Raw genomic sequence first — 260,621 nt, forward strand, 5'->3', positions numbered from 1 at the left:
TGCAAAAATATTTGAACTCCCCTAAAAGTATATCTTTTGTGCCATAAAGTTCCCAACAAATACTTGTTATTAATATATCTGCATTCCTTCTAAATTGCCTTGATAAACAGACATCACTAATTTTGTCTGATCAAATTCAGTAATTAGTTTGCTGTTTTACACATTTTTAAAAAAATCAAGAAATTGCTTTCCTGTATTATAGAAAATATAACAATATTTTCTATATAACAATCATTAATGAATATTGATGGACCTGCTGTCATATTTTGCATCTACTCTCATCTGTGGACTAAGCAAACATCAAGTGACCAAAGTCATTCATTTAGGGAATGGAACTGACCCTCCATTCTGAACAAATATCAACAATTTGTGAGGAAGATTGTAGAGTACGTGATTAGATAGAAATTGCAGAGGATCTTGGAGGAAATTGATTTTCTGTTTCATCTGGATTTCACAGTGGGCTATAGTACAGCGTTAGTCATGCTTGTTTATATCCTTTGCTGTAGGTATATAAGGTGCATCCATCTTTAAATTCCTTGATCTCTCACCAACTTTGGATACCATTGACCAAATCCCCCTCCTGTACTGGCTGCAGGGATTGGAAATGTGAGGCGTTCTGTTGCAGTCATTTATCTCCTTTCTAAGTGGCTAGTGTCATCAGTGTTGACAGGGAAAAATTGCATTGGCATCCCTACACTTGTGGGATGTCTCAGGGCTCAATATTCTCATCACCTCTGTTTAACATCGACATGAAACCACACCTGATGGTCTTCCTGGATTTGCTGCTTGAAGAGTAGGTGGCAGCTGTGATAAGATACTCTCTGCACAGGTTCATCTTACCAATTACACTTTCCTCGACTGGAAGGCCTCTAAAGTGGTTACTTAGGCTGTGATCACCTCACAGATTGGATTATGCTTTCTACAAGGGAATTATTTGATTATTGCACTGCATTTTATATGGGCTGGTCTTGGAGAACATCAAGAGGCTACAGCTGGTTCAAAATGCAATAGTGTGAGAGGTAATGGGACTTTTGGTTATGTCCAGGGATGGGATTCTACAGGTTCGCACCTATTCACTAGAACCAGTTGTTAACATTCTAAGCAGTTCAGAGAATCAGTTGTTACAAGAAATTACTGGCCTAATTCTGTAAGGAAGACAGGAAGGAAACATTCTGGTGTTGCTTACAGAAACTGCCTCTCCATTAACCCTTATTACATTCTTGGCAGGACTAGACTTCCTGTCTCTGGAACTTCTCTGGAGGTTTTTTTTTCCTCCTTTGCTGGTACTTTGCTTGTGTAGAGTGACCATTCAAAGTTACAATGGCACTGAAAAAAGTGACTTACGACCATTTTTCATACTTATGATTGTTGCAGCATCCCCACAATCATGAGAGGCCAGGTGAGGCCAGGCGTGCCTAGATGTGAGTGATATTGAGTTGGCTACGCCCAGCCAGTCACATGACCACCAAGCCACACCCACCAACTAAACCACACCCACAGAACCGGTTGTTAAAAAAATTGAATCCCACCCCTGGTTATTTCCATGTGTCACTGATGTTATGGAAGCTGAATTAGTTGCCAGTCAGTTTCCAGATGCAATTCAAGGATTACAGATACCTGTAAGCCACCCAGAATTGCTGGGAATATTATTAGTATCCATGATATAAAACCTGGTATCTGGTTTGTCCAATTGTTTCTGCCTGTTGTCTATCAAATGCTGTCATCTTGCAGGACTGGAACAGCATTCCCCCAGACATACAGACCGCAATCTCTCTCTTGGGATTCTGGAAAGCTTGTAAGACCTGGCTCTCGGCCAAGGCCTGGGGTTTGTGGAGTGCCTGTTGTATAGTTTTATGGTTGCTTTAGTTTGGGTTGCCTGTGTATTTTGTGATTTTAACTATTTTTACTATTTTTGTAAACTATCCGGAGTCTGCTAGGATGGAAAGCCCTAAAAAATATAAATAATACAACAATAATTAAAGCCTATCCCAGCCTTGAGAAGAACTCAATAGGTGAATAAAAATGCTAAATCAACTCTAAACAACTGCGTGCCTGAGGAACCAACCATAATAATAACAAGTTTTGGAATCACTGAACTAATCTAATTTAAGGTACCACCAGAATGTATAAAAATGATTGCTAATGAAGCTAGGTTGGTATGTAGACATACTTGTTTGTGAAGAAAGTTTCATATAACTGAAATAAATATTTGATGATTTCTGATATGAAGAAATTGATACTCCAGTCCCCAAAAATCTTTTTTTATTTATTTATAAAGCATGTACAGCAAAGAATAGGGAAGAGCAAAGGGATCCAAAATAGGTGATATTATTCCAAAAGTAAGAATGAAATGCTTTGGGGTGATTAGTAGTCTATGAGTGATATGTGAAGACTGAATCTGTTGTATTTCCTCTGGATTAAAAAGAAGAAAATCAGATTGTGAAATAAACTAGTTGTCTTTTCATAAGTAGGCATCAAAGTTTGTTTTTGCCTTTTATCCTGATATTTCCTACAGGGAAAATTGCATTTATTCAAGCCATGGTTTCTTTTCTAAGTGTCCGTCTCTGATGACAAGTAAGGATATTTGTGAAAGATGTACGCCCTTTAGTTCTTGATCTTTTCTTTAATTTCTTCTGATGTTTGAGTGAAATTCCAAGTTCCTCCATTATGGCATTAAAAGAAAGACACTGATAAAAGATAGGAGAGAAAAATTTATTGGGGTTAACAACAGATTTCTACCATGTATTTAATAGAATTTAAACCTAGCTGTAAGCGTGACTGTCATATCTGGTGGAAGTAATTATGAATCTAATGTTGATTAATTTGGTCACTGATATCAATAAAATAACCTCCTCTTAAATAAAAATAATCATTTTGATGGGTTGCAGAAAACTCTGATACCTGATAACTATTTGATTGATTATATATTATTAACTTTTGGACCAGAAAATATAATCAGTTCTTTCTTCAGCCTTCAATAGCTCTTAACTTAGCTATGATTTTTCCACCCTGTATGAGGTGTACTATGATTAATAGACCTCAGAATGTATAGTAAAAAAATAAAATAAAACCAATATAAATTGTAAAAATTGTTTTTCTCGTGGCAGTATAGCCATGAGAAAAAGAAAAGAAAATTAACTATATAAAGATAAGAGTACTTAAGACCCAGCAACAGAATTTTAGCAGTGTGGAAAGAAGGTTTTGTTTTCTTCATTTAAATCTGTGTCATTTATACTGCAAGCCAGATTCTTGTTTCTTCGGTAAACAAATTAGGAGTCAGTTTCAAATTGCACTCATTTTAAAGAGCAATTTTGAGATATATCTGTATCTTAACAAGAGGAATAGCTGTAAATAATCAAAATCATATGTTGACTATAGTGATAGTCTTTAAACTGTAGAACTGTAGAACACCACTTTTTAAAGATCAGAGTCCTGATCAATTACTGTCTTATAAAAAAAAAGAATATACTGTAAGAAGGAAACAGAAAAAGTTGTAATTAAATAGGCCAAGTGACAAGGTTGTTCATAGCCAATAGTAAACTTGTCTTTCCCCTCTTCCATCTGTTTTATTGGAAATGACTTTTGTTGTTCCAAAAACACCTGAAGTATGGCTGTTTTTGAGGATTAGAGTAGGAAAAAAAATGCAATTTTACAGCAAGTAGGCAGGTGTATTATTACAGCAAGTAGGCAGGTCATTCATATATATATGAATAGATGATTCTCATGCAAAGTATGTTGAGTTCTATAGAGTAAATGTGTTCTCTTGAACACATTTACTCTATAGAACTCAACATACTTTGCATTCAGTAAGTCTCAAATTCAACTCCTAGCAGCTGAAAGTAGAATAAAAGAACACTCTGGAGAATTGCTGCCTGTCAGAGCAGCAAGCCATTTTTCCCTGTTTCTGTTATAAGTTCTGTGTAGAAGTCAATGTCTGCGAAAGTAGAAACCTGCATGAAGTTTTTTTTTATAAAAAATGTCATTATTCTTGATAAGGTCACCCTCTCAAGAACATTATCAACTAATGTAAAGACCAGAAATCTATTACCATCAAACAGTAAGACAAAATATTCTTAACACATAATAAGATAAAACATAGGGCCTTCAAAATATTCATATCAAGGAAATGAAAACAACAAGGAAAAACCACTTGTGCTAATACCTGTGCTTTCTTGAGAAATGAAAATTGTGGTCTGATACATCTGAAGACACAAAAGTTGGAAGTTGGAAAGGCTGACAGAAATATGCAATAAATGAGTATAGTGATCTAATGGTCAGATTGACAGGTTATAGGTATAAAACCATGCAAAAATTATTCTTCATATTTTTATTTATAGAAAATATTTTTTTAAATGTAAAAGAAGATTATGGCTTAACTATACATCTTCATTTACTTGAATAATAGTTGTATTCAGAATAGTTAAGCATGAAACCAGTGCAGAAACTCATTGTAAAAATATTAAGCATAATTTAACTTTGAGATATCAATTTAGATAAAAGGAAAAATGGCACACAGAGAATAAAAAATAATTAAATGGCTGAATGTGAAGACTAAAACAATAGCAATCACTTTGGGGATGTTATTTCATATAAACATATTAACAAATCAAGGGCCTTAATTATAATCTGAACTACCTTAAGTTATTACATTCAAATTTACACAAAAATGAGGATCTAAAGCAGAGGTGCTTTTCAGCATGTTCTGACCAATTCTGGAGAACTGGTAGTGGAAATTTTGAGTAGTTCAGAGAACCGACTGGAGTTTTTCTGACTGGAGTTTTTACAGTATCCTTCCCCTGCCACACCCACCAAGCCATGCCCACAGAACCGGTAGTAAAAAAAATTGAATCCCACCACTGATCTAAAGTTTATATCTGATCAGTTTTGTACCTAAAATGATTCTGACTGAAAGTTTGAGGGCTTCCTATCACTTAATTTCACAATGAAAACCAAGCAAAAGTTGAGTTGATTTTACAAGTTAAGCATCCTATTTACAATGCTGCTGGAATGGGCATGTTTACTTTTTTGCAAATGTACTGCATGTCCCCAACGATTGATAGCCAATCAGGCCCTGAGGCAATGAGGACTTCTGCCCTACCCCAATCATTTTGTGTCACAAGATAAAATCCCTTTCCACTTTAAAAAATAAATTTACAAGATATATTGTATTCTTGTATACAATCCACTTATCCTGCCTATTGTGGCGCCCTGTACCCAGTCCTCATTTCTTGCCTTGAGACCACGTTATTGGGAGTTAGAAAGTGAGTGAGCCAAAGATTTCCCAACTATCCACTACAACACAATCTCACATAGTGCTGCCTTTTCTGATATAATTCTCACTGTGGAAAAGTGGGAATCCCTAGTTTAAAACAAAGTACTACTAAAACATGAAGAAACTGGGAAAATGCTATAGTAGACACAAGCTATCTGTTGGGGTTCAGTTTGATTTAATGACAACTTGTCCGGAAAAGTCTTTTTTCTTAAAATATTTTTTATTTTGTTCTTTTTATGTGTTTTGACTATTCTTCCTGTTCTTTGTTCTTTTGCTAAACACACATTTTGAAAAACACATTATAGACAGCAAGAAACCATATACATTGGCCACAACATACTCAATCACTACTTGTGCCATCATAAAGTTACTTACCTAACAGCTGTGACTTTGGATTTTTAAACAACAATTTCCAAGTGCTGAGCTCCTGGCTCAGAGAAAAGAAAACTGTAGACAGTACCAAGTTATTAATGCACTCTGGCATTCTGTTAAAGATCTTACACATTGAAGCCTGATTCAAAAGTTTCCTTGGCTAGATTGTAGGGGAGGTGATATCTTAAACTGTGTTTGGAAGGCCTTATCACAAACCCAGAAACAGTAGGCTTTTGGCAAAATGAACTAAAGCAGAACAAAAGAATGGACTACAGAATAAAAATAAAGTTGGTTAGATGATTCACTATAGAGTATTTTAGTTATAGGATTAATTCTTAGCTCATCTAGTTTATTTTAATTATTCCTTATCTTACAACCGGTGTAATATATTGGATTAGATAACTATGATTTTTCCCCACGCCATTACTACATATATCTCTGAGACCATTAACAGTCAATGTTAACTGCTCCTGTTTGGAAAAGAAAGTTCTCATTAACTTATTGCTAAAGATAAAGTTACAATGTTTTTTTTTTAGATTGCCTCCAAAGGAAAAATATGATTTTAATTAATTCCATCTGGGAAGTAAAATGAAGGCAAATTATTCATATCTGAAAAAAGATGAATCATACAAAATAATCCATAGTAGTTACTGATCCCAATGGAAATATAGCTGCAAGCAGCAAGATATGTAACTGTGAACTGCTCTAAGTCACGCAGGGCCAGCACCAAGGAGCATTCCCATTAGAGCAATGGAACAAGAGTCGTATTTCTCTCCATATGGTTAAATAAATGATAAGGCTCATGCACTGCATTACAGATGAGGATTCTATCTGATTGCTATTGGCTGTTTTAAATTCAGAGAGTTTCAGAATAGCCATGTTCACTCACACTTGTTCTGCACAGAACTTTTCATTTGGGGAGTGATTTGACATTTCCATGCAAGACCTAACTACTATATTTGCACAGAAGTACAGGATGATGGCTCCTGCAGCACAATCAAAGCCCCACCATTTTACCTAATTATATCAGTACAGAGGATGGGACTTTGATCACATTGTCACAACTGATATATTTATTTCTTTTTTATAATTGTTCCTTTATTTCAATCCTGCAAACATCACTGTTCTGTTATTCTGGAAAAGAAAACAACTTATTGTCATACTATATCCATAATGTTGTACTATAGTATGCACTCTTTAAGACATTTACCTACATTTTCTCAAATGGGCTGAAGGATTTCCTGTTTTATTTATTCTTCCTAAGCTATTTCACATGCTAGGCTTCTATTGGAAATACCAACCCCAAACATTCTTGGGTACATGGAAAAATAAGTTATTTTGACCTCAGAGTTTCTGCCCCTTAATGTATGTTGTGGTCAGAATTTGCTCTCAGCTAAACACACCTTTCCTTTATGGTAACTATACAGTATGGATTGAGGGTTGTGTTCGAATCCCTTGTTCTTCCCGAATTAATTTGCCACAGTCTAACTCTGTAGATAAAGTAGTTCCAGAAGTGGAGTTGGATGGATGAGTTTGTTTACACTGTTGTCCATGAAAGAAACAAAAGGCCTTGTTGCATGCAGAAAGGAAAAGATGGAAGAAAAAGAAAAAAATAAGAATATTAACTAATTGAACAAAATTTTAAAGAGAATGACACCAAAACTTGTAAAACAGTATACTGAAACGTATCTAATAATATATAAATTCTCTAGGATACATATGCAGATTTTACTGTATTATATCAAATATGTTAATATACAGTATTAAAATTATATTTCTCATCTTTTATTAAAACTTGACTGAAGAAAAGAATTTGAATTTTTTACTTTCTTATTTTATTGGCTGACAAGAATCAATCCATTTTCTCAGGAATACATATATACAATATTTTAGTCAACTTTGCTTTAATGTTGATCTCTCTCTCTCTCTGCTTTAGACCATTAAGAGGGTAACATTGTTGTATCTCATATAATTTTGTAGCAGAGCTCTAAACCAATTTCAACATGTAAGCATAAAAATAAGAGATGACTGCAATGATAACAAGTATTTATATGGAGAAATTTGAGGGCAACCCCAGGCTTTGCATGTTGAGGGACTTCAAAAAGGCAGGACCAGGATGACTTTTCCTGGAGGTGAGGAAGAGAAGGATTAAGGGATACTTAATCTTTTGCAAACTTTAAGGCAATGTTTGCCTCTTAACTTCTCCATCTCAAAAATAATAAAAAGAGTCAAATTGGATTTAGGGTTTGCAAAGAGATTCTGCACATTACAGTATGTACCCTGTTGTAAATTATAGTGTTTTCTAGCATGGTTTGGCCAAACATGGTTGTTATATGATTAGGGGCTACATTCACGCATACTAATTCATTTTCATGCAAAAATGCACACAGGGACCCATATTATCATAGATTGTAGTACCCTTTATATTATTTATTTATTAAGTTACATATATTATATATTCCCTGCATTCTCTCACACATAAATAGAGTTCTTTTTCCATTCCACCATTCCAATGAACAAAGATGTTGAGGTTTCATTCTTTGCAACCCTCACCCTCCTAGCATCATATCACCTGGACAACAAATGAAGACTGTACATTTTCAGATCAGTCCCCTGATATGTCTCTTCCAACTTAAGTTGCAACTCCAATGTTAGAGGGAATTGCTCATTGGGAGCATCATTTGTGTGTCATCTATTTAAATTATACTTTTGCTTGCATCAGAAGTGGTTTGGGGAGTATTGGTAAGGATGATGCTTGTATCCTTTTTTACTTAGCAAGGTCATTTGTTCAATAGCAAGGTGTGGAAACCTTTGTTGAAATACCACCGTTTCTTTCCCTGTCTCTGCTTCACACAGATAATGCCAAAATATTTAAGCAGTGGAGGTTGAAAAATGCCCCAGTCGTATCCTCACTTTGACTCTTGAAATTCGGTAACTTCTTTTCAGCTGACCCTTAATTACTACCAAGTATGCTCTCCTGCAGATAAAAAGCATGAACTCTGCATTTCTTTCATTGCACTAGGCAGAAAGGCCTTATTGAGATTAACAGTATTGTTATAATGAAGCAATGACACGCTGACTTTGCTGATAGTTATAGCCTTATAGAAGTGCCCATAGCACTAGCTGGAACTTATTGTATAGGACTGATCATTGTAAAAAGACTGCTGTTGGGCAGAGTGGCTCATAAAAAGACACAAGTGGTTAATCATTGGTTATTTCACTTATCTTCTTAGTACAAAAGGCTTTAAGCCTGATCAGCAGAAGGCAGCTCTTCTGGAACTCAATAATAAGGCAAAAGTGAGTTTTGTGTGCTTGGTTGAATCCCATTCTTTTAGGTGAAGGTACCTCCCAGACTGAACTCAGCTGGACTTACCTGTTCAATGTCACTATTTTTCCTTGATTTGTAAAAAAATTCTCCAATAGCTACAAACACAGAAAGAACTAGTCCTGCTGCAAGCACTATGAAAATGCCCCCAATGTTTTCCACGCCGAGGGCACTAGCTTCTTTACTGTCCTCCTCTGGGCAGCCATTGCCTCGCCACCACTTTTCCTTCATCATGTGCAGCTTTCCTTCCTCTTGTAATTGCAGAATGGCAATGGTGATTTTGTCTCTATAAGGAGAGCCTGAAGGAAAGGAAAAGGAGTAAAATAAAATTGAATATGTCAGGATATATAGGACCATATTAAAAACAGTCACACAGGTGCAATCTTCCTACACACACTTTTTTGTTTTGTTTATTTTTTTTGTTTTTAATTTAGATTATAAATTCGGCCAACTCAACACTGATTCATGGCTGCAAGCAGTAAAATCCTTCAGGGTTGTAGTATTGAATAAGTATAGTATTGAACTGCTTCCATTTGGAATAGTGATTACAGATTTGTAATCTAGTTACAAAGGTACTTTATGCAGAAGTAAAACATAAGGTAGCCAGTTAGATATTTCAGAATTTGATCTTTATCCAAGAATCTTACAGAAACAATATTAATTATTTCTTTTCCAGAGAGACTGGTTAAAAAATGTTTTCTCACAAACAGATTGTGCATATATTGGCAAAGTCTGGGGTGGTGACTTCAAATCAATTACTGTGTAATTATTACTTTAAATATTTGAATTTGGTCTTGTAGTTCACAACAGTGCCAATATTTCCAGCTTAAGCAAGTTTTAATAGCTCAGTTTGGGCCAGATGCTTTGGCCACTTCAAAGGCACCTGAGATCCATGAATGAACATATTCTCAACATATCTTTATTAAAAGTTTGAAGATATTTTTAAAGTGGGTAGTACCAGAATAGATCAAACATAAATTTTTGAATCGCCATTAATGCCCCATAAATGGTTTCATGTTCTTAAGAAAGTTTAAATGGTATTAATGGATTTGAGATTAAAACTGATTAATAAAAATATATATTTAGATTAAATTAGACTCCCCTAAAAATAGGTTCAAACCAAGAACATCAGATTTTCTCTGTTGGAGGACTCGACTACTGGCTGAAGAATAGTGAAGTAATACATCTCTGAATAAGCAGATACGACTTCATGGTCCTGACCAAAATACCAGTAAATAGAATCTCTCTGGTTAAGGAGAGGATGGGAGATCATCCACTGGTACTCTGGATGGCTGTTTCTCTCAAAACAACTGCAGGATAGGCATTTTCTACAGGTTTGAGCACTGGACGACAAAAGAGAACCATCATGCTCTTAACCACAGAAGAGCCTTTTCAAGGTTTGCTAACCTTACTTTCTAATCGGAAATTACATGTAACTATTTTAAGGCTAATAGAGATCTTTAAAATGACAATTTGGGTGAGTTTACCTTCATCTAGATTCTAGAACATAAGAAAAATTATAAGTTTAAAAATTTAAAGTCCTTGAATTAAATGGCAAGAAGCTGAATAAGACTAAGAAAGTTATAAAAAAAATTAAGCAATCAGATGAATTTGGAATTTTAGGATTTTTGATAAAAGATTTTGGCAATAATTATTTTGAATTTTAATCATATAAATAAATAGTACTTTTGTGGGAATGAAATTATTTAGTCCATCTTAAGTAAAAACAGAAGTTTGAGATAAAGGCAAATTTGAGATTTTATGATTTCATATTTTGGACACTAGAGGGGACTACGTATTCAGGCATAAACTAAAAAAGAGGCTTGTCTTTTGTTTTTTGTCACATTGGAACAAAAATGACAAAAAATGATATGACATTTGAAATGTTTCAGGAGATATTTGAATTATGGGGACAGAAACTAGCATCTCCAATGTCAGCAATGATGCCTGCTTCTATGGATAATTGATGTGGTGGAATGTGGTCTGGATTCCCAGGAGGGAGGGACTGCATTCCTGAGGACAAAGTTTCAGCTAAGGGAGAAAGAGAGTTAAGAAGGCTCCTCCCTAGCAATTCTTAGTGTATATCTATAGTGAAACAAGTAGTTGGTGTAGTTGGCAATATTTCTGTTTACAGGTGAGGAATAATAAAGGAAACTGCTGAGAAATAATTCCATAAGTTATTCTTAGTTCCTGGGGCCTGAGAGTTTATTTCCAAAAGATGTTAAATAAGAAATGATAGATGTGAAAGAGAATGTTCTGAAAGTTTTACAGGATCAAGAACTGAAAGAAACCTCATCCAATGCAAAAATGTTATGATACAAAAGAGATGTTGAGATGTTGGAAAACTAAAAAAAAAGTGGATTACAACACAGAGATGGCAATTAAAGTGGAAATACAAATGATAAGCCAACAGTCACTATTCATCTTGATAGTGATTACTTAGTGGATTTACAAAAAAGATTTTCCTAAAGCCTTGAAGAAGACTTTGAAATGGAAAACAGAAAAAAGGAAAGGGAGCTCAAATTGTATGCCAACTTCTGAATAAATTAAATATCAAGCTTGTTAGAAGCAAAAGGAAGGAGTGCAGAGTTGGTTTGTTTGACCAAAGTTAAAATAAAATATGTTTTTATAAAACACTGTGGGAATCCTTTAAGGAGTTTTTGCTGACACCATGATTGAAATATTGATGTGCATGGATATCATTGAATCGGTCATTTGTATTTTTGTTATAGTGCTGGTTTGTTATAGCAACCAAATAGGACAGGTACAGACTTCAAAGATAGTTAGGACTGCAGGGGAAAAAATGTGCCTTCCAGCCAGCTTTCCATTCAGGACCTGCATACTGCATGAGCCAAAAGGAGAGCTGAGAAAATATCTACAGAGTACAACCCCACCCCCCCAATATCCTGAACATAAATTGTTTCAGCTCCTCCCCTCAGGATGCTACTATAAGGCATTGCATGCCAAAACAACTTTACTTTGCTGAACACCTAATTTCAGCAGCACTGTCTTATGTCTAAAGATATTTAGCCATGTAGTAGGGCTGTATTACTATTAATCTTCTCATTTTTCCTTTTACCTTCTACTATTGGTATCTTATTATTATATTACTTTGTTGTTTGTATGTACACTGAAAGTTTATGCACTGGAGACATATTCCTTGTGTGTCCAATCACACTTGGCCAATAAAGAATGTTCTGTTCTGTTCTGTTCTGTTCGATTCGATTCTACTCTATTCTATTGGAAATTATAATGATTAAAATTAGTATAAAAGTTATTATAAAGATTAATAAAGAATATTAGCATAAAAGATATAGGAAGGAGAGATATTTGCATATGCCCTTATTGGGTAGGTGGGACGATAAAGAATCACTAAGTTTGTTTCTACTTGTGATGAAGATCAAACTCACTTCTTTAAATATTTTTTCTCTTTTTTTTCTTCTTCCTCTTTTTTCCTTTCTTTTATTGCATGTTGTATTGTTTCTTTTCTTTCTGAATTTAGTTTGTACAGTTTTTTTTTTATTATTATTATTATTTTTTAATTAAAATATTTTTTAAAAAACATTTTATTTCTTGGAGATACAAAAAAATACACTGAGAATTTAGATAAGTGATCTGTCCAAATATAACTCCAGATATTGAAATTTGGCATTTGGAAATATGTGATTTATATGTCCTTCAAAAGGCATTATTTTCTACTACTGAAAAGATGAAGCAATATGTTGGTGTTTGGCATATGTAGATTTTATTATATTTTACAATAATATTTTGATTATAATGTTATATGCCACATCTTGTAAACCAGTGGGTACAAGTTCAAAATAAATTTTTGTTTTTCTTTCTTACATTTTTTTTCTTTTTTAAAAAATCATTTTTAGTTTTATGGTTTATTTAGTTTAACACTGTTATTGTTGCACACCTTGATACTGTGCTTGTTCTTTCTTAAAATAAAGAAAAAAATTAAATATATTTTAATGATTTTAAAGAACTAGTGATTATAAATAGTTGCAGTGACGATGTTTTAAACTCTTTGGAATAAATTGATTAAAACAAGTCAGGAGGTAGCATAATACTGTATGTGAACTATCTCAGAGGTGGTATTCAGCAGGTTCTGACCAGTTCTGGAGAACTGGTAGCGAAAATTTTGAGTAGTTTGGAGAACTGGCAAATACCACCTCTGACTGGCCCCACCCCCATCTATTTTCTGCCTCCCAAGTCCCAGATGATTGGCTGGGTCTTCTTTTGTTGTCCTACACAGGAGAACAGAGCTGGAAAGCAGGTTAGTGGGGTGGAGAGGGAATGGGATTTTGCAGTAACCTTCCCCCAGGAGTGTGGGGAGGGAATGGAGATTTTGCAGTATTCTTCCCCTGCCACACCCACCAAGCCATGCTTACCAAGCTACACCATGCCCACCTAGCTACACCCAGAGAACCGGTAGTAAATTTTTTTGAATCCCACCACTGAACTATCTGCATTTATTTATAGGACATAATATAATTTTTCCTGCTTCTCAAGCAGCAAAACTCTTGACACCATGTTAAATAGAATATGTTTTATATTATGAAGTATTCCAAAGTGCTTACCATCATCTAGCTACCAATAATTATATGTATCACTTTTCTTACCAATGGGAGTTCCTACACCATAACCTTTGGAATCAATGAGTCCACCAATCTGGGTGAGATTGCAGTTTCTCTGAGTGACATATTCTATACTGGTTGATTCCATCAGCAGAGCATAATCAGTAGTGAGCACCCGCTGGATGCCTATATCATTGTTCTTCACCAGAGCTGTCAGTTGCCTACTGCTCATAAATGCCCACATTTTCTCATATGTTGATATTTTGGATTTCTAAGGAGAGAAATTATAAGCAGTAGAAATTAGTACTCTTCATTCATGTTACTTGGTATGCATTCCAAGATGACACTATCCTTGATTTGGACCTCAGGAAAAAAGAACCCTGTTTCTTTAAATGATTTCTGCTAAATTTAGTTCTGTGGACACAGCATCTTTACATACAAAGAATTTGCATCAGCCAATAGATTATTCATGTGGCTTCCAATGTCCTTTTCGGGGTGTGCATTTTAGAATGCATTACATAACAAAATAGTGTTTCTTCTGCTTGACTATGGTAGATGGTATTATCTGTAAGGTTAAGTCTGCATATTTTACAGATTGTTAATTTTTTAAAAAAAGATATACAAAATATATGTGGGAGTCAGATAGATAGATAGAGTTTCATAGTGTGAAATTGTTAGTTATGTCAACAACAAACTTCATCCAAGGAGATAATAGTTTCTTTCTTTGCTGTGTCACATCAAGTGTCTGGTAGTTAAGTTGAAGCCTGACAAAAAGAAGAAAAAGGTAGATAGATAGATAGATAGATAGATAGATAGATAGATAGATAGATAGATAGATAGATAGATAGGAAGGAAGGAAGGAAGGAAGGAAGGAAGGAAGGAAGGAAGGAAGGAAGGAAGGAAAGAAGGAAGGAAATCGAAATGTGGGTTTGGAATAATGAAAGATAATATTTTTCTTTCATTGCAAGAAATCAATATATATGCTAGTTAGTCAAGCATAGGAAAAACATGTGTTTCTTTCTACAAATTTTCAAACATTAAATAAAAGTGAACAGAGAAGCATGCATAGGAAAAGACTCTAGGATGATATCAACATTCCTACCATATGTTGATGGCTATGTTTCAAGCTAGTTCCATTTACAGCATGTTATGTGAAGGAACATTCCTATCTGTTCACATTATCTTTAAATCACTTATTAATAAAAATAGCTACTTTGATTTAAGAATAGAATAATAGAAATAACTACTTCAATCTGAAATATTTTTACAAAGAAAGAAAGAAAGATCCCAAGGCAGAGAGTTGCTACTGGAATGATCAACATTTACATGCATCTTTAAATTATCACTTAATTGTAGAGTTTACTCTGCTTTAACTTTTATTATGGCATTTAATTGTTAATGTTGACTTAAATATCAAGTGCCTTTTATACAGGCAGAATGTTATAATAAGCATGTTTGTCATCATATTACCACATAGTACCATAAATCAGCAAAGCACACATGCTCAGAGAACAACATACATTTGATGGTTAAATAAGTAGTGATAAATAACAATAAGTTATTTATAAGTTATTTATAAGTTGAGAATTAAGTCTTTATCCTGAACAGCATTGCTGATAAATAAATAACCGGAAGCAAAAATCTAAGGCAGAGAGGCGACCTCTTCCCCAATAAAGCACAATATGGATTATCAGGGATATGTTAAATTCTGAAAATCTACTTGAAGTCATTCATATTATTTTTTGTTTATTATTATTGGATTCTGTATCTCTGGCTGGACTATTTACAAACTCCCTAAATCTTTGCTATTGTGCTAAAAAAGCTTTCTTTTACACAAGGTAATGGTAACATATGAGTAGTTGACAAAGAGGAAACCTGTAAATATTTGTTTTTGACCAGAAACTTTATGACCATGAAAATCAATCCTCTACTCAGATTTGAATCTCTTTTTTTCCTGAAAAGCCCATCCATCTCATTTAATTCCATGTTTAAATGAAACACCACTTTGCCAAAAGATTTTACTCAGTCTTTTCTCCCTGTCTGCATATACAAATCTCAATGCAGTGGCCGATTGCAGTCTTTTCTTATTTCCAGTTTAATGATCTTTGCATGCAATCTAAAACTAAAACCATACTAAGTAGAATATTAAATGCATATAGTACACATTTTCTTACCATTATTTGTTAATGGAATCATGAGAAACATGATCTTGTAAGAAAGAGAATTTTCTACTTAATATAAAAATACAAAACATATGCACTTTCCAAATTTTAGGCCCAGGCCCTAAGAAATATAAATGTAGAGAAAACTCTTGGTGAGTGCATATTTCTAAGTGTATTTAATATTGTGAAAACCCAGAAACAAAGAGCCATGGTGGCGTAGTGTTTAGAGTACAGTGTTTAGGCTACTTCTGCTGACTGCCTGTTGCCTGCAATTTGGCAGTTAAAATCTCACCAGGCTCAAGGTTGACTCAGCTTTCCATCCTTCTTTGGTCAGTAAAATGAGGACTCAAATTGCTGGGGGCAATCTGCTGACTCTGTAAACCACTTAGAGAGGGCTGTAAAGCACTGTAAAGCAGTATATATGTCTAAGGGCTATTGCTATTGTTATTAAAGAACTGTAGTCTAAATATAATTTAAATGTTACATTATATTGATGTGTATTTTTAGACAGCAGCTTATTTAACCTATGTTGGGCTTTTTTTTTCAAACTATAGCTTACATCCCAAATTGATATTGGCCATGCCTATTTACAGAGGTGCAAAGGAAAAAGTTGGATTTTTTTCTTGAAGGCTGAGCACTATAATTTTGAGTAAACACCTATAGTCAGAAGGATCCAACAATCAGAAATCCAATATGTATATTCAGTTTTGACTTACCCGAGTAATTTATTCTCATTGTCCAAATGTACTATTTGATATATAACACAGTATTAAAAAATCTTAACATTTCACCAACAAAAAGTTTTCATAGCAGCTTACCTTGAAAAATGTCATGGTTGATCCATCTCTAACAGCTCCATATTCTATCCTAGTTTGTTTTGCTAAATCATCTGCTGAATCAATAGGTGACTCCATCCTCTCAACCGTTAAGAAGGCAGCCAAATTAGCAGTGTAGGATGATATTATAATTAAGGTAAAAAACCACCATATTCCTCCTACTATTCTGGTGGAAAGAGCTTTTGGCATCAGCTCTGATCCTGTGTGACACCATCAAAACAATTGTATTACAATAAGATGAAAATAAATTTTAAGATCACGCTATGGAATGTTACTTTCAGAAACATGCTACATTGTGAATAAAGAACAAAAAATAGTTGATGCTATAATTTAGATGTGTAATAATAGTCTCAACAAATACGTTTTATAAGATGAATGCAGTGCTAGATGACAAACAAATAGATGTTTTTGGATTAGAACTACCTTATATTTTTTCCCTTAATGATTAACATGTCAGTTAATTGCTTTTTGAAGTAAAGCAGCTGAAGTATGATGATGGATATTCTTATCTGGAAGTACATTTTATTGATATTGCCATAATAAGTGGGACCAGAATCAGAACTTTTAATATTATGCCCTATAATATGAAGATGTATTACTTTTTCTTTACTGAATTCCTCAAAATATATAAAAAAAATAGGCAACATTAGATATTGCAAGATCAGGAAAGTAAATGGATAATTGCATATTATTTAATTCTCTTTCACCTGGGAAATATCAACATTCGTTCTGAATATTCATATTGCTTCTCCCACCCCATAATATCAAGTGAGAAATTCTTCTGTATATAAATTTGGGGAGAACCTTGTCATTTATTTATTTTCAGAAAACATCATATTGTCAATTGTTCAGTTTATTATAACTAATGAGTTACTCAAGCATCTCCAAAAATGTTCTGGTGCAATCTTCCCCAATTATCTCATATTTCCTTTGACCTTGTCTATTTTGTTAAAAGTGCATACTGTCTTAATATTATTGCAGACTAGGATTATGCAAAATGATCTGAACACAAGACACACCCTGCTCCAAGTCTGAAATATTGTGTTAGGTGCAGGAGATATGATTCAAGCATGAAATGGGGAGTTTATATCATTTGGGAAGTCTTTTGCATTCAAAATTTTAATTGGAAATTGGGCTCTGGATTTCAATACACATTTTTCAGATTTATATCTTAAAAAATGGATATTAGGCAAGAGTATAAGCAAATCAGTTTATTGAAGCTGCCATTGCTACCTTTAAATAGTCTTTCAACTTTCCTTTATTTGTTCCTCATTTCCCTGTTACATAGAATGAAAACTACCCTGCATCATGAATAACTTAAACACCATTCAAGCTGAATCTGGAGTTGTGAGATGAATTATGGGGCATGGTTTCTGATCTGTCAATAAATAATTGCAGAAAAACCTGAGCAACCCTTATCAAGGAAATAAAAAAACCCTTCAAATTTTTATTGCATTTCCAGTGATGCTTAAAAAAACATCAGTAATTAAACTTCCTCTTCTTCAAAACACCTCAGCAGGTGGTCAAACTCTTTAGACACCAACTACCATGTAAGTGTATTAACTGATCTGATTTGTTTACCAAACCTTTTTGGCACTGAGGTGCTATACCTTCTAAAACAATTATGTGGAAGGCAAGAGCAAGATTTATGGCCTTGGAAAGTATCTTTATTTGTAAACTGAATATTGTATTTTCCAAATTAGATATTGGAATATATCTAATTTGAATATTGTATTTTCCAAATTAAATATTTCAGATAAAATCTTGTGTTATGTATGGTTTAAGGCTGCATATTGTATTGATATAAGACAGTCAACCAAACATAGCTCTGTCAATATTACTGTAATAACAATAGCTGTAATAACACTGTGTTATAACATTGCAACTTGCCAAAATGATACAATTTCTGCTTCCAAGATAGATATTCTACACAGGGAGGTTCTGAAATTCTTACATTCTTTATTGCTAATTTGGAATTCCCTTTTATTTATAAGAAAAGCCCATTGATAGTGTGAAAAGAAAGAATGCATTTCATTTAGACATCTGCTTGTTGCCAACCATACAAGGTATCAGAAGATACCAAGAACAATCACTTCAGCCACAGAAAAGCTGAAACCATACCATTGGCTGACAGAATGATATTCCCCTGGTTTTGATTAAATCCAAAAGAAACAAACATCTGATTTTGAGCAGAATGCAGACTTCTTTGAAAAATGAAGGATCTGATATAATTAATCCTTACACTTTCTACATGAGCATCCTTCCGAATTCATATTATGGGGAAAGAGGACTGATACTTTTTACATACAACTCTCTTGGCATCTATTTATCTGCTAAATACAGGAAACAAATTTGTCTATTCTGTATGTGCATAGTTGTGGTATGTGCAGAAAATTGCTGTGTCTGATTTTTATGGTAAGTTGTGGAATCTGATAAGCTTATCTATTATTCTTAGCAGGTTCATCATTGATTCTAACAAGACTGCATTCATTGGAATTGGTAACTCTGCCGATTAATTTGCATGCCGAATATTGACTTGAGTAAGTATGGTATTTTTACTAAAATCTAAGGAGCATTGAATTCAAGGAAGTTATTCCCAGAGAATTGGAATTCATCATAACAGCTTTCAGGCTTAGAATAACCACTTCACTGTGGTTATACAGTATAGGCTTGTAAGCGGGGGATTTTAACTTGTTCTGTTTTCTAATTAATCTCTAATTATATTGCAAGTTCAAATAAAATTTTTATCTGTTTTAAAAATCAGGGAATGGTGGGGTAATAAATGTTACAAGTGAGTGACAGTACTTGCTGAAGACTCTCTAGTGTCTGTTTTATTTGTTTTGGCAGACATGACAGCCAATCCTGATCCAGACTTTGCTCAACCTCTGTAGAAAAGAGAAAGTCTGATGACCACAACTTATAATTTAATAAACAATGCTTTATGATTCAGCAGCTTTTGTTAACAAAAAAAAGAGCATACCAACAGGCGCAAAGGTTAAAGCCATTCATCTCTCGTTCAAACTCTTCGTGTTAATGATGCTGCCCTTATAGTCCACACGTACCACAAGTTTGTACATGGAAATATTTGCTGCAGTTTACAAATGTTTGAGCTTAGTTTTCCTTTTTAATGCTTCTTCAAAGACAAGCAGAGTCTGGTTGGGGCTGACTGTCATGTATCCAAGGTAGTGGTGACTTGCAGACACGACATCCCACAGTTTGTTGTGGATGTTGGTAAACTCCAAAAAAAGATTATTAAGAACACAAATGTAAACATAAAGCACTCTGATATATACACCTGTCCAGTAGTGAGAAATCTTACATGCTTTATTCACCAAATGACAAAAAAAACTTATTCTAATGGATGAAATTAGATTTTCTCACCCTGTGTACAATATACTTTGGTACACATATCTTCCTACATATGCCAAAAAAGCTAGATGAATATAAGAAAAAAATTGCTATATTTTTCCAGATTATAACCATGTTTTATACTAGCAAAGCTTTTTAAAATGTTGTCTATTCTTATAATTTGCTTAATGTGTGATCAGTATCAAAAGGATTCACAGTAACATAAACTTTATATAAATGTATATGTCATATGGAGGCAAAAATACATTACTTCAAGTCTCCCAGTGAATACCATACAGTATCAAAGGCATCTTATCAATTTCACAGCCAAATAGGCCCTTTGTGCAATTTCTAGAATCAACTGCAATTGTGAGCATCAAAGATTGGGTCCATTTAGAAGAGACAAACATCTTAAATATCTGCAGAGAAGTCTTAATTCTGTTTTAGTAAGTAATAGAGGTTTGACAAGTATTTTCAAATGAAGGGCCCTTTTCAGTTGGGTTCCATGATCATTCTCCCCAAATGCATTGTTGTTAAATTGCCAATACATAAATATGTGTAATTATATCTTTAGTTCCAAATTAGGCTTTCAAGTTTTTGCTATAGCTACCAATGGTGGAGTTTACCAGCACAGCAGCCCTCCATCAAACTGTGGGATATGTGCAGGAGTGAAGGGTAACCGCTGTACCTTGCTGCATGAGAGCTCCAACTCCAAACCAGAAACTATTAAGTAAAGTAAAATTGTTTTCCACCACATCTGAGTCAGGGTTGCATGGGTGGGGGTTATACCACTCGTAGGGTGTAAACCTGTGATAGTTAACAGAAAGAGTTGGTAAACATCACATAGAAATATGCCAAATACTGAACAAAATCCAAAGATTAATGAGAAAAAGAAAAAAAAAAGGAATCAATTAAGGCCATATTCATAAATATGCAATCACAGCATAAGAGACCCAAAGCAAATTTGCAGTGCAAAGCATTTTAGAATATACTTTTCAATAAAAGGACTAATTCCATTAAGTCTATTCATCTTTGGTTCATAGCCAGCAAGTCCATGCATCATGTAAAAAATAGGAAAATCACTTTTACACTACTGAAGCAGCTTCTTGGATGAGAAGTGAAACATCTTCAAAGAGAAACCAGAAAGTCCAGTGGCCTCTTGAAAAAGCACCTTTGGGACAACCATGGCCTAGATGACTGAGAATCTCCATAGACCAAGGATTGTCATTGGGAAGACACTGCTAAAAGTGAAACCAACTGCAATATATACAGATAAAGGTGTTCCAGTTCAGTGGTGGGATTCAAATTTTTTTACTACCAGTTCTGTGGGCGTGGCTTGGTGGGTACAGCAGGGGAAGGATACTGTAAAATATCCAGTCAGAGGTGGGATTTGCCGGTTCTCCGAAACACTCAAATTTTCCGCTACCGGTTCTCCAGAACTGGTCAGAACCTGCTGAATACCACCTCTGCTCCAGTTACATGTCACCTATTTCCTCTGATATGAATTATCTTCTATGTCAATGATATGTGTCTATATATTTCAAGAGCCTTCCATACAATAATAGTATTTGCCAAGTATTGGTCAGAATTTTTATGTGCGTGGGTTGGATGCATGAAAACAAATCCACAAATGGAGGTGATGTATGTGCTGTTTGCTGCACATTCATTGTAGCAGATACTTTCCTTATCCTCAACAGGTGCAGGTAAACACAAACTTGCAAGGTTTGATTGAAAATGATCAGGGGTAATTTCAAAAGGAAGGCAAGAAATAGCAAATTCTTCAGTGCATGGTTGACCTCTCAGCTGAATTTCATTTATGAGCCCACAAAGTTTATGTGAACTCTTATTGTTCATGTTTAAAAAAAACCTAACTAATAGCACTCAGAAGTACATTTTGCCCCATCTACAACTTCCTTGAATTTATATTTCTTTTGTTATCACTGGAAATTAAACAACCAGTTTCAAATCATTTATCAGGGAAAAACCTCACTCAATGATTTTTCACTATTCAATTTAGCATCATTATTTTAGAACAATTTTAACTTTATAAAATATTTTATACCACCTCTACAGTATAGAAATGGGATGGGGATGTATGAATCAGAATTCTCCTCATTTAGGCTTTATATCTTATTTAATTTTTGGAGTTCTTAAAACTTGGCTCTTGGGGAGAACGAATCGGTGCCATGCCAGATGCTACAATTCTCACTATCACTCATAATTGACCTGACTTCCTGATACAGTTGTTGTAGAAATATCCAAGGAATGATAAGTTCCCCATATCTTCCCTAGTTTCTTGAGATCCATTTACCTGCAACCAATCATATAAATAAGGTTGTAGTTGTAGTCAATCCTTAAGCTGCAATATGACTTCTGTCACCTGATCCATTAGCTCATTCAATTCCACCAGTTAGTTCCACCATTAGTTCAGTTCCACCATTAACAAACAATGACTAAGGACAGAGCCCTTAGATTAACAAACTTTTTTGGAATAAGAATTATAAATGTCTATGGCATTAATATTTTGTTTTAATTTTTAAAATTGTTATGCAAAATTATTTTAAAATCTTTACCTATAGATGATTGCAGATGGATAATTTCATAGTTGCAGGACATATTTGATTATAAATGATTATAAATATGGCCTTAATTGACAATATCATGCCAATACAATAGCTATTTAACTATATACTTAAGCTTTGAATATATGCATTCTTGTTATATGCGTTCTTGTTACTGAGCATTGTGTTAGACACGAAGCAATGAACATAGATAATAATGAAGGTACTGATTGAAACAGTTTGTAGTTTAAGATGCTGTTAGCTAAATAAAATAATCATCAGTATAATAGCTAATTAAAAAAATCAAAACGAGAATGGCTATTCAAGAAAACATCTCTTGCATGCATTATATGGAAAGTACCATTTAAAAATACTCCATCAAGCTCTTGAATTTGAAATTCAAAATTAAAATAAACATTTTAATCAACAACACAGGATCTAATTATGGTAACAAGAGGACTGTGCCAGCATTCAGGCAGAATATGCTTCAACTTAAAAGGCAATACCGAGATTTTTAATCTATCCGTCACCATTTACAATGTCAAATGCTCAGGTTTCCATGTCTGTTAAACAAATAGCACTACAGGCAATATTGGACAAAATAACTAGTGGCACTATATGAAAGAGAACCTGGGAAAGAAAATTTCATCATACCAAAATATTGAAACTGAAAGTGAACCCAGCTCTTCTGTAGAACACACAGGACTGTATAAATTCTAGTCAGTAGGACCAAAACTTGTTAGATACAATATATAATCTCTACCAACCAAATTAGTGTAATCATAATGCATACACAGCGAGTCTTTGACTTACAACAGTTCATTTAATGACCATCCGAAGTTACAATGGCACTGAAAAAAGTGACTTATGACTGTTTTTCAGACTTATGACTGGTGTAGCAGCCCCATGGCCAGGTGATCAAAATTCAGCCACTTGGCAATTGACACATATTTATGATGGTTGCAATGTCCCAAGGTCATAGGATCACATTTTGTGACCTTCCACCAGCAAAGTCAATGACCAGTCAGATTCACATAACAACCATGTTATTAACTCAGCAACTGCAGTGATTCACTTAACAACAGTGGCCACAAAGATTGTAAAATAGGGCAAAATTCACTTAACAAATGTCTCACTTAGCAACATAAACGTTGGGCTCAATTTTTGTTCATAAGTCAAGGACTACCTGTACACAAGAGGATATGCTCAGTACCATTTTGTCAATATGTAATATTTGAGGTTTATGGAAGAAATTATTCAAAAACCTATAGTTTGCCTTTCATACAGAGAGAAAAAATTACATCTTGAGTAAGAGACAGATTCTTGTGGCATATTGGTTTGAATGAAATTTCTTTTCCTTTAATGAACTCCCTTATATATTCACTGAACTATTAGTTACATAAGGAAATTAAGAAAAAACTAGGCAGAATCACTAAAGCTCAAAGAGTCCCAAAGAAGAAAAGACAAGAGTAAAAAGCACCAAAAGGTAAGTTTATGCTGTGTCACCTGTAAAGTCATGGAATCAATTATTAACCAATCCATTATCCTCCACTTAGAGACAAACAACGTACTCTCTAATAAACAATTTGGTTTCAGAAAAAACTATCCTGCAATCTGCAACTCTTACACTGCAAAAACATATGGACTACACAACTCGATCAGGGCAAAGCAATAGAGGCAATCTACATAGACTTCTGTAAAGCCTTTGATTCAGTGGTACATGACAAACTACTCCTAAAACTAAAATCTTACGGTATCTCTGGACACCTGCATAACTGGATAGAAGCATTCCTGTCAAACAGACGACAAATGGTCAAAATTGGGAGCGTCCTATCAAATTCTGTACCTGTCAATAGTGGTGTCCCCCCAAGGCAGTGTTCTAGGATCAACTCTCTTCATACTGTACATAAATGATCATATTAAGAGCAACTGTGTTCTCTTCGCTGATTATGTAAAGCTGTTCAATACCACAGACAATACTACTACCCTTCAAAAAGATCTTGACTATGTATCAGAATGGTCAAACAAATGGCAACTTCAAATCTCAACAAATAAATGCTCTGTCTTACATATTGGCAAAAAAATAATAATCAGAAAATAAAATACAAGCTGAATAGTCAAGACCTTGTTGATGAGCCAAACTCTGTCAAGGACCTTGGAGTACTCATCTCTAATGATCTAAGTGCTAGAGCCCACTGTAACTACATAGCCAAAAAGGCATTAAGAGTTGTTAACCTAATCTTATGTAGCTTTTTCTCTGGTAATATCACACTACTAACTAGAGCATACAAAACATTTGCTAGACCAATACTTGAATACAGCTCATCAGTCTTCATACAGCTCATTACGTATCTGATATTAGCACAGTTGAGAAAGTCCAGAAATATTTCACAAGAAGAGATCTCCACTCCTCTACTCATTGTAGAATACCTTATGCCACCGGACTTGAAATTCTAGACCTAGAAAACCTTGAATTACGCCGTCTTCGGTCTAATCTAAGTATGGTATATAAAATCATACATTGCAATGACTTACCTGTCAGCTTCAACCATAACAGCACAAGAGCACACAATAGATACAAACTCAAGGTTAACCACACCAAACTTGATTGTCGGAAATACGACTTCAGCAACAGAGTGGTCAATGTCTGGAATACTCTACCTGACTCTGTGGTTTCTTCCCTGAACCCCAAAAACTTTAACCTTAGACTGTCTACTATTGACCTCACCCCTTTCCTAAGAGGTCTGTAGGGGGCGTGCACAAGTGCACCAATGTGCCTACTGTCCCTGTCTTATTGTTTCTTTTATTTTTCTTATATGTACCCATTTCATGTATTCATAACTATGTATATACTATACCTATTATCATGTAAGCGATTGACAAAATAAATAAACAAACAAACAAACAAACAAACAAACAAATAAATAAATAAGTAGCTACCCAATTCCTCAGTGGACACATCTGTTGCGAAAATAAAACAAAGAGTCCTGACAACAATCTGATTTTATTTTTGTTTTGCAGGAGAGTTCTGGTGAACACCATCTTGGTGCAAAGACCTAAAGGAAGTACAAAAATTGCTGCAGTAATTTTATGCAACCGAGCTGGCCAAGACTTAGGTATTGATATGCAATAGAGTAGTTACGTATGTATGTATTTATTTGTTTGTCTGTTTGTTTTTATAGCCAACAAAAAAAGGAAGTAAACAAAGCAAAATAAAACAAAGCAAAGCATAATATACCATAGTATATGCTTTGTGGAATTTCCATGCATAACCGATTAATCCTCTTTCCAGCAGTTTCCAGAAGTCAGTGAAAACATCCAAGTTCAAATTATATTGAAATTATCATTTTATAGTATACTATTTTATGAATTATTCTGATCTTGACCAATATTCTGTACTTACAAAGTGTAATGCTGAATAGGGAGACATTACTTTCAGGGCTTGAAGGGATGGGGACCATCTACTTTTATTATTCATATATACATATTTTGTTGCAGCCTTCGAACCTTGGAGCCTTCAGTGCTCAGTTACCATTGCCATAACTTAAGAATTTAGAAAATTGAAGTCACCTTGTCTCTGGAAGGCACCCAGGTTAGGTACTTTCCATTTTACTTGCCTGCCCACTAGTTAGCATCATAGCATCCACTATGGATCTACATTTGAAATTGACTGCAGTCCATACCAACCTATGCCATACTCGTGCAAAATTTTAGATTTTAGGGTATTTCCGAATGATTTATAATATTTACAGTGCACATTCTGTAGTTGGTTTCTAACAGCAAAATGGAAGTATGGAATGGAGAACTATCCAATTACACACACACACACACACACACACACACACACACACACACACACACACAATGCTCCTTTGCCAGAGGGCACAATTTCGAAGCCTAGTATAAATATCAGACAAAATTTTTGTAGGTGCTGCCTTTTATAAAGAGATTATATTTCCCTATCAAATATTACCGTGCCTAGCTTTAAAAATATAAAATACATTATTTATTTAATTAAAAACAAATCATCCCTTTATAAATTGCAGGAAATAAAAATTAAAACAAATAATGTTATGTGAACAGCTTTTAAACATGATGCCTAATCCAATTACCTTTCTTTTATTCACTCTAGTGAAAGCCTGAGGATGTTAACATATTGAATTGAAGTTGTTATGGAAGAAACAAATAAAATTAGATAAAAATCTAACTTTGAAGTCACCAGTTGCAGCTGTACACAAAATTATTCATATATAATTTCCTTTGGAGGTATTAAGAAAATGTCAGAATGAAGTTTTGCATTGGGTGTAGGATATAAAATAAATTCTAATTTTCACTTGTAGTTCAAGGCATCAAGTACATCATCAATTAATCTCAAATTGCCAATACATCTTGTGTATTTTAATTCTGCTGGTTTAAAATTCTATCTTCTAAAAATATTTCTAATTCTACTTTTAAAAACTAATTTCACAGTCACTCATTTATTCTTCATAGTAGAGCCTATTAATCAATTATAATCTTGACAACCTTATGTAAAATGAAATGTAAAGGCAATTTGGAACTATAAGTAGAAGATATCATTTGAATATGTAATCAGTAGAAATTGTATATGCCAAAGATATATTTGTTATTAGTAGAACTACTTTTATTTTCCATTTCTTAATACGTTTTTCTATACATAGAATCCAAAATTCATATAAGGGACTAGAAATGAAGGACCTTTAGAAATTGGCTTCCACAAGAAAGATGAGGATATTAAATAAATGAAGACACTTGGTGACAGAGAAATCCTTGAACAAAAGTATCATAAGCTAAAGCTGCCTTGTCTGTTTTTGTAGCTACATCATAGAAAATACTTTAACTATGAAGATCATTAAAAATAACATTTAAAAATAAGAATGAAAAGAGTGTGAATGCTTCTAATTTGGCCTCACTGAATACTTTGCTCTTATAGCAAAAACTGTAAAATGATCAAATCTTTATCCATTATTGAAAGGAAAGAAAACACTAAATATACCCGTTTTACTTTTTGGACCGTATTTGCATATCCCCAAACCCACTCTATGTCATAAATATGGCAAGTGAAACTTTTAATGAAGAGTTTTCATGTCTGTGCCATGAAAAAAAAGTCTATTTGGGAAATTCCTATCTTTGCCAGGACACCCTTTGTAAGGAGCTATTTAGATGTCCAAAGTGTTCTGCAAATTGGCATGGCAACCTTTTGAGATTATTATTCATTTTAGACTTCTTCAATGTGGAATCAAGCCCTTGTTAGCAAAGGTTCCAGGTAGCTGATTTTTATCCATCTTTCTCGCAGTGGGAAAACAGAATAGTTTTCAGTCTTGCCTCATTACACAGGAAGAAAAAAATCTGGCAAGGATGACCAGATAGTTATTAGTCATTCCAAAGTTGTTGATTTACAAATAGTCAAATCTGTGATTCACACTGCAGTGAGCATAGTTCATAAGCATTTATTGCTCCAAATGCCAGTTTTCAAGAGCATTGTATCAGATTTGCATGAAAATCAAGGCATTAATTCACTACCTGCCTTGCTTTTGACACATAGAGCTAAGCAGAACGTTGGCCTTAAGATATTTTATTACAATTATTCTTTCATTCCCTTACATGAAATATGCAGTTTGGTCTGCCAAAAAATAATAGCTTGATAGTACCTGTGCTTTTTTACAATCACTTCAGTGCTATTAAAATTATTTATTCAGTAGGTTTCAAACTTTTAATCTTCAAAAATCTGTCCGTAGCAATACATTTTCAAATGGACTTTACATTGCTGGAGATTTTGTTAAATGTGCATACAGACAGTTTATGAGGATAAAAATTCTGCCTGATCCTTCCCTCCCACCTCTCTCTCTCCTATCTATTGGTATCTATCTAACTATCCATCCATCTATCATCTATCTATCTATCTATCTATCTATCTATCTATCTATCCATCTATCCATCCATCCATCCATCTATCTATCTATCTATCTATCTATCTATCTCTCTATCTTTCTTTCTATCTACCGTTTCCCTGAAAACACAACCTACCCCAAAAGTAAGCCCTAGCTTGATTTTTAAATGTGTGATCAATATAAGCCCTACCCCAAAATAAGCCCTGGTTAAAACCCCACCCATTCCAGGGTGCATGGAGTGGGGCAAGGCAACACAGGTAAAAATTAAGCTAGGGTGGGGATGGGGGTGGTGGAGCTGCCCTACTTACCAGGCCTCACACACCCCAATATCTGCCTTGCTGGCCCACTTCTGCAGCTGCTTGCTGCTGCTTGTACGTATCTCTCCTGGCCTCCATTTCACTATCAGAGAGGCCTTCAGGAAAGACCTCTTAGCTAAGAAATGGGCTCCTGGTTGATGCACATGGCACCTCCTGGCCTTGTTTCACTGGCCTTCCAGAAAGGCCTCTGTAGCCAAGAAACAAGGTCCGAATTGACATGCGTGTCACCCCCAGCCTCTGTTTTGCTGTCGGAGGCCCTTCAGGGCTGATAACTGACCTCCAGATCAATCCACCGTGTGTGTCAATCTGGAGCCTATTTCTCGGCTGCAGAGGCCTTTCCTGAAGGTCTCTGACAGTGAAACAGAGACCAGGGTGATGTGTGCAAGCAGCAACAAATGACCACAGAAGAAGTGGGCTGGCAACGGGCTCCTGCTGGGCGGGGCTGTCAGTGCCATCACTGCAAGGTGAGTCAGTGGGAAGCACTCCCTGAAAATAAGACCCGGAGCCCTTTTTGGTGGAAAAATATATATAAGACGGGGTCTTATTTTCAGAGAAACATAGTAACTATCATCTATCTTGGAAACATAGTTTTGGCTACCGTTACTGAACTTGCATGGTATACATTTTATTTTTCCATCCAACTCTCCCACTTGCTTCACCAAAAATCCAATGGTTTTTCCTTTGAATTAAGGAGAACATGGGATATGTAAGGAGAAGTAAGGAAAAGAGAGTGCCAAAGCTAGACAGAGACTGATTGTATAAACATATTCCACCTGAGCTGGCATATTTGTTCATTTCTGTTATGAGAGGCAAGAAAAGTTAGACCAAAAATGAAAGATCACAATGTGCCTTATTACCATGGGATATCTCTCAAGCTTTGGGTTAGAAATCTCTGTCATCCATCCAGAGCAGAGTCCCCCAATGTTGCCTGCTTTGTGGACCACTGGGGGTGTGTGTGTGAAGCAGATGGTGTCACACCAGCAGCTGGCAAGCGCATGCGTGCACACACAACTCCATTTGCACATGTGGCATGCATACGTGTTTGCCACTCTTATAAATGGAGTGTATGCGCATGCACTTGCCTGCTGCTTGTGCAAATGAGAATGTGTGCGTATGGGTGCACACTCACTGGCTGTTTCCATGGCCTGGTTGCAATCCCCTCATGGCCCACAGGTTGGGGACCCCGATCCAGAGAATCTAAGGGTTCCTTGGGATATAATTTGAAAACCACAAAATAAAGTGTTATCCTGAAAAAGTAGTAATACAAAGAATGGAACCCAAACAATGCTACAAAGAAATTAACTGAACCTTTAGTTGTGCGCCTGCTTGTCCCTGGCAAGAAATGAAAGCTGAATTAGCTACTGTCACTGATCCAGCAGGCCTCTTTCCATTCTTTTTGCATAGATTGCAGTCTCTCCAATAGCTTCCCAAATTCTTCCATTACTTGCTTTTACAGCTCGGCAGATCACATTATTAGGGGGTAGTGATGCAGAAAATGTAACTAGATTATCATTTCTGAACCAAGAATAATTTACATGCCCAGATGAATGTTTTTTGCTGTTACACAAGTGGGGCCTTTAAACTCACCGTGCAATGACAAAGAGCACACAGCTGACTCCCAGGCAGGCTAGCAGCACATACATCCAAATATCAGCAGAAAGAGGGTTTAGAAAGGAGAAAACCCCAGGATTTGTGCCATTAGGCTTCCGGTACAAAATACTGATTCCCAGCGTCATGAATGGCTTTGAAAAGTCTATTACTTTTTCTCTTACGTAGGTAATAGTGAGGGGAGCAACTGCCAGGTCAGCTTTCTGAGAATACAAATTGAAGAATTATCTACTCATTTCCATCGTAGAAACAAATAAACATATTTTTATTGTACCAGTTACTCTCTCAAGCATCAGTATAGGTCAATAAATTGTTTTTCTCATTAAAGGTTGTTGAGAAAGAAACAGAAATGTGCAACATTATTGTATGCATGTCTATTCAGCAGTAAAGTCCATTGTATTAAGGGATCTTACTTTCAGAAAAACAGACATACTTATCTTTTTTTTAAGTAGTAAGAAGACATACTTATCTTCTTTTTATTTATTCAAAAACATATAGTGCAAGGATGCTTTCTAAATAATGTATTTTTATTACTGTATATGATTTAGTGTTTCATCCTTTTAGATGATTTTTGAGCTGCTGTGATGAAGTGCTCTTACTAAACACTGAGTATACAGAATCCATTAAATGTAATAGGAAAAGTGAAACTCTGAGATGTTCAAAAGTGATGTTTTTAAAGGGAAATTTTCTCACAGAAATATAAATTTAAATTGCAATTTACTTAGATTTGATTCTACAGTTCTTCATGCCTCCTAGTCCATATATTAGTTGGCTGTTTTGTCTGTGTTCTAACAGCAAATAATGTTCATGTTGTAAGGAATGGGCTAATACAAAACATTATGGTCAGTGAGTGAGTATAACCTCTCCTTCCCAAATGTTAACTCAACTATAAGGAGCACGGTCAAAACTGATGGATGACAGAAGTCATGGTCCAGCAAGATATGAAGAACAACATTGTGGTCATCTCTGATCTAGAGAAGCAAGGAATATAAACCATTACAGTGAATAAAATTAGAAGAGTGGCCATCAGCCATTTCTTCCTCCTATATCTGTAGGGTACAGAATGTCCAGAGTTCTTAAAATATCTGCTTTGCTAATTATCACATAATAGCTTGGCTCATAGTAAGGGAATTGCATTGCATGTACATTTTTAAGATCGCATACTTTCTGTGAAAAAATCTCTCCATTCTAATTTTGTTCTTGTATCAAATAACTACTTAATTTATAGAGAAAAAAAGTATAGAGGTTTAGTAGTTTATATGTTTCCCTTAATGACCAATGCAAGTTTATATGTTTTCAGTAGTGATCAATGCAAGCTGAAAAGAATGACCAAGATGACAATTCAATCTTACATGATCTATGAGTTCTTTGACCATCCCATTCCATTCGCCTTTGTCATTCTGGGCTCCATATTTTCCGTCAGATACTAGTTTTACTTCATAGATGAAGCCTAAAATACTTGATAACTCCTTCAATAAATCCAGGCAGTAACCTTCAAACCGATCATTACCATAAAGAGGTTTATCAGATTTCTTGTACATGACATAGGGATCTTCCTGTATAAAAATACATAAGACATTTGTAGAACCAGCTGTTTTTGAAATACAGAAAAAGATTAATGATATGCTAAAATGTACAGATGCTTAGCTTAATATCAGATTTTATCTGAATCAATTATGTAAACAGAAACTCTAACGTGATTTGTTTTCTGAGGTCATCATTATTATAGCTAAATCTGATTAAGATAGTAAAAAGGAAACCAGTTTGCAAAGATTCACTGCTCGATACATTTGTTCATACATTAAAATCAAACAACTGAAAATCTTAGGATGTACTAAATCATGCAGTTGCTAGGATCACAGTAGGGTAATTTAGGCCCAAATTATTAAACAAGAGAAAACTCCATACTCAAAACCACCTTGAGGTTTTCTGCCTAGTTTTATAAGGAACAGATAATTAAATAGGAAACACTGAGATAGTATTTTTTAAGGTTAATATTGTTATTGTGGCATTAGGACATACTGTTGCCCAAGGTGCAACAGTATGTGGTGACTCACTCAGGTTAAGGTGCCCTGGTAAATAACATGGAAAATTCTACATTAATCTGTCAGTTCCTCTGGTAATAATAATAATAATAATAATAATAATAATAATAATAATAATAATAATAATAATAATAATAATAATAATAATTGCTGATTGTTCATGAAAGATCTAAGCTTGCTTTAGATGGATTCATTGTTTCACATTGCAAACATTGTTATAAGTTTTTAATACCTAAATACTATTGACTCATTTCACACAATGTTTAAAACATTTTAAAAACATAATAAATAAAATAAGTTAACTTCTAAAGTAGCCAAAGTCTGACGAGTGCATACTATATATGAGAAGTTTTCAAGAGTTGGGTAATATATGAGTTATTGATCATCTTAACACTCTTTGTTGTTTTTCAAATGGACATAGCAACTAGTGCTATTCCTGGGCATCCAGACAATCAACCTCAATTTTATATATAGTGTATATTTACTATTGTTCAGAGGTACAATATAGAGACCTCTATTTCTTTTCATTTTCTTTTCAAGATTAGTTTCTCAAACTTGGCTTTGAAATAAAACACAAACACATTACATCATAGACTCAAACACTGCTTCTATCTTATAGTGCATTTGCTTTAAACAAATAAGTGAAGTTGGCTAAAATTATTTGGAAACACGATAAAGTTAGAAAAAAAAATAGGAACATATGTTCCAGAAATGTGGGGTTTATAAAATATAGAACAATTTCATCTGTGACAAGATTTAGATGATTACCTCAGAGTATATGTGCTGTTAAATTGTGTGTGTGACATCTACAAGGGTTTATGTTTACACTACTTAAATCCCCAATTCTTGTGACGCTGGTACTACAGTACATTGTACTGGGGGCATCTGTAATACAAGTCTGTGATTAGTAAAAAAAATAAATGTCTTTTTTTAATTAGATAGGCTGTTAGCAAAGCAAATATTACCTGTAAGAAAAGCAAAGAAAACTGATAGAAAATAACCAGAAAATATACCAGAACTTACCAAAATAGTGGTGACAATGAGTGTCCGGTTTGCAAGTGAATCTGTTATATTGGTAGAACGGTCTTTATTGCTGTTAGTCATATTAAGGCCACGGTTTGAGTTCCAAATCCCAATCTATATAGAAGAAATTGGATATATGACTGCTAACCAGTAATGTTAGGGAAATGTTTTTATACAATGAATGTGTGTTATGGGTCTGTTGTGGAAATTTTATTTATGATTCACATCACAGCAAAAGACTAAAACAGCAGCCATAACAGATACTAAAGGCATGGACCAGACATATTTGAAACTACCAATCTACAAGAATGATGGATTATCAACACAGTCAGTTACATGAAATACACTGCTGAGATGGGGTGTGATGTTAGTTGCATATTAGTTATCAGAACTACTTTATCTCAGAATATATGAGTTTTACATGTTGCTTTTGTCTTTTTAATGAATGTTTTGAAAATGGAAAACGGAAACCTGATTTTCATAAAACACACTAAGAGTATAACTAACAGGCCTAATCACCAATCCTTTTCTTCTCTGTTGAAAGCAGTGGTTACTTGACTCTTCTAACGATAGAATTAATCAAATGATCACTGATCAATGACATTTGGAAAATTGAAGCTGAATGAAAAAAAGAGAGGTGATTTCCCAACCTAAGGGTCTTGATTAATATTTACAGAACATTATAAATTATTTGGCCCTGAAGAATTTCAAGGGAACATGGCAGTATCTAATTGTGTGAATTGAAATTACACAATGGGAATGGCATAGTTCTAAAATCAACCTTGTATAATTCCATCTTTAAGTTTAATGGTATTGGAGTTTAATTGAATTGTAGTAGAGGAACTATACTATAGTTGGCAATTATTATTCTTTTTGCAGTGTAAACACCAACTTCAGGGGGCACTGAGTAGTATGGGAAGAAGTGATTATTCTTGGCTATTCTTGGTTACAGTAGATAAGGGAGATCCACCCCAGGCATTATTTGCATTGGCTCCATTAAGGTTATTTACTAATACAAATAACAGGACTGGAGGTCTTTTTGTTCAGATGAAAGGAATAATTTTCCATGACTGATATTTGCTTTGAAGATTAATACCATGATTTCATTAATATCATATTTCAGTGAGTGGGTGAATTTTTAAAGACCTGACTCAAACAAGCAGGTTGAATAACCATTTGTTACCTAGCAAATAGGGAAACTACATAAGAAAGGGCAATTAATCTGACAAAATTATTCCTAGGTTTTAAGAGTTAGAAGAGGAACTGGAGGAAGGCATACAGAAAGAAATAAAAAAAACACAGAAAATGTTTTCAGAAACTTACAGTGAAAACCGATAATTATCCAGTTCATGATTAACCATTAGAGCAGATCCCTCAAGGATCAGCCTATAGCCATAGCCAGAGCAGATTAATGGAATCACTTTTGGGAGGCAAAACTACAAATGCTAACATTAGACAATGGACATATCTCTTCCATAAACACAATGAGCACCCGCTTGATCAAGTTTATAGTTTATATGTTTATACTGCATGCCTATGAGATCTTTACTGACATAACCAGTGATAGACAGACTCATTTCTAAGATTCCAGAAAATCATATGCAAGTCCATCAAATAACACACATCTGAATCTACATTTTGTTGAACAAATAGCATAGAACACTAGTAGATCTTCAAGAATATTATTATTGAATGTTTTTATCAGGAAAAGCACATAATGGCTATCTTGACTAATCACAAAAAAGTTCAGTATAAATCAAGTCAAATGACACCTGAATTAGAAATAATCAGATTATACAACAGGGGTGGGCAAACCTTTTGGCTCGGGGGCCGCATTGACTTTTAAAATTTGATAGACGGGCCGGGTCAGCACAAGATTTTTTGGGAATCGCCCCCCTTTCCCCCCTCTTCTCCTCCTTCCCCTCCCCTCGGAGGCCCCTGAGTCAGGAGTTGCTACCGCCGGCGCGGCTCAGTCCCACGTTGCCTCGGGAAGGAAAGGCAAAAGGAAGAGCCGCGGCGGTGCTTTGCAACAGCAGCAGCGGCACCGGAGGCTCAGGCTCAGCGGCTCCTGGTTTTGCCTTTTCCTTCCCAAGGCAACGTGGGACTGACAGCCCCAGCCGGACACCTGAGCGGAGCCCGGGCGGAACTGCCTGTTGCTGCTGCTGGAGCACCGCCGGGTCGCCTCCTCCAAGCAGCCCGCCCGCCCACCCGCCGGGCTTCCCCTCCGCCGCACGGCTCGGGGCCAGGCGCGAGCACCCGCGAGGAAAAAGGAAGCCGAATGTTGCTGGGAAGTTGCTCGGGTGCTGGGAGCAGGCTTTTAAAGTGCCGCCCGAGCAGGACCGCCGAGCCAGGAACGGGGCACCAAGGCAGGGCAAGGCTCCACCAGCAGTGGCCTAGCTTTAGGTGGCTCCAAGCAGCCTGCTCCAAGCAGCCCGCCCACCCACCCGCTGGGCGAACCCTTCTCGCTCCTCGGCGGGAAGACGCTCCAGCCTGCAAACTTTGCCTTTGCAAAGTTTAAGCCTGGAAGCCCCGGAAAAAAAAGGGGGATCGGCGGGGACTCACCTTCGGAGAGGTCGCACTCGAAGGTGATTTCGAACTCCCAGCCGAGGCCTTTGCAAAGTTCTTTTCTTTCCTACCCGAGAGCACTCTGCACTGTTTTGCAGCTTTGGGGGCCACGCGGCACAGGGCAATACGCCACGCCCAGCGATTTTTTTTCAGGGCGGGCGGATTGGACAGACCAACGGGCGGATGTGGCCCGCGGGCCGTAGTTTGCCCACCCCTGTTATACAATGTATACATAGCAGAAAATATAGTTGTCAATAAATTATTAGGATGAAAGAGACAGTGAAACTGAAAAAAATTACAGTAGAATAAAAAAAAGAAAGTGGATAGAAAGGGCTATGCAGGGGTCCTCCAGCATAAGTGAATATAATTAAGAAAAAAATAATGAAATTATTTCAGAATGGTGGAAGAAGTATATTAGAGATTAGTATGGTGGAATTGAAATGAATTCTGTAAATGTTAATGTAAAAACTAAATGATGAAAATAGTTATAAATATTGTGAGAAGGTTAAAATAATTTAAGGATGCATGTGTTGACAGTGTAATTGGAGACATGTTAAAATATGTAACTGGAGAAATGTTAAAATATTTTTGCTTAAGGAGAAATTGTTCAGCATGTATCTCAAGTCTGTATTTGTGCTGGATGACTAGAAGAATGCTGTTATTGTTCCCTCACATGAAGCAAACTGTCACAAGGTTGAATACATAAACCACAGACAGATTTATTTGCCTTATTTCTATGCCTGCTAACGAAGAAGCAGAGTTTAGGCAGCTTATAGAATTTGCATAATAGACTGCAAAATCAGAATAAAGGCTATTAAAATAATGGGTAAAATAAAAGTTAGGATTAGATAAAGTACGGCCTAAATATGAACGGTCTTTTCCTGCTTCTGGAAAGCTATAAGAATCGGAGCCATGTGAACTTCAGAGGAGAAACTACTCTGAAGGGGAACTGCTACAGAGAATGCTCAATTATTATTATTTTCCCTCAGATGAAGATGTTTAGGTATACCAGGAAAAAGATTTCTTGTTTAATTTACTAACTGGCATTTGACAATCAGCCTCAATGTGAGGTTGGCCTTGTTCACTTTTCACTCCCAGTAGCATCCATCCCTGTTTTACAAAGTTTAGAAAAAATACACAAGGTGATGAACATACCAATAGTCCTTTCTCATCCTATTTTCCCAACAACAGCAATCCTGCAAGGTAAATTGGGCTGAGAAAGAATGAGTGGCCCAAAGCCACCTAGTCAGCTATCACGCCTAATGGGATTACAACTCACAGTCTTACTGGGTCTATCACCTTGTTCACAATTTAATTTATTACAAATAGACCTGACAGTGAATCATCCTGAGTCTGGAATGCCTAGCCAGTAATCCAGTAATCTAATTCCCAGATTGAAGCTGGGAGGCCAGAAGTAAGATTGGAATCAGATTTTGAATTTCTTTTCCCCTGAAGCAGCTTGAAAAATTAATCGGTTAAGTTTGGCAGACTTCTGATTGAAAGAAGTACAAGCTGAACTGTATTTTTTGCTCTTCAACAGACAATAAAATAGTTGAATTAGAGAATTAGATTTAGAGAAAGTATGATAAGTATGATTAAATAATGGATTTTTTCATGGAAATGGAGTTGAAGAATTGTTGCTAAATGGCTTAAGAGTAAGTATATGATGAAAGTACAACATGAATGAAGGTAAATTGCATTTTTAGAAAATAAATACTGAGTAGGGAGAAAGACAAGGATTATTTAATGTATTTATGGATCAATGTACAAAAAATGTTTGTGGTGATGTTAGAGGTATGCTGGCAGGAAGTGTGAACACACACACAAGTTATAAATAAACTGGAACAAGTAGATAAATGTTTACTAATGATGAGGATATGGTAGAGACATTTTAATATATTATGTCCAAATTCTTTTAGGAAAATAACAAATAACATGTAATTTGATGACATCAGTGAATGTGTATCAAAGTAAGTAAAAATCATGTAATAATTGTATGCTTCTGTCTCCTTTGTTCCTGGAAGTGACACTTAGCTATGTCACAAGAAACAAAAAATAATAATGTGAATAATGGGTGGTAATGGGTGAGTTTTGAAGTATGCATGTGTCATCTATGGTCAAAAATGAATCGATGACGAATGAATATAAATTATGTAAATATAAAAATGAATGACCAATGTGAAAAAAAAGTTAATGGGATGGTTTAGGTATGAATATATGAAGAATGTGAATGAACTGAGAGGAAAAAAGAGAAGACTAAAATGTTCTGGCTGGACAGCGATGATGGGATTCTCAGAAGGGGAAAGAGGAAAAGTTATTAAATAACAAAACACAGTGCATGGTCAGGGAGGAGGCAAAGGTGGTTTTGCAAGGTTAACAAGTTATGTAGATGTGGTTTTTTTTCTGAATTAGTAAATGGTGCTAAACTATATTTTGTCTTTGCATTTAATTTATTTTGCTTTCTATTTCTTATTTTTTTTCCTGTACTTTGTATGATACTGCTTATGCCCCAAATGATATGCACATATACAGCATGTGTTAAAGGTATGGATATATCTTTAGATTTTCCAGGATTCAGTACTGTACCTTGGTGAGGTCTTGTCAGATTATAATTTCATAGACATTACCTATGAGTTGGCTCTCAAAAGCAAGTAAAATATTGTAGTTTATAGTCCGCTGGTTGGTCTTTTCTCAAATATCAAAATCTGATGGCAAACTCAAAGCAGAACTATACTTATTTTCTACTTCTACAAATCCAGAATAACAGTGCCATTGTTTCAGATAATTATCAGCATTTATAAAGAAATCAATTCAACAGCATTGATTCTAAAAACTAAGAATGTTGTTATATCATAAAGTAGGGATATTTCTTTTCTTTTTATTTCAAAGAAGTATACCATTATACAAGAACCAGGAAGAGGAGAACCTCTTGATGTTGATGGAATCCAAGTTCCATACATTCTATCCAAAATGGCCAGGAAAGGGAGAATTAAAATGATAGTCCATTTATGAATCATAAATTAATGGCTGTCCTCTTTCTCTGGGCAGTAAAGTCATAAAAATATGCTGCATACTAACCTCAATCGTCTAATTTCTTTGGTGTTTGATCAGCACAGCAAATCTCAGATCTATGCTTCCCAGCTACTGGAGATGTACTGATTTAACCAAGATTACTAGTTATTGAGAATAATTTGCTGGGCAATTTTTTTCCTATTTCTCTCCATCCCTGGAAGCTAGACTACTATTTTCTTCCATTTCTACCCAAGGGCACCTTTTTTAGTATGCCTTTTGTTTCCTGACTTCTTTCTTAAGTCTGATTTGATGTTCTGCTGGCTCCAATCCTAGGGATATCCTGACAGTGTTAAATCTTCTGGATGTAAGGATTCTGTGCTTTCACAAGTTGCCACCTTATATTTTAAAATATCTTAAAATGTGTTTGAAATTTCAGCAATGAGGAATAATAAAAACACCAGTTTAAAAACAAAAAGTAAAACCAACCAGCACAGTCACAAACAGTACAAGATAAAAAAAATAGAACCACAATACATTAACATTAGTAGAATGACAGCGTTAGTTAGTTTTATAGCAAATGAAAGATCAGAATTGTGTTTGAAGGAATAACATCACGGATCACATCACTCGGGGGAATTCAGGCTTATTGCAGTTTAGTGACAATTCACAGTGTATTATGTGAGAAATACTTCCTAACACATGAACCGAATAAGTACCAAATTAAATTAATTTAAAATAAACTCCCGTCACATATATTATTACATGTCAGATTGTGAATGATAGTTATCACTGATAATAAAAATATCAAGAGCATGCAAATTGGTTCTGATTCTGAATTTAAGACTTTGACTCAAGAAATTAGACTTATTTGGCTTCATTAATGAATTCAAATGATCTGAATCTTTTACCAAATTGAATCTTTGCATTCAGCTTTAAATAAACTTTTGTTCCTTATTATTAATTAGCATCACACTTATAAAAAGTTAAATAATTATATATTTTATTAGGAATATAGCCCAAACTAAATCTACTGAGTCAATAGGTGCATTATACAAAAAAAACCCTATATTTCCTGATTTATTTATTTGTGGTACAAAAATGTGTGATACAAGAGATTTAAGAAACAGAAAGTTTAATGACACCAAAATATTTTTTCAATGTACCAGATAATTTATTATGGATGCATTACTTTTCATTCCAATGAACAGTTCTCAATATGTCTCTTATGTGGACAGAATTGTTCTTTGATCAAAAATAATTTACATCTATATTATAATTGATATTGGTTTTTATATATGTACACACCCATATATATTATATTAGTCCATATTAAGCCAAAATACTATTCAATATCATCCACAGTAATGTTGCATTGATCAAGACATTTTTGTAGCTGCATCCAGTGCTCACTAGAACAAAAAGGTGGATTGTAAATCAAATTAAAGGAATCTGATCCTATCATTATAAGGTGCAAATGGATGATAAATCAATATCTTGAAATGCACTTAGCACCCCTTCTATTAAATCTTTCACTAATCATTATAAATCTTTGAAAGAGAGAGATCTTTATTCATTCATAAAAAGACAATGAGAATTTAATTTTGATTTTTGGCAGTACAGCTAATACTTTTGTTGACTATGATTTAGATTAAAACAGGTTGATAACATCATTGTGTTCTAAATTGTAATTATTATGTATTCATCCAGTCTATTGTGTAGCAAGACTTCCTATATGCTCAAAAATCTGTTTTGCACAGGAAAACACATTCCAATATATTGTCTCTAAACTGCAATTTAATACCATTTTTCAAAATCCCAAGGAATAGTTTGAGACTTGAAGTAACAGTTCCTTACACAGCTTGTCTAGATACAAACCTTCTTCCAAACTTTATATAAATGATTAGAAACTTCACCAGCAACCTTAATTTATAAAAGAACAAAAAAGAACACATAACAATTGTTCATTAATTTTGATAATTGTATACTTAGATTTTCATTATAATTCTCTAACAGCATTAAAATTTACTGAGTTAATTATTGTTAGATTATTAGATTTAATAATTAATAGTACTGATCTTTCACCTATCTCAATTAGAAATACCCTCAGAATTGATTTTATTTCAATTTCTTATATTTCTTCACATGTGTTTTCTATAGGCCCTTTCAGAAAACTTGATAAAATGAATTTTGCTTGTAATTAATATATATATCTGCATTGGATCTGAGCTTTTTTTTTCTTCTGTTTTATTCTTGTAATATATAAATAAGTACTATGATACAATTATCATATTTGGTAACAGGAATAACTTAGAGAATTCTTTTCACTTAATAGTTATATAGTTTCTGTTTTTAAACTAGAAACAGGTTTTGACATAATTAATTGACTAATTAATGAGTAAATTCTTTTATTGAAAAAAGTTGGCTCATCAATAAAGTTGCTAAATGAGGAGATGAATCAAGCTAAGGAATATAGATCACATAAGGCTGAATTTGAATTTGAATTAAATTTCTATTGATTATGTAGTTCCAACCAATTTCTATGTACCACAAAGTAAAGCCTTGTGAGAAGTATATTATTTGAATACTGCAGTTATGCAGTGCTATGTGTGCAAAAAGATTCTACCATTGTCTGTCACTCGTCCAAAACAGGGAGAGAAGAGGATAAACAAGTAAAGTTGAATCCATAATGCTGAATAGGGTTCAAACTGGACTATATGGTCACTAAACCAGATATAATCTTATGCGATTCTAAAGTCTTAGCATCTTGATAGAATAATATAACCTGTTAGTTTTGCTTACATATATAAATTATTGAAAAAGTTAGCAAAATATGAAATTGAACAAATGGCATGATGTCACCTCATGTAAATATAGTTATTGTGAAGGATATATATTTAGAGGGTTTAAGAAAAATCTCTGTCCACTCAGTCTGGACACACAGATACACATGCAGTGATTTACCAAAGTAATTTGGTAAAATAAAATATGTGAATCTCTTGTCCTGAATACAAATCTTTTTTTTTTTCTTCAGAGATTTGTCCATACTGTATATAATTGTGAGCATTAGCTATGTTTGTGATGGGTGTAGGACTCCCAAAGAGATGCTTACTTCTTATAAGGAAAGACAAAGTCTATAAGATCATTTTTATGCCAATAAAGGTAGTTTGCAGAGAAGTAAAAACTTGTATACTATGAAATAACATAAACCAGCCCTGATGCTTTCATTTCAGATATGGAGCTTTATGTGAGCGCCACCATATATTAAATTTATCTGTGCATGCATTCATAAATTGTGACATTACAGTAAAGTGGCATATCAGAATGATACTGGTTTCCAGATTCAAATGTAGATCAATATCTCTGTTATTCAGTTTATATACATTTTGACAGATCTTGGGTTTAGTTTGTCAAAATCCTATATATGCCTCCAAGGTGAAGCTTATGTTTTCAGATTTGTTAACTTTGAACCTCAGCACAAGATCATGGACAATTCCTACTTTCAGATATTGTAGATCCTTGTCTACCTACACAATATGTTGTGGCTTTCTATAATTAATTAGAATTCTACATCAATTCTTAGATATAAAGGCATTTTAATGAATGATATTTTTCTACAAACAGCAGAATCTACAGTATATTTGTGCATTTGGAAAGCTGTAAATATAAATTATCATAGACTGGAAGAAATCATTTTTTGTTTACACATATATTATTAAACTCTTAAATATCAGTAAAAAACTATTGCATATCTATTTGCTTTAAAACATATAGTACAATTTATTAAAATTAAAGCATGAAAATAAGTAAATAGACTGTATATTGCTGATACATTTATTTCTTTGAGTTATTATTGATTTATAGTTTATATAAATCTCTATACTCCAATGTTCAAGGTAATTTACAAGAATCTACAAGTTACCTTCAATTAGCAATAATTCCATATTTGTTCCAAAAGAGATTCATTATAAACATAATACAGATGCAAAGAAGTTTTGCTTTATTTAGCTGAAGGTAAGTGAAATAAATGTCATTTTAGGTAGTGAAAAAGCATTCAGATAATAAATGATGACATTTAGCAAGTCAAAGAACATTTAGTGTTAATAGTATTGATAGCAATAGTTGAAATTGCATGCACATATCTCTTCAAAACTAGTTATAATGATTTGCATCCATTCTTTGGCAGTGAGAGAATAATAAAGGGCCAAAATATTAGTATATTTGTAACAAGTTTTAGAGGAAAACATATGCATAAATGCTTAGATCGGGTGAAAAAAAATCACCTGTTTCAGATTTTTTGAGCATGTAGTTCCTAGTAATTCTTGCAAATTTGTAAAGCTTCTAATTATGTAGGAGCTATATATTTATCATTAAAAATTACATGAACTATAAGAAGTTGTATAAGATTTAAATTAAAGATGAATGTTACAAGAAAATAATTAGATAACTTCACACTAGTGCTGTCAATTGGTACAAACCATGAAGTGTATATTGTTACAGAAATAGTGAAATAAATAGGATATTCATAAGAGGGAAGAATGTCCTTGCAAGTAGAGCATTGGAACAAGGGAACAAGGTGGAAACCACCTAGTCTTTTTTCTTTTAAAAAAATCAGATTTATGCCATTTATTCGTAGTACACTAAGATGAGGAACATTTTCCTGTATTTTGCATTTTCCCACAAATGTTCCATTTACTTATTATTGGTTTACTTATTTTGTCAGTTTCATCAATGTACGCTCTGATGGCTTCTTTTCTCTAGGCTTGTTTGAAAGATGGATGGCTTCAAAGTCAGTTCAAGAAGCGTTCTATCCTTAACCAGCTTATGGCATGCTTGCAGAATCAGCTAACGTCTATCTTTTTAAAATAGAACACCAGGATACAAAAAGCCGATGTTCAGAAACTATTCAATAAAAGGGGGGAAAAAAATCACAGAAATAATGTACTGTCTGGGATACAAGTTAGAAGTGTCTTTAAACTTATTTTTTGGGAAATGGAATTGGTGACTTTTATAGTTGAGCAACTATAAGAACTATACCATTCTCCTCTTCTAATATATGAAATAAATTATTCCAATAAGTCAGCAACAAAAATAGAAAGTGTCTCTTCAATTACTAATCCTATACTGTAGATTTTAAAAAACAAGGTGAGGCTGTCCAAGAGATTATAATTCCACACTTGGCTCTGTCTCCAATTAGTTTTGATACGCAAAATTCTAGATTAAAATTTTAGTGTATGAAAATGACTAGCAAAATGACTGAGCCACCCCTCTTGAAATTCCTGCTTAATGTAAAATGATCAATGCCAGCAACTGTTTCCTCTTATTTTGAATTCACTAACTTGAGATCAGATCAACAAACCTCCTGAAAACAGCAAACAATAAAATATTGATATGGGTTCTGATTAAACTTTTAGGACCTACTAGTGTCTTATCTTCTTTCTGTGACTGATGAAGAGAAACCAACAGAGAGAGGAGGGGGAGAGGGAGAGGGAGGGAGACTTAAGCAAAAAAAACCAAAACCTAAGGAAAGTCTGTATAGCTAATACTCCATAAAATAGGTAATACCCCATAAAATGTCTATGGAAATTCTTAGTCATCCAGGTCATGGCTGTCCCAAAGGAAGAGGCAACTGGACTTTCTGGTTTTTCTTTGAAGACGTTTCACTTCTCATCCAAGAAGCTTCTTCAGATGAGAAGCAAAATGTCTTCAAAGAAAAATCAGAAAGTCTTGAAAAAGTACCTTTGGCGCACACCATAAAATCTTCACATTACTGAACAAATGGAATAATGAAAAACAAAGATATGCTCCCCAAGGCAGTAAAATCTATTCATCTACTTGTATTAGGGCATAGCGCACCAACGTGCTACCGTCCCTGTCCTATTGTTTCTCTTATTCTTTTATTTTTCTTATATGTACCCATTTCATGTATTCACAACTATGTATACATTTATACTTATTATCTTGTAAACAATTGGCAAATCAAATAAATAAATAAATAAATATTTGCATGATTTCAAATTGCTAGGTGTGCAGGAACTTGGGCAAGTAACAGAAGCTCACCCCATTGCATGGAGCTCAGGTCTTGAACCTGGGCTGTCAATCAATGAAGAATCTAATATATCCGCAGAAAATATTCTTATAATCTAACCTTTGTAAACCAAAGTCCACTTAAGAAATTATTAAAGAAATATAAAATGCAAAATGTATGTGTTGAAAGAAACTCCCAATATCCTTAGAACTCCAATACAAAATCAGAATAGGATTGAGTAGCGCAAACTTTTTCAAAAGTAAAGCATTATTTGGCATTCTCTGAACTGGTCTGAACATTAGAAAGTAGAGAGAGAGATGTAGCTAGAAATGGCTTCTAAATCAATATGAAATATTTTCCATTTTGCCTATAAAATTACACTGCTTCACAAATATGAAATATGCTTTTGTAAAAGGGGAATTTTTAAATGGAAAGAAATACAAAAAAGTATGAAACAATGTATTTTGAAGGGTATGGCCTAGCATTTACAGAACAAATATACAGAGAACACACATACATTAGACATACATAATTAAGTATGCTACAAAGTTTATTACCAAAAAAGAGTTCCATTCCACGATGATATCCAAGTTTGGGATCTCTACATACTGGATCTTATCTTAGACCACTGGATCTTAGTGTCCAGTTGGATCTTATTCTTGGGCAGTGTATGACAGAACATGAAAATAAAGTCAACCTTTCACACACCTTTCCACATTTCTGTGGTAAACAGATTGAACTAAAGATGAATGAGATATGTATAACAATAATTCATGAAATTAAAAATGCATAGATCTTATTAATCTTATTAATCCTATACCTGGCATTTATTTTATAAAGATCAGTTATGCACCATTTTTCAGTATTGCTTTATTGAAGAAGTGACTTTTATGTTTTGTGCCAATTGACAGCCCCTCTGGAGAAATCTACATCAATGACCTTGAAAGAAGAACTGCATAGGAGGTGAGATAATGCAAAGCATGTGACAGCAATATCAGGTCTTTCAAGCTCATCTAAAAAGCATGAACAACACACTGTGTTGTCCCTTGTGTTGGATATTCTCTGAACTTGGTTGGGGTAATAGTATAAATAACAACCTTTGTTTAGAGGCTTTAAATTGGGGCTTATTGGGCCAGTTGAACAAAAGTAATATAGGATACCAAACAGCATCTATAAAAAGAAAAAAACCACAATCCACCACCAAGATAAGGCTGCAGGGAAGAGCCCACATAAACCGATTGCTTTCTTAAAAGCCTTGTTAATAATTTCAAAGAGAAGATGGTAAACAATGGCAGAATTATAGTGGTGATAGCTTTTGAATAAAACAAACCAGATCATGTCCTGCTGTAGCCAGCATACAGTAATTTCAGAATTTGCTTACCTGCCCAATGAGTGGGTCAGAGCACAAGGTAAACCACTAAACAGTAGCAAAGAAATACCTGAATACTTAACTCTTTGCTGTTGTTTAGTGGTAATTAATTCTTTCAGGCCAGACCTGTACTGATAGAACATCCAGTACTGTGCCATCATTGCTTCTTGTTGTCTCCAAAAGCAACTTGTGTATGCAAGTTTCAGGCAGAAGGCAGTACTGTTCCTCAAATATTGGTACTATTGAACACATGGTGGAATGAGGGGTTTGCCATGAGCCCAGAGAAATCTCCTTATAACCTTGGTAGAGAACATTCTTAAGAGGTCCTTAAAGTGCATAAGTGCATAAATGCATAAGTGCACCAGTGTGTCTATCATCCCTGTCTTACTGTCCCCACTTATCTATATTTACTTCCTTTGTTCATGTTTTTGTTCCTACCTATACTTGTTATCTTGTACATGTTTGACAAATAAATAAATAAATAAACATAGAAATAACTCTTTGGTAACAAATAAATAAGGAAATAAGACAGTAAAGCAGTGTCCTGACTTGGATTTAACTGTGTCAGCAAAACACTCCAAAAATCATTTCTTTATCTTGGGAGAATAAAGAAATTGCTTTTTGTTTTCTTATCATTTTGTTGATGATAGCTATAACAGTTTTGAAAATTTGAGGAAGGAAAAAAAGAGATAATGAATTCTCATAGGGAAACCACATGCTTAGATGAAAAATCAACAACATGAATGCACAAATCAATTTTTCTAGATAAAAAGAAGATTTGCGAACAAACTAGAAAAGATAAGTTTAGGTTGGAAATTTATTACATTACATTAAACGTTCAAAAAATGTTCTCCATATATAGAAACAAATTTATTTCATTTGCTGACCTTGCACAAGGCCTCTGAAAAACAGGATTCTTTCAAGAGGATGGCAATGTTCTTGGGATAGCTTGACACAAAACTTATCAAATTTACTTTTCTTTAAAATGAAAACATTTTTTTCTTTTTAAGGTAACAGAAATGGATGGGATAGTTCTAAGCCCTCACACAATACTGTGAAAATTGTTCATAATAAGGCACTTATGAAATGTTACTATCACCATTTCAAATTATGAACAACATAGAGCCTTATCCAAACTAGCCCACTTAAAAGTATTATGGTCTATAATGCTGCATATTAAAAAATGATGTAAATAATGATGACAGGATGCAGCCTCAATTTAAAATAGTCATGGTCTCTACCTGGCATGATGGTAAGTACTAAAGGAAGATATTGTCCTTATATCAAAATTTGTTTATATTAGTGTATGGAATATGAAAAACAACACAATTTGGAGGAGTCCGATCTTTTGCAGAAGAAAACAATAATAGTCTTTTAATTTTATGATGTTTTATTTTAATACATTATTCTCTTAATTTTGCTGCCAATGTAAATGATTTTAATAAAATGATATGAGTCCCTAGCAGTATTTTGTTCAATCTGAGAAAAAAAATTAAATTTACATAAGTTGCTATGGGATGGAAGTGGTGGAGAAAGGCCTTGAATATTCATTTCAATGTGCCTTGGTCAGCTTATGGTATAGATAACAATATATCTGCCTTTAAATATCTACAGTCTTGCTGACTGTACCATCTGGGTCACATTAGGAATACAGTGGTACCAAACTGGTTACCTTTTCCATTCCTTCTTCCTTCAGGCTGATGATATCCAGATCAAAATCTTTCCTTAAACCATCTGTTTTGTTGAAAGAAATCCGTCCTGTCAAACCACTCCAGTGGCCCTAAAAAACAGATTGACAGGGAGATAGAAATATGATTATGTGCAGTATGTTTAGCTTTTATAAATCTATCAAAAATAGATGCATAACTTCTATTCCTTGATATAACTAGATTGAACAGTGTAATTGTCTATGCAGCACAGGAAATAGCAAAACAGGGCTCCATATTGTTTTTTTATGCCAAGAACAATCCATATATACCTCTTTTATCAGATTCATAAAGCGAGTTCCAAACCGCCATGGCTTATGCCGGTGACACTGGAGGGAACTGACTGTCATTTGGAAAGCCCGTTGGGACGCCACTGCTACCATATAAACAGCATCATACATCAAAGCTGATTCTGTCTGTTTTGGGGAAAAGACAAAAAGACATAAGAGGAGTAGCATATTTTTGAAATCTTATTTTCTTCTAAAATGCTAGCTATTTCTCCTATTTTGTGTTTTCTGCCAATTTAATAATTTTTGTTTGTACATTGAAACCAACTCAGCGGGGGTATTCAGCAGGTTCTGACCAGTTCTGGAGAACCAGTAGTGGAAATTTTGAGTCATTTGGAGAACTGGCAAATACTGCCTCTGACTGACCCTGCCAACCCCATCTCTTCTCTGCCTCCCGAGTCCCAGCTGATTGGCTGGTTCTTCTTTGGTTGCCCTGCACAGGAGAATGGAGCTGGCAAGCAGGTTAGTGGGGTGGGGAGGGAAGGGGGATTTTGCAGTAACCTTCCCCTGCCATGCCCACCAAGCCACGTCCACAGAACTGGTAGTAAAAAAATTTGAATCCCCCTACTGAACCAATTGCTTGGACTTTGAGAAGTATATAGAAAAGCAGAAGTAGAAAAAGTAATAGAAACAGCATAAAAGAAATAGAGATTTTTACATTTTAAAACTTTACACTTTTAGCCAAACTGTCTTCAGAGCCTTTCTGAATGTTAGGAATGTTGGGGTCTGTTGTAGTTCTTGGTCAGTCTTTTCCATGCTATGAGGGCTGCAGTAACTCATTTCTTTGTACAGACAATTAATAAAAAAGTTGAATAGCATATGGCCCGTACAGAGGTCTGGGCTGGTGGCACTTGTCCCACTGCCATATCCAAGTTGCTATGGAGCTATCTATGACCACTCTCTGGATGTTGTCATTCAGCCAACTATGAAGTCATCTAATAGTTGTATCATTGCAATTTAACAAATAATAATGAGTAACTTTATTGAATAGTAAAGTTAGGCACACAATTTCTATGACATTTTTCAAAGATAGTAAGCCAAAGTATCTCAAGTTGTGGCTCTTGTTGCATTTCTGTCATGGTATTTCCAAGTATGTTATTTCATAATCTGCTGGAGGAACTTGCCCAATTTCATCCTTTAGGAAATTCACCCCCAAATTTGGTGCCTTTGAGTTGTTGCTGACTCTTGGTGACTACCTGGACTTGTCCAAGCAGTTTTCTTAGCAATAGTTTGGAAGGGCTTTGCCTTTTTCCAGCACTGAGAGAATATGACTGGCGCAAAGTCATCCAGCTGGCTTTTGTGCCCAATGTGGGGTGAGCCGTGGTGGCACAGAAAGGGGTGTGTGTGGGAAGCATTTCAGAAGGGACCCTCCCTATTTTCTGGAACGTACAAGGGCACCTTTGTTTTGTGAGCTGTGTTAGCAGCCAGTACACTTCTGAGTTAATTGAAGATGCTAGTTCTAAAGCAATTCATGGCATAAGGGCTGGTAATTTGAGGATTCAAACAGTATTGTCTGCCCATCCCATACATTCTGAAACAGTTGCCATTAATTAAACGATGTCACCTGATGGGTTTCAGGAAATGGCCTCTTTCAACTATTCTCCCCAAGATTCATGCAGTCGTTGTCCCCTCCCACTTCGATTTAAGCAAGCAATGAAATCCTGGCTCTACCCAATGGTGAGCATTCTATCCCTTGTGTATTTTTTTTTTAATCTTTTGAATAATTGGTGGATTTTTTTTTCAGCCTTTTTTCCATGTGATTTCTTTGTTTTTAATCTTTTGTTGTTAGTGTTGTATTTCGTAAGCCACCTACAATATGACAAGCTGAGGCAAACTGTAGATCCAAACTCAATCAATGATTTTTTTTAGCAGAGTTAGACTTTCAGCTGATGTAAACTAAGTTAAAATTTTCTGCTATCACACGCTTCTTTGAAAGATACCAATATTTTCTGCTGTCCAGGCAGATAACTTCCATAAAGTTATCACTTGTGTTTCTCTTTCAATTTATTCTTATCCAAACATTCACTGCAGGGTTTTCTTCCTATGGTTTGTGAATTTCTGTGTAGGCTATGCTTTCTTTATGCAATACATTTATAAATTATCCATGATAAAATAGCAGTAGACCTAAGTTTAGACATTTGTTTTCCAGACCAGCAAGTCCCTGAATCAGGTCACTAATTAAAATTTGCTAACAGTAAATTATTGAGATGAGAGCCTTACATTGTGTAATTGGTCTAACCTCATGATTTGATTAAAAAAAATAAAACCTGTAGTGAAATGTAGCATTATTTATTATTAAGCTTCACAGTTAATTCAAAAGTTAATTATTCAACCTAAAGAAGAAAAATGGCTTTGATTGTTTTTTGAGGCAGATTGTTATATAATAACCAGCTAATATGTACTGTTGTGCTATTCTGATTTTTTTCAATTCTTAAATAACATTTTCCTAAAGGGGGAAAATGTAGTAGGTTACAAGTACAAAGTTGTGTCATTTTCCCTGACATACAAAATTTAATGAACGAAGCAAGAAAGCTGCATGATTATCCTGATGAGATAATAACAGTATTGTTTAACGGCTAAACTAATCCACTTTGTAGTTACATGGATATGCCAGCCTTGTAAATCCTTCCGGAAATTAACAGATTACTTCTCTGTTTCATTAACCTACATAGATTATTGCAAAACATAGGTGATGTGAATTTATCAGTTACCTTTAATTGCAGCACAACTCTGGAATCCCTTTGAAGTCTCAATCAATACAAGGAATTAGTATTACATGTGAGCTATTCCTGTACTTTGTTGTACTTATATCCTGCCTTTCCTCTAGAAGCATAAGGTTGAATTTGAAGACTGGCCCAAAGTCATCCAGTGACAATCTGAATATTGATCTTCCTATCTATCTATTCCTTCCTATAATTTCAACACACTACAAGCTCCAAACTTCTCACAAGCAGGAATTTAACCACAATCCACACAATGTCAGTACAGTGGACACCAGCACCCGTTGCGCCACCTAGTCCTGGCTATATGGCAGCGTGGAATATGGCTTCCAAAGCTGACATACATCAAAAATCACTTTGAATTGTTTAACAACATAGTTTCTTATTCTTGTTTTCTTTAGAATACTGGATGTAAGAGAACAGACCTTAGGATATGAGAACACCATCAACATCATAGCAATTGCAGGTAGTTCTCACTTACTGATCACAATTAGTATCAGCAACTTCATCATTAAGAGGCACAGTCAGTAAGTGAAACATCATGCTCTTATGATAACATAAATTCTTGGCCTAACATTGTTTTCAATGCATTTGCATTGTACTGTAAAGAGTAGGTTTCTGAGTTGTCTCCATTTCTATGTCATTGCTGAAAATTCAGAATTGTTAAAAAAAAACAAAAACCACCACCTTACAGAATTGTTCAAAGGCATTATGGTTACTTTGTTCCAAAATTACCTCTGCTTCCAGCTCAGTTGTGGCTATCTATAAAAGTATGGCACCAACTTCATGTACATAAACTACATAAAGTTTCTTTCTGTACAAAACACTTTGCCCTAGAGAAGTGTTAGACTAATTGCATCTTGAAAGGAATCCATTTGCAGCCTGATTTCAATTGGTTTAACTAGGCACATGAATGCAATTAGATTGGTTCCAAAAATGTTCCAGATCTTACAGAGGTGTGAATGTACCATGTGTATGCAGCTCATTAATATAACCATGTCTTTGAATATGCACACAGAGTAGCTGCAATAATCTATTGTTTTTTTATGTCACCAACTCACTTAGAATTTGCTTGTCACTAAAATAATATAACTTCTTATTTCATTTCAGATGGTGTTGTGTCACTTACAGTCATCATGCCATCCAGGAGTCCAGTCTCTGGCTTGGGTGGTGCCTGTAATCTTTCCATTGACCACTTGTCAACAACAGAAGCCACTTGTGTATTGTCAATGTTGAGCAGACGAAATCCAGTCATATTGACTCCACTGTATCTATAGGGTTCCAGGTCTAGTGCAAACAAATCCTGTATTACCAAGATTTTGTTGGTGATACAACAACAAAAGGAAAAGACAAGGGTATTAAAAAAAAAATGAATCATGTTGTATTACTTCAATCCAATAACATGAAAATGCCACATTGGATTGATAGGACTTTATATCAATTATGTAGCTTCCAATTAGTTATCCTTGTATTATTCTTTGAGCAGAGAAACTGAAATTGTCCAATATAGAAAATAGCATTTTATATCAACAAATATCACCCATGTAGACTTAAAGCTGAAAATATACAGCTGAATGTGAAATCTGATCTTTGTCTTTCACAATTTCTGCCAAATCCCTACTGATATTGAATATGTATTTATCTTCTTAAGTCCAAGTTTTCTAGACACTGCATATATTATTAAATCTAAATAATGATGAGCTGAATATGATTTATTATATATCATAGATATGATTTGCGTTAACACGGAACTCCAGATATATGCAATGTTATATTCTAAGAAATGTGCCCAGGAGTATATATGCTGATTTATAATATTTTTGTAATAATGTTTCTGCTACAAACATACACAGAGAGGAGGGGGAGACACCTACCCAGAAAACCATGACAAATTAATTGGTTAATCCCTTGAAAGAGTCAACAATATAAACAATATAATTTTACAATTTAGAAGCTTGGTATTTCTCTTGCCTGCTACCTGGGGTAAGTTGTTGTCACTTTATCTGATGTATGTATTAGATCAGCAAAGAAGCAGTTCCATGTGAATTAAAGGTTTGCAAAGCAAGAATATAAGGGGTAATTTGAGTGATATTAATTTGTTTAACACATTTCAAGATTATGTCATAAATAACATAACATGAAAGACTATAAATTATTTGTCAGGATGTGAAATCTGTCTGTCCATCCATCCATCCATCCATCCATCCATCCATCCATCCATCCATCCATCCAGATACTACTATATGCTTTGGTTTTAATTAGAACATTCTCATCTTTCATAATGGTAGAAATAATTAAGTGAGGGAAAAAGGGAAAAAAATAGGTTCTTTATTTTTTAAATATTTTCTCAATGTGAGAATGTAACATTTATGAAAATTATTATTAATAATTTATTTTCCAGGATTTTTTTGGTATATGTTTTATTTGCAGTTTTTCTTTTAACAACCAACATTTTTTTGTGGACATTGCAATGAATTGATTAACATATTTTTCAGAGTGGTCACAGTAATAATACAATTACGTACAACATTTTTATCTTCCAACTTCTGGCCTTAATGTGCTCCTTGTAATTATAATATATTCTTTTATATATCAATATATATTCTACTATTTTCCCAAATTAAACTTATTTCTTTATTTTTCCCATTTGTTGGGGTTCATATTTACTTCCTTATCTTTAAACAATGCTATTCTCTCTTTATGATTTTTTATCACTTCCTCCAAAAATATAAACATTAATAACATTTCTTCATTTCATATACTTATTAACCATGAGGTCAACCAGAAGTGATTTCCAGGATATTAAAGTAGAGTTTTTTTGTAACAATATTGGTTTTTATGATAATTTTTGTACACAAAAGATAACCCACTGATATGATAGTAATTATTTGAGAAGTTGCCCTTATTCATTTTGGAACATCTCTGTCTTCATTTAATAAAATCCTTGAATAATATGGATTGATCTAAGTCAATAACATCTTGAAAGCCTAAATAATGGCACTGTGTTTGATTCAGTTAAAATATAACCAGAAACAATTAAGGATACTAGTCTGATTTTGTGACCAATTCCTCCATTTTAGAGAAGTCCTATGGAAACCTTAATCAAGACTAGTTCAGCATTCATCCACCAGACATACTCCATCTATGTTGATTACAAAAGTCTATTGTTTGTAGTCAACGTGATCACAAGTTCCCAGAGTTCCTGGTTGGAGATAAGTACTCTATGACAAAATAATTACAAATTTCATAGTAGACCAAAAATGTTGGTCTTTTCCTCCTGCCCAACATTTTCAAGGATATGCTGTTGGAGTGTGAGTTCTTCACTGAATTAATTAGCAGATTGAAGAGAGATGAAAACAGAGTGAGTGAATTGCTGATTGTGATGGATATGCCACGCCACCTTGTTTACAAGATCTGACTATGAGCTACAGTCATTTTTTAGCAGAATTTTATTTTTTGCAGTTTACTATGGCTATACATAGAACACTGCCATAAAATAAGCTCTTCAGCTATTTCTGTGATAATGGTACAAATAATTACTGAAGTATCTTACCAGAGTTGTAAAAAAGTAGTGATAATATTCAGTCATCATTCCCATGGAGAGAACCTGAGAAAGAACAAAGTGGGGAGATGAACCAAAATGAAAAAAAACAACACAGTACATGTAATAATAATTGATTCTGTAATGCTGCAAGTTTTCAAACTTTTTCAAACTGCAGAATCGATCAGTTCTTTTTAAATTCTCCTGAGCCAGAAGCAAAGCTCTAATCATAGAAAATTGCCTGCATTCACTTTATTTTTCTTCCTTTCTTTTTTTTTCTTTGTTAGGGCCTCAGTCTAAGGAATCCCAGCAAGCTCACATCCTGGAACTCTAAGGTTGTGCAGAACACAATCTGAAAAATGCTGCTCTAATATACCTGTTACAATATCTTCACAGGCTGTGAAATAGTGCAAAGCAGCAGTGGAGGGCAGTATGCATGAAGCTGAAGAATGGATGCCTGATACTTGAAATGGCTTTACAATAATTACTGTAACCATAGGCAAGTCATCAGCACACCCTGTCCTTCAGATGAGGTCTTTTTGATACAATTTTAAGGTAAATAAATTGGTGTGGAGTGTAGTAATATCAAAGTAAAAATCTTTGATGCAGTTCATGGTGGGCAGAATGAAACAGCTGCCGAAGGAAGTGGATTTTGAATGTCAGGAAAACACAGCAATGATTTTAAATTTATTGTCATCGCATTTACACTGCCAGGAAAAGGAAAAGGTGTTAGTGGGATTCCTTCCCCTACCAGATACTAAATAACTTGACTGGCTTTGGTGTATCTTGCCTTATATGACAAGGGAAGCTGCTATTTGCTATTCTTCAAATTAGAGGCACAGAAACCAACACCAATGAAATAAGACAAAATCCTTAGTGCACATTGTATAACGTTCTGTATTATAATAAGAAAATCAACATGAGAAATATAAAATCCACAACAGGATGCTAACCTCCCATTATGTGTGATTAAGTTAAGATTTGGAACCAGCTGATAATGTCATTGTTTCTACCTTAAAAAATAAGTGAACTTTATCAGAGTAATAATATTTAATTTGGGAGAAGCAGTCAGTTCTAACCCTCAAGACAGCAAATATCTGGCTAATGTACTCATGTGTGGACTGCAGCTATAGTGCAGGCGGATTATATTTTCATAATAATAGTCTCAAACTGTTATCATGTACAAGGTTTTAATAAATATGAATTTGACAGGAATGTCAGGTATTTTCTTTCTGTACAAAATACATAGCTGGATAAGCACAAATAATAATAATAATCAGAAATGTTCTGTAGCTTGGAACTCCAACAGCCATTTTGTGTACTCATAAGAAGAAACAAAGCTGAACAATGAGGTTTAAATTTTAACAACTATATATCATGATATCATGATATATGAAATCATGAATCATGCATATGCTTCAAGTACTATCGATCAAAATATCTACCTGCATATACAGGCCTTTCCTACTGTCTCAGGTAATTACAGCAGGTCACTGATTTTCATAGTAATCCCATATTCCCATATGATGAAAGAATAATAGAGCACATTTCTTTATTATCTGCCCACAGAAACCAGTTTAACATAGGCATCCCTTTGGCACTTTGTGGAAAGAGTAGGAAGGAAGCTGCTGTCATTCTAATGCACACAGAAACACGTAGTGATTGGCTTTGGAATGAAGTCACATTTCTCAGAGATATTCTGTCAAGCACAGCGTGCTAATGATAAACATGAACAACGCCAAATGAAGCAACATCGTATTTTCTTTCTGCCAGCCTCCTTCTGATAAAACATGTAAGTCTCCTTCCCTATGCTGAAAAAGCATATTTTATGTTTTACAGGCATGAATGAGAGAGAGAGAGAAGTTAGTCCTGCCCTTATTGATACTATTCTTGCTTATCAGCATGAGCTGATGAGTTTTCCATTTTCACTCTATTGTAATCCATTTGGACTTTTGCCTGAAATTTCTGGATAGAAATGTTGAATTCTTCCTCTTCAAATTTCAATATTATGAATTATTTCAATGTACTTTAGTTCTTTGTCTCAGAATACCAACATCCAGGCTAATTTTTCTAATTAAAGTTACCTGCGGGCATTCTTAATATATACTTCTGGTATAACTATTGCCTTTCCCATAGAATTTGTTCATGTTTCATTCATTATACTATATTCTTCTATTCATTAGTCTGTTTCTCTGGACAGTTGAGTAAGTTCTATCATGAGGAAAGTCAGTGAAATAGAACAGCCAAATTCGTCTCCGCCTTTTAGACATATGTCTCTTCATGCAGTACACATTCTTTTCTATCTGCTAAAGCTTAGCAGAAATCCTTGGAAAGATTTTTTTCTGTGTGTTCTGTTCTTATATATATTCTCATCCTGACTTATCTGCATAAAGCTGGAACCTCACTGAAGTTATCAAGTACCATTTCTCTCACTTCCCTTGCATTCCTTTATTACTTTTGTCAGTGTTGTGGTTTACTGGCAGCCGGTGCAGATGGCAGAGGTATCGGACAGTGAGGACGAAAGGGAACCAATCAGGGAGTCTGGGGAGGACTTGAATGAGGGTCCTGCATCTGATCAGGGATGGGGCCAGGACCATCTGAGAGTGGGGTGCTGCCTTCGGAGCTTTCGGAGTCTGGCAGCAGCGAAGCAGAGGACCCCGGGGAGCCTGTTCCCAGTGCGCATGTGCGCAGAGCTGCTAGAAGGCGAGAGCAGCTGAAGAAGAAGGGGCAACTCAGGATTAAGGCTGGGAGGTGATTGCCCTTCCCATAAGGGATAAAAGTCAGTCCTCAATGACAAAGAGCTGTGCAGGAAGCAAAGCAGCTCAGTAATCTCCGAGGCCTTCGTGAAGCTCTGTACTCTGGTCAGTTTTTCTAGGTTTTTGGGTTGGTTTATGTTAACCTTAATTGGATTCTGTTTCTTGGCAGCATTCGACAGCACTGAAAAGCTCTTATCTGGAGGAACTGTGTATAGTGAGTTTTGGCTGGGAATGCAAGTAATTCCCAGTGTTGCATTAAAAAGATTTTACTTTTAAATTCAGTTTGTGTTTTATTAAGTTTGACGAAGCCTAGGTCACAACAGTTAGGCTTCCTTCAACTTATTTCTTTCTTCCATGAGATACTAGCAGAATACAGAACAGTATTCAGTACTCAATACAGTATAGTGACTGAAAATTAACCAGTACATTTAGGCATACAGTTTTCACTTGGAAGCAGAATCTGAAATGATATAAGCTAAAATTGCTCATATAGCACAATTTTCATCAATAATAAATTATTTTCACATAACTTGTGGTTTAAAGAAAAAGTTAAGAGAATAGTAAATAAGTCAGAATGCATAAGGTCTCAATTATAATTTTTGGTACAATTTTTGCTAGGCAATTTTCTCAAGATCAGACAAGTTACAAATTCCATCAAGGGAAGTAGTAACTGATAGGATACTAAAATCCCAATGAATCCTTTCTTTGTGTGGAAAAAAATTGCCATTTTTGTGAGGTGTCCAGCCTGCTTTCCGTCAGATTGAACTAAAAATTCTCAACCTAATTGCAATAGAACAAGTCCTGGATTTTTTAAAAAAGAATTTACTTGTGTGGAATTCTGATATCTTAACTTTCAGTCCAATGCACAATCTCAAAGACACTAGTCACTTTTATTATCATTGGTTTATTGATAAAGGCATCTATTACACAATGAAAAGCCAATTACTTGTGGACTAGAATTTCAATATTTGAATGCCTGTCAGCTGAACTTTTATTCACATCCCTGTATGACTCTCACTTCCTCAAAATGTTACTTGAAATGTATTCCTGCTTTAGTAGAGGTGTCATTTCAGTGGACACTGAGATGCAGCTGCAGAGTCAGAAGCTGCAAATAATTCTGCAATCTTGATTCCATGCACTGCATCCCAACTATCCTATATTCTCCATCTAAGTTAGTGTGAACATATTATGACACTCAATCATAAATTCTTCCTTTAATGAACTTTCACAATTGAATTAATGCTCACAGTGCACACTATCAGTAACCTTGATAACAACTTTCTACCTGGGCATATCTTTAAGATTGATAAAGGTTCAGCTTTTCAGCATCTCATGGTACTTTCAGCATCTCCCTAATTGATATAATATATACTATGAAATAATATATTCAGTCTGAGTTATCGTGAATTTTGCCTAACAGTTTATGGGAGTAAATTAAGATTATCCTTAGCTAACTACATCTACGGAGAAAGACTCCATATGCACTGTATGCTGGTGTTGCAAAACAAACAAATGTACGCAAATGAAATTTAAAAATTAAAAAATCTACATGAGAGCTAAGAAGTCTAGTTATACATGATTTATATTAGTATTTTAGAATGATTGGAATTAATTATGAGAGATTAATTAATGAAATTAATTAAGAGATCAATTATTTATTAAGTAATTAGGCTATGCAAATAATATTTGTCTCAGAATTCAAAATATACCAAAAGTTGAATAGTGCTTTCTGCAAAGCATATCTTTGCTAATTTCAGATATATATTTCACTATATTTCAAATAGTTATTGCTAATGCTGTAGAAAATTCAATTCCTTTAGCTATTCATATTACCTTGAAAATGTACAGAACAGGTTAGTCTTGTCTAGATGATATATAACTCCAATACATTATGATAATCTTCCATCTGTTTATAATCATTGTCCGTAACAAAATTCAAGAAATTTCTAATGAGGCCTCTATTCTAGTTTATATTAGAGAGATAAATCATTGCTGCTTGAATGGGTTTTTATGTTTTTGATTAGCTTCAACCCTGGTTTAAATCACTAATAATATTTCAACAGGTGTGTGTGTGTATGTATGTCTGTATACACACCCACACCGACACACACCAAATGCTAATATTAGTTCATTTCCTCACTAGTTATTTATAGCATTTTTTTCAGTCATTCAATAACATCATGTGCTGACAGAACATCAGTGATGATACATATTGCCTCAACCATGTCTGAATAACTGGTTTGTGTACAAATAGCTTTAGTTTCTTCCCACAAATTCAAAAGTTCAAAGGTCTATGGTAGGGGTGTCAAACTCGATTTCATTGAGGACCGCAACAGGGTTGTATTTGACCTCAGAGAGCCAGAGTGGGTGTGACCAGCTTGATATCACTCTTGTCATGGGGGGGGGGCACCTGTGGTGGCCTGACTGCTCTGCCAGCAAAAAGAGGCTCCTGAGTTCCACTTTCAGCCGCAACAGCCTCCTGTAGCCTTCTGCCAGTGAAAACAAAGTTTGGAGGGCCCCCACAGAGCTTCATTTTCACTGCCAGAGGGCTGCAAGAGGCAGTTGCAGCCAAAAACAGAGTCTGGGAGGGCAGTATATGGCCCCCTGAGCCCTGTTTTCACTGGCAAAGGAACCATGGGGCTGGTCCTTCACTGTTTCCAGGGTGGCCCTGTGGGGCAGACCTAAGCACCCCATGGGCCGGATCAGGCCCCCGGGCCTTGAGTTTGACACCACTGGTCTATGGAGATTCTCAGTCATCCAGGTCATGGTTGTCCCAAAGGTGCTTTTTGAAGAGGCAACTGACTTTTTGGTTTTTCTTTGAAGATGTTTTGCTTCTCATCCAAAAAGCTTCTTCAGTGCTAAAGAAGCTTTTTGGATGAGAAGCAAAACATCTTCAAAGAGAAACCAGAAAGTCCAGTTGCCTCTTGAAAAAGCATCTTTAGGAAAAGCTCAAAGGATTCTAATACAAAATGCAGTAGGATTCAGTAGAAACAGCTAAAAATGTAACTGTTAACAACTGTCTGAATCTCACAGACATGGGTCTTGACCCTTTGATCTGGAGATAAGATTTCAACCAGATGTCAACACTTATTTGACCAAGAGGCCTCCCATTGTAATTATTGCTTTTGTCTACATCGACTGTTGCAGTTTTGTTTATGTCATCGATTGTTAACCTGTCACAATTTTGAACAAATTTATTTGCAGCCTTTACCTCAATCACACTGGCAGCTCCCAGGCAAACAATAATAAACTATAATTCTTCATAAAACAAGAAACTGTATCCATAAAACTGAAACCTAGGATATAGCTGTGGTACAAATACATGTTAGGAGGATGCAGCAAATCCTAGGATATTTTTAAATTTTTCTTTGCTGTAAGGTGTCAGGTATGCCTCCATGGGGGAATTAGGAGAGCTGTCACTAGCAATTGGACAAAAGTTTGTCATTTATTTATCATCCACCCTTTTTATATCAGATGTTTGAAATTGGGTATTTAGATAGTGCTTAAGCTTAGGACATGCCTAATCTTTATATCTCTTGAGATGCTATCCCAGAGGCCAATTTTTCAGTACCTTCTATATGCTGATCATAAATTTTAAACAGGTTTCTCCTTCAATCAGGAAGGCTGAAAGAACTTTCCTGTTCTCAGAGAGGGATTATGGTAATGAACAAAAGCTTAAACCTCCCCCAGATAATGCTGTGCTTTCTAACAATTGCAAACCAGATGATATGGCTCTTTCGCTCCTGCTTACCTGTTTCATGATTTCAGCTGCTGTTTCATGAGAACAATCAAATATCACAAAGAACTCTCTGCCCCTCTTCATCTCCTTGAGTAATGGCCGGGCATCTTTATTTCCAGAGGGCAATTGGCGTATTTTGATTTTAATGTTATACCTTGAAGGGGCTTTGATGAGCTCTTGCAAACGAATTAGACCTAGAAAATGACATCCAATCATTCAGAGGTCCTTTCTCTTCAATGAATCTTTGCTGCCATTTATATTCAACATTTAAATTCACTGTTCTGCAACAAGTGTTACATTTGCACCAACTAATTTGATAGACTGTAACTGATCACATAATTCATTGAGAAAATATATAGATTTTTTTTTCTTCCTTTTCTGAATTTTTTGAAATATACTTTCAAATGAGGTTTTGGGGACTGCCCTATATCAGAGAGTTTTTTTACCAGGGTCATTGGAATTTTTGTTTGCTTTACTATCGTTTTTTAATAATAAGAAAAATAAATTAAGAGAGAAGGCTGAAATATGTATTTGTATGTTAGTGCTATAGCATCTATATTTAGAAATAGAGTAGGAACTATACAGCCTTCAAATAAATTGACACATTTTCCTATGGGAGGGTTCTTTTTGTTGTTAAATGAGTTTTATAATTTAAAACAAGGGTGTGCACCCCAATCTAGATGTAGATTTTGAATAATATATAAAAAGCCATAGCTAAACAATGGGGAGGACTAGGACAAAATCTGCTATCTTTGCATTACAAATGGTAATTAGCCAAGTTGTATATTTCATAATTTTATTTCACATAAAAATTAAAATTTAATGGCAAACTTTGGAAAACATTTTACGACCTCATGTGTTTCATGTAAGTGCACCCTAGTATAAGTATTGTCATTAAAAAACCCCTCTTAAATATCCATGATCACTGAACAATTAAATAGTGCACAAATGGAATAATGTTTCATAAAAAATTCAGCAATTGAACTGTTGCAATACTCAGCAGTATTTTGTTTATTTTTTTATACTTTTTTATTACAGTAGAAGCATAAAACTAACAGGGAAAAAATAAATGATAATGAATAAAGAGTTATCTATTGATTAAAATAAACTAAAGGAAAGGAAAAAAAGATCCTGAGGATAGCAATGTAAAATTAATTTACTGTTAAACATTACTAAATGCATACTGTTAATATGTAAATATCTTGCTTTCAGCTTCTTTGCTGGTCAGTTTTCACCAGCACAGGCATGTTCCAAATGTTGCTTTTAGTACCATGGACAGTGACCATGCAACATAGGGAATTTTGGAAGTTTTGAAAAGTCTATGACCTTTTTTGCCACAGTTGTTAAGTGAATCACTGCAGTTGTTAAGATAGTAACATAGTTGCCAAATGAATCTGACTTCTCCATTCACTTTGGTTGTCAAAAGGTTACCAAAGGTGATCACATGACCCCTGGACACTGCAACTGTCATAAAAACATGCCAAGCATCCAAATTCTGATGAATTGATAATGGGGTTGCTGCTATGGTAAGTGCAAAAAATGGTCCTAAGTCACTTTTTTCACTGCCGTTGTAATTTCCAACTGTCACTAAATTATTTCTTAAAAGTCAAGTCAGTATCGTACTCTAGTATCTGCCTTCCAACCATGTATGCAAATAATTATTCCTTTATGCATATATGTGCAAATACATATTTAAGACTTTTTCCTATTAAGTCAAAAGAGAGCCTCCAAAGAAAGAATTTCAATACAAGCAAGAGTTGTTTAAAAGAACCCTCTTACAAATGGTAATTATGGTAATGAATCTTTAGCAGATTTGTGAACGGACCCATTTGCTTTGCTTTGTATGGCTCCCTTTAACATCTGCAGCATAAGAATTGCACTAATAGAATGCAAACTGGTGTATAAAACAGCATTAAGTATCATTCTAGTTACTCTGATGTGCAGGAGTGATTGCTCTCCTGCCAGCTATTGTCTTTTGCTCAAGGCCTCACACTGAACTTTTTTCCTGGTAGACTGATTTTCTTCTTTCAGTTTTTAAACATCCACAAGCCAATAAAAAATATAAACCATTATGACTATTGAAGTGAAAATTATAGAAGCACTAAACGAATCTGGTTTTGGCTGGATCAAGTTTGTGGGCCTCCTGAAAAGATTTTGAATATAAAAGAAATGTAACTTGGCTGTAAATTGACAGCTTGGCTTAAGCTTCTATTGCCAAAAAGCTTCTTCAGTCATTCCTGAAGGTTATAATAACAGAAAAATGCATAATAATATCTGCTGTAATTACTGTTTAAAACTTCTTGGCTCAAAAAGATCTTTTATCATATGGTGTCCTCAGCAAGAAAAATTCACATTATAGCTGCTGGTGAATTTTAAGGGGAAAAAATGGATTAATTAAGGAAAAGTCTAATCCTACAGATCTCTGTTCATATCTACAAATATGTTCTGCACGGTGACAAGAAAATATTTCAAAAGGAAGAAGAGATTATATTACTTTTCAGCTCCTCCCTTATCATTTTTGGTTCTTTTCCCATTTAGCTCCAAAATAAATGAGAGCTCATCTGATCCAAATATGATCTTGTCATGAGGATTAGAAGGGATCTAACCCTTTGCTGTCTACTCTCTAGCTTGATTTGAACAGGGTTTTCCACTTCTACATGTTGCATGCTGGGAATGGAGAAGGTAGTTAATATCATTGGGTGGTTTTTTTATCCTCTGATAAACTGCAGACATGCCGTCCCTTGATATGCATCCCTGATGCAGACTCAAGGATAGAGTCTGAACTTGGATTCAAATGCCTATTTTGGACTAAAAAAAGTAACAGATAAATAATATATAAATGCTATGTAGGGAAAATATCATTAAAAGAATTCAATATTATTAAATTTGATACAAAAATGGGCTGGCAAACCTACAGAAAAAAATTAAAAATAAAATCCCATGGATTACTTGATTGAATGTCTATGCCATTTTCTTCTATTGGAGATGGTGCAGTGATTAGAATGCAGTATTGCAGGCTAATTCAGCTCACTGCCAGCAGTTTGATTCTCACTGGCTCAAGGTTGACTCAGCTTTCCATCCTTCTGAAGTCGGTAAAATAAAGACCCAAATTGTTGGGGACAATATACTGACTCTGTAAACCACTTAGAGAGGGCTGTACAGCACTATGGAGTGGTATATAAGTCTAAGTGCTATTGCTATTGTTACTGTGTCCCTAATCATGTAAATGGTCGTCTTCTGTTTAGATCCATGGACCTTATTCCCAGGCAAGTATCTAAAGGACAAACTTCCCATAAAATGATATAACCAGCATCAAATAGTAACAAGATAAAACAAAAAAACATAATGAGAAAAACTATAAATGTCTTTAAACAATAAGCACCTCCATGAGACCTCTGTGATGAGGTACTATGAAGCATCATGGAGGTCTCCTGGAGGCCTTGCAAGGTGAGGTGATGTGTCACAAAGACCTGATGAAGGCCTCACAAACAGCAGCAATTGCCTCAGCTGGGCATGCTTCATCAGTGGCAAGAAGATAGAGAGGTTGGTGATAGTGGGGCGCAACATGTCTAGATATTAATGACAGAATGGCAGAGTGGAGGGCAGCCAAAAGAATAGAAATGAGGAGGATAAGTGAGGCGGGAGAGGTTTTTTTTTCCTTCCTGCAAGAGGTAGATTGGGCTGAGTGTCAATAATTAGCCCAAGTTCACCCATTGAGTTTCTGTGGCTCAAGGTTGATTTCAACCTGGTCTTCTTGGTTCTAGTCCAGTATGTTAGGTGAATGCAGCAGAAGAAAGCATAGTGCTTCCAAAGTTCTGATCTAATAATTATGCAGGCTGAAAATCAGGAGCAGGTCTATTAATATAATATTTTTAAATGTTTCACGATACTTACTTGTACTGTCTTCATATACAACTGTTACTATCTTCCAGTTGTAATGTAGCACCAAATCTAAAACTGCCCGGCTGATGGCTACATAGTCTGGGAAGAGGTTGATGTAAAAAGAGTCTTTGAGATCCACTGTTGGATGTTTCCATCGTGTCTGAATATGTGGAACTTCAAGTGCATTGCAAATGGATTGTACTGCACTGACTGATGAGCTGTGGGATGGTCCAAATAGTGCAGCTACCCCCAGAGCAAGCTGGTCACATGCTAAGAGAGAGAGCGAAAGAGAGGGAGGGAGGGAGATGGAGATATAACAACATTTCTAATTTGTAATGTTTTTTCTAACAAGAAAAATGTAATAAAATCATTTCTTTCATTTGAGGAAAAGTAATTACACAGCAGAAAAAAGGGAATTATGTGTTCATCAATTCTTCAATGTTTTAAATTAACCAATGAAGATGCTTCCTGTTACAAAATTCAGCATACAAAATAAATAAGTGCAGTAAAAACAACTAAACCCAAAAAATCATAGGCATACTAATTATAGGTAAATAGTATTAAATATTGAATCAAGTTTTTAAAATGCCAATGTCTAGTAATTTTAGTCTGATTTAATCAGCTATGTTTATTGAGAATTTCTCAAGATAGGTTTAAGCTCAGAATTTTATAACAAATACTTATTTATTTTATTTATATAAGCCCAAAATAACTAATTATTTTGAATATAATATGTATGAGTAAAGCTTTCAATATATCTTGATATATGAGAGTAATTGCTTTATTTTTATTTAATCAAAATACTAATTCTAATTTCTATTTTGTCTAGATCATCCCATGTAAACACATTTTTGCACTGTATACACACAGAAAGTAACAATATATTTTTAAAGTTAACAAGAGTTTGAAACATCTGAGGAAATATACAGTTTTTCCACACACACAAATATTTTTAGGTATAACTATGAATAACAATTTTGTCTGACATACTGTTTTCAGCTCTAAACCTTCCTGTTTTTTAGGAAGATTTGGTTTAACTACTCTACAATTTTGATTGATTGATGGATTGATTATGTGCAATCAATATACATTGAGTGACTTATGTGCAATTAATTTTTTACTCCTAGAGACCACACTGATAGATTTTCTCCATGACAACCTATTCCTAACCTAGTCTTCATCACCAGGGTAACTGAATCTATTGGTTGTCTTCTTCTCTTTCTTTCCCAGCATTAGTACCTTCTCCAGAAAACTAGGTCTTTGCATAATGTGTCCAAAGTAGGATAATTTGACCCTATTATTTTTCCTTCTTTTAAACACTCAAGACCCTCTGAAAATCAACCTATACTATCACTTTCATCATCCTTTCTTCCCCTTCTTTCTGTTTCCTTGAACTAACCAAGGAAGGCAGTTTGGGAGACTATTGGACTATTATTTGTTTTTATTGCCCAATTTTGGCAGTACAGTAAAATGATGCTTTGGATTGTATGTGGTCCGTGGTTTGTCCTTTGTCCTTTTCTGTATTGAGAGTATTATAAATAATCAACTAGGAGACACCTGACTTTTTTATGAGCCAAGATCAGCCAATATAATACAATTATTCAAGATGATTCAGAAGCTGTTTACAGGATGTTGTCAAGAGGATTGACATAGGACTGTTATGCACCTAGAGCATTATTTTGGCAATGTTTTTGGCAACATCAGCAGACTAATTTGATTAAAGTTGGAGGCTATGCATTTGTCAGTTCTTCCTCAAAAATTCAGAGATTCCTTTATATATACAATTAAATAATAAGAGAATTTTTAAATTGTTCCAAATCCCAAAATCTTTATTAAAAGATATTCAGATCACAAATCCAATCTCTGGTGATAAAAAGATAATTGTGCTTCAGTGAACTATTTTCTTCTGTCCTTAGTCTCTCATGGAACCCATCAAGAGTTCTGTGGAATACAGTTTGAAAAGTCCTGCTATAATATATGAATCAAGAATAAGATATTGTATAAAATTAAGGAAATTGACCATGCTCAATCTACAAAGGTAAGATTGAGCAAATAATTACCCAGTATTAGATCTTTTCTATCCAACCACAATCTAATGAGTGTGGGACCATTAATCCATCTTTCAAAAGAGATAATCTTTCAAATGAGATAAAATATAGGATAGAAGAACCCTAACATTATATTTTCCCTGGAGGAGATTATAAAGATGGGTTTTATTTATTTATGTTTATTTTATTTGTTATCATTTTTATTTAAGAGGTTTTTAGCTGAATAAGAATAATGCAAATTTTGAATTTAAAGACAAAAGAACAGGGGGAGGTAATCAAAAACTGAAAAAGAAAGAAAAAAAGAAAGAATAAAATAGTAAAGAAGTGGCAATATTAACAGTAATAATAATAATACTTTATTTGCGGTCACAGACCAAAACACAAGTACAACAAAAGAAGAACATGGGAAAATTAATCATGAACAATTGGTCACCAAAAGCTTGACTAAGGGGAATTACAGCGTTCTCCTCTGATGGTTACAGCTCTTTAAAAAAAATGGAAACCAAAGAAGTGATATATGAGGAGCCATCCCCTAGACAATATAAGAACAAATTATTAGCATTGGGTCTAGAAGGGTCTGTTTCAAGGAGAGACAGTAACTTAGATCTGCCTGCGTTATACATAGGGCAGTATAAAAGGACATGCTCCACAGTTTCAACCTCAGCTCTGTCACAGGGGCATAGCCGCTCGTTAATCGGGAGCCTCTTAAATCACCCATCCAGGCAATATTAACTGTAGTTATAAGTACCGTACATTTGTATTTTTATCTTCTCTAAGATGACATCATAATTTTCTAATTTCTGTATTCTACCCTTTCTAATCATCAAATCCACAAATCACCAGTTCACTTTTTCCAGAAAAAGTCCATTAGAGACTTCCAATTACTAATAATTGTAGTCACTGATCTTTCTTTAAGCAAATAAGTTGCAATCTTTGCTAATTCTCTCTTCTTCACCAACCATTCCTCTACCGTTGGTATTTCAAAGTCTTTCCATTTTTGCACATATCGTAGTCTCAAAGTGGTAATTGTATATGAAAGTAGTCTTCCATAGATTTTTCTAATAGTGTAATAGTACAAGCAAAAAAGTTTTAATGGAATATTAGTCTTTAAAATTCTTGTATGATTGTACGCATCTGAACCCCAAATTTTCTGGCATTTTTTACAAGGCAATCAGGCATAATAAAATGACCCTATTGTCCACATTTCCAACAAAATGGAAGTACCTTTATATATTCCAGATAATATTTTTGGAGTCATATTCCAATAGTATATCATTGTATAAAACTTCTCTTTTAAATTATAATGTAATGTGAACTTCAATTCTTTCAACCACTGTTCAAACAATATGTTATAAACAAAGTTCATAGCCCTTTTTATCATACAGACTATCACTTACTCTTCCTATGTTTTGAATTTCAGCAAAATCTTATAATTTCAGAAATTATAATATTGAACAATAATTTAAATGTTACAACTAAGTCTAACTTTACCTTTTGCTTCAGTGAGACATTTCAGCTACACTTTAGTAGCCTAAAGATGCTCTAGCAAATTTTTACTGAATAACATATAGCAACTGATCATCTTTATAAATAAAAGATTGGAATACATATAATAGGGAAGCTACCTTAATTATAATAGAAACATACTGATATTTGCTGGCCTAGTAGAAAATCATAAAATAAAGGAATAACTAAGTCTCCCAACTGATAGCATGCTGAAACATTAGCATTTATTTTAACTTGTCTCTAGTATTTAACTGAGCCAAAATACTTTTGCTGATATAATAAATAAATTATAAATAAATAAATAAAATTAAGTACAGTTCAACATTGTATCAAAGAGCTATTTCTCATATCTTGAAAAACAATCAAAATCATGTGATTTATTATATATCTTCAATCACAACAAAGATAATTAAGAACATATGACTGTACTTAAAACATCTCATAATTCTAAAGAAGATCCTGACACAATTAAGTCATCTATAAAACCACTCAAGCAAAAGCTGAAAAAGAATGGGAGAATGATATATCTTCATTATGATAAATATAGCAGGTATATCTGATCAAATTAAGGTAATGTCTAAGCAAATGTTCTACATTAGTGTTATTGCCAGTAAAGCTCATAACATTACGTGCTTAGAATGGTTCCATATGTATAGAATAAAGGCATTTGGGACGTTTGAATTAAATATCTGAATGATTTTTTTAATATGATAAGGACATTGGATGCACACATCCTAGAATCCCAAGATACTAAACTAAGAGGCATTTTAATTTTGTAAAGCTGAATTAGGAACAATGTCCTTCAAAAAGTACATTTTTTGGAAAAAATAAACCGAGAAGATTTTTAAAAGTGCAATTTTATCAAGATAATACTAAGCTACTTTACAACCCTCCCTCTAACTAATTATTCCTCTAATAAAACTTTGAAATAACTAAAAATAGGGATCCTTCTTCAGGTTTATTTATTAAATTTATATGCTACCCATCCCACTTTTGAAGTGACTGCATGGCTTAAAAATGGTTTGATCTCAGAGCATAAACCAATAAAATAAGTAATCAAGTATATTCAGTAAATAATGGCTTCTAAAGTTCTGCATATCCAATAGTTTTATGAGCAATTATATTTAACATGTTTGCCATGCTGTTGTGAGGCATGTAATTATTATTTAGTTTATAGTAATAAAGTTTATTTTTCTAAAATAACGAGCTAAATCTAACTTTTTCCTTTTTTAATTGTTAAACCTTTAAGTTCCACTTTTAAATTTTATGTCTTTGAGATTAAAACATTTAAGGCTAAATTTATAATGCAGACCAATCTTCTCCAAAGTGGAATCCAGAAGTGTTGGTCTTCATTTCCATAATTCTTATCCAGCATAATTAACAACTTTGCTAGTTCAGGATTTGGGGATGTGAAGTCTGATATACCTAAAAAAATGCCACACTTAGAAAAGTGAAATAAACTTTAGTCCATACCCATATGAGCAGGTCTATATTTAAGAAAATGTCCATCTAATTAGAAGGGCTTAACTGAAAATATATGGCAAATCCTCACAACAATGTCACAGGCAAAGGGAAGTGTGACAAAGATTAAATATCTCTCTAAAAACGACATATCTCTGGTGGTGAACTTTAGAATGTAGACACTATTAAGAATGTAAATTATGGTTTAAAATCCTGACATACTCAAAATAGTAGAAAAAAATCCATTTGCAAGTAAGAAAATGTTTGAATTTCTGTCACAATCTATTATTATCATAAAGCTAAATATTACCATAGAAGGTAAGTTTAGTGTGGCTTTCTAGGTATTTCAATACTGCAGCACTTGCAGCTATTTTAACTCTTACACAAATAATTGAATGATTTCAGATAATTACACAATGCTCAGTATGTGGGTGAAAAAATATGATTCCATCACAGGGAGAGAAAAGTAGACATTTAATTAACTAAATGGAATTATGTGTGGATTAACTACTGCAAAAACAGAAATTTTAGAGAAAAAAGCGGGCAGACTCAATAAGGCATTACAATGCTGAGATAGTTACCTCGTCTTGAGGCTTCAAAACTATCGAAGAGATTAATTCTCTGGATGTCATAGGTCAATGTAGTATTAGGCATCAGTGTTCTGTTTCTGTTAATATTGGTGACTGCAAACTTGAAAGCTAGTTCTTCAACATTAACAGGTTCATTTTCCACCATTTCAAATATCCCCCCTGCAAAAATAGAGACAAGAAAAGAAAGTTATCCTAATTCTAGTTTGCTATAAAATCAACAATATGGAATCCTTGAATATCAAAGTGTTGAGTAGAGCAACATTTTTCAATCTCAGCAACTTTAAGATGCATGGACTTTACCTTCTAGAATTCCCTAACCAACATGGAGAACATCTTAAAGTTGCTGAGATTGAGAAACAGTGCACTAGTTAGTTCAAGATAGAGCATGGCTAGAGAGTCATATGCAACACACAATCAGCACACCTGTTGTAGCCTTCCAGAGCATCCCTAGAGTGATGGGGCCAAATATTTAAAAATATTTTTGCACTTGGGTGTTGGTTAGTTGGTTGATTAGCACATCATTTCTGCCCTAAACCTTGATATGTTTAAGCTTTAAACATTTTTAAAATCTTTGAAAATGATCCACTTAAAAATGTACAACTTCACAGAATCATGGAATGTATAACATGTATAGTGGTGTTTACGTTCATCCACACAAAAGCCAATTCTCCAATTTTTACTCAAAATACCATGGAAAATGAGCCAGATAAGCTGACCCACATTTTTCATTGTATTTTGGTTAAAAGTGTGAGGCTCTGCTTATCTGTGGATGGGCTTGCAATACAAGCATATATTGTAAATACAGGTGCAATACTTTCAAAAAATACCATACATACTCATGGATAAGCCCATCCATAGATAAATAAAACCCAATTTTAGGGAGCATATTGACACCCTAAATGACAGTCTATTCCACCAGATGATGATCTTGTATGAACCTTCTTCCTTAGACACTAAGTTCACACCTGATAATTATTATTATTCAGATACAGGTAGTCCTTGACTTATGACCACAACTGAGCCCAATATTTCTGTTGCTAAGTGAGACATTTATTGAGTTTTGCCTCATTTTACGATCTTTCTTGTCACAGTTGCTAGTTAAGTTGTTAAATTTAAGCGAAGTGAATCACTGCAATTGTTAAGTTAGGAACTCAGTTGTTAAATGAACTTGGCTTCCCCTTTGTTTGTCAGAAGGTTGGAGGACACCATGAGTCAGTTGCAAAAATGGTCATAAGTTACTATTTTCAGCACCACTGCAACAGTCACGAAATGAATTGTTATAGGTCAAGGACTACTTGTATTTGAAGATTGCTAACATATTTCCTCTTCTGCATGCTAAAAACAACGCTTCCTCACAGAGCTAACTTTCATGCCTCTCACCAACTTAATGGCCTTATTCTGAACTTCTTCCAACTGGTCATTGTCCTTTTTGAACGGTGGTACCCATAACAGATATAATTCAAATATCTGCAACGACTATAAAAATACTGAATTAAAAAGGAAAAACTAAAAGTGGCTTCCAAAGCTGCTTTTGATTTTCACATATCATTTACTCATTTAATGTTAATCACTAAAGAATAAATGGGATTTTTCAATCATTGACTCCACGTGTAAAATTTATGACTGACATAACTTATATTTCTCAGACAAGAAAATGTAATCTTGTAATATATTGCAATGGGCTTTGATTTCAGTATGTCCCATGAATAGAGAGCTCTTTTGAAATTATGAAACAACACAATTAACATTAAGCAAAAACTAAAATCAATTCAGTAATGTTAAAATAAATTAAATTAACCAAACTTGGTGAAAGAGAGAGAGTTTCATAATTTTCTTGAATATTGAAGATGTGCTGAATTAAGTAATTTCCTTTAGGAATGCATTTCGTAGGCACTCACATCTCATAAAAGAAGGATCTGACATACTGAATATTCCAGCAGCAGCAGATTCTTCTTCAGATTCTTCAAAAGGGACTACTATTATTATTGTGGTGGTGATCATATCTGGCTTTATTTTGTATAACTCAAAAGTATCATATATAATGCTCCTATCCTCGTGCTATAATTAGATAGGCAAGTTCACTGACCACTTTTCAGTCAGGCTTTAAGCTATTAATGGCTTCAAGGGTCAACATCAGCTCTCTATATTGTATCTGGTTGGCAGCTGGTTTACTAATCCCACTGGCTCAGGAACAAGCACAGTTGATGCAGCAGCCATACATGTATCAACATGTAGCTATGCTCTTTAAGCCCAGTGATAGGTGGAGTCAATAAACATTCCCACATTGTGAATCTGCTCTTTTTAGGGGAGGGCAACTCTCTTCAAATACATTTCACCTCATTCCAAGTACATCTTTCTCCTTACAAACATCACCTATGTCTTATCTGGATTAATTTCAGCTTATTCTCCCTCATCCAACCCATTATTGAGTTCATGCAACATTAAAAGGTGCATTGAGAGCCTTCTTGGAAATATATGGTAATAAACAATAGAGCATCTCATTCCAAAGTTTTTAATGACCATGCCTAATACTTTTATGAAGAAGTAAATAATGCAAAGGACTAAATTAGCCTTCAAATTGGGCTCAGCTCCTTTGAGGTAGTGGTACTATTCTACCAGTTTGGTCCAGTCCTGACGTACCGGTAGCACAAAAGATCAACTGAGACTCAACCGGTTCTCTCTGATGAGCTGCTGTTGGGCCCACCCAGATGTGATATTCAGCGGGTTCTGACCAGTTCTGGAGAACCGGTAGTGGAAATTTTGAGTAGTTTGGAGAACCGGCAAATTCCACTTCTGACTAGAGATTTTACAGTATCCTTCCCCTGCCACGCCCACCAAGCCACACCCACAGAACCGGTAGTAAAAAAAATTGAATCCCACCACTTGGCCCATCCACCCTCTGGGCTCCCATACTGACCTTTATTCCCTGCTTTTGAAGCACAGTTGCTTTACGCGGCACAGCAGATTGCTGCACGTCAGCTGTTGAAGCTACAGGGATTGCAGAAGGTGAGTAGGAAAGCCTCTGTGCATGCGCCAAACACGCCCACCAAGCCACGCCCACTGAACTGGTAGTAAACCTCTTTGAAACCCACCACTGCCTTGAGGCATTATGTTCATTTTCCTTTTTGAAATTAAAAAAAAATGATTGTTTTTTTGTGTTTTTATCAAAGTTAGAGCAAGGGGATACAACCTTCCCAGATTTGTGAGAACCAGATGAGTCTATTACGATCACATTACAGAGGTGTCAATAGCTACTACTACTACTGAGAATCAAGATGCTTAAGTAATTTTTTTATTTTATATTTACACAGATATTACATACTGAGAGGAGGAGGAAGCTGGCTGCTGCTGGAGCATGCTACAGCAGCTCCTCTTGGTTTTATCTTATTTTATCAACTTTTAGTACTCCCATTGGATCTTTTTTATTTAGATAATATTTTGGGGGGAAGATAATAGCATAGACCACAACACAGACAAAAGTTTTTGTCTTGCTGGGGACTAATAAGGCATGGGAAAAAGAAAGAAGCACCATGGCACCAGCCCAGGATCTCTCCCACCAGTGAAGACTACAAAACAACCAAGAATTGAGGAGCACTTTGCTGGCAAGAGATCTGTAAATAAAACTAACCCCCCTCCATTTCCAACAATCTTGAGAAGTTAGAACGGGACCTGCAAAGAGATCTGACAAAACAGCAGATATTAGACTTTCCCGATCTAGTGGGAGAGGAGCGAAATGACAGCCAGATTTTTTCACAAACAGCTAGGTCAGCTACAGCTGATATGGAGACAGTGATAAAGACTAAAAAGGTTAACAATAAACTAATTCAGAATGAGGAGAGCTTACTGTTGTGAATGAATAAAGTAAATAAGCCCAAATACAAAGTATGTTTAGAAACCCCCCATTTTATTTTTCCCCAAAAAAAAAAAAAAATTTATTAAAAAAAACCCCCACAAACCACCCCAAAAACCCCCCCTAATTTTTATAACCTTAAACCCAAAACATATAATAATAATTAAAAAAAAAACCAAAAAAAACCAAAAACCCCCCCCCCCCCCCCCCCCCCCCCCCCCCCACCCTTTAAAAAAAAAAAAAAAACTCCTTCAACCCCCCTCCCCCCCCCCCCCCCCCCTTACCATGGGAGAATACAACAGAATTTATGGCAAAACAATGCCTTCTCACAGGCGCAAATGGTTGTCTCAATATTTGAACAATTAATAACCATTCAACATGATGTAGAGACACTAAGGAAAGATATCGCTGTCTTTCCGCAAGCACAGCATCGGGCTACAGACACCCCCACCAACGTTCTTACAGCAGACCTGGGTAAATCCCATACCCAGGATAAGGAAGAAGAAAAAGAGCAAAGACCCAGAAAACAGTTCAAAAACATGTTAAAAAGCCCTCTCAGAAAAACAGACCTTCTCCAGACAAGGCAACAAGAGGAGGAGGTATCAATAGAGAAGTTTCATTGGAAGCCAGGAAAGCAGCTCCCCTGCAATCACATCGCTCATTGCAAACACAACAGATTGCTTTTAGAATCCATATGAACAGACTTAATTATGGACGCTGGAATACTAAGAGTGCTATACTAAATTCCCTAAGCCAGCTTCTTCAGTTCCACCAGGGGCAGATTAAAGATATTGCATACTTTTTAATTGATTCAACCAACTATTTTATGCCTTTTTTGCTAGATATCTTGGGAATTTTGTGTTGTCCTTTTCTCTTCCAGATTGAATTTTACCATTCTATTCATTTTTGAAGTTGATGTCTAAATATTATCTAACATTTTTTCAAACAGTATGAATAGCTGTATTCATGAATAAAAATGATACATGTTAGACATTCACTGAGTTATGTTCCCCTACTTAATTGATCATTATTAAACTTCACCAGCAATATTTTTATTGTCTGGAAGTCTATGGTCTGTGGTTCTTTTAATGAGTAACAGACAAGTAGCTTCTGTCTGAAATGACAGAAAGCAAGTTCATTATCCTTTTTAAAAAGCACTGCTGAGAAATTTAGGAACATTAATTATGTCAGTTGAGCCATTGGGAAATATCTTCAGGCCTGAAAGTCTAACAAAACAAAAAACTCAAAGAGGAATTACTAAACTTCAAATCCTATTAGACCATAGTAAAGCTTTAAGATCCATTTAAACCAATCTCTGGATTGTGCCATGGCTCCAAGCAATCATTCTAGGCCAGAGTTACTGATTCAAGTTTCATTTTATTATGATTGTGTCCTCCAACAAATCTGAGTCAGAGCACACTTAAAGGGATTTGGTTCATTTGATTTAGATTCCAACAGGCCCAATCATTGTTCTTTGTTCACACAGTAAAATGTGATTTGGTTAATAACTTTTAAGTTATTGAAAGGTAATGTTTGAAACTAGTATGGGTATGTATACAAAGTAATTTGGTAAAATTACTTTAAATACTCATAGGATTAATGGAGGCAGCCTTGCAACTGTTTGACTTTCATGTGATGAGGAAATACACTTATATTTTGAGAAGTGCCATATGAAATGTTAGGAGATGCTTCTCTAACAATACAAATTTATAACCCTTTAATTCCATATTATACAGGAACTGCATGAGAGATGAGCCAAGTGCTTCTGCTTTTACATTTACTTGAATACTCAAACTGCCATAAAAATCTATTTTTATAATTGGTATAGTTTAATTTGTTAGAAATATATTGGAGCCTGTCTCAGCAGCACTTGACTTGGATGAGGTCATTCTGAGGTGTCCTCGGTTGCATGTTCCTATCATTTCAGAAATTAAAGGCTATGGTAGTATATCAATAGAGATGATAGATTAATTTAATTTAATTGATTTAATTTTTCAATGTTCATTTCCTCTGATGTGAACTTGATTGCAATATTCAAAGTAATGGTTCAATTCATATAAATATTTCTAAACCATGAACATTTTTCAATGGATAAAATTTTCAGATTCAATGAAGACATCTTTTCCCAATAAAATATCTCACAAAGGTATTGAACTTGATTTCCACTTCTTGGTGACATGCTTTGCTGCCTCAGGCCATTGGTTTGTTGTGATGTCAAGACAGTTATGAAGGTTTGGTAAACTTGGCCCAATTGGCAAATACAACTCATCATTGATATCAGTGGGTGTCGGTCTGAGGGCATATTGGCCAAAATTTGTCATGCAGACAGTACTCAAAAGATAATTCCTGACTTGCCCTTTTGCAGCGGGAGAGGTAGCTTTCTATCTGTGATCATCAGGATTCCTGGGGCACCAGAAAGTTTGACATAGAAGCTTAGAAGGTGTAGCTCCTCCTGGTAAGGACCTCAGCATCACTGGTCAATTTTAGCTGTGTCAGGGCCACAATCATTGGTAATATTATCTGTTAGTTAACTAGCAGAGGCAGCAGAAGCAGCAGCATCCTGTCAGGTACAATGTCACAGAAATAGGCAAGCTGCAGAAAAGGTAACAGTAGTATTGCCACTGTTACATTTTAAAATAATAATGATACCTGAAAAGAATGTAATAATGACATTGACAAAATTATCATCAGTAAATTGCAAAGAGCAGATTTACTTGGAATAGATTATGTCCTGTGACAATACCTTCAAAACAACTTTTGCTTATCACAGAAGGACTCAACAGCTTGTCAAAATGCTAAATCCAGCCTAAATATCGGTCTGACTGTGCGACCAGTTTATTGGACAAAAAATAGACTCAAAAGAGAGCAAACTACCCAGAAGTTCATGTAGAATGTGGAGACTACCTAATTAAACTCAAAAATTACAGTTGCTGACATTATGAGGTACGTGATTAAGACTGCAAAACACAGTATTTTCTGAGAAATCTAGGAAATCATTGCCTGAATTTGTGGGATCAATTTTTTTTATCATTCAGCCCAGCTCTGTCTGACTTCTACAGATGTGAGTCTATGCTGTCTTGATCCTGCCTGTGTAGCTTCTTTTTTTCTCTTTATCTGATGACTATTCTGAAATAAGCAAGATACTTACACCTTGCATAAGAACACTTTCCAAAGTTATGACATAGTTTCAATTCAAACTGCACAATTTTATACATGCACAGAATTTGGGGGAAATATTGGGAAATTATTGGGAAGTTGGTGGAGTGTTTAGAATGCAGTATTGCAGGCTACTTCTGCTGATCACCGGCTGCCAGCAGTTTGGCAGTTCAAGTCTCCCCAGGCTCAAGGCTGACTCAGCCTTCCATCCTTCTGAGGTTGGTAAAATGAGGACCCAGGTTGTTGGGGGCAATATACTGACTCTGTAAACCACTTAGAGAGGGCTGTAAAGCACCGTGAAGCAGTATATAAGTTCTATTGCTATTGCTATTTTAAAATGCTTATTTTGAGGGTGACTAATATATGTGTATATCTCTACCCACAACACACACAATACAAATATGGAAACTAATGGAACAACAATGGGAATTGTTGTTTGGCCTAAATATTGACTTTTTCACCCCCTTTTAAAAGAATTTCAACTCATGAATTGACAAACCAAAGTAAACTGGCAATTCTTTCTTACTTCATTTTTTATTTTATTTTTTCTAATTTATTTTTGGGCACAAGGTATAGAGTTTTAATTAAATCTTTTAAGCAATTACTATTATTTGCATATGACACAATTATCTATAGTTAGTTTAGCTATGGTTTATCAAAGCAACATTTCTGGGATAATATATTAAAGCACCAATTAGCCACAGGGATGATTCATCAACACTCTTGACTAAAATATTGTCAATATAGTTAGGTTAAGGTCTAGGGTTCATGGGATTACAGTCATATTCTTGTTTCAAGTTTTGCAATTCTTCCCTTCCTTCATTGTTTTCAATGGAAATTCTCTTTGTAATCTACACTCAGTTGTAGAGAACGATAAATACACTTTCTGGTAATAATAATCAGCATTAAATACAAACAAATGCTTAGTAGAAATTAATTCACAATTAATTCAAACAGACATTTGGTAAGTTTAATGATATGTATTTACATAATGTGCATGACAGTATCCAATCAATTTAGCTGGGAAATTTGACAAACATTTTATGTGAATTAATTTCTAGATTAGAAATTACAATTCCAGCCTAAGATTTTAGCAACACACATCTAAGCACTTTTGCAGATCACAGCAAAAGGGAAAAGAAATCAGTTCTATATGTTAATAAGTAATGGTTGATCTCAACATAACCTGTATGAGTTATGTGCTGATTCTTATAAGTCCTGGTCATCTTCAATATAACAGAGCAAGAAGAGTTCAACCATGTATGGATGTGTAAATCATGATCATCTTTCTAATGAACAATAGTTTAGCCTTGATCTGTACTTGATCTGTAAAGATCTGTACTTCAATCATTCACAGACAATGAGGCAATACAAACAGCAAACAACTACTGTGCAAAATAGTGTCAGAATTTTACAGTCAACTTTCACCTGTAAGCAGTAGCTATCATTCAAAAATGGAAGAAACTGTTCAGTACAGACAAAGAAGACAACTAAGGGGTAAAAACTCATTTAAACATCGATTGTAGGACTGGTCAGGAATGAAAAAAATGAAAACATAACTGGAAAAAAGCCTAGGTAATGCTTTGTTCTTTGTAATCTCAGCTCATTGGCTGCATAATATAGTAGACTGGGCTTAGCTTGCTGAATTATAATGTTCAGTTTCTTGACCAGGCATCAACTAATTTACTAAATCAAAATTATGTACAGTATTTGTTCATAAACTATGTAATCTTTATATTCCATTTTAACATTAGTAGAAAAAGACTAATACAGAATGCCTATGGTTTATCTTTTAAAAAGATGCTCAAAAAGAAAAAAAATTATGTAGCATTATGTAACATTGTTGATAACTATGAGGACACAAAATTTCATTGATGTAACTTTAAAGTAGGCATTTATAAAAGTACTGTAAAGAAGTAAATGCTTATAAGGCAAAAATTCTGGCTTGTACCCACTATAATTTCACTGCAAACCCAACAGCAGCACCACTTGAGAAATTCAGATTGTAAAATTTATGATAAATTATTGAGAACAGATATTTTGGGTTAAGTGGCTTTCATCCCATCTTCTACTTCCAAAGCCAATGTAAATTTGTCTTTTCCACAACTGAATGGACATCTTGAAAACTTTCTCCTCATTTACATAGGAGTCTTTTCATTAGTATTGCATAATTTGAGATATGTAGTATACTTGTATATACTTTTAAATAGAACAAATATCAAAATATACACAAGTAGCTGGTTTTTCCATTGCAGCCGCAAAATGCCATTTCAACATTCAAACTATTATATTTACTAAACATTGGATTGTGCTACTCTATGCTTAGTTCAACTAATTTTATACAATTATATTCTGCATTATGTGGATAGACTGTATTATGCAAAATTATCTCTCTCACACACTCATACTTGTACATAAGGTAAATACAGTTTATTTACTCCTTCTGGATACTCAAAAAGTATAAGAAACTGTAATTTTGCCTTTTCCTATCCTACAATTTTAGGGAATGTGGTTTAAAGGCATGAAAGCAGTATTCAAGTTCTGACATACCGAAACTGATGAAATAATTATGTTAAAGTTGAATAAAATGAATAGCTTAAATGGGCTTCTAAGATCACTTGCTATGAATCTTATTTAGAAAATGTAACAGGCCTCCTCACTCTGCTAAATCTATATGTACTGAACTCAACTCCCAACTATTTCAGCCAGTGATCATGCTAACTGGGTGTGACAGCAACAGTATTCAAATATATATGGAGAGAATTGTGTTGAAACGGGTTATTTTATCCTTCCCTCATCCATGCTGTCTAAGAAGTGTGCTAACACAGTGACATTTTCTTTCCTCTTGCAATAGAAAGCGCACCAACGTGCCTACCGTCCCTGTCCTATTGTTTCTCTTATTCTTTTATTTTTCTTATATGTACCCATTTCATGTATTCACAACTATGTATACACTTATACTTATTATCTTGCAAACAATTGGCAAATCAAATAAATAAATAAATAAATACCTAGATTCCTTAGTGTTGGTGAGTTAACTATAGATTTTCTTATGTAGTTCCCAATATAAAATACAAGACTTTAATAGTACTGGCTAGAAGTCACAAGTACCTGTGGGCTAATCACAATGTTCCCCACAACCACTCTCAATTTACAAATCAGAGAGGTTATTATGTTTTTTTACTTCAGGTTAAAAATCTACAATTTTCTCTTTATGTCTATCGAAGTGACAATGGCAAAGCCATCCATTATACTATGTGAGAGAAGGCACTCGTAAACCACTATTGTACTATGATGGCACATAATCAATCAAACTATCAAAGTATTTATAAAGCAGTTTTCCGAGTTCTCCAAACAAGTAGCACATGTATGACTTTGTGGTCTGAATACAAGGTACCGTATTTGCCGGCGTATAAGACTACTTTTTTGCCCTAAAAACATGCCTCCAAGTGGGGGTCGTCTTATACGCCGGTAAATACATTGTCACTCGGTGCAAGAGCGACGGGGCGGAGCTCCGCAACTTGCGAAGCCCCTTCAAGCCCAGCCGAAGTCTCTCTTCCTCCTCCTCCTCCCACCCACCCACCCACCCTCCGCCCGGCTCGGGCGCTGCATGAGGCCAATCTGGAGGTGGGGTGGGGTGGAGCGGGAGGGTCTCTGGCGGGGCCGCCGCCAGCCAGCCCCGAGCCGCGTAATGGCCCGGGAGTGGGGGGAGAAGGTGGTGGGGTGGACTGTGGCGCCCCTCCTTCTGGGCAGCGGGCGGGGGCGGCAATTTGCTCTCCCGCTTCTCCCTCCCTCTTTGAAAGACCGGGAGGGCTGTGCTTGGGGCGGGGGTGTCCTCAGGAAGTTCCTGATGGGACCCCGCTGGGCAGGGCCACCCGGCTCCCGAGCTGCTTTCCAGGGTCCCCTTGGGAAGAAAAGGGTCCGGTGGGCGGTGGAAGAAGGCGAGCGCCTCCTCCCGCCCCTGTCCCGTCCCGTCCCGTCCCTCCTCTTGTCCCCTCCTCCCTCCCCCGCTTAAGAGAGAAAGATCTGCCTCCCCTGCACCGAAGCTTCCACCCGGCGCCGCGTCTCCTGCCAGCGGGCGCTTGCGACTTGGGAACCGGCCAAGCGACTTTAAAACCGAGCGGAGGCCAGAGATAGCCGGAATTACCCTCCACACCACACACACACACACACACACACACAGAGAGAGAGAGAGAGAGTTGGCAGCTGTCCATCCCCCACCCTTGGAGTCCCGATGGCACGCACGCGGGCTGTCACAAAGAAAGGGAGAGGAATTGAGTGCCAGCCTGAGAAAGGCGAAGCTGCCTCTCTAAAGCATTTTGGTGGCTTTGTAAGTTTGGGGGAAAGGGGTTGGGGGTGTCAATCAAGAATTATATCCAGAATACCCCAAGTGTTACAACTTACCAGATTTGCCGCGTATGAGACGACTTTTTGCCTTGAAAAGCATGCCTCCAAGTGGGGGGTGTCTTATACTGCGTAGTATATAACAAAAACTATATTTTGAGTGGAAATGTTGGGGCTCGTCTTATACGCCCAGTCGCCTTATACGCCGGCAAATACGGTACTCTTCATTTAGTGACTACAGTTGGGATCATCAATTTAGTCATTAAGCCAAGCAGCTGCTAAGTGAAACCACAGCTGTGATTATTATCTTACTTCAACTTTCCTTTGCTTTTCAAAACTGTAAAGGTAATAAAGGTGAGGATTGGTCACAATGTTCTTCTTTATTACTATAACTGCAAATGGTCACCTTCTGAGGCATTCACTAACTGAGGACTACCTATATCAGTGGTCGCCAACCAGTGGCCTGTGGCCCACTGGTGGTCTGTGAGAAAATTTTGGTGGGCCATAGAGAAATGTCACTCCCAGAGCACCCCCCAAAGAAATTAATCCTGGCTGTGTGGGAACAGAAGGCTGCGTCGCCCACATGGCCCGCGGGAACCCTCCCCACCCACTCACTCCTTACCTTGCCTGCTAAGTTGCTATTTTTCTTTTTTCTTTCTCTGACCATCAGCTGTTCTGCTGTGGCAGGAGATTTAGATTAGTTAGAAAACAGGAAACCATTGGATTTCTTGCTTTCTAGCTAATCTTTAGATCTTCGGCTCTGCTTTTAAGCAAAGCCGAACCTTCCTTAGGACTGAAGCTTCTATTATTCAGTGCAGACTCAGGTAGCCGATGGCAGAACGATAGATCTCTGAATAAATCTGTGATTCTGTGAGCAACTCAATCTGCCTGCCTGCTTTGCCTGATTTTGGGTAAAAGTTGCTCTTTTTTTTAAATAAAAAGTTCAATATTTACATACATGGTGTGTTGTGAGTTAACTTTGTGAGTTTCCTTGCTAGCAAATTTTATACGTTTGCTTACAAGAAAATTTTATGTGACAGACTCAGATAGCTGATGGCAAAAAGATAGATCTTGGAGTGAATTTGTAATTCTGTGAGCAACTCAATCTGCCTGCCTGCTCTGCCTGATTTTGGGTAAAAGTTGCTCTTTTTTAATAAAAAATTCAATATTTACATAAATATTTATAATATTTACATACAAGCCATGCCCAGCCAGTCACATCACCACCAAGCCACACCCACAAATTAGGCCATGCCCACATAAACAGTTGTTAAGAAATTTGAATTCCCCCCCGCCTTTGTGTGTTTGTGTGTGTGTGTGTGTGTGTTGTGTGTGTGTGTGTGAGAGAGAGAGAGAGAGAGAAAGAGAGAGGGAGAGAGAGGTTAGATCAGATCTCTCTCTCTCTCTCTCTCTCTCTCATCAATGTCAGCAAGCCAACGTCAGTCAAAATTCATATTAGTGGTCCCTGGGATTTAAAATTATGAGTTTGGGGGTCCCTGAGGTCCAAAAGGTTGACAACCCCTGACCTATATAACCTTTAAATTATAATTTAAAGTAACTTGTAGATTTAAGAATCATGAAGGCATGTAGAATGTAAATCACTTACAGACCAAAGCCAATGGCATGTTGTGTGTGGATGGCAGGTTGTGCCAATGTTACAGTTGTGTAATTTCTTCCAAAAGGTAATAAGCTTACCAGCTTTTCCAAAACTAGTGAATGGTTTGCATTCCAGGCAAGCCTGACAAAGTTGCAAAACCACATAAATATATAAACATGGACATTTAAAAAAATGCAAATATAAATTCAATTCACGATAAAGAAAAGCACCAGAATAGGGAATAGCAAAAGCAACTTTACTGGAATAAATTCTTTCATTGCCAAGATAAGAGAGTTTGGCAAGGTAAATAAGATATTTTTTCTAGTTTAATTCTAGTACTTTAAAATTGGCAATTAGGGACTACCATCCACTGTACTTAATCTTAGATCAAGCACAAATGGGGGATATTTACAATGATTACAGACTGCATAAAATGCTTTAATGGTTTAGATTGATCCTGTTCAGAGGGATTTAATTTAAGGCACATATGACCCTGAGATCAAATTATCTGCAACAGTTGATTGAATCTTACGTTTCTCCCAGAGCTTTAATTTAGCCAGAGATTATCTTTATAATCTGACTCTACAGCTTCAGCCATTTTTTTCTCAAATCAACTCCAGTCACTAGTAATATTATTTATATTCCTATCACTATTATTTTATACTATTACTTCAAAATAATGTATTAAAATGTAAATAATCTTTTCCTTACAACTCTACTTTTATTATTTTTAGCTTAATTTGCTAAAAATACTGATACATAACAGCTTTCTTAGCATTGTTAAATGATGTTAGGAAATGGATTTATGAAAGACAGATCTTGCAAATTTTAATGATTCAATCTATATGATATTTAGGCTAAATCTAGAAAAGAAATAAGATTCAATATAGATAACTACATTTGTAGCTGTCACCTCATAATATCATATTATTGGAAAATTTCACAGTGTTCATCTATTGCTGAGAATAAAACAAATGCATTGGGAACTTCACAGACAATGTCACAATTAATTATATAAATCTGTACTAAGATTAATTTTTAACTGAATGCTTTCCAATGTATGCTGGCTGCTTAAATAAAAATAATATTTTGCATAATAACCTGAAGCCAGAGGACCATCTTTTCATGATTCCCAAGCCTCAAGATACCTGTTCTATGGCTGAATTAGTAGCAATAATATAATACTGGCTGTGATTGTGATGATTGTAGATTAAAGCAGCTGGCTCTTGCTATTTATCATTGCATCCAAAAATAAGTACATTATTCTACTCAAAATGTCAAGTAATTTTATATGGGAAGTTTTTTTGTTGCTGCATTTTGTTGCAATTTTTTTGGCAATATGAAATACTTTCACAAGTAATATTGGAGCAAACTATATAAAATGTCTGTCTGTCTGTCTGTCTGTCTGTCTGTCTGTGCCTGCCTGCCTGCCTTCTGTCTGTCTATGTATCTATCTTCTATCTGTCTATTGTCTGACATAGGGAAATATTCCCCAGATGATCACAGTTTGAGAATCAGTGTGATCCAATGTTAAACACTGGAGGGACAAGATTTAGGTTCAACTCCATGCTGATGTATAGATGTTTAGGGGTAATTTTGAATTAGTCATTCTCTTTAGGCACAACTTGGTTATGAAAATGTTTGTGTAACACTTTTTAATACACAAATGTATATGGTGCAGAAATTATCATTTCCAGCATCTTAATAATTATGTATTTTTTTAAAAAAATTACTATACTGTAATTGCTTGCACACTAAATCCAAGCATTTTTGTAGCATCCCTCGTTTATAGCAAATTATTTTTATTGGCTTTGCCAATATTATTTTATTTTTCTCATTCAGAGATTTACATTTGTTCATACGTTACATCGTACTTAAAATGTTCACTTAAAATGGGTTGGATTACACTTCCATTCACTCTGCCCTTTGCACTTGCTTGAAATAACTTGTCCTTGGAAAATTATCCAAGTGCTTATTTGAAATGACTGCCAAAAAATAAATTGCTTCCAGTTTCTAATTTTGTACTCTTAAATTATCTCGGACACAATGGATTTAAATATATTTTACTTTATGTATGTATTTGCTGTGTAACTGCACATCACAAAATAAGTAATTTCCTATAAAACACACAAGAAATATAGTCTAATGTACTTTGCTAATCCAGAGTTCAATAGTGCAACAGCAACTGTTAGATTATGTTATGAATCAATCCCACAATCCTATGAATTAGGGCAGCATTTCAGAAGAATGGGATTTGGGGTCATATTTTAAAAAGAGTGCCTGATTCACCATTGCTTTGTTCTGTTCTTGTTAGGTTAGACTTGTTAGGTTAGAAAAATAAACCAAAAAAGAGTAAAAAATAGCTCCAGAAAAGAATTAAGAAAAAGAGAAAAAATAAGAATACAATAAAAAGAAATGTATAAAGAAGCAACAACTCTTCATCACAAATACAGACTACTTCAGAAACTTATCACTGGTTTTTCAAATACAACTAATGATCTCTTTTGCCAATATCCTGTCTCTTATCTATGAATCTTTAAATCCTCATCACTTTCCGTTCTGACAAAAGAAAAAGTCCATTGGGACCAGAGATAACGATGTATCAGCAAAAGTCTATTAGTACCAGAGATAACAACATATCTATTTTACCCTTGATCAAATAAATAAACCTTAGATTCTTTTCTTTTACTTCTGACAATCTTGATATTTAGTTCCTTCAAATAATGTCCTGGAATTTGATTTCTTTTCATGTAACTCCAACCCTAATCTTTAATTCCCACTAGTATCTAATTTTTGAAGTTTTAACTTATTTATTTAAAAAAATCCATAAAGATCCTTTATAAACAATTCCAAAATCTTATTACAAATTTAGCTGGGCTCTTAGTTCCTTTGTAACTTTCTAAAATCAAAATTTTAATCACCCTTTTATTATTTATTCCATCACCTTCTTAAAACATATATTGAAAACGTTTTTCACTAAAGATTGAAGGAAACTCACCCACTGAACTGAAATGTCAGTTCAAAAGATTCCTACTAGCTGAAAAGCACTTAACAAGCAATTTTCAAAAGTGATTAGACAAGGAAGTATGCAAACTCAGTGTTCTTTCAAAGGTGCCAACCATCATTTGAGCAAGATGGCTATTCTCTAGTTTCCCAGAACTCTAAGTTCATTGAAAACCACTCTCCTGTTGTTTCCCTGTGAAGGCAGCTGTCTGCAGCACCTCTACCTATCTGGAGAGGAATTGACGAAGAGCCAGTCTACTCACTGCTCTTCATTCTCTGTGATCACCAGCTTACATTTTTGCAGAGCGGTCTTCAGCCATTTCCCCAGAAGCTGCAAGATGAAAGTTTTTTTAAAGTATTTCCATTTTGGTTTTTTGTATTGAACAAATCTTTGATATCATAAAATATGAAACCAGTTACATGCATATGGAATCTGGTTTCATTCATTGCACTAAGCCATTATATAAGGTAGTCCTTGACTTAAACGCAATAGACCCAAAAATTTCAGTTGTTAAGGGAGACATTTGTTAAGTGAATTTATGACATTTCTTGCCACAGTTGTTAAGTGAATCACTGCAGTTGCTAAGTTAGTATTGTACCTTATGATTCTTGACTCTTGAAGAATGTATCTTTTCTTTGATGTACACTGAGAGCATTTGCACGAGGACAAATTCCTTGTGTGTCCAATCACACTTGGCCAATAAAGAATTCTAATTCTAATTAGTGCCATATTTGTTAAGTGAATCTGGCTTCCCCATTGAGTTTGCTTATCAGAAGGTTACAAAAGGTGATCATGTGACCTCAGGATACTGCAATTGAGCCAGTTACCAAGTGTCTGAAATTTTATCACATGCCCTCAGGAACACTACAATGGTCGTAACTGTGAAAATAAGTCGTGTTCCTTTTTTCAATGTCATTGTCACTAAATGAACTGTTGTAAGGCAAGAATTAATTGTATTGTAAGAGAGTTCAATGACAACAAAAGGATCAAACCCTTTAAAAAATTACTTGGTTTGCTATTTTTAGTCGAGAAAGCTTGAGCAAACATTGAAATAAAGGAACAGAAATAGAAACAGTTTTTTCTAGCTACTTATATATCTGTTTAAGGAAGAATAAAGAAAGTGTGTCTCTTAGATTATTATCTAATACCAATGATCCTGTCTAGATAATTTTAAAGGATAAAGGGAAGCAAGTAAAGACACCATCAAGCCTCTGCTACCATGCCAGCTGGATTTTCCATTCTACATTCTGTAAGAATAGACCTTTTCCATAATCATATCTTTCTCATTGGGGGAAAAAATAAGAGAAACATGTCAGATACCCACTTGTGCATGTCAATATGCTTGTGCATATTTTGTTTCATTTTAAGGGCATGCTGTATTTTTTTCTTATTGTCGGCATTTCACACAATCAATACTTTATATTTTTGTTCTCAACTCCTACAGTATCATACTTGTGCCATGCGTCTTTTCACCACTTCTCAGATCTTTGCTACTGTTCCTTCCAGCTAGCTAATATGTATAACCCTCACCTCAGTTGCACAGAGGCCACCCCTACACAAACACAAAGAATGAATTATATGTGGGGGCGGGGAGATGAATTAATCCCTAGTGTAAAATCATAAGAATGAGTTTCTTGCATTAAATGCTCAAGTGTTCTTTTGTTCTAGTAAGCTTTGGTTTAAACTTGTAGACTTTCCCAATTCATTAATATTTGTCCCAAGATAAAATAGTTTAAACCAGAGGTGGGATTCAGCCAGTTCAGATTGGTTCACACAAACTGGTTGTTAAAATTCTGCCTTGTTCAGCAAACCAGCTAATCCCACTACTGACTGCCCCCCCCCCCCGTTTTTGGTTTTTTTGGGGGGCCATTTCAGCCATTTTTCAGGTGAAAAACAGCTGAAAAATGCACCGAAAAACAGCCCAAAAATGGCTGTTTTGGTCCATTTTTGGCCTATTTTTTTGGTCAGAAAATGGCCAAAAAACAGGCCAAAAATGGGGTGAAATGTGTCAAAAATGGGGTGAAACTGGCTGAAAAAATGGACCAAAAATGGGTCAAAAATGGCCCCCAAACCACCCAAAAATGGCCCTAAAACAGCCAAAAATGGCCTGGAAAATGGCCAGAAAATGTCCTGAAAAACATGCCAAAAAAGGAAGGAAGAAAGGAAGGAAGGAAAGAGAAGGAGAAGGAAGGAGGGGAGGAATGAAGGAAGGAGAGAAGGAAGGAAAGAAGGGAGGGAGGGAGGAAAAAGGAAAGAAGGAAAAAATCACTATTAACTATATGCATAATACAGATATAGATAATAATACAGTTATTATTACAGTATTATACAGTTATTATTATTATTATTATTATTATTATTATTATTATTATTATTATTATTATTATTATTTAGATAATACAGAATGGTGAAATAAAATTGTCTGCATCATATCCTACTCATGTGCAAAGCAAGCCTACTGTGGTTCAGTATTTGGATTTATACATGACAGGGGACACTTCACAGAGCAAAAATTCAAAGTGTAGCATATTCATCTTGGCCAGCAGCCTTGCCCCAAAACCTACTTGTTATGTAGAATCGCAAGGTGATTGCTCTGTTCCATTGCTTAGAAATAATTCATAATAATTCATAATTTTGCTTCCAAGGATTACTCATTCAAAGCTTCATCAACGCTTGAAGTGCTGTGTGCCTACAGTTATCTAATAGTTAAAGCCTTATCATAACTACTTGCACATTGAAAACATATTCACTCCTAAGACTAGACAGATGCTCTTCCATTACTAATGAACTTCATAGTGTTACCTTGCCATCCCTGAAATGTTATAAAGTCTATTTTTATTATTGGGATTTTTGGGGGGTACAATGATAGTTGAACACTTTTAAAGATGCTATGGGCTTACTACCATGAAAGATGCCTTGAGGAACATGCCATTATGATATTATCTGCACTGTACCTCCAGCCAGTTAAAGAGGTATCTTGAAGTTGTCATTAGCTGTTCCATGGTTTACCCTCTTCTCTCAACACAAATCTCATGCTGCTGCTGACAATGACAGAATCAGGGCATGGCATCTGCCCAGTTCCAGTGGGCTGTTGATGCTGTTGTAGGCATGCCTCTCTACATTTGCTCATTGGCCCTAGCCATCCACTAAGCTAATCCAGCTTTAGCTTAGTCTCTTTCAGAATTGCCTGCACAGAAGTATTGTCAATCCTTCTCCTTCTGCTATTTATTTATGGGCTTTAATTGTAAATTGCTTCTGAGGAGTCAATGGGGTTTATTGCTTCTGCCACCTCAGGTGTAAAATATTGATTGTTATGACATAATATATTGCTTTTTAATAAGCTCAGCCTCCAATGTCTTACTTTCCTTGGTGATGTGAGCAGAATGCTTTGCTGTTCTCTCCCCATCCTTTCACTGGGGTGGGGGGCATTTGCCACCAGGAAACTGAGGGTTGGTTAACCCTTTCATTTCTGGAGGTATTAGATATAGGTCCAAGGCATGGGAAAGGGAAAGTGGCTGGGAGGTAGGGCTGAGTGTGATGAGTGATGGCAAGTTATCCATGCCCACCCAGTCACATAACCATCCAGCCACGCCTACCCAGCCAGTCATGAGGGCAGAGAACTGTTTTTAAATTATCTGAATCCCACCATTGGTTTAAACTTATTAAGGATACTTAAAATTTTTGGCAGATTTGAATAATATTACTTTTATAGCTTTTTCTTATCTGATCTGGCAAAAATAAAAACAAGCAACTACTATTATTAATAAATAGTTGGAAGGTTTTTATTTTTTCCAAAAAGTTGAGTAAAAGTTGCTTTTTGCTCTCCCTCTTATTCTTAGACCTTTGTAAATGGTATTTTTACACTACTTTTCACTACTGAGATAACTTTTCTAATTATAAACTTAGACCACCTATCTATTAATGAGTACAAAATTACAATTAACCATAGCAAGAGTGGACTAGAAAAGCACCGAAGCATTTTATAGAAAGGCCTTTAACGTTGATCATGTCAAGCTGTGAAATGTGAAAGGAAAAAGAGGAATCCAAGTAAATCTCATGTGAAATCTATATACAGGTCAGGAAGTCACAATATAAATAGAACATGGTGAAATAGATTGGTTCCAGGTAGGCAAAGCAGCGAGACAAGACTGTGCATTCTCTTCTTTGTTATTCAGCCTATATGTTGAAATTGGAAACTGTATTAATGGAAGATGAGCATGGTTCTAACATTAACAAAAAACATCAATAACACAATGACACAAAAATGCAAAGAATCTACAAATTCTAATATTAAAAGTCAAGAAGCAAAGTGAAAAAAAAATAGGACTAAAATTAAATATAAAGAAGACCAGCCTAATGACAATGGGTAGCATAACGAGCCTTAGAAGTGACAAGGGAGATATCAATGAGAGATAGAATCAACCCTCAACAGTAAAGGTCAAGAAATAATATACAACCTAGGGCTTGGTAGATCAGCTATGAAAGCCATGGGGAAAAACATACAAATGATGTGGATGTGTCTCTACCTAAAAAAATGAGAAATGTGAAAGAAATGGTTTTCCCTGTGGTACTCTTGGGAAACAAAAGTTGGACTGAAGAACCAGGAGAGAAAAAATATTTATGCTTTTGACTCTGGATGTTTGAAATGACTTCTGAGAATACAATGGACAGCCAAAAAGCGAAACAAATGAATCCTTGAACACCTGGGAGAGAGTGACTGGCCCAAGGTCCCCCATATGGCTTTGTGCCTAAGATGGGACTACTGTAGAATTCACAGATTCCTACTTTCTAGCCTAGTGTCTTAACTACTACACCAAACTGCCTCTTTATATTTCACATATGCTTGTAGTCCCTGATTTACAATGGTTGTTGATACTGGTTGCTATCATTAAATAATGCAGTCATAAAATGTAATGTCATGTGACCCTGTTAATTAGCAATGGTAATTCCAGCAATCCTTGTTGCTGTCATTAAGCGAGGATTATGTGGAGTGGAGATAGAGAGTTGTTTAGACTAAGTGGTGTTTCTTCCTGTGGCAACACAAGATTGAGATTGATGACACCAGGCAATGTTGAATTACTTCTATTGGAGAATGTGACTTTTAGGGGTTGTTTCTAATTTCCAATATTATGTGGTATAATTCCAGGTTGTGTCAGATCCAGAATTTATAACAGACTAAATAAAAGAAATTATTATGGGAAAAAACCTGAATGGATGGACGCAGTTAATCCATTGGGAGCCCTGGGAAAACACACAAAAAAGGGCTTTGAGTAAGGCAGCACAAATCCACAAGATGCAAGCTGACAAACATCATTTGCAGCAGCCAGAGTTTAAAGTGGGAGATAAAGTTTATTTGTCAACTAAATATTTGAAGTTACATTTACCTTCTAGGAAATTGAGTCCAAAATTTATAGGGCCTTTTCAAATAATTAAAGTAATAAACCCAATAACTGTGAAGCTTAATCTCTCTAGGTTATTGGGAAAAGTATATCTGGTTTTTCATAGTAGTTTGTTAAAAACCATTTGTTGCTTCCCCATTGAGGCCAGCGCATGTAGTTCCGAAGCCTTTGCTCATTGCGGGGCATGAACATTATGAGGTTAAGAAAATTTTGGACTTTAGAATTTTCAGGGGGAAGTTACAATATCTAATTTATTGGAAAGATTTAGATTTATCTATTTCACAAGCGACTTGGGTAAATAGCTGAAAAGTTAATGCTGATAGACAGGTGGAAACATTCACTGAAAAATATCCACACAAGCCCAAGGCAAATCCTGCAGGTGGCAGAGGAGGTTAAATTGTGTATTGTATTATTGTGTTTAACCTAATTTCAATTTTTGTGTATTCTATGTCATTGCAGGAGTTTCTTTTCAAATGAGGGGGGCAGCCTGTCAAGCCTGAAATTGACATATGTGTCGCCATTTTATTTAGCCTTATTATATATTCCTTTTCTTTCTCTTTGCTGGTTATAGGGGGAAGAGTTTCGGGATTGCCACATTCCTAAGTGGGGAGGAGTGGAGATAGAGTTGTTTAGGCTAGGTGTTGTTTCTTCCTGTGGGAGCCTGAGCTGACCCTCCTGAGGCCTTGAGTTGGAGATTGATGACACCAGGCAAAGTCAAATTACTTCTATTGGTGAATGTGACTTATGGGAGTTGTTTCTAACTTCCAATATTTAATTCCGGGTTGTGTCAGATCCGGAATTACAACAGACTTTGCCAATTTGATGCTTTTCTAAATAAAAGAAATTATTATGAAAGATGGACTTTGCTCTTTTCTTTTTAAATGGATTTCATCACTTGGAAACCTGACATTTGTAGCTGTGATTGCTTACCTCTTTATCTAGACCTACCTTCTGAAAACTGAAACTCTATTATTGCAAGTACTTCAAAAGAAGATGACAAATTAAACACAAATTGATATTTAAAGAAATATATGCCTCTGCCTGATCCACTAGGCCATTGTCTTAGCAAGCAATCATAAATGCATCTTGTCCTAAGTAAATCTTCCTGTTTTAATGGAACTTTTGTGAGCATTTTACTGGATTTTGAGGAAAAGGATCACTGATACATGCAATCCTGGTCTTTCTTGTAATGCCAGTATGGATGTTAAGCAACTTTCCATTTAGACTTTCCAGTTTCTTAAAAATTAAAATCCAGAAAGGTGAATCTGGTTAATACTGAAAAAGGTGGCACTTTTCTATGAAGGTGCATTCACTTTTTACACAGAAAACTTCAACCAGTCTTTCCAACCTCCCAACAAATTAGAATGGAAAATATTTTCATTCAACATGGCTGCTGGAAATATTGCATTAGACGTATTAGACCTTAAGATCCTCTCCAAATCATTTATTTTGGGACCATTTCAAAAATAGTTGGCTTTAGAAAGCAACTAAGCTTTGCAACTGCATTTTAACAATTTTGTTGAGATCCTGCTCTTCATCAACAACGTACTTTTAAATAGTGTGTTGTTGTTGCTAAATTATAAACATGATGAAAGGGTGCCCAGACATGGTGCCAGGAGTTAGAGGAGCTGCTGCCAAAAGGCTAAATGAACCATGTTTTCTCTAGAGCGTTTATTCATTTATATAACGTTCCTAGATTAGGAAGAGTATATATGTCATAGTGTGGACATTGCAGTCCCTGTGCAATTTTAAATTAAAACATTTTCCCAGTCATATCTCACAACTGTTGGTACAATTTTGGCTCTCATGATCCTAATAAGCAGCATTGATGCCTTTAGGAATGAACTCTTTCATTTCTGGCTAGCTTGATAATTAGAAGCCATATATAACACAATGTTGACATATGCTTAGTCATATCTATATACACTCTTATCCTAACTCAGTATCATTGGATGTATACCTTTAAGCTTACTATCACTTGTTAATGAAATGCTGCCATATCTCCATATTGTAATTAAATCTTGCATTTTAGGCATACACATTGTTCCCGATAGTATAGAAAATGACAGCATCCTGAAGCAATCCAGAGTCAATAATTTTTTATAAAATCAATTACATTTTTATAAACTAGATTTTAAAATTGAGGTAGCCTTCATTATTGGATGATAGGCAATTTATGCAAGTCCAGTTGAGATAAGCATTTTGAAAGTATGGCCAAGATATTAGTCTCACAGTACTCATCGCAAATAACCAAGAATATTATCAAGAATATATCTAAGACATCATATGAATACAGAAGGTACATTTTTTCTCTTTTGAAAAAGGTGTTATTCAACATAGATGGAGACTGAACTTTCAAATAGTTGGTTTTATATATCTACAGTAAGGCATAATATGTTTTGATTTTGGGTTAGCAGAATGTATGAGTTCAGGTTATAACAGCTAAGATGTATAAATCATGAAGTGACTTGTGTAAATCAACTGTAGCTTAACAAGATAAAACTTAACATGTTAAAACTAACCAGGGCTAAATATGAAGAACAAGAAAGGACATTGTCAATCCTATGAACACAAAGGCCATAGATTGGAAAACTGGTCTATTGGAATGAATTCCCAAAATTCAATAGGCAATATCATTTTGTTTAATATGGAATCCAGAAAAAGATATTCACATGACTCTACAACATTCTGATGAATCCTGAAACTAAACTTCATTAGCTAAATTCACACATTAGGGGAAGCAATGATAGATTTGGAAGGGCATTGTCTTAGCATGTTATGAGAATCTAGCAATTATGAATCATTGTTTTTCTTAGCCAAAAGTGGCACATTCAACAAATCAAAATTAACAAGATAATGGTTTATTTCATATATATCAGGAACAGCCATAAGGAAGAATGAATATAAGTGGCCACAAAAAATAAATGATTTTTTTTCTGAAAATTTACTCCAACCTTATTTCTTTCCCAGATTTTAGTCATAATATCATAAGTACATTCTTGATTTGAGAAATAAGTAAATCTGTAATATTTTTTCTGAGGAAGCAAGCTAGACATTATACTATATTAATGAAATCTTCCTCTTCACAACTAAGAGTTTGGCCATTTTTTTCATTTCACAAAACTAGTTTTTGGATTTACCTTCTGGTCATAAGCCTTGTTTCTTTATTCAGAAGTCAAATCAGGGTGGAATTCAAGCAACGAGAAGTAAAGCCATTTACTATCATACTATATTGGGAATACAGAAACAAATGCAATGAGGCAGATATATCCAAAAAATGGCAAGAAAATGTCACAGGAGTAATATGGACAGGGAATATGGGACAACAGTCCAGGAAGAACAGTTTGGAAAGTGTAGAAAATATTAAAAAAACCTATTTAGAATTAATCAGAATAAGTCCATCAGCATCACTCAAACATGACATTTCTTTTCTTACAAACAAGCTGAAAAGCTAGCATTAAACAAAACAAATAATAGGAATCAGCATGGAAAACATTTTTAAGTAATGAAAGGTTTAATGAACAGTTTAAGCAATACTGTATTGCTAGGGTCTTGTTCAACTGAACTAACACCTTCCTGATCAGAGCCTGCAATTTCCAGAGGAAAAGTCCCCAAAAGAATTGGAATTATTTTCAAGTTTATTTAATATAATTTAAGATTTGGCTGTAATGTGACTCTCCCCCCACTTTATCTCTGCCAGAGGGACTAAAACTGTGAATCTGTGCAAACAAAGATTTCATTAAAAAACCTTACTGCCAACATCTTTGCCAACATCTTTCTGCTGTAACCACCTGTACTTTTTTCTACCATTTTGCTTTTTCTCTTACTAGAAAAGAATTTGACCAGGAATAAAGGAATCATAGTGCTAGGACCTTCTCATCTTAAAACTTGACCTCTGCAGAATTATAATGAAGGTGTTAGTTAAACTGTTAAGTGACATCATAATTATAACATTGCTTCTGCTGCTTCCAAACCATTGCACAAGAGTTATGGATGGATTCCAAAGAGAATTTACAGAAGCTATGTTTAAAATTAATCCATAATTTCCATGACAGTAGCCCAGCAAACCATGACCAGATAGGATTCTCCAGTAATCCTCCTTGCTGCCAATATCCTACTGGCATTTGCAAAATTGGGCAGCCAACATTTTCCATTTGTTATGTTGCTTTACTGAAGTGAAGCAAATGTAGGAAAAGGTCCTTGCAGTGCAGTGGTTCTTGCATTGTATGTAAGTCAAAAAAGGCTGCTCTTTCAAAAGAATCTCTGCATACCTGCAAAAATTAAACATTAAAACTGAACATTTCTAAGAATGGCTATGCTTCATTATCACTTGTTTACCTTGGACTAGGGCTCTTGCTGTTAACCTATGATTGGATGATGATAGAATCAAGTTGGATTGGTTAAGAACAAGATATGGTGTCAGTGTTACAATCATTAAAGAAGGAGGGAAATATATATTTTTAGGTACAGAGGAAGTCAAGTTACACAAGGGAATTCAAATAACCAAAATTTGTATAAGAAATGTATGGCTTTATTTTAATCTCTTGAAGACTGTTTTTGGAAAAAGAAAGTTAGGATCGGTCTTGGAAAAGAATAAGGAATTCTGTATTTTTTTGGTGGCACATATAGAATTCCAACATATGTCAACCACGTAATTCTACAAGTGAAATTTACTGTTCTCCTTCGCTATTAAAAATACAAAATAGCATTCTTTTTCACCAGGCTATCTATGGAGAAAATTTAATTCAAATACCCTTTCAACCAGGAAGTTCATGGAGAAAGGCTACTTTCAATCAATTTACTTTCTGAACAAACAAGATAAAACACGATAATGAGCTTTTTGGACAAAACATGAGACCATTGTTGTGGTTAAAAGTTCTCTAAGCCATCTTCTCTCTTGCCATATCATGCAATACTTGCAGGTGCATTTCTGTGATTTCCAGTACTCCATGTATCCACCTCATGGAGTATTTGTATTCTATCTGCCTTGCCCAGCATTATCACATTCACCAAAGATGCATTAGCCTTCTTGTATCCCCAAAGTATGAGTATTATTGTTTCATGATCCTTGTTTCTAGTGAGCGCTCTATCTTGATTTCCTTTAGCATTAGCTCTGTTGACTGTCCAATGAATGCAAAACATCCTTGGACAGGAGTTAATCATCTTATTCAGTCTTGTGTTAAGTGCATTCTTCCAATCTATACATCATAATATTTTTTATTGGTTTTTAAAACGAACATAGACAAACAAAACATAAAAACATCAAGCCATCTTCCATATATATATACATACAGTGTGCCGGTTGGTTTACAAATTGTTTTGTGCTTCCATTTCGTAGTCTTCAATTACAATTACATTGTATATATTCTCATATTTTCAAACAAGTATTAAATACATTAATATCATTGTTAATCAATCGACTATACTTTTATTCATTCATGTTTTATGAAATAATCATATTTTACTTAATTTGTTTTATGACAGTTCATATTATCATCTCAAATCTATCCTACAATCATTTTGTAGATATAATAAGAAAAGAATACATCTTTATATATTTATTATTTTCTAAGAATCTACATATTTCATTACCATGTTTTATTGACTAACCATTGATAGAATAGATCCCAAATTTTATAAAATTGTTTATCATCTTGTTCTCTGATTTCAAATGTCAATCTACTCATTTCAGCACATTCCAATATTTTCTTAATGATTTCCTCCTGTGATGGTATTTTCTCATTTTTCCAGTTTTTAGCAAATACAATCCTAGCCGCTGTTAATACATTTACAATCAGGTATTTCAAGCTTTTACTATATATTTCAGGTAAAATTCCCAATAAAAATATCTCTGGTTTCAAATCTATATGTTTTTTTGTCATTTTTTCCAACCACGTGTGGATTTTAGTCCAATATTTTTTAGCATCCGCACAAGTCTACCACATATGGTAATATGAGCCAGGTGTCTGATGACATTTCCAACATTTTTCAGATTTGTTCTTGAACATTCTTGTCGGGGGGAAATGCCACCTGTAAAAAACATCTTATACAAATTTTCTTTATATGCTGTTGACATTATCATTTTATAATTTTGAGACCACAATTTTTGCCATTTCTCTAGATCAATCCCATATCCAAAATTCTTCCCCCAAGCAATCATTGTTTCTTTGACTTGTTCTTCTTCTAGTTTAATTTCTAATAAATATCCATACAATTTTTTAATTACCTTTTCATCAGTACCTGTCAAAATCTTATCTAAATCAGTCAGTTTATCATAGAAACCTTCTGTTTTAGAGTCTTTATCATACCTTGAATGTATTTGCGCATATGAAAACCAATTCATCTTTATACCTTGTTCCTCTCATTTTTGTATAGATTTAAGTTCACCCTTTTCATTCAATATTTCACCATATCTAACTGTTTGTTCCTTTTTATATATTATAGGATAAGAAAATGCTTCAATAGTCGATAGCCAGACTGGAATTTTCAAATAACATTGTCTTTTAGTCTTCTCCCAGTTTAACCACAGAGACTTCTGTATATAATGTCTTCTAAAATGCCCCTGTGTTTTAGTTCCTTTATACCATAGAAAAGCATGCCACCCCAACAACAGATCATGTCCTTCTAATTTCAACAATCTAGTATTTCTTAATGTTATCCATTCCTTAACCCACATCAAATTTGTAGCTTGGTAATACAACTCCCAATTAGGCAAACCAAATCCTCCTCTTATTCTGGCATCTTGCAAAAGTTTTAACTTTATTCTCGCTTTCTTACCTTGCCATATATATTTCAACACAATTTTATTTAAATCTTCAAAGTAATCTTTTCCAAGCCTAATTGGAATTGTTTGGAACAAGTATAAAATTCTGGGTAATATATTCATCTTGATTGTTGATATCCTCCCTATTAATGGCAGTTGTAAATTCTCCCATTTCGCCAAATCTAGCGCTATCTGCTGTTTAAGTTTGATATAATTATTCTCTTTTAGTGTACTGCATCTTGCTGTCAAATGTATCCCCAAATACTTGATCTTATTCGTGACCTGAATTTTCAATAGATCTGCCAGTTCATCCTTTTGTCTTGATAGCATATTCTTTGTCAAGATCTTTGTCTTATCTTTATTTATTTTCAAACCAGCCACCTTTCCATATGCCTCTATCTTTTCTGTCAATTTTAATGCTGTTTCTAGTGGGTCTTCTAAAATGAAAACCAGATCATCTGCGAATGCTTGCAACTTAAATTCTTCCTTTTTAATTTTCATCCCTTTTATATCCTTTTCTTCTCTAATATTTCTGTTTAGCACTTCCAAGGTTAACACAAACAACAGAGGTGATAGTGGGCACCCTTGTCTTGTTCCTTTTCTTTTATCAATAGAGTCTGTCAGTTCTCCCTCTATCATTTCCTTTGCCGTTTGCTTATGATATGTAGCTTCTATTGCTTCGATAATTTTTTTAGGAAAGTCCATCTGTTCCAGCTGTAATAACATGAATCGCCAATTCACATTATCAAATGCCTTCTGTGCATCTAGAAATATCAAAGCCATTTGTTTTTCAGGGTGTGTCTCGTAGTATTCCAAAGTGTCCAAGATTACTCTCATATTATCTTTAATTTGTCTCTGGCAGAAATCCATTTTGATCAAGATGGATAAAATTGTTTAAGTATTTTTTACGTCTTTCTGCCAATATTGAAGCAAAAATTTTATAATCTGCGTTTAGTAAGGAAATAGGTCTATAGTTCTTGATTTGTAATAGATCGGCCTCCTCTTTTGGGACAAGTGTAATATAAGCTTCTGACCATGATTTAGGTATCTTCTTCTTTAAAAAAACTTCATTCATAACTTCTAGCAATGGAAGATTCAACGATTCTTGTAGTGTTTTATAAAATTCTGCCGGAAGTCCATTTGGGCCTGGTGCCTTTCCATTATTTTGCTTCTTGAGTGCTTCAGTTAGCTCCATCATCGTTATATTGCTTTCTAACATTGTTTCAATCTCTTTAGGTATCTGGGGTAAATTAGCATTCTGTAAATACTGTTTAACTCTTTCCTCATCAATATTCTCTTGTGTGTATAGTTTCCCATAATAGTCTCGTATGATTTCCTTTTTTTTCTTTAGTAACATAGCAAACTTGGCCTTGGTCATCTATTAATTGCAATATTTTCCTTGATTCTTTCTCCTTTCTGAATTTATATACTAACCATCTACCTGGTTTATTTGCATCTTCAAAGTAGTTCTGTTTAGCACCTCTGATTTTTTGTGCTAATTCTTCTTTTTCTATTAGACCCATTTTATGTTTAATTATATCCATTTTTAACTTAATGTCCTTTTTCTGTGGCATTTTCTGTAGCTCTTTTTCAAGTCCTTTACATCATAATATTATTAACCATTTTAGCTTTTTCATTGGTTGAGATATTTCAGCCTTTCCTGATGTTTGTTTAGATTTCTCAATGTATTTTTCCTCACTGTTATTACCTTAATCTCTTTTCCACATCCAATTTCTAGACTCAATTCTGGAACTTAGAAAATTGTAACCATCCATCTACAGTATATCTCACTGTTGATCTTAAATTCTATGTATATAGTTGATATATTCTTTTGTTTATGCGCAAGGGAAGTGCTGCCTTTTTGCTCCTCTCTTTTATTTTAAGAATGATCATTTATAAAAAGGAATGACATATTTTAGATCGAAGATAAAAACGCAATAGTCTTCTAAATACTGCTGAATTAATCCTATATCAATCAGATTGTCCTGGCTCAGAATAGTAATGAAAGATTGCAAATAAAATTCAGCAATTTTGTAAAAGCATCTATCCCATCATTTGAATTATTTGCTTCTTGAGCTACAGGTAGTCCTTCACTTATGACCATAATTGGAAACGCAATTTCCCTTGGTTGCTAAGTGAGATGTGCCTGATTTTATTACCTTTTTTGTCGTGCCTGTTAAGTGAATCACTGCAGTTGTAAAGTGATTCCTTCATTGACTTTGGTTGTCTGAACCAAACTGTGAAGGTTGCAAATGCTGATCACATGACATCAGGATGCTGCAACCATTGTAAATACATGCTGGCTGCAAGCATCCAAATTTTGATTATGTGACCATTAGGGATGCTGCAACATTCATAAGTGAAAGGATTACTAGCCATAAGTGACTTTTTTCAGTCCTTTTGCAATTTCAAATGTTTGCTAACTGAAAAATTATAAGTTCAGAACTATCTTTATTTCTTTTCTCTTTTTATGAGCTTTCGCCTATCCCAGGTTAGTCTAAAATCAGATACTATACAAAGGTTGCTAATATTATCATAAAAACAATGAACTTCTTAGAATCCATTAATTAGCCACATTTTACTAAGCAGCTGAATAGCAACAGTGAGTAATGTTGTGTACACCAATCAAAATGTTCACATTACATTGCATACAAATCAGAAACCCACCTAAAATGTCATGTTTTCAATAATTTCGGGCAGATTATTCCCAGAACACTGAATCACTCCTCAGCCTCTCCTTCAAAATGTTAATTATCCATCAAATAATTAATAATGGATTCCAGACTGATAAATAAGAGGGAATAAGAATACATGCTGTTAGAAATGCAAATCTAATCAAGATGATCTCTATTGTCTGTACATATATGCATGTCTCTATAGTCTTTCCTTACTTTTTTACCCAATTCTTCTTGACATGCAGAATAAAGCTCTTTGTAATGACTGCTTTCATTACCAAATGGTTTTGGCTTGATTTCAAAATTTTAGCAATCAAAAAACTCTATTACTTCATACAGTATAAACTTCCATTCCTTAAGTATGAAAAAGCGGCAGATTTTTTTTTAATTAAATTATTCCATATCTAGAAGAAAAAGATGACTACATCGTTAGCAATGACTACAGAGCTCTACTTTGGGGTTAGAATTAGCTTCCAAATTCTTTTCTTCTTTTTTTTTAAGGGATCCTTGGTGGTCTCTGAGCTTGGCTGTTTTCTTGCAGACATTTCATTATTTTAGGTAATGCAACCAAGCTCATAAAGCACCAAGGATCCCTCATTTCAGCCCTGAGATAATGTAAGATTCTTTATTTATTCCCTTTTTTGTCATGTGATAAAACCAGTTATTTTCTAAAATAACTAATGTAAGATTCAACTTGATTCTTGACTCCAGATTCTATCATTTTAAAAATAGACCTTTTTAAAGGACTCTCTATATCATGTTTTTTAGTTAGGGAAAGCAGTTGATGTGACAAATATTTGGTTAAGAACATGTGAGTGAACACTACTATTCAATATTCAATGAATGGAAATATGTTTTTTAATTGTTTTTTTAATTGTAGAATTTGTTTAATAAACTTTTTATATTTTTTTTTAAAAAATGTAGCTTTTTAGATGCTATTATAGACTTTCCATTAGATCTCCATGGGAGGGATATAAAGTGCCAAGTGTCAAAATATGTGTTGTTATGTCATAATAGCAATAGCAATAGTACTTAGACTTATATATCACTTCACAGTGCTTTACAGCCCTCTCTAAGTGGTTTTCAGGGTCAGCATATTGCCCCCAACAATCTGGGTCATTTTACCAATCTCGGAAGGATGGAAGGCTGAGTCAACCTTAAACCAGTAAGACTCAAATTGCTAAACTGGTGGCAGCAGCAGTCAACAGAAGTAGCCTGCAGTACTGCATTCTAACCAATGCGCCACCACAGCTCTGAAAATACCTTACTTACTTGTAAGCACAAATCAATTCAGTAACACTGTGATATCAAATCACATACTTCATCTTTTTCACTGTTGGATTTAGTAAAGGATACCCAACACAGGTGGTATTCAGCAGGTTCTGACCAGTTCTGCAGAACCCGTAGCGGAAATTTTTAGTAGTTCGGAGAACCAGCAAATACCACCTCTGACTGGAGATTTTACAGCATCCTTCCCCTGCCATGCCCACTAAGCCACTCCCACAGAACTGGTAGTAAAAAAAATTGAATCCCACCACTGATACTCATGTCGTGACAATTTTAGTTCAAGACCTGAAGTGAATAAATGTTTAACCTTTTTTGACACTGTCCATAAACACTCCAACACAGCAAAAGAAGCCTTCATGTTTACTAACTTTCTGAATAAATTGTATTGAGTATACATACAACAACACTGTTAAATCTGGCTTGCTTGTAAACTTCCCAGAAGCATAATCTCGACATAATTAAGGTAAGTTATCTATCTTTCCCATGTTATTTTTATACAGTTACTATGTTTTACTTTAGTTCATGATTCTCAAAGTCAGGTACCTTAGTGTTTCTGAAATGCATCTCACATTATCGCTCATTAATCCATCCAAAAATAAACATGGCTTGATATAGATTGTGTTTGCAATCATTATACACATGAGATTACTTTTAGTCTCTATGTCCAAGCTAGAAGTAATGAAAGAACATTCTGCTAATCTCTGCCTTTGGGGAATAACACCAACCAGTGAACACAGATTTTTTTTTTTTTAAAGAAAAAATCTTGCTTATTATCAAACTGTTAAATAAATTTTAAGGTAGGGATAAGGGGAAAGCAAATATAATTTACTTTATTGATGAGGTTCCAAGAGTACCTCTTCATCCTTATTTTAGATGAGAAGAAAAATATTTCTGCCTATCATCTCTAATCTGCTTTAATGTTCTCAAATAATACTGCAATAATTAAGAGCAGGAATTAATATATATATATATATATATATATATATATATATATATATTATTCAGCTTTGCTCAGGTATTTTCCACATTATTGTAGTTGTGCTTTTAAAGTTGTAGCACGTTTGGCAGAATCTCATCTGCCATCATCAGGCTTCTGTATTGTACACAATACAGAAGCCTGATGATGGCAGATGAGAATCTGCCGAAATGTTGCTACAGCTTTAAAAGCACAACTACAATGACGTGGGAAAATATCCAAGCAAAGCTGAATACCATACATGTAAGTACCCGTGAAAACTTTAGATATATATATATCTTAATTTATATTTATATATATAATTTATATTTATATTTATATATATGGTATTCAGCTTTGTTCGGGTATTTTCCCATGTCATTATAGTTGTGCATTCTGGCACAGCGTAGGCTAGCACCAAATTTAAAACAGAAATGGCTGTGAAAGTCTGACTCACAGACGAACACTATACAGAAGCCTGATGATGGCAGATGAGATTCTGCCGAAACGTTGCTACAGCTTTAAAAGCACAACTATAATGACGTGGGAAAATACCCGAACAAAGCTGAACACCATACATATAAATACCCACGAAAATTTAAGAATATATATATATATATATATTTGTTTTCTTAAGTTTTCGGGTACTTACATGTATGGTGTTCGGCTTGGTTCGGGTATTTTCCCACGTCATTGTAGTTCTTTTAAAGTTGTAGCAATTTTGTCTGTAGTACCAATGCCATCCTCAAACCCAAACTATGGTTAAGATACATCGATGACACATTCGTGATTTGGCCCCATGGACAAGAAAACCTAAACAATTTCCTAACACACCTAAACAGCGCACACCCCAAAATCAAGTTCACCATGGAAACAGAAACAAACAAACAACTACCATTCCTAGATGTACTAATCTACAAAAAAACAGATGGCACACTAGGACACACCATATACCAGAAGAAAACACACACCAACCGCTACCTCAACGCCCAATCCCACCACCACCCAGCACAGATAAACTCCGTGGCTAAAACACTAATTACCAGAACCAAACGCCTGGCAGACAAGACACACATTAAGGCTGAACTATGCACCCTGACTAAAGTACTGACAGCCAACGGCTTCCACAAAAGCAAAATCACCAGCTTGATCCACAAAAACACACTGAAACATAATAGAGACCCAGAAGATGAACAGACCTATGGAACAGCTGTCCTGCCCTACATAAGAGGTACTACAGACAAAATTAGTAAGGTACTACACAGACATCACATCAGGACTGCCTTCAAAACAGACAGAAAAATAGCAGCCATCCTTAGCAACCCCAAAGATAAAATTGACCTGGAAAACCAAGGCATATCCGAAGTCCCCTGTGCATCATGCCCGGCCACATACATTGGACAGACCAATAGAAGAATAAGTACCCGCCTGGATGAACACAAAAATGCAGTCAAAAAGCTGGAACACACTTCCTCACTAGTCCAACACATGGAAGCTACAGGTCATAGCATCAACTTCAATGGCACCAAAACCCTGGCCACTATGGAAAACCCTAGCCACAGAGTCATCAGAGAAGCCATAGAGATTGAAAAAAGACCAGAAAGCATGAACAGAAGAGATGATTCCACCAGGCTGTCAATCATTTGGAAGCCTGCACTCACAAACAAAAAAATCTCCACACCACAAGCCAGGCAAACACCTGGGCACAAACAGATCCCCCTGATACCTCCAGCTCAAACACACCCCAACCAGGCACCCAGATGAAACCCAGCTTCCTAACTAATGATAGCCGTCCATTTACCCGAAGCCAAGCTGCACTAAAGGCCTCCATTAAAGTAACACAATGCTGCCAGCCAATCAAGATACAAAAAGAGCCAAAAAACAGACAGAAGATATCAGAGACACCCATCAAGCAGAACACAGCAAACTCCGAGACCAATAAACACAGACCAAGACTCCCAACCAATCAGGATGAAGAAAAACCATTCTGGCACAGCAATAGGCTGCCCCAAATTTAAATCTGAAACCACTGTAAAAGTCTGACCCACAGACGGACACAATACAGAAGCCTGATGATGGCAGATGAGATTCTGCTGAAACGTTGCTACAACTTTAAAAGAACTACAATGACGTGGGAAAATACCCGAACCAGCCGAACACCATACATATATATATATATATACACACACACAGACAGACAGACAGACAGACAGACAGACAGATAGTTTTAATTAATTTATAATATGACATAGAAAGGGAACACAATAGTAAATATTAGGGAAGGAAAAAGGGAAGTGAGAAAGCAACGGGAAAAAAGGCATTGACTTCCGACTCCTTTGGTACAGTAAAATAAGGCATTAACATCTATCCAGAACTTTTTACTTTTTCATAATAATAGAAACTAGACATTTCTATTACAACAAATCTATCTAATCGGTAAAACCCCAAATCAAAGTTTCTTTTTTCCACCTCAAGCACAAAATCCAGAAGCGGTTTCCAAGTAGAAATAAAGGTATTTGTGCTTTTTTCTTTAATCAAAACAATCAATTTAGCCATCTTTGCTAACTCCATCAGTTTTTGTAGCCAGTTATCCATTGTGGGATCAAGGTGACCTCCCATTTCTGTGCTTAGAGTAGTCTTGCTGCCATCAACATATATAACATCAGAGTTCCATTTTTTTCCCCCCAAATCCAGAAATGAATGTTGGAAATGTAAATGTAAAGAAGGGACTTTTTATCATCTATGGTGGGCATGTGATAAAGCAAAGAAATATTGGAGTAGGATTTATATCTTAATACAGAAAATTCTCAAAGTGAATATAGAAAGAAAACCAGAGACTTTTCTTTTGGGTTTAATGGAACAAAGCTTGGAAAAAGAATTAATAGCTACTTTCAATCCAAAGCTACTCACTATGTGTTTGATAAAGATATATTAGTACATATTTTGATAGCTTCGCTATTTTAAATTAAATCTACCAAGTTCTTAATATTCCTTGCAAGTACATTCTTCATGTGACAAATACCACACTACAATGTTATGATTCTTTGTCACTTGTGAGATCTTTAATGTGTCATTATTTGATTCTCCTGAGATAAATGGAGTATCCTGAGGTTTTTAACAAGCTAGGATAATTGTAATAATAATTAGTTATGATTTAATAATTAGTAATACATTTAAGGCAGATGTTTATTTAATTGTCAAACCATTTTTCACTAGTACAAAAAGCAGTAATATTCTTTAAACAGCAACAATATACCAAACATTTCCTAGATGATGCACTATGTCCAAACTATTTGATACTGTTAAACAGCAAATAAACTCTATATAACATGGATGTGATTTCAGTTATGAACATTGCCTATGCTGCTCTTATATTATTAAAATATAAAATATTATTTAAAAACTAAGTGAAAGTACTGATTGCATTATGATGACCTGGCTTATACAAGATTCAAATGTGGAATATAAAAACAAATAGTAAAAGAGCACAATTTAATGAATGCACATAAACAAATACACATGCACACAAATATAAAGTCATGTACACACAGCTTGTAAAATTAAGAGAAAGGGGAAGAATGCAATAGATGTGGATCAAGTCAGTCTGATTTTGTGGAATACGGGTGATGAATGAACATGAGGAAGCAAAAGTTTAGTTTATTAAGAATAAAGGACTAAAAGCTATGTCAGAGTATACATTGATTTGATGTAGACTGTTGTAGAAGTTTATGAAAATAGGGAGTCAATGGTTAGTGATGATTACATGTACTTGAATTCAAGAAGCAGTGACAAGATTGGCTAAAATTGCACATTTCTGAAAAGGCGCAGAACTATGAAATATGCTTTGTAGAATGATAAAGTGAAAAAGGCTGCGACAAAAATGCACATAAAACAATGATTCAAATAATGACAATTCAAAGTATGTAGTCAATAACAGCAACTGTAACATTTAAAAATGCTAACAGAGAAAATGCACAAAAATATTATTTAAATAATATATAACATGACAGGTTTTGGAAGTGGGCAAACAAAAACCTCCAGTGCAATGACTGAAACTAAAAAGAAAAATTGGTAAAATGTTGGAAGGAAACTAAAGGAGGGGAAGAATGGAAGGAATTTTTTTGGAAAAGTTAGTGATATGTCAAAGAATAGAATTACTATAATGTTATAAATGATAGAGTCCAAAGAAATGTTGATAAAAAGAAAATCATAAATGCTATGAGATTGCTGAAAAATGGCTGTGCAGGAGAAAAGAACTGGCTTCCTAAAATGGATTGGCAATAGCACATGTAATAACACATGACTTTTTCAACATGTTCATGAAGACTGCATCTATAGAGGGTGATTGGAAGAGTGCCCTATGAGTCCTGCATAGAAAGGGAATTCAGCTGGAGTTGATTAAAAAGTTACAATATTTTGGATGTATCTGGAAAGGTTGTTTGGCAAAATTCTTTCTGAAAGGTGAAATGTGGTGAAGAATTAATACAGATTTGTACAATAAAATTTATTCTTCAGTTCACATGTAGTTGAGGACGAAAGTCCAAATGTAAGCCTCTCATCTTGTAAAGACACTTCCTTACTGCGGTCAAAATTCCTGCCTCAGTTCTACCTCACTACTCATTGTTAATTAGTTCCATTGAATACCAAAAGTTATGAGTAGCAAACATATTTTTCCCATAAAGAATAATATAGTGAGACACAGAGCAGCTGACCCCAACAAATTCACAAACAAACTATAAGCCCACAACAAAATTTTCATGTCAAAATGTGCTGGGTACCAAATTCAATGAGTTTCAAAGCAGTTGAGTACCAAGGTACCACTGTATACTGCACGTAACCTGTGAAATTTCTTTGCATAATTTGATAAAGAAGTGGACAAAGATGAAGGAAGGTTTCTGCATCCTGGTGCAACCTGTCGAAGCAGACCCAAAATTCTGCTGGTTAAATTGTAATCTAATGGCTAGAAAAAAATGAAACAGTTTCTTGAAAGGCTTTTGAAAATGTGAAATATTTTTTCTAAAGATGGGTGGAGTTGCCTTGGTTTTTTTCCAATGATTTAATTGTGTTGTCAGTGTTTTAAATGTTGATTCTTCTTTGCCTTAAAAATTTGCAGAGGAAAGCCACAATTATGTGAAGAAGTCCTTGGTAAAGACAAGGGAAAGAACATTAATCTTCTGACTCAAGATTATTAAATGTAAATGTTGCCTTGAGACTGGGAATTCAGCGAAGGAGACCTTGTATACAGGTATTTATTTGTACCTTGTATTAGAATGGTGCAAATGAATTACTTATTGGAAACTGAGAGGTGGCAGGAGGGGTCAGAGAGGGGATGAAAACTGAAAAACAGGCAGAGAGAAAGTCAACACTTGATGAGCAAATGTATGCTAAATCCAAAAATGAGTAAATAATAGCAAGTAATACTATACAATAGAAATAATAGGTAAAGTGACAAAATTCACTTCAATAACCAGTTCTTTTTTCTTTCTTTCTTTCTTCTTTTGCTTTGGTACTATCATTACATACTATTTTACATTATTATTTCTCTATTATTCAAATATGAATTATTTCTCTCATTCAATGTTGCATCTTATGATAGACTCATTGCTAAAACATACCTGATTGCTCATTTAAATTAGACTGAACAGTAAATTAATACCATGCAAATACACTGTCAAATTGTTGTCCTTCTTTCAGAATGCACCAAGAATAGCAAAAGCATTAAAAAAAAAGTAAATTCTTTTAAAGATTTTTAGGACTGTATCTTTTTTATAAATACTATCATATTAATAAGATTCATGAAAATGTAGCTTTTATATACATATAAAAAAGTTCTATTTACACACATGTTGACAGATAATAATAATTACAAATGGAATTGGGCAAAAATAACAATAATTTCAATTAAATAAAAGAATTCAAGACTTTCTAGCCAAGTATTAGGCTGACAAGGCTGCCTAATCTATATTTTAATGTAAATACGTTAATAGTAACTCCATTTCATATTTCTCCTTTATTATAAAAAAAAAAGTTCAAAACTGACTTTTATTTTGTATGGATATACTTTAAAAGTTACAGTATATATGTAACTTTGAAACGGTCTAGTTTACTAAAGTATTTATGCTGTATTAAATATTCCACTATGTTATTCTTCAGAAAAATATCCTTAAAGCCTGATAACTACATATATCTGTTTTATTTCAATTGCCATTAGAATTGTGCAAAATTAAAGGAAGTTTCAGTCAAGCTGTACCCAATGGAGCAGAATTTCAAACAGGAGACCAAGTTCAAAGGGCTTCACAGCTTCTTATAATGCCCAATAGTGCATTTTCCCTTCTTTAAGCATGATGTAGGTGGTGAATGGTTTGATGGCCTTTCTGACACTTTTATGGGGAGCTACCAGTTAGTTTCATCACTTCATTAATCTCTCTGCCTTTTAGAGCTCTTTTCAAGGGTCCATAAGGCTGACACTAACTGGAGATTCTTTCAGTGTCTAAGCTCACAATGTTTTTAATGTGGCCAACCACTTTGCTCCCAAAAGTTCATCTCCTTTTTCTCAATATGGATGCTCTTGCATCAAATCTTACTTTCAAATTCTGTATTGTAACACAAAATTCAAATCTCTCAGTAATATTGAATAGGTGCCAGCCTAACATGGGTCCTAACCCAAACATTTACTATTCTAAAGACTGGGGACAGCAAGAGTATGAATGCAATTATTTCCATGCCAGCTTCTTTTTCTATGACCTGCTTTGTAGCACTGTATCACATTTCTTGTTTTCCGCTTCTGTGGCTTCTGCTAAATAATTAACTGAGTACTGCCAACAAGACATAACCCTGACACAACTAATTGTGGCAAGTAATAAGAGAAGTCTTTTTAGGCGTGGCCGGGCTGTTTGATTAGCTGGGTCATCCCCGCTGGCATCCCAGAAAACTGAACTGTCATTGAACAATTTAACATCGCAACACTGTTCTTTCTGCAGTCCTGCTATTTCTTGGCTTAAAAGAGATTGAAGAAATTATTTATTGGTTTTTTTTTCCTACTGATCAAATAAAAGAAACTAGCAACAGTTCTTTTGACTGAAGATCTTTAACCAAAAATGTAATATATATAGCATATATCATATCATATTGTATTATAATACTGTATACAATTTCTATAATATTACTCCATTTTGCATAAAAATAAAGCAGTAACAGCTTGGAGATATATTTTTGTTTTCTTTTATTTTGAATTGTGAAACAACTCAAGTCAATTTATCTCAGATATTTAAATTAGGCCACTGTATCCTACAAATGGCATTGCATTGTATCCTTTTGTGCATAGGAAATAAATTCATTTTTTTTCTTTTCTTATCAGTCTCTCCTTGGTCAAGTTGAAAATACCTAAAGAAGGATGCAGGTGAAATGGCTACTGAAAGGATTTTTTAAAAGATTTTTCATCTCTTTGTTTAATAAATAAATCTTTATATTTTTTAATATTCTTCCATACACTTCCTTCCGTCAGTCTCTTTCAGAGTGTAAGCCATTGTCTTGTCTGCAGTTTACCAGTCTCAGGAATCAGTAATTCATATTAATGTGAATATTCTCTCTGTAATAAAGTTTTGATTTCCTGCTGCCTGTAGTAAGTAATTTCTTATGTTTTGTTTTACTGAGTACCTTTGAAATGCAGATCAGTTCAGCTCTTGAATAATTCAGTAAGTCTATACTATCCAAATGCATCATATAAAACAGAAACATAAAACAATCAAATCACTAATAGGAATTGGGAAGAATAACAGTCACTGGGTAGGCAGTGATGATATAATTTATTACTGGTTGGTGAAGAGTACTAGTATTGATCGTAGTGGATTTTGTTTTTTTTTAATGAAAAGAAAAATTATTGTTAGTGATTTTTTTAATCTAAATTAAAGTCTATGAGTGTAAGTAGTTTCTTTTTTCCTCAAACATAATCTTCTGAATAGTCCTGGTTTTGCTGTTCTTACAAACAATGTGTATGTGGAGACAACTAAAAAAGTTCAAAAATGTAGCTGCAGCGAATCTGATTTCAGAATTGCGACAGCAAGATGATAGGTACATTAACAAATTAACATTAAAATTACAATACAAATACCCCTATTTTCTATTATTATAATCTCAAATATACATTTAAAATGGAAAAAATCAAAATCATGGTTTTTGTTCTGTGTCAATGGCTAAGACAGCCAAAATTGGGCAAAGGTACCTCTAGAACAAATTGTGTCCCTTACAGCTAGTCTCTATCCATCCAGAAACAAGACTTCTTTTGACAGAGAGCACCAATGTACAAATAGTAATTCCATCTTACTTAAGTTCAGCATCAGTCTGTTCTTTCCCATGCCAATCTCTATAGCCCCTAAGCCCAGGTTACAATATTGTCAGTATCAGTGGTGGGAATCAAATTTTTTTTTACTACCGGTTCTGTGGGCGTGGCTTGGTGGGCATAGCAGGAGAAGGATACTGTAAAATCTCCATTCAGAGGTCTCCTTTTGCCAATTCTCCGAACTACTCAAAATTTCTACTACCAGCTCTCCAGAACTGGTCAGAACCTGCTGAATATCACCTCTGGTCAGCGTCACTTTTTTTTTTAATAATTTTTTTATTAATTTTCAATAAACAAACATACACAAAAAAACACAAAACATGAAAACATAAAACTTCTTTTTGGAAAGCGGCTTAGTCCTGGGTTACATCTTTTTGTACAGACATAAATTCGAATTCATGCTCACTTTTATATACCATTTCATATCTTATTTACCATTCTACATTTTCTATATAGCTTCTCCCCTCTTTTCACTCTCTTAATTCTATTTTATTTATTTCATCTCAATTTAAATTCATCTCATTATGTTTATATCTTTTGTCTGTTCTGTTTCAATTATCTATTATCTTTTCTCACTAACACAAAATTTCTCCTGTAATCACTGATTGAAGTATGACCCCTTTATATCTTTCCCCTAAATATAACACTTAAAATAGTATATAATTTTCATTCGGATTCTGCTTTGTACATTCTAAAGCTACATACTATATTTTAAAATAAGAAAAAATAATAAGTTTATATTATAATTGAAACAATAATCCATAGCAATTAAACTCTATCGTTAAGTCTTAAACATTTTACACATTCCTTTTAATATTTTATCCCATTTTATAATCATATAATATTCCAGTTTTCTAACATTATTTCAAATACAAATACAATACAGTCTTATGTACTTTTGCAGAATCTCTTTTTTAATTATATTTTTACCCATTATCTCTGAAAAAAATCCTGTTTCTTTACATCTTGTTTCAAACCTTTGTAGCTTCCCTTTTTCCCTTCCTTGCTTCTCCAATCTAGCCTTTTACCCCCTTGTCTCTTGATCTCCACCCTCTTCTGTATTCCTCTTTTCTGTTGCTTTCTGACATTGTATCGATTTTTCACCTTATTTTTCCCTTTTTTGGTTGTTTTTTTAAGTCTTAAATTCTCTATTCTCTTTCCCCCCTTTCCCTTTTCTTCCCCAGCTAGAGTTGCTTGTTCGTTAAAGATGGCTTCTTCTTCATCCCAGTCTTCTTGTTGTTCTTGTAGTTTCTCATAAGTAGAAATCGCCATATCTAAGAAATGGAAAACAGAGCCAAAAGAGCCCTTCCCTTCTTGTTCCTCTTCTTTATACTTTTTGAATTCCATTGTCAGTTCATCGACAAGTAATGCCATTGTGGAAATTTTTTTAAACAACCCAAATGTTTTTAGTTTTTCAAATAATAATTTCCAAAAGTTCCAAAGTCACCAAGCAATCCAAATGCACACAGACTGTTTCATTTTACACTTTCTTCTTTTTACACTTTCTCTTCCTGGGGTTACAGTTCAGTTACGAAGTTCCAATTAAAATGTATCTTTTAGAAGTCTTGTTACAATTTAGCTCTAGTCTTGTAAATTCCAAGCAGCTTCCTCCAGCAAAATCTTAATATTAATTCTTTTCCTCTCCCTTCCCACTTACAGCAAGAAAAGTTTTTTCTCCAATGTTCAGAAATCTTTATTGTCCCCTTGGCTTTAATTTTCCAGTTTAATTACCTGCTGATGCCAAAGCCGGGTTTTCCCGATTTCTCATTCATCTGCTGTCACCGTAAGGAAGGAGAGTGAGAAAAAACAAACTTTCCCTTTTAACTTTCATTCGCTGCTTTTTCTGAGTCTTCTTTGGGAACGATGTATCTTTAATGAAATTTAAATTCCAGGGTATTTAAATGTTACTTGTTATCCTGGTCAGCCAAAACTTTCACTACTCAGCTTCCTCCTGCACATTCTTATCCGATGAGAGTTTCTTTGTGGCGGCCATTGCTGACCGCCGCTCCACCGCTTTTGGAAAAGGGAGTTAAGCCAGCTGAGGAGGGGAGTTGCGATTTCCCCGGACCCCTGCCGGATCTCCCCTGTCTTCAGTTACCTCTATGGGGTAACTATAGCCCCAAATCCAGCTGGATCAGGGCACTCCAGCAGCGAGCGCAGCAGAAACTGCGCATGATCACGGATTCCTGCCGCCGCCGAAGCCCTGCAAACCGGTAGTCCTGGTCAGCATCACTTTTTGATCAATAGTGGAGATGTAAACTTGGGTTTATTAGCATGCTAAAGATATCTGCACCGTAATTGACCTACCCAATAACTTAATATATATTTTAAATGCTATGGGCCTCTCCCTGTTCCAAAGCACAGTTTGAACAAATTGTGACTAATATTTTCAGATTTATGAAATTTAAGATTGAAGTCACAGAATAGCAGTTTTTGGTCCCAGAATTAGATCCTGAATGCAATTTCAAAAGAAAGAAAAGAAACTATTCTATTCAACAATTCTACCAGTAAATACAAAAATGGAAAAGAGACTGTGAAGTAATTAGAAAATAATGGACTAATTATTAATTAAGAATGGACAATTATTTTTAATTATAAATTTATAGAATATAATTCTTTATTGGCCAAGTGTGATTGGACAAACAAGGAATTTGTCTTGATGCAAATGCTCTCAGTGTACATAAAAGAAAAGATACATTTGTCAAGAATCATAAGGTACAACACTTAATAATAGTCATAGGGTACAATGAGCAATCAAATCATACTAGGAAATAGTCAATATAAATAGTAAGGATATAAGTGACAAAGTTGCAGTCATACAGTCACAAGTGGGAGGGGATGGGTGATAAGGAATGACGAGAATTTAATTACTTTTCTAGATCCAGTATACCTAGAGTTTTCTAGCATCTCTAGAACAGTGGTGGGCTGTGAGAAAATTTTGGTAGGCTGCAGAGAAATCTCCCCCCAGAGCACCCCCACAATGCAATTAATCCAAGCTGCGCAGAAACACAAGGCGGGAATGGAATTGTAAAAAGAGACATGAGAGTTAATAAGAATTATAAAATAAAACCATGGTAATTAAAAAAACTTTATGGACATCTATTAGAATTTAAATTGGAGGAGGAATAAGTTAAAGAAATGATGATTGCTTGGGGGAAAATTTTGGATATGGGATTGATTTAGAAAAATGGCAAAATTATAAAATGACAATGTCAACTGCATATAAAGAAAATTTGTATGTTTTACAGGTGGCACCTACCCCCGACGAGACTTGTGAGAATGTTTAAGAATAAATCAGATAAATGCTGGAAATGTCATCAGATACCTGGTTCATATTACCATATGTGGTGGACATGTTCAGACGCAAAGAAATATTGGACTAAAATCCACACATGGTTGGAAAAAATGATAAAAAAACATATAGACTTTAAACCAGAGATCTTTTTATTGGAAGTCATACTGGACATATACAATAAAGAATTGAAATATTTGATTGTAAATGTTTTAACAGCGGCTAGAATTGTATTTGCGAAGAACTGGAAAAATGACAAAATACCTATGCAGGAGGAAGTTATTAAAAAAATTATGGACTGTGCTGAAATGAATAAACTGATATTTGAAATTAGAGAACAAGAAGACAAGCAATTTTATATGATATCATTATCATTTTTCTATCAGGGTTTGAGTATGTTGGACTGATGTAGTTTTTCTTATGCAACATTCATAATGATCTGAGTTGGAGATTCCAAATCTATAGGTATATTTTTCATAACTATAACCCTCGAGCCAAATTAGAAAGCAATATTTCTCTCATCTTCCATTTGTCTCATTTTATTGACCATAAAGCATTTTGTATTTTAAAAATCGTAGTGGGATGATCCTTTATTGGCTTGTTCTCCAAGATTTGCTTGTCTAGAAACATCTTGCCCCTTTCTACCTTTCTCTGCTTCAGAACAGAGTGGAATGGCACTTTGCTCATTCCAAATGATCGATTCTGGCACCCAAGCAGAAGCACAAGGCACTGACATTGGAAGAATTCAAGACGTTTTTTCAAAATCTCTCTGCTCTGAAGTGTTGTCTGATAGAGCTCAATACAGCATACTGTCCAATATGAATTATGCATTGACAGTTTATTCTCGCATCATTATCCCTTTCACTTTGCTGGGTCTGCACAGATAAGATTGATTCATGCATCCTACCGTGCTATATTTATTATAACAGAAAACTATAAACATTTTCTTTGTCACTTTGTTAAGAACTAAAAAAGAAAATAAATAAGAGCAGAAGAAAGAATATATGCATTTGGCAGATGGATTCTAATCAAACACAATACTTACAAAAAGCTTATTGACTTTTACCAGACTATTTCCCTATTTATGCACTAAAACCACTAATGATATAAAAAGGAGTGTATACATGTTTAGTGTACTCCTTTCTTATCATGTTCGAACTATCATCTCAAACAATCCAAAGGTTATATTGTGTCATGAAAGTTCATAGTTTAGTCTATGCAGCAGATTAATAAGGAAAGAATTGCTGCAGAGGGGAATGCTATCACTTCCAGTAGAGGCAGTCCTCGACTTACAACAGTTCATTTAGTGACCATTTAAAGTTACAACGGCACTGAAAAAAGTGACTTATGACTGTTTTTCACACTTACGACTGTTGCAGTATTCCCAAGGTCACATGATCAAAATTCAGGTGCTTGGCATCTGACTCATATTTATGATGATTGCAGTGTCCTGGGGTCACGTGATCACCTTTTGCAATCTTCTGACAAGCCGTTGTGGTTAGCCGGCAGCAGGTAAGGACAGCTAAGGAGAGTGAGGACTCAGATGAGGGGCCAGGACCATTAGGGAGTGGACTACTGCCTTCAGAGATTGTGGGGGCTGGCAGCAGTGATGAGGAGGTTCCCGAGGGTTGCTCGCACGAAAGAGCAGCTGCAGCAGCACAGGTGACTTGGGAGTAAGGCTGGAAGGTAATGGCCTCTCCTTCAAGAAGATAAAAGCCAGCTGTGAAGCGAATGTTCTTTGTAGGAAGCAAAAACATTTTGAAACTCCAGCCTCGTGGACATTGCAGTATCTTAAGTTGCAGTATCTTAAAATATTTCTTATCTGTTATTCTTGGCAGCCTCACACAGTTTTGGCAGGGCTTGTGCTTATCAAAGTTAATTAGTTTGCAGCAGCCTTTTAACCTGGGATTCGTAATAATCATTAAAAGGTTTCTGTTCCTTTTGGTTAGTGTTTGTTTTATTGGAAAAGGGTTTGGGTCAGAACACAAGCAGAGTCAAAGGGGAAACCAGATTTACTTAATAACCATGTTATTAACTTAACAATTATAGTGATTCACTTAACAACTGTGGCAAGAAAGATCATAAAATGGGCAAAACTTATTTAACAAACTTTTCACTTAGCAACAGAAATTTTGGGCACAATTGTGGTTGTAAGTGGAGGACTACCTGTAGTTGAAGTGGTGAAGAAAAAGGACGAGAAATAGAGTGCTGTGCTACCTTTATAACAATGGATTGATGCTTGATTGGAGACAATTTTGCTCTGATTTCTGATATGCTTTCATTGTTTCATACCTAGGTGTTTTTTTCTCTCTCTTTTTTTCAGGTTTCCTAGAAATCAAAATATTCATGAAATATTTTGTTTAAACATTCTATCCATTTGTGAAATCAATGTTCAGAAACCAAAAATAATTACAAGATTTTGAATGCAAGGAAAAATCAATCTTCTGTAAAAAGAATCTGGTTGTCGGATAACTCACTCAGTAAAATACCTTTGTTTTCATTTGACAGGCAACAATCAAGAATATACAAAAATAACTATGTTAAATAATGGCAAGAGATTAAAAGAAACTTTGAAAGTTGGATAATTTTAAAGTTATCTGGGTTATGATCAGTTGCAATTACCACATTGAATGAACTGTCTACTTCAAATGGTGCCAATCAGAATTTCAGAGGGAACTTTCATAAATGTAAAGTAACAGATAATTTTGTAATTGTACTCATATTAAATAAAAGATCCAAGCTTTTTCTCTATTTCCAGAGTGGCAGTTAGCAAATGTATCTCATATGTTACAAGGGTCTGTTTTCTCTTCTCTGTGAGATTCACAAGTCCCAACTCAATGTTGAAACTATACTGTAGATCAGGGGTGTCCATCCTTGGCAACTTTAAGACTTGTGGACTTCAACTCCCAGAGTTCCTCAGCCAGCAAAGCAAAGCTGGCTGAGGAACTCTGGGAGTTGAAGTCCACAAGTCTTAAAATTGCCAAGGTTGGACACCCCTGCTGTAGATATTGCCTTTTTGTTTCCATTATTTTGATTTAAACTCTCTCCTCAAGCCAAATTCAGTAGGTCTGTCATTATCTGATACCTATTCCTACATGTAAATTAAAGCCAAAATCTCCTTCAAGTTGACTCTTGCTGAAAAATGTCTATTCCTACATAGTTTCTTTGACTACAGTATGAAAGTATTAGCTATTCCATTCTTCCAAGATGTATTTCCCCCCACAATCTATAGCCCTATGATTCTGTGATTTCCTAGTAGTTTCACATCTAGCTGTCAATAAGATCAAATACCACTTAGCTTTTCTAATACTAGACCATTCAGGCAAGGGCTATAGTTGCTGTGATACTCCTGAAGGACTTGTATTCTATACTATGGATACATTTTATAAGGATCAATCATGAAGGTACTCAAGGCCGACATTACTGACGTTAAACTAAGTCAGCAAATATTTTTAAAATGAGTATTTACTTGGAAGCTGAATTTAATAGGAAGTAGCAAGCATTGGACAATAATTGATGTATGTTTTAGTATATGTGAGTTTTTTCTTCTTTTAAGAATGAATATTTTTATGTACACATGTTGAAAAGTGTGTCTTTAAATAACATTTCCCACTGAAAGAAAAGAATATAGCATATTGATAAAAAGTTCATGGTACATGATCGTGGTACAATAACATCTTAAATTTTATTGATTGATTAATAAGGGAAGGAGTAGCAGGTTAATACATATTCTTCTTTTGTACTTTTTTCCTTTTTGCCTAAATGCCTAGTTGGTGTGATTTTACCTTTTACAAAAAGGACTTTTTCCATATCTGTGACTTTATAGTTTAACATAAATAACATGGAGGATAAAATATGGCCTTTGAGCTATCTAAGTTATCTATCCTGAAAAAGATGCATTTACTTTAGATGAATTAAGAAACCTTCATTTCATATGGAAAAATTGTAGACAATGGATGATAATTTTTTTAAGTTATTGCAATTCCAGTGAATTCATACTATTATAATTTGAGAGCATTATCAAAATCTGTGTACAAATAAAACATGTAGCCTAGATGTGGCAGAATCTTCTGTATATCTCAATGTATATCATATTTGCTGCCTTTATGTCTAAAAATGTGAACTAAATGTAGCAGCCTGGTATACGAAAGTCTGAACAATTCCTATGAAAGGTTTCAGACTATGGAAAATAACTGACTCCTAGATTTAATAACATTGTATACACTGATGTTAAGATACTGTATTATCTCATTTAGTGAACTAAAAATATACATTCTGTAGAAATGTACTTAAATATTGAAGCCTGTCCTTGAATGATTAAATGTGATATTGCTTTTGACAATCCTTAATCCAGGGTTTAACTTGGGAACTTTTTATTATTTCTTCTAAAAGGAGATTAATGACTACAAATCCTCACTAATGGTATCTTCTAAGAAGGTAACTAACTACTTTTACATAAAGGTTTGCTCCAATGATCATGGCATGATCAAATTCAAACTAAATTTTCTATAAATCCATTTTGTAATTACTTCAAGTCCTAAGAAACATTCCATTTTTAAAGAAAAAAATCTGATAAAATCTGTATTTTTTCTTTCCCGGAAAACCATGAATGAGTAAACTGAAGGAGACCAGCAAATATAATATTACTCCCATTCTGTCTAATAGGCTGCTCTGCTCTTTAGAAATAAAAAAATTGCTGGAGAATATCATAAAATTTATTCTGTACTCAACAATAGCAATAAGGAATCATCCTACAAGTAGATACATCTCTGTAAAGCCACAAAGCTAGCTTTTGCTGACACATCATTCTAGCAATGAAATTGGAAGCTTGCATAATTCATAATACAAGCATGAAACAATCAGAATAAATATAAGATAAATTTAATATAAATATAAATAAATATAATATAAATATAATATAAAAAAAATATAAAAAAATAAAAAAAAATTAACCAACTGCCCCTTCCCACAAAACCAGTCAGCTTTTAAAATGAATACTAAACAATAAGTAATGGTAAAGGCTTAGGTTGCAATTCTAAGGGACCCTGGGAAGAAACTGAGAGAGAAACGCTGGCACTTGAAGAAGACCATTTGACTTCGTAATTTGTAATCCCTTTCCTCCAGGGGTGGGATTCTACCAGTTCGCACCTATTCGCTAGAACCGGTCATTAACATTCTAAGCAGTTCGGAGAACCGGTTGTTAGAAGAAATTACTGGCCTAATCCTGTAAGGAAGGCAGGAAGGAAACATTCTGGTGTTGCTTACAGAAACTGCCTCTCCATTAATCCTTATTACATTCTTGGCAGGACTAGACTTCCTGTCTCTGGAACATCTCCTGAGTTTTTTCCCCTCTCCTTTGCTGGTACTTTGCTTGTGTGGAGTGACCATTCAAAGTTACAGTGGTACTGAAAAAAGTGACTTATGACCATTTTTCACACTTATGACTATTGCAGCATCCCCACAGTCATGAGACGGCAGGCAAGGAGATGCGTGCCTCGATGTGAGTGATATTGAGTTGGCCACACCCAGCCAATAACATGACCACCAAGGCATGCCCACCCAATCACATGACCACCAAGCCATGCCCACCGCTTAAGCCATGCCCACAGAACCGGTTGTTAAAAAATTTGAATCCCACCCCTGCTTTCCTCTGTCTTCTATGACCTCTGTCGACCATATAGGCCATCAGCCTTCATGTACACTAACCACCACTGATGAACTTTGGTGTTTACAGTAGAGGGGAAGAAGGATATGTATTAGAGTTGTGTTAAACTATATAGTTTACATACATACATATGTGTTAAACTATAGAGTTTGCATACTTCCCCCCAAAATGAGAGGAAAAATGTGTTATTCTCCTTGGAATTTGCCTTTCTGTTCCACCAGTTTGCCCAGATCCACATTCAGTAGCATTTTCTCACTGCTAAAAATTATATTTCAGTAAACAGTAGGCTGGTTTAATCCACATCAAAATTAATCCCCATCGTGTCATGTAGTGCCTTGGAAAGATTTCTGACAAATACATAAAGAGACTAATACTTAGATGGACAGAGAAAAGTGGGGGGGGGTTGTACCTATTCCGAAATCTATTAATTTTTTACCACTAGAAACAGAGTTCCAGTGAAAGACATCTGTTATACAAATTGCTATCTATTTTTTTGTACATGCTGTATGCTATCTAGATTGAGGGGAGAGGAGCTATGAACTTTGTTTGAGGAATTATCATCTGTCTTCCTTATATTGATGTTGTCATATATATCAAAACAGGTAGGCACCGACTGAGAATCAACTATCCTGAAACCTGTTTATACTTCAAAATGCAAAGGAGAACTAGACATTTTAAAATATTCCACTGCTTAAAAACTCCTAAGAGTAGATCTCAATTCAGATGGAAAATCACCAAGAAGTAATCTGTGGAAGCAACTCTTTAAGAAAAATATTTTTTTCTATATAAGTGACGTCTCCAATCGTTCATTATGTTCCTACTACCTACCAACCTTCACAACTTCTTTAAACCATTTCCTCTGAGTCTAGAAAATTTTTACCGGTTAATAATCATAATATCATAACATTATACAATTGGAATGGATCTTGGAGGTCAAAAATGAAACTTTCTTCCCCTTCTCCCAGCAACAATCTGATTATCTCTAGCAGGGTGGGCTTTCAATGAGGGGTCAATATAACTATCCTCTAGATGATGCATTATTTTTATTGTTTTGAGTATGATTCCTAGTTTTATTTGATTAAAATGGGATGTTTTTCAACTAGCCTTGTGGTGCAATTTTTATTGTTTTGAGTATGATTCCTAGTTTTATTTGATTAAAATGGGATGTTTTTCAACTAGCCTTGTGGTGCAATTGAAACAATCTTGAACTAAATACACTCAAAACCGTAGAAATGGTGATAGATTTTAGGAGAAACCCTCCTATGCAACTGCCTCTTACAACACTAGACAACACCATATCAACAGTAGAGACCTTCAGGTTTCTAGGTTGTATCATATCTCAAGACTTAAAATGGACATAAGGACAGTTTTTCCCCAAATGCCAAACTATTATGGCAAACTATTTACTAAGACTGTATTACTATTATTCTTCTCACCCTTCCTATTACCTATCTTTTCCCACTTAGGTCGTGCCCCTGGTGGAGACTGACTCTATGGAAGAGGAGGAACAGCCACAGGGAGTGGGAGGTGGTGGAGGAGACTGGGGAAGGGCAGAGGCCAGCTGAGCAGTCAGAAGAGGATCCAGGCCCATCCCCTATCCATCCTAGGTCACGCAGGGAAGAGAGGATCAGGGAAAAGTGAGGTCTACTCAAGAGGAGAATACCATGATTCTCCTCTTGGCTTGCAGGTGGGAGCTATGTATATAAGTTTGCAACTGCACAGTTAGAATTTGCAGGAGTCAATTTAGTGTTCAACTTGAAAGAGGTTATCTTTGTTGGCGTTCGTCCCATGGACTTTTCTCGGTTATTTTCCTGGAGTTTATGGCTTGCTTCGGAACTCTCATCAATGCGGTTTGTTTTGGTTTTCTGTTTGCCTCATTCATTCCTTTTGTGACTTTAAACTGTGCCACATAAAACAGTGAAGTTAAGTTGAAGGCCTTACCGGACTTTAATATATGTTTTGGGTTTTGGGTTATATTGAGAGACTACGGGTCATCACACTTATGATTATAACCTTGTTGCTTGTGTCTCTACAATTTCTATTGTATTATTTGTTTCCTAGTATGGTTTGATTGCTTATTTAGCAACCTATGACTATCACTAAGTGTTGTATCTTATGATTTTTGATGAATGTGTTTTTTTCTTTTTATGTACACTGAGAGCAAATGCACCAAAGACAAATTCCTTGTGTGTCTAATCACACTTGGCCGATAAAGAATTCTATTCTATTCTATTCTATTCTATTCTATTCTATTCTATTCTATTCTATTCTATTCTATTCTATTCTATTCTTTGTATTAGAGAAAGCTAGTCAGGCAGGCAAGCAGGTGAGAGAGACAGACAGACAGTTTCTTGCTCAAGATTCTCTAGAGCAGGGGGTGTCAAATTCATGTCACCATGGTAGTGTCACATGACATATCATGACTTTTTCCCCTTCACTAAACAGTGTGTGATTGTGGCCAGCGCCTGACACATCCAGCCCACAGGTCGCGAGTTTGACACTCTTACTCTCGAGCATTTCTGAGAGATTATTATTATTTCTCATGTCTAGCTTGAATGTTCTTCCTTGTGGTTTTAACAAATTCATTCAGGTTCTGGGTCTTCCAACAGAGGTCTACTCCATGTTTGGTGTGAAAACATTTGATATATTTAAAGCTATCATGTCTCTTCTCAATCTTTTCTACGAGCTAAGCAAACACAGAAGATTTAACCATTCTTCATAGGCCTTGATTTTAGACCATTCACCATCTTAGCAGCACTCCTCTGAACTATCATTACTCTTTTAGTGTCACAAAATCTGCACCGTACTCCAAAAGAAATCCAAGTAGGGCAGAGTAATACCAGATGAGCAGTTACTTCCCATGATGTTAACTTTAATGCACTCCAAGATAGTTCTGGTCTTATTAGCAGCAAGGAAAACCATAGCCCTGCCAATCAAGTTTAGACCATCTTATATTTGTGCTTTTCATTTTCCTGTCTAGCTGCAAAACCTCTAAATTACATCATTTCAGCTTATTGCTCAAATCTTCATTTTTTTTCATTTAAAAATATTAGTCACCCTTTGAATGTTATAAGTATCCCCTCAACTGCCTCATCCAAGTCATTGAGAAAAATGAGAAAGAGCATAAAAACTGGGACTGGATTCCCTAGGGCTCCATTTTTCACCTCCAAGCTGTTGCCACTAATGTACCCTCTGTGGGTGTGATTGTTCAACTGTTGATTGTTCAGCCAATTGTGACTGCATCTAATCAAAGCCCATTCTCAATTCTCTTGTTCCCTCTGTCCAACCCCTGGAAATCTTTTTAACAAAGAACTGACTTTCATAATTTTGTAACTCCAATTCAATGTTTCTGAATAGAATGGAAGTACTTACTCTGGATGCTGGGTTAGGCTAAGTGATAACAACTCAATCAATGTATTGTCTACTTATTTTTTTAGAGAAAATTTGAGTTATTTTGGACTACCAAACATTCCAAGCCAAGAACTGTGATTTTTTTTCACTGAAAAATAAAGAAAAATTAGTGTATTTGTCTTCTCAAGACTGAGCAGCTACAAATGGCTGAACCTCCATTTAGTCTCTACACCACTATCACAAAATATGTGTTTTGCCGGAATTGCAGTAAATCGTTGTTTGAAATAAACAGTTATTATGTGAGAAATGACCATACCCCATTTGTTGAAATACAGTGTTAAATCTGTGCTATATTACTTGGAAAAAAATAATATTTTATGTTCTCATATGTATAGTGCATTCAAGCAGATATTTGGACAGGAAATATATTTCCTGTAACCTATCAGAGTAAGCAGTTTTGCATATTATGTGGAGGAAAGTTCAATGTTCCACAACATCCTGCTACTGACCTTAAAGTGCTGTTTTGTGAACCAATAAAACAGTGCTAGACTAATGTGAAACTCATTACATTACAGTTTAGCAGATAATTCAGATCTATGGCTTGCATTCACTTTTTAATTCATTCTTTTTTAAACGAATGAGTACTAATTATTTTATCTTTTATCACATTTAAACATCAGTGCAATGTTTGAACTGTTCTTTTGGGAGTTTTGATATTATTCATGAATGCAGCATTGCATTCTTTACATTATTTATTGCATAGCTGTGATGAAAGGATTTATCCTATGCAAAAATTGCTAGCCTTTTAAGGTTCCACAAGCTAGGCTCTTTCCTTCCTTAGCAGGTGTTATTATTATTATCTTGTACATTTCCTATAAAATGCTGTTTAAAGCTGCAGTTGAAGTGGAATTAAAGTTTTAGGTTGGATGTTTTTCGTTTACATCACAGTCTTATGCATGTTTATTTAGAAATCTATCCTGCTATTTTTACTTCCCAGCAATTATGAATAAATTTGTGCTGATGCCGGTATCTCATATATTTGCTGCTTTCATGTTTTCTAATTGACAGTTGCTTTCTCTTCTTCACTTAGCTTTTGCTTCTCTTGAGACAAAAGCCTCAGAAATTATGTTCTTTTGTTACAAGGAAAGTTGAACCAGTTCTAAATCTTATCTGTTAAATTAAGCTATTGGGTCTCCTGGGTTTTGAGCTCTTCTGTGTTTTGTACTTTGTGTTCATTTTGCTGTTATTTTTCATTGCCTTGGCCCATCACCTGCATTATTTTCATTCACCCTTATCTGACATTACCTGTTCATATTTCTTTCCACTGCTTGTCCTTTCTATTTTCATTTCTGCATCTCAAATCCATATATTAGCTTCCACGGGAACATATATTGTAATATTTCTAGTGCTCATGCTACCTAATGAGTTTGCTTCTTCTCTCAATTAACTGTTTTCAAGTTGGTTTAAAGATTCGTTATAATCATTATATTATGAAATATTATGTACCAGTTCCTAATTAATGCATTACTTATGCAGAGCCAATGGGTACATGGGTTTTGTTTTTAAGGTTTCCTAACAGTCTTAAAATATGTTTCATAGAAACCTTGGGGAAAGGATTATTTGGCTAGTCAAAAAGTGAAAACTGGACTTTATCCTATTTAAAGTAGGGAAAATATTACTTTAAATAGATATAATTTGTTTGTATGCAGAATTACTATAAAGGAATTGCCTTTCTTGCCCTTAATCCAGTAAACCTTGATAATTATCATCCAGTCTGCAGTCCTCCAACCTCTTAGAGAAATATTATAGCTGGATGATGGAGAAGAAAATTATAGAATGACCTTAATTATTCCTGTAAATGCCAGAAGAGCTAGAATTTATTTATTCATTTTATTTATATCCTGCCTTTATTATTTTTATAAAATCAATGTGGAGAATATATATTAATTATTCCTTCCTTCTCTTACTTTCCTCAGAACTACAGCCCTGCAAAGTGAGTTGAGCTGAGAGAGAAAGTGACTGGCCCAAGGCCAACCAGCTGGCCTTCATAACTAAGGCAGGATTTGAACTCATAGTCTCCTGGTTTCTAGCCTGGTGCCTGAACAACTAGACCAAACTGGTTCATCTACAATATGGTTTTGAGATATAAATATAAATCTAGAGCAGCGTATGCTTAAATTTAATCATAATTGATATGTTAATACCATGTTTCTCATATAATAAGGCCGGGTCTTTTTTTTTTTTTAGCCCCCCAAAAATGGCTAGGCCGTCTTTTCGGGGGTGACTTAATTCCCCCCCCCCCTTGCATCTTCGGGCAGGTGGGCGGCGACGGCTTGGATGTTGATCTCGGCGTTGGTGGGGCACTTTGTATCAGGGTCAACGCAGGCAGCACCATATCCGGGTGTGCAACAAAAGTACTTCCTAACAGCAAGCCCCCCTGCCATTTCCCCCCCATTTCTCATGTTTTAATATAGGCCTTAATTTGAGGGGGGGGCTTAATTTCATTTCATGCCTATAAAACATGCTGGGACTTCCTATTGGGGGAGGCCGTATTGTTGGAGAAACAGGGTATTATCCAGGATATGATGTTCTAGGTGCTTCAGGTTTAAAAACAGTAGAAAACATTGTACATCACACACTGTACAATTAGGATGATAAATAACAATGAGCCAATATATTTTTTTCAGTTTACATTGAATTTTCATTCACCATGATGGAAAATTCAGCAAAAGTTGCATGCTATAATAAATTGTTGTTTCCCAAAGCATAATCTTATTAAATGATACCCACAAGTTGATCCACAACATGATATTAGAGATAGTTTCTTTTCAGGAAAGTGAATTTTCAGAAATGGAATCATAGTAAATTATTATCTGGCAAACATTTGGGCGTGTTGCTGGCATGGATGGCAATAAGTATCTTTTTACAGATTTGAGCAGCAAACCGATTAAATCTTTCAGGACCAATTACATTTTGATGTACTCATTTATGCCCTAATTACTTCCACGGTAATGTATTCTATATGGAGCTACCATTCAAAGTGAACTGCTATCACGACACCATTGATTAGAAGCAAGCCTTCAGAACATATTATATAGTATACTCACTGTTGGGTGCCCATTTCTGAGATCAATCCAACTGTTAATGACTGAAAACATTAGTCATTTAAATATCTTTTTCTGCCATGTGCATCTCATACATATGCTCAATTATTCTACCCTTGTAGAATGCTATCTCTAAATGAAATATGTCCAAAATGCTATCTCAAAGTGAAATATGGAAGATATTTATGAAACTTTGGCAGTGTAAAGTCTTCTTCACTAAATGCAAGGATGTTATTGCTGATTGACAAGAAGCTAATATGTCTTTGAATATAGATAAAACAGTGTCTAATCAGAATGAAATGAAAAAATGAAAATTACAGCAATTTACTTTTGAAGTTCAGATAAGTAAAAATAACAACTGAAAGCAGCAGAAATTTGAGACAAAAATTTATTTGTGTTGTTAAATAAATAATTATCTATATCTACCAATGGCAGTCTTTTTTTCAGACCCAGACAAATGGAACATAACTTAGTTTTTATTTGCTCAAATTCAGGGATTTCATATCATAAACAGTTTCATTTTCTTTTCTTTTTTTACAGCAGTTAGCATTAAGAAACACAAGGAAGCTCTGGTGTATTGCTAAGGGGTGGGTAAGCAGCAAGTTCCTTGGACTAGAAATAAACCATAGCTGACATATTGATGATTTGGTCGATAAACACTTGCTCTTGGGAAGGATCCCATCTCAAAGAAAAAGCCCATTTGCCTTTGATTTATATTCACACTGCAATAGATGAATGCTGGTACCATCCTGACTGCCGCTTATAAAGATATTTTCATCAACATTAAAAAACTAGCTTCTTTCTCTGTACTGGTGTTTGGGTTTTTTTACATTTGTACTTCTTTAGAAGTTACCTGTTCAATATACTTACAGACATTAAGTAGACATTAAAATGAGACATACTAAGATGCTTTCATTGCTAGGGTAGACATTTTTATCCGCTCTTTGCCTATGGTCTGTATGTTTATTTTTATGATATTTAGATTTATTTATTTATTTATTTATTTATTTATTTATTTATTTATTTATTTATTTATTTATTTATTTATTTATTTATTCATTCATTCAATGGCTTACAAGATAATATATATAAGTAAAAACATAGTTATGAATACATGGATACATATAAGAAAACTAAAAAATAAAAGAAACAATAGGACAGGGATGGTAGGCATGTTGGTGCGCTTATGCACGCCCCCTACAGACCTCTTAGGAAAGGGGTGAAGTCAATAGTAGACAGTCTAAGGTTAAAGTTTTTGGGGTTTGTGGAAGAAACCACAGAGTCAGGTAGAGTATTCCAGACATTGACCACTCTGTTGCTGAAGTCATATTTCCTGCAATCAAGTTTGGGGCTATTAATCTTGAGTTTGTATCTATTGTTTGCTCCTGTGTTGTTATGGTTGAAGCTGAAGTATTCATTGACAGGTAGGACATTGCAATGTATGATTTTATATGCTATACTTAGATTGGACCGAAGGTGGCGTAGTTCTAGGTTTTCTAGGTCTAGAATTTTGAGTCTGGTGTCATAAGGTATTCTGCAACAAGTAGAGGAGTGTACAATTCTTCTTGTGAAATATTTCTGGATTTTCTCAACTGTGTTAATATCAGATACGTAATGTGGGTTCCAGACTGATGAGCTGTATTCGAGTATTGGTCTAGCAAATGTTTTGTATGTTCTAGTTAGTAGTGTAATATTACCAGAGAAAAAGCTACATAAGATTAGGTTAACAACTCTTAACGCCTTTTTGGCTATGTAGTTACAGTGGGCTCTAGCACTTAGGTCATTAGAGATGAGTACACCAAGATCCTTGACAGAGTTTGGATCATCAGCAAGGTCTCGACTATTCAGCCTGTATTTTATTTTCTGATTTTTTTGCCAATATGTAGGACAAAGCATTTATTTGTTGAGATTTGAAGTTGCCATTTGTTTGACCATTCTGATACATAGTCAAGGTCTTTTTGAAGGGTAGCAGTATTGTCTGTGGTGTGGAATAGCTTTACATCGTCAGCGAAGAGAACGCAGTTGCTCTTAATATGATCACAGAGGTCATTTATGTAGAGTATGAAAAGAGTTGGTCCAAGAACACTGCCTTGGGGGACACCACTGTTGACAAGTACAGAATTTGATAGGACGCTCCCAATTTTAACCATTTGTTGTCTGTTTGACAGGAATGTTTCTATCCAATTATGCAGGTGTCCAGAGATACCATAAGATTTTAGTTTTAGGAGTAGTTTGTTGTGTACCACTGAATCAAAGGCTTTACAGAAGTCTATGTAGATTGCGTCTATTGCTTTGCCCTGATCGAGTTGTGTAGTCCAAATGTTTTTGCAGTGTAAGAGTTGCAAATTACAGGATAGTTTTTTTCTGAAACCAAATTGTTTATTAGAGAGTAGGTTGTTTGTCTCTAAGTGGAGGATAATGGATTGGTTAATAATTGATTCCATGACTTTACAGGTGACGCAGCATAAAGAGATTGGTCTGTAATTTTCAACTAGGCTGGGGTCTCCCTTCTTGAAGATGGGGATGACCATGGCTTGTGACCATAGTTTTGGCAAGGAGCTGGTCCTGAAATTTTTTTCAAAATTATGCTTAGAGGTTTGACTATGGCAGTGGATAGCTTTTTTAAGAAGTAGGCACATATTCCGTCTGGTCCAATAGATAAGAGATGGTTTTAGATTGCGTAGTGCTTTTTCAACATTGTCTTCTGTAAAATTGAAATGTATTAGATCATTGTAGTTGTCTGCGGTTCGACTAGGAAATACTGGGCATGATCCATTTCTGTTTACAAATACTGAGCCAAAGAATATGTTAAAGAGGTTGGCTTTAATAGTGTCATCATTGCAGTCTTCACCATTAGGTCCTTTCAGGGGTGGAATGGACCTTGAGTCTTTTAGTTTGTTGTTTACAAAATTGTAGAAAGTGTGGGTGGAATTGATGCATAGAAGGTTTTCTTCTTGTTTAATGTGATAATTGGTGCATTCAGTTTTTATCTGGTGGCATAAATTTTTGTATCGGCTTTTGAAGTTGGCAACGTGATCAGATTTGTTTTTCCACCAAAGTGATTTCTTTTTGGATTAAAGCTTCTTTATTGTTATGGGTAATTTGTTTTTTCTGATTTTGGGAGTTGTTAATGGTACATATAGTTTGATGACTCTTTTGACTTCAAGTAAAAATATGTTGTAATGGTCTTCTACAGTATTGCATCCAGAGAATAGAAATTGCAAATCAAGGGATGAGAGATCGTTGTTTATAAGATCATAGTTGCCTTTTTTGAAGTTATAATTGGGGATTCCGTCATTGTGATGATTTTTGTGCGGACGTAGGTTGAGACAAAAGTCAATCATGTTGTGGTCACTGTTGGAAAAGGGTTCTTTAATTTGTATTTCGTAAATTGAATTCAAACTATTGCAGAAGATGAGATCGAGGCAGTTGTTAAGTCTCGTGTTGTTGGTTACTAGTTGTTCTAGTCCCAGATTTGTTACTGCATTGTAGAAGGTTGCATGTGTGGGTTCAGTTGTACATTCATTAAGGGTCCAGTTAATATGAGATAGATTGAAGTCACCAAGCGTGTGGGTAGGATGCTGCCCATGTTAGTAGTGTATTTAGCTTGTTTGCATGTTCGATGTCATAATCGGGGCTCTGTAACATAGTAAGAACCGAAATGTGATATTTAAGAACAGTTCACAGATGATGGTCTCAGGGATAGCAAGCTCCTGGGTAACTTGGATGTTTTTTAGATGTAGGGACTTTTTATAGAAGATAGCAACACCACCTCCTCTTTGATTTGATTGTGAATTTGATTGTGGATTTTATATATTTTTTATATTTGTTGTTTTATTTAATTTCTGTACCCTGCCCAAAGTCACTTTTTGTGAGATGGCAACTATACAAATTTGATTCGTAAGTAAATAAAACAAATCATTAAAGTGAGGTAGATATTACTTTTTTGGTATTTTGCCTTTTCTATCTTTATCTAGAAAGAATTGATGGACCTGGAACATTTCTATTAATCATTTGTCATTTGCAATTCATGCATCTAGTGAAATGTGAGGGCTTGAATCTGTTTCAGATGGTCAAACCTGACTTGTAAGATTGGAGAATTCACAGCAAAGCTCTTTCTTAAGCTTTCTAGAGCTTGTGGACATTCTGTGAGAAATATATATGTCTCTCACAGCACAGATACTCTCCAGATGCTTGTAGTTTTGCATTAATGATGCTGCAAAACATTTCAGAAGAAAGTAAGAGAATAGAAAGTAAGAAGTGAAGTAAGAATAGGATGGTTTTGTGTATCTTTTATTAACACCAGTCCTTATTGCTATTTGCAAAACATGGGCAGGAGGAGGAGAGATTAAAAGCTAGATGCTTATTCTTTTATCCAATTTATCTCTTAATACTCTTTATCCACATGTGTTTTGAAATATTACAGACACCAAATCATCTTATGTAGAAAAATCAGAAGTAATTGCTTTCCATCACAAAGATTCCTTTTTGTACAGTACAACACAAGTGCTTTGGAAGGACAATATAGCCACAGAAATCAAATTCACAGTGACACAAAGTCTCAAATACGGTAGAGATCCAATCAAATGTAAAGAGACTTGAAAAACAATACGACCGTCCAAAATAAATATGAAATAAGTTAATGGCTGTAGACAACAAATACCTACAGGCAACTCTATTCCTAGAACTGGAATTAATGTGGCTTTAATTTATTAGTTGAGCCCCTGTTGCATTTTTTTTGGTATAATTCATATTATTTGTTGTTCTAGTTATTTCAGTCTCGACTATCTGCTTTTGTGTTGATTTTTTCTACCCAGAGACTTCTAGAAGAAGCAGCCATTTTAAATTGAGTTAATTAAATTAAATTTAATGAAAATGATTGGGGGCATCACATGAGATATCTACACTTGTATACTGAGGAAAAAATAAATATTTTTTCCCAGGGGATGTTTTGTTTATGAATTTAGTTTGTCCATCATGCCAAAGACGACACATTGAATTTGAGTTTCCATTCATGGAGGAAAGTCATGCAAATCAATACTATCCAAATCAAAAGGCATTGGGTAAGACCTTTACAGACCCTACTGATCTGCAAAGGTGATGCCATTATTATTGTTGTTATTGTTATTCACAAAAAATGACAGTGTACACAGAAAATGAGATAACTATGCTGGGTTTCTTATCACAAAGCACTAGTCGAACACTTCCCAAGCATTTAGGACTGTGTGATGTTTCGGCAGATTATGCTAGCAGATCCCAGTAAGGTGGCCTTCTGCAGCTGACCAATGGTGATTTTGTCAGCGCTAATTATTTTTAAGTGCTTGCCTAGGTCTTTAGGCACAGCACCCAGTGTTCCAAATACCACTGGAACCACCTGCACTGGTTTATGCCAGAGGCTCTGCAGTTCAATTTTCAAGTCTTGATATCTGGTTATTTTTTCAAGTTGTTTCTCATAAAAAAAACACCACGGGGTGCCGCTTTGACATGGTGGGGGGCTTAACTGCTCCAATAAAGCTGAGAGCTGTGCTGGCGGTAGTGCAAACTACTAGCAGGTTCAACTATGCCAGAGAGATCTTGGCCAAGAAGCAGGACTGAGTGCACCCTATAACTCATGCAAATCAATGAATCATGGTGAAACACAACCAAACGAAGCCTATACTGGCTTGGTCATCGCCCGGGTTAACAAGGGTCACGTCTGGTGTTGGGGAACCTGGGCATCCGCCGACAAGTGGGCTACAGGCCATGGGTCCCAAAGCTTAAATTTGCAAAGTCTACCAGGCCACCAAAAGAATTCTAAGCATGAGAAAAAGAAAGAACAAAGATGCCAGATTTTCCATTAAAGCAGAAGATGGAGACCCCCCGAAGCTCATAGCTTTTCTTGCTAAATGATGCATAGCAAAATAATGGCTATCAAACTTAACTTCCTCTTCTCTTTTTTGAAAAGAGTTACTAGTTAGTAAAATTAGGAGCACATGCCTGAAGATGTTCTTCAGTAAAGGAGCTGTAATCGTCTTAATCCAGGACAAATCCCAGAAGAATAAGGGTGGCTAGCAAGGAATACATTTGCCCTTTTCAATATTTAAATTAGTGAATGTTCACTATAAAGTCTTTCTTTTTTTACTTAAACTGGCCTGAATAAAACCACAAATTAATCTGTAATTAAGACTTGATTCTTGTCTTGCAATAGTCAGTTGTAGACTTACATTTACTACTCACTTTGATCAAATAGTTTGATCAAATAATTTGCCCTTAGGAAAAAAATAAGATGTTTTGGAAGAGAATGGAATACATGAAAGCTTCACATGAAATTTTGACATAATAGGAGGCTATGTAACCTTTTGGCTAAACGGATCTGCTTAAAGACTTAAAGGGTATGAGTGCAGCAGTTTTCTTTAAGTATTTGGGAAAAGGGCAGAATTTATGATTTCACCTATTGTACTTTATGGTCTTTTAAATTTTTCACGAGAAGCCTAAAATCATTGGAATAGGCATGTAATTTCACCATATAAGTAGGAATTCATTAAATATCTCACAAGGCGCAGAAAGCATCCAGGTTTTGAAAAGCCATATGAACCTTTTCATGAAACCACTACTGAAATGTTAACATTTTTGTTGCAGTTTTGTTATGATGGAAAAACAGTATTCTAAACTGAAAGATATGTCCGTATGTTTTCGGCAATAAGTTATGGTTTTATAAACAATAATGTGAACAAAAGCATGCTGATACATCTAAGCTAGGGAAGATCTGGCTTTCTAAGCCAGAATAAAGGCTAACTGTACTTGAACAAACCAAGGTTGCAAAAAAATATGAGCTGAAATGATGGTTTGCTCTTGGCTTAGGAATCCTAAAATATTTTGCAACAATAAATTGGATTTCCAGGTTCAGATACCATGCAAAATGCAACAAATAGCCCAGAACGTTTCTAGGCAGGATTTTTGTACACCCAAGCAATTACTATTATTCGCAAATCTATAATTTTATCTTTATTTACAGACATGTATATTGTTTTGAGAGAATCATTATCTTTAAAAGTAGTACATAAATCAATGTAATAAATTATTGAAGGGATTACACATACTAATTGGTATTTGATATATCATCTATATCCATCAAAGTGTTGCTTTAAATGTACGGAATGGAGGGAAGGGAAGATTGCCTGGTGTTCCTACTTTTATTCTGCCACCAACATGTACATAAAAGAGTTACAGCTGGCATAACCAAAGGCCATTTCCTTTGGGACTGTCCTGCTAATTAGGAAGGAAGGAAACATTTCTATGAATGGTAAAGAGAATATGTATCATGCAGCTGAAAAATTCTATAGCTAAATCTGAAAGAGTTCAATGAGTGTCTACAGAAAAAAATGTTGAATAATGCTGAATTTTTAAAACTATGGGAAATTCATTTACTAATTTTTCTTTTCTCTGCTCAATTTTAAATCACATTTATTTATTGTTTGCTTGGATTCTATGCTACCCAATAACCTGGATAATTCACAAAACAATAAATGAAAGTGAATATATGTGTCCCAGGGTAATGTGCAGGATCCAATGTTGGTCGGTCACTGAGACCAGAAGTTTAGCCTTCTGAGCTTTGGGACTTGTGCTATAGCCCATCATATGTGTGTGTGTGTATGTGTGTGTGTGTGTGTCTGTGTGTCTGTGTGTGTGTACACATATATATATAAACTATCCAGGCACTGCCACCTCTGAGACCAAACAGGTGATCTTAACTCTAATCTCTTTGAATGGGCCTAGTAATCTATTAAAAAACATAGTTTATAATCTATTAACTGAGCATTAGCACACTTATAATAACAATCATCATAATAAGTTAAAAGAATACAGATATTATTTTTACTAAATTTTAAGCAAAATAAAACACTGACCCATACTCACAAGGAATAAGATTATTTATAACAGTAGTACAGATTATCCTTATACTAATATTTTATATTAAATATTTGGCCCATGTAATTTTTTTTAGATAAAATAGTGAGTTGACACAGTCCTTTCATCTTCAATGTGGTTTCTTTGATACAGGTAGCCCTTGACTTATGACCACAGTTGAGTCCAAAATTTCTGTTGCTAAGTGAGACATTTGTTAAGTGTCCCATTTTATGACCTTTCTTGCCACAGTTCTTAAGTGAATCACTACAGCTGTTAGTTGTTAAGCGAATCTGGCTTGCCCATTGACTTTGCTTGGTAGAAGGTCTCAAAAGGTGACCATATGACCTATATTTATGCAACTGTCACAAATATAGGTCAGTGGCCAAGCATCTGAATTTTGATTACATCACCATGGGGATGCCACAATGGTCATAAGGGTGAAAAAATGGTCATAAGTCAGTGCCGTTGTAACTGCAAATGGTCACCAAATGAACTGTTTTAAGTTGAGGACTACCTGTACTGCCTTAGTGCAACAGTTGTTCACAGCCATTGCATTTTATAAACCCTGATTCAGCATTATTTACCATTTAACATTATATGATATTAATAACTGTGATTGTCAGCAAGCAATAGTTAAATATCATAGAATTGTCACATACAATGTGACAATTCAGTTACTAAAGTTTCTAAGTCTACCAAATAAAAGTTTCCACACTGTATTAGAAGGAAAGGCCATATCATGTTAATCTTCTAATTTAATTACTACCCAATAACCTATCTCAAGAAAATCAACTAAAAAGGAGACAAACTAGTTACACAATTCAATTGTACTAATAAAACATTTACACCTGATAATTATCATACTCCATTCATTAAGTTTAGACAGTTAATCTATAAATGATTAATCACCTAAGATTGCAATCATAATTAATAATGTTATGCCCAAATGTATTTTAAATAGAAAATATCAGAAACAAAGATTTTCTAATCCATAATTTTATAGCTCCTCATTATTCCATTCATGCCCTCTTATTGAGCATAATTGATCAGCTGACTTTGTTGCTTGTACTATGAGCACATTTTTTTAAGTTGTGCATCAAATGATGCAAAAAATTTATTATAGGACTGTTTTAGTTGAATTTAAGTTCTCTATAATTAATTTTAATAGGACTTTATTTTAACCATTAAAGCCAGATTAGTTTTAAAGATTTGTTTGTAGACAAGTACCAATACATTGATCTATTTGGAAAAGATGGTATGCATATAAATTAGAACAAACCTAAATATTATTCTTTTTATAAAAACCTTTATTCAATCTTAATGACTAAATGAATGCATGTTAACACTTTTTACCTTTCATGATTTCACAGACCAATATGTGTCATTTCTATGGTAATGCAATTTAAGAATTATTATTGATTGCTGAATTGTGCTAAATAATATTTTAATCCCAGATGATACAAAGAATAGAACCTTGAACTCAGGACCATTTCATCCATTAATCTGAGTCAAATTCAGATTTTCTCTAGTATTCTACCATTTGCAAATTCACAATTGATAAGAAAATTATATAACAAAAAGGTACATTCTCACTGCATTTTATATGCACTTTTAAAATTTAGATTTCTATCTTAAAAATAAAACATGAGATTATGAATTGACTTTCAATTCATTGAATTTCTCAGGATCACAGCCCTAATCCCTAAATAGTGCGGTATAAAAACGTAGCTTATTTATTTATTTATTTGTTAAAATATTTCCAACTCACTTTTTAAATTTATTTTGATTTGTCAATCGCTACAAGATAATAGGTATAAGTACATACATAGTTATGATGTTATGATATTTATGATAGTTATGAATCTCTTGACACTGCATGTCAAAAGATTCCAGAATGTGATACAATTAATAAAACAATCCAACTAACAAGGAAATTCCACATTTCAATATAGCTATCAGAAATAAAAACTCTGAACTAATTTCAAATGAACACTACTACCTAAATAAGCTATAAGCTATTATTCTAAATAAGCTATTATTCTGCTACCTCAAAAATGGTCAGACAGATTGTCAAATCAGTGGGGGGGAAATCTAAAAGTATGGTGCCAAATTCCAGTCTCCCAGATTCTATCCTGGTACTTTAACCACTATACAAACTGGCTCTCATATACTAGGTAAAAATAATGATATAAAATTATTTCCATTATTGAGCTTGTCAATAAATATATATCTCAACATTCTGTGTCCTCATTTTTAGAGGACAGAGTCTTTTCAGAAGTATTGTACCTAATGAATTCATATCCTGGATCTATTCTTTAACATTAGGAAAGTGACTTTCATTCCAGTTATGTAGAATTATCCTCTTAGCATAAATCCAGCCTAGATAGAACCAAAACTCTTAATAAGATTATAAATTCTACTTTTTAGGAATATATTTCAATATTGCATTGAGATTGTTAGCTATATGTTCCCAATATTGACACCAATGATTTGCCACCAATGGATTACTCCTCTTTTATTTAAATTTCCAGAGCAGTATGACAGCTTTTAACTGTAGTATGTGTTACATAAACAAGATAAATTTATTTCTCCAAAAATAGCAAAAGAATTGCTACTTTGTAAGGTTCTCCTTCAAATAGTTTACTAATAGTTCTTATTGTTAGGGGATAGTTTTGTGTATTCAAGTTGTTGATTCCATTTTTATTAGTCAATGACAGTGGTGGGATTCAACAATTTTTACTACCTGTTCTGTGGGCGTGGCTTGGCTTGGCTTGGCTTGGCTTGGCTTGGCTTGTTGGGCATGGCTTGTTGGGCGTGGCAGGGGAAGGTTACTGCAAAATCCCCATTCCCTCCCCACTCCACTAACCTGCTTTCCAGTTCCATTCTCCTGTGCAGGGCAACAAAAGAAGACACAGCCGATCAGCTGGGACTTGGGAGGCAGAGAATAGATAGGAGCAGGGCCAGTCAGACGTGGTATTTGCCAGTTCTCCGAACTACTCAAAATTTCCTCTACTGGCTCTCCAGAACTGGTCAGAACCTGCTGAATACCACCTCTGGTCAATGATTGAAATAAAATTCCAGCTATCTATCTGTTCACTTAATGTAGAGTCTTTTCCTCCATATTTCATCAGGTTTAATTTTTAAAAAGATTAGAGTAGTCAGACTAAGAAAGTAAAGTCCAAAGATTGTGGAGCAAAATATTCCTTTCCTTTTAATTAGGCACTTCTGGAAAGGCTGTGCATAGGTTAGAAAAGATCAGAATCTGAAATATGAGGGTGAGATTTTCTTTCAAAATATTCAGAGAGAGAGTGAAGTCTGCCTGCCTGATTGTTCCTTCATTAAAAAAAAAAAAGCCACTGGATTATATGCATTCACCACTGCAAATGAGGAGGTTTCTCATTTCTTGTACTTTCTTCCTCCTTCGTGACTGATCCAGGTGACGACCAAAGTTGCTTGATTCCCTGGCCAATATTTGATAATCTAATAAGACTACATTAACATGAATCATCAGTTGCATCAGAGAAGATGCCACCGCCACCGCCACCACCAGGCTACCTTAAATTAAACTATAGACATTCTCCAATTATTGCTTTCTAAAAAGGTCCCTCAGTTTTTGTTTTTGTTTAGTCCCTGTAAAAAAAGAGGAATAAAAGGACATGCTTATTCAAAAGGTGTAAAGAATTTCTTCAACCCAAGCAACAGGAGTCAATCCAGCGTTTGTTTATCTTATTTAAAAGCCAGTAACGCTACTATAGCATTCCTCCCAGGGGTGCAATAAGAATAAAAGAAAAAAAAACCCATGTGCCTTGAATGTCTTGAAGAAAGATCATATATCCATCTATAAATAAAGATAAATCAAACGAATGAAATAAATACTGACAGATTCTTACCCATATCAGATTTTGCTGGCAGTAAAATACAGATTGCTCAGGGCTTTTTCAAATTCTTGTTTATGAATAAATGCACATCCATAAACTATTTTTTAAAATATCTTGGACTATGATTTTAAAAAAGATTTAAAACAACTGTTTAAAAACTAGCTACCATTAATGCATGCCTAGGGAACTCTTCTATGTAGGTGGGGTGTAGCTGCACAAGAGCACTGCAGCAAGTTTTTGCTGCATTGTTCATTTGAGAGCTCTTGCAGAGCTCCTCTTCAATTCAGTGGGAACATGGTAGCAATCCTTTACAGATTATTGGTGTGATTCAAGCATCTTTCCAACAGCACTGATTTTCAAAGCCACTATTTGGCTTATAAACTTTAATTAGCATCAGCAGAGAAAGGAGAATGTGAAATAATGAGGCCATTTACTTCTGAAACATTTCCATTTTCATAAACTTAGCATAAACTAGGACAAACTGATCTTTGAGGTCACAGTTCCAAAGCCATCCAGTAAAACTAATCTGTTCTGGGGACAGGATTTTTAACATTATTTTTTAAACTGCTGAACAATCTCTGGACTAGTCAATCAAATCAAGCATTTCTAAGAAGCTTAAGACAGTTGCTTAAAATGCTTGGAGGAAAGATTTAACATTCATTACAGTCCAGCATGTTTTTCAGCCCTTAATGGGAACAGAACATATTAAAAAGAACTGTGTTCTATCACACTAGACAAAATCTACTATTGATGAGCCATATGGGATCAGTCATACAGATAAAGGTTAACCTTTCAACTTCCTAATGCTTCCTGATCTTAGGAAAAAAGAGAAGTAGTATATTTAGAGCACTGGTTTATGCACAATTATTGATGAGAAAGTTGTATATAGAAATGTATTATGCAATGGTTTATGAATTAATTCTTCAACCATTATAAGGCAAAACTAATTAGATCACAATACAAAAATATAAAGCAACTTGGAAATCTACATCATCTTAAGAAGCACACTAAAATCGGTCATTTCTAAGTGTGAATAGATTGGTCAAGTCTGGTTTCACTCAATAATTTTTTCATCTTTACCAATATTTTATTCTGCTTCTACCTATGTTTGCACTTTTTTCCAAGTAAAAGATTTTTGCAGCAAGTCATTTTTGTAAAGTATTTTTTATCAAGATATGGATTTTTAATTTATATGAATTTTTGTGAGTGAACATTTTTAGACACTTTGGGAATGGTACAAAATCATGCTGAAAAATTTATAACATTATGAATATCAAAGGATAATCATGTGTCAGTTCAAACTAAGCTGCAAATCAAGCAAATTTCATTCCCATTCCTAATTGCTTTCCATGTATTTGCCAAAGAGCTCATGGGACCACCAGATGGCTCATAGCCCAGCCAGAATGATATAAAGACGTTTTCTAGCTCCATGCTTTATCTGTGTGTACATGCAGATGCTCCTGCTACAACTGGAGAACTGCAAAAAACTGAAAAAGTATAGGGAGCAAATCTAAATTGTTTAAATGCATATTTATAATACATACTTTTATTAATAATACACGGAATTCAGCTGACACCTAAAAATCAATAATTGATGCAATTGACAAAAAAACCCATCCTTCTGTGGTCTAACTCTAACCCTAACCCTGACTCTTATTTATGATGCGATCAAGTATCATGAATTTATGTCAGAGGTAACTAGAGAATCTTCTGTTTTGTTTTTTATACACCTAAAAGCAAATCATAGCCCTTCAGCCAGAAAATTTTCAGTTCTGCATTTAATTTCTCTTTAGTTTTTAAATTATCAGTCATATATCTGAATATGCAATGAGAATCTCATACACTATATTCCATCTGTATTTTTTACATGGAGCTACCGGAATTTGGATGAAAAATGTATATTACTAGCACATGACATTAAACAGATACAGACAACTGTAGCTACATGAGTTTTTGCAGTTCAGGTGTGGTAGCCCTACTTTTGTATGTACATGTGGTCTTCAACTTTCAACAGTTCATTTAGTGACTGTTCAATGTTACAATGGCACTGGGGGAAAAAAGACTACCGTTTTTCACGCCTGCAACCGTCACAGCATCCCCATGGTCATGTGATCAAAATTCAGGCACTTCGCAACTGACTCATATTTATAACTGTTGCATAGTCATGTGACCTTTTGCGACCTTCTGACAAGCCATCAATGGGGAAACCAGATTCACTTAACAACCATGTTACTCATTTAACAACTGCAGGGATTCACTTAACAACTGTGGCAAGAAGGTTGTAAAATAGGGCAAAATTTACTTAACAACTGTGTCATTTAACAACAGAAATTTTGGGCTCAATTGTGGTTGTAAGTTGAGGTCTAGCTATGTTTAAAATGCTTTAGTTTGTAGGAGGGGAAACATTTTTATATGCTTTGAAAACATAAAGCATTATTTTCTAAATGCAGTGCTTTCTGTTGATTTTTAAAATGTTTTACAAGATTAAAAACTAAAAACAAATTACCATCTGATTGCCTTTTCGTAAGTCAGTGAAGCTTATCCATAGTTGATAGTATGAGTAGTGAAAGATATAAGTCTCTGAGGCATAACTTCCTGGATTGTTTTACCACAAGTCCAAACAGAAAATAGATTTTAATAGTTCTTTAGTTTTTAGTTTACCAAAATAAAATTACAATCCCATATATACAGTATTTTCAAAAAAAACCCCACACAATTGCTTAAAGAAAGAACTTGTAAAATAGAATTCCTCAAATACTGAGTTTAATTATTTCTTATCTGTGGATCTCTAACTAGGCATGTGTAGTTAAGGTACAAAGATATGCTAAGGTAGTTCTTTATTATAATACATCTTCAAAATAGTTTTGAATGTCCTTTATAAGTATCTGCATACAGACGATTAAACATAATTGCAAAAAGATAATTTCAGATGTAGTCTGTCTTGAATGAGACTTTCAGTGATGAAAGCCGGAAGATGTGATAGTAGTGGTTCTTCAGTATTGTAGACTTGTGATACTTTACAATCTGCCTCTGCTTTTCATTGCCATATAATTATGCTGACAACTTGTTGTGAGTGGAATTGAAAATAATTTTTCATACAATGTTTAATTTAGGGGTTTGTTGTAAAAAGAGTGAAATTCATTGCTAACTCAGTCTGAGAATTCTAAAGAAGATAAATTTGATGCCAAAATCAACATTTTACTTAAACATTAAGCGGGACAGAAAAAGGTATATATGAAAATATCTCCACTTATTAAGTGAGTATATCATTCACATCATGTATAGTGTTACATAACACATATTGAACAGAATGAGAACTATAAGAGTAAAAAAAATCAAACCAGCTTTTAAAAAACTAGTGCAGCTAATTATTACAACTATTTTATTTTATTTATTTTATTATTATGGGATTGAAAAAAGTGTTAGGAAATATTAAGGAGTACTTTAAAGTGTTAGCAAATATACACAAAACTACCTACACAATGTATTTTAATCAAAGCAGAACACCTGACCATATAGTATTATGGTAATATCTGTATTTCCTTATTATAAGCTCCATAGGAGTGATGAGTACTGTACTTTTCAGGTCAAAACAGCAAATGTATGAGTATTGTTTCCCTTTTAGTCATTTGTATGTATAGGAACGTCTAGAGGAAGGAAAAGGGAGGGCTATAAAAAGGAACATGATATACTTCCAGTCCAGATCAATAGATTTCTGGGGACGCTGTTGCCTGGTGGCTCACATTGTCAGTCCTCTGCTATCACTGAGCATCTATCAGAGGAAAGCGAAGGGGTGGTAGTTCTCAAATAAGATGTCAGGTTTGTTAAATCACCTAGTGCTGTGCTGATCTTCTTAGTCCAACTGCTGAACGAATATGCAGTGTGTGTGTCTGTTGTGTTGTGTGTACGTGTAATTGATGATCCAGCAGAAGAAGAATCTGCATATAAATTCTGCTTCCAAACATTCACATTTGTTTTAAAGCATAGCCTGCGATATTGGGCAATGTGACTAAATAAACTGAATTTGCATTCAGCATGTATTACTGCAGAATGTCTTTCTGGGATCATATTATAGACACACTACTGTGCGGTGTGTTTATCATTTCATGTGTGAAGAAGTCTAACCTTCAGTGGCAACAGACAGGAAGTTTACTGAGCATTGTCTGATCATGGTCAGAAGTTCTACAGAACTGTGTTTCCAAAACTTTCCTGTCATTACCAATGTCTCTGTTTCCTCAATAGAAATACTCAGAGAAAGGCAGCAACTTCCAGCTGCTTCATTGTTCCTCCAGCAGAAGGCAGCTATACAGATTGGGCTCAAAAGCAAAGGAGATGGACAATGACCACAGCAGAAAGAAATGTGAATTGTCTGAATGAAAAGAAGTATATCTTACCCTAGCAGCTACAAAAATATCTTACCCTAGCAGCTACAAAAAAAGCCTAGAAGAGGCACCAGAGAGCATGAATGTGGGATGAAAGTCCCACATTTCTCCCTATTTCTCCTTAAAATACCATCTTAAATATGGGAAATTGTGCATATAGCATTGGATGCATCGTCCCATCTACTTATTATCTCTATTCTGCTGCTATTGTGAACATTAAAGATTTACGGGTAGTCCTTGACTTATAACTAGCCATTGAAAGACCTTTTAGAGTTACAACAGTTCCATCACAAAATGTCACACTAACTCCCTTCACTAGTCATCTGACCACATTTTGGTGACCAACTTGTATTCATAATAGGTTAGAGAATTCCACAATCAGTGGATCATGATTTGTGATATTTTGTATTGGTTTTTAGTGTTTTTTCCCCCAGTTTTATATAAACTTCTGTAAAAAAAGGTTTAACAATTGAATCTGGTTATGTGGTGCCTTCACTTACAACCACAACAATTTGCAACTGTAATTACAGTCTCAATTGTGGTCATAAGTCAAGGACTACATGTAAAGCCACCATATGCTTTAGTTCCAGTAGCTCTGGAACTATCTCTGGATTTTGTTTCATTTCATTAGAGATATACAGATAATATACGTACTTGCTTTTTCATTCTCTCTTATTTTTGTCTGCCGTTTATTGTATTTTTGACAATTAACCATTTTTTATTTTTTGCTGATATTCAATAAATAAATAGAAAGGCAGTTTGGTATTAGGCTAGAAACCTGGAAACTATGAGTTCTAGTCTTACCTCAGGCACAAAGTCAGCTGTGTGACCTTGGGCCAGTTACTTTTTTTCAGCCCTAGGAGGAGGCAATGGGAAACCCCTGCTGAAAAACCTTGTGAAGAAAACTTTCTAAAAGCCTGCATTGTGGATTTGCACATTATTAAACTATAGCTGAGGAACAAGCCAGAATAGGGTATTTTGGGAGATATGAATATAATTTCATCTTTGACCATGATGGCGAACCTATGGCACGTGTTCCAGAGGTGGCATCACCCCAGCTCAGCTCCACCGCACATGCGTGCACATGCCTCCTCTGGCCAGCTGGTCTTTGGGACTCTGCTGCGCATGCGCAGGGGGGCGGGGTGCACACACGGGGTTCATACATGCATGTGCAGGGGGGTTATGTGTGCATGTGTGAGGGTCACGTGTGCATGCATGGGGGTGGGGCACATGCGCGGGGCTTGCACATGTTGCATTTTGGGGATACGCGTGCACGCGCTTTGGGTACTTGGTGCCAAAAAGGTTAGCCATCACTGATCTATCACATAACACACAGGCCTGAACCCTCGAAAACATTTGAGGTTGTTTTTCCATAACATTCACAGTTTTTGTATTCAGGAAATGAACAGAATTGTATCCCAGTCTATCTCCTTGAAATATCATAGCAGGAAAATGATAAGATCTGAATGCTTTTCCTGCCATGAACAAAAATGAAAATTGCTTAATCCTAAATCAAGTGTACTGGATGCATGAACTGTTTGTTTGTTTTTTAATATATTTGAATGTATGTGGGCATATAGTTACATAGACAAAATATATGTTATTGCTGGCAATTGCATTGTAAACTCATCTATCAAAGGAAAGCTTTTGTTCAACATACTTGGAAATAATAATAAAGTCAGATACTTGCTGAAATCAAAATATTATACAATAAAAATGCCACACTCTTTATATTTATCAGTATTCCAGTGTAATTGTCTTTCTTTCCTTTCACTGAGGTTTTCAAAAAGATAATGCCCAAGCACCATTTGGAATGAATAGTAGCTAGAAAAATGCATTCAATAAATTGCAGTTTGGATACTTATTCCACTACAAGGCATTCTACTTCTTGCAAATGTTTTAATATTGTATATAGCTTTGGGACATTGTATATAGCTTTGGGACAATCAAAGTAGTTCATGTCTCCTAAACCACATGACTATAAGGCAAGGTCTGACATTTATTTTTAGTACCATCGAAACCTTACAAATGTGGTTCTAGCACCTTTACCTTCTACAATTTGCAATTGGAGTTACTGTCTAAATCTGATTACAGTCAAAGTTCCATTGTATTCAGAGATTATTTTTCCACTGAAAATAAGATGCTGAAAGTTTTGAACAGAAATTTCTTCCAAGAAGTGATCATTTTATCAGCTAGAATGAGTGAGTCTAAGAACTCATCCTCAAATTCAGACATTTAAGGTTCAACCAAACCTTAAGTAGAAGTATATATGGATCTCATAAATGTGTAGTGGATTGATTCTGATACACATGTCCTTCAAGGCATAGAACTGTCTTAGGCACTTATGCTGTCTAATAACTCAACTACTATGAGCACAGTTATCACCTATACAATTGGCAAATGACAATGCCTTAATGACAGTATTTCTAGTGCTACTGTAGTGTTACTAATATTGACAAATTCTCAACTGAACATAAATAATATTAACACAAATAATATTAGCCTTGGCAGTTGTGGACAGAGATAGTCCAATACTTGAAAGAATTTGCTACCCTTAGTCTATATATATTCAGAGGTGGGATTCTACCAGTTCGCACCTATTCGCTAGAACCGGTTGTTAACATTCTAAGCAGTTCAGAGAACCGGTTGTTAGAAGAAATTACTGGCCTAATCCTGTAAGGAAGGCAGGAAGGAAACATTCTGGTGTTGCTTACAGAAACTGTCTCTCCATTAACCCTTACTACATTCTTGGCAGGACTAGACTTCCTGTCTCAGGAACTTCTCTGGAGTTTTTTTTCCCCCTCCTTTGCTGGTACTTTCCTTGTGTAGAGTGACCATTCAAAGTTACAATGGCACTGAAAAAAGTGACTTATGACCATTTTCACACTTACAACTGTTGCAGCATCCCCACAGTCATGAGAGGCCAGGTAAGGAGATGCGTACCTCGATGTGAGTGAAATTGAGTTGGCCACACGCAGCCAATAACATAACCACTAAGCCACGCCCACCAACTAAGCCATGCCCACAGAACCAGTTGTTAAAAATTTGAATCCCACCCCTGCATATATTCTCTATTCACTGATCCTGTTTGCTGGAAAGAGGATAAAATATGTAGAGACAGGAGACTAGAGATCTCAAAAGAGCTATCCTGGAAGCCAGAAGTTCTAACCCAGAGGCACTTAGGCCTCTAAAATCTTTTGAATGCTCACACTTTTAAAAGGAGTTCAGCATAAAAATGACATGTCGTAATTTTCCCAATATTTATGGCTTATGTAAGCATAGCAAACACTGTATTTGAATATGTTTTAATTCATATTTCTTTGAATGCAATGAGGTTTAGGAAGAAAATGAGTTTAACCAAGTTTTACACAGCCACAAGACCTGGAGCTTATCATTTTATTTAAAATAGGACTGATATTAGTTACTAATAATGTAAATAAATAAGATAATATTAGAAAGCACATCTAGATTTTATTTGGAGAAACTACAGTTTAAGGGGTCCTTGGTGCTCTCTTAGCTTGCTTGTTTTCTTGCAAACATTTCATTACCCTAACTAGGTAACATCATCAGTGCTAGTTGGACTAGCACTGATGATATTACCTAGTTAGGGTAATGAAATATTTGCAAGAAGACAAGCAAGCTAAGAGAGCATCAAGGACCCCTCATTTCAACCCTGAGTTACAAATATTCTCCTTTACTACTACAGTTTAAAGCTCTAACTTAAAAATGGATTTTGATTTGAACTAGCTAGCTGGAAATGGGAATCACTTAATTCCTATCTCTACTTTATAGAAGAGATGCAACAAAAATTCATTTATGTATTCCAAACATTTACATCGTTAGCTAAGCCAAATTTTTCTGTTTCTAAAAAAAATCATCACCCAAATTACATGTCTGCAGTTTACATCATCGGATTTCACTTTATGTAGTTGCAGGTGCTCTCCAGGTTCCTGAATATGTGAATTCTACATTTTCTTTCTTTGGTCATTTATGTGGTCTTCCTTTGCTTGAGACATTTATCAAATTGGCACAAGTCTTTGTTGATAATGTGACAAGCTATTCCCTTTTATGGATGATTAATCTCTCAACAGCAACTAATTTTGTTATAGTCCTGAAGTTATGAGCACAATTGAGTCCAAAATTCCTGTTGCTGAGCAAGACAGTTGTTAGATGCATCATGCCCCATTTTGTGACTTTTTCTGAGGTGGTTCTTAAGTAAAACTCTTAAATGTTTAAGTGAGTCATGCAGTTATTAAGTGAATCTGGTTTCCCCCAATTACTTTGTTAGAAGCTCCCTAAGAAAGTTGCAAATTACAATCCCAAGACCCAGGAACACTGCAACCATCGTAAATACATGCCAGCTGCCAGGAACGCAAAGTTTGATCACATGACTGAACGGATGCTAAAGTGGTCATAAGTGTGAAAATTGATCATTAGTCACTTTGATCGGCGCTGTTGTAACATTGAATGGTCATTAAACAAATGGTTGTAAGTCAAGGACTACCTGTAATAACTCATGAATCACACATATCTGAAATCAGGGGTGTCAAACCATGAGGCCACCCTGGAAACAGTGAAGGACCAGCCCACAGTGCCTCTGCCAGCAAAAACAGCTCCTATTCATCTTATGTAGTTAAAAAGGCCTCCTGTTTTGTTAAATAATGTCTTATTTCCTTGTTTCATAGGATGCTTCAACAACCAATCTATCTGTTCCCTATATCTGTGTGTGAGAGTGTGTGAAAGAGAGAGTCCATGGATATGAGGGTGAATGAGCAAGAGAGAGATTTCAAACTAATGGATTTACACAAACACTGCAAAAAATAATCAATATAAAAACAATAAAACGTTGTCTTTTGTTGAAATCCAGCCATTTAAGCGCTAAGATTGGGCAAGCTTTTTTCAGCCTGTAAAAATCAAAAAAAGATAAGTGCTGATGTGTTTTTCCCCAGAGATAAAGAACATGGATTTCAAGGATAACAAGAACCTGCTGCTCTCTAAGAATAGCTATAGCTGCTCTCCAACGAAGCCCTGCAATTTAGCAAGAAATAGATTGCTGAGCTTCTGACCTGTCATTTTCATGTTAGATAATTAAAAAAAGTCTCCACAGCAATTTTTGTGCAATAATTAAATATAAGTAATTCAGGTGCTGTGATTTTAATTCTTCCTGGAGTAATTTCTAAAGCAGGTCATATAAAGCGGATAAATTATTATTGTACATCAAGCTTTAGTTTAATAATACAAAGATATTGCTTACTGACAATATCATGAAAGTAACTGCACAAGTATTTTCACGATCAGGGTTAGTTATAAAAGTTCTTCAATGTTAATTTTTGAACCATTCTTATAATTTAAATTGATCGGTATGTCTTTCATATTATCCACTACAATATATGAAAATGATATATATTTATGCACATAGTTATGGCATGTTTTTCTCCAGTCCCAATAAGTGAAAAAACTGTTTAGAAAGCAAGATAAATACTTCTATAGATTATAGGGCAAAAAAGAGATATCCAAAAATTTAAATATGTAATATTCAAATTTTTCAACAGTTAGTAGTCAGGGTTCTACTTGTATTTTGTTATTATTTAAACTCAGAATTTGTTAATGTTCTGACCTTATTATATCTTGTTTTAACTTCTGTATGTGCACATATGCACCATGCAAGTTCTCACTAATTTTTTGGGCAAGATTTCAGAAGTGGTTTTGCCATCGCCTCCTCCCTAGATCTAAGAGAGAGTGATTGGCCCATAGTTTCCCTCATGCTTTCCCAGCTTCTAACCTGATCCCTAAAACACTAGCCCAACCTTGCAGTTTCTTTGTATCTCACACTTATTTTCTTATTCTATTTTATTGTGATTTTCCTTTATTGTATTTATGTTATGCCACTTTGTTATGATACACGATTACAACAATCAACTTATTTATGTGGGGTCCTTGGTGCTCTCTCAGATTGGCTGTTTTCTTGCAGATGTTTCATTACTCATACCATTGAGGTTGCCCAGTTTGGTAATGAAACGTCTGCAAGAAAACAACCAAGTTCGAAAGCACCAAAGTCCCCTCACTTCAACCCTAAGGTACAAATATTGTCTTTAATTGGTAATCTTATCTGTCCATGTACTAACCAATACTCTCATTTCTCCTTAAGTTCATCAGGAATTCCCTTCTTTTTCGTTGAATTTATCATAATAGCCCAGGAACAACTTTTTCAGATGTAGCTCTACAACTATTTAAAATATATAGTAATTTAGGTCAGTAATTTCAGAACATTAGTCTACTATATTTACAAGTCACTTAGTGCAAAGAAACAGAATTCAGAAAGTTGGTTTCCCTTTTTGAAATTCCCTAGTCCCTGCTTAGTTTTCTACCTACATTTTTGATAACTGATATTCACTGTCTTGTTGATCCAAGAAGCCCACTGTAGAAAGAAACCCTCCCTATGAACTTTGTTGGATTTCCATGGAGCAAAGTTTGCTCTTTTTCTCAAACATACAGTGGCATATTCTTGCTAAGGAGGACAAGTAATACCAAGATAGTCCATAATTAACAATATGGCAATTGACAATCTCTTTATATTTCAACTCTTTCAGTCTCAAAGAAGAATAGGCTATGTAGCCATTTCTGATTCCTAAGTTTTAAATTGCCATGCTAACATCTCACACCAGTCAGAAAGTTATTTTAATATTTTGGTTATTATGTTGTTTATTCAGAGTTCCAGTTTTGAGATTGTTTCCTGAAGTTGGCATCTTCAAAAAGCAAATATAAATATTGACATGGCCAAAGGGAAATGGCTGGTCCTTGGTGACTTCAAAGTGAAGAACAGTTAAGCAGATGGCACTCAATATTTGTTTATTTTGAATTAGCACAGAACAGCTTTCCCAGCCTGGTGCCTTTCAGATGTTTGAATTACTCTGCCCCTGGTGATACTGGCAGGAATAATGAGAATTTTAATCTCATACCTCTGAAGGACTCCAAGTTGGGAAAATGAATTTAAAGAGGATGAACTCTCTCTCTCTTTCCTTGGAAAACACAAGCAAAGGATCTCTCACAAAATGTATCTAAAGATGGTTGGTGACTTCAAAAATACTTTTTAAAGGTTTGGTGAGGAGAAATCCAAAATTCTTTTAAAGAGGAAAATATGCTTGCATTTGTGCACCCACAGAGACATGTATACAAAACACAACACACACAGAAACAAACTTCTTTTGCTAAGTCTGCCCACCAGCTGTCTCCGAGAAAAAGCTTCTGGGTAACTGAATAATAAGGAGAAACAAAACCATTCTGGAGGGAATCGGCCACTGAGACAAAATTCTGAGTTAGTGGGAGCTGGGCAGCCATCCCTGGGCAAAAGGTCAAGTGTGCGCTCTCTGCTGGTCTGAGCCAAACTCTGCTTCATCCTTGGACTAGCAGCCCGCCCAGGTAGTCGCACTGCAATCTAGCGCAAACAATTGTAGCGACCAGAGTGTCTGAGAGGTTGGTCTATATCCAAAGAAAAAGAGAAAGATCCAGGTATTCTTGACCAGTTTCCGGTTGAGCATTTCTTTGGAGCAAAGTGCCTGGGGTCAAGCTGGAGTGGACCGAATCCTTCTAGCCTGTAGGCAACCAAGGCAGAAGAAGCTTGCTCTCCCGGTGCTTGTCTTCAGGGTGTGGGGGAGGCGTTTCCATACGGAGACGGGAGCCTAACCAAAACCATGAGGAAGGTCCCTCCACACAACCTTCCTTCACCAACCCTCCCTACCCCTTATTTCCCGGCACTCACCGATCCTGAGCACTTGCTGGGAAGCCTGAAGGACGCCCAGGCGAAGATAAAGGAGGAGAAACAGGAACCTCCTGCTGGCTTCCATGGCAGAGTCCATGGGCTCCTGGCAAAGGGCTCTCTCCGCTTTCTTCACGCTCTGGCTGGGTGCATGCTTCAACCCCTTTGCCACATTTCTTCCTCCTGCTTAGGCATTCACTGCTTGGACTCAGACTGGTTGGGGGGCCCTCATGTTTTCCTTTAATTCATTCTCTCTCTCTCTCCTTCTCTCTTTCCCTTCCTCCCTCCCTCCCGTGAGAGTGAGCGCGTGTATCCCTCCTTCCTTCAGCCCATCACTCCCGCTGGAGTCCCAGCCAGGCGAGAGGAACTGCAGAGGGTCTCCACGAGTCTAGGGCAGCGAGTCATTCGATGGGAAAGTTGCCTCTCGGAAGGAATGACCCGGCTCGGCTCCCGCTTTCGATCTGCCGCCCGACGACGGAACGGGGAAGCGAAGAGGCAAGGAGAGGCGAGTTCTCACGGCAAACCCGAGCAGCCGCTGCTGGAAGCCCGTCCCATGCCTTCTCCCAACCTCCGCACCCCTTTCCTCGGCTACTTTCTGCCTCGTGGACCTAGAACGGATTGGATCGCTGCTGGCTCTCCTCTCCGGCACGATTAAAGGAACCCGGTCAACTCGCAGCTGGTCAGCTGGAGAAGAATGAATGAAGCCCCTCTGGTGACGTCAGCCCGCCTGGGAGCATCACACGCCGCGCGCACACACACTCATACTCATACATTACATTTATCGTCCCACTCCCAGCCATTTATCACCAAGCTTCTGTTAAAGCAGAGCGTCTACTTAGGGGGTTCTGCTGCTGGGACTTAGGCTGAGATTTGCCCAAAGGAACAAAACACGGGACGATTTCAGAGGCCAACGCTGGGAGAAGACGTGAGCATCTTCAGGTTGAATTTCCGAGCTCCTGAGCCTGGAAAGACTGACTCTAGGAAACTGCCGTAAAATAGAATCATATGTCAATACCATTTATTGTTAGGGTACTTTTTTTGGGGGGTGGGGGGACACTAGGGACATCTCTGCATCTTCCCCAAAAAGGAAAAATCTCAATGGGAAAAGATCCCAGTGGGATTTTCCATCCGTCATAGAATGAAATTTTTATATCATAAAATAATTTCTTTGTCAAATAATTGCAACTTTGGGCTAATTGCTGGGGGAAGAAAAGTGAATGAAATTTCTGCACATCTCAAATGTGTTTTCCAATAAAGTATAAAAGAAAGCATACTATAGGAAAGGGAATTTTTAAAAACTGCTGTATACAGAACAGCATCTGAATTCAAGATGTGAACTGACAGCTAGTAGAAAGTACACCTAAACAATCTACTGCATTCTAAAGCCATCGCTTCAAAGATATTTTGATAAATACTTGCAAACAGGCAATTATGCTTTTCACTCAAACTGTTCACAGCTTTCAAAACCATTATTACAACAAGCAGTGATACTATTCAGTATGCCAGTCTATCCATCAATAATGAGCTTGATCAGAAGGAAACACGTGTAAGTTGTTTTGTACTCAGAATGATTTTATTTGCTCGCTTAGTTTTTATTATGTGTTTAATCCACCTGTTAACAAGAATTACCTGAGGAACCAGAAACTGAAAAAAATATCACATGTTCCCATTTGATTTGATAGGTAGAAATTGTATTGATGAAACAACAATAATATACATGTCTATATCTACACACACACACACACACACACACACACACACATGTATCATTACTATTCCAACATAAGAACATTTTAAAAAATTAGAGTGTCAAAGTAAATACATGATTGAAATACTATTACAGTTTCTTATTCAGTCATTGATCACTTTGTTTATATACTAATTCAGCTGCATACAACTCCGGCCTTTCTCTCTCCCTCTCCTGTCCTTTATCACTTTTTATACAGCTTAAATATAGAGATTAATAAAAGCAAGTATCCATCTAAAGTATAGAAAACTTAAATGAATGTCATTATATTTATTATCTTTAGGGAAACACATATGAATACCTTAAAATTTATATACGCAAGAATGTGACTTGCCATTTAAAAGACATCAGTTTCAGATTTCCTCACAACTCTTGTGGACAAAGCAGAGGACACATACTGAGCTCAAATTATTCTTGCCAACTGCCTTTATGGTGCATCCATAGCTTCTATAATATAATCTGTGAAACTATCACTGCTAGCAGCTAGTCTCTCACCTGACGGTGAAGGTTGTGAAGCTTTTTTTTTAACTGTTTGCCTCAGAAGAAAGTGAGTCTCATCTACAAAGCTGGAAGGTAGAAGTCATGAGATACGAACAATGCTTATCTCCTTATGCTAACACCAGGCTTTGTTTGGAGCAGGATAAAACACAAAAATGTGGTGTGTGGAAATACTGGGAAGCATCATTCTAGATTTTTTAAAACAGAATAAAAAACTACTTCAAGTTTTCCATTAGAATAAATATTTCTTACAAATACCTCTCCCCTCAAAAGGGAGGTAAAATATGTAGGGATAGTGGAATAGAGCAGAAATAGAAAAAAACTGGAGAAATTATTGACCTTAGTGAAACATTAAAGCTTGGAGCACGGCTCCATATGGAAGCTGTAGTTACATACTTAAAAAATCATTTATCAGGAACAGCTGAGTGAAAAGATTCCACTCAGTTCTAGTTACGTTTATAAAAATATGGTTTTAAGAAATGTTAATATCTTCTTCCATTTCTTAAAGGCACAATGGCTTTCAATAAGCCATTTTATTTCTACATTTTAATCCTGACAGCTGCATTATGAGTACCTGGGATAATGTTCTGCATAAGCAGGGAGATTATCACTGAAAGCCCAGTCCAGTTACAGACCTTCCGTGATCACAAAGGCATGGTGAGACCTTAATGACAATTAATTTGTATTATCAAAAGGCAACATTGTCCCGAAAATTTTTGAATGAAACATTTATGATGTGGAAACACTGTCCACCAAAAGAACTGTTATGACTGTAAGGTATCTACTGTATACTGCACTCTAGGTCCGTATTCATTAAATCATCACCTGTTCATTTATTTATTATTTATTTATTTATTTATTTGGTTTGTCAATTGCTTACAAGATAATAGGTATAAATAAAAACATAGTTATGAATACATGGATACATATAAGAAAAATAAAAAAATAAAAGAAACAATAGGACAGGGATGGTAGGTACATTGGTGCGCTTATGCACGCCCCCTACAGACCTCTTAGGAAAGGGGTGAGGTCAATAGTAGACAGTCTAAGGTTAAAGTTTTGGGGGTTTGAGGAAGAAACCACAGAGTCAGGTAGAGTATTCCAGACATTGACCACTCTGTTGCTGAAGTCGTATTTCCTGCAATCAAGTTTGGTGCGATTAACCTTGAGTTTGTATCTAATGTTTGCTCTTGTGTTGTTATGGTTGAAGCTGAAGTATTCATTGACAAGTAGGACATTGCAATGTATGATTTTATATACTATACTTAGATCGGACTGAAGCCAGAGTAATTCTGAGTTTTCTAGGTCTAGAATTTCAAGTCTGGTGGCATAAGGAATTCTGCAACGAGTAGAGGAGTGGAGAACTCTTCTTGTGAAATATTTCTGGACTTTCTCAACTGTGTTAATATCAGATACGTAATGTGGGTTCCAGACTGATGAGCTGTATTTGAGTATTGGTCTAGCAAATGTTTTGTATGCTCTAGTTATTAGTGTAATATTACCAGAGAAAAAGCTAAGATTAGGTTAACAACTCTTAACGCCTTTTTGGCTATGCAGTTACAGTGGGCTCTAGCACTTAGATCATTAGAGATGAGTACTCCAAGATCCTTGACAGAGTTTGGATCATCAACAAGGTCTTGACTATTCAGCCTGTATTTTATTTTCTGATTTTTTTTGCCAATATGTAAGACAGAGCATTTATTTGTTGAGATTTGAAGTTGCCATTTGTTTGACCAGTCTGATACATAGTCAAGGTCTTTTTAAAGGAAGAGGATGGATTAGTTGTAGATTAACTTGATTTTGACTTCAGCTGTTATGATTTCTAAAATCATTTCTGACTTAGTATGCCATGTGAACCACATCATTACAGCTGTCTGAAAAAAGCAATATTAAAACTAATCATAGTACATGGTCTGATGGCTTTTGATATGGGGAATGATGTTCAATATTCAGTGAATAATCTTGAAATTGGATAGGAAGAAATGTAGATTAGCTAGGGAAACACAAGTTTAGAGAAGAGAATAAACAACATTGTCAATATTTTAAAGTATAGTTTTATGAGCAAGTCATAATGTCTTCTTTGCAAATGATACTAAGTAATAATTACTTTCACATGATAGTAAGCAAAAACTGTAGTCAACATTCTGTGCCTTGATTTGAGGATCTAACTTATAAGTTTATAAACTTGCACTAGGAATGTCTTTACATGCCCTTTCTATGGCCTCTTTCAGTCTCTTTTAGTGTCCATTTCTGCTTTTATTTATAGATTATTATTTAAATTGGGTCAGATTAATACTTATTTTCATATCTTATTGTTGCTTAGTGGCTTTTGGAGAACTCTCATTGCTTCTATTGGGGAATCTTATGGATTTTATTATATCCCAGATTATTTTAATAATTAAGCTTAGAGACAGTACATTTGGCAACATAGAAAACATTCTTATAATAATACTGTCCATTAGAAAAAAATCTCTTAATTTTCAAATTTCCTTCTGCATTTTTTCTTGGGTTGTTTTACATCATGTAGCCAAGTGAGGTACATGGACCTTAGAAATTCAAGTAGCCACTTTATAGTCTGCCGTTCAGATCATGCCAGATCTTGGTTTAAGATTGTAGTGAACAAAATAGTCATCTTTTTAACTACCATATTTGTGTAATTATCCTTCTGCAATTCATCTATTTCAGTTTGTTATGAACAAGGCATAAAAAATCTGTATCTTAAGCTGTTCTTATTCAACTATAATGGATTCCTCTTGACATTCTTCAACCTGAGATCTGCAGATGTATTTGACTACAATCTCCATCACTCCCAGATTACATTGTGCCATAGGGGAGAAAATGTCTTAGGCAACCATCAAAGCAATTATCATGAGATTGCTGGTGTTCTTGCTTGAGCTAAGACTGCCTAAAAGATGGATAGGAGGTAAGGAAAGTAACTGGGACGGTGGAGACAAAGACCTACCTCTATGTGAATCATTAGTTGCTGCAGTATTATCCTTCTCTCTCTCTCTCTCTCTCTCTCTCTCTCTCTCACACACACACACACACACACACACACACACACACACACACACACTGGAATTCTCTCTCTCTCTCTCTCTCTCTCTCACACACACACACACACACACACTGCAATTGCTCATTAGACCCTTACATTGTCAAGAGCAGTGGCAAAGACCTTAACATAATACTGCCTCAGTTGCCATAAACATACTGACAAAGTTCAAGCAACCCACTGTAAGCCAAGTTAAAAACCTAGCAGTTAAAGATTTAGCATCTACACACATGCTATATTTTGTTGAAGTGGGGGTCTATGTGTGTTAAGCGTGTTTTGTGAACCCAGCCTGATTAGAGTACAATGGAAAATATTGTATTGAACACTTAGATTTTTTAGTAACCAAATTAGTTACATAGCAATAAGGCTGATAAAAAGTTCAAATCAGATTTATCTTAGTCGCTGATCTCTCTATGTAGAAATGAAAATAGTTGAAGAAGGGAGCAACTAGAATGTAAAAACCAAAATGCTGCATAAATGTCACCACCACCTTGTTCAAGTGACTCCTTTTTTACATTAGCTTCATTTTTCAAGAACTAAGGTTGTGTCCTATAGGCCAATACAGTCACAAAGGGATGCATTCCCTTCCCTTCCCTTCCCTGATAAGGCAATTTTAATGGCCTCTTGTTCATTATTTAAGAGTCTCAGTGGCGCAGTGGTTAAAGTGCAGTACTGCAGGCTACTTCTGCTGACAGCCAGCTACCTGGAATTTGGCAGATCGAATCTCACCAGGCTCAAGGTTGACTCAGCCTTCCATCTTTCTGAGGTGAGTAAAATGAGGACCCAAATTGTTGGGGGCAATATGCTGACTCCGTAAACTGCTTAGACAGGGCTGTAAAGCACTAAAAGTGGAATATACGTCTATTGCTATTTCCCTTTGGGTCATTTCTGCCAATGGGTCAAATTCCATTCCAGGGATCCAAAGCCTCAATTTGTGGGAGTCTGACTATGCCAATATTAATTTCAAACATTTGTGAATTCTGACAGTAATTTCCATGAAATTTTGAATCAAAGGCGTTTGTGTGGAATTAACAGTATCCTGAATACTCCTGTTACAAAGGCCAAATGATGATTGCACATTTTTATTTCCACCGCTCTCCTGACTTGATTCACTATGGGGATGCATGGATAAGTATCAATTTAAAAGTCAATCACCATACTATCCCCTTCATTGGCATAAGGCTATCTTTCTCAAGCAGAAAATTGAAATGGAAAATGCAGTGACTGCATTAGCAATTTATTTTACTCCCTAAATTCATGTAGATGTGTCTGCACAAGGGACCATAAAAGCAATGAATAAACACACATACAAGAAACATAAGAAATTAATTGCTGAATATGCATATCGAGTTATCTGTCTCTATATCTATCATTGAAAAGCATATATATTTGTAAAAAAATATTAGAAATATTCAAGTATTACTTAATACTGGGTGCTTCCACTGAGGGTTAAAATATATCCAAATCCAATGGTGAATTTTCCTGAAGTTGGCATCTTCAAAAAGTGAATGTAATTCCACTGACTGAAAATAGCTACAGCTGGTATGTGACTGATACACGTCTCTAACCCAACCTGTGTAATTAATTCTGTAAACAAGAGGCAGAATAATAATGATTTAAATTATATGTCAAGTTATATAAAGTCATTTAGTATTGGAAATATCACAGAGTCCAAAATAACAATCTCTCAGATGAATATAATATTTATACAATGAATAATTCCACAATGCTGTTTCCATTCCTCAATCCCTAAAAAACAGTATGAAGAAGATTCACAAAGAAAACTCAAAAAGCACTACCTAACATTTCCATATTAATATTCCTCTTCCCACTAACTCGTGCACAAAAGAGAAATAAAATAAAAGGCATGATACCTCATTGAGCCATCCTAGATCAGTGGTGGGATTCAATTTTTTGTTACTACTGGTTCTGTGGGCTTGGCTTGGTGGGCGTGGCAGGGGAAGGATACTGTAAAATCTCCAGTCAGAGGTGGTATTTGTTGGTTCTCCAAACTACTCAAAATTTCCTCTACCGGTTCTCCAGAACTGGTCAGAACCTGCTGAATACCACCTCTGTCCTAGATCCTTACTTCAAGTGTGTTCTGAAGGAGAGTAAAAACCCATTTTTCTGCCAAGGATCATGGCGACATAATGAGAAGCAACTCCTGCAAATACAGTAGGCAGGTGGATTGTAGAGCTTTAGAGAAACATGGGATAAAAAAAAGAGAGAGAGACTATTTTTACTGTTACTTTCAAATACACCAGAGAAAACCCAGAAATAAAAAATCTCAAATCTCAGTCAGAACTAGCACTGTGGAGCTACAGTGGTATGGAGTTGCATTTCAACCAATGTAGAATGGAAATATTCAGAGGTGGGATTCTACCAGTTCGCACCTATTCGCTAGAACTGGTTGTTAACATTCTAAGCAGTTCAGAGAACCGGTTGTTAGAAGAAATTACTGGCCTAATCCTGTAAGGAAGGCAGGAAGGAAACATTCTGGTGTTGCTTACAAAAACTGCCTCTCCGTTAATCCTTATTACATTCTTGGCAGGACTAGACTTCCTGTCTCAGAAATATCTCTGGAGTTTTTTTCCTCTCCTTTGCTGGTACTTTGCTTGTATGGAGTGACCATTCAAAGTTACAATAGCATTGAAAAAAGTGACATAACCATTTTTCACACTTACGACTGTTGCAGCATCCCCACAGTTATGAGAGGCCAGGTGAGGAGATGCGTGCCTCAATGTGAGTGATATTGAGTTGGCCACACCCAGCCAATAACATGACCACCAAGCCATGTCCACCCAGTCACATGATCACCAAGCCATGCCCACCACCTAAGCCACGCCCACAGAACCAGTTGTTAAAAATTTGAATCCCACCCTGGAAATATTCCCAACTCATGTAGTCCTACTACTATTATATGTGACTAAAATGTATTTAATGCTTTCAGTAGAATATGAAATAGGATTGGATAGGATAGGATTTTTGCAAGACTGAGCCCGCTAATTATATTGAATTATATTTGAGAGTACTTAGAGATATATTTCAAATGATAAAACTTAGTTTTATTGGACTTGTTATTAGAAACAGCAACATATTAAGACAGATGAGCATCATTTAAACACAGCACATGAAATAAAGTTGATTTTTCTATACCGTGTTTCTCACAAAATAAGGCTGGGCCTTATTTTTTTTTGACCCCTGAAAAAATGGCTAGGCCGTCTTTTCAGGGGTGACTTAATTCCCCCCCCTTGCATCCTTGGGTGGGCGGGCGGCGACATCTTGGATGTTGACCTCGGTGTTGGTGGGGCACTTCATATCGGGAGACCTTCTGCCACCGTTGCTTTCCCTTCTCCCCATGCTGCTGCAGCATTTAGAGAAACGCTGTGGCATTTGGCGCAGCCACGCACGGCCAGCCAGGGCCCCTCCCTGCAACTGGAGTCTGGTGGAGACACTCAGCTTCAGGCGGTCCTGTCGCCGCCTTCCCTTTGCCTTTGAAGGCAAAGTCAATTCTTTTAAAAATGACACCCTACTACTGGTACAACAAAGCCTCTGGGAGAGGCTGCCCGAGGCAGTGATAGCGCCCACCCATCCATGGACAGGGAGGCAAGGCGACGGCCTGCGCCGCGTCCTCCTCCGAGCTGAGCCCCGCCGAGTGAGTGCCTCTGCCTGATGTGTTTAGAGCTGCCAGCGCATTTGGAGATGCATGGGGATGGGGACGGACTGGGCAAGGGGTGGAAAGGACAGGTGGCTTCGGGCTCTCTCTGCCAGACCTGCTGGCCAGGGAAGCAGCACTGCCATCGCCTCGCCTCCCTGTCCACGGATGGGTGGGCGCTATCACTGCCTCGGGCAGCTTCTCCCAGTGGCCCCTTCAGGTTCGGGCTGGAGGGACTTGGGAAGGAAGCCAAGCTCGGGTTGGCCTGGCTCTTTCGCTTGGTAGGCAGGCGCGCACCGGCGGCTCACTTTCCCGGCTCTGCCCAGCCCGCACGGCTCTGGTGAAGCCCTGACAGGATGAGTGGAGGGCCTGGCGGGGAGGCGCTCGCTGCCTTGGCGAGAGCTCCACCGCCGGGCAGGAGGGCCCCACCTGCGCAGGGTGCCCCAGGTAAAACTCTTCATGCTCTGCCCGGCGCCAGGCAGGGATGGTGGCTGGGCACTTCTCTCAGGGTGGGCCGATCCTGCACTGCAGCCCTGGGAGATTCGCCTCCCTACGTGGGGTTGGGCTGCCCTCTCGGGCAGGGGAGGCTTTGTTGTACCGGTAGTAGGGCGTCATTTTTAAAAGAATTGGCTTTGCCGGCAAAGGGAAGGCGGTGACAGGAGCGCCTGAAGCCGAGTGTCTCCGCCGGGCTCCGGTCACAGGGAGGAGCCCTGGCTGGCTGCATGTGGCTGCGCCAAACGCCAGCAGCATGGGGAGAAGGGAAAGCAACGGGGGTGGAAGGTCTCCCGATACGAAGTGCCCCACCAACACCGAAGTCAACGCAGGCAGCACCATATCTGGGTATGCAACAAAAGTACTTCCTAACGGCAAGCCCCCCCACCATCCCCCCCATTTCGCATGTTTAATATAGGCCTTAATTTGGGGGAGGGGCTTAATTTGATTTTATGCCTATAAAACATGCTGGGACTTCCTATTGGGGGAGGCCGTATTGTTGGAGAAACACAGTAGTACATTCAGATATTTAATGCCTTGTTTTGGAGGTTTAGTTGGATAAATTCTCCTGTATATTTTTTACTGAGCTTAATTCTCAGTTTGTGAAAGAGATTTTCATTTTTCAGATTCCAAGTGAGAGTATAAAGTTTTCAATGAATTAATACCAGGTTTTGCCTACAGAAAAGTGGCATCCATGTGTTATTTTGAAAGAGCATATTTTAAATCATTTAGAAGTGAGGATGCTTTGGGTTATAATTAAATTATTTCTTAGTTATTTGAAACACTTCAATGTTTATGATCATGCTAAACAGACATACTCTTAACCTTAACAATGCTTATTTGGAAAACATGAACAAAGTGTGAACTTTAGGAAGATCAAATATCCTTGTTGCTTGCCAAAAATTAAGAGTAACAATATATTTAAAATATCATTCTTATAACTAAATATGAATGAAGAGCATCTTTTTAAGAAAATATTCGATGGATTCAGCTAATTGTTGAAGATGCATAATTCAGTATTTAATATTGGTTTATTTGTGATGTTTTTATAGTACAGTGGGTTCTTCTGGATAAAATTTATTTTATGTATTACTTTCCATTTGTTTTTTCTACATTTTGAGCTCTGGTGGTGCAATGCTTAGAATGCAGTTCTGCAGGCTACTTTTGCTGCCTGCTGGCTGCCTGCAATCTTGCAGTTCGAATCCCACCAGGCTCAAGGTTGACTCAGCTTTCCATCCTTGTTGGGGGCAACATGCTGACTTTGTAAACTGCTTAGAGAGGGCTGGAAAGCATTGTGAAGAGATAGATAAGTCTAAGTGCTATTGCTATTGCTATTTTAATATCATTTTGAATTATATGCTAGTAAGTAGGAAGCAAAAAAAATAGAAATGAACGTAGCAATGTTATATAATCCCCCAAAATAATTCTGCAAGGGTGAAATAAATATGTTTATGTCCAATCCTAACTACTATACTTTAAAGCTTTGATATCGCCATTGAAGTATCTGGTCAATTTTTTCTTCCTTTCCTAGGAATATTTAAAACTAGTTTCTCAATATGAATGAGAAAATAATTTGTGCAAACAATGAGAATGCTCAAAACAGATCAAGAATCTCATGGCACTTTCAAGATAAACGAATGTATTACTACCTAGGCTGCTATTGATTACTTCATTTTATAAGATAGCAAGAATTTAGTTTTACGAGAGAAATAAATGCATCACTTGTTGCTGGAGAGATATCCTGCACAGAGAGGAAGAAAGCGGAATTATTTCAAATAATCAGTTCATCATTAAGGTGCCATGGAACTGCTCAGGACTAACTATTCCTGTAAAATGTGTATCAAAGTATGCTTCCTGACACTTTCTTTTCCAGTCACTCTTTTCCATGCCCACCTCCTTTTCAGAAAATAGCTACTGTGTCTTTTTCCACCATTCAATCATTCTACATTCAGTGCTTATTTGGGCATTGGCAAACCCAAGAGTTACTTAAATTAGCATGGAATACTATTTAGTATTTCAGAATACTATCCTTGGAAAGTTGCATGATTTGGAGGAGAAACCTGTGTTCTCTTCTCAAGATTCAAGTCACACACCTTGTGATCTTGAGAAAGTGAGATCACGTCCTGGTAAAGAGATTCAGAGGAAATCCCAGCTTTTTCTAGTCAAAGCTCTCTTTTCAATTCAAAAGGATTTCAGTGTCCAAGACCTTTTGCATGTGAGATGTTGTTTTGGAACAAGCTCCCTGCTTGTGCTATCTATTCATAGCACTGCCAGTATTTAATCCAATGCATCAGAAAACTGTTCTGAAATACTCTGAGAATGTTCTAACAGCCAGAGCAACTTGTTGCTGAAAGCCAAATGTTTGCAAACTCCTCTTACAAAAGATTAATCCCATTGCATGAAGAATCACAAGGGTGAGGTTACCCAGAATATGCAGGATTACAGAGATGCTTTATGTGATTTGTCCAGATAGATCAATGTTAAAGTAATGTTTACAAATATAACGGTTCCTGTGTAATCTGAAGAATAAAATGGATTATTTATTTCCTATTTAATTAATGAAACAATATTGGTTAATTCCTGTCTGACTAGCAAAGCATACTTTTAATCAGATAAATTGTCTTTTAAAACTACATTGTCTCTGGTGAATTACCTGAATAGCAGATTCAAGGGGGGAAAAATACACTACATGTTGCAGCTTCTGACAATGCACTATAGTTTTATTTATTCGCATATAGAGTAGACATATTTCCTTTAATAATGCCAAATCATGTTATACTGTCAAGGTTTCAAAATATATATGCAAGCCTATATATCAAACTAAAGAAATGTCCATATTTCCGATGCAGCATGGGAACTAGAGTTGAAGGGGAAAATCTTTTTTAAAACCATTAACCATCATGGTTAGTGTTTGGGGTGCTTTTAATACAACTCTTTGTATTTGAGCAATTCATTCTGGCTATTATGTAAATATTTTAATAGATTGCTTAAACAGAAAAACAGTTTTTCTTTAATTAAAATGATTGTGGTCAACTTGCAACCTGCTTTTGGGAAACCGATTATACATACAAACATATTCAGATGTAATTAGCACCTCTTATTTTTCAGCTCAGAGAAGTCAGATCAAAGTAATGGTCATGACCAACTTTATCATTATTAAAACACTTCCTCATGCATTTCAGTTTTTGTGTGAAACTGGGGGTCAAACGGAAATCACGCACATTTGTGTGTGTTCTGAATGCAATATGAAAAAGCTGAGGATTTTTAGCGAAAGGGAGAGCAACAGACAATATATGCCTGATGACATCATCACAAAAATGTATACAATTTCTCATATAAGCGAACAATCTCCACTTTTACTCTTTCACTTTTTCCACTTGCCCATCTTCTTCTCCCTTACCAACAGTTCTTATTTTGCAACTTCTTACAGTTAGTGAGCAAGATTTAGCAAGAAACCAATTAGAAAAAGACCAAAATCGTTTTCTATTATACTCTGTAGAATGAGTTTCCAGTGATAGCTGAATTAGGAACTTAAGTAATGAAGATGGATTTTTTCCCAATGGCTAATTTCATTTCTTCAAAGTCCAAGACTTAATTAATTACATTTGTTATGATGGAGTCAATTCATTGGCAGCTTCTTTTACATGTAAAACTGCAGAGTCATGGCCAAGATTTGGGGCAGGAATGCTACGTTCATTGGCATCCACAGGAACATTATATCAGCCAATGGCAAAACACATGTTATGATACCATCATGCAAATGACATACTTATATGATGCATTGTCAGGACACAAGCACAGTCTTGCAGCATTTATGTAATGACAGGACTGAGCACGTGTCATTATGTTGGCATCACTGGTGCCAAATACCATTGACCGAATTGTCTAAGATCATTAGCAATCAGTATTTAAGACATAATAGCAAAGCTGGATGCAAATATCAGTAACTGTGAGACTCACAAAAATGTGAGGCCAGTGAAAAAAATGGTTGTTGTAATTAGGCAAAGAAACAGAAGAACTAGAGTGGAAAATGAGGACAGAACAGCAGGAACTAGACCAAAGTATGAAAGATATAAAGAATGTAAGCAAGAATGACTTCTATATATACAATAAATCATGCAGGAAGAGAAATACAAACATTTACAGTATGGCTTTTAAAGTGGTTTAAATGTTTATAAACAGTGCAAATTTGTCTGAATACAGAAAAGGGGGAAGTTAGGAATTAAATATTTACCTTTTCCAGGCAGCTATTTCTATTCCTTTCCTCTTTTTTTTAGAACTCATAAATAAATAATAATAATACAATGGAGACTTTAGTATTAAATTCAAAACTATAAACTTTTTTCATATTACAAAATAATTTGATGCATTTTGCAGCATCTTATCAATGTCACATTTAGCATTCACTGTATAAGGAAATTTATTCATTTATATTTTAGAAATATATATTTATATATATATTTCTGTTATAAGATTTATATTAAAATTTATCACCACCACATTAACAGCTTCCGCTTTCTAATTATTTGTATTTTCTAATAAAACAATTTCAGGGGAAAGAAAGAGAAAGAAAGGTATAAGTCATAGCACAAGAATGACAGTTGTTTAGCAAATATGTAGTGCATATGTAACCTGGGTCAAAAACATCTATTTTGTGGGTAGAAGTCTTGAAAGTGTTGCATAAATTCCAACTTCTGTTAATAATGCAAATTTGCAATCAGAATTGAGCAGCAGAATATGTATTATAAAGGTGAGAGTTTCATTAACACAAAGCACTTGAAATGCTCTATAGAAGTAAATTCTTACAAATTTTAGTTCTATTCATATTTGCTTGTCCTGATAGAGACAACACTTTCAAAGTACATTGGCATCAAAATATTTGTGAGCTTGTGAGCTATCATAGAGGTTAGATAATTATATTTTGTGCAAAAAAATCCTAGAATCAAAGTCCAAATCAACTCTGAAGTTGATAACCATTCTCTCTCAATCTAATATTTGTCACAAGACTACTGATCAAATGAGGAAGAAAAATATATACATATCCTAAGTCAACCAATTGATTTTTATTATGGTCACAAACCACCAAATGAAAACATTAAAAACAATAACAGTTAAAAAAAATAAAAGACAAAGTAGAATAATATATTGTAATTGGTGGTGAATTAACAATGTGCGGTAAAAGGTTTGTCTAATTTCATGGAAGCATAATGAAATAAATGGATTTATAACTGGATGACCAACCATACTCAACATGTAATCCATAATAGAACTTCATCTACATGGAGGGAAGTATGCAATAGGGTAGCCCAACTCTCTGCCTTAGGTCCAGTACTCTTCAATATCTTCATCAATGGTTTAGACAAGGGCATAGAAGGGGAACTCATCAAATTTGCAGAGGACACCAAGCTGGCAGGAATAGCTAATACTTCAAAAGATAAGTTCAAGATACAGAAGGATCTTGACTGACTTGAATACTGGACCCTATCTAACAAAAAGAAGTGCAATGGTGAAAAAAGTACAGTTCTACATTTAAGCAAAAAAGCCAAGTGCACAAGTATAAAATACATGGTACTAGCCCAATAGTAGTAACTGCAAGAGGGATTTTGGAGTCCTAGAAGACAATCATCTAAATATGAGCCACAATGTGCTGCAGCTGACAAAAAAGCCAACACAGTCCTAGACTGCATTAACTGAGGGATAGAATCTAGATCATATGATGTGCTAATATTACTTTATAATGCCATGATAAGACCACACTTGGAATATTGCATCCAGTTTTCGTCACCATGATATAAAAAGAATGTTGAGGCTCTAGAAAGAGTGCAGAGAAGAGTAACAATGATTTGGACACTGGAGGCTAAAGCATACACAGAACAGTTTCAGGAATTGGGTATGTCTAGTTTAATGGAAAAAAGAACTAGGACTGATTATGATAGCAGCATTCGAATATCTAAGCCACTGCCACAAAGAAGAGGGGGTCAAACTATTCTCCAAAGCACCTGAGGGCAGGACAAGTAGCAATGGATGGAAACTAATGAAGGAGACAATTAAGCAAGAACTAAATTTCTTGACAGTTAGAACAATTTAATTAATGGAATGATTTGCCTCCAGAAATTGTGGGTATGCATTCTAGAATAACAGAGTTGGAAGGGACCTAGGAGGTCTTCTAGTCCAGCGGTCGCCAACTGGTGGGCCACGAGAAAATTTTGGTGGGCCACAGAGAAATCTCACCCCCAGAGCACCCCCCCAAAGCAATTAATCCAGGCTGCCCAGAAACACAAGGCTGCACCACCCACATGGCCCACGGGTACCCTCCCCGCCCACTCACTTCTTACCCGGCAAACTTGTCTGCTAAGTTGCTATTTTTCCTTTTTCCAACCATCATCTGTTCTGCTGTGCCAGGAGATTTAGATTAGCTAGGAAGCAGGAAATGGTTGCATTTCTTGCTTTCTAGCTAAGCACAGTGGAATCTCCCTTAGGACTGAAGGTTTGCTTGCAAACAAATTCAGTGCAAACTCCCGGCAAGCAAATTTGAGAGACTGAGCTAGCTGATGGCAGATAGATAGATCACTGAATGATTCTGTGAGCAACTCAGTCTGCCTGCTTTGCCTGATTTTGGATAAAAGTTGCTTTTTTAATAAAAAAAATTCAATATTTACATACATGGTGTGTTGTGAGTTAATTTTGTGAGTTTACTTGCTTGCAAATTTTATGAGTTTGCTTGCAAGCAAATGTTATGTGACAGACTGAGCTAGCTGATGGCAGATAGATAAATCACTGAATGATTCTGTGAGCAACTCAATCTGCCTGCCTACTTTGCCTGATTTTGGGTAAAAGTTGCTTTTTTAAAAATAAAAAATTCAATATTTACATACATGGTGTGTTGTGAGTTAATTTTGTGAGTTTGCTTGCAATCAAATTTTATATGACAGAGAGAGCTAGCCGATGGCAGATAGATAGATCTCTGAATGAATCTGTGATTCTGTGAGTGACTCAATCTGCCTGCCAGCTTTGCCTGATTTTGGGTAAAAGTTGCTCTTTTTTATAAAAAAATTCAATATTTATATAAATATTTATAATATTTACATACAAGCCGTGCCCAGCCAGTCACATGACCACCAAGCCACACCCACAAATTAGGCCATGCCCACAGAACCAGTTAGTGGTCCCTGGGATCTAAAATTATGAGTTTGGTGGTCCCTGAGGTCCAAAAGGTTGGCGACCCATTCTAGTCCAACCCCCTGCCTAGGCAGGAAACCTTACACCACTTCAGATAAATATTATCCAATATCTTTTTAAAAACTTCCAGTGTTGGAGCATTCACAACGTCTGGAGGCAAGTTGTTCCACTGATTAATTGTTCTGTCAGGAAATGTCTCCTTAGTTCTAAGTTGCTTTTCTCTTTCTTGGGAAATAAACTTTGAAAGACAGAAGTTTTCTCTTTACAAATGTATTTTTTCTTTATATTACCTTTCCCTTATTCCAAAGAACTGAGAGCACTGCTCAATAAAAATCTATCTATTATCTACATCTACTTCTGTCTGTCTGTCTGTCTGTTTATCAATTTCTTTGCCACCCATCTTGAGGTTTACGTCACTGTTAGGTTTTTATGAACTGATAATAGTTCGCACAACCTTTAGATTACCCTCAGTTTATTTCATCTTTGCTTTAGACTAATCTACATTCTGTCCATTCAGTTCCATTGCTTCATGAAATCAGTGACACAATCTCTTGATGATAGTTTTGATCACTGAGATAGTTACAAGCCAATTCACTTGAGGTACTTTCTGAACAAAGTAAAAATATTCTATTTCTATTCTATTCTACTCAATTGTCATTTTTCAGGTCCGTGAATACATTACAAGAGGTTAGTGACAGTGCCATCATCAACTGAAAGTAAAAAAACTTGTAAAAATATTGTTATGGCATGGTGGTTTAAGACATCAGCCATTTTCAGTTCTGGTGCCTATAACTAGTAAGAATTCAAGATGCAGCCAGAGAAACTATCAATCTCTGTTTTGGTAATGTTGTCAAGAGCAATAGCAACCCCTTTCATAGATCACTTTAGAACTCTTGTGACTCTTAATTATCCTAAATTGAAGATAATTGAAGCAATCCATTTGATATAGGTCATCCCAACTGTGATAGTGATACATAATGCAGTGTTATAACAATAATAAAATGCCTTTGAAAAGTGAGAAATCAATCAACACAGTTATTTTTAATCCCCTGGGTTTCTACACACTTTATTTGTAAAGCCAAACAGTGCTATTTCTAATCCTTTTCTCTTGCTCAGGTGCTGCTTTTCTCACCTTATGCAACCTAAACTTTACTTTTGAGACTCAATATGGCATGTTGGCAAGAAAAAAGAGTTAACATGAATGCTATTATTTCAATTTCAGAACAGAAATGAAAAAAAAAAACACTTTAATTTCTCTTCACTTGCAAGGGTGTGACCAAAGTAAGCATTTAAAAAATTGAAACTTCACCTAATTAAATAGATACAACTAATTCCAATTTTCTTACACTGTTTCATTATTTGAACAGTATCCAAAGCCATGAAGTTATCAAGTAGCTTAGTAAATAAGTAAACAAACATATAAATAACTTAACTAAAACAGTATACAGATTTGTTTTGTCCCTCTGCCTTATACTGGATTGTTTCTTTCATAGAAACCCCAAATATTGTGGGGTAGTTGTATTTGTTTTCACCAAGAACAATTCTTGTGTAACATAGGTGAAAATAGGTCTTGTATTACTATAGCAGTGTTTGAAGAGTGGACTCTGACAAATCTGTTTACATTCAATTTCATACTTTTAGATACAGACACACTAGCTGATTGTTTGTCAACCTTGCCTAAGCAGATGCTATTCCTTTTAGACATAATACGTAAGATTTTGATTTGTTTGGGTGTAATTTTTCTTGAGAAGAAAGCAATGTTAGGTAGAGCTGGAGGGTAGGCTCACTTCCAGCACTTTTTGTCTATAAAAGCTGAATGAACAAACCAATTGCTTTACATTGAAATAAAAGTCTAAAAGTTATAATAATTAATAGAACATTGCTCATGGAAACATCTGATGAGACTAACTATATTAAATAAAAGTCTACACAATTTGAGAATGTTTATTTAGACTTCCATTAGGCTTGCATCAAGTAATCTTAACAAAATTACCAATAGTTATCCATTTCATTTTTCTGAGAATAAGATGAAATAATTGTAATAGGTAGGAAATCCAACTCTGTTTTTAATCTCTCATTTTTTGTGACCAATTTATAGACTAAAGATTACTTCATACTACTGATGTTAGTGGCATGAGTTCTTCAAAAAACTTCTGAATACAGGAACACTTCATCTTTTTATCTTTCATATTTGGACCATGGTATTGAGCTGTCTGGGAGTAGGGCTAGGAGTGGAAAAACACTACAATTCTGGGGACAGGTCTCTTTTTTCATATTTACTTTCATTTATTTAATAAATCAGAAGAAAGAGAAAAATAAAAACAGTAAATGAAACATTAAAAAAGCAGTGCAGTAACAAAAAATTCACATACAGGAATTTCTCATATATATATATGATTGTTAGATTGCAGTCCAATACAGTATGAACATATTTCATTGTAATCATCTATGTCTATAAGCAACACATTTATTTATTTATTAGATTTTTATCTCATTTATAATTGCAAGTAACATCAAGCCTTCAATCTTCTGAGTAATTGGACCATATGAAGATACCAAATAAGAATATTCCGTGTGGGCTCAGGAAGGGACATTTATACTAAATAAAGGTTTCTAAAATGCTGTACTAGTCAAAAGTTATACATAATGCTATGGTTCAAGATTTAGGGGATACAGTTAAACACATGCCTTTCTTGCTTCTTTCATTAAGTCCAATATTTCTGGCTGAAGAGATAGAGTCATAATCAAACATATATAATTGTTCACAATGACTCAACCTAATATATCTTATAGAGCTCTTGTGAAGCTCAAATCATATTCAGAAGCTGTATGATTTGGAAGGTCCAGCAGTAGTAGTCAACAAATCTGTTCTTGTTCCTTAAGTGAGATAGTTTTATGGATTTATCCATAACTCACTTGACAAAGAAAAGTGTTACTATAGATTTATACCTTAATCTTATATTGGCAGCATTATGATCCCCAAGCTCAGAATATAAATTGAGATGTAATGTATATTTATTTGTTCCATTTGTATGCTACTAAATCAACTATTTATAATAACAAATGCAATGAAAGGAGCTACAAAATGGGGAAAAATGAAATACCTATGGTAACATCCAAAATAAAAATTGATACATAAAGTAGGTACAGTAATAATAATTATTGTGATGTAATAATGAAAGAAAGTAAATGGAAATAAAATAAAGATAATGATGACAACAACAGTGCATCATTTTTTAAAAAAAATAATAATATCAAACATCACTACAGGAGGATCAAGCAAATTCAATCTGGTCACAATAGGTGATCCAAATCAGGTTCCAGTATTAAACATTTGTTATAATTATCATCATCTGATGTATTTTGCAAGGGAATGGGTGGGAATTTTATTTGATTCATTTGCTGCTAAATACTTAACAAAATTAGCAAATGAGCTGTAAAGATAATCTAAAAATGAATGCTGTAGGAAAAATTTATCCAACTGAGCAGAGTGATTAACTCTTAAAGAATAAGATCTGTATTTGTCCAGTAGGGGAAGATCAAAACAAGAAAGCTGACATTTCCCCTGAGAGTATTATTGTCCGACTGATTATACTGAAAAAACAGTACTATACTTTCTGTAATAAATTTCAGTGTTGTTCTTCCAAGAAAGTTGTGATTTCTTTTCTTGGGTTGTAGATGTGATCATTATTTATTTATTTATTTTATTCTTCTTAAATGTGACGTGACTTTGGTCAGCTCAAACCATAAAAGACAAATCAACAAATGTACAATAAAAAAATAGAGAATGGTAGATCTAATGAACCACAACCAGCATATCCAACAACAGGCTCCATTTACCCCAAACCAAAGCCATATAAAAGCATTGATTATGGCAGGGCTGTCAAACTCCCATGCCCACACCCAGTTTAGCAAAAGGGAAAAAATTCCCAATACATCACATGATACCACCATGACGATGTGAGTTTGACACCCAGCTACAGATTTGATAGTGGATGAGCAACTATGAGAACATACATGGAGACAAAGAGCATACTGATAAATATTCAGCTGTAAGACTTTTAAGAGTAAAATATTCATGTGTAAGAATCTTATTTTACATCCACTGTTCCCTTTATTATATAGTAAAATTGTGTTAATAATAAAATGGGAATCTCACTGAATTTATTTGTGCAAGAAGTCATTTGAACCAGTAATATGCCATTTTTAGTGCAATGCAGAGAACACTCAAGTACTTATCTTCCAATCTTTGCATTCTTGCTATATAGCATCTATCTTTTCACAAAAAACCACACTCTTCCATTATGTGAAGCAACCCAGAACTCATTTCCTTCTCTTGTTCCATAAAATGGGATGTGGGTGAACCATTTTCTCCCTTAGGAAAGGTCACAAACTACATGCAGCATTAGTACCAGAAATGAGAGATGGCTTTACATTATCAGCTAAAATAAATTTCTGCTGCAGAGCCCCAAAATTCAGTTTTTAATAAACAAGCATTTGCAGCCACCTGAGAAATAGTATGCATCATTTAGTACTTTGGCCCACAGAAATTTAATTTCCCATGTTTATTTGCACTGAAATCATGTCTAGCTTCAGGGAACTATTCTGCTTAAAATATATTCATAGCTCCTGGAAGGTGCTGCCCAAAAGGATGAGAGCAGACTCAGGCTATTTCCAGACGAGACTTCTTGTGCAATTACTCTGTTTTAATCATGGGACTTTACAACTGGGCTAGACCACATCACCCTTATTTATAGCATCCGTTACCCTTTAAAAGTGAAAAGGTGGTGATTTTTCCTGTTTTATTATTTTTTTTTAGAAAACAATTTCTGAAGGAGGATAATATAAATAGATGGAGACATTATTTATTTATTTATATATTGGAAATTGTCAAACAAAAACAAGAACAAGAGTAAAAGAATAAAAATACAATGACAGGGATAATAGGCATGTTAGTGCACTTATGCATGCCCCCTCTACTGACCACCTAAGTATTAAGGTCCACGGAACTTTTAAGGTCAATTTGTGACTGAAACTGTGAAAATTTGTAGCTGAGATAACTGAATCAAGTAGGGCATTCCAGACTTTGATAACTCTATTACAGAAATTATATTTTTATAGTCAAGTTTAGAATGATTTACATTGAGTTTAAAGCGGTTGTTCATGCACGTATTATTGCGATTAAAACAGAAAAAGTCATTTACAGGTAAAACATGACTACGTATAATTTTGTATGCAATACCTATACCTAGGTCTGACCACAAGAAATGCAGTTCTAAATTATCCAAAACAAGAATTTCGAAGCTAGCAATAGGAGTAAGGAATTCTATTGTGTATAGAAGAGTGCAAGACTTTTCTCGTGAAGTACTTCTGAACCCGCTCGATTGTACTGTCAGATATATGGTGAGGATTCCAAACAATACTCTAAAATTGAACAATACTCTTGAACAATACTCTAAAATTGGCCTAGCATAACAAGTGAGCAACTCTCATTATTCATGGGTTTATATTTGTGAATTCCCCCACCCACTAAAATTTTATTTCTAACCCTAAAATCAATACTCATGATACATTCATGGTTATTTGCACACATGTGCAGAGAGCAAAAGTTTTGAGCCACCATTCTGCACACGTTTGTTTCCATACTGGTGATTTTGCTTGCTAAAATAACCCCCCAAGCCTAGTCCTCTGAAACGCAAGAAAACTGTAATATGCCTTAGGGAGAGCATACACATGTTAGATAAGCTTTGTTCAAGCATGAGTTATAGTGCTGTTGGCTGTGAGTTCAATGTTAATGAATCAACAATATGGAACATGAGGAAGAAAATTTGCCCATCTGTATATGCAGCTGCACTCTAAAATGCCAAAGTAACATCTATAGTATGTGAGGAAGCTATGGAAAAGCAAGTAAATTTATAGAGTCATAAGATGATGACCAATTAAAAAAAGCATAAGGTTCAGAAATTTGTGGTTATGTTACTCAGGATCAGGAAAATGTTAAACCCTTCTCACTTTCATGTTTCAAGAAGTAAAATGTTAATAGTGTGAAACTGCTAAACGTGCAGGTGAAGCAGTTTGTATAGGAGGCTGTGCAAGAATTTAAAGAATAGCTGGTATACAGGAAAAGAATTATGTGGCAAATCAGGTTTTCAACATTGATGAGATCTCTTGTTTTACAAGACATTGGCAAACAAACGTATATTATACAAATGGCCTCCAAAACCCCTAGCTTGAATCATTAATAGACTATGCAATCTTCTTATTGAGCATCAGTTCAAATCCCTTATGGTATACAGAATCCACATTCACAAAGGAAAAACCTGAACCGCATTCCAGTCCATTGGCGATGGAACAAAATATTGTGGATGACATCTGAAATATTTTGGGATTGGCCCAGAGGTTGAAAGCTACTTCTGAGATAAAAATCTTGCCTTCAAGTTCTTATTAATTCTGGATAGTGCCCCATTGCCAGAAGGAACTCAAAAGTTTCTTTTCATACTCCCAAATGTTATGTCTCTCATCCAAACCTTTGATTGGGGCATAATAAAAGCTTTCAATGAGCACTTCATGAGGAAATTTCTTAGCAAGGCTTGCCAGGCCCTCAGTGTCATCAAGGAAATCACCATGATGGACTCCTGGAAGTCAGTCTATGACCTTTTGATTATGTTGGCACAATTGGGACAGCATCAAACAGATGACTAATTGTTGGAAAAATGTTTGGCTTGGCTATGTGAAAAAGTGTTGAAGGCTTTGAAAGTGTGACAGAAAATAATAAAGAAGAGTGTTATAAACAAAACATACCACATGGCAAAGTTGAGTAGGCTTTGTCAACATAAAGAAAGAAAACTTTCTCAGCAATGAAGACTTGCATGAGATAGCAAAACAAAATATTGGGCTCAGCAATGACAAGGACAACAATTTAAGTCAGCCTAACACTCCAGAAATGTTCCCTCTCACAACATCCAAAATATCAAAATTAAAATATTTTTTGGAAAAAGTTTTCAATGATGGGAAAAATTATGACCCTATGATTAAATGCAGCCTCAAATTTGGACTTATACTAGTGAAGTGTTCTGGTCTTTTTTTTTTTTTACTGTTTATTGTCTCTTTTAAATGTTGTTTAATCTCTATAGAGTCAACCAATCAATCAGTAAACAACAGCCTATTCAAGTAACTACCAAGGAGAAAAAAACACCCCCACCAATACTGACAGGGTTAGGGTTATGTTATCTAGTCTGGTAAAAAAATGTCTGCAGGAAAACAACCAAGCTCAGATAACACCAAGAACTCCAATACCTTAAGTCTCAGATTAATATGGATATCAAAATTCTAACAATCAAGGTAGTTTATTAAATAGTTTATTTATGAACAATCAAGTAGTTTATTTTTTTAAAAAATCAGACATAGACCTGACAGTATTCAGTTTTTAGTGGATTTGATTGTTCTGAACAAAAATAAAAAGGATTAAGGTGTAGTTTGACAGCATTTAAAGACACTGTATATTTAGTAGTTCTACAGTAGTTTTCTGAGGAATTTACCAACTGGATCCTAAGATTTCTACAATAAAAAGTGCCAGGCAAGGATTATTTTTTAATATTTGTTTGATACTAGTAACTATCAGAACAAGAGTATAACAATTGTAATTGTTTTCAGAGTATACAGTAGTATTATAGGCTAACAAAAAATATTGCACTGTGCAGCGGACTAGACTAGATTATATCCATGATACTTTATTTTTGTAATATTTTTCATTTGACATCACCTTTAATTTTATAACTAAGTTTTAACAATTACACTACATTCATTTTATTATAAGTCACCTAGAATCATGTAAAAGTGAGATAGACAATAGCAATAGCACTTAGACTTATATATTGCTTCACAGTGCTTTACAGACCGCTCTAAGCAGTTTACAGAATCAGCATATTGCCCTCAATAATCTGGATCCTCCTTTTACCTGCCACAGAAGGATGGACGGCTGAGTCAACTTTGAGCCTGTGAGGAGTGTACCACTGGCAATCTGTAGAATTAAATCTGCAATACTGCATTCTAACCACTGCACCACCACAGCTATATAAATTGAATAAATACACCAATAACTATTTCTAGGGATATTTATGAAAATACTGTATATGTAATGTCTAATTCTTCTAATTATCTGCTTTAGTCTAGTTGTTCTATATTTAGAGATTTCAGAATATCTCTCCCCCCCCCCCCCGCCTCATTGATAGGACATAATGGGGACAGATAAGGAGGAGGCAAAGGGAGGCGAGGTACTGAAGTCTAGAGGGAGGGTGAACCTTGATATGAATTGTTTGTCACCCTCTAAATTAACAAATTTCTCTCATTATTTTTTGTACAAAAGAAAAAAAGACAGACCTCAGCTCCCTCACATCATCTCTTTCATTAGACAGAATAAGGACTGAATAGCAGATAACTTTATATAGTGGAAAGAATGCAAAGTGAGATAAATAGTATAATTAGGAGTCTATTTTTTTAATAAGAAAATATTCTGGAAGCTGGTGTTTGCAGATAAAAATAAAATTCATTTTTAAGATGAATTATTTAGGCATGTTCACAGCCATGAGCCATTATGAGAAGGAGAAAACCAGGTAAGTACTACATAGTTCAGAGTTTGAAGAGAAAGAAAGACTAAATTGAGAAAAGAAGGAAGTGATGAAACAATATCACTCTGACATATTACAGACATATAAAATAAGTTTCTTAAATAAGACTATAAAGTCTTTTTTTTCTAACTTTGTACTTATTGCCTGTAGAAGCGAACACAGTTATGTATAGAATGGCAGTGTATGAAAAGCTGTATTCCTACAGTGAGGCAATGAAGGACAGGGTGCTCTGATACCATCACACTCTCATAATTAATAACAAATTCACATTTCAGCTGGTAAGGCTCTATAGATGTAGGGTCACTATAAATATATCTTTTGCTTAAGTGCAAATAGGCCACATGTGCACGATGATGAGGATGAGGATGAGGATGAGGATGATGATGATGATGATGATGATGATGATGAGGAGGAGGAGGAGGAGGAGGAGGAGGAGAAATATTGTCACATTAAAATGAGTCTGGAATCAAATCAGTAATCACTGATATCAATATAAAATTTTGGTTATGTTCTCCAGGTATCTAGATCTTGTTATTCTATATTATATAAAGACTTTCTATGAGCTAATTACAGTAACAGACAAGGTGCTTTGAATATTAACTTCACTATTGTTTTACCTGCTTACTATCTTTTTCTGTCATATGTGAAATGTAGGGCCAGGACTATTTACAACCAGGTCAATTTGGTTGCAAATAGATGTACAAGCTTATAAATTTTGGACTTTCTTTTCAAGGGGGGAAGCTATTATTGTTGCAATATTTGTGAGTGGGGGGGACAATGTGAATTTTATCTTTTTAATTCATATTTTTCAATATTTTTATTTTTGTTTTGCCTTTGTTCATTTTTTTAAATTTTGTATTTTCACCTTTTGAACAAAATAAAATTGTTGGCAAATCCAAGCCAGTTGACAACTGCCTGGATCATGACCATGTTAACAAGGGGACACTGCACCAACTGGAAGTTCCAGAAACAGTTATAACTACTACTTGCTTGAATAGTTGCTGAATGAGTGGTCATTAAATAAGGACCACCTGTATTACAGAAAAGAAAATGCTACTTCTAAAATGATATGCATATGTTGTTGAAACATATCATAACATAAATCAATCTGCTTCCTTCACCTCAGTAGAATTATTGTTTCAATAAATAATATGCAAATGCATATAGATATACCTATTTAATTTCACCCCTTCCTGCTGTTTAAATCAAGAGCAAGTTGTTGACAAGTGCACTGAGAGAAATAATAATGCTAAAACCAATCTGTTCTTGTAACTGATTTTATACATGCGTTTGGGAAAACATTTTTAAAAAATTAAGATTGTATAATTCTATGATTGATTGAGACAAATAATTTAAATACTTTCATGGTGTTAATTAAACTTTAAATTTTCATGACTCACAGGTCACTTCTATTCTTATGCAGTTTCCTTTCAAGTGCCGTAGTTCAACTTAATGAAATGCTTATCAAAAATGAGCCTGGAAATGAATATTTGTGGCATGGAGCATTTTGTTGACAATGAATGAGCAAAGTTTTGTTATCTAGGACAGAGATGCTGCTAATGCTGTGATTGCAGGAAAAAAATATTAGTTCTGTCACCTACCCAGAGTTAGAAAATTATCACAATTATGAAAGATCTGGAGTTGAGTAGGGAAACTAGCGTTTTAATGTCCACTCTTCTTAAATTAAACCATCAATATGAAATCTGACCTTTATATTCCATGTGAAAGGCAAAAGTATTATTGCTGTGCATATGTTACTAAACGTTTTATGTAGGTTAGTGGTTATGCAATAACTGAGATTAATCTATTTAAGTTTAATTTAGCATCTGTCCATTCTTAGAAATGTTTATTTCCTAATTAATCTAAAATGAAGTATTTATGTATGCCATCCCCAAAGTATTTTAGTCCGTTCATTGGTTTCCTGGTTTAGTAGAGAGATCAATTAATATATCTGTTATCCTAGCTGCGTAGTTTAATATCTGTTTATTTCCTTCATATTTTACATCCTCATCATTTAAATGGTTCTGTTATAGAATTGAATTCTAAATTTTATTTTGTGACAGGAAACTTGAAAAGAGGATTAAAAAGAAACAATTAGATAGGCAGTACCAAATAGCCATAATAAAGTGAAATGCTTTGCCTGGTGTGAAAGCCTACAGGATGGAAATAGTTTAGGAATATAAAGGTTAAGTTTTAAATCATTCTGGATTCCATCCCAAATCAATTTTTTCATATTTCTGTCATCTAAATATTGTTTCATAGGTAACAGTAATGCCAGGAAATCAATCTTACCTTTTAGAGTTGAAATAATAGAAGTTCCGCTATCTGAATAAGAATTATACAAAAAAAGTCTATAATATATAAGCCTACTTGTCCATTCTGGTAACATAATATTAAATTTGGGTGAAGAAATCATTCATATATCTTCAAAAAGGGAGACCCAAGCCTAGTTGAAAATTACAGGCCAATCTCCTTATGCTGCGTCACCTGTAAAGTCATGGAATCAATTATTAACCAATCCATCATCCTCCACTTAGAGACAAATAACCTACTCTCCAATAAACAATTTGGTTTCAGAAAAAAACTATCCTGTAATCTACAACTCTTACACTGCAAAAACATATGGACGACACAACTCGACCAGGGCAAAACAATAGACGCAATCTACATAGACTTCTGTAAAGCCTTTGATTCAGTGGTACACGACAAACTACTCCTAAAAATAAAATCCTATGGTATCTCTGGACAACTGAATAACTGGATAGAAGCATTCCTGTCAAACAGACAACAAATGGTCAAAATCGGGAGCGTCCTATCAAATCCAGTACCTGTCAATAGTGGTGTTCCCCAAGGCAGTGTTCTAGGACCAACTCTCTTCATACTCTACATAAACGACCTCTGTGATCATATTAAGAGCAATTGCGTTCTCAACTTCCGGTTTGTCCAGGGATTTGCGGCTGCGCGATCCTCCGCGCTCCGTTTTTGGGGCTCCGACCCAGCCGGTACTCTACAGCTGAAGGTAGGGGATCCGGAGAAGGGTTTGGGGTGCTGCAGACCCCCCTGGCCGGCAGAACCCCCTTTTCCCAGGACGGTGCAGCGGCGGTCCGTAATGGCGCACAAAGAAGCTGGCAGCCGGGTAAGAATGCGAGGAGGAAGTGGAGAAAGTGATTGAGAGGAGAAAGTTTTTCTTGGCTCCTAGGACTCTAAGACATATTTAATAAAATTCCTGAAAAGTATGACTTTCTGAATAATACCTGCCAGAAGAGGAAAAAGCGGCTGCTTGAAGGTGCTGAAAGGATAGCTTTCCTCTTTTCCTACGGAATAAATAACTGGATATTAAGAAACCTATTTTTAGGTGGAAATTGGTTTTAAGCGATGAGTGGGAAGAGAGAGGATTAAAAGAAAATATTTGTATGCTAAGATTTGTTGGAGCAGATGCCTTAAGGAGTTGAAGACTAGAATATATTGTAACAAGACTTTAAACAGATTATGGACTTTCTTTCTCTTTGATTGATATCACCCCAGAAGGAGAAAGTGAGAACTCTGCCTTGGTTTGGACTGATTGATAACTTTGGGACTGTTCTATCTTTTTTATTTTCTTTTGAATATTCTGGTTGTTGTAAGAAGAAAGAAGGAGAAAAGAAAAGAAAAGATTTATAATGGCTCTTTCTGTTGAGGAACTAAGAAATGGTGTGGAAGAAGCTTTCCTTTTCTTAGAAATGGCGCTTACTAATTATCAACAAAAATTACAACAGATGAAGACAGCAGAGGAACAAGAAAGAAAGGAAGGAGCCATCTTTAATGAATCTCAGAATTTGATCCAGAAAAAGGAAGAGAGAAAGAAAAGAAAAGAAGAGAAAAGAAGAAAACTAAAGGATTTAAGGACTTAAGATCTAAAAAACATTTAAGAAAGGGAAAAATAAAGTGCAAAACCAATATGATGATTGTAAACAAAGGGGAAAAGAAATACGACAGAGAAGGGAAGCCGGTAAGGCAGAGGCTAGAAGAAGGGGGGTAGAAAGGTTTGTTGGGAAAAGAAAGAAAGGGAAAAGGTGGAGAAAAGCTACAACGTTTTGAAATTAAATGGAAAAAGGAATTTTTATGGATAATGGATAAAGTATAATTTAAAAAAAAAAAAGATTTTGCAAGGTACATAAGATGAGATGGTAGTATTGCAATGGTTTAAGAGTTGATAAGAGATTAAAATGTTAAAATGTTTAAAAATGATTGGTTTTAAAACTTAATAATAGGAGAGGTTTAGAATATTGTTTTAATTAAAGAGTTTAATAAAATTATGGTATTGATGTTATTATAAAATTTTTATTATAGTATTTCTTTTTAATATTTGGATTTATTCTCTAATTATGCACTTAATTGTGTTGGATGTATTAGTTAGATAGAATGTACCAAGCAAAATCTGATTGGGTATTAGATATTATTTTAAAGATTAATTTGATTAACTTAGGGGGAGATAGAAAGGCATCATACTCTGATTAATGATTTTAGGAGAAACTGGTTTTCTTTTTTTCATAAGGGATGAGACAAAGGGATGATAAAAATGGACAAAAGATACAAATATAATGATTTAAACTAAGATGATTAATTAAGGTAGAATTAAGAAGTGTGAAATATGTGGAGAAGTTAATATAGAAGGCTTAGAATGGTAAATAAAATAAGTAATGATATGTAAGATGAGCATGAATATAATTGAAGTCCATGAAGAGAGAGACACCTGGGTCCAAGTTACTTTCCAAAAAGATATTTTTTTATGTTTTGTGTGTTGTGTGTATATGTCTTTTTGGGGGAGAATTGGTAAAAACTTGTAGAAATATAGAATGAGAATAATGGTAACTAAGTCAGAAAGAAACAGATGAAATAATAATAATGATATTGAATAAGAGTAAAGAGAAGTAAAGAGAAATTGAATAAGAGGTTTTGGTATATTATATGGAAATGGTTTAAAACAGAATCATAATTTATCTGACTTGTTAAATTTACAAGGGAAAAAGGTTTAAACATGTAATGAATAATGATAATTTGTGTGTTTTAAAAATTAATAAAACTTGTTTTAAAAAAAAAAAAAAGAGCAATTGCGTTCTCTTCGCTGATGATGTAAAGCTGTTCAATACCACAGACAATACTGCTACCCTACAAAAAGATCTCGACTATGTATCAGAATGGTCAAACAAATGGCAACTTCAAATCTCAACAAATAAATGCTCTGTCTTACATATTGGCAAAAAAAATCAGAAAATAAAATACAAGCTGAATAGTCAAGAACTTGTTGATGACCCAAGCTCTGTAAAGGACCTTGGAATACTCACCTCTAATGATCTAAGTGCTAGAGCCCACTGCAACTACATAGCCAAAAAGGCATTAGGAGTTGTTAACCTAATCCTACGTAGCTTTTTCTCTGGTAATATCACACTACTAACCAGAGCATACAAAACATTTGCTAGACCAATACTCGAATACAGTTCATCAGTCTGGAACCCTCATTACGTATCTGATATTAGCACAATTGAGAAAGTCCAGAAATATTTCACAAGAAGAGTTCTCCACTCCTCGACTCGTTGTAGAATACCATATGCCACCAGACTTGAAATTCTAGAACTAGAAAACCTTGAATTATGCCGTCTTCAGTCTGACTTAAGCATGGTATATAAAATCATACACTGCAATGTCCTACATGTCAATGAATACTTCAGCTTCAACCATAACAACACAAGAGCACACAATAGATACAAACTCAAAGTAAACCGCACCAAACTTGATTGCAGGAAATACGACTTCAGCAATAGAGTGGTCAATGTCTGGAATACTCTACCCGACTCTGTAGTTTCTTCCCCAAACCCCAAAAACTTTAACCTTAGACTGTCTACTATTGACCTCACCCCTTTCCTAAGAGGTCTGTAGGGGGCGTGCATAAGCGCACCAACGTGCCTACCGTCCCTGTCCTATTGTTTCTCTTATTCTTTTATTTTTCTTATATGTACCCATTTCATGTATTCACAACTATGTATACACTTATACTTATTATCTTGTAAACAATTGGCAAATCAAATAAATAAATAAATAAATAAAATATAACTGAAGACATAAATACTCCTGTCATCCTGATAATGATAGCTGTCAAGTGCTAGGGAAATCAAGAGATTCAGGCAGTTCAAATGAGTATAAAGATTTATTCTACGCTTAAACTCTTTTCAAGAAACTGAATTACTAACAGTCAAAGCAATTTGATAGTATATAAAATTCACAATGGGTTGGACTTAAATCTTTTATTGGGCGTGAAGAGACACATGTCTGATGATGCATTTGACCCCTCCTTCAGCTCAGCCTGGTCATCTACTACAATGGCATTCAAATAGAGAACAGAAAAAAAGCTGTTCAACTTTGAGTACCTTACATGCTGGTGTCCTATTTACAATGAAGCTGCCAACATAATGCCTTGTTTGTTATTAAAAGACTGATCCCATAGAAATCTGTAGTATTATTTAAAAATTATTATACCTAACTGAACCAGAAAAAAGGGGGAAAGTTGATTGTGACTGATTTCAAATGAAAGCTTAAGTATTTTTATACAGAAATAAAATTAATAGAGGAAATAAATGCTATATAGAATAGAATAGAATTCTTTATTGGCCAAGTGTGGTTGGACACACAAGGAATTTGACGGTGCAAATGCTCTCAGTATACATAAAAGAAAAGTGTTCTGACCCAATCCTGTTACCAGCAAGAAAATCTCAAACAAACGCAGCAACTCAAACCTTCACAGCTTTAATCTACAAATAACTTCTTTGTAGATAAAAGATGGCTTGTAGCCAATTAGTCCAACCAGAAAAGCCTTGACAGAATTCTTCAGATAAGCCGGAGTCTCTACACACAATGCTGGGTCATTAGAGTGTTTTGAAACGAGGCTTATATTCCCTGGAGGGAGGACCCGTTACGTTACATCCTTACTCCGTCGCCTGTGCTGCTCCAGCTGTTCTCTTCTATGAATCATCCTGCACTCACACGCACTTGGCACAGGTTCCTTGGGAACCTTCTCATCACTGCTGCTAGCCCCCACAATCCCTGAAGGCAGCAATCCACTTCCTGATGGTCCCGGCCCCTCATCCAAGTCCTCGCTCTCCTCCACCATCCACACCTGCTGCCAGCTAACCACAAAAAAAAGATACATTCATCAAGAGTTAAGAATCATAAGGTAAAACACTTAATGATAGTCATAGGGTACAATAAGCAATCAAATCATACTAGGAAACAGTCAATATAAATCGTAAGGATACAAGCGACAAAGTTACAATCATGCAGTCATAAGTGTTCGGGTGATAAGAAGTGATTAGAAGTTTAATAGTAATAGTAGTCTAGACTTTGTAAATAGTTGAACAGTGTTGAGGGAATTATTTGTTTAGCAGATTGATGGCTTTCGGGAAAAATGTTCTTGTGTCTAGATGTTCTGGTGTGCAATGCTTTATAGCGTCATTTTGAGGGAAGGAGTTGAAACAGTTTATGTATGGGATGTGAGGAGTCTAAATATTTTCACAGCCCTCTTTTTGACTTGTGCAGCATACAGGTCCTCGACTGAAGGCAGGTTGGTAGTAATTGATTTTTCTGCAGTACTAATTATCCTCTGAAGTCTGTGTCTGTCCTGTTGGGTTGCAGAACCAAACCAGACAGTTATAGAGGTGCAGATGATAGACTCAATAATTCTGCATGATTCCTGTGTCTGAAATTTTAAACTTCTAATTAATGCAATAACTGAGAAAAAATTGCCAATCCTGTCTGAGCCTATACTTCTATTTTTCCAAATAAAACATATTTACTTACTTACAGATCAGTAGACAAAAAGGATATAATCCAATGCAGACAAAATTATGCTTAAGCCCATTCCTCATAAATGACTCCAAATTGGTATTTATTTCTGAAACAATTGGCCAGAAAAATTATAGTTTGTAAAAAGCCAATATGCAAATAAAACTTAAATCCCCCAGCTTTTGAATCCTGAAACAGCAATTATTTGGCCATCTTATTAATATGTATCTCTCATCTACAAATTTTCCTCATTTATATACATAAATAGATAGACATGAAATATAACTTTATGAACTATATGTAGACTGAACTGGACATTGATTCATTACATAAATGATCTACTGAATGATATCATTATGGATTATGGAGACATTCTTCATCTTGCAATTACCATGTTTTCCGGTATCTTCTTCCAGATAAAATAGGTTAGATGCAGCTCATTCAAATTAGATGTCCCTGTTAAAATGAGAGATTTTTAAAGTTTGTTTTAGAGCACCCACATATACTGGCTCTATGTGAATCTGGAAGCAGCAAGAGTCAGCAACAAGAGTCCAAAACTCTTGGAAGGAAGGAAGAAACAGGAAAGAAGAATATTTGAAAGCTGGCTTAGGCCACTGTATTATCAGAGAAAAAAGTATATTCAGTTTAACCCTTTATAACACCACCATCACCATCATTATAGATTAGTCAATTAATGCAGTTAGGTAAATGAGAAATTTAACAAGCATTACACAAACATAAATTTATACCAAGCAGTTAATAGAATACTTTGTATGCAACCCTATCACAATAAATATAGAATATAACCCTTTCAAGAAGCTTTCTAGAAGAAACTGGACTGCCATCTCTCAGAAATGGTGTAGGGTCTCCTCCTTTGGGGGGGTTGGACTAGATGACCTACAAGGTCCCTTCCAACTCTGTTAATCTAATCTAACCCGCATCAAAATGGTGTGTCTCTTTATTGTACTAAAATCTGCTTGGCAATGTCTCTGTGCTTTGTGATGCTCTCTTTCCAGAAAAGCCAATTCTTTTTAAATTAAGAACTGAATCAAACTATCTTAGAAATCACCAATATCCATTTTATTGGTTGCTCCACAGATCTGGAAAGTCACATGTGGGGAATATCAAGGTTTGATAGTCCTTGCTTCTTGGCTAGATAAATCTACTGTCCGGAGTCATCCATCTGGATATGGATGGTACCCAACTCTACATTCCAACCCAGGCTGTAAAGTCAAAACTGTCAATGTACTGAACAAGACCATCATTGAAATCTGGTAAAAGTTTGACATTTTTATTATTATTTTAGTTTTAAGAGAGATAAGGTTATATGGAGTTTAGTGGATACTTTAAGCAACACTGATTCCAGTATTATAATTAATGTGCTATATATGTACTTTAAGAACATCTGGTCCTATTCAAGGATTACTAGATAGAATTAAAAGGAAACCTTATTCATTTGTTGCATTCAAACACTTATTCTCAGTAAAGTTGCTTGATTCATCTTACCCTATGATCCATTCATCATTATATACTTAATGTTATACTTAATTCTCAAACTGTTGGTTTTATTTAATTGATGATACATCTTTAATAATTGGATAGTCCTGATTTTGAATTCATCTCATGGTATTCAACATGGTATAGCAAACGTTAATTAGTCCATATTATATCATGAGTGGCTGCTTGTGTTACATGGTAATAGCAACATTTTACACTTGCACCTGTACACACAGCTTCCGTGAATATAATATATAAAGTAGGTCAGGTAAGAAAATGAGGAATACCTGGCCTTTATTTCATTAGCCATTGGATGTCACTGTTTAGCTATAAATGGATTGGTTCTTCCCAATAATAAGATGACCCAGAACACAATTCTTTATCTTCTAAAACTAACTTCAGTAGGGCTTACTCTGAGAAAACTAATTGAAAAATTGCCTCAATAGGGGAGAAGCTGTGCCAAATGGGAGAGGAGAGAAACGGTGGTTTTCCAGTTGCTTGGTGCAAAGAATTAAACTCCAAGAAGAGGGATGAAACCAAATCTGATATCGATTTACGGAGTTAATAAAAAGCAACCAGTTTTTTTTTTTTTTAGGTCTCATTATTGTCCCTTTATTCCTAAAGCAGTGGTAAGTTCTACTTCAGGAGTTAATTTAACTGGGCAAGCATTGAGTAACACAGTAGTGTTTAGTAGTATTGACCATAGTGTACTTCTGGACTACTTATGAAGATTGAGAGTCGAGGTACCATTTTAGAATGGTTCTGTTCCTATTTCAGTTGTGATTTCACCTAACACCTAAATCTAATAAGATAGGAACTGGCCAGATTTCAGTTGCCAGGGATATTGAAAAATCATTTACAGGCCTTCATTCTTCTAATTTAATGGAAATGGGGCACTGCTAATAGAGTCTTATAGCTTCATATTGAAGCTTTTAGCTTCATATTGAATTGACAAAACTAATGAAAGAGTTTGAGAGACCTGTAAAAAAAACTCAGTGCCAATCCATTTTGTTGTTTTAACCATTCAGTCATGTCTGACTCTTAGTGACTTTATATGCAAGTGCTCACCATGCTACCTTGCCTATCCATATAAGGGCATATTATTTGAAAATAATATATCATTATAAAATAAGCATCTGAATATAGATATATTCTTTCCTCTATGTAAAGAAACAATGGTGAAGCATCAATTTCAATCTTTCTGTGTTTAGGACTTGACATGCTCTCCCTGCCTACGTGTTAATACAAGCCCTATTTATCACTGTTTTTGTATTCTTCTACTCTCTGGACTTTGGTTCCAACATTCCACTCTCTAAGCTATTAATGAGGTGTAGCATTCATTTTTCCTGCATTTTTTTTTCCTGCCCTGTTAGGAGTTTTGTCAGAAGCTGTCAGTTTAGATTGATGAAGCTTCTCTTAGCATGAGCTTGAATTTAAGCACTCAAGTCTAAAGTTCATGAATTGAAATATGTTCTTGCTGAAACCATTAGGGAAAAGACAGATGGAAAGTAGCTGGTCCTTTATAATCATATCATGTCTGTTCTCTGCCTCATTGTATGTCATTTTTTGAGTACAGATACTCATACAGAAAAAGATACTACTATCATCATGAGATGAAAGTAGCTCTTGAATATATTCTCTATAGATGTGATATGGTATCTTCTTATCATATATTCCTTAGTCAATGGACTACATAGTAAGAACTTCACATAGTGGTAGATTTTTCAGAACTAAAAACAGGAAATAATCTCACAAATATAATGCTTGGTATTTCTTATATATCCACAGATAGTTGAGATATCAGATAATGGGAAATCCTACTAGTAGCTGGAAAAGGCTGAACTAAAAGGCAGCACTGAGGCACCAATCAAAGCAGTACTAAGTACCAGATCCATAGAAGCAGGTATCTGTCACACTAGACAGGTTCTACAGTGCAGACTATGTAGAGACGGTCAAGCACATAATGGCAAAGTGTAAGGTGCAGGCAAGAACAGCATACATGGAATGGCACAATCAAGTAGCCACACTGTGTATAGGGACATCTGCACAGTGTATGGGCTAGAGTGACCCTCCCAAGATCAGATGGGAGATTACACAAAAGATCATAGAGAATAAAAAGACTGGTTTCCTGTGGATCCAGACAGGCAGGTATTAGCCAATTAACAGATATCATAGTAAGAGATAAGGAACAGAAGATAGCAGTGGGGTTAGATATTGTGGCGTCAAGTGACAGCAACATCAGGAAAAAGGAGTATGAGAAACTGGAGAAGTATCAGGATCTGAAGGAGGAACTAGAGACAATCTGGAAAATAAAATGGTCAAGAGTGGTTCAAAAAGATCCCAGGAAGAGTTCTCTGTCCAGAAGAGTGCAATGTTAGGAACAGTTAAGATACTACACAGAATCCTCAAACTCCCAGGCATCTGGGAGATGTATACAAAGGGGTAAGAAGCAAATAATGTATACATTATATACATTATATATTTTCCACCTCTACCCCATCTATGCATTAATATTTTATATATTTTAATATTAATTTTAATATTTTAATTTTTAATGCCTGACATTTTAAATTTTTAATCCTGTAATTGTTTTGTTAAGTTATTTGTGGTATTGTAAACCAGCCAGTGTTGCTTGATAGAGCATAAATTAATTTAATAAATTTAAATAATAAATTTAATAAAGAAATAAATTTAAAATCTAACACAAACTTAAAGAAAAATAATTTTATTTATTTATATTTCATATTTATTAACCACCCATCTTCCTCAGATTTTCATAACAGAGCAATTCTTAGTGGTATATAGATCATTTTCAATTTATGAGTACTTAGCCCTAGACTACTATATACATCAATATATAATATCTATAATATGTGCACATAAATAGAGTTAAAGGATTTTTTAAAGAGTTAATTCATTTTATTCTTATAATGTAAAAATTGCACAGAACTCTTTCTGAGATGAAGTGTATTGATCAAATAAAATGAAATTATCTATTACATTTCTCTCTAGCCTGCCTGGTATTTTTATTAAGAGGTGTTAATAAGTAAATGTGACAGATCTGTCTGCAGGAGGAAGAGAAGAGTATGTGGCCTACCATATCTATTTCATGCCTATCACAAGGACATATATGGTAAGAGAAAGACATATTATACATCTTCCCTCTAGAAAAACTGAAGGTAGGACATACAATTACATCATTGTAAAAGTTCTTTGTTTCTTCAAGGTTATTTAATTTAAAATTAGCAGGCTAATAATATGCTAAAATGAAGTGAACGATATATTATTTATAAACTAACATTTTTGCTTTTCTTTCTTTTTCTTTATGCTTCTCTTTTTCTCTCTCTCTCTTTTTAATGTCTTAATAGTAAAATTTAAAAAGGCATTCTTGAACTTCACTCCAGCCATCTACACCCAATCAGGCTGATGGGGGATAATTGGTTGGAGTGAACATTCTATGTGTTATTAACAAACAATATATAAGACATTTTCACTAAACTACCTTGAGTAGGTTGAGCAAGAAAATATTCTTGCTCGTGAGCAGAGAACTTCTGTCCAGTGTCCAATGTGTACAGCATTACCTAACAGAGAATCAGATTTTGTGTAGTACTTTTTGCAGATTAAATCAAATCATTAATTTTTAACCTCAGTCATATGTTGATTGATTACAGATGGTTCCAGCTACCTCCACGGTCAGTACCTATTAATACTAACGAAGCAATTGAACTGTAATACTTCAGTGGAGGTTAGATATAATCATTATTGCCAGCTTTTTTATTCTATTCCAACATAGTTGGAAGTTTATCGAAAACATGTTTTTTCTTTCTTTTTGTTAAGTCAAAAATGATTTTAATTTAATTATTCTGCTGTTTTATAATTATAAGTAATCTAAGTTTCTTTTGAAATACAGGCAATCCTCACCTAACATCCAGCTGCTTAGAGACCATTCAAAGTTAGAAACAGACTTCCTCAAAGCTATTTATGACCCATTTTCATAGTTACAATGGACATTTGCAGCATTCTGTGGTTACATGACTGTGATATTTCAGTGGGCTTTGCCACTTTCTGGTGCTTACTTTCAATTTCTGGCAAAAAACACCCATTGTGGAAAATGGACTTGTTTAATGACTGCTGAGTTCAGTTAACAATTGCAATGTTTGCTTAATGATTGTGGGTATTCACTTAATGAGTGTGGCAAAAAAAAGGTTATCAAATTGAATGTGATCAGATGTGATCTGCTTAACAATCATCATGACTTATGACTGTAATTCCAGTTGTAAGTTGAGGATTACCTGAATCTCAGAAGGGTTTATTACTTTGGGTTTTGTCAAAAGGGTTTATACTCTGTAGAAAAGAGTAACAAAGATGATAAGGGATGTGGAGACTAAATCATATGATGAATGGCTAAGGAAAATATGTTTAGCCTAACAAAGAGAAGACTTAGTGGAGACATGATACTCATCTTCCAATACTTGAAGAGCTGTCACAAAGAAGAGGGTATCTCTTTATTCTCCAAGCAGCCGAGGTCAAGAAAAGAAGAGTTGCTTCAGAGCTAGATGGGTGGCAAGCAAATTAAATAAATAAATAAGCAAGCAAGCAATGGGTGGAAATTCATAAGATGTAAATCAAATCTAGAAATAAAAAGGAATTTCCTGACAGTGAAAACAATTAATCAATAGAACAGCTTGCCTCGTAGAATTGTGGGTGCTCTATCATTGGGGGTTTTCAAGAAAAGGTTGTCCAGGAAAAGGTTGTTCAAGAAAAGGTTGTCCATATAGTCCTGCCTTAGGCAAAGGGTTGGATTAGAAGATCTCCAAGGTCCCCTCCAGTCCTATGATTTATGACCTCATGGGCAATAACTCAGCCTTTGATTAACTGATGGATTAGCTATTATGTGCCATCAAGTCAGTGCAAAGTCTCAGAGGTCACATAGATTTTCTCCCAATCTGTCCATAACTTGGTCCTTCAGATCCTCCAACAGTGCACCTATCACCATGCAACTGAGTCCATCCACCTTGGTGCTGGTCACCCTATTTTTCTCTTTCTTTCCACCATTCCCAGCACTATAGACTTCTCCAGAGAATTAGGTCTTTGCACAATATATCCAAAATATGATAATTGAAACCTTTTGTGCTTTCAAGCTCTGAATGTGAATTCTGAACTGAATTATTCTATGATCTATTTATTTTCTTTATTATTCATAGTATTCTCACAAGTCTTCTCCAATACCAAGGTATCAATACTCTTTTCATCCTGTTTCTTCAAAGTTTAAATAATGCCCTTACTTGGCTGACATTAAGCTGATATTTTCAAACTGGGATTATTCCAGAGTGCAACTTGGTTGTGATTAAGAGTCATATTTCATTCCAACAAACATTTATTGGAATATGAATGGAAGAACTCCAATCCTTGTGTACCCAAAAAGAATGACCAACACAGAGAAATCTAACTGCCAAAACTGCACCTCACAAACCCATTTCTTAGCTTTTCCAGTGTTCATCTTTACTGTCAAATTAAGTCAAAGGCAGATATTGCTGCTTTGTATTGAGTAGGAATGAAAATGCAGCACCTTACAGAAGCAGCCCCCACTTTTTCTTCCTCAGCCCCCCCCCCCCGCCTTTAGTTTTGTATGAGCCTGAAAAGTACCATCATTAAATAGTGACATTTTAATATGCTCATTAAAGTAATGTGGAAAGAGACACATGTCTCCCAAAAGTTCGCTCTTCTGTTAAGAGTTGTTAAAGCAATAGACATTCCTCCACTTAGGTATTTATTGATACACAATAAACCATAAATACATTTTTTTAGTGGTAAGACTTGTTCTTCTGCCTGTTCTTTTGGACAGGTTGCTGAACCTGTTTGCAAAACAGAGTAGCCTTTTATCTCCTTTGGGTTATTAACCTACCATTTAAAATGTGGAGAAAAGTATAATGCAACAAAGACATAACTTAAATGTGTATAAGGTATTTTAATAATTGAGGGATTATAAAGCAAAGAATGTTAGTTTTATCACAGTTTATAGCTTCCAAAAATTTCAAGATTGTCCTTAAGTATCATGATCATTTTTAATTGTATGTCTCCAATGTTATTTAAGCAAAAAGAAAGGAATAAGTTATTAAATATACTACTACAAAAATAAGGATAATTTATTCATTATTACCAGTGCAGTCAACTGCTTGCCTTAAGTGTCCCAGACTATGTTTTTTTAAAAATAAATAAATTTGCTATTATAAGAATCTCTAATTCATTTCTATTGCTTGATCTGTCAAAAGCTGGGTGTTTTCTAGCATTATAAAATATTAATAGAACTGGAAATAATAGTTGATTACTATATGAAATGTCTTGCTAATATTCATGGCAGACATTTGGGATATCCTACCCTCTGTGCCCACTATTTATAGCAGAAGATAGCAGTGTTTTCCTTGTAGTTGTAATACATCATAGGTGTCACCTTAGGACTCAATCTGCTTGTTTGGCTAGCAATGTTAACTGCTCTGCCAACAGTTTTTCCATGAATTAACTGTCAAACAGAGAGTGGCTTTTTAGTCCCTGTTCGTCTTAGAAACAGCAACAAGCATGAAGAACATTTCAGGTTGTGTTATGGTGCTATCAGACAAAACTAAATAGGAAGAATATAAATGGTGAAGAATTCAACTAGAAATATTTCATTATGTCTTTCCACAAGTCAGTGTTACTCTGCATATACTACAGGTAGTCCTCAACTTACAACGGTTCATTTAGTGATCTTTCAAAATTACAGCAGCACTAAAAAAAGTGACTTATGACCATTGTAGCATCCCCATGGTCACATGATTTACATTTGGATGCTTGACAACTGACTCACATTTATGAAGGCTGCAGTGTTCTGGAGCCATGGGATCCCTTTTGAGACTTTCTGACAAGCAAAGCCAATGGGGAAACCAGATTCGCTTAACAACCATATTACTAATTTAACAATTGCAGTGATTTACTTGACAAATGTGTCAAGAAAAGTCGTAAAAGGGGGCAAAACTCACTTAACAAATTTCTCACTTAACAACATAAATTTTGGGCTCAATTGTGGTCGTAAGTCAAGGACTATCTATATCATACTCAATACAAAGGATTTTCTGTATAACATATGAATATACTTCATCAAGAGATTGTTGAAAACTGACTTCCGGTTTGAAGGGCTTCAGTGACAGACAGGAATCCGCAATTGTGCGCGGTTTCTGTCTGGGCTCGCCGCTGGAGCGCCCCGAGCCGGCTGGTTTCGGGGCTAAGCCACCCCGTAGAGGTGGTGAAGAGGGGGGAGACCACCAGCAGGGTTGAGGAAAGCCGCATCTCTCCTCCTCAGCTGGCCATTACTCCCTTTCCCAAAGGCGGCTGCAGCGGTGGTCAGAAATGGCCACCACAGAGAACTTGACCGGAAAAGAATGTGCAGGAGGAAGATAAGAAGTGAAAGTTTTGGCTGACTGGGTTAAATTGTAAAAGCAACAACTAAGGTACCCTGGAATTTAAACTTACAAAAAATAACATTGCTCCCAAAGAAGAGTTGGAAGCAGCGAAGGAAAGTGAAAAGGGAAAGATTTGGCTTTTTTTTTCTTCTCTCTCCTTCCCTATACTGACAACTAAGAGACTTAAATAAGAAATTGGAAAAATCCGCTTTGACATCAATAGGCAATTAAGCTGAAAATAAAACAAAATGCCAAAGGGATAATAAAGATTTCTGGACATTAGAAAAAAAAAATTCATAAGCAGGAAGGGAGAGAAAAAGAATAAAGGCAGGATCTGGAAGAGGGAGGAGACTGCCTGGAATTAAAAAGAATCTACAGTAAAACTTTAACAAGACTTCTAAAAGATACATTTTAACTGAAACTTTGCAACTAAATAGTAACCCCAGGAAGAGAAAGTGGGGAAAAAAAGAGCAAAAAAGAAACAGCTTGTGTGTATTTGGATTATTTGGTGATCTTTGGATTCTTGGTTATTATATTTGAATGACTAAAATCAATTGGGTGGTTGTTTAAAAATTTATACAATGGCACCACTTCTGGATGAATTGAAAATGTAACTTAAAAAGTACAAAGAAGATGCACAAGAAGGGAAGGGTTCTTTTGGCTTCGTTTTTCAATTCTTAGAAATGGAGATTTGGAACTATGAGAAACAACAAGAAACGACTGCAAAACAAGAAGACTGGGACAAAGAAGAAGCCATCTTTAATGAACAAGCAATTTTATGTGGGGAAGAAAAAGGAAAGGGGGGGAAGAGAATGGAGAATTTAAGACTTAAAAAACAACCAAAGAAAAGAAAAATAATTCGAAAAATAAGTATAATACTGGAAAGCAACAGAAGAGGGGAATACAGAAGAGAGAAATAGAGGTAGAGAGACAAGGGGGTAAAAAGGGGAGAGAGAAGAAGAGAGGGAAGAAGGAAAGGAAAAGAAGTTACAAAGGACTGGAGCAAGATATAGAGAAACAGGACCCATTTAGAGATAATGGGTGAAAATCTAACTGAAAAAGGGATTCTGTAAAGGTGCATAAGATTGTATTGTTATATTAGTAATAGAAATAACTTTAGAAAATTGGAAACAACGTATGATTAAAATGGGGGATAAAACAGTTAGTTTAATTTAGTGAAATGTTTGTGAATAAAATAAGTGAATAATTAGTTAATGTTTTATAAAATATAAGTGAAGGGGGGGAATTAACTATGGAAAGCTTATAATTGTTCCCATAGAAGTATGATATTTAATTGAAAAGTAATGTTAAAGATGTTAAGACTTTAATGAATATTAATATTAATGATAGAATTGAATTGGAATGGAATGTTGTTTTAATTATATACATTTATAATTTTTTCTTTTTTTAAGAATACAGTGTGTATTTTAAGAATGTACCAAGCAGAATCCGAATGGAAGTTATGTATTATATTGAATGTTGCAACTTTAGGGAAAAGATATAAAGGCGTCATACTCCAATCAGTAACTACAGGAGAAATTTTGTTTAATGAGAAAAGATAATAGATAATTGAAACAGGACAGACAAAAAATATAAATACAATGATCTGAATTGAGATGAGATAATTAAAATTAAATTGAGAAAATTAAAAGAGGGGAGAAGCTATGCAGAAAATGTAAAATAGTAATAAGATATGGAATAGAATATAAAAATGAGCATGAACCTGAATCTGTGTCTGTACGAAGAAATGTAACCCGGGATTACACTACTTTCAAAAAAGATGTTTTATTTGTATTTTTTTTCTCTTTGTGAAAACGCAAATAAAATTTACAAAAAAAAGAAATTGTTGAAAATTACTGAAAAATACAAGGTACAGTCAGCTCTAACTATGATAATTTTGATTGTGAAGATTTCTGAAGCTGCATGGAACATATGAAATAACTTCTGGGTGTGCTTGCCTCCATTTTTGTCTTATTTCATCCTTCTAACTTCTCTTACATGCCATTTCACTTTTTGTGCATTTTCATAACAGTGCTTCAGGTAAGTCCTCACATATTCACTGAAAAACAACACAAGTCTGATTATTGGAGAAAAAAACAAGGGCAGTTGGAGAGAGGCCAACATGCCCATGAAAAGCGGCAATGTAATCTCTCAAAAAGGGTGAGAAGGAAAATAAAATACAAGTGGTTGATCAGGATTTGTTCCTGAATAAGAGCAATTGCTGAAATTCTTTGACTATGGCTTCCTACTATTTACAGCATTTATATCTATCTATCTATCTATCTCTCTATCTCTCTATCTCTCTCTCTATCTATCTATCTATCTATCTATCTATCTATCTATCTATCTATCATCATTTATAGTTCTTCAATTTTTATAAACTTGCCCAAATGCCTTGTTTATGTTTGTGAGGGATGGTTTCAAAATTATTTAGCAAAAAAAAAAAGAATTGTATGATGGATATGTATAGATTTGAAAATAGCAGGACCTATGCTGGTCTTGTTTCTACATAGAGATCTGGAGGAGAAGAGAATTAATCTTCAATACTGCCCTATTGTATTAAGTATAAGTCAGGAATCTGTAGCACTTACCTGAAACTGTGATCCTAGATTTGTTTCATTCAGCCATTCAGCCTAGATTTGTTTCATTCAGTCCTGCCTACATTATCACCTACTTGGAATCCTGCAAATGTAGGCCATATATTAATAGCTTTGAAGGAATTGATTGGTTGATTTCAATACTAGATATGACCATCTATCTCACTACTTGGGTTTTTTTATAATATGCTCTTCCTTTCTGTTGGTGTCAAGGTAATTATATTGTAAATTTGATGAAATCCTTTTTTTTTCTCTCATTCATTATATAGATGCTCAAGACTGAAATTAATATTAGTATCTTAGCTTTTTAATTTGGTATGTACTTATGTATAAATGAAGTACACAATCATTTTACCTAGAATAATAACCATGTGTGGTAGGCTATGCTGAGAGCTAATACCTGGCCAAAAGGCATCCAATAAGCTACTTTCACTGAAGGTGGACTCAAACTTGGGAATCCTCACCTTTACTCAACATCTTAAGCACTAGACTCCATTAGTTTTTGTACTAGGTCACTGAATGAGCTAAATAAATGTGAAGTGGTAGGTCATGATTCCATGATAAATAAAGTTTAAATGGCAATTATAGGGGCCACAATGTCCAAGAAGTATGGATATTCATTGAATATAAGAAAAATGACTGTTGAGGGGCAGGGGGACTGTTAGTTTGTCATGCTCAGAATGTCATTGTTAACCAATGACTATCATAAAATAGATCAGATGGCCATCCAAGCATTAAAAAGTGCAGTCTGCTCGTTCTTCTCATGAGCAGATGGATTCTCATCACAAGAATAGAGCCCTTTATTTTATTTTATTTTATTTTTATAGTTCTTATAATACAGAAACTTTATTGCTATTCAAAGGTCAACATTCTGTTCCCACAAGTAACTACCAGATGTCTCTGAAAGCTTATAAGCAAGGCATGAGAATAGTAGCCAGTCAAGCATCTGCTACTCAGATTAACTTTGAACAGGGAGCTTCACTTACACTGAAGAGATAATGGTACTTTGCTATTTATTCCTTGTACAATTTTCTTACTATACTTTTAAAGGACTTCCAAAAACAATGCCATTTCTTCTACAGTAGAATAAGAAAATTCCAGTATACTATTTTGTATCAAATGATACCATATAAAATTAACAACGATCTGAAAACATAATTTTACAAACTCATCTACTTATTGTTTTTTTAAAAAAATCAAAAACAAAATGAAAGCAAATGTTAAATATCATACTTCATTTAATATCACTCCATTTACTTTGTTTGTTGCATTGACTAAACCAATAACAAGGAATCATTTGGTGATAGGGAATCCATTATTAAATAAATATGGCATCAGTGAATAAGATACTATGGGTGATACCAGGCAGTTCGTTTATCCAGAGATACATAGAAGTAGAGCCAGAGATATTTATTGTTTCCTTTTTAACTGGTTACTTAGATAAGAAGAAATAGTGGGTGGGATTGTAAATGAAAGATGACGTTATTTGAAACCTCCTCAGTAAAATTTTTGGGATTGGGGCAGAGTGATAAAATATTAGAAAACCCACCATCCATTAGGTCATCCTTATAGGAGGTATTTCCTTACCAGCTTCCTCAATGCATCCAACAGTGTGAGACCTTTTCATGTACTGCCTTCACTGGATAAATTGAGATACGTTCAGAGATGTGTCTGCCTTGAAAATAACCCATGTTGAATTGTATGGCATAAATGTCAGCACAGGAAATGTTCTATGGCATTTTTGTATTATATAATAAACTATTTTGTGATCATTTTATATCAGTGTTTTATTAAATGTGAAAAATTTCCATTCCATGGGAGTGATGGTCCTATTAGATGCATTTTATACATTCGCCTATTTGGGGTACTTTGCTTCAAAAATTATTGCCCTGTAATGCACTGTTTTGCCCAGTTAAAGGTTATAGGAAAAATAGTCCATGACCCACTTGACTAACCACTTCAGAGGTATTTCCTTACCAGATTCCTCAATGCTTTCAACAATGGCAGAGCTTCTAATGTTGTGGGAAAGTTCTTAAAAATTCAGAGAGATGTTAATCCATGTTGATCTGCAAAGCACAGTCAAACATGATAAATTGACCGCAGGAAATATTTTATGACATTGTATTATGTCATAAAATGCTTTATGATAATTTTATGTCATATTTTTTTAAATAAAATTTACCACATTTCAATTCCCAAAGACTCATGGGTCCCAGATTTCGGACACATTCTGTAAATTAGCCCTTGTTTGAAAAGGTTTTGCCCTGTGATGCACTGTTTCACCCAGATTGGTTTTTCTTATTACAGATAGTGACTGCTTGCTATCTGTATGGATTCTGTGACTCATTTGACCACAGAATCATGAAGGGGATGAACAGGAGACATCATGGACAACATACAGACTTTGGCCATCAAGGAACACATAAAGGTAAATAATACCTACATGCCATGCAAAAGAGACAATCAACAAACCAAAAAAGGAACTAAAAGACCAAAACACCTTCCAACCATCAATTAACATCCAGGTGAGCAGAGATTCACACCAAGATTAACATCAGACCAACAATCAAGAAGTAAGCAATACCCCAATCAAGGAACTGCCCAACAAGCTAACAATAAGCAGCTCAAGCAAAGAATCATTAAGACCACTCCCATCAACACTGAACGGACAAGCCACTATAATACAAATTGAGAGCAAACCCCTTCCTTACTAGCACCAATGATGTTACCTAGTTTGGGTAATTAAACATCTGCAAGAAACAACCAAACTCAGAGAGCATCCTCATACAGACTTCAACTACTTATTAAAAAAGACATTAAAACACCTGAATCTGACAATGTGTCTAAATAATATATTCCCAAACTCACAGAGAAGAACGTGAGATAATACTCTCTTCTTTTCCACCATTGAATTGATATGTCCATACTACTGTTACTACAGTCTTATAATGGATGTCAACAGAAAAAAAGGCATAAGAATTTCCTCAGAAAAAAGAATATACACATTTTGACAGTGATTCATTTTCTTTTAAAAACAGTTTGCTCTAATGTGTATTAAATATAAAAGGAAGAAACAATGATTTATTGGTGTGTCCTTTTATATTGCAAAATATGTCAAAACATAAATATTTCATACTTGGCTATCTTCAATTCAGTATAATTTATCACCTAAGAAGCAAACTTTTTACTTACTATATTGATTAGATTATGGGATATGTCTGGTAGAAATAATGTAATCATAACAGCACTTTCTCCAAAATATTTCCAAGTACAGTATCCTCAAATACATGAGACAATTAAATTGACTTTGTTAGTTTGAAATAAGCATAATTGTACAACCGTCCCCAACCTGGTGCTCTCAATTGTTTTTTGGGAGTACAACTAAATTGTAAATTCCCTGTCATCATATGACTTGTTCATATTGGTTGGAAATTCTGAAAACTGCTATCACAAAATTATATAGAGGGCGCAGACTGTACAAGACTGTTCCAGAAGAAGAAACTTAGTTGTGAACGCATATAACTTTTTACTTCAGAAGCACAAGAACTGAACTCAAATAAGAATATTTCAGAATGATTGCCCTCTATCAAAAGCACTGAACCAGAAAAAAGACCTTTGAAACAAATGGAAAATGCTTCTACTTCCATCAAGGTTTATTCTCATCACAGGTCATGGGATCTACTGAAGCTCAAGGGAGATCTGCTTCATTTATATCCAGATAATTGTAACCCTGAAAAGTGTATGTGTTACTTTGGAAGCATTTTTCTACTGAATTTTAAAAAAAGATAGAGAAAATAATGAATTATGATCCATTACTTTAAGTCAAGTAGTGACTAACTAGCAGAATGTTGATCTTTTTAAAAGATGGATACTTTTATAACACCTTAACATAAGGTATAACTGTATCTGAAAAACTGTCTATTAATTGTAAGGACCTGGATTTTGTGGGGGCTTTTACTGTTTTAAATTGCTTTTCAGCACATACATGAGGGGGGGAGGAACTAATGCAGTTTGCCAATTGATGAGATTATAAGAGTGTCATTAAAAGGAACAAAATGCCCATACATTTCAATTTATAAATAAATATAAATGAAAGTTATCGTGTGTGTATCTATATCTATATCTATCTATTTATCTATATATAAAATATCATTATCTCTATTAGTCTATCTATCTACCTACACACACACACACACACACACACACATACATACAGTAAATCTATTTATAAATAAACATAAACGAAATAAACATGAGATTTAGGAATTTATATATATAATAAGAAAGTGTTATGTATTATTGCTGTTTGGGAACACAGCAATTATAGTTTTAGCCCATGTTAGCAGAATGGCAGATACGGAAGGAATAGATATATTATTTCTGCCTGTGCCAGCCATTTGAAAACAAAAACCAAAAAAGGTAAGGTCATTTGAAGGGAAATAATCTATGCTAATTCTAATGAGAAAGGGGACAGCTGAAAGAAGCAATTATTATCTCTTGATAAATGTGTAAAATACATTCCTAAGTGAAGAGAAATTGTCTTTCAAAGATTTCAGGTCATTATCAGACCAGGAACTAATGCCTGGGCGAGCGGGAGGCCTATAAAGAGGACTTGTGATAGTAGCAATTCCACTAAGATCATCGGATAAAACATCACTGAATTTCTAGCTTCCAAACTTTGGTTGTCTGAAAAAAAAGAAGGTTCCACTCCCTGTTTCATGCACAGGTGCTAAATGAAACAGTGGGTTGGTCTCAGTTCATTACAATGAGCAGAATCTCCATGGTACAGCTAAGTCTGGGAACAGACCCAGATTTGATGGCCTATATACTTCTGTATACTGCCCATTGTTCCTTGTTACCTAAATGGCCACTACAGTGCAATCATCATTTTGAACACTGTGTTCCATATCATTTCAGATTGGAAATGACGTGGCACTGGGAGAGATTTTTGCATAAGAAGTCTAGGGGAAAAGGGATATCAGGAGAACAAGTAAAAATGAAGGAATTGAATAGATGGTTGATTAGTTAATGCCTTACTTGTATGAAAGGTGATAAAGAACTATACTTGAAAACATTCTCTATTTTGAGTAGCTCCAGGCCAAATCCCTTTTACACAAAGAGATCTATGAGCAGGAGATTCAGATAGGAAGAACCTCCTCATAGTCTTCTTCAGCATGGTGAGAAGTACCATTTTTTGTTAACATTGTATTAACTATTTCTAAATTCCCAAATTTAAATTAGCCCATAAAATTATATATACATATACATACATACATACATACATACATACATACATACATATATATGGCATTCAGCTTTGTTAGTATTTTCCCACGTCATAGTAGTTGTGCTTTTAAAGTTGTAGCAACGTTTGGCAGAATCTCATCTGCCATCATCAGGCTTCTGTACAGAAGCCTGATGATGGCAGATGAGATTCTGCTGAAACGTTGCTACAACTTTAAAAGAACTACAATGACGTGGGAAAATACCAACCAAGCCGAACACCATACATGTAAGTACCCGCGAAAACTTAAGAATATATATATATATATATATATATATATATATATATATATATACATATACATATACATATACATATACATATACATATACATATACATACATACACACACACACACACACACACATATATATACACACCATCCCCATTTAGTATTTTGGGAGGTATGGGAAGGTGACCAATCAATGTCTATCCTCATGTAATTCATAAAAGCATAAGCAAATACAGTATAATCAGAAATCTCTAAGATGCCCTACCTATTGCCTTTTAAGCCTGTACACTAGCTCAGGCTGATAGAGTTCAAGTTCAACCACATCTAAAAGACTTCGCTCATGTTTGTTTTACAGAGAGGTTTCATAACTTCAGAACTGTATGTATTTAAGATTCATGACAATATGTCTCTCTATTTTATATAACATGATAGAAAATCATCATATTGATTCTAGTAGTCACCATAAGAGTTTTCCACATATATGGTAAAATTTAATATGGTCCTTGACCACAGATCACTATTGGGACTGAAACTTCCATTGCTAAGTAATGCAGTCATTAAGTGAGTCATCATATGACTTTGCTCGATTTTGCAACTTTTTTGCCAATGTCGTTCAGTGAATCATCACAGTCATTATCATGCTGCAGCCATCATAAATTCATGCCAATTTCCAAGGGCCCAAATTGTGATCGCTTGATTGCAGGGGCACTACAACAATCATAAATGCATGTCATAAGTCCATTCATCTGATCACTTTCCTTAGGGCCATTGTAACCTCAAATGGGCAGCTGGTGGTAAACTGAGGATTACCTTTATAGCTTACTCAAGCTGCATGAATTACTATGTAATCTGGTTTTGTCAAAGATTGAATGCTGTTTCATTTCCTTGTGCCAAAAAAGCTGTGTTTATGTTCTTTGTTCCAGTAGGCAAGGGACTTGATTTACCAATGTTTAATTCATGAACAAATAACTTCTGAATGTAACTTCATTGTGTATAAGGAACAAAAGGAGTCACCTCGTGAAATCTCTGCTTCTGTAGCAGTGGGATAGCAAATGAAATTATCACCACTAATGGATACCCAACTCTAACTATTTTCTATCAAAAACAGTGTTTTGCAGGGGACTTCCGGTTTGCAGGGCTTCAGCGACAGGTAGGAATCCGCAATTGTGCACGGTTTCTGCCTGGGCTCGCCGCTGGAGCACCCCGAGCCAGCTGGCTTTGGGGCTAAGCCACCCTGTAGAGGTGGTGAAGAGGGGGGAGATCGCCAGCAGGGTTGAGGAAAGCCGCATCTTTCCTCCTCAGCTGGCCAAACTCCCTTTCCCGAAGGCGGTAAGAGCGGTGGTCAGAAATGGCCACCTTAAAGAAGCACTCAACCGGAAAAGAAAGTGCAGGAGGAAGATAAGAAGTGAAAGGTTTGGCTGACAGGGATAAAAAGCAACAACTAAGGTACCCTGGAACTTAAATTTTACAAAAGATAACATCGCTCCCAAAGAAGAGTCGGAAGCAGCGAAAGAAAGTGAAAAGGGAAAGGTTTTTTTTCTTCACTCTCCTTCCTCACATTGACAACGAACTGAGCTGAATAAGAAATCATAAAAATCTGCTTTGGCACCAATAGGTAATTAAGCTGAAAATAAAATTTGCCAAAGGGACAATAAAGATTTCTGGACACTAAAAAATCCTTTTTTTGTTATAAGCAGGAAGGGAGAGGAAAAGAATAAGGGCAGGATTTGGAAGGAGGAGACTGCCTGGAATTTAAAAGAATCTAAAGTTAAATCTCAATAAGACTTCTAAAGGATACATTTTAACCGGAACTTTGTAACTAAATAGTAACCCCAGGAAGAGAAAGTGAAAAAAGAAGAAAGTGTAAAAAGAAACAGCTTGTGTGTATTTGGATTGCTTGGTGACTTTGGGATTTTTGGAAATTATATTTGAATGACTAAAAACAATTGGGTGGTTGTTTAAAAAATTCTACAATGGCATTACTTTTCGATGAACTGAAAATGGAATTTAAAAAAATATAAAGAAGAGGCACAAGAAGGGAAGGGCTCCTTTGGCTCCGTTTTTCAATTCTTAGAAATGGCAATCTGTGTCTACAAGAAACAACAAGAAAAGACTGCGCAACAAGAAGATTGGGACAAAGAAAAAGCCATCTTTAATGAACAAGTAACTCTATCTGGGGAAGAAAGGGGAAAGGGGGAAAGAGAATGGAGAATTTAAGACTTAAAAAAACAACCAAAGAAAAGAAAAATAATTCGAAAAATAAGTATAATACGGGAAAGCAACAGAAGAGGGGAATACAGAAGAGAGAAATAGAGGTAGCGAGACAAGGGGGTAAAAAGGGGAGAGAGAAGAAGAGAGGGAAGAAGGAAAGGAAAAGAAGTTACAAAGGACCGGAGCAAGATATAGAGAAACAGGACCCATTTAGAGATAATGGGTGAAAATTTAACTGAAAAAGGGATTCTGTAAAGGTACATAAGATTGTATTGTTATATTTGCAATAGAAATAATGTTAGAAAATTGGAAACAACATATGATTAAAAAGTGGGATAAAATACTTAGTGTAATTTAGTGAAACTTTTGTGAACAAAATAAATGAAATAAAATAAATGAGAAAATTGAATTAGGAAGGAATGGGAACATTTTAATTACTCAATGTTTTATAAAAAATAAGTGAAGTGGTGGGGAATTAACTATGGAAAGTTTATAAGTGTTCCCATAGAAGTATGATACTTATTTGAAAAGTAATGTGTAAAATGTTAAGATTTAAATGAATATTAATATTAATGTTAGAATTGAATTGGTATGGATTGTTGTTTTAATTATATTATATATTTATAATTTTTTCTTCTTTCAAAATACAGTGTGTAGTTTTTGAATGTACCAAGCAGAATCCGAACGGAAGTTATGTATTATATTAAGTGTTATAATTTTAGGGGAAAGATATAAAGGCGTCATACTCCAATCAGTGATTACAGGAGAAATTTTGTTTAATGAAAAAAGATAGTAGACAGTGGAAACAGGACAGACAAAGAATATAAGTACAATGATTTGAATTGAGATGAGATAAATAAAATAAAATTAAGAAAGTTAAAAGAGGGGAGAAGCTATATAGAAAATGTAGAATAGTAATAAGATATGGAATGAAATATAAAAATGAGCATGGATCTGAATTTGTGTCTGTACGAAGAGATGTAACCTGGGATCATACTGCTTTCAAAAAAGATGTTTTTATGTTTTATGTTTTGTTTGTTTATGTTTGTTTTTAAAAACCAATAAAATTTTCAAAACAAAACAAAACAGTGTTTTGCCAGAAACACAGAGCAGTAGTTCATTGAGGCAAGAAAACAAAACATTATTTCTATTTCTGTTCCAAAGCAAAGAAGGTTAAACTGCTGTGCTATAAATCAGACAAACAGATGTCAGTTTCTTAGACTGTTGCTTCCCATTCTGTCCTGTTTCATATTACTGTTCCACCCTGCATTCTAGGTACTTTTGTCTTGCTTTGTATATATTAAACATGCTTATAGGAATGATTGCACTGATGCCAGAAAATTCAGCACTTTTGTTTGCCCTTTGGATCTTGATCCAATTGGCAAACAACAAAACTATTGCATTAGAGCAGCTGTTGCATAATCATTAGCTGTTTAGCATCCTTCAACGCAAGAAGATAGACCAAAACTGAATTTAGTCAGCTACTGACAAGTAGAAAGTATACAAAGGATGAATCAAAACACAGCTTTCTATCAGCCACATGAAAAAGAAAGAACTTGCCTTTTCTAAGGTTTCCTGAGCAGTAGCTATTCTTTTTATTCCATTTATCTTAGCAGCAGAAACAATGAATAGTTTTGCACTGCAGTATTTTTCATCTGATACATGTAATATAATCCAACTGTGGAAAGTGATCCAGGCAATTTATTCACTAATAAACTGATCAATCTTTCAGGTGCTTTTGCTGTTTCTACCAGTGAATATTATGAAGGTGAAAATGCTAAATTCTTATCCCATAGAATATTCATAGAGATACAACTGACATCCAAATATTGAAAACCATATGTTTGTTTACAATGGTTTACACAGTTTAGTGATCCTAATTCCTTCCCATTTCTATTTTGAGCATAGGCTGCAATACTGAATCCAGTTACTTCTCAAAGTCTACTTGAAGCTACTACAATTAAGTTATGTAAACCACTAGGCATAGGATAAGACAGAAACATAGAAAACTGATGGCAGAAAAATACTTAGTGCTCCATTGAGTCTGCCCTTTTTTATTTTATTTTATTTTTAATTAAATAATGATTGTTTTCAGTTTTTATTTCATTTCATTTTTAATTTTTGGTTGGATGAGGGACATGTTTATTCCAAGCATGTTTAAACTCAGTTAATGATGACTGACCTACTACCTCCAAATTGGTTGGAAGTTGGTTCCATGCTTCCACTACACTTTCTGGGAAATAATACTTTCTAAGGTTACTTTTGAACTTTCCTCCTGATAATTAGGGGTAATGCTTTCTTCTTCTTGATTTTTGCTAACCAGGATGATGAGTTATTTAGAGTGGGTTAATATGCTCTGTAAAATATATATAGCTTATAAAACAACTTTCATACAGAGTAGGAGAAACTTTCTGACTGCTTTGTTTATTGTATTGAACTGAGTTTTAACTTTTACAGCTGTAGAAATCAAGAGATTGTGAGTTCTAGTCCCACGTTAGTCATAAAGCCAGCTAATAACCTGGAATCAGTCACTTTCTGTCATCCTTAGGAAGAAAGCAATGGCAATCGACATCTGAAAAACCTTGTCAAGAAAGCTGCGAGGACCTGTCTAGGCAATCTCCAAGAACCAGACATTCAGGTTGAACGGTTGAATAGATATTTCCCTACCCTATATCCCATTAACTTTGCAAAATATGAAACCTACAATCATAATCACAAGAAAATTAATCCACAGTGGTTTCATTGATCAGAATAAAGTATAAAACATATTTGTATTGTGTATTGTATATTTTATTATTTCTGCAGTCTGGTGTTGTTTTATATTACAACCACACTTCTCTGGATAATAGCTGCTTTAGATATAGAATATCTTTTTTGTCTGGAGAAATGTTATCTTGGGGTGGTACTTCCTGCATCATAGTCTACTATATATTTCCACTGTTTTTCTGAGTGACATTAGGTGGCATTTGTGGTACAGAGTTCTGTGCAGATGATTCATAAGTTTTAAAAAAATAATCATCGAATTATCTGTAGATCTCCTCTAAATATTAACATATTAAAGCCAAAATAATGTTGCTCTTCTGAAAAAGCAAAATCGTAAACATCTTGTCAGAGCATGAAATAGAGTGTCAACAGTATGTGACTTTAAGGGCTGAACTACGCCTTAATGTTGTGCTGCGTGCATACCCCACCAATCCTGGATCTTGAAATCTGCAATATGAGAAATGCACAGAACTGATCCTAGCTCATGTAAAGAATACATTGAGGTATTTATGGTAGAAACGAATGGAGTGGAACGATGAACAGTCTGGAACCAGGCTGATATACTAAGTTGAGTGTGATATTTTTACTGAAGAATGACAAAACATGGATAAGCTGCTTTTCTTAGACAACCTGTTCGGGGGTTAAAGGGTAAGAGCACTAAGAAAGACAGCCAGGCAGGAAAATGGCCAGCCAGGAAATAGAATGCTCTGCAGAAAACAGAACACTGCCAGTTGATGTAAATCCCACTGTGTTTAATGGATTTGCTTAATGGCTGTGTTCATGCATGTGTATCCATAGTTGACCTAACTATGGTTTATTCACTGACCTTCAGACTATATACTGAGCTAATCTGAAAGACTGGAGTTAAATTACCAGCAATTGGTTAATGTACTTCAATGTGTGGCGAATGTGTGTAAGATTTAAACTGTGAATATGTTTAAGAATTTCAGCTTAAGCTTACAGATATACATGTAATACAACAAAGGGAATTGTTTACTCCTCATATCTTTATTTCTTTGACCGACTTGAATCTGGATGCCAGTATGTGATCTGTTCCCTGGCACCTTCAAAGATGATTATTTAGACTCTGACCTCTAGCTATCATCCCAGAATATCAATAAGGTTGAGTTTAGGGTTGGTGTGAAGATGAGTATAATGTTTGTAAACCAATGCCTTTCATGTCAAAACATGAAGCATGTAGCAAATGTTAGTAATAACACACACAAACATGAAAAAATAAATGTTATAAATATACCTAGATAAATCTTGATGGAAGTTCATATCTTCAAAACAAACTTCCAAATATATGGTTCGTTCATGGATGTTTAATGAAAAATCATAGAATATTACTGACCACTAAAAGTATAACTTGATTTTAAAATGTGAATTGCTTGATTATCTGGAGAAGAAAACATACTCCAGGTTTTTATGGTGCCTGATAATAAGAAAAAAATAGCAATATCAATAGCACTTAAACTTATATACCACTTTATAGTGCTTTACTCTAAGCAGTTTTACAGAGTCAGCATATTGCCCCCCAACAATCTGGGTCCTCATTTTACCCACCTTGGAAGGATGGAAGGCTAAGTCAACCTTGACCCTAATAGGATTTGAACTGCCAAATTGCAGGCAGCCGATAGTCAGCAGAAGTGGCCTGCGGTACAGCACTCCAACTACTGCGCCACTGAGGCTCTTAAAATAAAAATAATAAATAAAAAGAAATGATAGTATTTTGAGAGTTCCATCAAAGAAGAATCAGAGGATGAGAGCCCAGGCTATTGGAGCTCCTACTTGATAAAAATAGAGCACTAAAAAGAAGAGAAAAGGGTATTAGAGAGCCTATGTCAACAAATTGATCATTTCAATTGCTGCAAGTCACAAAGCCAAGGCTTTATCCCGCAGTCTTGTGGTGAATTAGGAATGAAGCAGAAGAGCTATTGCTAAGAGTAACCTAGAAACAAAATATATTATTACAGGGTTGGCCTTTTTAATTTATGGTGTGACACATTCATGCCTTCCCAAAAGTAAATCTTGTTGAGTTCAGTGGGTATTTTCTCCAGGTAAACATATCTTGAATTGCCTTTTGTATGAGAAATTTCTATTTGTACATTTAAGAAACTATAGTGGAAAGAGGGCAGCTGATTATTACCGTATGTATCTTGCTCCTGGCAGCTAATCTAAATTTTAACTCTGATGCTGAGATTGCTGACAATTCATTTATTTGGCAGCTATGGTGTTAGAAGCCAATGGTTCTAAACAGCAGAACCATTTTATTATCTGTTGAGAAGAAATCCGTGTTTATCTTTCATCTTCTTCAGCAACATTTTTTGTTTGCCAGTGTGTGCTTAACTGTTAGCTGTACCCAAATGTTTTCTTGGCATAGGTTCACAAATATCCCAGCTAAGCAGCATCTGCTAGATTTTAGACTTAAAAACTTCACTTGTTTATTATATTACTTAGCAATTTTCTGGTAACATGTAATATTTATTTAGCATCATTGTGCCTTCTTCAATAACCTTTTAGTATGACAACTCCAATTTCTCAGTGGGATAGAGGTCCAATAATCCATTCTGATAACACAGAAACTATGTCTTAACTCACAGCAGCTTTCAATATGTAAATTTACCTTAGAGCAGGCTTGTCCAACCTGCGGCCCGCGGGCCGCATGCGGCCCAGGTCGCCTCATAATGCGGCCCAGTGCCCACCCCAACCTTCTGGCAAGAGCCAGCGAGGAGGAGGAGGAGAGGCAGGCGCGAGGCAGGGCGAGGCGAGCGCCATGCCAAGCAGTAACAGAAAAGGCGGGCGCCGCCCTTGCTGCTTCTGCCCCGCCGCCGCCGCCGCTTCTGCCCCCGCCGCCGCCGCTTCTGCCCTCGCCGCCGCCGCTGCTTCTGCCCCCGCCACCGCCACCGCTTCTGCCGCCGCCGCCGCCGCCGCTGCCGCCGCCGCTGCCGCTTCTCCCCCCGCCGCCGCTGCCGCTGCCGCTTCTGCGCCCGCCACCGCTGCTGCTGCTGCACCGAGCCTCCCGGTCCTCACCTTCCAGTCCTGCCGCATCCAACCGGGCCATTTGCAGGAGGAGAGGTAGGCGCGAGGCGGGCGAGCTTTCTTCCCCCCCCCCCCCCACCCCGCAAAATTTGGCTGGAAAATTAATACAAAATAAATAATTTTTAATAAATAATTAATAATAAAAATAATTTATAATTTATTATATAATTTTATAATATAATTATTTTATAATAATTTATTATATGTGCAGCCCAAACCAAATTTTCATCTTCTAATGTGGCCCAGGGAAGGTGAAAGGTTGGACACCCCTGCCTTAGAGTTTCATTTCATAATATTAGTTATTTAACTGGGAGATGTAAATGGTAACTATAGTGTCATACATCTCAGTGTAAAAAGCTAGTCTTCAGCCATCTTTATTCACCAAAATGATTGAAAGAGTTTAGCTACTTGAGTGCTCAGTGTTTAGAAAAATAAAATTTAATAACTAAAAGCCAGTCCTACCATTATGAAGTATAAGTCACCATGTTCAAACATCCAAATTTTATGCCATGAAAGAGAAATGGCATTTACTGAATGTTATATTTCTGTAGGATTTTATGATTGTTTGGAAGATACTACATTTTTCAAAAGATACTCTACTTCAAAGAGCAAGTTGTTTTGTCCTGGCTGTGTTTCTGAGTTTCATGAGGTCATAGAGATATTATTATGAGGCAATGATGACAGGCAGATGGAGGTTAGCACTTTGACAAAAAAAAGTTAAAGGAGAATGGACAGGAAGAATTAAAGCAATTTTATTTACATTGCTATTAGTCCAAACAGATACATAGAGAGAAGAAGATAGAATGTAACCTGAAATGAACAAAAGAAGACACAACAAAATAAAAGGAAGATACAGGAAAATAGAGTTGAAATGTCAAATACCACATTTTATTGCACGAAGAAGAAAAGATACTTCCTGAAATGGCAGGAAAAAAAGTCAGACAACACTGTGGCCTTGAAGAGGCTGTTGAGTAAGAAAATAAGTTAAAGAGCAATCCATGGAAAAGAGTTCTGTGTTTAGTAGAAGAATCCTTCTTCCAGATTCTTATGGGCTGGGAAGAAACAGACAATTTCCCCTAATACCTCCCCATTTTTTAATCTGATGTTTTTCTTTTATAAATGTTTTCCTTCCCCTTAATCTCCCTAGGAGGCAAGACAAGATAGTTTTTTAAAGTGTAGTACACCACTTGTTCATAGTGAAAGTGTACAGGAAAACGGGATTGATATTTATTTATTTATTTATTTTGAAAATGGCTAGAATGTATCTGATTTTTTATTCCCTACCAATATGATACTAATAACAATGCAACATTTAGGATGCCTGAGCTTCCCACCATCCAATCCAGAGGACTTCTGCAGATAAGAGTACATCTGGCACATATAACCTCCCTTCAGTGACTTCTTAAAGAACAATGGTCTGCTCCCTCCATCCTTTGGGCTTTCTCAGCAGGATTATTAGTACTCCAAGTATCCATTTGTCTATCTGTCCATCAGCAGGATAACTCTCTGAAAATTATCATGGGATCAAAGAAACCAAAAAGATTGCCTTTGAAAATGGGCCACATCCTTATTGGGAAAGGAGGGGAGGAAATCCCAATGTATCCCTATTGGAGGAGCCAACGGGCAGTAGTTTGAAACATACCAACTCCTCCATGCTACTCCTTTTCCTTTCTAGCCATGGGACCCAGAGAAACACTATTATAAGGGGCTTCAGAATTATTCAGAAACCATGTTTTCATGTTTCTCCTATCTTGTTTAAAAGAAACAAGAACTTTACAGATGTAATCAATGGCTAATGAATGTCAGTGGTGATGGATATTTATTTTTATAGTATAAAATTGTTTTTCTTGTCACACAGTCCTGGTGAGCCAACATTTTAAAACCTTTTCTTGTGTGGTGTAGTTAGAAAGTTTTAATTGGACAGAATAGGTGCCTTGATCCTTGAACTTTACCTGTGGAGGCCTTAGAATCCTCAAACATATTATCCGGTGTTTCCTGTTGTAGGATTGATAGGACAAATGTTAAGGTATCCTTCCCTAAATATTTTGACAATATCCTGAAATAATAGTCAATCCCCCTTGAATCTCTTATGATGGATGGATGGATGGATGGATGGATGGATGGATGGATGGATGGATGGATGGATGGATGGATGGATGGATAGATAGATAGATAGATAGATAGATAGATAGATAGATAGATAGATAGATAGATAGATAGATAGAGATAGGTAGGTGGATAGACAGACAGACATAGATGGATAGATAGATGAGACACACCCACACACATGTACATATATACATTTACAAATTTTTAAACATGAAAAACATGATATCAATACTCAAATCAGTCAGTTTCCATGTTTTAATTAGTTTATTTTTCTCAAAAGTTTCCTAGTTTCTTTTCTGAATATCTCCATCCCTTCATATTTATCCCTTCCCTCTTTCCAGGCAAAGAGGTAAGGATGACAGTGAGTACTTGATGCTGGGAATCCTTTGAATACTTGCCACAACATCATTTCCTGCCATAGTGTGAAAGCTAGTCGTTCTGAACCAGGAGGCATAGAAAACAGTTCCTATCCATCCTATCTTGAAAAGGAATTTCTGGCAAAAACTTTGTTTCAATTAATTTGAATTTTCCAATTCTGGCCATCACAGCACATGTCAAGAAACCCTCCCCTCAAGGACTCACATTTATACTCCAGTAACTGCAGGGATTGTGCCTGTATGTATCAACATGGTAGCTGCAGATTCCATGTGATCTAGAAATTACTGTAGATTCAGATTTACATGCAAGTCTCTCCATTTATGGCTGTGCTGTACTTGTCAGGGCCACTTTCCTTCAGGGAAGGATTACATGTCACAGACATCAGTCAGGAGGCAGAATAGCCAATAGTTTATTTGTTGAAGCAAACAGTAGTTTAGTTTACTTTGTTGTCATTGCACCTCGTACAATGAAATCAAACACCATCTTCAGTTCACATCATGACCATGAAAATAAATACAAACACACATCCTTCACACTCCACACATTGAATTGAAACCCATCAACTCCACACCAACACTGCACTATACAGCAGAATTCAAAAGAGCTACTGCCCTGGGATAGAAGCTGTTTTTCAGCCTATTTGTCCTTGTTTTTATTATTCTGTACCATCTGCCAGATGGTAATTGTTCAAAAAAAAGGGTGCCCAGGATGAGATGGATCTTTGAGAATGTTTTGAGTTTTCTTAAGGCAGTGGGAGTATAAAGCTCTCTCAAAGAGGGGAGAGGGCAACCAATGCCAGGTGCCAGGTGCAGTAATTAGAAGTTCTGAACTCAGCAATGCTTATTATTTAAACCAATAAATTCACAGCCATTGATCAGTTTAAGATGTAGCTCCCCTTTACTATTTTGTATTTAATGGTAAATCATGCATAACATGGGGCTCATCTGTATGCTACATTCCTTTCCCTCCCTCATTCTCCCTTCCTCTCTCACACAAACACATACATATTCAAGTACCTCTTTAGGTAAGATTTTCATCTTAATATCATACATAGTCAGCTTCCTGTGTCTGAAGGAAATATATATGTTAATATTTCTCTTCATTGAGTACTTTGTTTAGACTTGGAAATAGCAACAGTGGGTGATGTGTTTGTTATTCTTTCCACAAATATTGCAGCAGATGGCTGACATTCTACACAATCTAGGTGTGTACAAGTGATGAATGGGAGCAGCAAAATGACACATGCATTGTTTTTCTTGGTGGAGCATTCCCTAAAACAGCCACTCCAGAAAAGGAATAACATTTCAGCAATTGCAAAATCAATCGTTAAGTATGCAACTATAGGTGGTCATGCCAGATAGAATATTTTAACTTAGCCATTCAATGAAAGACAATCCAGGCTATGTCATGATTTCCAAAGACATCTTAATGGAAGTTGTTAGCTATGAGGCATTGAATATTGCATTAGCAATTCTAGCTATGTAACTCCCACGTTTGCAGTGATTTGACAAACCCAACCCTCAGATTTGTACCCAAGCTTAGAATGTCACTGCATTTGAAAGCAAATATAATAAGCTTACGCTTGAAGGCTATTAGTGCATTTTAGAATCACAACTGACAATGTATTAGGACATCAGTAGCTTAAAAAAGGAAAATTGTATCATTTGACTTTTTTTGTCACTGTTTTGCCAGCTAGATAACAGCACCAAGCCAAACCTGCTTAATCTTAAAACCTGAAAAAGTTCAGATTTGATCAGAACCTGGATGAGATGTAACCATAAAACCCATATGCTAGAATGAAAAAGAGCAAACAACAACAATGTCCCAGAAGAAAAAGGCAAGAGCAAACTATTTCCAGATTACCAAAAGAACAATACAAACATGACCACGAAGTCATGAGCTGTCAAGCTTGACTAAAAACAGACTTGTTTACCTACTTTTCAATGTCACCATTACAGAATGGTGTTGCAGAAGGAAATAAGAATGGATATTGTACAATGGGTCAGTTTACAAATAGTAATGGATTTATCTGCGGTTTCTTTTTTTCTTTTTTTAGATTGTAAAGTGATGTTTTCACTTTTTATAAAATGGTAATGGATTTTGTATGATCCCTCTTGAACCATCAATGAAATGGAGGAAGCAAGATAAGTTTAGTAATGAACAAACTAACTTTGACTGCTGATATAAATAATAAAATATTGGAAATTAAATTTTTGACTTCATTCATGTTCACTGGAGGAGGCCATAAATAATGAGAAAAATGTTTTGGGTGGAGAGCTACTAATCTAAAGTTATTATGCATCTATTTGTTTGTTTGTTTCTCATTTCACGCAACCCTTGGCTTCTGACCATTTATTTAACAACCGTTCAAAGTTACAGCACTGAAAAAAGTGATTTTTTTCAAGCAGAGCTTGCACTTATAACTTCAGAGTCCACACAGTCATACAGTCACCACTTGTGATCAATTTGGAAGCAATCGATTTCCAAAAAGCAAAGTCAATGGGAAAACTGGATTCACTCAACAACCAAAGTGATTCAGTTAACAATGGTGGCCAAAAGGTCATAAAATTGTATATGTAATTTTGTGTAACAATATGTAACAACTGTAATCTGAAAAAAGCATAAGAGACAATAGCTGACAAAGCATAAGAGACAATAGCTGAAACCAAGTTTGTACATTAAAAAATAGAAAAAGAACTTTACATTATACAAATCTTGGTATATTTCATCAGCTTCTAATATGTTTTCCAGTAGCATGTTATTTTGTATTGAAGGCAAATCAACTTCCTTAAAACTAGAATTCTGCCAGACTCTTATATTAACAAATGCACAGGTGGACTTCTTTATTTATTGTTGCAGCTAGAATTCAGAAATATGAAAACTTCCATAATAAGCCTAAATTTATATTTTCATTAGGACATCCCTCATAACTTACAGTAAATTTTTGTTGCTGTTTTAAATCGAATGAAGTTTCAAAAATTCAGATGGAAAATAAAGCTCCCACTAGGATGAACAAGTTGGCTGTTTCAAACTGATCTACGAAACAAAGACTGTTCTTGTTCATAAATACAAATACACAAAGCAGTACTTCCAGCAGTTCACAAACATACTGTATGGCGTCTCTGGTGTTGGTTCAGTCTTACATGAGCCAAGACAAATATTGTTTGTTCAACAAATCAAGGACAGTACCACTTCTTCCAGCTGTTGCAACCAAACTTTGTCCCAGAAGGATTTATTCTGTGCCTAGAGAGGAAGCGGGGCTGTCCAGCACGGAAGTAAAATAGGGCTAAGCTGTTTATTCAGAGCAGAACAATATATATATAAATGTTAATCCTTTACATCCTCCTAATTTGAGAGGAATTTTATTCTGAGTCAATATGCATAAAGTTGGAGAAATGAATCATTTGTATTTAAAAAATAATTTCAAAGGAATTATTGTGTTATCTTAGCAACTCTAAACATAGCCATAGTCAACATATTATTTGTCATGTGGTTCTCATACCTTATTATCAGTGTTGAAATGTAAATACATTCCCATCATTTGCCTTCAGCTGTTTTTATACAGTTTAAAGCAAAAATCATTGTGAAAGTAAGCAGACCCTTCTTCAGATAAAGAAATCTTGATCATAATGCTACTTCTCTTTTAAAATATATTTAAATTACCAATGCTTGTTCAGACACCAAGCCTCATTATCTGAATCCATAACGTAACTAGAAAATAAGCGCACATATAGCTTATTGTCCTATTACTTCCCAAATGTGGGAGTAGAATTTCAAATATTTCAAACAAGGCTTATTTTAATGACTTAGAAACTACTCCAAAATCTCTGCTTCTCTTTAGCTCCTCGTCCTCTTCTTTTTTTCTCCTATGTTTGATGTATTTGAAATTTTAAGACTTTATCTCTCTTATTCTTGAATTTTATTAGCAACTCTAATAAAAACATTTTAAACTGATTATTATGTAATAAATAAATAATTCATTGGTGTTTTCTATCCCTACCATCTTTCCATGGATTATTCCAAAGCATTTGTCTGGGAAAGGAAAATAGGAAATGGCACTCATAACAAAATTATTTGCACTAATGTTTATGCTTTGACCAGTAAAGCTTCACTATACTATATCCCATTCTATTTTTGTGGAGGGGGAGGGACTGTCAGCAAGTCCTACCCCAACAATTACTTGCTATCTTCAGGTGTAAAATTTCCAGAAAATAGGTTTCTCTGAAATAGCAGGAAAAACAAATTATTGGTGTTGCTAAGCATGAAAGTCTGCTAAGATGATCTCTGACTGAACAGACTTAAAAATTCTTAAAATGGTCAAGTCTCCAAACACCACCTTAATTGAATTCATTCTTTTATGCTCTGTTAAAACATTGAGATGTGTAAATGGGAAATGTTCCCTCAAAATCAACACTACATGGTTAACACAGCTTTCTTGGAAACCCAAGCCTTTTCTTAGAGAACTTCCATTTAGTTGCTGGCCTGGGTGAATGCTGATAAAAATTTAAGAAGCTCACATCATAACTCCATATACCATTCTTTTTTTACTTCAGCATAGTCTACATGAAACTGTTCTTGAAGATCATTTGGAAGCTATACAGGTAGTCCTCGCCTTATAAGCACAATGGGGCCCAAAATTTCAGTTGCTTAGCAAGACAGTTGTTCAGTGAATTTGCCCCATTTTATGAGCTTTTTTTGCCACAGTTGCCAAGTGAATCACTGCAACTGTTGAGTTAGTAAAGTAATTAAGTGAATCTGGCTTCACCATTGACTATGCTTGTCAGAAGGTTGCGAAAGATGACGATTTGACCATCATAAATATATGCCAATTGCCAAGTGTCTGAATTTTTATCACGTGACCATAGGAATGCTACAATGGTTGTAAATTTGAAAATAACGGGCAATTTTTAGTATTTCATATGTCATAGTGACTGATTGAGTTGCTCTGGTTACCAGTCAGCTTCTGGGTACAATTGATGCTTCTGACCTTTATTTATAAAAACCCTTTATGGCTTGGACATCTAAGAGCTGCCTATCTCCAACTTTTTCTGCCCAGCTGGTACATTCCAGGAGAATGCATATGCTCCAGGTCCCTTCTATTAAATATGGTCATCTTACAGAACTAAGGAAGTGTGCCTTCTCTGTTGTAGCTATTGCCTTCTGAAATAGCATCCCTCCAAAGAGTGAGGATAGCATCCTCTCTTCTAGAGCTCCCAAAAACTCTCAAGATCTGGCTTTGGTCTCAGGTCTGAGGTTGATGTCCTTGTGGGGCCTCTGGTTTGGTTTGATTTCTTATTGTTTGATTGTTTTAGGCTGCCAAGTAGGTTGCATGTTTTTAACTGTTTGTATTAGTTTGTATTGTATTTATAAGTTGTCCAAAAATCTATGGGAATGGGAAGCTATAATTAATTAATTATAATGTGTACACAATGCAGGCTGCATGCATCAAAATGGATTCACAAATGTTGTATGGGTCTAGTAAGAGGAAACTATAGAAGGTCATAATTTAGGTACTGTTATATATAGTATGTGTTTTGTGTATATTTTCATTCAGGTTATATAGCAACCTGGAGGGAGAAAGAGAGACAACAGATAGACTGACTGACTGACAGAGAGCAAACCTTATTATTAGAGCTTGTAGTTTCCATTAAATTTTTCTTCATAATATGTATCTATTTTGTCCTGAACAGAATCACAGAGATATGTTATGCAGAAATTTATTGAACATTGAGCAGGCAAATGCTGAAAGCCACACTATAAGTTTCTTGGCAAAAACTGGGAAAATCCGATAATAATTTACATTGCACCAAAAATTGTACTTTTCTATAAACTCAAAGCTTTTTTTATTTACCAGATCCCAGGCCTGTACTCATGTATTTATGCAAGAGGTCATTTAGCAAATAGAACTTAGGAAAGAAACATAATCAGGCATAACATACAAAATCAAATCTCTTATAACAGGGACACACTTTAATGTCTTTTTCCTGTTTATCAAGTTTTGTCATATTTTAAAATTAATGCATGCCTTTAATATACTTGCTCTGGAATTGTTCTCTCTATTAGAGTTGTACTGGCCATCCTTATACACTAATCTACTTTCTTCCTTTTCCTCTGTGTTTTTTGAACTAATTATGACCCATCAAACAGAAATATTAGCAAAATACTGTGACCCATTTAGCCAATTTTTCCTAACCCAGGTCTTTTTAGCTGCATCAACAATCATAATTCTTAACAATAGCCATTTTAACTGGGAGTTAAAATCCACAGATCTAGGGATTCTTAGGTCAGAAAAAAAACTAATTTAGGGCTTAGTAAACTTTTTACTTTTCACATTAATAAGTTAAAAAGAAAAAAACTAAAGAAAATAGATATGAACTATAATATAGTAGATTTTTCTTAAAAATATTTTAAAAGGAAGGAAATTTCAGCAGATTTAAAATTCATCTGCTAGCTTTCAGTTTCAAAATGTAAAAGCACAAATGCTTCAATGTAACTGCAAGTTGTGTGTGTGTGTGTGTGTGTGTGTGTGTGTGTGTGTGTGTGTGTGTGTGTGTGTGTGTATCCCACTATCTGTATATAAGCATGCATTTCACATCAAAATGTTAGGAGTAACATTCATCTTGATCAAGAGAACTTCAAAAGTAGGAGAAAACAGATTGAGTTTAATTTTCTTTCCCTAAAAACACAATACCTTATGGACATAGACTGAGAGTTTTGCAGCAAATACAATGTCTTCATACTCTTACATGTTGCATTGCTAAATAAAGGAAGTGATCTGCCCAAGAGCATATTCCTAGATGAAAATCTGCTTCTACAAATTGGTGGTATTGATTGGATCTACATAACTGTATTGTCCTGGATTTAAAGTTAGAATCCCAAAATTCATTTCTTTGTCCCAGACAAGTTCAGGATGCAGACCTGAAGGAATCATACATAGGAACGCATTGCCATAGGCTTGATTTCACTGCATGTTGCTGAATGCTGATATATTTCAGGTTCTTCAGGACAGCAGCAGAAACCACAAAACATGCCTCCTCCACAAATTAGAAATGCACCTGAGACCCAGCCTAAGTAGAGAGCGGCTCCCAATTCACGTTTCCGAGCAGCTTGGATTTCTGGATTGTAAAAATCCTCGATGATATCGTTGGCAATACAAGAAACAGGAATCAGCACAAAAACCCCAGCCAGGAAAAAACTTACTCCAGCTGTGAATAAAAGGTTTCTTTTGACTTGTTCATTATTGCCTGGACTTCGGATGCATTTCATGCCAGCTAAAGCAATCAGACAAGCAATAACTGACAGCGCACAAGCTGTGCACATTAATCCTCTGGCAGCGTCTAACAAAGGTGGAAGGGCCAGAATGGATTTGTAGAATTCGCACTGGTAATTCTTGATGTGACTGACACATACCATCCATAAGCCTTCCCAAATAGTTTCAAAGACTATGATGTTGTTTCCTGTAAAAGCTGATACTTTCCACTGAGGCATCAGGGTGACAATAACCGTTCCAAACATGCCAACAATCCCAAGCAGCCAAGCCATCATTTGTACTGGACAAAAAGCCATCTCAGAAAATTGTACCCAGAAAAGAAACAGACCAAATATTCTTTCTAAAGAGCTTCATTCCTCGGAAAAGTTGACAATGTATTCATGATTTCCTCCTGGGTCGGATGAATTTAAGATCGTCTCCATCTATACTAGTGAAGAGTTCAGATCACATCTGCCTGCTCAGAGGAAACTGCTTTATATCTCTTCTAAGAGTCTACAAAAGCAAGACCTAATACCTGGGTAGCAAATCATATCCTTGGGAAGGGTGAGTCTAACTTATACCTGACGTTGATGCTTTTTTGAATTTCAATGTTTCTACAAGTCTATAATTAAATGATTTGGTTCTAACTATAGTGCTGATAATTATTCTACAACAATAATGATTGCATCAGTGTCAAAATATAATGGGTAAAATGAACTTGGTGTTCTGTCTGCTAAAATAGATTTACGAGTTGATGACAAAAATCAAAGGCTGGATTTAGGATATTTGATAATGTTTCAAGAAATAGATGAATATGAATTATTTATGTAGACACACTGAGGGGCCCTGTTTTCATTCATTAGTTATGAAATTAGTAATGAATTAGTAATTAGTAAACAATATTGTGTGCAGAAGGTCTTTTCCAAGCTATGTCCTGATAATTCTCCAAATCAATGAATTACATCGCCTAAGCAGTTCTTTTAAAACAGATAAACAAGATAAATAGATCCTGAAGTTAATTAACTGAAGCACTGGTGAAGCCCTGTACATCCAAATGTCTATACCCTGATGGCGAACCCATGGCACGCGTGCCACAAGTGGCACACAGAGCCATTTGTGCTGGCATGCGAGCTGCAGGCAAACTTACCTCACTGCGCATGCGTGCGCCTCACAGCTGATTTTTTTGGTTGGTTTGAGGCCTTTTTTGGCCTCCCAGAAGCTTGGAAAAAGCCTCTGCAAGGATTCTTAGGCCAAATTATAGGCCCATTTCGCCACTTCCTGTAATAGTGGAAGTGACAAATGGGCCTGTAATTTTGCCTTAGAAGCCTTGCAGAGGCTTTTTCCAAGCCTCTGAGAGGCCGAAAAAGGCCTCAAACCAGCCGAAAAATCAGCTGTGAGGCGTAGTGCAGGTAAGGAGGTGGGGTGGGGATTGCGTGGGCATGAACAGGGGGCGTGGGGAGGGGGGGCACATTGCATTCTGGGTGCTGGCATGTGAGTATGGGCATGCTGGCACACTTGCAATTTTTGGCACAGGAGCCCAAAAAGGTTAGCCACCACTGGTCTATACAGTCCTGATAATGTTTTGGCAACCTGAGATTATTTATTGGAAGTTAAAGCTCAGCAATTATGGAAATGTTGCAGTAATCTTGTTGAGCTTTTTTAGCATTACAATATTATGGCAGCCTCTACCCATATCTTCTCCTTTTGTTTTTCAATCTATATAAAGAATATTAGGAGGTCAGATCTACTTCCAGGCAACATGTCACAAACAAAAAAGTATGGCTGAAGTGAAAGGTTCTTTTCCCCAAAGTCTTTTGCTTACTAGGAATGTGTAAGTCTGATTTGTTTGTTTGGAGATCAGGGTTACCAAGTTCTTGATTAAATATATTTTCCTGACGATTAGTTTACCTTCATCAACATAAGAGTTATATTACTACTGATTTGCATATTTCAGCAAATTAGAAAAGTAATTAAAGTGAGCCAATATCAGTTAAGAATTCTTATTCTCAAGATGTCAAACGGTAATCTTTGATTTTGATTATTTAAAATTTTACTCATGTTGTATAGTTACAATAAACTCATGCAGTATTGGTGCAAGTCAGTGTAAGAAGTCATCCGCTATTTAGTTAGACTTGATCCATCTAGATCAATACTATTGTACACCTATAATATTTGTGTGTCATCTGAAAAAGGTTGTTTTCCTACTAGTTGTTAAAATATGCTACCGGTATCAGCTAGAGGTGAATTAAATTTACTACTTTCTTCAGGAAAACCAACAATTCTAAGGTCGAATTGGCATGATGGGTTCAAGATGGGCTGATGCATCCATCCTGGCCTTCCTTGATCTTTCAGTGGCCTTTCAATTATGATCTTCTTCCGGATCAGTTTTGGAGGTTAGGAATGGAGAATATAGTTTTATGAGGATTTCCTTCTTCCTCTGAGGCCAGTTCCAGTCAGTGTAGAGGGCAAATAGGTCCAACCTCAGAGCTCACCTCTCTCCCCACTCCTTGTTAACATCTACATGGTGAAAGGACTCACCATTCCTGCTGGAGGTACATATGATGGTCATGACCAGAAGGGACTTTAAATCCAATTTTACCTGTTGCTGGATCAGGAAACTTCTCTCACATCACTCATGCCTTAGTCATTTCCTTATTGGTCTCTTGCAATTCATTTTACATTGAAATGCCTTTGAAGACCATTTCAAAGTTGCAACTGGTAAAGAATACAGCCATGTGAATATGTAACACCACTACTTTGTGAGTTACACTAACTTCTGGAGGCAAGTCGAGGTGCTGGTTATTACCTATATAGCTATGAATAGCAAAGAGCCAGAGACTTCCTGTCCCTGATCATTTCTACTCTTCCCACTAGATCTGGCAGAATGGACCTGCTCCAGGGCTCCTCTATTAAACAGCATCATTTAGCTGAACCCAAGACATATTAAATGGATAAAATGAATTGATGTAAGAAAAAAGGAGAAACTAAAGAAAACCAAACTGATGGATTATCTTTACCTGTTATTGCTCTTACCTCTGAGTTCAACTATGTGTAGTTTCTCGTCAAAGCACTCGTGCACGAATGTTACAACTATTTACTTCATTGCAAGCGCGGAGCAGTGTAGCATGCTAAAATGTAAGTATCAAAACTCAAGAAAATTCAGATTGTGAATAAAATAGCAAACATGCATGTAAACACAGAGAGAAAAAGAAAAAAGGAGCCAGTGTTATTTGAGTACTCAATTTAAAACATCTTCAGAATTAAGAAAGAAAAAAAGCAATACAGATATACAATTATTCCTATCTGCCTAGCTAAGGAAGTAGTCAGCAGATGCCAAATTCACTCTGTGATAAAGATCAGAGATGAAGGAAGTTTTAACTCACCAATGGACCTTTAAAATTAAGGCATTTTTGCAAAGGTTCTTGCCAGCAAATCTTAATAGTTGTACTACTAATGCTAATTATTTTGTACTATAAAAACATAATGAAACCAAATAATTTAAACAGAAGCTATTTATATGGCATCTTCCATAACTAATTGTATCAAAATACCTGAAGTATTTATTTGAAGAACAGAATTAAGCCATAGGGACTTAATTAAAGACAGACTGCATTTATTGTTTATATCCATGAATATAATATCAGCACACTGAAGACATGAAGTCTCAGATGATAGGAGATAATGCTGAAACTTGAGGGTAAAGCAAAAAAGTTCAATAGAAAGAGAGGGAATGAAACTGTAAGGATTGTGAATTATTTCCAGATTTCCCAAAAATATTGAAAATTTGATTTTTCTTTGCTATTTTAAAATTTTACATTAAAGTCAGGAAAATTATTAGGATTTCAGTTCCAGATTTCAACAACAAATTGGATAACTCTCTATTAGAAGAAAAGCACCTTATTTTCTTGCCTGTTAGTTTGTACAGTATCTGGAAATCTGCTATTTGCTCTCCAAATACATTGGTCTACAAATTCCATTTGTATATATACAGTATAGGCCCAATATATAGGAGCATCTGAGTTGTGGAAGGCTGCAATACTCTGCTGCATGAAATGAAGTGGAAGTTTGGAAAGGAGATTTACTCTTTTTTATGCCTCATTCACATCTCCAGTGCTCAAAATGCCATCATTTAACAACACCAATAGAAAAAGACCACAGATAATCCTCTACATACAACCACAACTGAGCCCCAAATTTCTGTTATTAAGCAAGACAGTTAAGTGAGTTTTGTCCAGAGGTGGTATTCAGCAGATTTTGACTGGATAACTGGTAGCGGAAATTTTGAGTAGGTAGGAGAACCAGCAAATACCACTTCTGACTGGCTCCACCTCCATCTATTATCTGTCTTCCGAGTCCCAGCTGATCAGCTGGGTCTTCTTTTGTTGCCCTGCACAGGAGAACAGAGCTGGAAAGCAGGTTAGTGGGGGGGAGGGAATGGGGATTTTGCAGTAACCTTCCCCCAGGAGTGAGGAGGGAATGGAGATTTTGCAGTATCCTTCCCCTGCCATGCCCACCAAGCCACGCCCACCAAGCCACGCCCTCAGAACCGATAGCAAAAAAATTTGAATCCCACCACTGGTTTTGTCCCATTGTATGACCTTTCTTGCCACAGTTATTAAATGAAACACTGCAGCTGTTAAGTTGGTGACACAGTTGTTAAGCTTCCCCATTGTCATTGCAAAAGTGATCACATGACCCTGGGACACTGCAACTGTCATAAATATGTGTCAGTTGCCAAGTGTCTGAATTTTGATCATGTGATCATGGGGATACTGCTATGATCATAAGTGTGGGAAATGATCATAAGTCCCTTTTTTCAGTGCCACTGTAACTTTGAATGGTCACTAAATGAAGTGTTGTGAGGACTTTCTGTGTTCCAAATGGCAAATTGTGCAATTTCCCTCAGATTATTATTATCTTTATTGTCAAAGGACAACATGTGTACAATGAGATTGGCTGAGCCTCCCTTCGTGCACCCTCCCAACACAACTCACAGTGAGGACAGAAGTCCCTGACCCAGTCCCAATCTTATTACACTATGTGACCTTGTTGCACAGTGTGCCGGCCCCGCAAGTCTAATAATCTCATCTAATAATCATCTTGATGTAAACAGCATTTGTGATATTTGAAAGTACATTCTAAATCCAATCATATTTAACAGGAAATACATATCGTTAATGCAATTGGATTGTACAGCTTCTTCCTATTATTGATTGTAAAAGAATTTTGTTTGTTCTTCACTATAAGCTGTATGACTATGCCAACTTTAAATTTTCAACAATATAAATAATACTGAATAGTCAACTTGTCCTTCACCCTAGTCCTATTGCTGTAATCAGTTTCCTACCATATTTCAGCTCAAGCAATCTATGAAAATAACAATGAATTCTTTTTTCTAGAAGAAGAATGCATGTATATAGCAGTGTGATTGACATTATTAACCTTTTAAAATCTGAAAGCAATCTCAGCCGCTATTTTAACACATTGTAATATGAATGGTTGAATTACCTTTAGGTGTGTCAAATATAAAAGTTTAAGTGCTTTGTACATCCAACACATCCTGATAGAAAATATATACCATAAAATAAATCCTACCAGCTACTCAGAGATATTTTCTTCCTCAAAATCCATCTATTGGTGGGTCACATGAGATACTCTCCATGTTTATTGTAGATTTCACATTTTGAATACAAATTAGATTTACCCAAAGAGCCATTGGAAAAGTCACACAAAACTTGTATCTGATGCAATGTGAAATATTTTTAATAATAACTTTTTTAACTGCAGAATGAAATAGAATGCACATCAAATTAATCTTAGATTACAATTTACATGATAAGAAAAATAAACATTAATTATTTAAAAAGCATTAAGTTTATACAAAATATTAATGTGTTAGGGCAAAAGTAAAGAAACATTTTGACAGAAAATGAAAATCAACTATTTGAAATATAATTTCATTCTTTCTGATAACTAAAGAACATTTTATTAAAGACTACCTATGCAAATAACCATTTATAGATTTAAAGTGGACATTTCCAGTCTTTCCCACCACCTTCATAATATATCATATGATATATTTTAGACATTACATTTTGAATATAAAAACTTCACGGCTTAAATGTTTACCAGTGACAACAAAATTCCTCCCACCACTCTGAAGATCTGTATGTGTCACAGAGCATAAATATGTGAATACTTCTTAATAGGGATTAATTAGAAAAGGACAAATTGGAAACAAGCTCCAGCTTCAAGCTCCATTCCTACTCTGAAATATCTGAAGACATTTCTGTCTTTTGTTTTATAGTTCATAGATAAAGTGGCATTCCAGCAATCACAGTATGTTACTCGAGCAAAGCTTCTTCTCACCTTATCAGATTTCATGTTGAATGTAAAATATTCTTCCTCTTGGATCAAGACAACTAAACATACTGACTTTTAGAATATGCACTCTCCGCTCTTCTTTGAATATTGTGGCTGCGGTAAGTGGTCGGTTGTGAGGGTAATGAATACCGGTAGCTTCGGGGTTTTTCATCGCAACGGCAGAAAGAACATAAAATTGCCCCTCCAACCACAAGACAGAAAGCTGAAGCCCAGCCTATGTAAAGTGCTTCTCCAAGCTCTCTCTTCTGAGCCAGTGTGGTGACGGGATTGTAGAAGTCTCGGATAATGTTATGGGCAACAAAGCACACTGGGATGAGCACCACGATGCCAGTCAGGATGAAGGAAATGCCGCCTGCCAGCAGAATGTAGCCTTTGATGCGGTCATCATTTCTTGTGCACTGGGTACACTTCATGCCAAGAACAGCCACTGCAAAAGCGAGGAATGCCAGAGCTGAAGCTGCACACATCAAGCCTCTTGAAGCTTGCAGGTCTGGTGGGAGAGCCAGGAGGGAGTCATAGACTTTGCACTGCATCCTGATGGACATTTGCCTTACGCAATTCATCCAGAGGCCTTCCCAAAATGTCTCAAAGACCACCACATTGCTTTCAATGAAAGCCGTCACTCGCCACTGGGGCATGCCAGTGATGGCAAAGGTCCCAACAGTGCCAATGCCACCAAGGATCAGTCCTGCAATCTGCAATGCAGTCGCTCCCGCCATTTCCTCATTCCAAGTCAGTAGAATGCAGTTCCAGAGAGTTTTAGGTGAATCTTCTTTTACTTTACCGATTCAAATCAGGTGTTGAAAAAATAACTTTTCAAAACCCTTCATGCTCAGGTACAGAAACTCTGTTAACTCAAACCCATTTCAGTCTGATCCGCACTGATTAGGAGTTGGCTGCCTCTTTGCTGTTTTGAGCATACCACTGCCCCTATTGATTGGAAAGGATAAACTTATCGGTCAGGTTTTACAACTTTCAAAGCAAGTGAAAGGTTACACATAACAAGGCTTGCAAAGTATACAAAAATCCTCTCAGGGCACACTTAAACCTTTAAGGAAAGTAATTTTTCCCTTTAACTGTCTTCTCTTTTTATCATGAGAGCATGGTATAAAATTAGATTGTGTTAATATAAAAATTTAAAAAAATCCTTCCAGTTGGAAACCAAAAATATTATTGGAAAGATCTAACATAGTATTGACATGTTTATCATCTTCAGATAGAAAATATAAATTAACTTTTATTTTCCTGTATCGACCAGTGAAACAAAAGTTTTGAAAACTGCAACTACCGTAGTGGTTAAATATGAATCCAAAGCAAATTAACCCTGTGTCGAGCCTGTGTGGAAAACAATGTGTCAGCAACTGGATTTTTAAAATGTCATATGAAAGATTCAAGCAAAAATTTGCCAAACCTCATTATAGGTAGTCTTCAAGATATGATGACAACTGAACCTGGACTTCTGTTGCTAAGCAATACAATTGTAAAGCCCAAAGTCATGTGACTGCATCACTTAGCAACACCAGTCTTGGCAGACCTGGTAGCCATCATAACCACCAGGACCACAAGGGACATTAAAAGAGGACCCCACATGACCATGCTGTGAGAAGAGGGAGAAACGCCAGAAAAGCAGTCAGGTTAGAACTGCAGATGAAATTCAGAAGCAGATGCTGCAGGCAGGCAGGTGTCATGTACAAGTGCTATGAAGCCTAGATGGATTGATGCTACAGGTAGGTGCTATGCAGTAAAGGCAGGTACATGGGTGCTACTGTGGGTCACAGGGTGGTGCTATACAGAACAGGTGGGTTGTAAGTAGCATGGCAATTGCACAGGTGATGTGGCAGGCACTATGAAGTGTGGGAAGGCATGCAGATATCACAGGCAGCTGCTATGGATGGAGTGAGGGCATGTGTGTGGGTACTACTGGCAGGTGCAATGGGGCATGTGTGAGTATGTAGGTACTGACCAAGGGCAGGTGGAGGAGTGCCACAAACAAGCACTGTGGCATGTGGACATGTCCACAGATGCTGCAGGAAAATGCTATTGAGCATGGGAGGTTGTGTGGATGCTGCAGGCAAGTGACAAAAAAGTGGTTTGTGACCTCATGCCAGATTTCCCATTGACAGAGAAGTCACAAATGGCAATCGCCTGACTGAAGGACATTGTGATCACCATAATTGTGAGTTGGCAGAGTCAATGTGACAGCCCCAACTTCATAGACCAGTCATAACTCCTTTTCATCCAATACCATCATAATTTTGAACAGTTGTAGAACAAATGATCATAATCCAAGGAATAGCATTACCCCATTAGTAAACAAAAATGAATAGACTAACTGTACTACATGAGTTTATTAATTTAAAAATCTGAACATTCATCATGATTGAAATTCTACGATAGCTAATTAAATTAATGACTCTAACTATAATTGGTTCCACTCCTAAATCTGCTGTTTCCTGTCTCTGGTTGCATCCCTAATATATTGACTCATTATCAAGTCAATGCATGTAAATCTGAAAATATTTTATCTGGAATTTCTCTATTATCACTCCCTCTTGACTGAAATCAATTTTCTATTCCCCAAACAGCTTTACTCTTTTCTCAATCTGTCCTAAATAAGATAAAGCACTAAAATGTAGCCCTGTTTGAAATGTTCAAGTCTGTATATACATGACACAGATATATTCTTATTATTCTACAAGTAAATTACTTAGGAGTTAATTAAATTGAATATTGTTCATGGTACACACGTGTGTATTTAAAATTCTGCAGGATAGGGAAATACGTTGATAACCTATCATATTCTTAAATGATATTGAAAATATATATTTCTTTCACCAAGAATTTGAATACCTTCTGCTTCAAGAATGACCCATAACCAGTTTTCATTAGTCCTATTCATTCCATGTCCTATAAGAAAGAAAGTCACTCAATCTGTGATTAGAAATCACATTTCAATTTTGTTAAATAAATAATTTAAATGTTCCATATTTCATAATAGTCAGTCACTATCTTGTTTATTTTTTTAACAATTTGGTTAGGCTATCCATCTCAGCACATTCATGTATTTTTTTAATTACCATATCCTCTGAAGGAATGAAAGACAGTTTCCAGTTTTGTACGTAGGTTATTCTGGCCGCAGTTATGATGTGCAAAATTAAATATTGATATTTTTTCTCCATGTTTAAATCTATCATACTTAGCAGAAAGTTTTCGGGTTCAAGTTTTAAATTTTGTTTTGTTTTATTTAAATCCAATTTCTAATATTTCTCCAAAACTTCTGAGCACATAGGCAAGTCCACCACATGTGAAAATATGTTCCTTGTGCATAGTTACATTTCCAACAGCTGGATGGTCGGTTGGGGAACATCTTAGTCAGTCTCACAGGAGGTAGGTGCCAGCAATGAACCATTTTATATAAATTTTCTTTATACGAGATTGACATGGTTAATTTGTAATTTGTTTGCCAGGATATTAGTATTAGAAAGTTTTGATCTCTAACTTGGCTGGCACGCCTTCATGTGGGATGGAAAATCTAAACAACATTCATATTTCCAAAGGCACCATGTAAGAAATGTGTTGTTCGATATCTGGGGAAAGATAAAAAAAAAACACTACCCAAAGGTTCCATTGTGGCTATCTACATTGGAAGCAGTCACACATCCAAATGTATTGGATTATGAAAATATTGTCAGGTATAAAGATTTATTATATGATACTGGAGAGCTTAAAAATAGGAACCAAATACAAATTCAAGGAAAGGAGATAGCATGGTGGCCCTTTGCACAAAACATATTAAAGACCAATCTTGTATCGACAGGAAGTTGGATGCAATGACTCACTTGACCTTTCTCATTCAGAGACAATATTGTTTTTATAAAACGAAACTGCTACTGTTTACTATTGTAAAACACAAATGGATAATAAAAACTATATTGGCCAAATTCTGTTTGCCAGGATGTGCAAGTTGTGCTCAGAGAGTTGTCATCAATAACAAAATGGGCTGAAGTACCAAATTAGGAAATCAAGCATTGCAATAACATCAAATGAAAACTTCAGCACATTCACAGAATGTGAAGATTTCCACTGTCTTCTGTTCAGAGAGCCTGATATGGCAAATACATTTTCCACTTACAAAGTTCAAATGTGCAAAAAAAAATTTAAAAATAAACATTAATAAGCACACAAAATGAGTCATTTTGAACTTTTCTCTATGTAAGCTGACTTTCAATTCTCCACTTACTTTACAGAACGAAAAGAAAAATCTGTATTCTCGTTATACTTGTATGTGGTTTTCTTCTAAATGTCTAAGAATGTGAAATAGATGCAGCATTAGTAATGTTGCAAAGCCTATCCTGGATTCCTTATTAACAAAGACATCTGATATTTCAACAGTATGTTCTTAAAAGAAAAGTTTCTCTTCTGCCGCAAGCAATTAGTAGTTTCTTGTCGCAAACTTCCAGAAGAACTGGTATATCTTCCTTGGGCTGATGTGTTGCAACATCATGAACTCTTGGCCTCAGGTTTTAATCTACTATAACAAGAACCTCAGAAACAACATTCATCCCAAAAAAAAAGCACTTAGATAAAAAGATATCTAAATGCTTTTTTTATTTTATTTTTATTTATTTATTTGTTTGTTTTTATTTGTCAATTGCTTACAAGATAATAGATATAAGTAAAAACATAGTTATGAATACATGGATATATATAAGAAAAATCAAAAAGAAAAGAAACAATAGGACAGGGATGGTAGGCACATTGGTGCACTTATGCACACCCCCTACAGACCTCTTAGGAAAGGGGTGAGGTCACTAGTAGACAGTCTAAGGTTAAAGTTTTGGGGGTTTGGGGAAGAAACCACAGAGTCAGGTAGAATATTCCAGACATTGACCACTCTGTTGCTGAAGTCGTATTTCCTGCAATCAAGTTTGGTGCAATTAACCTTGAGTTTGTATCTATTGTGTGCTCTTGTGTTGTTATGGTTGAAGCTGAAGTATTCATTGACAGGTAGGACATTGCAATGTATGATTTTATATACTATACTTAGATCGGACCGAAGGCGGCGTAGTTCTAGGTTTTCTAGGTCTAGAATGTTGAGTCTGATAGCATAAGGTATTCTGCAACGAGTAGAGGAGTGGAGAACTCTTCTTGTGAAATATTTCTGGACTTTCTCAACTGTGTTAATATCAGATATGTAATGTGGGTTACAGACTGACGAGCTGTATTTGAATATTGGTCTAGCAAATGTTTTGTATGCTCTAGTTAGTAGTGTGATATTACCCAACTTTCATATAGCCACCATTCAAACTCAGATGATGCTGGACAAGTGATACTTATGACCAGTCCTCAGACTTGCAATTGTTGCAGCATCCTTTCATTGATATGATCTCCATTTGCAATCTTCTTTGTTAGCTTCCTATAAGCAAAGTTAATGACGAAACTGACAGCAGATAGCAAATGGCATCCATGTGATGTCCTCGCTTAATGACAATGTGGGATTTACTTAACCCCTTTCCTATTGACCTCACCCCTTTCCTAGGAGGTCTGTAGGGGGCGTGCATAAGCGCACCAACGTGCCTACCGTCCCTGTCCTATTGTTTCTTATTTTTCTTATATGTACCCATTTCATGTATTCACAACTATGTATACACTTATACTTATTATCTTGTAAACAATTGGCAAATCAAATAAATAAATAAATAAATAAATGATAGCAGCTAGAAGTGCCAAAGTGACATCATGCTTTTTGATCAGATTGTTTAGCAACAGAAATTCCAATCCCAATTGCCAGTGTTAAGTGAGGACTATCTGCATATCAAATTGACAATCTAATGGTTATAACATTTGTGAAACACAAGTTCTTCCGAGTCTTAAAATAGGTGACAACATTCTAGTGGAGACACTTCTTATCCAATCCTCCATGTAAAATGCACAACAGAGACAGAAAATCTGCATTTTCACTACTTGTATGCATATTCCTTTGATTCGGTTGTAGAATAATCCAACTACAATTTAAGTGTATTCTTTGTGCCCCACTAGCAAGTAAACTATTTCTGCTAAATTGGTTGCAATTATAAGAACCAAAGAAAAGTCTTTATTTTATAACTTGGAATATTGCTGCATATCCCAACTCCTACTGATTTCAGAACTATATGAAATCTGAATTATTGCTTGTTCCAAATATATTTATTTGGATCACAAATATGCAATTTTGTTAAGTGTGCCTAAGATAGTAATGATGCTTCTCTGAAGCAGAAGTGTGATGGAGGTTTTAACTTGAGTCTGGAGACTGTGAGAATCTAAATGAGAGAAAAAAACAGACTGAAATGAAATCCTAGCAAGAGAGAGCTACTGCCTTTGGTATAAACCATGTGGCTTGATTCCATCTCTTACACTGATCTTGGATATAGTCATCTGGGAGCAATAGAGCTCAATTACTTGTGGTCCTCCTTGTCCCATAGTTCCTGCCTCCAATAGTGGTCCCAAGGCAGCTTTTGCCAGCTTCAGATAGGATGCTATTAATGGCTATTATTACTTCAGCCTTTGTCTCAGTTACTTATATGCTGTTCAATGCTCATCTTCCAATAATATAGCTGTTGCTTTCACATTTTTCTTGTTCTTGTTGTGGGGAATACAGGCTTGAAACCTAGCTCAGTCCATCAACTACAAAGAAGGCCACATGTTATACTTTGGGATAGGATTAATGGACAAATAAATCTATTTCTTGAAAGTATATAATAATAGTCCATGTTGTACAATTTCTAGTTATTTGTAGCAGAATAAACTGATTGGGCACAGATCTAGCATAGTATTAATCTCCTTTCCAGATTAAATGAAAAAGAATATTAATATGTTTTATGGATTTTGTGGAAAATATGATCTCAACAAATTAAAATACGACAGTTGTGAAAAAAAGTAATAACTGTAGATAACTGTAAGTAAACCTTCATTGCAGATTATCTAATAATCAGGATAAGGTTGGTGTTGTGAATTACATACATTGATTTTTCTGGCAGAGTCAGACCACACAATATTCAAAGATCTTAGTACTTAATTATTAGCTTAAAATGGTTTGGGAATGCTGAAAAAATAACCGAAGTATATAGTAAAAGTTCATTCTGTTTCCACCCAAAAGAATCCACATACATTTTTTAAAAAAATACTATGATCTCATTTATTAAGGCTGCCAAACATTTAACCTCTTTGCCTACCAGCACCTCAGGAGGTCCATCATGTAGTCTTTCCTATAATAGTCTTTGTTGTTGATTTACTACATCTTAGGAAGTATTAATTACTAGGTGACAGCAGTACAAAGACATTGTGAAGTGAATACTCAAGCACTAACTCTTTTTTATTATGGGATAGTCGCTTATTGCAAAATAGACAGACTGCAAACCCAATATATTAATGTAGCATCTGTATCTTTTCTTTTTGAAAAGAATCACTGTCAACATTCATATGGCCAATCTAGTCATTATTTTATTAACGAGTTACTATTACAATAGTTACTGCACACAGCAGTTACCACATGCACACTGTGCGTACAAAAGGTAGAACTGTTTAATTAATCTTCCTTAGGATCTTGATACAGCTAAGGTGGTAATTCTATCCATTTGGCATAGCATCCAGGAATCCCTGGGATCAGTCAGATATGATACCAAATCACGTCTCCTCTTCTCTGTCAATGTCTATAGCTTGTGTTTTCCAAATCTATCAGTCTACAGTCGAGGACTGTCAAAACAGCAGATTGGAAGTAAAGGGACCTAAACATCTTTATAAATAATGGGAGAGGTTTATATGAGGGGTCCTTGGTGCTCTCTGAACTTGCTTGTTTTCTTGCAGATGTTTCATTACCCACATTAGGTAACAACATCAGTGCTAGTTTAGCACTGATGATGTTACCTAGTTTGGCTAATGAAATGTCTGCAAGAAAACAAACAAGCTCGGAGAGCACCAAGGACCCCTCACGTCAACCCTGAGCTACAATTAATCTCCTTTATTAGAGGTTTATATTTTACTAATAACAGCTTCTGTATAAGGAAGCCTGAGAAATACTTCAACATGGAAGTCACTGAATCCATAACATGATGGACTGAAGAAAAATAACTCCCATTGGCATCAGCAGAAGTTTCCCTTAAAAGACCATTTTTATCAGGATTCTAGCAGGGAGAGAAAGAGTTAAATATTCTTTCCATGTTTATCATCCACAAGCCCAAGATTACCATCTGGCACTGCTACCTTTAGGTAACAAGCAAATGCATTCTAGAAAATGCTCCCCTTCAGTTTTGTGCTGGGATAATTAAAAAAAAAGGAAGTGAAGAGGGGTTAAAAGCTATTTTCCTGTGTTACAATTCATTTATTTTGAAATATAGAGAGCTTTGGCTTCCAGGGCTAATGCTAAGAAATGTCCTAGTAGCCAGATTCTAATCTGCCCTGTCCCTCTATGATAGGTAAAGTCTTCCTTTGCACACAGCAGAGAAGAAAAGTTATAAATTAAATCTTAGTAAGAGAAAAACAAGCTAGAGCCATATATGTTATTTTCCTCTGCTACTTGAACAATATTTAAGAAATGCATTTGCGAAAGATTTTGAAACAGTTTCTTTATCTAAACATAATTTTTTGTTGGCTTTTCTATTGATGTTTGAAAATTGTCATACAGTGATTTCCCCCCCTATTTATTCTGGATGGGCAATGGTTAGATTATGCATCAGGCAGAGTCTGAAATATGGTCTTCCCATTAAGTTTCTCTCCCCTTCCTGCTCTGAGCCTGATGCCTACATAATGGGAAACTGTAATTGGATAATGTTTTCCTTCTAATAAATTCTAACCTAAATTTCATGCAAGCCTTCTTCAAACAGGGTTTGAAAAATTCACATGCACTCAAGCTTAGAAAGGAAAAACCTGAATGGAAATCAGCTCTTTGAAAAGTGCATCAACAATTTGATCCTGGTCACTTGTCCCCCAAAGGCATTTAGACATTTTTTTAAAAGAAAAGAAAAAGACATAACTAAATAGATGGTTTGGATATATTGACTTCATAGTTGCAAGAGTCTATCTCTAATAATAAGAGAAGCTGATGCAGTATACACCTGTTAAAACCATATGTAGTTTGAATCTTCCTGTTTTCAACTCATTTAGGCAATCTGTTTAGTAGCCTTGAGAAGAAAATTAAGTGTCTCTTAAGCCAGATGTTCCCAATCTGAGACCCTTGAAAGGCCTGACTGTGATGCTTGTAAATCTTCAAAAATTGTAGCCAAAATGTAATTTTTAATGGGAAAGAAAGGGAATGGTATTAAATAGAAAACTATAAATCTGAATAATAATCATGTTAACTAAAATTCATTTGATTAGAATTATTTGAAAATGAAATCAATTCAAATTTAATTTTTGTCCCGCCTCACAAGATGAGCCCTGATTTGGTCAATGACATGGAATGAAGAAGAAATTGTTATCTCACTACATTCTTCTATCAACCATAAATTAAATCCGAAAAAAATTGAGATTCATGATCACCAATCTCTTGAAATTTTTTTTTTAAAAGAATCCACTTGACCTCATCAACTTTTGGGAGCATTGCTCAAATGCCTTACAGGAAAAAAAAAAGACTCTTAATTTTTCCACCCTAAATTATGATGTATATTTATAACACCAGATTTCATAAGTTCACAATTTTTCAAACAATTTTTAATTTTTTTCTTTGAAAAATTTTGTGTTTTACTTTTTAAAATATATCTTCACTGAATACTGAATATCCATATTGCATAAAAAAGTTTAAACTTGAAGACTGCTAAATTATTCCACATGTGTAAATGAAGATTTAAAAGAACATAAGTTTCCCCAGCTGGGACTACAATACAGGGAGAATGTTATTAAAGCATTTCACCTCCCAAATGTGCCTGGAGATATTCTGGTTATCAGCAGAGTGATGCTGACTGAATTCCTATTTTTGTCTGTTGCATTTTCTGTGAGGCAACTCTTCTGCTTATATAGCGATTGCAGGTCTGAGCCCCAAATACAGCATCCACAAAGGAATCTATATTGCCTCTCCTTGTTTGACTCAATATACTAGAATCGCTGATTAAATGGGGGTGAGGCAGCAGTATCTAAGAGTCCCTCTATGCTTCATGCACAGAAAACATCTTAATTATCCACAGGCTAGGACCACCAGGAAGAAAATGCTTCTTATACTGAAATGTTCAGAGGGCCACTTGCTGTATTTGTAAGAGTTTATGAGAATTGTCATCTGATACTATTAGTGAGCCCCAGCTTGTGAAAGGCTATTCTAACCCAATTTGCTTCTGCAAAACTCTCTGGTTTCAATTTCTTCCATTTCTATCGAGACATTTCAGAACAAATGCTATTTGTCTTTTTCACCCCTAGCAATAATTGAAGTATTTAGAACAATTTAATTCTTAAAAAGCAGCTGTTCCAATTTGTGATAACCATACTGGCTTTTTAATAGCATTAATTATGTTTACTTTTTAATTTTTCCTTTCCTCTCTCCCTCTTTTTATAAAAGACAAAGGATGAAAAGTGAAAACCTTATGTGAAGGAAAAGTTCTTGCTAAGCTGTGAGAAAACAGCAGCAGCCAAATCAGGAAAAATATAATTTCCAATCACAGTTTAGATGCCTGTTAAAGTCAGAGTTCCCCAACCTTTCCACCTTTCTGGACTGCGAGGGTAGGGGAGAAAGGGGATGGTTCTGTGGTGCACAGCAGGCAAGCATGTGTGAATGCAGGGCTTCATTTGCACGTGTGGTGGGCATGCACACATGCCGCTCGCACAAATGAAGCGTGCATGGTTATCCGCAGCTCACCCAAGTGGGGATGCCTAGGTAATCGCCCACCATTTCCACAGCCCGGTTATGAACAGCTCAAGGCCTGGAAGTGGGTACCCCTGTTATAGGTAGCCCTTGACTTACAATTGTTCATTTAGTGACCATTTGCAGTGACAACAACACTGAAAAAAGTGACTTATGACCATTTTCCACACTTATGACTGTGTGTTACAGCATCCCCATGGTCATGTGATTTACATTTGGATGCATGACAACTGACTCATATTTATGACGGTTGCAGTGTCCTGGGGTCATGTGATGATCTTTTGTGACCTTCTGACCAGCAGTCAACTGCAAAACCCTATTCACTTAACAATCATATGACTACCAGGTTAAATTTAACAACTGCAGTGATTCACTTAACAACGTAACAAGAAAAAAAAAAGGCCAAAACTCATTTTAAAAATTTCTCACTTAGCAACATAAATTCTGGGCTCAATTGTGGTCATAACTTGTGGACTACCTATATTAAGTCATACAAAAAGTTGGACTGTCCTGGAATGATAACAATGAAACATATCTATTTTATTTTGGCATGGGAGTTAAGCAATTGATATTGTCCTCATGGAATTTTTGCAATTCTCCATTGTTTAGTCATCTAAGAAAAATATTACTATTTTCTCTTTTTTCCAAAACATATAGGATTCGGTTGTTAGTAATATAATTGTAATTATGAATATTACAGGGCTATTGTATCAAACTTGTGACTTGATTTCCTAATGCTATCATAATAGGCAACACTGAATGATCCCGAAACCGATATTAGATGCTAATGTTTAGTACAACATAACTATACTGCATTATAATAACATTGTAGTATATTCTCAGAATTACATTCGCTTCTCAAAAACAGCATGACAGTTTTGCTCTGATTTAGTCATAGTAAATGAGGACACTCATCCAAATTTATATACAGGGGTCTTTATATTAATATTGTTTTCCATTTTTGTTCTTTTACAAAACAAAGAATGTACAGAGTATCCTTAAATTTGGATTGTTGGGTGGAAAGTAGTGAGAAAATCTCAAAATACTTATGGGTGCAAATCCACATTTTCTGAGGGGACATAGAAAGGGAAAGGGAAATCAAACTCAGAAATCTCTTCTGCTATGCGCAGGACTTCCCAACAAACTGATTTCATTTTCATTTTCCAATCAACATTAAAACATATTTACAACATTTACAGCACATGCAGCTACTTTTCAGTTTTTGCAGGTTGAATTCAGCTCCAGAAAAATAAACACAAATGGCTGATGTTTCATTTAACATCTTTATAAACGTAATAAGTAAATTTTATAAACCAGTTGTAGATTTCTCCAACATGGAGCAAACTCAGACAGAAATAGACATGTTACAAGTTCAGAGCTTCAGCAGCAACTTCAGCAGCTCAGAAACAGACATCAGTTTCACTTTAGTTCAGCAGGCAAGCATTATACACAGCAGAGCAGAGAAGCAGTTTCATTTTCAATAGACAGACTCAGAGCTCAACATAGCTTCAGAGCTGCAGAGCTTAATATAGAGCCACACCTAGGCTACTTCTAGATTCAGTTTCCTAGGCTACTTCTAGTTTCAGTTTCCAAACAGTTCTCATTGGCTGACTTAGTTGCTATGCCTATTCATGGCTGACCTTGTTACCATGCTCTATTCCACTTCATTAATATACTCTGACAGCTTCAAGTATATAATTATACTTATTAGCAACTATATTTTTCCTAATTATCTGGGATTTGTCCATAAAAGGAACATAGATAATTAAATTCTGAAGGATATTGCATATAATTTAGTATATTAACACACTAAAACTGAAATTAGCTTTGCTTATCTTTGATGTTTTTAATGCATTTGTCAAGGTTGAAAACAATTGGGTTAAAAATTGTTTTGGGAGGTAGAATTTGAATGTATTTGAGGGATATATGTCTGTGTGCATGACATTTAGTATTAGGTTCTCTTATGTATTAATAATGGTAAAAATAGATACATAATCTTTCTACATACCCAAAGGCAAAAGCAGGAAGTATGGATATCTCTGAATTATTTTCTTCTTTCAGATTTTCAACTTTGGAATTCCAGTCACCAATCACAAGCAACACATTTTGCTTCCATGTTCTGTCAGTTTTGAATTGAACTTGATCATAAAAATTATCAACCTCCTCTTCTACATTCGTGGTTGAAGTATAATTTGAATAATCATATTACAAAATTGTCAGGATCTAATCAATATTATTTGTTCATTGATTGCATTGTAGCCAAGTACTATTCTTGCTACATCCTTCCTAACTATAAAAATAACACCACTTCTTCTTTTCCAAGTCCTGAGTAACAAACAGCGTGATCTTTGGATTGAAAGTATCCAGTCCAATCCATCTCAATTTGCTGGTGCCTAACATGTAAATTTGTAGTTTTATTTCATTTTTCTTCTTCATTTCATCTTCTGTCCTAAAACTAGTGTTTTTTTTTAACATATTTATAAATAATCTGGAATTGGTCACCACCAAATTTGTTGATGACACAAAATTGTTCAGCATGGTAAAAGCACTCTGGGAACACTGCATATTAAGAAAGTGTCATTCACCATGACCAAATGTGAAATTATGAACATTGGTGCCAAAATTCCTAACTATTCATACTAATTAGTGGGTTCAGAGCTAGTTGACTGATGAAGAAAGCAGTTCAATGAAAGCGGGCAGCCACTGAAAAAGGCCAATAGCATATTAGAAAGGCTCAGCAGCTTCTCTTGGAAACAATACTGAAGCGTTTGAAGCTTTTTAGTTTAAAAAGGAAATAAATGAAAGGAGACATGATTGAGGTCTACAAAATTATTCACACTGGGAATGAAGTAGATTGGGAGAAGCTATTTTTCCTTTCCCAAAATGCTGGAACCAAATGGATAAATGGGATACCAAATGGATAAATAACTGTAAGATTAGAAGTAAATACTGAAAAATAATCTGTTTTTTTAAAAAAATAATATTATATCATTACCGGAGCAACTTCAACACAATATTCATTTGCTTATTAACCCTGGTAAATTTAAATATCTGTAATTAATAATTATGCAGGATTGGCAACATAGTTAAAAATCTGCATTCTGAAAAAATAAAAATGAAATTAAAAACTTGGTGACATCATTTTTTTATTATTATTAAGAATAGCAATTATTCAAACTGCTATTCTTCCTAAAACAGTTTTTTAGGGCTAGGGATGCTCCCAGTATCAATGTCCTCTAATTGGTTAATAGTAAAAAAATAGTATTTTTGTTCATAATTAATTTTTAAACCAAGAATAAGATAAATCCTTTAATAAAGCAAAAAGAAGATTCAAGAATAGCAAACCTGGCATATTATTTTAATGCATTTCAATTGAGATATTTAATTAATATTATTGGGAAGGCTAATTGGTCCTTGACTCTCAGATGAGATGCAAATATAAATTTCAATCTAGCTTTAGCCCTCTTACTTTATTCTTTGATTGTTTCTTCTTCAAATACGAGGATAAATTCAAGGAATTGGGAGAGAGAGGACAATCAAGTTAGGGACCTGGCAATAATACAGATATACAACCCTACTAAATAAATTATATAGTGCAGAGAGGACAGATTCACACTCCAGCCTGACTTCAGTTCTAGTTTGAAATTCTGCTTCTGCAAATTTTGTGATATTGTTTTTAATTTAACTTGTTTTACAAAACTATTTACATGCTCAAAATTACATTAATTAAAATGATAAAAAAATTGTGAGCAAAAATATACTTGTTCACGAAAATTTCATACAAATTTGTATACGTAAATATATACAGTATGTACGGAATATATTACAAGTTTTGTTTTTAAGCTCACAGGCTTAAGAATAGAAAAATGAGAAATAAAAGTTTATAGAAACACCTATTGCAGTAGCTGAACAGAAGCCTCCAGCCATATGTAATGGCTTCATTGGCACTTGAAAATACACTGATTGTTGTTTTCTTAAATGTGCAGGAAAAAATAGATTGCTTTGCTTTGGAGGCTCATGGCTGTGCATTTGGCTAAAGGCATTGAGTACTCAGTGGGATTTCTGTCATTTTACTGGAAATAACAGTCACCTCCTGCTATAATAAGACTGCATTTGTAAATTGCTTTTCAAGGAGTTTAAAAGACAGCTCATTATTTTTTTAAAAAAGTGCTGTGAAACATTTTGTTCTTTTGTCTTTCCATAATAAAATTAAGGATGCATTCCTCAAACATGCTAAACACGCTAATTGAAACTGTGTAGAGCTCACTGTGTAACCAGTACCATGATTCTTTCAGTTATAGATTTCTTTTCATACTATCAAGTGCAACTCCTGTGAAAAATAATTTTCATTACTGGATTTTGGGCATTACAGATATCAAAAATATTGTTTGCTTTGAATGAACCTCTGACATTCTATTTTGTTCCTAAATGAAAACCGGCCCAGAATGAACATTGACAACAGAGTAAATTGTTCAATAGAAATCATCATCTTCATCCTGGCATTTTCTCATAGAGGCAGGGTCCACTTTTTAGATCAGTGAACACAATTTCATACAATCAGACACAGCAACCAGGTCGAACTGAATGATTTTCACATGCCATCTTTGATTTGGTCTTCCATGCAAGCACTTGTCATCGGTATAAAAGTGGTAGGCAGTGCTGGCAATGATATGGAATGCTCGTTATAGAATGTGGCCATACCACTATAGGTAATTTTCTCACATTTTCTCTGTTATTGATGCAACACCTATCTGCTCCCAGACTGTATTATTGTGCTTAACAATAATAGAGTTGCAAGAGATCTTGGAGGTCTTCTAGTCCAACACCCTACACAAGCAGGAGAATCTATACCATTTCAGTCTATGGCTGTGCAGTCTCTTCTTAAATCCTCCAGTGATGAAGCAACCACAACCTCTGAAGGCAAGCAGTTCCACTCGTTAATTGTTGTCTGTGAGAAATACAAAAAAATGAATCAACAGACTTTTGATAATCCGATCCATAGGATGCTTTATTAGGGAAAATACTGCAATATGGACCCCTTGACTCCATGTTTAGGAGAGAAGGAGACGCCCCCATTTAGTGAATACAGCTTATATAGATTTATCAAATCACATGGTTACATAACACTTCCTGTTTCCTATATATGGATGTTATATAACGTTTTCATAAGAAAGTTCCAACCTTCCATGGACAACTCCCAACATTCTCATTATAGTCAGATTTCCTGTTATTCAAATTCCAGAAGATTATAAGAAAACCATTAATATCTCTTAATGTGACATCTAATGTCAGAGCGCCCCAGCACATACCTCTAACTTATACCAAGTACATAGTTTTGCAAACTTGTATTTTTTTCTAGCAGAAAACACATTACATAAATGTTCTGAGCTTTAAAAGTTCAGACTGCAAACACAAAATGGCTTCAGTTCGGCTCTCAATTCTTAGGTGTAATAACCAAATTTTCACCTATAACAAATCCACCGTTTTCTTTTGTAAATAATTTACACCTGAGAATTTCCATCAGGCTCTCGCAACATAAGCGTAACTTCCTGCTTACTAAATGTCTTACGTTTTACTTCAGGTAGCCTTACAACAGTGGAAACACAACTTACATATCATCACATTCTCTAAAAGAAGTATCATTAAACATTAATTGTTTTCCTCTATCTTTCTTCACATGTTCATCCACAGATTCATGTTCAGCACTTCATAATATAATTTGATTTCTTTGTTTATTTCCTGAGCATGGGCAGTTGCCATAACAGTCATTAAACGACCAATTGCACACCCATTGTATTAACTGGTATCAATGTATATGCACATGCTCCACAAAACATAAACCAACCTCTAGGTAAATACAATACAGGTGTCATTCCACCTACGTCTTGAACCTCCATACAATAAAAAAACCTCAGTAAGCAAATAAGTATAAATTGTTTTGTTATCTGGATGTTTATACTTAATACAATCATAAGCTGGAAAAACTGTCAGCTTTTTCTGATTAGTCCGTTTGTTGGCTTCACAGGAAATCCAAACAAAGTATTATCTTTGACAAATTATACAAAATATAATCATCAAGATAATCTTAAACTCTGCCGTAAAAAAATCTTCCTAACACTGGAACTTCTATAAAACAAGTAGACATGATGTCTGTAACTATAGTCTCTCCTTTCACATAAAAAAACTATTCAAAGCTAGTCTCATTTATTCAAGAAAAACATTTTCACTTTCTTGGTGTTTCAAAACATCTAACTGTACATCTACCTTTCCAGTTAAATGAACATTTTGCAATAGCTAACCTGTCATACAAAAACATCAACTTCATTAGAGTACTTCTTTTGAATGGCATAAACAATCCTTTCTCCAAAGCTCTAAATCTCAAATAGGGAGGAGAATAATTGCCATATATGTCAAAACAACGATCATATAGATGTTCCATCCTCTTAGACAAGTCCTTGTGTCATATGTGCAGTTATATGCTGGATATATTCTCAAATATAAACCATCATCTAAGGTGAATCTTATACAGATACCAGCCTCAGCCAAAGGTTTCATCAATGTCAGTGATATCTGCCCTTCATATTCTGTACTGTTGGGTTCAGTTTGGAAACATAGCTGTTGCCACGTTAATAGATAACCAGGCAATACCTCAGAAAGCCTCCATTCCTACCCCACATAATCACTATCTACATCATATTCACAAATGGACTAGGCCCCCACCCACCTTAACGTATGTAGTTTTACACTTCAAAACTTACAACCGGTCTTTGGGGACTTACATCCACTTCCTTATCTTCTTCCGCACTCAGAGGACACAATACCTGTGTACAACAATCTGTTATTTCATGTCTTAAAATAATCAACAGTACAAGGAAAACATGTATTAGATTCAACCAAATAATCAACAATACATCTCAAAGTTCCACAAACCTAAGATAAACTAGACATGTATCCCCACTATCTAAAAGACATAGAAAATAAAAAGTCCAGTTGTTCCGAAGCTTGCTTCCATTGGAAACAGGAACCGGATCCACAAGTCCCTGCACACACGAATGATGTGTCCAACCTCACTCACATGTCCATACAGCAGACTCAGTAGTCAACAGTCCTTCTAATGGTCCTTCTCAGATAGGCCTCAGCTTCTCCAAAGCTCTCCACTACTTTATCAGGACCCAGTCTCCACTCTTAAAATCATGCACTTGGAAATCAAATGGTGGTGTTTGCACCAAAAGTCCTTCAGATCTTAAAAGAGAAAAACACTGGGACAGTCCCTGTATATATTTTCTAAAAAAACATAAAAATCTTCAAGTACAATTCTAAACATACCTACACTTCCAGTATAAGGTACTCCACGCATCATTTCATACAGTGAAATTTCAACATCTTTTCTCAAACAAGTATGCACTCACAACAGAGCTAGAGGTAAACATTTCATCCAGGGTAATTGAATTGCTAACATTAATTTCTTTAATATATTGTTTTATAGTTCTCATTTTTCACTCTACCTGAGGAAAAAGGCCCAACAGGTCTATTGCCAATTCATTTCCAATTCTTTTCCTATACCCTTTTACCACATGAAAAGTAAAATGTGTACCTCTATCACTATCAATGCACTATCAATGCATATGTGTGTGGGGGTGTGTGGGGGTGTGGGTGTGTTCCAATATTAACTTCACAGTCATTTGTGCTCTCACATACAGAAAAGCTTCCAGCCATCCAGTCAATCACCAACAGATAGTTCAAAAGTACCCACAGCTGACATTACAGTACAATCAACTTATATTTTTTAAAATGGCCAAATAGCCAAATCTCTTCCTCCTGTCAGGATTATATGCATTTTACACACAATGTATACATTGTATACATAAATTTTCACCTATAACATTGTCACTGTTAGGAAATTTCTCTGTTCTAGGTTGCTAGATTGAACCCCTCATCTTTGTAGGAGCCACTCAAATACATGTCCCGTGCTAGCATGTCCCCCCGATCCTTCTTTTCTTTAGACTAGACATACCCAATTCCTATAATTGTTCTTCGTATGTTTTAGCCTCCAGCCTCCTAGTCATTTTTGTTGCTTTTCTCTGCATTCTTTCCATAGTCTCAACCTCTTTTTTGTATTGTGGTGACCAAATACTGCTATTGAGAATCTTGCTAGATGCCTGCTTTACCATTTTTCCAACTCCAACATATACTGAGTTTCCAAAATCTTTTGATTTATTTTTATGCTGCAATGGAACTGTTTAATTTATATTTTCTTTCTTTTCTTTATTGTTTATATGCTATGCATTTTAACCACTCTTTTCATTTTTGAAAAATGGAATTGATGAAGAGTCCTAAACTTCGTGTTGAAGCATAAATATAGATTTCAAAAGGAGTGGGGAGGAAATCACACATGGAGTTGTTGTAACTGCTTAGGCTCCTTAGCGTATTCCCTAGAAACAACTAACCCAGCATACAAACTGGCACATTGACACAATCTAGTTGGATGCCTGATATGTTCTGCGCAATCTGTCCAAAAACACAAATCCTCAGTAATGTTTTTGTTTGACTTTTCCCAAGAGTGTTAGATAGTTCTCCATTATCTTTGTGAGTGTTGTTTTTCTTGTCCTTAGATTAAATTTATTTCTAATGTTTGTATATCTGTATAATATTTGAGCAGAACAAAACATGTAGATTTGAACCATGGAAGCATAGTATTGTTTGTTAAATATTTTCTGTCTTTCAGACAATTGTCACTGGCTAAAGAGCTCTTGAAATACTTTACAAGGGAATTGAAGTATTCTGTGCATATTTGAAACCGCTTTGCCAGCCTCAGGTAAAATATTTTTTTAAAGATTACTATTTAAATTTTTGTGCATAGCATTTGGTAGCCATATTAACTAATAGCATATTGTAATTTTACTGAAGGAAGCATTTATTTTCTTGTCAGGAATATCTACCATGCTGTTCCAAAGAGAGTGACTAACAAAAACACCTTAGATCTTATAGACTGGTGCTATTAATGAAATAAAATGATTAAGTAATGACAATAGAAAGTGCTTTATATTTATATATTTCCTAGATAAGGAAATTATAATTTGATTATATTATATTCCTTTATATCCTCAAACCTTCTAAGCCTTCAATTTGTTGAAATTATATTTTCTCATAAATCTCTACATACTCGCTATTAATTAGAGATTTTCTAATTAATAGTAGAAGCAAAATTCACTTTACAACTATGTGACTCATTTGACAAGAGAAAGCAATGGCAGTACCAATAGTAATAGGCGCTTCAAGCACTACTGGACAGTGGTGGGATTCAATTTTTTTTTTACTACCGGTTCGGTGGGCATGGCAGGGGAAGGATACCGTAAAATCTCCAGTCAGAGGTGGTATTTGCCGGTTCTCTGAACTACTCAAAATTTCCACTACCGGTAGTGGAACCAGTAGTGGAAATTTTGAGTAGTTCAGAGAACCAGCAAATTCCACCTCTGACTGGAGATTTTACGGTATCCTTCCCCTGCCATGCTCACCAAGCCATGCCCACAGAACCAGTAGTAAAAAAAAATTGAATCCCACCACTGATATAGATTGATAATATTTTCAAAAGTTATGTGATAGATTCCTTCAACAAGAGAGGTTTGACTGGACAGGGAAGTCAAGGAGAGGCCTTTTTCCTGACAGCTTTATTCTGGGATTCTTTTCCAAAAGAATAAAAAAAAAGCAACAGAAGCATTCTTTCTTAATATCAGATTTTAATTCTGCTACTTGTGCTCTGCATTTTGTAATCTGATTATGATTTCTTTTATTTGTAAACCAGTCATTTTCATGTTGCTATGGCTACCACATCATATTCTAGCTGCTAGGAAACAAAGACTTCCATAGGCAGATGCCCAAGACAGAAGGAGGAGAGTCTACTAAACAATTTCTGAAATGGAGGTGAACAAAGCAGCAGGAGCATCTGTGCTGGCTTAGTAGGAGGGAAGAGAGAGAGAGAGAGATAGGATTATCAGCATCAGATGCTACCTTAAATAAAAAGCATTTTATAAAGATGTGATGAGTTCATAATATGACCTGAATTTTATGTTACATACGACTTAATATCCTGAAACCTCTTAGAATTTTGCTAGATGAAGCTAAACATAAGCTGGGTTTTTCTGCATATTGACTTAGTTGTATAAAATATAAAAGAATTTGATTTAATAGAGCTTCAGTTGAATTACCTCAATTAAAAACAAATCAAAAGAAGGACTTTAACAGGATTCAGAGTCTTTCAAAGCACCTCAATATCTTTTCTGCTACTTCTGGTTGCAGACAATCTATAATGTTACAGCTGCACTTCTGTATATGAGGAGTGAGGTGGAGTGATAGTTATGTTGGCCTTAGTGATCTGAGTAGCCAGGGAATGTTCTTTCCTCCTTAAGCTCTGCCTATCTTTTTGGGGGTGCTCTTGTGTTAATGAAATCTGCGCTGATCCTGCCAAGACAAGTAGTCAAGCTGCTCTTACATTCTGAATATGGGCTCAGGTCTCATCATCCAGCCTGCATGTTTAAGTTAAACTTCATTTTTTAAAATTCTGCATGATTGGACCAAGTTTAAATCTTTTTATGAGTAAAAAAATGTGCATCACACTAATTTTTTCAAATGCTGGCCTATATATTTTTAAGAAACAAAGGTGGCAATCTATGAAGGTCACCTGTTCCATGCCAGCCTTTTTCCTCGTGGTCTATTTGTGGCACGCAAAGCCATTTCTGCCAGCACGCAAGCCGTCGCCCGGAACTGATCTACTGTGCATGCACACGCACCCCACCGCCAGCCAGCTGATTGTCAGGTATGCGCCGTGCATGCTTGGGAGACACATGCACATGTGCAGGGGGGCAGGGCACGCATGGGGAGGTTGAGCCGCATGCACAGGCATTATGGTTGCAGGCACGCACACACTTTCAGCATGCAACGGTTAGCCATCACTGCCCTATACCATTTCAGACAAATGGTGCCCAATCTCTCCTTTAAAACTTCCAGTGTTGGAGCCTCCACAATTTCTGGAGGCAAATCATCCCACTGATTAATTGTTTCTAGCTGTCAGGAAATTTCTCCTTAGTTCTAGGTTGGTTCTTTCCTTGATTATTTTCATCCATTGTTTCTTGTCCTGCATTCAGGTACTTTGGAAAATAGTTTGGCCCCCTCTTTTTTGTGGCACCACCTTAATTATTGGAACACTGCTATCATGTCATTCCTAGTCCTTTTTTCATTAAACTTATACCCAATTTCTGCAAACATTTTTTGTGTGTTTTAGCCTCCAATTCACTAACCATCTTAGTTACGGCTTCTCTGCACTCTTGCTAGAGTCTCAACATCTTTTTAATATCATGACCATGATATAAACATATAAATATATCTATGACATATAAACATATAAACAAATGGTATTTCATCTCACTGTGCAAGCCTGCTTGCAATCTAGAACTGAAGTGCTTCTTTATCCTCAGGAGGGGCCAAGCTTCTCAGCTGACAATGACAATCCTTTGGTCACCCCCACAAAACTCCTCCTTCCATAAAGGGTAAATTATGAATTATTCTCTGAAATTCTCCTCAGAAAAGAGCAGGAAAAGTAATTTCACGGAACCCAGAAAAGAAAACAGAAGCTTATTTTTAAAACTGTTTAAACGGGAGTTGGATTCTTCCTAGGATTGTTCAATACATTTTAAGCTCTGTGCTAGGTGTCATTTTGCTGCCTTTTCCTATCTCTGCTACTTATGCCTTAAAAGAATTAGAGAAATTGTGCTAAAAATCACCAAAGCATCCAGCTGAAGCTTGACAGCTGATATCCTGTAAAAGGCCTACCACTTCTGCCATTTCCATCCCATTGTGTCAGAAAGTGAAACTAGTGCAATCATTTTAATACTTTCCCTTCAGATAAGTTAAAAAAATGGGTAACATGTTGCCTTTAAAATGCACCCATGTCATATCCACTGATGTATTTCCAATACAAACATCTGTGGATTGGCGATAAAGACACCTTAACAGCAACCAGAATCCAGAGTAATTTCCTGGTTTAAGTTTATGATTTTTAAAAAGTGACATTAGCTGATTTTGCAAGCAGATATAGATGCTGTTTATCTAAATCATAGACCAGAACTGAAGAATAAAATGGCAAGCATCCAAACGCACACTTTTGATAGCATGGCCTGCTCCTATGTGATTCTTCTTTCCTTTTAATTTCAATGATTGGGCCGGCCTTTTGGAATATCATTCTGTCAGAAATTAGGTCGGTCCCATCCCTGCCAGCTTTCTATAAAGCCTTAAAGGCATGGTTTGGTCACCAAGCCTGATGACTCAGATGTTTGGCAGAGCCCATGCAATGAGTATGTTGATTTGGTGTAGGTGGTTTTGTTTTACTCAACAGATGATTGTGTGTGTATTATGATTATATGTGTTTTGAACTGTTGCTAGCTACCCAGACTCATGAGTCTGAGGTGGATGGCCATATAAAGTGAATGAATAAATAAATAAACAAATAAACAATGTTGATGTTATTGGACAGATGAATAATTTGGTATTTGTTTTCTGTTTTGTTTTAAAGTAAGGTTGTACAAGAACTTATGTGAAAGTCTAAGGAGGGAAATATTATTCAAATGCAGCCAAGGGCATAAATAGCACATTTTACAAGGTGGGGCAGAAAAGGAAGGATTGGATTTTCCTGCAGAGACACACAGCTGTCATTTTGCAGAGAAAGGGCTCTATGAAATAGCTTGAAACATGTTGAAAAACTCCTCCTAGAGAACTGATGTTAAGAAGCATAAGATGAACTTTATGTTCAGATGCTTCAATACATTTTATATGTGCAAAGGACAGCTCAAAAAAATTTATTACTAAATCAATGTTCAAAGGTCATATTAAAGAAATAAAATACATATTTCAAGGACCAATAAGATGTATTAAAAGAAGAGACAAATGTGATGAACGTGTTAAATAATAGATAAAAGTGATTAAAAGAAAATAACGTATATAAACAGTAGCAGTAAGACAGGCAAAAGGAAATCAGTAATTGAAGTCAGTATCTTGGGTTATATTTGCCATTCTCGGTTTTTGTTCACTTAATTATGAATTTATTATATTATTTAGTATATTTAGTATATTAGGAAAATACCATTAGATATTTTCCTTCTCTGTTTAAAAATTATAGTTAATTTCATTTATTAAAGGCCAGACATCTGTAATGGGCAAATAAGCCAAAATGTGTTTGCAGATACAACCCCTAAAATCAAAGCTCTGCCCATTTTTATATATGGAAACATATTTTAAAGGCAACAACTTTGATTGTCTGACTGTGGCCACCATCCTGACTTTTTTGAGCCACCATGCAGTTGTTTCTGTGTCAAGATGTGCCTCTTTTATTTCTCCTGGTTCAAATATATCTCACTTTCTCTCATATCCAATCTAAGCCTTACACAATCAAGAACTGATCAAGTCAAGAGGTAGTGATGACTTTCAAGAGAAGCAGCTCTTTAGGAGAAAGAAAGTTGATTTTAATAGGAAGAAAAATGACATCTTTATCTACTTATTCTCTGGGGGCAACAACTCTTAAAAGATCCACCTGGGGAAATAAATAGATGTATAACTGTTCTTTGTAAAAATTGTGTTTACCTTTGAATATGAGGAAAAAGTACTAATTCCTGTGAGCCTTTTGGATACTATTTTGAAGTTTCTGTATAATGTACATTAGCATAAGACCCAAACTAAATTTACTATGGGGGGGGGAGGGAGAGAGAGAATACATTGTGATAAATCCCTTGTAGAATAATACAGAAAGCACTTGCTCCAGCATTTTCATTTATCTTCATTACTGCAATACTAAACCCTTGACAGGAATTCAGAAGGAAAGCTTTGTGTATTTACTTATAGTAGGGAGTGTGGTGGCTCAACAGTTTAAGATACTGAGCTTATCAGCTGGAAAGCTGACAGCCCAGGTTTTGTCATGTGATGGGGCAAGCTCCCATTACTTGCTCCAGCTCCTGCTCTCTTAGCAGTTCAAAAGCATGCAAATGCGAATAGGTAAATAAGTACCACTTTGTGGGAAAGTAGTAGCATTCTGTGCACCTTGGTGTATAGTCATGCTATGGAAATGGCTATGGACATGTCTTCAGGTTAGCTCCCTCAGCTAAGGAACAGAGATGAGCACTGCCCGTATAGTTGGACATGACTGGACAGGAAAATTCTTTACCGTTATTTACTTATAGTACTTGATTTGATTTGGGAAACATGCATATAGATAGCACTAGCCTACTGTATTTGGGTTCCAAAAATCTGGATGGCCACAGGATAGCAGCAAAGAGATACAGTAGATTAATTTGCTGGTATCTGCAACCAGGTATTTGCAGCCCAGAGGCCCCTAAGCAAAATCTATTCTTTGGGCTTGTGTCTCACATTTGGGTTTTAATCTGATACTGTCCATTCAAAGAGAAAGGTCTAACAACACAAATAGGCAGAACCTGTGAGATGGTTTTTGAAGTTGGAGATTTTCAATTTTTGGAAATGGGGCTACTCTCTTAGCTTCTGAACAGTGCAGATTTATGAAAGAGCCTTTTCACTGGAAAGGCTTAATGTCACAAAAATTGTCTATGATATCTGGTAATGCCAAATCTATAAAGTACATTTTGCTATGTGTTAACAAACATGGAGTGAGATGTCATATTCTCCAAAAGCTAGTAAATCTAAATATGTCAGTGCAGCATTGTAAATGACACAAATTCAGTTCAATGTATTATTTATATCATTTGCATGTTGATACCATTACGCAGGACAATGTAATACCGTGTTTCTCCAACAATATGGCCTCCACCAATAGGAAGGCCCAGCATGATTTCTAGGCATGAGGTGAAATTAAGCCCCGCCCCCAAAATTTAGGTCTATTCAAACCATGCTTTTCCCCACCATTTCTCACATCGTTTGTTAGAACTACATGAGGTGAAGAGAAATGGGCGAGGGAAGGGCGGGGGATGGGGAGAAAACTTGCCTTTAGAAGTGCCCTGCAGGTAGCCTAGGCTAAAATACCCCGATAGCCGATAGAAGCTCCCTTGAAGGCAGAGTCCCCAGCCGCTTCGGGGCGAGGCGTGGCTGCCCGTGTCCCCTCGCCTTTAGGCAGTCTTTTTCAGGCGATGGAAGCTCCCCAAATGCAGTCACCAGCTACTTCAATCGGCCGGTGAGAAGCGGCCTTGCAGCGGGACGTGTGTGTGCCATGCCTCACCCCGTGGCTGGGGACTCTGTCTTCAAGGAGCTTTGATCGGCCGGTAAGCGCCTTGGGCGAGCGCACACACACTCCCTGGAGGCAGCTTCTATCGGCAGACGAAAGCTCCCTTGAAGGCAGAGTCCCCAGCTGCTTCAGGGCGAGGCATGGCTGCCCATGTCCCCTCGCCTTTAGGCAGTCTCTTTCGCCAATGGAAACTCCCCAAATGCAGTCACTAGCCACTTCGATCGGCCGGTGAGAGCGGCCTCGGGCAAGCGCACACACACACACACACCCCTCACCACGAGGCCACTTTTATCAGCAGACGAAAGCTCCCTTGAAGGCAGAGTCCCCAGTTGCTTCAGGGCATGGCGTGGCTGCCCGTGTCCCCTTGCCTTTAAGCAGTCTCTTTCAGGCAATGGAAGCTCCCCAAATGCAGTCACCAGCCACTCTGATCGGCCAGTAGAAGCGGCCTCGGGGCGAGCATGCGCACATGCACACACTCCCCTTGCCACGAGGCCGCTTCTATCGAGCGATTCTGAAGGCGAGTCAGCAGCTTCAGGGCAGGCGGGCTCCCTTCTGAAAGGCGTCGGCAATGGGCTCCCCAGCAGTCACCAGCCGCTTCAGCCGGGAAGCAGCCGGGGCCCCACCCCTTACGTGGCGCCATCGGCAGCACTCCCTTGAAAGCAGAGTCCCAGCCGCTTTGCGAGACACACACAGTCCTGCTGCGAGGCCGCTCAATTGAAGTAGCTGGTGACTGCATTTGGGGAGCTTCCATCGCCCGAAAGAGACTGCCTAAAGACGAGGGGACATGGGCAGCCACACCTTGCCCCGAAGCGGCTGGGGACTCTGCCTTCAAGGGAGCTTTCGTCTGCCGATAGAAGCGGCCTTGTGGCGAGGGGAGTGTGTGTGTGTGTGCACGCTTGCCCCGAGGCCGCTTCTACCGGCCGATCGAAGTGGCTGGTGACTGCATTTGGGGAGTTTCCATCGCCCGAAAGAGACTGCCTAAAGGCGAGGGGACACGGGCAGCCACGCCACGCCCTGAAGCGGCTGGGGACTCTGCCTTCGGGGAGCTTTCGTTGGCCAATAGAAGTGGCCTCGCGGCAAGGTACGTGCGTATGGGCCACTCTAGGTGGGGGAGGAAATTAAGTCACCCCCCCAAAAGACGGCCTACCCGTTTTTTCAGGGGTCAAAAAAAAATAAGGCCCGGCCTTATTTTGTGAGAAACACGGTAGAATTTGATCCATTGTGAGAAAAATCTGAGCACTGAAGTCCAAAAACCTGAGCTCTGTCTGTAAATTAAATTGCTCACAATTTAGGCTAGCAGGGTAAATGCACTCTAACTGGCAGAAAATTTTGGTAACCTTATAACAGATCTTATATGGTAGCTTTGATCAGTATCTTTTTAATGAAAATAAAAGGTAGAGAAAACTGCCATTTTATCAGTGAAGAGTGGTCCTTTCTTTATTAACAGATTTTAAAAAGTACAAATATATATTGTTTGCAAGAAGAGGAGAAAGGATGCAAAGGTGGGAGAGGTTGGAAATGAAGATTTCTTGGAGAATTTGTGTGCTTATATTGCTGTGAAATGTGGATCTAGAAAAATAATCATAAGTAGTAAGAATGCACTGACATGCCATTTTTATAAAATATGAGACAATATATCCAAATACAAAAGCCCCATACTCCAGGGGTGGGGGAATCAAATGTCTACAGGTGAAAATCGAAAAATTAGAATATTATGCAAAAGTTCATTTATTTCAGTAATGCAATTTAAAAAGTGAAACTAATATATGAGATAGACTCATTACATGCAAAGCAAGATAGTTCAAGCCGCGATTTGTCATAATTATGATGATTATGGCTTACAGCTCGTGAAAACCCCAAATCCACAATCTCAGAAAATTAGAATATTACATGCTATCAATAAAATAAGGATTGTACATAGAACAATATCGGACCTCTGAAAAGTATAAGCAGGCATATGTATTCAGTACTTGGTTTGGGCCCCTTATGCAGCAATTACTGCCTCAATGCGGCATGGCATGGAAGCTATCAGCCTGTGGCGCTGCTGAGGTGTTATGGAAGACCAGGATGCTTCAATAGCAGCCTTCAGCTCTTCTGCATTGTTCGGTCTCATGTCTCTCATCTTTCTCTTGGCAATGCCCCTTAGATTCTCTATGGGGTTCAGGTCAGGCGAGTTTGCTGGCCAATCAAGCACAGTAATCCCACGGTCATTGAACCAGGTTTTGGTGCTTTTGGCAGTGTGGGCAGGTGCCAAGTCCTGCTGGAAAATGAAGTCAGCATCCTCATAAAGCTCGTCTGCAAAAGAAAGCATGAAGTGCTCCAAAATCTGCTGGTAGACGGCTGCTTTGACCCTGGACTTAATGAAGCACAGTGGACCAACACCAGCAGATGACATGGTTCCCCAAATCAACACAGACTGTGGAAACTTCACACTGGACTTCAAGCATCCTTGTAGTGTGTGTCTCTCCATTCTTCCTCCAGACTCTGGGTCCTTGGTTTCCAAATGAGATGCAAAAGTTGCTCTCATCAGAAAAGAGGACTTTGGACCACTGAGCAACAGACCAGTTCTGTTTTTCTTTAGCCCAGGTAAGACGCTTCTGACATTGTTTGTTGTTCAGGAGCGGCTTGACAAGAGGAATATGACATTTGAAGCCCATGTCCAGGATCCGTCTGTGTGTGGTGGCTCTTTTTTTTTTTTTTTTTGAAAATTTTATTTGGGTTTTCACAAAAACAAAATACAAATAAAACATCTTTTTTTGAAAATAGCATGGTCCCAGGTTATCACTTCTTCATACAGACACAAAATGTCATGCTCATTTTTATATTCTATTCATATCTTATTACCATTTTATATTTTCTACATAGTTTTCCGCTCTTTTAATTTTCTCAACTTTAATTTAATTATCTCATCTCAATTCAAATCATTATATTTATACTTTTGTCTGTCCTGTTTCAATTTCATATTATCTTTTCTTATTAAACAAATTTTTCCCTGTAGTTACCAATTGAAGTATGACACCTTTATATCTTTTAATTTTATCCATTCAAACTCTTATTTAAGCTTCAATGTATACCTTTAAGATTATAGCATTCAATATAATACATAACTTCCAATCAAATTCTGCTTGGTACATTCTTAAAATACACACTATATTCTTAAAAAGAAATATATATATATATATTTTCTGTTTGTAATATAACAATGCTATCTTATGTACCTTTGCAGAATCCCTTTGTTCTTCTTTTTGGTCTTAAACCTTTCACTCTCTTTCCCCCCTTGTGTGGTGGCTCTTGATGCACTGACTCCAGCCTCAGTCCACTCCTTGTGAAAGTCCCCAACACTTTTGAATGGCCTTTTCCTGACAATCCTCTCCAGGCTGCGGTCATCCCTGCTGCTTGTGCACCTTTTTCTTCCATACTTTTCCCTTCCACATACCTTTCTATTAATGTGCTTTGATACAGCACTTTGGAAACATCCAACTTCTTTTACAATTACCTTTTGGGGCTTTCCCTCCTTATGGAAGGTGTCAATGATGGTTTTCTGCACAACTGTCAGGTCAGCAGTCTTTCCCATGATTGTGATTCCTACTGAACCAGACTGAGAGACCATTTAAAGGCCCAAGAACCCTTTGCAGGTGTTATGGCTTAATTAGCTGATTAGAGTGGGACACTTTGAGCCTAGAATATTGAACCTTTTCACAATATTCTAATTTTCTGAGATTGTGGATTTGGGGTTTTAATGAGCTGTAAGCCATAATCATCTCAATTATAACACATCACAGCTTGAACTATCTTGCTTGGCATGTAATGAGTCTATCTCATATATTAGTTTCACTTTTTAAGTTGCATTACTGAAATAAATGAACTTTTGCATGATATTCTAATTTTTCGAGTTTCACCTGTACATCAAGCGTTATTTGCAGTAACCATGTTTTTTTGGGGGAAAAGATGGCAGAAATGGATTGATTTCTTGTCATTGGGTTACTGCTCTCTGCAACTGGTATTTCTAAAAGGCAACATTTTATAATCCATTTAGCTTAAGAAATAAACATGTAACTTGTTCTTTGCTTACCAATGGACGGTTGATGTTCTTCCTATGGATTATGCATTAGATACCTGTCTTTTTGTATTTCAAAGTTGTTCTTTCATTCTGCTTTCTCTAGAATAAATAAAACCCATCTCTTACCATTAATTTACTTTTATTCCTTCTGAAGCTAATCATGAAATGACAGCTATTCTCCTTATAAAAGCTGATCCAGCAATCTTTTTATTAAATTACATGGATGATCTTGTTGAAACTAGACAGATAAAACCTACAGTCATCCTAAAAATTAAAGGTGCATTTAACCTTGGCTCAAATGCCTCAAATGCCTTTGCAGAGTTGATAGCCATAATTAATGCAAATCTTTCTATTATATTTAGCTGCCTTCTTGGTTTGTTTATTTCTGAGACTGTTTGGAATAGTCTGCTGAATTATTTCAGTAAAAAGCAAGATGAATGGTTAACAGTATACATAACTTAAATAAAAAATTAACCATCGTGTGAATAATATAATAATATAGAATTGGGTATATATGTTTAATTTAAACAAGTAGAAATAGCAACTGAGAAATGCCCTGAAGAGGGCATTAAAATATATTCATCTATTTCAGTAGCTTCTTTAACCCTTGAATATGCTACCGTGTTTCTCCAACAATATGGCCTCCACCAATAGGAAGCCCCAGCATGATTTATTGGCATAAAATCAAATTAAGCCCCTCCCCCCAAATTAAGGCCCATATTAAACATGCAAAATGCGGGGGAATGGCGGCGGCGGGGGCTTGCCGTTAGGAAGTACTTTGTTGCATGCCCGGATATGGTGCTGCCTGCGTTGGTGGAGCACTTCATATCGGGAGACCTTCTGCCACCGTTAATTTCCCTTCTCCTTGCTGCCGTGGCGTTACAGCAACGCCGCGGTGTTTGGCGCAGCCACGTGCAGCCAGTCAGGGCTCCTCCCTGCAACCGGGCCCTGAGGAGACACTTGGCTTCAGGCACTCCTGTGGCCGCCTTCCCTTTGCCTTCGATGGTAAAGTGAATTATTTTAAAAACCTCCGCTCATCCTATCAGGGCCGTGCGAGCTGAGCAGAGCCGGGAAAGCAAGCCGGGGTGTTTCCTGGTTCTGCCCAGCCCGTGCACGGCTCTGCCGCCCCCTGGCGGAATCGGCTAGAGAAAAGGGTCGGCAGTGACGCTCTCTGGTGCGGCCACCTCAGCTTGCCAGCCTTGCCCCGCTATGAGACGATACTGTGACAGCCGCTGCTGCCGCTCCCTTCTCTTTCCTCGCCTCTCCTCCCTTCGCCGGCAGGAGTGTGCGTGCCTGCTGCCACTGCCGCCGCTCCTGAGGCCATCTGGGGGCGGGCAGGTGGGAAAGCAAGCAAGGTGGCTGCGCTGTCTTCTTTTCCCTCAGCGAAGCGCCGCCGCTGCCACCGCCACCGCCAACTGCGATGGGCGAGGAGGCGGAGGCACCCGAAATGTCACCAAGGCAACGAGTGCCTCCCGCCGGGCCCTCCGCTCATCCCGCCAGGGCCGTGGCAGAGCCGCGCGCTGGGCAGAACCAGGAAACACCCGCGGCTTGCCTGCCACGGCCCTGGAGGCACTTCCTGTCAGCCTCGGCTAGAGAAAAGAGCCAGCCTCTCAGAGCACGCCGGCGTCTTTCCTCTCTCTCTATGTATGAAAGAGCTCGCCTCGCTCGGAGCGTTGGCGAAGCACACGAGTTTTGCAGTCGGAGAGGGAGGACGGCGGCGAACGGCAGGATGCTGCAAGTCAGGACCTTGCATTGAAGCAGCCCGGGGCACGTAGCCACCTCCCTCCAGCCCACCTTGAGGATTTGCCTTTTGTTGTTGGTATACTTGGCTTCAGGCGCTCCTGTGGCCGCCTTCCCTTTGCCTTAGAAGGTAAAGTGAATTATTTAAAAACCTCCACTCATCCCGCCAGGGGTCAGCGGCAGAGCCGTGCACGGGCTGGGCAGAACCAGGAAACACCCCGGCTTGCTTTCCCGGCTCTGCTCAGCTCACACGGCCCTGATAGGATGAGCGGAGGTTTTTAAAATAATTCACTTTACCATCGAAGGCAAAGGGAAGGCGGCTCAGGAGCGCCTGAAGCTAAGTGTCTCCTCAGGGCTCCGGTTGCAGGGAGGAGCCCTGACTGGCTGCACGTGGCTGCGCCAAACACCGCGGCGTTGCTGTAACGCTACGGCAGCAAGGGAGAAGGGAAATTAACGGTGGCGGAAGGTCTCCCGAACATCCAAGCTGTCGCCGCCGCCCACCCAAGGATGCAAGAGGGGGAATTAAGTCACCCCGAAAGAGACGTCCTAGCCGTTTTTTCGGGTCAAAAAAATAAGGCCCGGCCTTATTATGTGAGAAACACGGTACCTGTTTTGAAATAGGTACTTTTTGCTCCATTCCTTAAGAAACCACCACTGGATCCAGTAGAACTGATAAGTTTTTGTCCAGTTTTCATCTTTCCCTTTTGAAAAAAGGTGGTTTGCAGCACCAAGAAATTCTGGAGGAAACAGATTATTTAACGGAGATGGCTGGTTAAGGAGTGTGAAATTAAATAAATAAATAAAATTTGGCCCATTTTCATTTGGTTTTCAGTATTGAATCAGCATGTTGTTGCACTTATGAATGACCTTTGACAGGCATGGGATGGGGGTAATGGACCTATCCTGGCTCTCCTTGATTTGTCAGTGATCTTCAGTACCATCAATTATTACATCCTTCTGGATCAGCTCGAGGAGTTGGGAGTGGGAATCATGGTGTTATGGTAATCTCCTCATCCAGAGTCAATTATACTTGGTTGGTGAGCTGGAGACCCCTGTTGCAAGGTTCACTGGGACTCTCCTCTCCTCATTCCTTTAAAAAAAAATCTGTATGAAGCCACTGATCAAGGTAACCTATCAACATGGGGCAAGGTCAATATGCTAATGATAGCCAATTATAAATTAGTGCCCAGAGCCAATCAAATGTTGCTATCATTCTGGTGTCTGAAGGCTTGCAGATCTGGATGGGGAGGAACAGGTCTCAGCTCCATCCTCATAAGATGGAGTAGCTATGGTTGTTAAAGTCACCAAGATCCAGTGATTTCTCATTTTGTCTCTGAATGAGGCACTACTGCTCAAGCCAGTCAATACACAACTTGAGAGTCAGAACTCACAGCATTTCCTAAAAGAGCAATGCAACTATGGCTATGAGTGCCTTAATACTGGTTCATCTTGAATGCCAATTGTGCTTATTCCTGGGCCAGGAGATCCTAATAAGCCACAATATTTGCAAGACTATATGTCTTCAATCATATATGGTGACCCTGATATAGCATGCTTGACATACTTCAGGTCCCTCCCATTAGAAAATATTATTTCATGGGACCTAGGAGTCATGTCTTCTGTCACATTGCCTGCCCCATGGAACAGTACCCTCCCAGAGATTAGGATTGACCTAACCCTCTGGACTTTTGTAAGGCATTGAAGACCTGAATGTACCTTTAGGCACTTGGGCCAAGAACCAACTCTATTTGTGAATTAGTTTGTTTTGATCTGTATGAACTATTTTGGGCCTGGGCATCACATCATATCTATGATTAGGATGATTGGGGATTTTATACTGGTTTTATTGGTTTGTGTTTAATTGTTTAATCTTCTGTGCACTACTCAGTAATTAGAATGATATCGATGGCTGCATTGTTAAATAATGCCTGCAAGCAAGAACTGGTGGAATCACAAAATAGAAATAGTAGTGAAATAGCAATAAAAAATGAAGAAGCTAAAGTGATCCGTAACATTAGAATACAGACAGATAAGCACCTGCCATAAAACACCCCAGATGTAATAACTGTTGATAAGAAAGTCTGGATAGTGGCAGTTCCTGGAGACAGCAGAAGAGAAGAGAAAATCAGAGAAAACCACAAAATACAAAGACCTGCAAATAGAAGTAGAACTGCTGTGGCAAAAGCAAGCGAAGATAATACCAACAGTAATAAGTGTCTTGTGTGCAATCCCAAAATATCTGCAGCACCACCAAAACACCATTGACATTGACAAAATCACAATTATTCAATAACAAAGGGCAATTTTACTTAGAACAGTTTACATTCTGCAATAGTAGCTTTAACACCATCAAACAACATCTACCTATCCCAGGTCCTTGGGAAGGGTGGATAAAAATGTCAAATCCAGTTTAAACAGCTGACTGACCCTGTGACAAGCATAATAATGAAATATTAAAGTGCAATAAACACTTTTGCTCTATTAATTCAATTTTGTATGCTTTGGTATTATTAATAACACACCTTTTTGGCCTTTGCAGAATTTCTATGCATTTGTCTTTTTTTTTGCAGAACCTGCAAACATTTGCTCATAGAAGGTAAATAAGGAATGGTTTTATAACCCCAAGGACATCCTAGGAAGAGAAAGTCAATTACTTGAATATGATGTCTTAGGGGACACTTTCTTAAACTGTTTCTCTGAAACAAATAGGAACTGGCATTTGCTTTTCCCTTTGAAGATATAAGTGCTCTCTCTGAATCGAAATCTAATGTGTGTGTGTGTGTGAGAGAGAGGGAGGGGGGGGAGGGAGGGCGGGAACAGGAGAGAGAGAGAGAAGGAGAAGGAGAGGGAGAAAGGGACTCTCAAATCAAAGTTGACTCCTGGCAACTATCTAGATTAAAGTTTTCTTGGCAATGTTCTCAGAAGTGGTTTGCTTTGCCTTCCTCTTAAAGCTGAGACAGAGTGATTGGCCCAAAATCTCCTAACTGGCTTTGTTCCTAAGGCAAAAATGAATTGTTCTTTTTGCAAAACATAAAAAGGACAAACTATATTTATATGCTCTTTAACAAATACTTATATTCTACTTCCCTACCCGATCCCTAGGTAAGGGAATGTTACGTCCTGTTTTCTGGAAGCTATAAATATCAGGATGAAATTAGCATCCATCAGTCACTATTCCAGCTGAACCATTTAAGCTGAACACTACTGGACTGGGAGCTATATATATTCAGATTTCTCTGTTGTAAAATGGACAATTCATTTTTAAA

At 35.7% G+C, this 260,621-nt stretch overlaps 3 protein-coding genes across 3 annotated transcripts; all 3 read right to left on the bottom strand.

The window, feature by feature from the left end:
* Positions 1-2,245: 2,245 nt before the first annotated feature.
* Positions 2,246-214,819, bottom strand: GRIK1 (glutamate ionotropic receptor kainate type subunit 1). The gene is made up of 17 exons (XM_087966673.1): positions 214,801-214,819; positions 70,557-70,724; positions 64,973-65,230; positions 61,091-61,272; positions 54,596-54,649; positions 52,172-52,345; positions 48,308-48,451; positions 48,002-48,109; positions 40,811-40,855; positions 33,359-33,472; positions 31,643-31,846; positions 30,270-30,493; positions 20,584-20,702; positions 16,530-16,747; positions 13,595-13,820; positions 9,018-9,268; positions 2,246-2,687 (listed from the first exon to the last, which is right to left on the bottom strand). The coding sequence occupies exons 2-17, from the start codon at positions 70,708-70,710 to the stop codon at positions 2,532-2,534; spliced, it is 2,631 nt and encodes an 876-aa protein (XP_087822799.1). The 5' UTR covers positions 70,711-70,724; positions 214,801-214,819; the 3' UTR covers positions 2,246-2,531.
* Positions 214,820-218,397: 3,578 nt separating this feature from the next.
* On the bottom strand, positions 218,398-219,545 carry LOC113409725 (claudin-17-like). The gene has a single exon (XM_026663900.2). The coding sequence runs from the start codon at positions 219,429-219,431 to the stop codon at positions 218,793-218,795; it is 639 nt and encodes a 212-aa protein (XP_026519685.1). The 5' UTR covers positions 219,432-219,545; the 3' UTR covers positions 218,398-218,792.
* Positions 219,546-224,861: 5,316 nt separating this feature from the next.
* On the bottom strand, positions 224,862-226,437 carry LOC113409726 (claudin-8-like). The gene has a single exon (XM_026663901.2). The coding sequence runs from the start codon at positions 226,215-226,217 to the stop codon at positions 225,537-225,539; it is 681 nt and encodes a 226-aa protein (XP_026519686.1). The 5' UTR covers positions 226,218-226,437; the 3' UTR covers positions 224,862-225,536.
* Between the last annotated feature and the right edge of the window lie 34,184 nt (positions 226,438-260,621).

This window comes from Notechis scutatus, chromosome 5 (assembly GCF_049901735.1).
Source record: "Notechis scutatus isolate UNSWTSFEM ecotype Mainland chromosome 5, rNotScu1.2, whole genome shotgun sequence".
Classification (NCBI taxonomy): Eukaryota; Metazoa; Chordata; class Lepidosauria; order Squamata; family Elapidae; genus Notechis; species Notechis scutatus.

Coding starts and splice junctions, on each gene's coding strand:
- GRIK1 (XM_087966673.1), bottom strand. CDS start 70,710: ATGGTGGAAAATGAACCTGTTAATGTTGAAGAACTAGCTTTCAAGTTT. Junction 48,110..48,307: donor TTATGAATCTGATAAAAGAG/GTATATATGGAT, acceptor TCTGTTTTTTAG/GGCCACTGGAGTGGTTTGAC. Junction 2,688..9,017: donor AAAATAGTGACATTGAACAG/GTAAGTCCAGCT, acceptor ATCTTTTATCAG/TGTCTTTCTTTTAATGCCAT.
- LOC113409725 (XM_026663900.2), bottom strand. CDS start 219,431: ATGGCTTTTTGTCCAGTACAAATGATGGCTTGGCTGCTTGGGATTGTT.
- LOC113409726 (XM_026663901.2), bottom strand. CDS start 226,217: ATGGCGGGAGCGACTGCATTGCAGATTGCAGGACTGATCCTTGGTGGC.